At 45.1% G+C, this 279,197-nt stretch overlaps 5 protein-coding genes across 6 annotated transcripts; 2 read left to right on the forward strand and 3 right to left on the reverse strand.

Moving 5' to 3' along the window:
• Nucleotides 1-2,718: 2,718 nt before the first annotated feature.
• GCSH (glycine cleavage system protein H) lies at nt 2,719-14,505 on the reverse strand. The gene is made up of 5 exons (XM_055306908.1): nt 14,284-14,505; nt 9,459-9,538; nt 8,368-8,431; nt 4,556-4,687; nt 2,719-2,854 (listed from the first exon to the last, which is right to left on the reverse strand). Exons 1-5 carry the CDS (start codon nt 14,429-14,431, stop codon nt 2,757-2,759), a joined length of 522 nt encoding a protein of 173 aa, XP_055162883.1. The 5' UTR covers nt 14,432-14,505; the 3' UTR covers nt 2,719-2,756.
• A 4,650-nt stretch (nt 14,506-19,155) lies between these two features.
• Nucleotides 19,156-106,706, reverse strand: LOC129496849 (polycystic kidney disease protein 1-like 2). Its single transcript, XM_055305215.1, has 42 exons — nt 106,406-106,706; nt 104,058-104,222; nt 101,727-101,906; nt 98,306-98,416; nt 95,713-95,860; nt 86,909-87,138; nt 84,709-85,113; nt 82,234-82,311; nt 76,905-77,093; nt 75,162-75,369; nt 73,688-73,808; nt 72,853-72,994; nt 71,500-71,676; nt 70,755-70,900; nt 69,888-70,082; nt 67,072-67,203; nt 65,565-65,747; nt 63,896-64,020; nt 62,737-62,863; nt 61,935-62,066; nt 60,624-60,846; nt 59,858-60,051; nt 55,224-55,454; nt 53,129-53,230; nt 50,605-50,783; nt 49,056-49,202; nt 46,416-46,615; nt 45,541-45,758; nt 44,589-44,805; nt 41,583-41,811; nt 40,335-40,539; nt 39,052-39,148; nt 36,150-36,287; nt 34,530-34,715; nt 33,271-33,598; nt 31,522-31,655; nt 29,847-29,974; nt 26,637-26,797; nt 22,886-23,096; nt 21,302-21,403; nt 20,614-20,745; nt 19,156-19,266 (listed from the first exon to the last, which is right to left on the reverse strand). Exons 1-42 carry the CDS (start codon nt 106,704-106,706, stop codon nt 19,156-19,158), a joined length of 7,368 nt encoding a protein of 2,455 aa, XP_055161190.1.
• Nucleotides 106,707-122,567: 15,861 nt separating this feature from the next.
• BCO1 (beta-carotene oxygenase 1) lies at nt 122,568-162,396 on the forward strand. The gene is made up of 11 exons (XM_055304780.1): nt 122,568-122,771; nt 126,731-126,859; nt 137,179-137,308; nt 140,437-140,584; nt 142,156-142,303; nt 144,757-144,977; nt 147,425-147,682; nt 155,142-155,247; nt 158,539-158,633; nt 159,678-159,789; nt 161,631-162,396. The coding sequence occupies exons 1-11, from the start codon at nt 122,708-122,710 to the stop codon at nt 161,858-161,860; spliced, it is 1,641 nt and encodes a 546-aa protein (XP_055160755.1). The 5' UTR covers nt 122,568-122,707; the 3' UTR covers nt 161,861-162,396.
• Nucleotides 162,397-181,946: 19,550 nt separating this feature from the next.
• Nucleotides 181,947-243,587, forward strand: GAN (gigaxonin). Of its 2 annotated transcripts, XM_055305400.1 has the most exons (11): nt 181,947-182,274; nt 210,176-210,290; nt 212,878-213,228; nt 215,209-215,426; nt 215,644-215,765; nt 219,171-219,283; nt 220,255-220,404; nt 221,293-221,429; nt 221,666-221,794; nt 230,807-230,916; nt 231,004-243,587. In XM_055305400.1, the coding sequence occupies exons 1-11, from the start codon at nt 182,108-182,110 to the stop codon at nt 231,183-231,185; spliced, it is 1,794 nt and encodes a 597-aa protein (XP_055161375.1). In that variant the 5' UTR covers nt 181,947-182,107; the 3' UTR covers nt 231,186-243,587. The 2 variants fall into 2 exon arrangements, with proteins under 2 accessions (XP_055161375.1, XP_055161376.1); XM_055305401.1 differs by lacking the exon at nt 210,176-210,290 and having other exon boundaries at nt 182,207-182,274.
• On the reverse strand, nt 186,166-187,466 carry LOC129497790 (40S ribosomal protein S21-like). The gene is made up of 2 exons (XM_055306936.1): nt 187,446-187,466; nt 186,166-186,468 (listed from the first exon to the last, which is right to left on the reverse strand). The coding sequence occupies exons 1-2, from the start codon at nt 187,464-187,466 to the stop codon at nt 186,166-186,168; spliced, it is 324 nt and encodes a 107-aa protein (XP_055162911.1).
• Nucleotides 243,588-279,197: the final 35,610 nt, after the last annotated feature.

Below are 279,197 nucleotides of genomic sequence, written 5' to 3' on the forward strand. Positions count from 1 at the left end.
TTTTGGAGGGCCACTGAATGCCTGATATTTTTGGCAGCATTATAATAGAAATGAGGGTTGAAATGGTTCTGTATTCTAAATAGCAAAAGAACACGTTGCCATACTGTTTGGCTCTGAAAAAGTTCAGAGGGAGTCTAACAGTGCAAGTGTGTCTTTGAGAAAGGATGGGAGAATAAAAAACTGTCCATCTCTTAGATTATAATCACTGATGAACTTTCATTCTAGAATTGCCATTTTTGCTTGCTTCCCCTCTTAAGAACCTTCATCCACCCTCCCTACCAACCCTATTCCAATTTAAGTATTTTTGTAGTAACATTAGCTAAGGAATTAGAGAATGCACCAGGAAATGTGAAAATCCTAACCATGGCTGCCCAGCTTTAAGTGTCTTATCCTCCCTGCTACCTTTCTTTTCTGTGAAATGGTAGTATTTATGGATCTGTCCTACCTAGCTCTGGATATTGCTTATTTTAAGAATATTTTATTTTGGGATCCCTGGGTGGCGCAGTGGTTTGGCGCCTGCCTTTGGCCCAGGGCGCGAACCTGGAGACCCGGGATCGAATCCCACGTTGGGCTCCCAGTGCATGGAGCCTGCTTCTCCCTCTGTCTATGTCTCTGCCTCTCTCTCTCTCTCTCTCTCTGTGACTATCATAAATAAATAAAAATTAAAAACACACACACACACACACACACACACAAAAAAAAGGATATTTTATTTTTTGGGCAGCCCCAGTGGCGCAGCGGTTTAGCGCCACCTGCAGCCCAGGGCGTGATCCTGGAGACCCGGGATTGAGTCCCACATCAGGCTCCCTGCATGGTGCCTGCTTCTCTGCCTGTGTCTCTATGAATAAATAAATAAAATCTTTAAAAAAAAATTTAAAAAAAGATTTTATTTTTTGAGAGACAGCACAAGCGTGGGGAGTGGCAGCAGGGAGAAGCAGGCTCCCTGCTGAGCAGGGAGCCCAATGCAGGGCTTGATCCCAGGGTCCTGGGATCATGACCTGAGCCAAAGTCAGACACTTAACCAATTGAGCAACTAAGGTGCCCCTGGATATTGCTTTGATCATCATGAAGTAATGTATGAGAATACTTCAAAAGAGTAAACCTATGTAATTGTTACTCATTCTTTTCTATTTCCAAAGGAGAGTCAAATTAATTTTTAATAATTAAAAATTGACTAATAATTAAACAAGGAGATAGTTACCGAAAATATTTTGGACACTTTGATAAGGTTGCAAAAATACAGCTAAGCAGTGACATGGCCATTAAAGGATGGTTTGTTTCTGCTGAGCAGAAAGATTTGCTATTTACTTACATATTTCCTCTAGGTTTTCACATTTGCAGTTTATTCACCATCAGAAGGTGGTGGTATTTGAATATATCCCTTTTCTGGCACTAACTGGGAAAAATGATAGAGGTATGTCTGCTCTTGCTATGTGTACGTATTTATATATATTTATAGTTGTGTGTGAGTATATCATCATATCCCCATCAAAATATAAGCTTATTACACTTGGCTTAGAGAATATGGTATCTAGATACTTAAAAATACCACTGGGCACTGTAAATTTGCTTAAGCAGATATTTACTAAGTCAGTGTGTGAGCTCTTAATAAGTTTCACTATGCCCATTTCTGTTCCCATTACTTAAACATGAATGTGGTTTACTTTCTTAAGGATGCCATGTTATGCTTATCAAACTTTTACTTTTTCTTGTTTTCCTCTTATGTCTTTTAACTTGGCAGCATTAAAAACAAAACAAAACAAAACAAACAAACAAAAAAACACAAAACAAAACCCACCAAAGTCAGTGCTTTCTTTTTGATTAAAGATGACCAAAAATGGTACTTGATGCTATCAGGCAATTAGGTCTTTAAGAAAAACCAGATTTGGATTAAAAGGAAACATTTTTTTGAAACCTTTCATTGTTATGGCTTAAATTTCCTTTTAAAAAATAACTTTCCATAAGTTAAAATTAGCATTTTCACAAATACTAGCAGTCACTCAATGAAATATTAACAGCAAAACAAAACAAAAAAACCATGATTAACAAAGTTGAAGATTTTATTATTAAACTATTTCTCTTCCTGCAAGGCTGTTGCTTCATTGTATAAAAATAGCACCAGCAAGTGCAGTATGCTGCAAAATTAAGGTAGTATTGTTCCTTACCTGACACTATAAGACTAACAAAACTTTCTCTACTGCCAGTTATTTCCAATGGAAAGATTATTTATTTTGACTCCAAATCCTTGAATTACATAATTTTTTAAAACTAGTTTTTTTTTTTTAATTTTTTTTTTTTAATTTATTTATGATAGTCACAGAGAGAGAGAGAGAGAGAGAGAGAGAGAGAGAGAGAGAGAGAGGCAGAGAGAGAAGCAGGCTCCATGCATCGGGAGCCCGACGTGGGATTCGATCCCGGGTCGCCAGGATCGCGCCCTGGGCCAAAGGCAGGCGCCAAACCGCTGCGCCACCCAGGGATCCCCTAAAACTAGTTTTTAACCACAGATAATTTCAGGATTCTGAGTATCGTAACTGGAGCCTAGCATAATCCAAAGGTGTTGCAAAAAAGATGCATATTGTGCTTATCTGCAATCATTGTAAAATTAAGGGTGTTTTCTTCCATTAGCATTATTGCAAGTAGTTTCTTTTTCCATGGATACTGCTAATAGTTGCTCTTTAAATCCTGTACGCACCACTAATTTAAGACAACTATGTTAGATTAAGTTGTTTCATACTAGTTTATTTAGGGTTTCATTTTCACTCCTCAATAGATTTTATGTATTTCTCATATGCTTCTTCACTCATTAATTCATCCAGTTCTGAAGGATTACTCAGTGCTATCTTGATCAGCCAACCTGCAACCAAAAAAAAGTATCATATTCCAAATTACCTTTTTAAAGAGTAAAAGTCAGATTCATTCAAAATGTAAAATTTTTGAGTGCCTCAAAACTGATCTAGTATTCTTTATATAAATCACTCATTATTTATTCAATGAGCTTTATATTTTAGCCTTAAGAATTCAGTTAAATATTGTTGCATATCACAATTGAAAAGAAAACCAGAATAGATTCTACTATAATGGATTAAGAATGCTTAACCTCATGCCTATGAGAATGACTAAAATAAAAACAGAAAACAAGTGTTGATGAGAATGTGCAGAAAAAGGAACCCTTGTGCACTACTGTTGAGAATGTAAACTGGTGCAGCCATTGGCAGACAGTGTGGAGGTTCCTCAAAGTTAAAGATAGAACTAACCTATGATACATTAATTGCACTACTGAGTAGTTTATCCAAAGAATACAAAAACAAATTTGAAAGGATATATGCACCCCTAGGTTTACTGCAGCATTATTTACAATAGCCAAACTATGGAAGCAGCCCAAGTGTCCATCAGTAGATGAAGATGTAGTGTGTGTGTAAAACAGATTACTCAGCCATAAAGAAAAATATGAAGTCTTGCCATTTGCAACAACATGGATGGAGTTAGAGTATAATGTCAAGCAAAATAAGTCAGTCTGAAATACCACACTGAAATACCATATGATTTCAGTCATATGTGGAATTTTTTAAAGTAGGCTCCACACCCAGCATGGACCCAACATGGGGCTTGAACTCATGGCTCCAATCAGCACCTGAGCTGAGGTCAAGAGTCGGATGCTTACCCGACTGAGCTACCCAGGCACCCCTCATATGTGGAATTTACAAAACAAAATGAACAAAGAAAAAAAAAGAGAGAAACTAAGAATCAAAATTTTTAAGTACAGAGAACTGATGGTTATTAGGGGAAGGTGGGTGGAGGGATGGGTTAAATATGGCATGGGGATTAAAGAGTATACATTTATTATGATAAGCTGCGAGTAATGTACAGAATTGCTGAATCACTATATTATACACAGAAACTAATATAAACACTATATATTAACTATACTGGAATTAAATCTTTAAAAAAATTTTTTAAAAAAGCCTTGAGTTGTCATAACCATCAACTACATTGAGAGATCCAAATATATAAGACCAGGGATAGCTAGCTTTAACAAAAGGAACACTGATACTGTAACTGCTGAGGTGAAGGGGAACAGGGAGCAGAAAGCACTACTAGTGTTAGAAGGGTTAGGTGAGGCAACAGAGAACTACAAGCTAATCCTAATTTTGCAATTCCTGGACAAAATGGAGAAAACTGCTGCTACTGCATTTCACCGAGTTATTAAGATGAAAATGTGACAAAACTGATTGAATAGGTATTATTCTGTTACCACCTACACCACACAATATGATTGGACACTTTAGGTCTGAAGAGGTGAATACTTTGCAAGTGTTCATGAAGAGTCTACTACAGCTTAGTACTAAGAACTCTGAAGAATAAGGCAATGTTTTTATTGAGATCTTAAACCTAACCTTATATATTCAGTTAATCTGTGTTTCCCTTTTTTAAAGCAAAACATGACTACTTAGTATCAAAAGTGCAAAAAGATGAAGTTATAATCTGCTGAAGCTTGCTTTAAATTCTAAATGTTAACTGCAGCAATAATCCTTTGAAAAAAATTCTAGCAACTTACCATCTTCATAACAAGATTTATTGACAAGTCCTGGATTTTCTGCAAGAGCTTCATTAATTTCAGTTACTTCTCCTGATAGAGGAGAGTAGAGTTCACTAGCAGCTTTCACACTTTCCAAAGCACCAAACTCATCTAAATTGAGAAAATTTAAACATTAAATATCAAAAGTCAATGACCTGAAAATATAAAATACAGAAGTAGTCACCTTTGATTCAGGATGATACCACATTCTAAATATCTTTAATTTAAAAATAAAACCACTGCTTACATCACCTATGAGAAGGGTATAAATATCTCAATAAAGTGGACCTGTTTTAGGAATGAACAACAAATGGTGATATATCTGAATACCAAATATGCTTTCATTCAGTATAAAACTCAATTTTCTTTTAATTTACTGTGGCTCCTAAAAAGCAATATCAGGAGATTCCAGTAATGGTGAAGTACCTCATGAGACCAGCCTTCTTGCAGATAGCAATTATAAACTCTAAACAAAATGAAAAACAACCATATGAAGGCTGTGAAGAGTGACCAAAGGTGGATTTAATCCTTAAAAGGGGGCCCAGGGCTGCTGGCGGGCTCAGGAGTTTAGCGCTGCCTTCAGCCCGGGGCGTAATCCTTGAGACCTGGGATCAAGTCCCACATCGGGCTCCCTGCATGGCGCCTACTTCTCCCTCTGCCTGTGTCTCTGCCTCTGTGTGTGTGTGTGTTGTGTGTCTCTCGTGAATAAATAAATAAATAATCTTTAAAAAGGTGGGGGGGGGCAAACTGGGTGAGATCTTCCTTCATATAAGTTGTACTAACAACCCCATTTAAAATGCACAGTGTTAACTAGAACACAGAGTAAAACCAGTCTTATTTGAGGGGTCAGAGGACGGAATGTAGGCCTGCCAAGGTGGCTAGAACCAAGGGCTGAAATCCTAGAAAAAAGGGGGCTATGGTTAGGAGAAAAAGTAGTCAACAGATCCCAAAATGACCCATAGACCTACATTTTGGGATAAGCAGAGAACCTATTATCTTCAGATTTTTTAAAAGCACATCATGTATAAACACATGGGGGAATACCTGCAAAGAAAAGAAAAATTGGGGGGAGGGGCAACTGGGTGGTTCAGTAGTTGAGCATCTGCCTTTTTGCTCGGGTTGTGATCCTGGGGTCTTGGGGATCAAGTCCAGCATCAGGCTCCCCACAAAGAGCCTGCTTTTCCCTTTATGTATGTCTCTGCCTCTCTGTGTCTCTCGTGAATAAATAAAATCTTGAAAAAAATGGAAATTTAAAAAGTGGACATTCTAGAACTGGAAAGTATAACATCTAAAATAAAATTCACTGGATAGCAATAACAGCAAAAGGGTCAGTTAATGTGAACAAAGAGCACCTTTTTTAAAAAAGACTGAAAAATTAACAGAGCCTTAGTCACCTGTGGGACAACATCGAGTGATCTGAACTGAATGATACTGAGAATACAATATACCCAAATTTGTGGGATATAGCTAAAATAGTGCTTTGAAGGAAATCATTATCTTTAGGTCTCATTTACAAAGAACATGTTAAAAAAAAAATCAATGACCTCTGAGTTCTAAAGACACTAGAAAATGAACAAAAGCAGTCAATTCATGGAAAGGAGATAACACTTGAAAGAAGGGACAATAGTGGTGATTTTTTTTTTTAAATGGCATTTAGCCTGAAGACAACACAACAATCTATGTCATTTGGGGCAGCCAAAGTTCTAAGAGGAAATCTCAGTCTTAATTGGTGTAAGGGACCAGAAGACGAATTGAGGCCACCATAACTAATAGAAAGTGAGGTGGGAAATCCTAAGGAGAGAGACTAAAAGGGAGAGCCCCAAATCCTATATATAAACTCTGTCTAGGCCCCTGAATGATGCCTGAACCATGCACGCACGGCTGGCATCCCAGTGAAGCCTAAAAGAATTAAACTTAGATTTTAGCTGCTACTCACTACAAGGGAGATGCAATTTACAGTTTGGGTAAAGAACGTACTTACTAAAAAGCCCCAATTTGCTACCTAAAGAAGTCAGAAAAATTAGAGCAAATTAAGTCTAACTTGAAGGAAGAAAAAAGATATGAACATGAAATAAAGGGACTGCTAAGAATCAATGAATAAGAGATTTCTTAGAAAATATACAATGTTCTATACATAAATAAAAACATTAGTAACTTAGACATGTTAAAAATTAAAAGTTTATCCAAAAAACACTTAAGAAAATGAAAAGGCAAAATCATAAACTATGACAAAACTTCACAAAATATAGATCTGAAAAAAAAATATATAGATCTGAAAAGATTTGTATCTAGAATATACAGAATGCCTAAAAATCAATGGTAAAAAGACAACTCAAATAAATTTGGTAAAGGTTTGACTAGAGACTAAACACAAAAAAAGATGTGAGTGGCAAAAAGCACATGGAAGGCTGCTCAACAACAATTTGTTATCTCACCGTGGGATCTGCAGTGCCTAGAACTCTCTCATACTGCTGGTGAGAATGTAAAATGGTATAACCACTTTGGGAAGCTGTTTGGCAGTTTCTTATAAAGTTAAACATACAACTACTATACTACATGCCAGAAATTCCACTCCTATATGTATGTACCCAAGAGAAATGAAGACATCTACAGAAAGATTTCTACTAAAAAAAGTTTATAGATTTCTAACAGCTAAAAACTAGAAATAACACAAATCCATCAACAAAAGATTAAAAGGTTATATAATAGTACACTCTTCGGCAATAATGAACTACTGATCACTCAACATAAATCTCAAAATCATGATATTGGACAAAAGAAGCCAGATATAATATAAAAACTGTGTGGTTCCTTTTAAATGAAGTTAAATAATAGGCAAATTAATCTATGGTGACATCAGAAATCAGAACAGGTTGTCTTGAGAAGGGGTTTTCAATCGGCAAGGTTTACAAAGTGTTTATGTTTGTCAAAACTCATTGGATTGTACACTTCAGGCATTTTCATTGTATGTAAATTTTACATCAATTTTCTAAAAGCCTTAGCAGAAAGTTTAAAGAGCATTCATTAGTTTAGATATATTTATGTTAATATAAGTTTTTTAAACACAGCAGGTTTATGCTGCTCACTTGCTAATAAGAGATATTCAGAAAATGTTCAGTGAAGAGATCTCCTGCTTGAGAGCAGCAGAATGGATACAAAACATCACGAGAAAAGAAAATAAGAACTGTTCTCTAACAGAAGAAAAATGGATAAAGATTATCAATCACAACAAGGGTCTTATAGTGACATTGGAAAAGGTTCCTGTGAAGACCTTCAAAATGGATATGACCTAATATATAATATATCCAGCTAGGATACTGAGAACCAGGAAGAAGAAAAAGTTCAAAGCAAGATAAATGATGGGGAAAGTTTAAGCAGAAAAAAATATGACCAATGTTGTCAAAGATACTTAGAAAAACAGATTGTTTACTGCCTCCAAGGAAAAACAGATTTTACCTTCTCATCCTACTGTTGGATACGGCCATTTGAGAAAGTGATGCTTGAAGATTTTGCTGTCATTTTGTAACCTCTGGCACACTGAGGCAGAAAAAGTATGAAAAGAATTCATGTCCTTGATGACTCTTCACTATACCACTAAGACAATCCTGTTTCCATCTATCTCTAGACTTCTTGAAGGAGATAAAATAAACTCCAACTGTTCAATCTTTTAGATGAGTTTTCTATTACTTGAGTAAAAAGCACTCTAATTGATCCTAAGTGTAAACAGGTTGTTATGCAAAGTAAAGATACTTAAGGCATGAATAATATGCCAAGATGAGAAAAATACTCACCTTGTTTGTTCAATTTTGTCCCAACTTCAGGCAGACTACAGTAAACAACATCTCCCAAAGCTTCCTAAAACAAACAAAACACAGACCTCTAAGAAATCAAATTAAACCTCCTAGTAAATAGGAACAAGCCAAATACTAACCTTCTATAATTCAGATAGTTCCTATTTTACACTCGAGGGACCACCTTCTTTTGTTTTTCTTACAACTCTTCAAAAATGCAAAACTATTCTTAAGTCAGGACCTGCAGGAAAACAGGCTGCCAGCTAGCCTGGCCCACAAGCAGCAGTCATTCCTGTCACAAGCCATCCCATCAATATTCTAGCTCCTCTGAGAATAAACACACCTTGTGCTCTTCCACCTTTGCAGTTGTGCTTAGGCCATTTCCCCTGCTGTATTTGCTGAAATCCTACCCACTGATCTGTAAATCATTGTCCTCAGGCCTGGTACTCCCTGAAGACCTTGACTCCAAGTTAAGAAGTCAGCTCTCCATCAGGGGAGTTACAACCCTTGTACTACTCAGATCACCATCCATCATGTACTGTTTTGTGTATAATTTCCCATGTAGGTGATTCTCCTATAAATAAACCGAGGAGGTGAAGACAGCACCTGTACAGTATTGTACACAGTACCGTGTACTGGGCCACACATAGGCCAGTGAAGATACAATATGGGATCACTGGGAATAGCGAAATTAAGAGAAAAAGACTGGCTAAATAAAAGGTTTGCCTTTGTCTAGTCTGTGCCAATCTGGGTTTTCCTTCTTCATGCCCCCTGGTTGTGCATATGTTCTGTTATCCACAAAACACTGTCAACATCCCAGGCCTTCTGTTTCTCTTATTTTTCCCTTAACTGCCCCAACACCATTAAACATATTTCTTTCTTGAATAAGGTATGCTTACTTATAATTGTTAACCTTTTAATAATCTCTTAAAACACTATATACTGCCCTAAATTATATTTTGCTTGTTTACTTGATTGATGTTCTTTAAACATCAAAACAAAGAATAAGGGGCAGAATAATAGTTTTTAAAAGGCAGACAATCCAATTTAGGCAAGAGCAGACTGTTAAGTATTTCAAAACAACCCAATACCTGTGCAAAATTGCTGATTCCTACTGTTCCAATACCATTTTCTGTTGTTATCCATTCATGTTTGTCTGTGAATTTACGCACTAAAATAGAAGACCAATATTTCAGAAAAGCAGAGGTATCACTTCTTAAAAAGCACTTTTCATATCAATACTGTCAAAAGGCAAGACTTCTCTAGTATTTGTGTTTGACTCACTGACACCGACTTTTAGTAACATACTGCTGAGGAAAAACCAGATCACATGAAAAGACAAAGTATCTTCTCAACAGTATCATTTAGGCAAAGATGGCCTGATGTGAATGGATACCTTGTGTATCTTTTGGAGATATGGTTATTCCAACATTAGTGTAAATTACACATATAAACTATGTATACTTATTCATTTCTGGTCTGTCTTACAGAAGGTAGTCTGTCCCTCTGTAGACAGACTTGGGTTGAGGAAGCACAAATGCTCATAATGTTCATAAATGATTTAACATGAAAAAAAATGTGCCTGTTTAGGTGAAATTGACAGAAGAGGGCTTCACTGCAACTCGGTTATAAAGTGGAATCTTACATAACTGAAACTGACCTGCAACAATTATAATTTGACTAAGGTCTTAAAATTCCATTTTTTTTTAAAGATTTTATTTTATCTATTCATGAGAGGCACACAGAGAGAGAGGGAGAGAGAGACGCAGAGACACAGGCAGAGGGAGAAGCAGGCTCCATGCAGGGAGCTTGATGTGGGACTCGATCCCAGGTCTCCAGGATCAGGCCCAGGCCGAAGGCAGCGCTAAACCACTGGGCCACCGGGGCTGCCCTTAAAATTCCATTTTAATTGAATTCAAACCTGCCATTGAAGAAAGTGGTCACTATCATTTAAAGAGACTTTAAGATCAGAACTCAACAGTCACCTCAGAGCTAAGGCATTAACTGGTGGAAAGTCTAGCTCTGCTCCACATTTAATGGCCAGGAAAAAAGACTGACCAAAGTTCGAGAAATGTGAAAAAAGCTATTTAGAATTTAATGTCAGAGTACATGCTTTAAAGAATAAATTTTGGGGGCAGCCCCAGTGGCTCAGCAGTTTAACGCTGCCTTCAGCCCAGGGTGTGATCCTGGAGACCGGGGATCGAGTCCCAGGAGTCCCATGTCAGGCTCCCTGGATGGAGCCTGCTTCTCCCTCTGCCTGTGTCTCCCTCTGCCTCTCTGCCCCCCTCTCTCTCTCCCCCCATGTTTCTCACAAATAAATTTAAAAAAATATTTTTAAAAATTAAAAATAATAATAAGGAATATTTTTTAAAAGCATATGCTATTTTCTTAAATATACGTATCACAGTATGAGGCCAAGTATTTTTCCAAAACCAATGCATCAGAAATTAATAGGACAATGGTTCATCAATTCAAATGCTGTTTTAGAGTAAGTCTTTCTGGTTCACTCTTATCCTTTATCCAAAAGATAGTTATACTTAAAACAGCATTAAATTGCTTTGATCACATAGCTATGATTAGAAGCAGAATATAACTTACTGCTTTCTTTTCCCCCTAATCATTAAAAAAACTTTTAATTTCATAGTCTTCATTGGAAGAATTTCTAAAATGTCACAAAGGAACTTGCTTTGCTTCGTTCCACTTCAAATACTAAATACTTAAGGTCAATCTGATCTTTCTGCAAAGTTTCTACTTGGTGTTCTGACTGGAATTCTCACCACCCCCCACCCCCCTGCCTTTTGACTACTTCAAGTTGAGAAGCTCTTTTCTGCCAAAAAGCCTTCTGTAGCCCTCCAGCTGGCTCCCACGGCATTCTGCACCACTCTCCCTGGACCGCGGCCCTACAACACACAGCACTTAAGGAGCTACACATATAGTCCTTTTGTCCATTCTCCCCAGGAAGGAGATGAAGCACAAAGCAAGCAAGAACATTGCTTATTTCATTTTTATTTGTATTCTCAGTTCTAACACAGAGCTTACCACTCAGAAGTTTGTGAGTGAAGTAATTCTTTGTTTTAATTAAGTCAAGGAGATTCTGACCAAATTATCTATATAGGTATGTGGCTACACACACTTAATTCTCCCTATCATGGTTACAACTCCAGAATTGGCTGATTACAATACCAATTATGAAAAGTTTAAATCTATACCTTTTGAAAATTTTTTTTAAAAGATTTTATTTATTCACAAGAGACAGAGAGAGAGAGGCAGAGAGACACAGGTAGAGGGAGAAGCAGGCTCCATGCAGGGAGCCCGATGTGGGACTTGATCCCAGGTCTCGAGGATCACGCCCTGGGCTGAAGGTGGTTGAGCCACCCAGGGATCCCCTAAATCTATACCTTTTAAAAGTAACAACTAGAGCAGCCCGGGTGGCTCAGCAGTTTAGCGCCGCCTTCAGCCCCAGGTGTGATCCTGGAGACCTGGGATTGAGTCCCACATTGGGCTCCCTGCATGGAGCCTGCTTCTCCCTCTGCCTGTGTCTCTGCCTCTCTCTCTCTCTCTCTCTGTGGTCTCTCATGAGTAAATAAATAAAATCTTAAAAAAAAAAAATAAAACAAAAGAAATTTAAAAAAATAAAGTAACAACTGGACAACTATAAATATGACTTCTCTGAGACTGCTGTATTAATTTGAGCCTTACCATCTTGCCTAATTGTAAAGATAATCTTAGGAATAAGGTTGCTCACACTCAGTTTAGCAACTGAGCAACCACAAGTTTAGATGAAAGACAGCAAGATTAGTAAGGTAAATGCCCGCAAGTCCACTTAATTTAAAGTCTGCAAGACTCTTTACAAGGCCAAGCTATTTAGGCTAAAGACAATGATTAGTTTAATTCTCCTTTTTTTTTTAAATTTTTATTTATTTATGATAGTCACAGAGAGAGAGAGAGAGGCAGAGACACAGGCAGAGGGAGAAGCAGGCTCCATGCACCGGGAGCCCGATGTGGGATTCGATCCCGGGTCTCCAGGATCGCGCCCTGGGCCAAAGGCAGGCGCCAAACCGCTGCGCCACCGAGGGATCCCCTAGTTTAATTCTCCTTTAACCCTCAGCCCAATAGGATAAAAGTGGACAGGTCAGGTAAATAATTACTTTCTTACTGAGCCTTTAAAAACATCATCTTTGGGGATCCCTGGGTGGCGCAGCGGTTTGGCGCCTGCCTTTGGCCACGGGCGCGATCCTGGAGACCCGGGATCGAATCCCACGTCGGGCTCCCGGTGCATGGAGCCGGTTTCTCCCTCTGCCTGTCTCTGCCTCTCTCTCTCTCTCTCTCTCTCTCTCTGCGACTATCATAAATAAATAAATAAATAAATAAATAAATAAATAAATAAATAAATACATACATACATACATACATACATACATCATCTTTGGCTTCAAAATGAGGTGTTTTCAGTAATTCATGAAAAGTCTGCATTTTCCTCCTTTCAGAGTCACTAATCAGGGGGCACCTGGCTGGCTCAGTGCTTGAGCATCTGCCTCCGGCTCAGGGTGTGATCCCTGCTCTCTGCCTTTATCTCTGCCTCTCTGTTCTCTCATCAATAAATAGACCTTAAAAAAAAAAGTCAGTAGTCGGATAACAAATATTGGCCAATTTTTACCTACTTGATTCTATAATATTTAATAGCATTTACCAAATTCGTTTCATCCACCCAGCAACTCTGTATGGTAGAGGTATTATCATTTCCATTTTTCTGATGAGAGAAAACAGACTAAGAAGTTAAGTGACTCTGCCCAAGATCACATAATTAGTAAGAGGTAGGGCTGAAATTGGAACTTGGGCCTCTGTTCTTAAAAACCGTGATTGAACACCAGATCATAGGTATTGATATTTTGGACAATATTTAACTAGGTAACTGGAAAGTGCAAAAACCCAGCAACACTGAATAACCAAAAAAAAAAAAAAAAAGGTGCCTTGAAATTCACTTCTTCTCTGCGATTTGCTTTCCCTTTGTATTCAAATTGGTGATTATTGATATGTGTCACCAACAGAACTAAAGGAATGTGTTAGCAACGACAGAGAAGCATCTTTATGTTTCGGACTGGAGTAAATGTCATCAAGCCTTCCATTTCCAAACAGGTTCCTAAAACAGTGAAATTAATGAGACAACAGCCATCACAGACCTATATGCACCCCTAAGAAGCCTCAATTCCCGGAGGAGGCGCAGTCGGCGTCTCATGCACTTGGGCCCGCAGTAAGAAAACTTTTTCTGCTGCAGTAATCGCGCTAAAGCGTGAAGCGGCAGAGATGGCCAAGGCGGTTGTGGGCAGGGCCCCGGTTATTTCAACCCCAAGTCCCTGTGAGCCCTCGTTTCTGTCCCAACACATTCGGGACTCAATACAGACTTTCGCAGAATGTCTGAGAGTCCAAAAGACTTCATATGTCACTGTTTCTAGCAAATAGCTGAGCCTTCGAAGTCATGCCCACTTTTTCGCTAGTAAAAATCTAGCTCCGGTGCTTTAACTCCATTAAGTGCCCTTGCTTTAATTTCACCTCGGAGTTCTCGGTGACGTCCACGTCGCGAACCAAAGCCTACCATGCCCCCCCTTTCAGGGCCTAACGATGCACACCCGCGAGATCACCAGCTGAGGTCGCGGCGGCTTAGCACGCTGCCCGGTCCTCCAGCGGCGAGCGAAGGAGCCCGCCCCGGGCGGCCGCGCGTGTGCCCCGGGCTCCCCGGCCCGCAGGACCAGGGCTGCGGCGTGGGCCACGCCACCCGGAGGCGGCAGGGGCAGGGGCAGCGGCAGGGGCAGCGGCCGCGCAGCCCGCGACCCCGGCGGGAGGACGCGGCGTGAGCCCGGCGGTCGGCCCGTCGCCCTCCGCAGCCCCGCTCGCCCCCACGTGCCCGCCCGCGCTTACCGGAGAGCAGAGCGGGGCCCGTGCGCAGCGTCCGGACGGCGCCCGCCCTCGGCCCCCAGGGCCGCGGCAGGCCGGGCGCGGCGGACACGGAGGCGACCCGCAGGCTGCACGCCGCAGCCCGCACGCCCCGCACCGCCAGGAGCGCCATGTTCGCGGAGATGCGGAGGGCGCAGTGCGAGCGGCTCCGGCGCCCCGGCCGGCGGGGGCGGGGGCGGGGGCGGGGGCGGGGCCGGGGCGGCCGCGGACCGGAGAAAGCCGGAGCCAGCCGGCTGGGCCGGGGCGGGGGGCGGGGCCCGGGCGGAGGGGGCGGGAACTCCGGGCCGGGCGCGGCCTCGGATAGGGCGGCGCGCGCGCGAGGGGCGGGGACATGCAGAAGAGCAGGAGCCGCGGCCGGAAGGGGCTGAGGGCGAGGGGCGGGGCCTGGGCCGTGGTGCGGGGCGGGGCGGGGCGGGGCCTCGTAGCCGGGAGCCGGTGGCCCGGGAGTGAACGTGCGAAGTCGGCCTCCCGCTCCGGTAGCGCGGGTGGGGTTCCCGGCGGCGATGGCTTCGCGGGATGCGCGTTCCTGTAGCAGCGGGGCCCTGAGGTCTCCAGGAAGGTATAGGGTGTCCCCAGGCCTGTCAGAGGATCAAGGTCACCCAGAGCACGGCTCAGAGCCGGGTCTACGCGGAGTCATTCCAAAGAAGACAGTTGGGCATTGGCCAAAGGAGTTCAGACACGTGGTGTCTCATTGACATTTCAAAATGCTGGAAACAGCCCGGGAACCCACGTTATTACTTTACAGATGCCAAGAGGCCTGGGTCCCCCAAACGGACAGACCGAATCTTGAAGCTCATAATGGTGCAAGGACTTGCCTGATTGGGTGGAGCCAGTCCGCCAAGCAGGAGCAATCCCAGCGTGGTCAGTTCCCGGCTTACCTAGCCAGCCCTGTGACCAGGGCCTCTCCAGAAAGGCAGAAGGCATGTCCCCATCCAAGGAGACAGAAAATAAGTTCTGGGAAAGGCCTCAACATCAACACAAATTAACTGGAGTGGGCGGGAATCCGCAAAGAAACCCCAGAGTGAAAAACATCTTAAGCTCCAGATCTTCATTATTCGGGGGTGGCCACCTAAAAGTGTGTGTGTGTGTGTGTGTGTGTGTGTGTGTGTGTACGCGGGGCTGTTTGGGAGACTCGTGGTGTTGCACCGAGCTTCCGCGTCCCTCACAAGACGGGCATTGTCGTCAGCACGTCTGTGCAGTGGCTTGCAAGGGCTGTCGTGCTGCATTTTCCGTTCCCCTGCTATGTGCCTAGGACAGTGCAAACATTACCTTTTTAGTCCTCTCCAAGCCCCCTTCTGATACCTATTACTTTCATTTCATTGGTGAGGAGCTGGAGGCTTAGAAAGGTTAAAAGACTTGCCCAGAAAGGAGTGGGGAAAGCATTCATTGCTTAGTCAAGCAGCTACTAGGTGACAGTAGCAGGACTTGACCTCTAGTCGGATTCATGGTGCACTGCTCTTAAGCTCTGCTGTACTTGCCTCCTTTGGGAGGCCGCCTGGCTCACAGTGGTCTTCTCCAAACTCCAGATCCTGGCTAGCTTCTATAATGTCAACATTCTGTTTTTATTGTTTTGTTATAAACCAACATAGTATACTACATGCCCTAAAATATTTATTCCCAGCTCGACTAAAGCATTTGGTGGGAAAAACAAGGTCACATATCAGTCTGTGGACCATATCGCATGATCTTCACTAAAACAATAGGAAATGTGTCATTTTTAAAAATTAATAAGCATTAGAATAATCAAAAATTCTCTTTTTTCGTAACTGATAATCTTTGTAACATCCATGGCTTGAGACTTGAAAAGTCATCTCAGCATGTTTGGTACATACAGACGCCTGAAACTTGCACATGGTTTTCTCTTTCAAGTGTCTTAAGAGGGACCCACTCATCTCTTTTTTTTTTTCCTCTCATAACGATACAATTGGATGAGCTGCCAGTTTGATATTTACAGTCAGTAAAAGAGGGAAGAGTAGATGGGAAAGATGAGAGAGATGAAGAACTTACAACTTCTCCAGAACCTTTTGTTCTAAGATTTTCAGAATCTTAGAACTTTTCCTATTTAAAACAGACTGTAGGGACCCGTGGGTGGCTCAGCGGTTGAGCAGATGCCTTTGGCTCAGAGTGTGATCCCGGCGTCCTGGGATCGAGTTCCACCTTGGGCTCCCTGCATGGAGCCTGCTTCTCCCTCTGCCTGTGTCTCTGCTTCTGTGTGTGTGTGTGTGTGTGTCTCATGAATAAATAAATAAAATCTTTAAAAAAAAAAAAAAAGTAAAACAGACTATATGAGGGTGCCTGAGTGGCTCAGTCAGTTAAGCATTTGCCTTCAGCTCAGGTCATGATCTCAGGGTCCTGGGGTAGAGGCCTGCATTGGGCTCCCTACTCAGCGGGGAGTCTGCTTCTCCCCCTCCCACCCACCCCCACCTGTGTGCACACACATGTTTTCTCTCTCTCTCATAAATAAAATCTTAAAAAAATAAAACAAACTATACATGTCTGGTATCTGTACCAGTCTATCAGGACATGTGCATACACCTTGCTATGGGGTATTTGATGAATATCTCTGCCCATACAGCTCATGTTCATATCTGACACAATAAAGAATGGATGATGGACTTTTCCTTGAATAGAAGACAATGAAATCCCCAAGGTTTTGCATATGTTCTATGTTGTATGGCTCTTTATAATAAAGGATCCTTTTTATAATAAAGGATCCATTTTTTGTTGTTGTTGTTGTTGTTGTTGTTTTAATTATCAGGGTAGGATCCTGATTTAACTGTCACAAAAACATTTAAGCTCTCATCCAGATAGAAGGCAATAGTTCAGTTCCACGGTTGATTAAGTCAGTCATCAAACATCCATGTTCCTCTCACCTTTCTATTCTGCTATGTTCAGATTATTTCCTATGGTCTCAAAATAGCTGCCAAAGTTCCAGGAGTCTTGCTTAAACCAGAAAATGTCTAGCAGCATAAGGCCCCATGTCTGTGGTGTCTCTTTATTACCAAGTAGACCTTTCCAGAAAATATCCTGGAGACTTTATTTTTCATTTGCTGGAACTGGGTCCTGTGGCTACCCTAAATCCCTCACTGTCAAGGGAAATGGATCACTATTACTAAGACAAATCAGGATTTGTCTTAGGTAGCAACAGGGTCACCTTCCCATGAGTCATGTGGGAAAGGAATAGATGTCTCCCTGAACAAAGTTGGGTTCTGATAACAATGAGGAAAGCATGGGATGAATTTGGGGCAGGCAAACTGGAGAATCTGTTACCACAGGTGAGTGAGGAAGAGGTACCAGATGGGTGAACTGAAGAGGCTATGTGCTGTGTGTCCCCTGCATGGGGGAGGAGAAATGTGCCCTTATCCACACAGACACCTTATTTCTTATTTAGGTCTGTGGTTCTCAGAATTTAGAGCATGGTTATTGAGTCTGATTATCAAGTCTGACTGCCCATTGGAATCACCTGGGGAGACTTTAAAACTATTATTGCCTGGGTCCTAGCCCAAAGGTTCTGATGCATTGGAATGAAGTCCGGGGAGTCTAGCATGCAGCCAAGGTTGAGAACCATTGATGTAGATCAACAATTCCCAAAGTACTGTCTAAAGAACACTAACTCTGACTAAGGTTGCTGCAGTACTGGATGCCTCAGAAGGGTTCAGGAGTCATTATACTCTTTATCTCTGTGCTCATCTCATTCCAGGAGACTCACAGTGCCCATTTAGCATATTAAAAACTCTGACAATTCCCATGCTAAAGAACTTGTGTGACCTTTTATAATCTAGCATTTCTCACATTTATTTGATTCAGAAACATTTCTGGGGGAATGATGCCTGTTATGATGAATTTTGTTCCCTAAAGAGATATGTTGAAGTCCTAACCCCCAGTACTCAAAATGTGATCTAATTTGGGAATAGGGTTGTTGCAGATGTAATTTGTTAAGATGAGGTCATAATAGAGTAGGATGGGCCCTCAATCCAGTATGACGAGAAAACTTATAAGACGAGGAAAAGAGGGGCACCTGGGTGGCTCAGTTGATTAAGTGCCTTCAGCTTGGGAGCCTTGGGACCAAACTCTGCATCAGGCTCCCTGTCCAGTGAGGTGTCTACTTCTCTCTCTACCCTTCACCCCCCTCATGCCCTCTCTCAAATAAATAAAATATTTTAAAAAAAGAAGAAAACCAGGACAGATACAAAGGAGAAGGCCATGTGATGACACAGAGATTAGCATGATGCGTCTATAAGCCAAGGAACACCAAAGGACACTAGAAGCTGGAAGAGAAGACTGTTCTATAAAGTCTTCAGAGAGAGGATGTCCCCCCTTGACACCTTGATTTGGGGCTCTATCTTCCAAAACAGAGAATGTAAATTTCTGTTGTTTTAAGCCAACTAGTTTTGTGGTACTTTGTTCTGGCAACTGTAGCCAACTTCTATAACAGCCATCAACATCTCTTGGATAGATTTTGAGAAACCCTGTACTGGAATCATTCAGAAGCAACCCCTGACCAACCAAGAAGATTAAATAGTCTATAGAGATGATTTTTACCCAAACTCCAGACAATATTTGTTTTATTTCTAGAAGGAAATACATTTGAACAAACAGTCTATCACAGTAGTGGTAATTGCATGTATCTGTATATATATTTATTTTTTTCACTTGTCAGACTTGGTGACTTTTCTATGCACACGGGAGAACATAGAGAGAGACTATAGAATCACCAGTAAGCATAGGTCCAAGGCTCTGGCCATCTTCTTTCTAAAGATGCTCATGTGTGCATGAAGAGTTTGAACTTTGAGCGCAGCTGATGCAGGTGGAGGGGGCCCCCCCCGCCTCTGATGGCTACTTGGGCTGCTCACTGCTGCTTCCAGGCTCCTCTCTTTTACGTTTAATAGCCAAGAAACTGAGTATTTTCATCAGTAACAAATCGACAATCTCTCCTTCTTCCGACAGCTGAAGAGGGGGAAAAAAAGCCCATGTGACATACCTAGAACCATTCTCTTTGGGGGCTTTTCTTTCTAAGGTGAAACCATGGTTTTATTGTCCAATTAGGTCTCTGCCAAAGTCACTTCACTCTTTAGAGTCTTTTTTTTCTTCTTCTTCTTTTTTTCTTTCTTTCTTTCTTTCTTTCTTTTTTTTTTTTTTTTTTTTTTTTTTTTTTTTTTTGTAGAGATTCTCCCTTTTCTGGGAATTCCAAGACTGTGTGCTCCCACTTATTCCCCAGGAAGTTCCTTTTTTCCCTCTGATGAGAATAATAAAATTCCTTCTACCACCCCCAGCAGAGGCTCTTATGAATTTATGTACAAAGAACCTTGTGCATTGCTGCTGGAAATGTGAAACAGTGCAGCTGCTTTGCAAAGTAGTTTGCCACAGCTTCTCAAAATTTAAACTAGTTACCATATGACTTGTTGCAATAAATCTCTAATCCCGAGAAACACCTGGGTGGGTCAGTGGTTGAGTGTTTGCCTTCGGCTCAGGTCATGATCCCAGGGTCCTGGGATTGAGTCCTGCATCAGGCTCCCTGCAGGGAGCCTGCTTCTCCCTCTGCTTATATCTCTGCCTCTCTCTTTGTGTCTCTCATGAATAAATAAAATCTTTAAAGGAAAAATTTCTAAGCCCAAGATGGAGCTGGTCCTGCCTGGCGTGCCATGTCAGCAAACTGAAGTTTACAGAACTTTTGTGTCCCTATAAATGCTCCCCTGCCCAAAATGCAGTATACCAGGCTAGCCAGGCCCTAAACACCAAGCCACTTCTGGGGTCTATACTTCTTTTCTATCTTACTCCAAACAAGGTTGACTCTGTGGCTCCAGCCAATCAGATCTTTTAAAAATTTTTTCTCTTCCTTGTTCTTTATTCTTTATCCTATAAAAGCTTTTTGCCTTCCACCCTGTTTGTACTTCTCTAAATGGAGACTGTCTACTTCATGAAGTGTTAAAGTTTGTATCACTTATCTGCTTTAATAATTTTTAACAGGTTCTCTGCTTCAGCTTCATATTGCAATCACATGGGAAGATATCAAAAATACCAGTGCTTGACTCATTCACCCAGAGATTCTAATGTACACGCAGGGCTGAGAATCACTGGACTGCCACCTTGGAAATCAGGAGACCCAATTCTGGTCTGTACTTCATTTGCTTGTAGTCTCAAGAAGTAATTCCCTCCTTCTGGACCTGTTTCCCCTCCTATGAAATGAGGGCTTTGGGCTACAGTGTCTCTCAAATCCCCTTTATGTCTAATGCTACTCAGTCTCTTCCTAGTTCAAGGTCAGGGACTGTTGAAAAATAGGCCAAAGGGACTCACCTGATCATTTTTTTGCTCCTCATTGAAGGCCACCAGAATGACAGAGATAAATAGATTCAGCACCACAAATGTCATGAAAATGATGCAGGACCCAATCAGGAAGGAGCCAAGCACTGGGCTGTAGTCCAAGACCTGTCAGGAAGAAAGCCAGAGTCATCCCCAGGAGTCCTGGGTCTTAGCAGTCACTTCCCCATAGGCACTCTCAGAGGAGAAACTGGTTCCCAGACTAGGCAGAGACTGGAACCAGGAAGGTCCCCTGCCGGATGGCAGCTGAAAATATGGGCAGTCCATCTGGAGCTACCAGGAGAGGGAAAAGCCAACACCCCCTACTCCCTACTGCTACCATTTTCAAATATGGCTACCATTTCTGGCTAGGGCCGGGAACATTCCCTTCTAGATACCTCCCAGCACAGCCCTCTCCTGAGTAGCCAGTACCTGATGTTCTCTAGTAAGCAGGGTCCCCAGGGCAAGCTATAGCCCTAGTATGGATGTGTCTGCCTAGAGGAAGGGGAACTTTCCTTTGTTCCCTGTTCATTGTTCAAAGCTGCCCTGTGCTTGCCAGGCCATAGACCCAAGGGGCAACATCTACCCAGGGGGAGGCACTTGAGGAGGGTGCTTTTTCTAACTTTCACAAAGGCTTGGTATACATGGTAGTGTCCAAGTCCCTCACCCCACCATACCCCATTACCTCCTCGTAGTTAAAGATTCCGAGCTGAAGGCTGATCATTGTTTCTGCTGCATCAAAGAGGGTTTTGTAGGAACGGAGTTTCCAACCAAATATTAAGTTTGACTGTTATGGAAAGAGTCCTCATGAACACAGAAGGAAACCAAGTGACCTCCCCACCCAGCCCTGATGCCTGTTTGACAGTAGAATCAGTGTCCTGGGTCAGCCATATCCTTGGCCTGGCAAAGCCGTCTGTCCTTAGAGGGGCTTGCAAGTGGGTGTGTGTACATACCCAGCTTGTAAGGGGTGTGTATGCACTTCTGGGGCTCAGGCATCACGCACTAGGCCATTGTTGTGTTCACTCAGATGGTTGCTCTAAGCCTCAAGGATGAAACTGGGCTCTTTGAGGCCCTAACCTCTTTGCTCTGGGGCCGTTGGGTTGGATGACAAGAGGCTTCTGTCTGGGCAGGGCTTTCCCCACCGCCACTGTATTTCCTCCTTAGCACAGCATCCTTCCCCTCAAAGATTTCTGCTATTGTGTCAGGGAGGCCCAGCACTCCCTTGGCTCTGAGTTAGTGACTTCTGGTCCCAGGGGACACGGCAGTGTCCCTGCAGCTCCTGCACTGCAGATCAAGGACTGATTAAATCCACATGAATTAAGGGGTCAGGTGGAGTTCTTTTGATAAAACCAGACTCCAGCTTTTTAGTATATACCCTCCACCACTGCATCAATGCACCTCACCCCATTTCTAAGGGTGAGAGAGGAAGATGGAGTAGGGTCAGAGATTAGGGAGTCAGGGTTGAGATGATAGGGACAGGAAAAGGATGAGGAATGGAAGGAGAGGCTTAGACAGGGAGTGGGGACCAGAATAAGAGGGATCATCAGGTTGTGTGGAGGTCAGGGATGGTGGAAAGTGAGATTGGAGGGGTTGGGGTAGAGAGTGGGTCAGGATTGAGGGGAGGGTCACAGAGGAGTGGGAGCCATGTATTACGGGGAATGTGGACTTGGAGAGGATGGAGGGTATAATTAGATAGAGATCAAGATGTAGTAGAAGGCGTTTGTTCCCATATTAATTGATAATAAAAGAGTTGACAGTGCAATGTTTTTTTCATTCACAAAGGAGTTGTGATTGCCAAAATGCTTTCAGTGTCCAGGGACTGAATGGAATGATTTTTGGCCCTACTAAGTTCATGCCTCAAGTGTAAGGCATCAGGCAGTGACATGGCCTGTGGATGTATCTGTCCTCACAATTCATCTCCACATTCCCCCACAAAGGGAATATTCTGTGCATGTCTGAACAGTTGGGATGTCAGGAGAACTGGCATATCCAGGTAGGATCTAGATACAGAAAAGAATCCTTTATTGGAGGTAGTTGGCCCTTTTAGTCTTAGAGATTATTCCTCCTCACTCTTACCTGAGGTCTCCAGCCTTTGCCATGTGGGGTGGCCCGTTTATGAGCTCCAGCTAAAAAGCCTTGGACTCAGAAGATCCATCATCTCCCTCAGGTACCAAAATCTTCTTAACCCTAACCTTCAACTCCCCACCACTGAAAAGCCTTTGCTTCCAAGGAGACCAGCCCTGACGGTTTTACCAAAGGGACGACTCACCGCAATGGAGTAAGCCAGAAGCATGATGAGGATGACGATGATAAACCCCGAAATGTCCCCCCAAGCACGGCGCAGGGCTGATGTGATCATGTTCATTTTGGGGTTCAACCTGAGCAGATGCCAAAGCTTCACTGTGGACAGCAGTACCAGGAAGGCAATGATATACCCAAGGGCAGCATCAGCCGCTGCTGTCTCACTGAAACTGATCCCCCTGTGGGACCAAAAGGGGAGACTGGATCTCAGAGACTATGAGTAGCTCACCCAGAGCTCATTTGGGCTCAATTGAGCCCAGGATGCAGGATTGGATTTATGATGATCTCAGAGGCCCATCATGTCCCACAGTAGGTCTAGGAGGTAGAACTGGTCCAATTCCCCCAGCTAGGTGATGATGAACTGGTGATGATGGTGATGGTGGGGATGATGGTTATGATATGAATGATGATGATAATGAGGGAGGTGATAGTGGTGATAATGATAGGGGTGATGCTGGTGGTGAGGATGATGGTGAAGGTAATAAGGAAGATGGTGGGATGATGCCTCTGACAGATATGATGATGTTGATGGTAGTCATGGGACCATTACCTAGCATTTTTGGTTTATGGCTGAAGAGCTTTGGAAGAATGGGAAAGGAGGAATCCTTCCAGCATCAAGAGGATAGAAGTGAGGGCATTGTGTGAGCCTCTCTTCCTGGTTTGGGGTCCCTAGACGCCACGTCCTCCCTCACACTTGTCTGAGTGTATGTGTTCACTTGTCTGAGTGTATATCTTCCTTTGGAAGAACGATGGAAGTACCATTTAATTTCTGTGCCAAGTAAGGGCCTAATGAACCTCAACTGCCCTGTCTCATTTGACCTCCAAGACCACTGGATAAGGTTAAGTACTGCTGTCTCTACAGATATGGACTAAGATTGGCACAAGGTCACAGAGCTAGTGACATAACTAGTGATAGAAGAATGAGAGTTGGAATCCAGGCATGTCTGATCCCAAAGTCTGGGTCCTTCCTGCCCTTCCATTCTACCCTTCATTCCCTTTGTACCTTTGTACTTTTAATTCAGTCTTAATATTGGTGTGTTGTTAAAATGTCATAGAATCAAGGATGCCTGAGAGGCTCAGTCGGTTAAGCGTCTCACTCTTGTTCTCAGCTCAGGTCTTGATCTCAGGGTTGTGAGGTTAAGCCCTGTGTTGGGCTCCACACTGACCATGGAGCCTACTTAAAAATAAATAAATAAAATGGAATAGACCTATATATACCTAGTGACATGGATAGAGAACAGGCTATTGTTACAGGATTTCCTTTTCTTTGGTGCCCATGGTTCTTGGTCATGCTGGTTCCAAGAGTGAAGAGGTAGACCAGATAAAAAGTGGTGGGCAGCAAATCAAAGTTTATTGAGCAATAGTAATGTGATAGTACAAAGTTCCTGAAGAGGGAGGGAACCTGAGAGGCTTGACACCAGAATTTCTAAGCCTCCGGGTTTTTATGGGCTTGTTGGCTGGGTTCTTATAATCTGATTAACCCTCCCTGAGCCTGTCATCCAATCAGGCTTTTGTTATCCATCATTGTGAAAGGGTGGAGGGCTCCTTCCAGGGTGGTGTAAAAAATCCTTTTAAGGGTGGTTTTCTCTTAGGGCAGGGCCCCTTGTCTCTGCCTGCCTTTCTTCCAACTATCCATCATTACGTAACAGAATTATATGATCTCTAGTTTTTATGTGTGTGTTTTTAAAGATTTTATTTATTTATTGGAGAGAGAGTGAGTGAGACAGAGCACAAGCCAGGGGAGGGGCAGATGCAGAGGGAGGAGCAGACTCCTCACTGTGCAGGGAGCCCAATGCAGGAGTCTATCCCAGAACCCTGTGATCCTGACCTGAGCCGAAGGCAGATGCTTAACCGACTGAGCCACCCAGGTGCCCTGATCTTAAGTTTGTAAAAGCATTAAGTGCCTGAATGAAAGTTATCCTTCTACCTAATCTCCTGCCTTCCAGCATCATCCTTCCCTTTGAGCAGACTGGGGCTGCTGGTATGGATTGCTGCTTCCTCCTTTGGCTCCTGTGGCACCTTTCTCCTGCCTCATTTAAAACATCTAACGCTCTTATACCATTTAGAGCTTAGGGTTTGTGAGCTAAATGAGCCAGGAATAGGGTGGGAGGTTAGGAATGCAGAGTTCAAATTAAAGGCCTTGTATTTCCATTTCCAAATTGTGTGACCTCGGACAGACATCTTTTCTGAGCCTCAATTTCCTTCTCTGTAAGAAATGGATGTTGATCTTTTAAAAGTTTTGGGAAGATTAAAGCAGATGAGATAATACTGTTAAAGTGGTGTTTTTATAACTGTAGAGCATCCAACAATAAATAAATGTTATCCGTATCAATAAAGTCAGTGACTGAGTCAAGAAACACAATGGTTTAATGGAAGGGTTGGGATCCTAGAGACACACAAGCTAGGTATTTGGGGTTTAAAAAAAATTTTTTTTAAGATTTTATTTTTAAGTAATCTCTGCAGCCAACATGGGGCTCAAACTCATGATCTTAGGAGTCATATGTTCTACTGACTGAGCCAGCCAGCTACCCCTTAAAGATTTAATTTTTAAGTAATCTCGAGCCAAGAGGCTCGAACTTACAACCCCAGAGTCAAAAGTTGCACATTCTGCTGACTGAGTCCCTCACGTAAACTAGGTTTAAATTACTTCTCTGCCACCTTTTAGCTGTGTGACCCTGGGGACGTTACCTCTGTGAGCTTCAAAATATTTATTTGTAAAATGGAGTAGTGATAATGTAAGCAGAAAGAGTTTAGGGAACCCCAGAAACAGAAAGACAGACCTAGCTTTCCTGACAAAGGAAGTCATCTTAAGCCCCCACCCACCTTGAGAATGAATGTAAGAATAAAACAGCCATTATCAGGCTGGGAGATAGTCTGATCCTATCAGGGGCGGTCAGTAATAAACCAAAGCCAAGATAGACCTGAGGTGCATTCTTGAGTTCTCCGCAGGATCTAAACCCCCTTGAGTACTCAGATACCAAACCAACTAAAGCCAGAGAATTGATAATGATGACCTTTGCCTTCCTAGTGACTTTGACCAGGACTCAGTTACCCCAAGGTGACTTCTGCCTCAATTCCATGCCGTATTTCCCATTTTGTGCACAAGGCCTCGATGAATATGTATTGATCCTTACCTTAAAACTTCTCTAATTTTGTTGTTTGGGGAGACAATGCTTTGGGAAAGATCTTCAGTGTTCTCCTTTACTTGTTGCAAGTAAAATCCTTCCTTTTCCTGCTCTTTTTGCTTGGTCATATCTTTTGGCTCAACACCCACCAAGAGGCAAACCCACATTTGGATAGCAACAGTGTCTACCACGATGTTGAGTTCTTGCAAGCATCTGAGAAGCTAGTGCATCATGACCAGCAGAGTAGACACTTTGTAAATGGTAGCAGATGTGTCCACACTGGTGGGCTACATCTTTTGGGAGGGAACCTTAACAGCATGTCACATGGTTTTATGTTTGGGTCAGATTTGCAAAAGTAAGAAATTGTTCTATTTTGTCTTCAAAAAGCCCTTTCCAACTGTGTATGTGTCAGGCCCCAAACCTGAATCTAAGTGGTAGTTATAGTTCCTTTTTTAAAGAGTGACCCTGATCCTCTAAGGATCAGTAAGATTTCAAAAGCTGCCCTCCTTCCCCCACCCCCCCAGACCCTGGGGCCATGGAACTGGAGGAAGCAGGTCTAGTGTGGGAGTTGAGGGCTGAGGCAGAGCCACTTACTCCTCCCCGTGGCTCCTGTAGTGCTGGATGTCCCGTTCTGCCAGGATGGCCCTCTTCGCAAACATTGCCAGGGCACTCCAACTGGCTAGGATGATGGTCAGCTCCAGAAGATTCCACTTGCTATGGAAATAGCTCCACTTCTGTTTTCTCATGAGCTTGCCCTGGGAAAGGAGCTGGAGGTTCTGCCAAATGCTGTACCCAGAACTGTGCCTCCCCATCCCTTCCACCATTACTCTCCGAACCACCCCAGATGACCCTGCAGCAGGGGCCTACTGTCTCCTGGAGAGGCTTCTCAAAGCCCTAGCCCCACGTGCATGGAGTGCCGGGAGCCTCTCCCCAGCCTTGTGCACTGGGTGTGGTTATGAAAGCAGATGGCTGCTTTCATAACCAACTTGGGCTGCAGAATTTTGGAGGTACATAAGAGTAAATACAGAATCTGATAAGAAAAACATTTAATTATTTCTGATGCAAAAAATTGGGGAATGGGAAAGACCCTCCCACCCTTTCTTTCATAGAGCAATCACTTTAGAAAACTTGTAATTGTATATTCTTTCTCTGCCCTTTTGAGATGTATGTAAATCCTTTTTGAAAGTTAAACTAGCCTCAGGTATGTTTTTCTAAAGAACCTGGAAGCTTTCTCTTTGAAGTGCTATCATGAAGAGAGATAGTTGGTTGCCGGGCACTGAGGGGGGCACTTGACAGGATGAGCACTGGGTGTTATACTATGTTGGCAAATTGAACTCCAATAAAAAAAATATATATAAAAAAAAAATGAAGGGAGAGTTCTGTTCACTCTCAGTTTCCCAGGGAGGGTAGGAGCCAAATGGTAGGCACCTACCTCCAGGTTGCAAAAGTACCTCCTATTGTGAACATGTACATTTATTTTTCCTTTTAATAAAGGCAGTTGGCAAACACAAGTGGCAGCCCCAATTACCAGGTGAATTTAGGGTAGACTAGTGGGACAGATGCTGCCGTAAATCCTCTTGAGGATTAATTAGTGTTTATCTTAAGAATGAATATGTAATGAGTCCTATTTGCCTGGCAATATGCAAGGGTGAGATTCCTTTCTGTCTTTGGAATCTGCTAGCAGATTTCCTGGGATGTGCATCACATTGTAGTGAGGCTGATTCAATAAGAAACATTGTCTTCTTCGGAGGCAGTGGGGTTGTTTTTGGGGGGAGGGAGTTATTGTTTAATGGGTCCAGTTTCAGTTTTGTAAGAGGAAAAAAATTCTGAAGATGGCTGGTGATGATGGCTGCATGACAATGTGAATGTACATAACGCCACTGAGCTGTACATTTTAAAATGTTTAAAGTGGTGAATTTTATGTTACGTATATTTAGCTACCGCTATTAAAAAGAAATAATTTTGTTAAAGTCATTTTTTTTTCTTTGTGGATAGATAGGTTTTCTAGATTGGCAGATTTTATATTTAACCTTGTTTCCACATCAGGTGTCACAAGTCAAAGGAATTATGCTTATGCAAGTTCTAGGCTTCCCTCCATTTTTCCCTCCCACTAAAGAGAAGCTTCTGCGGTCATTTCCTTCCACCTCCCTACTCTTGGCTGCTTAGAGACTAAGTTTGCCTCCATTATAAAGGGATGGAGAAAGGGGGGATGATTTTAAGAAGTGGCATTTTTAGAAAGATTTATGGGCTTTGGAAAGAAGTGTTGTGGGGGCATGTACAATCCAGAGGGTAGGATGGCATTGGGTGGTGGATGGTCCTCCTTTGATGTTCGTAGGTGGTTATTTGATGACTGTTCCCTGTTGGGTTTGCATTGGTGACACTCAGAGACCCCATGGGATCCAGATTTTATGAGTCTGATGGTGCCACAGAGGGGTTGAGTGTCAAGTTCAGGAGTCAGACTCTCTGGGTTCAGTTTTGGCCTTGAATAAATTCTTCATGTCTCTGGACTTCAGCTTCCTACTCTGTGAAATGAAGCCAATAGCACCTTTCTCCTGGTATTAAAAGAGAAAAGCCATGCAAGATTTTTGCGTAATGTCTATCATGTGGTGAAAACACTCAAGATATCATCCTCACTTTCGAGTGGCTGTGGCTGTTAAGCAGGGGTTGGGATGCCCTCTTAAGATGTCTGATTTGCATTTTTGTTGTGGGGAGGGGTGAGAGCATATACCAAGCTTTATTTTTTTTTTCCCCTTGTACTTTTAGCTCTTTTTTTTTCTTTTATTTTTTCTTTTATTTTTTTTATAAATTAATTTTTATTGGTGTTCAATTTACCAACATACAGAATAACACCCAGTGCTCATCCCGTCAAGTGTCCCCCTCCGTGCCCGTCACCCATTCACCCCCACCCCCCGCCCTCCTCCCCTTCCACCACCCCTAGTTTGTTTCCCAGAGTTAGGAGTCTTTATGTTCTGTCTCCCTTTCTGATATTTCCCACACATTTCTTCTCCCTTCCCTTATATTCCCCTTCACTATTATTCATATTCCCCAAATGAATGAGAACATACACTGTTTGTCCTTCTCCGATTGACTTACTTCACTCAGCATAATACCCTCCAGTTCCATCCACGTTGAAGCAAATGGTGGGTATTTGTCGTTTCTAATGGCTGAGTAATATTCCATTGTATACATAAACCACATCTTCTTTATCCATTCATCTTTCGATGGGCACTGTTAGGGATTTACCCCAAAGATTCAGATGCAATGAAACGCCGGGACACCTGCACCCCGATGTTTCTAGCAGCCATGTCCACAATAGGCAAACTGTGGAAGGAGCCTCGGTGCCCATCGAAAGATGAATGGATATACCAAGCTTTAGATGAGTTCCCAGCTTCCTCAAACCACCAACATTGTCAACATCTGCACCTTCATTTTGCAACATGGTGTCATTTAAAGGTGGCAAAGGGGATTTTTTCCTAATTCCCAGGGACCACAGGTGAACCACCGGCTGTGGGCACAGCCACCTCTCTCCTTCCTCACCTTTGACATTTTTTGGAATGTCTCATTTCCTCTCCCTTCCTCACCCAGGGAAGACTACCCTCTGAGTCTCAGTTCCTGAGAAATACTAAAAGCTGGTCCCTGAGCTGGTCCCTCAGGACTACAGATGGACCAAAAGGGTGCCATGGCAAGAGGGTAGCAGAATGTTTCCCTCTCCCTTCTTTAGGCCTCACTTTGGGGAAGCTGTGTGAGAGGGGACAGGCACACATTGCCGCCTCCATCCCCATGGAGTCATAGTCCACCCCTCACCTGCACAATCATGTAGTAGAGAAGGAACAGGAGGTAGATGGCCTCTGCTGCTACCACGAAGGGGTGCCAGCCGTCAGTGAAGGGGTACAGGCGCAGGCTCTGCAGGTTCGCATGTGGGAAGAAGGTTCCTGGGAAGAAAACATGTTCTACTCACTCCTGGTTACCTGCCCACTCAGAGCCACCACTTCTGACTGGAAGTCATCAGTGGCATGATGTAAGCTCAGATCCTTCTGAGGGCTGGCCAGAGCAGAAGAGCAGATAAAGACCCTTCTGACCCACAGACTCAAGGTACTGGACACATAGTGGATGCCAAAGACCATGGACATATGAGAGGAGATGCAGGGAGCTGCACTGGAAGAGCCACTCCCTATACTCTGCATCTGGTGTCAGTCATTTGTGCACTTGGTTACCTCCAGCCAAAGCACACTCACCCACTTAACATTAATTTACTCAAGGCTGGTTCAGCTAAAGAGGGTTCACTGAAGATCAATTCATCTAATGATCAATATGCCTAAAATTCAGCCTTTTTTGGATCATCTTTCATCCATTTCTGTGTGCTTTCTTTTGGGGGGTGGTATTGCAAAGATGTTTTTAGTGATTATTTAAAAAAAAAACAGTTTGATAAGGCTACTGCCTCTGAAGACAAAGTCAACCCAAGAGTGGCAGAATGTAGAGACAGAAACAACCTGGGTCCTTGCTGACATCAATGGACTGCTTGAACCAACCAGACCTGAAACCCACTCTCACTTCTCATTTGTAGAAACACAGAATTTAATCAGAGGCGTTTGGGGACAGGCTGTTTAATTGGTCCTTAAGAGCCACAAAGGTGGCAAAAAGCAGTAGAGGAACACAGGGATACAAAATAACTGCCCCCCACCCAAAAGGATTTGAAAGAAGCTCTTGACAGTGGCCAGTAATCATGGAATTTGATGGCCTTTTACTTTTCACTTTACAGTGTTCTGAAATTTAAAGAACTATATGCATGTATTAGTTTTATTAAAAATGTAATTTGATACTAAAAGTTGCTTAATATTTAAAGGAGAGGTGGTTGAATTTTGGGAAAATTAATTATTAGCTGAGGAAGCTTTAGGTAGTATTTTCCATAGATTTTGATAGGGATAAAAGAGGCCAGAGGCAGGAAGTGGGAAGAAAAGTGGAACAGAACACAAAATACTGGAGTACATTACATGTAGTGAAGGGAAATATTTTTGAAGCTTTTGTCTCAGTTTTATATATTTGTGTGTTAGAATATGATGTGAAATGTACTTTGTACTGTAGGTTTGAGGTACAAGTTGTAAAATGCTGTTTTAAGTGAAATTCTCTATTACCAGTTTGCCCCCTCCCCAGCCTTTCTCTGCCAGCCTCCCAACCCACATTCCCCAGAGTGGGTAGCTCAAGATGATAAGCTGCCTTCAGACTGCAACTGGGTTCTCTCTGGGTATCTTGAGAGACAGTCTAGAGAGAAGTGGAGGCAACTAGGAATAAGAGTGGAACAGCCCTGGAGCCTGGCCTTTAGGTGCCTACGGAGAACCAAGATCCACCCCCCAAACAACCATTGGCCCCAGAACTCTGGCCTGGGGCAGCAAGGCCCAGCCTGGTCAGGAGCTCTGGCCCAGAGGGAGGGGTGTCTGTCTTCCAGAACACTGTAGATGAGGTCACAGGCAAGGCTGCCCACCCAGGGCGCTAGTCTCCAGGGTCAGAGTGATGATGCAGAACAGGTTCACATTGGCATTGTAGACAGTAAACTCCACAAAAACAGCTCTGGTCAGGCTGTCCAGCCAGGTGTTGTCAAAGAGGTACTGGAGAATTCTGTAGGAAGAGGGATATTTAGCGACATCTCCATCTATAGCGGCTCCCTCCCCCCTCTGCCCAGGAGGAGGCCAGGGTTTCCTATAGAAATGTATCCCTCTGGCTCTGCTTCATGCCCTGGACCATAAGGCCTTGGGGCTTCCCTTGCAAGTGATCATAGTTTCCCACCAATGGTGCACTGTCATGGCACCCATGGTCTCCTGGACGTTAGAGCAGAGGTCCTCAAAGTGTGTCCCCATACTGCCAGCATCCACATCTGGAAACTTTGTAGAAATGCAGATTCTCAGTCCCCACCCCAAGTCTCCCGAAACAAACTCCTCTGAGGATGGGGCCTGGGGATTTGTGTTTTGATGAGCCTTCCCAGGGATTGTGATGCCTTTTAAAGTTTGAGGATCACCATGTGAGAGGAACCACATAGAAAATCAGGGGCTTAGGCAGACAGCAGTACCAGCAGTTGAGACCCCTCTTGGGTTGGCAGTTCACATGAGACCAGTTTCTGGAGGTTTGCCCACTGGTGTGGAAAGAGTGTATGCTGGAAGAACTGGGGTTCAAATCCTGACTGCCTCATGGGGAAGCTAATAGCCTCTCTAGGACTCAGTTTCCTCAACTGCAATGGTGTTAACTCCAGTGCCTCGGGAACGTGTGAAGAGAAAATGCAATAGAGTGTGTGTGTGTGTGTGTGTGTGTGTGTGTGTGTGTGTGTGTAAAAGTGACAGCTGTTATTACTGGCAGCAATAGTGATGGGCCTGTTTTAAAATATGCCCCTTCCCATTGGGTCTATGTTCCTGCTTGGAGTAGAGAAGAGATAATACCCGTTGTTGCAAGGGGCAGGAAAACACCTCTTATGCTGAAATTGACTATTCCTGTCCTGTCCTTAATCCCAGGGGACCCCTGCCAGTTGTTCTCCCTAGGAGTTTGTTACCTGTGTTCCTTGGTGGTATGATAATAGAGTGGAGAAGACTGAGGTGCATATGGGCTCACTAACTTGCCTGGGGCCACACAGCTAACTAACAGGAGCAATGTCAGGGTTTCACGCCTAGGGCTCTCTAACCCTAGAGTGTGCTGGGAGAGGCAGTCTGCATGGGCTCTGGATATCCATGCACAATCATGTTGGGTATTCCAGGAATGCAAGGTCCTGGTTGGGCTTTACCCGAGGCATTTGCTGAAGCTGTGTTTGTAGTGAGCAATCTCGGGGGATAAGGTGACATCCTTCAGACAAAGAGCAGGCTTGCTTCTGCCACTATAGAAACAGTGAATACTCCAAACTCTTCTTCCTTGGTACTGTAAGTCACTACAAATAAAAGCATGATTCTTGGCTAAGGTTAAGAGCCTTAACTACTTCCCACTTCCTGATGGTGGATGGCTTTGTGTGGTGGACTTCCCCATCCCTACACTGGCTCTAGCAGAAGCCACCAGACTCAGCCCACCAGGCTGAGAGTGCTGGAGAGAGACCCTGAGACCACAGTTTCCAGGGCCTGGAAATACAATCTGAACACTTCCAAATCCCCTGGTCACTCCCTACAATGACATAAATGAGCTTGGCTGCATCCGCAAATCTGACCTGGACTCTAACAAATGGCTTTCCTTGGCCACACATGAGTCAAGTGAGTCTTACCTTGATGTGCTTTTGCGATCAGTCCCTAAGGGGACCACGTAACCTCCTCCCCGGTACACAGTGAGTTTGCCCCAGATGGGATACCCTCGGCGTTGTCTCTGGCTCTGGTATTGCCACGCCTGGGAAAAGCCCCTGCTGTTATTGAGGATAGAGGCATTCCAGCCTTCCCCATAGTCTGATAGGTCTTCAATATCCAGGGAATATGGTGCATGACATCTGTCAAGAGAAGCCTGCAGGTGTGGGACAAGAGGGCAAGAGTTTTCCCGGACTCTCACTTGACGAATCTGGGCACTGCCAACCAGCTTAGAGTTCCCATCAGTGATAAAGCCTGGAGATGGAAAACAAGTGGGTCAGTTTAGACATCAAAGTCATGTTAGAGCATCCTGGCCTGGATGCTAATGTGAACTGCAGTAGAAGTTCTACTTCATTGTAGAAACAGTTAAGAGTAGTTCATGGCCAACCGCAGGCTGCATTCCTCACCACCTTCCCACCCTAGGTGTGGTGTGGTCTACTTCCTACATAATCTTGAGGAATGGTACCCCCACCACCTAGTCATCAACTTGGAGACTCTTTGTGTCCTTTCCCTCAATGCCTACATCCTAATGGTCAACAAGGCTCATCAACTCTCTTCAGTGTTGTCTGCACCCATACCATCTCTCTATCACCTCTGCCCCTCATCCCTGCATCAGCCCCATCATTTCTCCCCAGCATCCTAACAACTCTGTGTTCCAACTTCCCCATAATTCCAGAATGATCCTTCTTAAATGCAAATTTGATTATGTTACTCCCTCATGGAGAAACTGTTCAATACCTTCTCATTTCCTTAAGCATAAAATATGAACTTCTGAGACCCTTCATGATTGGCCCCTATTTCTCTCTCCTGCTTTGCTTCTCACTGGTTCTCAACTCATACCTTATACTGCAGCCACACTCAATGCTTTATAATTCCAGGAACGTGCTGTGATGTTTCAGACTTGCCTTTTCTCACATTGTCTTTCTGTCCGGTATACTATTTCTGCCTAGCCGATTCATGCTTGGTTATCTCTGATTTAGGAAGCCCTCCACTCTGCATCAGGGAAGAGTTAGGACCCGTCTCTCATGCACACACACACACCCTTTTGAGGGTTTCTCCTTCAAAGCATATGGCCTTGTGGTTATCAGTTCTCTGTAAGGCTGATGGTGACAGTGGCTCACTCCTGTTCCTAGAAAGGAGTCTACACAAGGGGGCTGACACACGTCCTGGGGTGAGGGGAGAGGACCTGGGTAATGACTGTACAGGTTGCTCACGAGGGTGGTGTTGGCCCACATGAAGAACTCCTTGAAGCTTAACACAGCTGAAAAGCCTTGAGTGAAGCTGTGCTCCAGGTGTCTGTTGAAGTGGTAGGTGCTGGGGTCCCTCTGCCCATAGGCAACCAGCAGCAGCATCCACAGGAAGCCCAGGTATGCTGAGAAGGGAGGCATAGCCCCTGGTCAGGTAGGGTTCCCAACTTCCACCAAGCCAAAGGCAAGAAATGAAGTGGTACGTGGCTCAGAATAGTCGAGGTCTTGCAGACCAGCTACTCAACCCCCTAGTGACAATGGAACCAATCCTTAGTGGGAATGAGTGAAGTCCACAGATCATGAGCTTCCTGCCTGGGTTCAAATCCTCGCTCTGCCACTTCCAAGCCATGTGCCTTTCACAAGTGACTTAACCCCTCTGATTTAGTCTCCTCCTCTGTGAAATGGCGGTAATAATTCTATTTCACAAAGTTGTGATGGTGAGTCAACAAATTAATATTTATAAAGCACTTAAGAATAGTGCCTGCCCAGAATGCATGCTACATAAATGCTTCTGGAAAAGAATCTTTTAAAAATGAGGCTCCATCATGGTGCAATGCTGAGGATGGAGCAATGAAAATGACAGTTGTGTTCTCTGCCCTCAGGGAGCTCACCTATGAACAGGTGAGTGTGATGTAAGGGCCCTTCACATACAAAGATTTAGTTTAGGATGCAGCCATCAGGATGTGGGGGATGCAGAGCCTTACCCAGAATCTCTGGATCCAGGGCCTGGGAATATGCATCCCAAAAACCCCCTCCCTGGGATGAATTGGGGCTCTGCCCACACCCCTGGGCTCTCTTCATTCTGTAATATGCTGCTACTCCTATGCAGGCTCCCCTGCTCTCTGCATTTGTCTGGCCCTATGTGCTCAGCCATTGGGAAGGCAAGGTGGGAGTGCTGCAAGGTCAATGTCCTCCCCGGGAGCAGCCCTCACCAGTGACCTGTGAGTGACAACCTGGGGGTGTGTACTACATGCCCCCACAGAGGTCCCCACAGGACTGAGCTCCAGTTCCCACATGGAACCCACTCATCAGCTCAGTTTCTATTGCTTCCCTTTTTTCTCCTGTACTTTCCTCTACTCTACTGTGTTTCCCAGGATCACCTCCCAAACCAACTACTTATATCCCAATCTGCTTATGGGAGAACCCAGACTAAGATACACAGTGATGTTTGGAAGCCCCTGGTCAGTAGCCTTGGAGAGCCTTTCTGAAGCCTTCAGGCTGAGAATTAAAAAACAAGGAATTAGCCAGAAGACAAGACAGGGAGGAGAGAAGGTACTTTCCAGGCAGATTAGATTAGCCTGGGGAAGGGCCTGGGGTCCAGAGAGTGCAAGGAGTCCTAGGAGCTGCAGAACATGGTGTGACCACAGCTCAGGGCACAGAGGGCTGGGAGAGGTGACCCAGGGTGGGCAGAGCCACGGTAGGGAGTTCAGATTTTATCCTAAGGGCCACGTGGGGCCACCAAGGGATTTTAAGTGTAGGGGAGAAGCTGGGGCTTCTTCAGTTCTGTGCTGACAACCAGCAAGTGGGGAGACTGCTTGTGGGTGACGTTGGTTGCCTACCCAAGATTTCTCTGATGAAGGCAAATGCCTTCTGTTCCTTGAGATGGGTGGTTTTCATCTTCTCGATGTCAGTGGTCAAAGGTGGCTGGTAAATGTCCTTTCTGCTGCATCTTCGTGCTCGGAACAAGGCAGTAGGGTCTGTGAAAGCAATGGCACGAGGACAGTAGAACCAGCCTCTACTTTTGCATCCAGAAGTGTCCTCTCACACAAGGAACACCAGGATCTATCATCCCTCCTTCTCAGGAGCCATTTTCCAGGGCTGCCCTCCATGCCTCTGCCCCACCATCCCAGTGCTCAGAATGCTCTTCCTCCTCCAGCTGGAGGATTCTCCTAGTACTGAAAGCACAAGGCTCTCCCCACCCTGTGCTCCTGGACCCTAAGACAGGTCTCAGTCTTCCTGAAACCATAACAGATGGAAGAAGGAGGGTAATTTATATTTCAAAGTCCTGTCATGTCTAATTCTAAATATCTTCTTTTTCAAGTCACTTCACTGAGCTATGGTTTTCATAAATTTTCCCATTGGAAGGCTACCTCATTCGGTGATTTCAAGTACATGTACAGAGTTGTGCAACCATCACCACAACCCAGTTTTAGAACATCTTCATCAACCCAGAAGGTTCACTCATGTCCCTGTGAAGTCTGTTCCTACTTCCAGTCTGTTCCACCCTCAGCCTCATTAATCTTCTTTCTGTCTCTATAGATTTTTTTCTGGATCTTACATTTAGATGGAATCCTACAGTGCCTCGTTTCTTGTGTCTGGTTTCTTTCACTTAGCATAATGGTTTGGAGTCCATCCATGTTGTTGTGTAATTAGTATTCAGTTCCTTTTTTTGGTATGGATACACTCCTGTTTGTTTATGCACTCACACCTAAATTATTTCTAGCTCTGGCTATTATGAATAATGCTACTATGAACATTCATGTACAGATGTTGGTATAGACATATATGTTCATGTCTCTTGGGTAGATTCCTAGGGGCGGCCATTTAACTATTTCAAATGAACCTGCTATGAACATGTATATACACATTCTTGCATGGAAATAAGTCTTCATGTCTCTGGGATAAATGCCCAAGAATGCAATTGCTGGGGCATATGGTGAATCCATTCTTAGTTTTGAAAGGAACGGCCAAACTTTTCCAGAGTGACTGTACCATTTTATATTCCCAGCAGTGTGTGAGTGCCCCATATTCTCTGCATCCTTGTCAGCATTTGGTATTAACACCACTTTTTACTTTAGCTGTTCCGATAGGGGTGTACTGTCTTTTGAATCCATGCCTTTCTTTCCACCCCCCATGGTGGAACACATCTCACCTCTTGTCTGGATCATTCCAGTAGTCTTTTCCCCACTTTTACTTTTGACCCACTACTTCTGGTCTCCTAAGAGCAGCCTCTGTAATCTTTCTCAGAGCACAAGTAGACCATGCTTCTGTCCTATGTAGCAGTCCTCCAGAACCCCAGCACTTCCCGGCTGCCTCAAGGCTGTGCTCCCCACCTACCTCTCTGCCCTCATTTTGAACCATTCTCCTCCTAATTCCTTATGCTTGGGCTACACTGTTAGTAATCATTGTAAAATGACAAGCTCTGTCCTTTCTCAGGGGCCTTTGCAAGGGTCCAGGGTGCAGTCCCTCCCTTTGCCAGGCTCCAGGAGCCAATGTAGTTACCACCTCAGCAGAGGAGCCTGCATTCTCCTGGTCTCTCTCCAAGTTCTCCTTACATTTCACACTTGTGTTGTTAACTTGTTTAATGGGTCTCCCTAAGTGGGCTGTACCTTCCAAAGGCAACCTGCTCCATCATCCAGTGCTGTGTTGCCTAGGGTGAGAGCAGAGATTGGCTTCAGATGGTCAAGAGGGAACCTTCTGAGGGGTGATGGAGCTGTTCCGAATCTGAATTAAGATAATGGTTGCACAGCTGTAGAAATCTACTAAAATCAATGAATTGTACACCTGCAGTGAGTGGATTTTATGTAAATCATGTTCCTAAGCCATCAAACTGCCTGGCACACGGCAAGTACTCCCTGGGTGGCTGCCAGAGGAATGACTGAATGAATATTTAATTGTTCTGGAAGCTGGCGTCTCTTTGGACAAAAATTACTCTTTTGTCTTGGGAAGAATATTTTAATGGACCTTTTGGATCTGCAAAGCCAAAACAAAAACAAACCCAAACCCTATCTTAGAGTGGAAGAATACAGGCCCATCGAGGAGGTAACCACACTATATAATAAGGTCAGTGCAATAATGTAGGTGTGCCTTTTGTATATTTGCTCCCGTTTCCTTTTCCCTGAATGTCAGAATATGTGCATAGAGTGTTGATTCTGTTCTGTTTGCTAGTTTTTGTGATTGTCTTATTGTAGGCATTCTCAGGAGTTTAGGTTGGGACGTATGAAACCAGGTTGGGGGGCAGGGGGCTGCTCAGTGGCCTCCTCTGACAGGGGTCAGCATGGCACTGTTCTAATAAAACTTCATTTATGAAAACAAGCAGTGAGCTAGATTTGACCTCCTGGCTGTGGTTTGCAGACTCTTGTCCCTGAACTCTCTGCAGCTCACCTCAAGCATGTTCTGTTTCGGTTTTTGTTCTAAGACCAGGGCCTTGAGCCTCGGAGGAGGAAGCTGCTTGCTTGGGATTACACAGAGAATGACAGCCATGCAGAGCTCGGCCCCCAAGGGGCCTCTTCTGGCCAAGGGGTCATGCTTGGGTGCATGACCAGAGAGAAAGGCTGGGGTAGAGAAGGAACAAGGTTGCTCTAGAGACAGGAAGGAGTTGTTTGGTTTTGGATGGTTTGGGGGTGCTTCTCCAATCAGGGGTGAAGGATTGATGGGGCAAGAAGCTCAGCAGCTGGGCTCTATAGGACTGTCTTAGCTTCATTGGGTTCCAGGACCCTGCCTCTGCCTGTGTGCCATTACCTGGGCTAGACAGACGTCCTGGGAGGGAGGCCACGGGCTCCTCCTCGTCCTCCACTCTCTTCAAGACCAGTGCGAAGAAGGCAGCAAAGCCCAGCACCTGGAAAACACCTGCTATGAAACCCAGGCCTGGGATGGAAACTATCAACTGTGTCCTGGGCACAGAAGCCATGCTCTGGGGAAGTCAGGTGGGAACCAGCCCATCCTGTGCTGAGAAGGGATGTGGCTGTGAAAGGAGAGGGCCAGGGCACCTGGCCACCAAGCAGAGCCAGTGAATCCTGAGCTCCCCCTGCTTCTCACCCAACTTTCCCACCTGTGCCCCCGCTGCCGGTGGACCCTCTTATGTCTTATACTACCTCTAGTGCTGAGTTCCATCTCCCTTCTCCCTCCGTCCCTTCCCTTTCTTCTGTATTAAGTAATTCATTCCATCCATGCCTTCATCTCTGCACCTAAATGCATGAGCTTAGAAGGATTCTGTGCTTTGGCTGGGAGCAAAATGGCTCATGACTCTATTCTTACTATTCTCAGACTAGATTAGAGATGTCAGGAGTTGTTTAAATCTTCTGATAAAGGCTATTGGGGGCAGAATTGGGGAACTAATGGATGTGATGGGGGTGAGATTTGGAGAGTCTCATAGGCATCCAGATTCACTGTAAATATCCTCTCCTTTCTGCAGCCCCCACCCCCTACCCCAGTGCAATGATATATTCCTACCACCTGATTCCTTCCAGGGGGAGCTGTGTCTCAGTATTTCTCCAACTCTGACAGTAACTTTACATTTCAGAAATAGGAGTGCATCTTCCAAATGATGCACGTGTTTAATGACTTGGTGTTTTGTTTTGTTTGTTTTTTTCTAAAGATAAAGTTCCTACAAATTGCTGGCCTACCTCACAATTAAAAGGACTTCTAGAATTAAGGAAATATGGTATTATTCATATTTATACATGTGACCTAGCACAAGATGTTTGTGACCTTACCTTCCTAATCTCAGGTTATCATTTTTAGTACAGAGACGAGGACCCTCCTGAGGGTGACTGTGACTCTGACTTACCACATCTTGGTGAGCTTCTTGGCCTGGCCTAGTCTCTGTACACACCCCGCTCCCCAGCCCCAATCCCAGTGCTTGGATTATTATGGTGATTAACTTCATTATCATTTTCCCCCCAGCAAGGCACAGACAAGGTACTGTGTAGGTTTGTAATGAACAGATAAAGAATGGCTGAGCCTAAGGACAGCGCAGCTGGGAGAAAGGAGAGTGTGGGCACAGGTGTCAAGGGCAGCCTCACCTTCAGAGGCTGGGTGACGAACACGCTCTCCACGAAGGAGATGGCCACGGAGATGAGCCATTTGAGGGAGCCGGCCCGTCCGTAGTGCAGGCCGTAGAGCATGGTAAAGAAGGCTGCCACGCCACTTGTGGCCGCCACCAGGAACCAGCCCACTAGGACGCACCACCAGGGCAGGCCACGAGGAGGTTTGCTGGCCATCCGGAAGCTGTAAAGCAGGGTGGGTGTGATCAGAGTGGCACCCTCCGGGCTCAAGTTCAAATCCCACTTCACCCCCACCAGCTGTCTGGCTGGGGCCAAGCTCTTTGACCTCTTAGACTCTCAGTTTTCTCCTCTGTATCTCATACCCTACTCAAAGGGCTGTTCTATATTCTACCTGTCAGGTAGACTTTTGTTCTGTTGAGGTCACATTTATTCAGTGCTTCAGAGCCAGTCCCCACATGAAGTGCTTTGCACAGATTTGCTCTGTTATTCATGGGTTTAGAAGACCTATCGAGTACAGAAAAGCGCTAGATTATTCACGGGAAGCCTAGAAGGCTGGTACTCTATAATTTTTTCTAAAGTTTTTATTATGAAAATTTCTCATCATACAAAAATCAGTGAGCACTACATACCTCCAACAACTAGCTCAACAGCCATTCAACAGCCATCACTTCCCTGTTATGCTTATCCCATCTATCTTCAGCGTCTCTGTCCCTCCCTCTCTCCATTTTGGTTTTTGGGTTTATTTTTTTTTTTATTTTTTGCTGCGATATTTAAAAATAAATTCTAGACATAATGTGAAATCATCCCTAATTCAGAATATTTCTCAAAAATGATGATTTTCTTACTGAATTACAGTGCCATTGTCACACCAATCAAAATTAACAGTAATTCCTCAGTGTCATCTAATAGCCTGTGTACTCAGATTTCACTGATTTTGTTTAAAAATGTGTTTTGAGTTAGGAGGTAGGAATTATTCCCATTTTACAGATGAGGACACTGCAGCTCAGAGAGGTTGAGGGACTTGTCCAAGGGTGAACAATTAGGAAACAGCCCACATGAATATGGTTCTAAACTGTAAACTACAACTGCCTTTGGCAAATAGCCCTATTCAAACCCTTCCTCCCTGAATTTGTACAGGAATCCCGAATCACTTCTGCCTGGGGAGATTTGGGTGAACATCCTTCCGAGGTGGCCTCAGATACGCTCTCTCTGCAGGCTCCCCCACTGGGGGCAGGTGCCCACTCAGCACCCAGGGGAGTGGATTACCCAGTGTATGCTGGGGGTGGGGCGCCCAGCTGTCTTCGCAGGTGGCCCTTCAGCATCTGCAGTTGGCTGAGGGCCCGGGTGTGGCTCTGGCCCTGCGGGAAGCCATGGGGTCCCACCAGCTGAAGCTCTTGCTCCATGTATTCCAGCTGAAGGTAGAGACACTGTTTATAGGCATTGTCCTTCAGACAGTCACTTGGGACCACCTCTGGCATCAGGCATTGCATTCGTTCTGGAGGACAAGGGAGAGAGAGCATCAGCTGGTGCCGAATGACAGAGCAGACTGCCTGCCATAAAAACAGTGGTGTTAGTAACAGCTTCCTTATGTTGAGCACTTACTATGTGCTATGCCGTGAGAGATCTAGGCTGAGAAAGATGGGGAAAGGTACCAGGCTGCCATGGCCAGTTAGGATTTGTATGTTCCTCTTTAGCTTTTTATCAGGGGGCACTCTCAAAATTTCCTAATATATTGACAAAAGAAAACAGAATAAATACCTATTACCTGCTGCTACAACCTTTTGCCAATCTTGTTTTGTCTCTGCAACCCCCCCCCCACCACATACACACACAACTTTTTTCTCTTTTTGGAATACCTTAAAGCAAATCCTAGACATGGTGTTATCTCATCAGCAAATAATATATACAAGATTTGCCTGGTGACAAAGATAGTTTTAGTCTTAATCTTTTGTTTTCAACTTATTTTTATTATGAAAAATGTTAAACTTAAAAGTAGAATGAGATAAACCTGCACACACCCACCACTCAAATTATCAACTCTTAAAAAAAAAAATTATCAACTCTGGCCAGTCTTGCTTCCCTGGCACCCAGCCCACTCTCTCCACATGGGTGATTTTGTTTTTTTGTTTTTTCAAATATTTTATTTATTTATTCATGAGAGAGAGAGGCAGAGACATACGCAGAGGGAGAAGCAGTTTCCAAGCAGGGAGCCCGACATGGGACTTGATCCTGGGACTCCAGGATCATGCCCTGGGCTGAAGGCAGGCACCAAACCACTGAGCCACCCAGGGATCCCAACACATGGGTGATTTTGAAGCAAATTCCAAGGCCCAGGTTATGTCACTAAATATTGCAGTAGGCTTCCACAGAAGATAGGGACTCTTTAAAAATAAAACCATGATGTCATTTTCAACTTTTCAGTAACAATAATCCCTTAATCAGATGAAATACCCACGTGGTCACTTCTTTCCCCAATTATCTCATGAATATTTCCCTACAATTGTTTGGGTTTTTTTTTTTTTTTTTGAATTTTAGCTTCCTAAAAAGTTTTAAAACAAACAAAGATGTTTTTTGTTTTAAATTACTCATTGCAAGAAAAAAAAAAAAAAGAAACCTGAACATTTCCACTATTCCCCATACTTTGGCCTGGAGAGACCATGGGGGAGCTTGGCCTCTCCCAGCAGAACCAGGCCTAGGACTCTGGAGCCCAGGGGCACCTTCTCCCAGAGCAGTAAGGGCCCAGGTTGATCAGACCAGTGTTTATATTTGCAAGAGGTATGTGAAGCTAGATAGTGGAAGTGGCAGGAGAGATCACCTCTCCCACAACTCCTCAAGGTCACCAGTGAGAAGTGAATGAGTGGGAAGGTAACCAGCATTGTGAAGGGTACAGCTGGGCTTGGGCTAGATGACGGTGAAGGTCTGGGGCCTCCCTCTGACTCAGGCCTCCTCCCTCAGCCTCCTTGCAGAAGCCACAGCTGCAGGTTCTGACATCAGCAGCCTTTATGTTGCAAGCCCTCTGGCAATGTTTCTGGAAGATACCATCACTCAATTGTAACACCACCTACTGAATGCCTGCTTTGTATCAGGCTGAGTCTAAACTTTTCATGTGTCTTATGACCTCATTCAGTCCTCGGAATGAGCCAAGAGGCAAGGTGGATCAATACTCCCATTTTACAGGGGAATAAGCTAAGTCATAGGTTGAGCAACTTGTCCAAAGTTGCACAGCTGTTTTTGCAGCTGGGGGAGTCCCAGGGCCTGACTGACTCGAGAGTCCAGAGTCTAAGGCCTCTGCTATGAACACCAAAGCCCCCAAATTCAAGGCCAGGTGTCCAGTGCAGGTATGAACAGAGTTCCCGCAGAACTGCCTTCATAGCCCAAGCCCGGCTCTCTGGGACAAATCCTTCAGGGTAGCTGGAGCATGGGGTCAAGGTGGGGCTGACCACAGAGTCAGCATGGGCCCAGCCAGTAAGGACATATGATCTTGTCTTGAGGTCATTGACTCTCAACATTCAGTGTGCTTTTAAGTCACCTGAATGACTGGTTCAAACTGCAGATTCTGGCCTTAGCTACAAAAATGAAGTCCATTATATCAGAGGGGTGGATGAAGAGTTTATGAATTCAAATTCCCCATTCTGTAGACCCTATGTCTGTATTCTAAACAAGGTTTAGTGATTAGCCTGGTGTGCTAAAAATGGCAGCATTCTTAACCCTCACCAGCCAGTATGGCAGCCACTGGGCCCCTTAATTTATTGAAATTAAGATAAGAAATGTAGTTTTCCCATCACACCAGCCACATTTCAAGTGCTCAGTAGCTACATGGGGCCAGGATGGTTGCAGATTTTAAACAGCTCGTCACACAAGTCATGATTTGGCAGCAGGCTGTGTAAAAGCAATGCAAGAGACACCTAGGGGCTAAACAGTATGTGTCTGGAGATCTGTTGTGGCCTGGAGTGTGGGGTTGCTCCCCTGAGGAAGGAGTGCTTAAGACACTCCTTTAAAAACTAAAGTCTGATTAGGAATTAGCTGAGAGAGGAGAAGAGAGAATCTTCTCAATGAAAGGACAGGTACATGAGTAAAGGTCTTTAATGGCAAGGCAGCTTGGTATTGTAAAGAGAGCGGGTTCCCTGTGTGCACAGTGGGAGGTGATAGCAAGTGGTTGCAGTGGAGATCAGTGAGGGAGACCAAGTAGGACTTCACTCCCTAGTGATACAGACCTGTCTCCACCTGGCCCAGACATGTCCCCTTTCTCAGCTCAGACACATCAGGACTTACCTTTCACTTGTAGAGACCCAAGAGGCAGTATTAAAGGGTCCTCTCTCTGTTTGGCTTCCTCCCAGAACTCCTGCCCTTCCATGTTCTGTAGACAGATGACATCTTCCACCAAGACCAGCAGTTGATTGATGTCCATTAAGGTTGCTGAGTCCCAGCCAGAGGCAGGTGGTGGCACTTTCAGAGCTTTAAACAGGTTGCTGACAAATCTCCACATATCCTGCAAGTCAGCCCAGGTTGGGTAAGGGAAAGGTGAGCTAAAGGTGAGGGGGCAGCATAGTGGTTAAGAGCATTCACCCCGGCGCCTGGCAATTTGGGTTTGAATCCCAGCTTTGCCCACTGAGATATGATGTTGGATCATCCCAAGCTTCCATTTTGTCACCTATAAAATCCCTTTTCTAGGATTCAAACTGGCTCATTCCAGGCTCTTTTTCTCAAAGTATGTCATGTATTAGGTGCTCAGTAAATGTTTATTGAGTGAATGAATGTAAAGGGAGTCCCTTCTGTGGGGATCCAGGGATCCAGCTGGGATCTATGATAAAAGTGTAATATTTTGTATGCACTAGGAACACAAAAAGTGTGTGCGCGTATATATATGTAGGTGTTTGTGTGTATGTATGTGTGCATGTGTGTATGTGTATGGTGTGTGTGCATATGCATGTGTGTACATGTACTGGTATGCAACGGTATATATGTGTGTATGTCTTTGTATATATATGTGCACGTGTACATGTCTGTAGGTGTGTGCATATATACACATGCACCTGCACAATGTGTATGTGTGTGTACACATGTATATATGTGCACAACTGAACATGTATGCCTGTTGATGAACCTTGGTGACTGATGCTGTCAGACATCATGGGGTGGATTGCCGGGCCTCAAGCCCCAGGACTCACCCCACCATTTCTGCCCAGGCCCAAGCACCCTCACACCGCCAAGGTTGAAGACATGCCTTGGTCACCACTTCAAGTGTCAGAAGACCATCCTCCATGGGCTGCAGTGAGGAGGCCAGATTGGGGGCGCCCCTGTCCCATTTCCCAGTTTTCTGCTCCTTAGTGACCCGAGGATGGGTGTTTCGAAAGATCTGAACAATTAGGAGGTTGATGGGGAACATGAGGAGAGAGCTCTCCAGTCCAATCATTACTTCCTGCCAGGTGAATTCAATTTTACCTAGAACAGAGGAAGGAAAGGGTCCATGGGAAAGTCTCCTCCACTGCTTCCAGAAAGTGGCTGTGCAGTAAAGATTAATCTTGCCCAGAGAGAGGTCTCACCCTTGAGTGGCTCCTGGGAGGTGACCTCTAAGCTTTTGAGATGTTCTGTCTGGTAGGTTCACCTTTGTTTACCTGAGATCTTGGCCCACACTGTATAGTCTATGTTAAGAGTGATTTATGATGTAGGCCTTGGCCACACAGTATCACCTCAGCCTCTGGAGAGGTTGGATGCTAAGGTCAGCCATGTGGGGGTCAGATATGTCTATGTGAGCAAGCCCCAATAAAAATTCTGGACACTAGGGCTCAGGTGAGCATCCCTGGTTGGCAATACTCCATGTGTGTTGTCACACATCATTGTCAGAAAGAGTGAGCATTGTCACAGCTCCCCTGGGAGAAGACAACTGGAAGTCCTACCTGGTTCCTACCTGGACCCTGCCCCATGTGCCTCTTTCCTTTGCTGGTTTTAATCTCTATCTTATGTCTATAATGAACTTAATGGTGTTTCTGACTTCTGTGAATAGTTCTAGGGAATTACTGAACCTGAAGGTGGTGTTGGGACCTTGGGAGTTATGTGGCACCCACTGGCCACTAGCTCTGTCATGACATTGTGAGTTACCCAAGTCCATCTTTTGCTCAGCTGGGTCCTTGGGAACACCCCAGAACATGATACTGGTCAGCATGGTGCAGAGAAGCAGAGAGAAGCAGCAGGACACCCTCTGGACGCGGGTGAAGTTGCTCCTAGCAGAGCAGCTGAAGATGGAGTACCAGATGTGTCCATCCTGGAAGCCCGTGGAGGTCTTCATGAAAAACAGGTGGCTGTGAAAAGGCGGGATAGGGGGCAGGGATGGGAGAAGACTGGTCTCTTCAGAGCAATCTTAGGATAAGAGGGAGGGGTTTGTTTCTAAGATTTATCCTCTATGTTCTCTAATGTGGAAGACATATAGCATCTTAGGGTCACTTAGAGTTAATGGGGCTCCGAACGGAGTGTGTTGGAATCCTAGGCAGCCCTCCTACTCACAGTGTGTCCTCAGAAAGTTCCTTTCCTCTTTGCATGTCAGTTTACTCATCCGCAAAATGGGGATTATAACAGAACCTGCCTCATGGGATTGTTGAAAGGATTAAGCAATGATTTTTGTAAAGCATTTGACAAAGTAGCTGGCATATGTGGGAGTGTTCATCAGTGTTAGAAATGATTATTTTTGTTATAATTTCAAAATAATGATGTAACTATAATGTTGTTAGGTTTATTATAGTTAGTGAATTAGAGGATACTGGTTAAAAATCCTGGGCTCTAACTTCAGGCTCAGTTTGAGAGAATCAAAATTGCAAGATAGAGTTTCTGAAAATGGCACCATATTGTCCTTAGGCATCTGTGTTGGTCTAGAATTTAGACTAGAATTCAGTTAGTCTAGAATTTAGTCTAACCACAGGACTTGCACAGGAGCCCAGATTCTCCTGAGAGTGTGTGGAACTGACATCTCCAGCTGGCGCCTGTTCTGATGGCTAATGCCAGCACCCTTCAGGCTTGCACAGTACTTTGACCCATCACTCTGCTGTGCAGAGTAAAGGTACGTAGGAGAAAGGTCAGGTGCCAACACCAGTGACTTTCCACATGATTGTTCTACTTGTTGTACTACTGACAGTTCAACAAATATTTGGTGAGTCTGATGCTGTGTGCCACATGTTCTGCGGGCACCAGGATTCATGGGGGAATGACACAGCCCTGCCTTCAGACGGCTCTTTGTCTGGTTTCTAGGCATCACACATTTGATGCATTGAGAGGATAACATCTGTTCTTATAATGGAGCACTTACTCTGAGCCACTCACTGTGCTAAGTACGCTACCCACATCATTTCACAGGACCTGCACAGGTCCCCTTGGGGCAAGCACACTGAACAAGTCATTCTTTGGATGTAGAAACTGAGGCCTGGAGAGATGAGCTGACTTTTACAAGGACATGCAGCCAGTCAGAAGGAGGCCTGTGGAACTGTGCACTGTGTGCCCACATCGATGTTCTGCTTCTCCTGGGGCCCAAGTCTCTGTGACTCCGACTTCTTCCCTTTGCAGGCTGAACTGTTCACAGTGGCAGCAAGGAGGAAAAGTCACCTTTTAGTAAACTCACTGGAAACAGACTTTGCTCTTGAACCCAACTCAGAAGCCATTTAAAGTAGAGGTCACAAGGTCAAATGCCTAGAGGGACCTCTAAAGTCAAGTTAAATGAAGTGTGTTGGGAGTAAGGTATTAGGGAGTAGGTGAGAACTGTGGCAGCACAGAGAACACATGGCTCTTAGAAGAAGGCTGGTACTCTGCTGCAGCAGATTGGAGTCAGGCAGGAACACTGGCCCGGCATCTTCATACTTGTCAGAATTTTGTGGAGTCTCTTGATTTTTTTAATATTGGTTGGGAACAGACTAAATGTCCATTGATAGAAGAATGGTTGAATTAGTTGTGGGACATTTAGTCTGTGAAATATTACTCAGCCAGTGAGGAAAACTTTGACCTAAACATACTGTCTGGAAGGATGTTTATGGTCTATCATCAAAGAAAAAAGGTGACAGGGGCACCTGGGTGGCTCAGTCATTTGAGTGTCTGCCTTAGGCTCAGGTCATGATCTCAGGGTCCTGAGATAGAGCCCCACATTAGGTTTCCTGCTAAGCTTCTCCCTGCTTCTCCCTCTGCCTCTCTCCTCCACTTGTGCTCTCTCTTGCTCTCAAATAAATAAGTGAAATATTAAAAAAAGAAAAAAGGTGACATTTAGAGTAATGCCATTTTAAAAGATAGAAAATAAACAATAGTCTGTGGTGTTATGTGTGTGTACACATGAGTGCGTGTGTATATATTTGTACTTGCTTTTATGTGTTTAACCAGATGTGGCAGGAAGGAAAGCCAAAGGACACACATGCTGAAATACCCATCTAGGGTAAAATTGCATGAAGAAGGAGCCCCAGATGACCTGACATGGAATTACCATTCAAATCAGTCTGTTCACTAATATAAAATATATTTTTCTACAACATGTATAAGGAAATATGGTAACTGTTCAACAATTTCACCACCTCAAAGATCTATGTCCAAGGGTCCATGTCCCTCCAGGGCCCCTCAATCCCAACAAGAAAAAATAATTGGTCATTAATGTCACCCAGTCCCAATAGCCAAAATGTGCTTTTATCTTGCTTTGATTGGATTGCAGTGCAACTTCCCTAGAGATGAAACAACAAGGTAAACAGCATTTCCTTAAAAAGAAAAAAAAAGTACCTGAATTGCTTCCTGTCCTGCTCTGTGGCCACAGGAAATACTTTGTCAAGGACACAGTCTCCGACATCGATGGACAGCCATGAGTTGCAGAGGAAATGCCACTTCCGGTCCCTAGCCAGGTCATGCACCAGCACCCGGCTCACATACCTGGAGAAGAGACCCATACCTCTGAGGACAAGATTAGGGGTTGAGGCTTCTTTGGATACCATGAAGGTAACAGCTTTGTAAACCTGCATTAAAGAACAAAAACTCCTAAAAAGAGAGATTTCGTATTTTTCTGCACTGTTTTTATTTGGTGCCTTGACCAAAATGCCCTAATCAGTGGGTGAATTGGCCTCATGTGGGAGCTCAGCTAGTGTGGAGAGCCAGCTCTTGTAGGCTGCCATGTTTTCGCAGATATGCTGCAAGAAGGTACATTCTGAAACTATTAACTCTGGTGCAGGGCAGTGAGCCCACGGCCAGTAACCAGCTGCAAGTGAGGAAAGCCAAGTTGTGTAAACTGTATGCATTCAGGGAGGTGCAAACTTAGGCACACAACCTGATCTTCCTGCAGGCTTCCACCCAGAGAGTAAGCCATCTATTTTGGACTCAGGATTTCATGGGTATCATCCAACCTGATTTAGGTCTTTGAGACCCAGGGAAGAAATGAAATCATCTCTCCTCTGCTGGTATGTCAGCAGTATAAGTGCTCTGTTTGTTTTTTTTTTTCCTAAAATTTTATTTGTTTATTCATGAGAGATACAGAGAGAGAAGCAGAGACATAGGCAGAGAGAGAAGGTTCCTCACAGGAAGCCCGATGTGGGACTCAATCCCAGATCCTGAGATCCCGCCCTGAGCCAAAGGCAGATGCTCAACTGCTGACCACCCAGGCGTCCCATGCTCTGTTTTTTGTTTTTTGTTTTTAAGTTGCAAGCCACTGATGGGTGATCAGATTGGAAATGACTCCTTTGGTCACTAGTTTTGGCCTCACACAGAATCCTCAGGTGGATGCTTAGCTTGGAGTTTGCCAGGTGTGTCACCTTGGAAAAGTCACTTGTCTTCTCTGAGTTTAGATTTTTCCCACCTATAAAACAAGAATGAGAGTACTTGCCCTTGAGGAGCCAATGAGAAAAGACACAATTACAGGAAGGCTTAACTTAGTGCTCAGCTGTGACAGGTGTTCCTAGCTCTTCTACTAAAGAATCAGCCCAATGTCTCATTTAGTGTCCTCTTAGTAGGCAAGATTTGTCTTTACAATGGGGATCTATCCCCATTTTACAGATGGGAAACTGGGGGCTAAATGAAGGTTGATGCTGCACATGTGCCAAGGGTGGGGCTAGCACTGGACCCCAGGGTTGCCACCGCCAGTCCTTCTCCTAGCTATTGATCCAGTGTGTGTGGCTTGTAGGTGGGTAGGTCTCTCTGACCGTCAGTGTCTTTATCTATGAAGTGGGAATCCATTCTATGTATTTGCAGAGACACGTGAGGATCAGCCAGGCAGCAAATGCACAGTGCCCAGCTCTGGTGTGGTACTTAGTGGGTTCTCATGGTGTGCCCACCCCTGACTTACCAGGATGGCCGGTCCCCTGAGTTGTCATGCCATAGCCGCAGGCTCTTTAGTTCCCCCAGGGGGAACAGGGTGGAGAGTAAGAAGACATCCACTCCTCCTCGCTCAAAAACTGGGATGTCAGGGTCTGACAGGTGGTGGGGTTCACTCTCTCCATCCAGGCCATATAGGGTGACAGTCACCTGAAATCCAGAGACTAGGAGTGGCCAAATCCACGTGGTAACCAAGCCCTGGCGGATGTGTTTCATTGGAATTTCCCAAAAACCTATGAGAACCAACATAGCATGGCCCCTTCATTCTCTCCTCCTCCCATCTTGGACCTGCCTGAGTTATTTTTCAGTGTATGAAGATTTGGGGTGACACTATCTACATTTATATCTTCAGCACGAGTTATAAAACATTTCTTGGTAACCTTTTTAAACTTTTCATATATTTATTTGTAAGGGCTATAAGGTAGGAACTGTCCCCCTCCCCTGCCGCCAACAATTATATTCCCACAGTCTCCCAAAGCACCTGGCACGGAGATATAAATCCATGAGTGCCCATTATCTTGAAAGTACATATTCCTAGGCCCTCCTCCAGACCTACCAACTAAAAATGCTGGGGACAGAGCCCAGGAATCTGCTTTTCTGTAGCCATCCAGGTGATGCTGATTTCCTAGCCAAACAGCTGCAGTTCAACCACCTGTGCTCAGCCCACATCCCTCAGCCTCACTGCTATAGCAATCCCTGAACCTACATCCAACTGTCAGCAGCTGCATCACTTTCCGGGGGTGAGGGGGGGTGGGGTTCTTGGGCTGTGAGAGCAGAGACTGGAAGAGCCAGAGAATGAAGGGTACTGTGAGCTGTCCTCCACCAATGACTGGTGGGATTGGTGCATAAATAAGCCAGCTCCCTCAGCCATCAGCTGGGATGACTTTGAGGCCCATGTTGGTTACTGTTTTCCAAAGTCCCATCATGGGACTAGCTCCACCTGCCCAGTTTGGCAGCCTTTATTGTCTCCTTCTGTTCCCTGTAGGCTTCTTGTCCTCTACTGGGGTGTCCTAGGATCCGCCCCTCAAATCAACTCCTTACACTGGAATCCTAATTTCGAGTCTGCTTCCATAGCAGGGTTTCTTCACTATGGACATTCTGGACTCAATAATTTTTTGCTCTGGGGGCTTTCCTGTGCATTGCAGGGTGTTTAGCAGCATCCCTGGCCTGTGCCAGATACCCAAACTAAGACAATATCAAATTGAAATGTGACTACAACTCTCCAGAAAGAGAACTAGCCTATGGATAACAAGTTTTCACTCCTTTCCTGGTGGACTTTTGAGTATCAAATGGAAATGAGATGAATGTTTCATTAGATGGATGAAGTTAACTCCTATGTTTATTCCACAAGTAGTTACTGAGCACTTACTCCATGTTAGCTCGTTGAGGACCCAAGACACAGCAATAAATCAAAATAAAATAATTTTTAAAATAAAAATAAGATAAATACATAAATAAAAATAAAATTTAAAAAGTAAAACATAACTATGAGAGGCTCCTAACTCTGGGAAACAAACAAAGTGTTGCATAAGGGGAGGGAGGGATGGGGTGGATGGGGTGAGGAGATGGGGTAACTGGGTGATGGGAACTAAGGAGGGCCCTTGATGGGATAAGCACTGGGTATTATGCTATATGTTGGCAAATTGAATTTAAAAAAAAGTAAAAAGTAAACAAATGCTCTGCTCTAATGAAGCTTAATGTCATTTTTGAAAAAACAAACAAACAATAGAGCTTTCTCCAGGATAATATACACAGTGCCAGTGATTCTCAAACTGTGTTCCATGGAGCCCTCAGTTTTAGTAAAGGAAACCTGAAGGCTACCACAGAGGACAGTATATTCTGATGAGGGATGTGGCACAGGCTAGACTTAGCTAAGGACACTAAGACATTACAGAGACAACCTGCTGAATGCTCCACAGCTAAATGCTCAAGAAATTCAGAGAATTTATGAGTGAGATAGTTTTTTCACTACCTCTAGCCAGCCTGCTAAAGGCCAGATGGCTCAGCCTGACCTCTTAGCTAGATGCCAGCTCATCAGTTTATCCAAAAAAATGTAACTCAAGACTCATTGTTTTCAAATGATAGGCATTTTTTTCTTTCCTTCCATTTCCTCTTTTCTCTTAAAAAAAATCTGTGTTCTCTTTATTCACCAATAACAGTTTACTGACTCTTCATATGTGAGCAGATTTGTGAGCATGTTACCAATTAACCATCTGAGTTATTCTTTGGTAAGGATAAGGGAGATAACCAGAGGCACAGTGCTAGACCTCAACTCTCCCTTAACCTATTTTCCTCTATATTTTTAAATATTAGGGCTTGGGGGGGATATTTTGTTTGGCAAAAAGATTCTTTCCTTTAAAAAAAAAACAACACCTTACAACACTAAATCCACCATGCTAAAATGACTTGACAATGAGCCAGCAAGTGCTTTGTGGGGTGGGACATACTAATCAACGCAGGGCAGGGGAGGGGGGCTGTCTTGTATGATCAGGTACCTTCGAGGAAGTAGCTGCCCCTCTCCGGTGTCCAGTGTAGACTGTCACAAGGTAGTGGTACTGGGCAAAGGGATCATTGTCCTCCAGCACTGTGACCCTCACCTGGACAGAAGGATGACATTAGGAGGGCCCTGTCCAGTGGGTTCATCCACTACACAACAGCCAAGAGTGAGCTGGTCATTCATGACAAAGGGAGAGAGCAAAATTATGTATGTCATTTATTCATCCCACCAGGTGAGAATAAGTAAAATAAAAACCTTTTTTTAAAAAGTACAAAATGCATTTAATATTCAATACAGTTCAAAAGTAGACTGGAAATGAACTTGGTATGAAGCTGAGAATGTTCAATGCTTGATCTGGTGAATGATACAAACTCTGTTTATATAGAATTTCTAAAATTGACGACCAGATTGTAACTCCAAGGGAATTTAAAGGGAATGAACGTTAAAGTGGTTTAGCAGTAAAACAAAACAAAGCCAGACTCTCTAGGCTACAGTGGGCAGATGAGCTGCCCGGATTAGCCAATGGAGGGGTTGTTCCCCCCGTTGTCAGGGATACAAGATCCACCTCTCTTGAGGTCACGTGCCCACCTGGGGAGGCTGACACACAATGGCAGAGTGATGTGGTGTCTGGGCATGATCAAGACCTGGGCATCTTGACCCAACTTGGTCATCTCTGGAGCTCCTAGCTCAGTTTCTCTCTCTGCTCATCCTGCCTCCTTCTCTCCCTTCCCAGCGGTTGATCCTTAGCATCCCTTATGGAACACTGCTCAACTCCATTTCAGAGTGTGCTTCTTGAGAACTAACCTACAGGTGAGGCATTTAAAGTATTAATGTTTAATCCCTTGGGTGAATTGAAGACAGCAATATAAATGCTGCCACCGCTACTAAGTTTTATGCCACCTTAACATCCTAGGAGGTGTTGCTGTGTAGGGAGAGGACGGAAATGGAGGATATTTCAGAGCTTTGTGATACATCCTTGTAATCACTGATGTACTCACTCAAGACACAGAATTTTATCGAAGGCTTACTCACTAAATGTCATGGCACATATATTGGAAAAATAATCAGAACTTTGCTGTTGGCAATTTGTTGAGGTTTGGTCTCATTTCTATCCTCAGATCTGTCTTATGGTCAGGCAGATCCAGGTTTGAATTCTGGCTTCAGGGAGGTGGCTTTGGACCAGTTAGTTGCCCTCTCTGGTCTTTGGTCTCTTCCTCTGTAAGATGATAGAGGTACTGTGCAGTAAAGGGGGGCCTCAGAAGGCCTGGGCTGTCCAAACCCTACACATTTCAAAGAAAGGCCTGGCTCTTGGCCAGCTCCTAAAAGATAACCCCTATGTCCTCAGAATATCCAGCATGATAAGAGTGTCTTTGAATACCTTGGTCCATCCAGGTAGTCTGCTAACAATGTGGTTTATGGTAAGGGCTTCAGGCCATGCTGTAAGAGCCTGACCTCTGGGTGTAGGTGGTGATGGGAAAGTGTTTTGCTGGAACCTGAGTAAACTGAGTCATATGGCCACTCTGTATGTATGTGACTGACCCCCAGTTAAACCCTGGACACCAGGCCTCAGGTGGGCTTCCCCTATTGTCAATACTTCGTATGGACTGTCAAATGCCATTGCTAGGAAAATGAAGTCTGTCCATACAACTCCACTGGGGAGATAAAGTTCTTGCTGGATCTCTCCTGGACCCTTCCCTTTGCTGATTTTAATCTGCATCCTTCACTGTAATAAACCATAATCATGAGTATAATAGCTTTTCTGAATTCTGTGAGTCCTCCTAGTAAATCATTGAACTTAAGAATGGTCTTGGGGACTCTCAACACAGTATCTTCCCTTAGGGCTGTGGGGAGTATTAAATGGGATAATCCCTGGCATATAGTAAATCCTCAATAAATGGTCAGTAACACAATCCTCCTGACAATTTGATGACAAAAGCCATTTCACATATAATGAGGCTGAGGAGCTGGGTTTCCTGGGATGACCTGGATTTGCCACTAGTCCTTTGGCTTCCCACCTGGGCTCCATCCCCTAGAGATATTGCAAGGGAACACCCTACTCCTTCCTCCCATTCCTAAGGGCCATGCAACCTCACCTTGGCCTGATCCTGAGCATCCTTCCTCTTCGCCCAGATCACCACAAGTATGTAGGCCACACAGAGGCAGCCCACGGTGGTCACAACCACGGGGTTGTCCTCAAAGGTGGCAAAGAGTTCAGCGGTCTGGCGGACATCGATGGTGTTGGGCATGACCAGGAATGTGCTTCCAAAGAAGGTGAGGTGGTTGCAGAGGCAGTGTGTCTGGGAGAGGGTGGTCCGTGGCCCCACCTGCAACCCCAAAGAGGCCGTGCTACAATGGCAGTACATCTGCCCGGGCTTGCTTGAGCCCAAGGGAGATGGACACCGCCATGACAGTCTCCCCATAAAGCTGGCTGGGGAGACCAGCTTTAGGGTTCTCTTGAGCTTTAGCTTTTTTATTTAACTAAAAATTTTCAAATGCTGAGAATATTATCTATAACAACTATCTTTGTACCCATCATTCTCAGTGGGCAACTGTATATCTTGTCAGTCTTATTTATCCTTTTCAAGAGCTATTTTGGGTGAAGTCGAAGTCTCCTCTGCTCCCCACCCTCCATAACCAGTCATTATCACAACTTTGGTGTGTATCATTCCAGTATATTCTCCACCTGATGCTTACTCATTGGACAGATACATGTTGAGTGCTAATTCTAGGCCAGACAACAGGTTAGGTGCTGAGAGGACATCTGGGATAATTAGATCATCTCAGTTTCCCAGGGACTTTCCTTCTTCTGAAAATGAAAGTCCTGGTACGCCTGGGTGGCTCAGCAGTTAAGCTCCTGCCTTTGGCCCAGGGTGTGATCCTGGAGTCCCAGGATCAGGTCCCACATCAGGCTCCCTGTATGGAGCCTGCCTCTCTCTCTGCCTATGTCTCTGCCTCTCTCTCTGTGTCTCATAAATAAATTTTTAAAAATCTTTAAAAATAAATAAATAAAAATGAAAGTCCTGTGCCCTGGAGGCCAGGCCCCTAGTCCTGGCCACACTAGGATGATTAGTCATCTCACAGAAAAACAAAAAAAATGGAGACTAGGGGAATCATATAAAGAGATGGGAAGGAAAAATGTTTAAATCCTAAGCTGCTGTCTCAGCACCAGGAAAGCATTCCCTAAATTTTACCCCTTAGATTTATGTACCAGGGACCCCTATCCTGGGCCTATGCTTTGAGGAGTGTCACTCTAGCTGCCCTCAGGCTGTGCACATCTGCACAAGATGGGGAGTCAGGGGGCCCTGGGGACATGCCCATCACAGCATATGTCACCCAGCTGTGTCTAGGGTGAGGCCCTAGGTGACCCCAAGAATGAGGCCCTCCTTAAATTTTGCACTATAGATGCCTCACTTACCTTACCCTAGTCCTGGCTCTGGGACTCCCACTTCTAGACTATGGTTTAGGGACTTGGATCTGGAACTCCTTGCTTCTAGGGCCTGTATAAACCTGTTCCTCAGGATCACTCTTCCCTGGTGGACTGGCCATGGGTGTGCCCACCTCTAGGCACAAGGGTGGCAAGATGTGGCTATGGGGGGCAAGGTCTGTAGATGGAGCTTGGGTACAGAGTCCCCTGTATTATAGGATAATGAGGTTGGGATTGCAGGAACAGGAATGGGCCAAGACAGGGAACCCCTTCTGTGCTCTTAATTCACAACTGGCACTTAGGGCCTTCTCTGGATCTGTCGACTTCCAACCCTGCCACCCCAACAGGGCCATTTGGTAGGCTAAGGTTTCATTCAGCCTCACGACTCAGTACTATCTTTTTATCCCAGGATCTACCAGGAGGTGTTAAGGTGGGAGAGAGCAGAAAACACTGGCATGCAGAAAGTTCTTCTCTACTCAGCGCTTGAGAAGGAAGAAGCTGCTGCAGCCCAAACTGCCCCAACAGGTAAGTCTTGTCTCTTTTCCTTAACAAGCCACCCAGCAAAGGCTGACCCCTCCACATGGGCATGACCCCAAATGTTTATTGACAGATTTTACTTCCGCGTTTGCTCCATTGTTTTTCTGTTTCCCAATCGTGGTCAGAATTTGGTTTGCAGCTGTGGGGCTTATGGGAACACCTGGCACTCCTGGAGAGGGTGGAGCTGGTTTCAGAGAAGAAACCCAAGCAGGTGCTGGTAATGAGACCACCTCAGTACTAGGAGCCCAGGGACCAGACTTTTTATGTCTACATCTCTGCCTCCCTTGGCTTTCACAACCCTCTCAGCATGAGAGTCTCTTGAATACCGGGAATTAATCGGCTCATACCCTCGTGACAGCAATTGTACCTTTAGTAACCTTTGAGAAAATATATAAGCAAGAATCTAGGTTCTCAGACCGTTTGCAATAATTCTTCCTTTATCTGCTAAGAAAATCTACAGACCATAGATGGGGAGCTTTCTTCAGCCATGTAGAGAATTTGGTGCTGGTTTTCCACCCGAACTTGATCGTGTTTGCTTATTTATGGTTCTTCAGTGATTTCTATATACCTATATCTGTATTTACATCTGTATAATGAGCATCAAGTACACAATATTGGATTCATATAACTTTTGGTCTCTGACATACCACCTTTGTATGTCCCACATTCATGGATGCATGTATTAGTAGGTGTGTATTTTCAACAGCATAATAAGGACCTGAAAACCCCTACCTACTCAAAAGTTAGAAACGTTCCAATAACTTACATCTAGCTAAGTGGTCTTCCCCCCATCTTTCCTCAAACTTCCCCCACCCAGTGACCACCCAAATCCCATGTTCATTGTTTCCTTGATTTCCATTTCATGTGTAGTTTTGTCTTCTCTGTGTTCATTGTTCAACAAAGTAATCACTTTACTCTGTGGAGCACTCACTGTGTGCCAGGTACCTCGCTAACTACTTTCTCCCCTAATCTTGCCGAGGTCCCACCCCAGCAGTAAGTGGTATCCATCATTTATCCTCATTTTCAGATGAGAATGCTGAGAGAGGTACAGTGACTTGTCCAAGGTCACCTGGCTAGTATTGATGAAGTAGGATTGGACCCAGGTCTGTCTGATGGCAGAGCTGTGCCCCTAGCTGCTGCAGCATCCCCCTTTCTGAGGACAGCCTTGCAAGGCATCCCAGGCTAGCATCATGGGGGGCATCAGACAGCTGCTGGGAGTGAAGGCTCTGGAAGGTCGCAACACACCCAGCATCTTATTCATGAGGCACAAAGGCCTCTATTGCAAGCATGGGGAACACACTATCTCTTGGACATGTCAATGCACCCGTTTCTTCTTGGCATTTTGGGAACTCCCTCTGTGTGGTGGCCAGAAGTCAGGGCAGGAATTGACAAGGGGGCTGAAGTTGTGGCAGAAATAAACCCAGAAGGAACGTGGCTCTGAGCCCCCTTCTGTGGCTCTGCTGGGGCCTGGCCTCTTACACTACTTGTGACCATTGTCATTTGATCATGTGCGCTATTTGCTTCTTGGCTGTGCCCTCTGCTAGACTGAAAGCTCATTGATTTCTCTAACCATTATATCCCCACTGCCTTGCGCATGGTAATTATTTGTTAAATAAATGGAAGAAGGTATTTGTAGTCTAGTAGATGGAGGCAGATGTGTGATAAATCTCAGCTAGATGTGGAGGTTTGCTGTTCTTGGGGAGGGTGTTAATCGCTGTGGAAGTCCAGCAGAGAGAGGCTCCTGATGTCTGGAAGTTCCCAAGGAGATGGCATTAGAATGGGAAAATTGAAGGGTGAATAGGAGTTTTCTGGGCAGGGTAGGTTGTTTCCGGGGAGAGAACAGAGTATGAAGGGCATGGAAGAAGGAAGAGGAACACCGATGCCCCAGAGATGGCCTCTGGTGGCCTCAAAGCCAATGTCTGGATGTGTCATGCACAGAACTGAGCTGACCTGAGATAAGGATCTGATTGCAATTAATAGAGCCACGTGCCATCCAGGTGTTTGGCAAAACTGGATTGGGAGCTGGACACACAGCACTGCATATCCCTGAAGGCTCCTGCTCTGGAGACAGACTTGAGTTTGAGTCCCAACTCTGTTACCTACTAGGCAACGGATTTGAGCTAAATGTGTTTACTTTCCTGAGCCTTTGTTTTACCACCTGTGGAATGGGAGTACCTACTGTCTTAGAGGTTACTGTGGAGATCTGATGAAGTAATGCAGGTGAAGCATGGAACACAGCACCTGGCAGAGAATAAAGGGCTCAGCTCTGAGTTTGGACCCCTGAAGAGGACACCCTGGCCTGGCCGCCTAGCAGCCCAGAGTCAACAGGGCTTCCCAATTATATGTCCATTCCTTCAAGAGCCATTTGTTTTCAGTGGTGAGCGAAGCCCACTGTTCCTGACTCATGGGGCTCTCAGTGCACCATGGGAACAGACCTCATCTCAGGGACCTCCTGAGTAGATATGAAATGGCATAATGCTGTGTTTAGTGCTATGGAGGAGCAGATGTATGTACCAGGAAAGCCTACAGGGGGAATCTGATGTAGCCAGGGTGACAGTTTTCTCAAGGAAGTGACACTTGTGGCAGGATCTGAAGGAGGAGTTGACTAGACCAGGAAGAGGGGCATTCCAGGCACAGGGAACAGCATAGGCAGAGACGCTGTGGTGGGGTGCAAAATGGCCAGCAGAGACAATGGAAGGAAGCCCTAAGTGAGTTGGACACACCCAACCATGTTGCTCTGTCTTCTTCTTTGTATCCTCTCCTTACCTGGCACCCAGAGTTGTCCCAAGTCCCCTGGACCTCATCCCAGAACACACAATGGGACAGGAAGGTGGTGATGCCAACTGTGAGGTCCCTGCCAGGGATCAGTTCCAGGTCAGACTCGGGGACCACAGTCAGATAATAGACCCCTTCTCCAAAATGCAGGTCCTCTGGGTTCAGGATCCACGTGGACAGCCCATCTGCAAGAAATAGGGATCCAGGTCACCCGGAAGCCTCATGGAGCCTGGGGCTAACATCATGGAAGAGAGAGACCAAGGAGACTTGGCAGGGAAGCTCACTTTGGTGATCTCCCTAATGTCGTAGGAAAGCCCTCTCCTCCTGAGACCTGGAGCAGAGGAGAGAACACACTCCCAGGTCCGTGTGCAGAGCACAGCTGCCAAGTCAGATAGATGAGGGCCAAATTCTGACTCTGTCCCTTCTTGGCTGTGTGACTTTGTATCAGTTACTTAACCTCTCTGTTCTTATCTGGCAAGAGGAAATGCCCATAATGCCCATCCTGAGGGTTGTAATGAAGATTACAACAAGGTTAGTTCTATAAGTGTTTGTCAGTTTCTTCAGGGCATGTAGTAAGTGCTCACTTAATGTTGCCAAATGATAATAATAGTAGTAGTAATAATAACACAAAAAATCAGCTTTGAATGTGACATTATTTTTTTCTTTTTCTCTATGGCTTCTGATTCTCAAGTTTTAAGTTGGTCACCCTCTCCCCACCCCCAAGAAGCTCAAGAAACTAGTCCAGTTGATGGACTACCTGTAGCAGCCATTGGCGGGATGTGAGCTTTTGCATCATAGCTGGTCTCATTGGGGTGGTAGCCATAGCCCAGGCTGAGTATGAGTGGGATGGCAGGTCTCCAGTGCAGCTGGATCCCCAAAGCTGCTCTGTCTGAAGTCAGGTTCAACCATAAAGCTTCAGGACTAGTCAGGTTTAACACAGTTGGCTCATTGTGCCCTTCCAAAAGCCGAGGCAGCAGGATCTGTTACCAAAAACAGTCAAAACAAGGGTATGTGGGGTGGGAATGCCAATGAGCATCAGGGCTGCTAGACAGAGCAAGGCAAAGTGAGCACCCCAGGAATTGAGATCCACACTGTGCTGTGCTCATTCTGTCAGTTTCCTGGGGCTGCTTAACTAATGACCACAAACTTGGTGGCTTACAACACCCCAGATTTGCCGTCTTACAGTTCTGGAGGCCAGAAATCCAAAATCAACTTCATAGGGCTAAAGTTGGCAGGCTGATGCCTCCTGGAGATTCTAGGGAAGAATACCTTCCTTGCCTTTTCCAGCTTCTGGAGGCACCCATGTCCCTTGGCTCATGGCCTCTCCTCATATCACCCCAACTCCTTGCTTATGTCATCAGATCAGCCTTTTAAAGAAAATCTGACAGCTTAGAGCCTGGATGGTAAGGGTGGTTTATGTAATGAAGATGATTAAAATTCCAATCAACAGATATAAAGAAATGTTTTGATTGTGTAGCCAAAGATTGGCAATGATATACATTTGTAGTTTTTAGCTAAAATACGATGTGTAACATAAAGACCATTCTAGGGCAGCCCGGGTGGCTCAGCAGTTTGGTGCCACTTTCAGCCTAGGGTGCGATCCTGGAGACCCAAGATCGAGTCCCACGTCGGGCTCCCTGCATGGAGCCTGCTTCTCCCTCTGCCTGTGTCTATGCCTCTCTCTCTCTCTCTCTCTCTCTCTCTCTCTCTCTCGTGAATAAATAAATAAAATCTTAAAAAAAAAAAAAAGGGCAGTCCTGGTGGCTTAGCGGGTTAGCGCTGCCTTCAGCCCAGGGCGTGATCCTGGAGACCGGGGATTGAGTTCCACATCAGGCTCCCTGCATGGAGCCTGCTTCTCCCTCTGCCTGTGTCTATGCCTCTCTCTCTCTCTTTCTCTCTCTCTCTCTCTCTGTCTCAAATAAATAAATAAATAAATAAATAAATAAATAAATAATCTTAAAAAAAAAAGACCATTCTACTCTCCTCTTTAATCAACTTTTGGTCTCAACCAAGTTGAAGAAGATAACAGTAGTGATAATGGACTTCTGACAGCACCCCCAACTTCTACCTCGATATTCTCCGACAGATTCCTCATGGGTATGAGATGTCCACTAGGTCTGGTCAAACAGAAGCCACCAATAGTTCCACTGACATCAAAGTGACTTTGGGCTGGGAAGGGGCTCTTGGGGAAACTCATCACCTGAAACCAAGAACAAGAAGTGCTGGCTAAGGCCCCTGAAGGCTGGAAGGTGCCTGCAACCCTGCGTGAATGATAAGGCTTCCTAAGATTTTACAGACAAGTGGTCTTGTCCTATGGGGTGGGTGGGGAACCCGGCTGTTAGCTGTGTCTGGCCTTTCTGGGGTGTGTCTGTCCTCCAGGGCTGAGGACCCACTCAGGCCCATAAAGCTATACAACTACTAGACCATGAAACCCTCCAAGTCTTTCTTCTTGGCAAAGCCAACAAGCCCCCAAGAGAGATATACTTGTCTGCCTTCACTGAGGCTCAAAGAACTGAGAGTCGGATGTGTCCTCACTTGGGAGTGAAAAGAACTCTGGGTTCACCATTTCCTAGTTATGGAATGAAGTCCAAAGAGCTTTATTTCCAGTAACTAATTGAACCAATTGGCTGGAGAAATCCCACAACACAGTGGAAGAAGGATGGATTTGGGTGTTGGAAGGCCTGAGTCTGCATCCCAGCTCTGCCACTTTGCTTGTAGCATTGGGTGAATCACTGAACCTCATCTGCAAAATGGGTGTAGTAATACTGTGTAACTGACAGGGTTGTTATCAACATAAATGAGCAAACACACTTAAAAGTGACAAATAAGCTCTAAAGGGCTGCTCCCAAGGAGGTTATTATTGTTGTTACCCTGATGTCCACAGGCTCCCAGCTGTCCTCCATGGAGCCAAGGAAGGAGGCCGCAGGCAGGATAAAGGTTGCAGAGCTTGCAGCCTTAATATGCACAGAGGAGCCTCGCCAACTCCGGGGCTGTATTCTGGCCACAAGGTGAGAACATAGGTGTCAGGAGAGAGAGAAGAAAGCCAGTGTCAGAGGAACATCTCTTGCACTGCAAGGAACCCCAGCGTTGCCATCAGAGTACATGGCTCTATTTCAGTCCCCTTAGATGGTTCTGCATGTTCATGTCAGTAGGAGCAGCACAAGAGCAGCTGATGGCCCCAGCGCTGGGTTGGAGGCTCTATGAGGACAGGCATTAGCCAGCTCTGTTTGCTGCCGCACTCCCAATGCCTAGAAGAGCACCTGACATATGAAGGTGGTCAACACATACTTTGTTGAATGAATAAATGAGCTTTGATGTGGACACTTCTCCAGGCTTATCCCCTCTACCTACTTGATCTCAGATGTCATGGGCTTCTAGCCCCATCTTCTCTGGCCTTTGATGTCCCATCTGATTAGATTGGGGACCTGGTGTCAGACCCTAGTTCTGATCAGAATGCTGCTTCGGAAAACTGCCTCTGGCACCCAAGAGGGTAACCCTGGCATGAGGAATCAAAGAAGGGGGCTCACTACAAGAGTTGCAGCAGTGCCTGCAGGGTGGTGCAGCACCTGCTTGTCAGGTGGAGGCATGCAGGGTGGAGGGCATTCTCAGGTACCGTTAGAGTGCAGCAAGAGGCAGACCCTCCACAAAGAATTCCCAAGGCCAGTGTATCTTGAATCCCCATAGCTCTGTGGAGCAATGGGGTTGGCCAGGCACACCCAGAATGTGGTGTAAAGTGGGCAGGCCCCCTTCATTCAGCCTCCCTGCCTGCTCGACTCCAACATGATCCATCTCTCAGGACTCCTGGGTGGCTCCAACATGGGACTTGGCACTCAACAGCTCCTTTCCTATGCTGTGCAAATACCCAGACCTTATCTCAGTGAAAAGCCCTCCCACATCCAGCTCCCTTCAGGTCCCCCACTTCCAACGCTGGTCTTCTGGGCTCTACCTGGCACAGGGTCTTAGGATGTGGGTGTGGACCGAGCCAGGTCAGGGGACAAGCTCTCTTGGGACCTCAGTGCAGCTGGTTACCTGTTTGTATACACAGAGATGGAAGGGGTGGCCAGAGTGGCTGGGAGGCCCCCAGGCAGTGTCCCCAGAAGGAGGGCAGCCTGCACATGCTCCACAACTCTGAGCAGCTGGGGCACGGGGGCCATCTGGAAAAGAAAACAGGGTTAACTGCTGGAGACCCATCTCTGTATGCTGCCTTTGGTTACTGTCACCAGGCTAGCGTGGGACCCTCAGCAGGGACTGGGAGAAGGCAGAGGAGTGAGGAAGGGACAGCACTACTGTTTATTGAGTTCCCGGCTCTGTGGGGAGTGAAAAGTAAGCACTCGTGAAGATTCCAACCCCTTTTGGAATGTGAACCCCTTTTCATCCAACAAGTCTGGAAGGCAAGTGCTCTCACTATATCCATTTGGCAGATGGGAAAACTAAGGCATATAAAGGACAAGTGACTTGCAGAGGTCACATGTTGCTAAAGACTAGTGCCAGGACTCACAGTGAGGTGGCCAGGCATCTGACTCCTGAATCTGTGTGTTGAGCTGTCACACTGCATGCCTCTCTGGGCTGCGCTGTTTGACCCTGACATCCACCCATAATCCAGGTCTTATTTGTGGGCAAATAGAAAGCCACAGGCAGAGCCATTTCACTGGGTCACCTGGGCTTGGACTGCTCCTCACCACACCCAGACCCCCAGATGAGGATGCAGTGTCGCTGAAGCCAAAATGTGAGGATCTGAGACGGGCTAGATGTTTGCATGAATTGTGTGTGTGTGTGTGTGTGTGTGTGTGTGTGTGTGTGTGACTGAGTGGATGTGAATGTGAATACGTGTGTGTTTGAGGGTGACCTGTGAATATAAGGAATTAAGTGTGTGTATCTGAGTATCTGAGCATAAGGGTGTGATTGTGAGTCTGAATGTGAATGTGGGTTTGAGGATATGTGTGAGTATGTGCTGGAACATAAGTGAGTGTGTATGTGGTTTTGTGTGTGACTGTAACCACGTGTCTGTGTGTGTGTGTGCAATCATGTGGCCATGTATGAAGACAGAAGTGTAAACATGCATCTCTGTATGTGTAGGACTGTGTGCTTACATGTATGTGTGAGAGTGTGAGTGCTTATAAGTGTGTGTTAGTGTAGGAGTGTGTGTGAGTGAATATGTTAGTGTCTGTAGGTGTGTGTGAGCATATGGGTGTGTTTGAGTGTGACTGTGTGTGTGTATGTGTGTGTGTTCCCCACATGCTATAGGACTATGGAGCAGCAAGAAATGGGTTTTCCACTCCATCATGATACCATCCTAGGAGGCCCTTCCCCTTGTGCCCCCATCAAGGACGCTGGGGCTGCCTCTCTTCTAAAAATGTACTGTGTGGGGTAGACATGTGATCTTTTCTATTGGTGGCTTATCTGAGATGAGACGGAATGCCTTGATTTGCAGGTGACAGGTGAGACTGAGGGAAGTTATGTACCCTTCCCAAGTCTCAGGGTTTGAAAGCGACAGAGGCAGGATTGGAAGGCAGGCTGCCTTGATCCAGAGCCTGTGCTCTGCCTCCCAGAAGCTCTGGTCTCTGTAACTTTTCTTCTAGCTCCCTAGAAATGGTTTTAACCTCTTTGCCTCTTTTTCTTCATCTGCAAGATCTAGAAAGGCTGGTGTAAGCTGGGTGTGTGGTAGCTGGGAGGTCTGCAGCTGGGCTGAGACACCTACCTGACTGCCTTTGGCCTCTGCATGCTTTTCTGGTCCCTCCCTCAGGGAAGCTTCCAGCACGCTGCCCACAGCCTGAAACAGGTCCTTGGTGGCTGCCTGGCGCCTCTGGTCTTCAGGATGGGCCTTGGAACACAGTGCCAACAGGGCTTCACTGGCATGCTGCAGAGCCCAAGTGGCCTCCCACTGGATTTCCCAAAGGAGAAGGAGAAGCAACATGAGCCCTTGCTGATAGACTATCCCCTACACCATTCAAAGGACAAGAAGGGAGCAAGGTGAGAAACAAAGTAGGAGAAATCTAGGCCCATTGCACAGGCTGCCTGTGTCACTGACTTGAGGTAGGTTCTCTTTCCCTACAATGTGCTAAATTCCTTCAGGAGAGTAGCCTCGTCCATCTCTGAGTCTTCCCAGAGTGCCTTCCACAATGCCTAGCACATAGTAGTAAATGTTCACTGAGTGGGTGGAAGGATGGAAGGATGGTTGGGTGGCAGATGAGTAGATAGATGGATGGATAGATGGACAAGACACTTGTCCAGTTTTGTAATTATGTATGTATTTGTGAGATTATTTGTGTAAAGTGTTGCTCTCCCCATACTCTGAATGTACTGTGAGCAGAGACTATGTCGTGTGACTTGCTGAATTCTTGATGCACAGTTTTTGCACAGTACCTGATATATATTAGGCATTCAGGAAGCATTTGTTGAATGAATGAATAAATTAATGCATGGATGAGTGAATGGAAAGGTAGAGTGATGGATGTACATAGAGGGGCACTGAATAGATGTATGTACATGGAGTGGATGGATGAGCAAAGGGGCGTATAAATAGCAAATGTGATGTTAACAGCATCATGGCCCCAGAAATAAAGGTCAGCCTTGCTGGCTTCAGGCTGGAGAATGTGAGGGGCACAACCTCCTGAGAATAGGTGGAGCAGAGCCAGGATGGCTTTCCCCTCTTACTGACTTAGGGCTTCTTTTTTTAACCTTTTGTTACTATAATATGGGGAATATGGTGATTTAATTTGGGTTCTGCAAGAGGCAGAGCCTGAGGCAAGGGTTTAAGATGTAGGCAGGCAGAGTAGCTGGTGAGGTGGGGGGTGGGGGTCAAAGAAGAAAGAGACAGGAACTGGCAACTGGACATCAGTCTGATATGTACTAGTGAACTTGAGTATGTATGAAGTGAGGAACATGGGTAGGTTAGCAGCAGCATCTGGGGACACATTTAGTGTCACCCAGTGATTAGAGTCAGGTACTCCCTTGAGGTGCCACTGGCAGGTTGGGGAGTAAGGTATGTGAGCACACAGGCAATGACACCAAGAATGAGACACAGGACCTGCAGGAGGACATCTTCTCTCTCGGCATCACTCATGCAGGATCATTGGAAAGAAGATAGTGGAAACCTTGGTGACCCTGAGATTGAGGGACCTTTGACATGGGAGGAGTTGTCAATTACCTACGGCAGAGGTGTGTGTCCCATGGCTTGGCCTGGACAGCAGATAGGCCTCACTTACCTGGGCCTTGGGTGTGAGCTCCTCACTGTGGTGGGTCACCTCTCTCAGCACCTGGGCCAACCTTTGTACCTTCTGCATGTCCCCCAGGGTGGTAGTGACTGCAGATAGTGACCCCAGCACATGCTCTCTGACCTTGATGCAGAGGGAGGGAGATGGGGAGAGAAAATGTAATTTCAGTGGTTTGATGAAACGATTTCAGAAAGATTTGGGGTCAGAGCAAGTGACCAGGCTCATTTGGAGTTTTTCCAAACCTCATAGACCTCTCATAGGATATGTACTGGGCAGTGTAATGGGCTCCCAAAAATATCCACATCCTAATCCTTGAAACCTGTCAATATGTCACCTCACATGGCAAAAAGGACTTTGCCAAAATTTTTTTTTGAGTTTTATTTTATTTTATTTTTTTATGTGCTCAGTGTGGGGCTTGACTCACACCCCTGAGATCAAGAGTTGCATGCTCCTCTGACTGAGCCAGCTAGGTGCCCCTGTTTTGGAATTTTAATTAAGTTAAGGTTCTGGGATAGGAGAGGATCTGGATGAACCAAGTGGGACCTATGTAACCACAGGGGTCTTTGTAAGAGGGAGGTGGGATGGTCAGAGCCAGAGAAGATGTGTGGATGGAGGCCGAGGAGAAGAAGAGGCTGGGGAAGGAAGGGAAAGGAAGTGAGGAGGGGAAATTTGAGGAGGGGAGGGAGGAGAAGTGGAGGGAAGAGGAAGGAAAGGAGGAAGAATCTGAAGGTGCTGAGCTGCTGGCTTTGGAGATGGAGAGGACTGTGGAGGCTTCTGGGGACCCTAGGGACCGTGCTCTCTGAGCTATGGAGCCCTAACAAGGGCTCACTGGGGGCTGGTATTGGCAGCTGCAAAGAAAACCTAATAGAATTTCAGTACTGCCCAGGAGAACTTTCCACATTGATGAAACAGTCCTATCTCTGCACCGTCCACTCACCAAATGTGACTATTGAGCCCTTGAAATGTGGCCAGTGCAATCAGAAAACTGAATTTTTAAAACTTTATTTCATATTAATGCATTTAAGATAGGTGTAAGTACCTAGATATGGCGAATGGCAACCACCTGGCACAGCACAGATCCAAGGGAACAGTCCCCCTCTTGCAGCCTCTTCCTGACAGCTCACTCAGCCTACCTGTCTGACAGCCTGTCTTGGCAGCTGCAGAGTCTGGGCATGTCTGCTGTTAGCTCAGGGTGCATCTAGGCTCTGGCTAGGATGGAGGAGAGAATAGGCCAATGTATGAGGGGACTCTTGTCAGAATGTTCTGGAAGGAGAAATTGTGTTTGCTTTTACAAATCTTCCCTCCCTCCTTTGTCACTGTCCTGAAGGCAGCTTCCATGGAGATGCCACAATTCCTGACTCTCTGGCCAGTGGATTCATTCAGCAGGAAGTGAGAGGGCAGGAGGAGAGACAGCGAGAAGCTATTCTGGTGCTTCCCTCCCTCCACTGGTGGGTCAACTGCCTCATTCTTCAGAAGCTATTGCTTCCACCATGGAGCCCCTTCCATGCAGCTGCCCCCTCCAGATTCTGGTCACTTCAGGCTAAGCCCCAACTTGAATCAACAGAACTCTTCTTAAATTCTTCTCAGTTATCCTGTTAGAGTTTTACGCCTGCCTCCTGCCAGGACCCCAGTGTTTCACGAGGAGATCTTGGATCAGGCTGCCATAGTCTGTGTGCTCAGGGACCACAGGATATCCAAATGGAAGTCTGCCATAGCTAATGTTCAACCAAGACTGAGAACAAGGGGTGGGTGGGTGTATGGAGGGGCTAACATGAAACAGGGCAGGGCTGAGAGTCTTGGAGGGCAGGAGGTGGATGGGGGAAGAGCTCGTCTGGATTGGAACCTCATCTTCACCTCCACCTTAGAAATGTGGGCCTGGGCAAGCTGTTAAAATTCTCTAACCCTGTTTCCTCTTATGTGACCTAGACAGGGATCTCACCATTTATCTTGTAGGGTTTTAGTGAGAATTACATATCCATGAAGATCTTGGGGTTGGCAGCACAGAGTAGGTACTCAATAAATGTTAGCTATTTATCTATAAGTAGTTACTATGACAACCACCACGTTTTTGTATTAAGTACTTACCACATGTCCTATACCATGCTAAGTACTTTCATGCAAACCCTTCAGGGACCAGAGAAGTCCATCTTTTCTTCTCCATGCCCAGCAGGTGTATGTGATGCTGTGTGTGTGTGCATGTGAGTGTACCTGCACCCACACATGTTCATATAGCAGGTACCAGGAGTGGAAGTAGTCCTACGCTCTGTCATAGTTGTTTGTCACGTCAGGTTGTAACACATAAAACGGCCATTCTGTGGATTACAACTGGTTGGATGTTGGTGATTTCAAATGGCTTGACCTAACCTTATGAGGAAAATACTATTTATTATCCGATTTTCCAGATGGTGAAACAGGCTTAGAGAAGTTCATTCACCAGCCTGTGATGGTATAGATGGCAAACGACAGAGGTGCAATGACATCCAGGGTCTAACCCCAAACCATTAACTGTATGAGAGTGGCCAGGCCACTTTTCTCCTCTGTTGTCATCTTTGACAGGAAGGACCGGAGCGATACTCTTAAATTCCCTCCTGCCCTGGAAGCCTTTGACGCTGTGAGGCAGAGCAGGGAGAACAGGTTTCCGTCATTTTAGGTCACTCACCAAGAAAGGACCAGAGGGGGAGGTGATGTCAACAGCTAGGCAGATACTGAGGCTTCTCCACAGCTCCGTGAATTCCACTCCCCACCCTGAATGGCTGTACAGACCCTGGGGCCCCAGTAACAACCTAAAAAGGGGCCCGTTTGAGCACCTTCTGTCTGACATCCATGTTCAGCAGCTGCCCACAGCCCTGTCCCTGGCTCTCCAGGTCCAGGATGGATGACACAGCCGTGGCCAGCTGGAAGAGCCGTTCAGGGTCCCGCTCGCCTTGCAGAGTGGCGGTGACATTCTCCAGCACTGCGGCCTGGAATGCCACGTTCTCAACACAGATGTCTCCAAGTCCCACCTGACAGGGAAACCAGAAGCACGCTCAGTGCAGGGAAGACCTTGGCTCTCCAGTTCTTGTTCCAGAACCCGGAGCCCGAAGTCATGGTATCATGTGGCAAATCAGAGCAAGGCTGGAAGGCCTCACACTTAGTGTGGGGTCTCTCCTGAGGCTTGAGGGCAGCTGGGCCCACTTGTAGCAGGCAGCCAAGCACCACTGAAAGCAAGCCTTACGTGAGTCACTGCTTCTCCCTCACAGCCCTCCTCATCATGCCCCCAGTCCCTTTCTGCTCCACTTGGCCTCTCACCCTTGAAATTTACCCAGATTTTGTCCAACCCCTCTGCCTTGTAACCCTGATAGTTGATTTTGGTCCTCCTTCCTCTGGACTCTGATGACACTGGTCTGACTCATCCCTGGATCTTTGTGCTCCAAACCTCTAGGGCCCTACCCTTCTGCTGGCCACTGAGATATAGGATCTGCAAAGGTAGAGACCAGGTCTGTTTTGTTCACAGCTGTGTCCCCAGGGCCTGGCACATTGCAGATGCTCTGAAAATACTAGTTGAAGGAATGAAGGAATCAGTGACTCAATGTGATCATGCCCTTGCCTTCCTTCAACATAGCCACCCTCTTGGTGAGGTTCAGTTGGGTCAACAAGTTTTCTCAATAAAGAAAGAAAAGGCAGTCACCACCCACCTTCACCACTGCATGGGCCTGCTGTTTGTCCCCTGCGAGATTGGAAACAGAAATGACCACCACCAGCATGAAGTCATTGTTTACTTTCCCAAGTGGCAGATAAACTGATGAGAGAGCAGGTTCAGGGCCACAGTGTAGACAGGAACCTAGTAAATGGAAACTGAACAGTTAGGGGGGCATCTCCAGACACCAGGGAGACTGGAAACCCATTGAAGTAGAGCCTGATGACAAGGGCACAAAAGACCCAGCTCATGAAGGCATGGCAAGCACTCGGGGACTCCATGCTTTCAGAGAGAAGACAGCCGTCTATACTGATCCACCAGCCTCTCTAGGTAATTGCAGGCTGTTATGACTTGGGAATAATTTTACTAGAATCCATAAAAAATTTAAAAAACTTTTCCTCTTTGCAGGCTTAAAAGAAATTCAAGGTCATAAACCGAATTTAAAAAGGAAGAAGAGGAGATCTTTAAAATTAGCTCAAAACATATCCAAGCTCACTCAAAAGTCAGTTCCTGTACAAAGACCTTCCCAGGCTGTGGATCTAAACAGCCTCTCCCACCCCCACCCTCAGCCTCTCCCAGAAGTGGATGGCTGGGACACTGTGCCTGGGGCTAGGGGAGTCTTCATTCTGCAAACCTCTCACACATGGAGTACGCTTTTTGTAGCTCCCACAGGGAGACAGGCCCCTGTTTTGGGAGAGATGGCGCCTAGCAGTGGAAGGGAATGCATAGCCCTGGGCCGGTACCTGACTCCAGACAGAAGCAGTACTCCAGGGGACCCAGGGCCGAGGATGTGTTACAGAAGATGGTGAAGCTCGTCAGAATGGTACCCTCTTCTGGAGTGATGGTGCAGCTGGGCACCTCTGGGGGAGGCAGAGAGCTGATCACGTAGGTGTCCTCCCCATAGGCATGCCTGGTCACTGCTGAGGCGTGAAGACAGAGAGTGTTTGGGGGACCGTGTGAGTCACACAAACCACCATGCTTCAGGATCGCCTGGGAGCTTGTTAAGCATGCAGATTCCCAAGCCGATCTCCTGACCCCAACCTCTCTGGAGGTTCTGGGGTGGGGCTCAGTAATCTGAATATCTAACAACTCCCTCTGATGCAGGGTATCCTGGGGTCTCACTTTTTAAGAGTCAGTCCTTCTGTAGAACAGGGCTAATATTAGTTGCTTCCTCGCAGCTTTGGTGAGGAAGAAGTATATTGGGAAACAGAATGACTTGCTCAAGATGACTGAGCTTGGAAGGGCCATGGCCAGAATCTAGAAACAAGGTGATTTGCCCAAAAACAACCTGCCCAAAGCCTTGCTCTTTCCAGGCCTCCACCTGCACCAGCATCCCACACCACCTGGTGTTTCAAAAACAGTATATACCTGGGAGGGCTGGGCATAAAGAGAATTTAATCAGTTAAAAATGGATTCCTTAGCATAGACCTAATTCAGAAGGTTTAGGGCAAGCCTTGGGGTATTTATCTGATTTTATTTTTAAAGATTTTATTTGTTTATTTGAGAGAGAAAGAATGAATGAGAGAGAGAGGGAGAGAATCTGAAGCAGACTCTGCACTGAGCACAGAGTCCAATGAGGGGCTCGATCCCACAACCATGAGATCATGACCTGAGCTGAAACCAAGAGTCAGATGCTTAACTGAGCCACCAAGGCACCCCTGGAGTATTCATTTTAAACTGGAATCCCAGGTTGTCCCCATGTGGGTGGTCTCTGGGCCACTTTGAGAAAAACTGGATCAAATGAACCCATCTGGAAGAGAATAATCACTCATCATTTGTCATTTTGATAATCTACCTTTCCCACCACACAAGGCTTGTTTAAAGTGAGAATCTTCCTGGCAGGACATGCACCACCCCAGAATAATATGTCACATCCACCCTGCATAATGCCATTCAGAGTCAGGAAACTGAGGGACGGACAGTTTAAATGCCTTGCCTCCCAGGTAAAAAGTGATGGTGATGGGATTAACACCAGAGCCTGTGTATGGCCCCTGACCCTGCACTGAAGTCCCACATTTCAGGGCTTCATGTTTGTCTTGGTTCACTTTCTGGGCAAATGGGATCTGTGACAGGAGACTGAGGGGAGGCCTCCACACCTGTGGCTTTGATCCGGATGGCCTGGCCCCAGGTCTGCAAAAAGGAGCTGTTCAGCCGCACTGTAGAGGTGTTGCTCTCAATGAGGATTAAAGCACTTGGCCAAAATCCCTGGAATCTGCAGGCAGCTGGGAGAGGCTCAGCCTGAAAGAGAACACCATCCAGAGCTCCTAAGGCTTCCACCTTGATGCTGGACCCCAGCAGGGCGCTGGCTTCCGACCCCTAGGAGGCCTTCCTGATTTGTCTCTGCTACAAAGGCACCGAGTGCTTACCTGGGACACACCAAATACCCAGTTTCCAGCCTTGTTTAGGTGTTTGTCTGAGGTCAGCTTCCCTTGTTGGAAAGCCTGTGACTTTTGTGCACAGGCCATTTACTGAGAGAGGCCTCTCAGGAAAATCAGAGGGGAGAAGAAAGCACAGTAGGGCAGAGAATGAAACTAGGGATAGAAGTGGCTTCAGCCAGCCTCAACTGGATCCAGCAGGGAGTGTGAGGCCCACCACAGAAGCTGTCTCATTCAGAGGCGGGGTGGCTGGGCCATTAGACCCAACCTCCATTGATTACTGGCTGGCAGTCACTGCCCAGCAGCTGAGGACAGGTGCATTAGCCTGGGAAGAGGAGCTGGGCTGGGGACTAGCAGCATCTGCTGTGAGGTTTCTCCATTGCTTCTGCTCCCTTGCATCTGTTCTCCCTTATGACCAGTACCCTCCTTTTCCTCTGGGGAACACCACCATCCCACCTCCCCAACTCTGTGGGCTCTGACCCACCCCCAGCTCAGTACTGGCCATGTGACACAGGGTCTGGGCAGTCAAAGCAAGAGTGATCGCCAGTGTCCTCACCTTCTCCAGAGAAGTGTCCTCTAAATACCAGTTGAACATGGCCACTGAGGAGTCATCCCCCAAGGTGACTCTGAGAACAATGTCTTCACTGGTATTTGCTGGCCTGCAGTTCTTCTCACAGCTGAGAGGGAGACAAAATGGAGTGCTGAAGCTCACTCAAGCCTCGTGGCTTGCTCTTTTGTCTGGTTCTTCGCAGGTCCTTTGCAAAGGTGGCAGAGGGCCTTTTTTTTTCAAGTGAAAAATAGAATAAAAGCAACCCAATGCCCCAACCAAAACCAGAACATAGTGTTGGTCATGGAGATGGAGTGATCTGTGCCTGCCCCAACTCCCAATCATTCCCTATGAAAGACAATGGTATGGAAAGTGCATGAAGCCCAGCGTCCTCAGATCCTGTCTCATATGAAAGGTCACCTTGCACGAGTCACTTAAATTCTCTGAGTCTCAGTTTCCTTACCTGCAAAGTGAAGGGATAAGAGCAGATGATATTTCCGTGATTCCTTCTAGCTCTAACAGTAATAAAGGAATGCTATGGTTTTATCGCATGTATACCACAGGTTATAAATTATTTGCTTCATTATTCACTTATCCAGTGCTTACCACCACCCTGTGAGTGATATATCAGAATCCCCTATCATAGACAAGCAAATCAGGCTCAGGGTGCCAATGTGATTTGTCCCAGGTGACATGACTCTTGAGTGGGGGAAGGGAACATGAACCAGACTGTCTACATTCAGATCCTGGGCCTTCTCTATAGCATCCCTGCCCACATCTGTCAATATACCCTTCGTCCACCTCTCATCAACTCCCAGTTGGAGGGAGACATCTCCTTGTTGGGACCTAGTTGATAGACCAAGCTACCTTGAGCTTTCACCTTGACTACTGCAAGAACTCCAGCAATCTCTGGGAACCCTCTCTTGCCCGCCTCCACTCTGCTATCACAGCATTTTGAAGTAAGACGTGGTCATGTCCCCAGCCTGCTTGCAACTAACTCTTGGATGGCTTTCTAGAACTCTTCAAAATCATGTCTGTGGCATAACCCACAAGTTTCCACCAGAGCCAGGCCCTGTCTTTTCCCCTAGTTTCTTCTTGCCCCTCTGTCTCTCCCTCCATACTTGAGCCACACCAATCTCTTTCACTTCCAGCTTATTCTATGCTCCCTCCCTCTGCCGCTCAGTTCCCTCTGCAGCCCCCTTACCCTGCCAAGTTAATTCCTCTTCCCTGTTCACATCTCATCTGGGGAATGACCTTCCCTGGCCCTGAGTCAGGGAAGTTGTCATAGAGGTGAACCATCTCCCTCCATTTGTTGGGGTGGATCATTGCTGACCACCAGGGAGTGCTCTCTGTGAGAACTGTGACCCAGTCTACTGGGCCACCACTGTTAAGACCTAACCCCTACACCAGTGCCAGCTGGCTCTTCAGTAAATGGAGGATGAAAGGGTGGCAGCACTGCAGAAGTTTGCTCTCTTGCCCCCACCTGACTCGAGGCCTGAGTTCCAGGGGGGCAGACACATAGAGGCACTGCTCCTCCTGGTTCTCCAGCTGTCTGCGTCTCCAGGTGGCCAGGCGCAGGGTGATGGCAGAATTGGGTGGTGGCAGGCAGGATGGAAGAAGCACCAGCTCCCTCTGGTCTGTGCAGAGCAGCTGCCTCTCAACACAGTAGCTCCACTGGGCCCAGCAACGTCCTGAGAGAGAAGAGCAAATGCTGTTATCCATCCAAGGACCTCTATGATTTGGAGTTTTTGGAAGAAAAGTCATAGATTAGAAAAGCAGCTCCAAAGAGGGAGTTTGATTTTTAAAAACACTCTCACTTGCAGGGTGCAGGAATGCTACTGGGTAAGGATGCTTCTGGGGAGATGAGTGGCACTTCACTCTGAATCTGAGCACACCTGCAGCGTATGTCAGCTGCTTTTGCCCCAGCAATTTGTATTAATGAATGAATGGGCGGGCATATATAGCAGGAGAGAGGCCAAGAGATTATACAGCTGTGCCTGGGAGAGCATCCGGGGCAGTTTCTTGTCCCTTGTGTAACTCTTACTCCACGTGGAAGCAGTTGTCCTCAGCTGTGTGTCTTTGTGGGTACCTTGGGGACCTGGGGGCTATATCTCCATCTGGGAGGCTGCATGTCATCTCCTGCTTTATGATACCAGCTCAGTAAATCCCTGTATCCTTTGCCCTTCATCTCTGTTGATTGATGTTTATCCATCAATCACTTTGCTTCCTCTTCCACCCAGTAGAGCATGGAACATGATCTAGGGTCAGGCCATCAGCTCAACCACCATAACTGTATATTTGTATCCTCTATGAATTCTGATAATGAGAATTAATTCTGATAATGAGAATTAATATTCAAAAGGATGTCCTGAGCACTTACCAATGGATTATTGAAAGGCTTCAAATTTTACATGATTTTTGACCTGGCTATTCCCTTTTTCGAAATTTTTTTATTTTCTCAAAACTTATGAAAGTTCACTACAGAGGCAAATAAAGATAGAACTACAAGGATGCTCATTACAATGTTGTTTATAAAGGCAAATAATGCAAAACAACCTAAGTGTCTAAAAATAGGGCACTAGTAAATAAATGATCGGATACCAACTAGTCTATTATGCAGTTATTGTGAAATCAAGATGGAAAGGATGGCATTAAAATATGCAGGATATATTGTTCAAAGAAAGAAAACTAAAATAATATGTACAGTAGGCATGGCATTCATTTCCAAAAGAACTTGTGCCTCGCTAGGATATAACCCTATAGAAAGGAGGACAACCATTTCTACATAATGGGTACTGGTGCTACCCTTTTGGTTTGTCTGAAAATACCTCCTCACTTCTAGACTCTCTTCCCAGTGACATACCAAGGGGAAGGAAATGAAAGGAGGGATCCACCCAGAGAGGAGGAGTTGTTTTTATTTCATCACTGATGTTGTTTGTGGTGAAAATAAAGCAGATTGACTTTTAGGATTAATTACTGTTCTTTGATTCTCTGTAAGTCATGCACTTCCTTGTTGCCTGCCTTCAGGGCTACCTCTGCCTCAGTTTGCCACTGCTTCCCCCCACCTCCCATTTCCATGGAATTCTCAATCTCTGGCACATGCAAGGTACACAAAATGTCAGGCATAAGTAATGCCTGTCTGAAGGTTAAAAAAAAACAGCAAAGCTGACCCTATCCATTACTTTGTGTTGAGTTAGGACAGTTCTAGAGCTCTACAGCCACCTACCACATGACCACTGGAAGCGTAAATCCTTGCCACTGTCTGGCCAGCCCAGAGTCACAGTCGTGAAAGGATCCACATACTGACCAGGTTCCACATACACCTGCACATCCCCTTTCTCTCTCTGCAGAAAAAGCAGCTGGCTGGTGAGACGCCCCTCCACAGTTGGTACCCCGCCTCCCACCCCACAGCAATCTGTGCCAAGGGTAGTCACAGCATAGGGCATGGAATGGGAACAGACCCTGTATGATGCACCTGGCTCACCTCTGGAGATGAATCACAGGGTAACTAACCTTATTATTATTTTTTTTAATAAATTTATTTTTTATTGGTGTTCACTTTGCCAACATATAGAATAACACCCAGTGCTCATCCCGTCAAGTGGCCTCCTCAGTGCCCGTCACCCATTCACCCCCACCCCCCGCCCTCCTCCCCTTCCACCACCCCTAGTTCATTTCCCAGAGTTAGGAGTCTTTATGTTCTGTCCCCCTTTCTGATATTTCCCACACATTTCTTCTCTTCCCTTATATTCCCTTTCACTATTATTCATATTCCCTAAATGAATGAGGACATACACTGTTTGTCTTTCTCCGATTGACTTACTTCACTCAGCATAATACCCTCCAGTTCCATCCACGTTGAAGCAAATGGTGGGTATTTGTCGTTTCTAATGGCTGAGGAATATTCCATTGTATACATAAACCACATCTTCTTTATCCCTTCATCTTTCGATGGACACTGAGGCTCCTTCCACAGTTTGGCTATTGTGGACATGGCTGCTAGAAACATCAGGGTGCAGGTGTCCCGGCGTTTCCTTGCATTTGAATCTTTGGAGTAAATCCCTAACAGTGCAATTGCTGGGTCGTAGGGCAGGTCTATTTTTAACTCTTTGAGGACCCTCCACACAGTCTTCCAGAGTGGCTGCACCAGTTCACATTCCCACCAACAGTGTAAGAGGGTTCCCTTTTCTCCGCATCCTCTCCCACATTTGTTGTTTCCTGCCTTGTTAATTTTCCCCATTCTCACTGGTGTGAGGTGGGATCTCATTGTGGTTTTGATTTGTATTTCCCTGATGGCAAGTGATGCGGAGCATTTTCTCATGTGCATGTTGGCCATGTCTATGTCTTCCTCTGTGAGATTTCTCTTCATGTCCTTTGCCCATTTCATGATTGGATTGTTTGTTTCTTTGCTGTTGAGTTTAATAAGTTCTTTATAGATCTTGGAAACTAGCCCTTTATCTGATACGTCATTTGCAAATATCTTCTCCCATTCTGTAGGTTGTCTTTGAGTTTTGTTGACTGTTTCTTTTGCTGTTCAAAAGCTTCTTATCTTGATGAAGTCCTAATAGTTCATTTTTGCTTTTGTTTCTCTTGCCTTCATGGATGTATCTTGCAAGAAGTTACTGTGGCTGAGTTCAAAAAGGGTGTTGCCTGTGTTCTCCTCTAGGATTTTGATGGACTCTTGTCTCACATTTAGATCTTTCATCCATTTTGAGTTTATCTTTGTGTATGGTGCAAGAGAGTGCTCTAGTTTCATAGGGTAACTAACTTTAATCTGAATTCAGACTCAGTGCTAAGGGTCCGCCATACATCCAACTATTAACAGAGCCTGCTCTGGGCCAAGCTCCATGCTTGATGCCTAGAGATACAGGAATAGAGACCTAGGTCTTGTCCTTAAGTTTGGGAGGGAAGACAGACAAGGCAACAGACCATTAAAACCCAGACTGCTAACTGCTACGGGGGGTGGGGGGGCCAAGGATTATGAGAATGTGTAAGAGGGAGGCAGTAAGCTGAGAACATCTGCTCCTCTGAAGGTTTGATAGCATTCGATTCCTGGGTTGCTGTATAAAGTGTACTCCTGGTAGGACCTATTAAATGGCCAGGCCTAGAGGGCTTAGTTTGGTGTAACAGGAGGCTGCATGGAACAACTCAACCCCTAGTGGTCTCCCATGTCCTGAGAATAAAACCCAAACCCACCTAAGACCTCATGTGATCTGGCCTAGGTCCATCTCACTGTAATCTCCTACATGCTCCCTCTCCCCTATAAATCTCAGGCCAATTTCTAGCCCCAGGGCCTTCATATCTGTGCACCCAGAAAGCTCTTGTTCTGCTTTCTGGCATAACTGACTGTCTTATCTTCAGGTCTACACTGGAACATCACCTTCTGAGAGGCATCATCTGATCACATTTGCTAGGCCACCCTGTATTGGTTGCTGTCACTGTACCCTGTTGCTTCTAGTTAGACACTTATCACAACTCTTAATGAGATGCTAATTTGGTGATTTCACCGACTAGGATCCAAGAAGGCAAGGACATGACTGTTTATGCGCCTTTGTAGCCCTCGTCCCAAACATCAAGCTTGGGACATTGTAGATGCGCAGTCTTCACTATTGAACAAGTGCGTGCACACTCTATGTCAACAGCAGAGTTGAAGACTCAGTCTTATTGTAAAAACTGTGGAACCTGGGCCTGTTTTCTAAGTTAAGCATTAATAGCTATAAATTTCCCTCTGAACATTGCTTTAGTTGCATCCCACAAATTTGGATAGGTTGCACTGTCATCACTCAGAAATATTCTTAAATCTTCCTTGTGAATTTTTTCTTTGATCTGTTAATTTTTTTTCAAGTGTCCTGTTTAATTTCCAAGATGTCTAAAAGGTATGTACATATTCCAGATATCTTATTACTGATTTGTAATATAACACTGTTCTGGTTGGAGAACATGCTGGTTTGATTTCATTCCTTCTGGATCTCCTTTCAAATGGAAGAAACCTCTGTGCTTCCTAGTACTCTGGCTATTAGCACCAGAAAACCCAAACTCAAAACTAAAGCAAAGTATTTAGACATCTTCTTTCTCGTGAGGTTAAGTATTTAAAAAACAAATACTCACATTCTTTTCCTTGGCCTTTGTTCTAAATGATCCTTGGAGACTAGAAGGAGCTGTAAACACAGTGGGAACAGGTATCAGACTTTGGTAGTGTTTATAAGGTTGCTAAAGGGCAGGGTCAAAGGGTATGTGCAAGATGCCCCAGGGGACCCACCAGTCTTGGAAGTGAGATAGGGAAATTTAGCAAACATTCAGTCCATAGAAATGGGTAAAAACCCAAACCATCATGTCCACCACTGGACTAAAGACACCTCTTTGGTTAAGAAAGAGGTAGGCAGTTGCCAATGCAGATAAAATACACATGTAGAGACAGACATGTGACTGTATGCTATTAATGGTTAACTATCAATTGAGGCGGGGAGTGGGGAACTCTAATTTGTTGTGTTTGCTACTTTCTGTGGCATTGGTATTCCTACTAAGGTAAATTTCAAGCTACCAAGCTGACCTCAGTGAACGTAGAGCAAGAGATGGACAGAACCAGCTCTGACAAGTGGCTAGGAGCCAGCCTCAGCACATCATGGTGTATTTCTGAGTCCTTCTACTGGCCTCTTCCTAGCTATGTGAACCCGGGAGGGTTAGTTATTCTTTCTGAGTCTTAGGTTCCTCACCCATTACAGAAAAGCAATCCCTATTTCTCAAGGCTCCAGGAGACCTGAATGTTGTGCTTATATACCATTGCTTTGTAATCTGTACGCATATGTAAAGAGTATTAGTGTATCAAGTTAAAAAATGGAAAATGTGCATGCAATTGATATGCTCTGAAAAATACCATAATGTGAATATCATTAGTGTCTAATTAAAGTGTAGTAATTGAAATAGAAATATGTTTTATCTGCACTGGCAGATCTACATGAGTCTCTAGGCCTCAGTAACCTGGTTATTTTAAGATCTGGGTACCACTGATTTTAAAAAAATTTCTTTCCAATGCATTCTCATTCGGAGAACTCTAACTTCGAAGGTCTGAAAACTATATACAAAGTAAAGCTAAGATGCCAGACACAGAGGCCTTTATTAATCTTAAGAAGGAAGATGGTCCAGTAACCCTGAATGAAGAAATCAAGAGAAATAATTGCTGCCTCTGATCTTGCCATGAATTAGCTGAGTGGCTTTTGGAAAGTCAGTTAACCTCTCTGGTCCTGAAATTCCCTGTGTGGAAAAGGAGCCCTGTGGACAGTAGCAAGGACATTTGATGGTTTTTCCCCCATCCAGGCATCTGTGCCCCCTTCTTTTGGTAACAGCACTTTTGATAACAGGTGACATTTTCACTGGGGAACCATCCCTCCCCCATTCCCAGTCCTTGGTTTGAGTGAAGCCGAGCCTGCATCGTGTTCCAGGTCGGCATGTGATTCTGGTCTGTCCAAACTGAATACCACTTTCCCCTGGCCTCAGCACGTTCCTGGAGGGCACGTCAACTGAGCTTGGACTGGTAAGAGGCAACCTCAGGACTTCTGGAAATATCCACAAAGAGGGATTCCTTATCTGGGGTTAAAGACTGAAGCCTGGGGTCCTCCAGCTGCTTGGGAAGAGGGAATCAGAATGAAGCTAACATAGAACCAAGAGATGGGAAGAGACAGATTTCTGATGACATTGAGTGACTGGATCCGGCTGTGCCTAAAGCCTGAAGTTTTCCTTTTCTGAGTTGAAAAAATTTCTCTTTGACTTGAGCCAGTTTGAACTGCTTTTCTGTCCCATGCTACTCAGAGTCCTAGCAAACAAAACTGCAGTGAACTTTAAACTCTGTGACTGCTACTGTTGGCTGCCTACCCAGCAGCTAATACCCCACCCTTATACTTGTTCCCAGAATCCACCTTGTCCCACAGAGCTGGAGGTGCTGAATACCTGCTTCTCAGCATCCCTTATAGCTGAGGTGCATGACCCCGCTGAGGTATCTGAGGGGAAGGTTGCTGGGGACTAATGGGGAAAACATCCCACCCCACCACCCCATAATAAGAGGTATAGAGAGAGGAATGGGCTTGTGCAGCTGCTAGATAGTGCTGGGCTGACATGTGATGTCTGGAGCTGCAGCAGCCATGTTGATGAGGCACAAGCCTAAGGACAAAACAGCAGCTCTGAGGATGGCAGGACGGACAACAGAGTGAGCCTGGGTCCTTGCTGGTGTCACTGAGCCACTGAACTACCGGAACTACTGGAACTACTTACCCCCTAATTTCGTAGTATGTGGGGTAATGGAGACTTGAACCTAAAGCCATCTTGGTTAGGCTTCCTGTTGCTTGGAGCCTAAAGCAGCATAAATAATGCAGACTTGGATGTTTTAGAATTCTGTAACAATGGTTGAATGTTTTACTGTATGTATCACTTCCCCTTAACATCTATAGAGCAAGGTAAGTGTTCAGAGCTCTGTTCTGAAGAGTCCCTCACTGGATCCCAAGCAAGTGCAGTGCCCAGACTCCTGGTCATGAGTTTTATACTCCCATGCAGAAATTCCTTGCCTGTGACAGTGATGCTTCCGACTTCCAAACTCAAGTTTGAAAAGGCATTCCTCACCATCACAGTGACCAGAAAGGTGCCTGCAATGCAAAGGATGGAAAATTATGGGGATTGCAATAAATTGTGTAACTTCTGCTGAGACAGCTCTCTCAGCATATGCTTCTCAGGCCCACTGATGGCAGAATTTGAATCTTCTATCTTTCAAACATTTGATGAACTCCTGTTGTATACCAGGCATGGTGCAAGGCTTTGGGGACACAGAGATAAATGAAATGTGGTCTTTGTCTTCAGGGTCCTTATAGTCTACTAGACATGCAGGAGACCAAGTGCCAAACCACAGGAGGAATTGCCATAGGGGCATTGTGGACACAGGGCAGGGGTCACTTCATGGATCATGGTTCACAGCAGGGCTAAAGCTAAAGTTCAAAGGACAAGTAGTGCTCATTAGTCAGGTTAGAGAAGAGATTCCAGCAGAAGGAAAGACATGACAGGATTTCTTTAAAGATTGAAGGGTAGGGACGCCGGGGTGGCTCAGCAGTTGAGCATTTGCCTTTGGCTCAGGGCATAATCCCAGAGTCCCAGGATCGAGTCCCATGTCGGGGTCCCTGCATGGAGCCTGCTTCTCCCTCTGCCTGTGTCTCTGCCTCTCTCTCTCTCTCTCTCTCTCTCTCTCTCTCCCTCTCTGTGAGTGTGTGTGTGTCTCTCTCATGAATAAATAAAATCTAATCAATAAATACGATTGAAGGGTAGATAAGGGAGAGAAGTATTTGTAAGATTTATTTGGGGTATGTGTGTATCCCACCTCTTTTCCCTTAGGGTGGAAGGTGATGGATGCTATTTTCTCTTCTCAAATCTAGAGGGAAACATTAGAAGGGACCCTTGGGAAGGTGGATGTGTGTTCTTTGAGGTTGAGGACTCCCATGGAAGGGTTCCTTACTCATGTCCTTTAAGGATGGTTTCTGACAGGGGTAGGTGGAATGAGGAGAGAGGGAGGGAGGAAAGGTCTACATTCCTGCAATTGTTTGGAAATAACTACAGTCGCTGGTAGCAGACCAAAGAAAAGGTAAGAATTTTCTATAAACCAGATGTTTGTCTCAGGGAGAGGGTATGCTGGAAAGGGTAGCGAGAATGAGAACAGAGGGTGACCCTGTTGGTGATCCAAAAGAGGCAGCAGCTGGGCACATGTGGCCAGCTGAGGAAGAGTCATCACCCTTCATCCTGGGAGCTGAGGAACATTGCAGGGACCTCAAAAGCCCATAGAAGCTCTCACAAGAGGCAGCTACAAACATCTGCTGGGCCTTGAGAGCAAGGCCAGCCAGGACTGGGCCAATACCACCAAGTGAGGGCCTTCCTGTCCTACCTGGTTCCCTCTCTTTCCTCCTTACCTCCTTCATCCCTGGAGTCCTCCAAATCTGTATTTCTTGTGGAGAGAAGACTACCTCTCATCTAAGAGTGAGCCAAAAACTCACAGGGCCTGAAGAGATGTTATCTATTATCCCCTGCCAAGCAACTTTTATAGAAGACAAAAAAATAATAATTTGTGTTTGAATTATAGCCTATATATTGTGTGTATTTTCCATTGTCATTTCATTTTATTTCATTCTGGATTCTCCCTGTTTCAACCTGGACCTCTGATACCTGGCGAAGTTCCAATGTTTTTCTTCTCAAGTCTGTCATTTAACCTGCTATTTCTTTTGCCAGATCTGCTCCAGAGGAGGGCTTGGTAGCCCCACACCTGCACAATGTTGCCCCATTTCCTGAATACCTGCGGGGGACCGGGTGCCAGGTGGGCTGGAGACTCTGCGACCCTCATCACATTCCTGCCTCCTGACTTCACCACACTACCCTGAAGGACTCTCTGTTCTCTCCAGATTAAATGCAGATGTCTGCTATGGTCTCCTCCCCTAGTGGTGCCAGCCAGTCTGTCACCCTGTCTCTGTTCCAGCCAGCATCGTGACACTTCCTCTCTTGTCCCTCCCCCTCCTATCCTTGTTTTTACCTCTGTCTCCCCCAAGGGCATGGACTAGTTTCCTGAACCACACTCTCCTCTAAAAATGATGGAATAGTTGGAATACTCCAGCTCCCTTTTAGTGGTTCTCAGGGGGAAGATTTTGCTGTCCAAGGGACAGTTGGCAATGTCTGGAGGTATTTCTGGTTGTCATGACTAAGGGGTCAGGGGCTCCTGGCATCTAGTGGATAGAAGTCAGGGGTGCCACTAAACATCCTACTTTGTGCAGGACAGCCCCCACAACAAAGAACGATCCAGTCCCAAATGTCAGAAGTGCCAGAATTGAGAACCCCTGTGACTCTAAGCTCTATGGGGGCAGATATGTATCTTCCTTATTTTGTAGCCCAGGCTGAATGCTGTGAACCAGGTTTGTGACAAGAACACATCAAAATTGGCTGGCAGGATCAAGGACACCCAAGTCAAGGGAAGAGGAAGGACGTTTAGAAGGGGGCCCACCAACCCCAAGTACCTTCAAAAGGAACTGCTACGTGGTAAATCCCAAGTGGTCCCTCGAGGCTTGCTTCTTCATGGGAGAAGGTTGCATTGAGTCCTGCCACTTCAAAGGTCAGCCCCTCCGGGATGCCATGAGCCACTGAGACGTTGACCAGTAGGTCTTGTCCAAGCTCCAAGTGGTCAGAACCCAAGGAGGCCTGTAGCCCTGACAGAGGCTCCACGAAGTAGACTGTGATGTTTCTGGAAGGTGCAGCGGTGGTGGTGTTGCTGGTGGCTCGGATCTCCAGGTGGTGTATCCCTGGGCCCATCCGTTGTTGGGCTGCTCTGTCCAGGGTCAGATTGTAGGGTAGCAAGCCCCTTGGCGTGGTGAACTCAGCCAGGGTTGTGTTACCCAACAGCGCAGTGTAAGTTACCCCTGTTCCTATGTGTGGCAAGAAATATTTGAGAATGTTGGCAACAACCATGCCATAGATTGTACCGAGATAGTCAAGACTCAAGCTCTGAGGTCAGATTTTTGGATGTAGATAGGGACATGGTATTGCCATAAAGACATATGTAAGGATAAGATCCAACCCCAAGTATTAACAGTGATTATCTCTGAGTATTGTGTATGTGAATGATTTTTCTTTTTGGCTCCTCTCTGCTCATCTGCACATTCTAATTTATACTATGCATGTGTTAACCATAAACTTAAAGGTTTGTAATAGAGATATGAGAACATTTTGTTGACAGGTTTGTCCTTGGAGAGAGGAAGGCTAAAAAGGGAGCATCTCCTGAGGCATGGCTGATTTTTATGCATAAGAATTAGCCTCCAGTCTTGTTCGAAGTAGGAGGAATAGGTGAAGTTTCCTTCCACCTCCATGGCAGACTGCCTGCAACCCTGCTCAACAGGAGCACTCAGCCTGTCCACAGTAAGATGGGGCTCCCTTATAGGTCGGGACTGACTGTCCTAACTGGATGCTAAATATTGTGGTTGACTCCTAAATCTGATTTAAACTACCAAATTAGGATTCTTTCCAATAGAAACCAAGCAATGTATTTCTTGTTTGAGTGATGATGATGATGATGTAGCTGATGCTGCCAAGAGTGATGTTAGCCCTCTGACTCTCATGTTTACTGCTCCCTCTCCCCACACTTGGTGAAGAGCAGGCACTCAATTATATTTGTGGAATGAAAAAATAAATGAAGGATTATCTTAGGCTTCCCAGGGGTACATAGCAGCCATCTTCAGTCAACAAGCACACCAGAACAGAGAGGAGCCCATGTTTAAGGAGTGCCATGTTTAAGGACCCGCGATGGCTCTATCAAGTCACTGCTGACTGCGGCTCCAGGAGCTGTGAGGTCAGACTGAGTCATGTCCTCACCTCTGCAGCTCTCTGCCACGTGGTTTACCTCGACAGGCTTCTGTCCAGATCTCAAATTAGACCTTTGCCTGCAGGAAAGATGCTGCATTGGTGAGGATAGGGTTGGTAGGGTCTCCATTGAGAAAAGGGGTGATATTCAGAATATTCAACAACTGAAACTGCATGGGTCCCAACCAAATAGGATGGATGTTCTGATAAATCAGAATGGACACTGTGACCAATCAGAATAGATGCTCTGACTGATCGGAAGGGACACCTTGCCTAATCAAAATGGATGCGATGACCAATCAGAATGGCCTCTGTGACCAATCAGAAAAGAAACTGACCAATCAGAGCAGACACCAGCCATAACAGCAGCAGTGGCTATAGCAGAATGTGTCACCAAATAGCAGTCCTGATCAGGGGAGCATCATTGTGCCAAGCTGGTCAATGCTGGCCTCACTGAGATGGGCTCAGGCCCAGCTGGTAGCTCTCCCGGTCTTCTCCAAGTTCCCCCAACAAGGAGTGACTTGAAAATTCAGTTCTTCCAATGGGACTGTGGGCATGCAAAGAAGGACATTTGGAAGAATGAGAGCTTCACTAGCTTACTAGTCTTATGACTTTGAACAAATTTCTGAACCTTTCCTCCATTTCTTCATCTGTAAACTGGAGATAACAGTAGTACATACTGGGTGGGCTAGTAATAAAGCATTTAGACCAGTTCTGGGCACACACTAGGTGCTAATAAATGGATAGCTAAAAAACCGACTCAATACATGAAGGCTGTTAGTATTTACTAAAGTCTGGGAATTGGATGGATAGATTTGGAGAAAATCAAGGTGGCCCTGACCTTGACCATTTCTGTAGACTCACCTCCATCAAGTACCACTTGAACCCACAATGGGTCCCCAAAGACAGTGCGGCAGAGAGGGCTGGCTCCTGACATGGACAGGCTGGAGCACCCTGTCACAGTGAGCCTCTCCATCTTGTCTCGGATTGTCACATGCTTCTGGGCCATCACATGCCACTCAGTGGTTGTGCACTCAGCAAACACAGTGAATTCCCCAGGGGCTGTGAACTGGTGGATCACACTGCTGGATGAACTGCCGGCAAAACTCAGTGTTACAAGTGTTGAGGACACAAACACATGCATTCACATATGTGTGCACACATGCACTCACCCATCTCACATTCTCCTGCTCTGCAAAGACAAATAGACAATAGATGAAGAAAGAGATACTACACAACCAAGCTCTTGGTTTTCATGAAGGTCTTGGTGTTCATGAATGTCTGGAACAGGTGGGAGTGAAAGAAATAGCACTGCCCACCAGGAAGTTGAATATTTGGTTACAAGTCCCTTTTCTGCTATTTATTCCTTCTGTAGCTCACCTAAATCCCCTCTCTGGGTCTTCTTGCACACTATGCCTCAGCCTATCACATTTTCCCCATGTGTAAAGTGGGATCCTATTCCAAATGTATCAGAATTATGGGTATGTTTTGCTTCTCACTTTCCCAAGGGGACTAATTAAAAATCTCTAACATGGCCTATAAAGACCCACATGATCTGCCTTCCTGACTTCACCCCTATCTCCTGCCATGCCCCTCTAATTGTATGTCAACTATAACCTTTTCAGTTCCTGGGATGTGCCACTTCCTGTCTGCTGTTCTTTGCTGGGAAAGCTCTTACCCATCTCTGCTCATACTCAAGCTGCCCTTTCTGTTCTCAGCTTAAACATCACTTCCTCAGGGAAACCTTCCTTAGGTTCCCTAAAAAAGGAAATGCCATAGCTTCACTGCTTCTCCTGGGGGACACTCATCCCTTGTGTGGTTGCTCAGTCATTCTCATTCTTCCCCCACTAGGTTGTCAGCGCAGACAGTATCTGTCTAATTTTTTATTATAAACCTGACATCTAGCTCAGCACCTGGCACATAGTAGATGCTGAGAAAAATTTGACAAATGAATGCATTTTTGAAAAAGCTTAGAAAACAGTAACCTGACTTTTGGTGCTGACCATGGAGTAAGCCCACCATAGTCTATTGCTTCCATTGATTACAACTAAAAACCTGGGTAGAATTAAAAAAGAAACTTTCTGAGGATTCTGAAAAGTAAACAATAGCATACAGGTGGGGGAGAAAAATCAAAACTTTAAGAATTACCCATAAAGATGAGATCTTCTTGTTTCATGTATTTTCTTTCTTTCTTTTTTTTTAACCTCCTTTATCTCTTGGCTTTGTCCCTAGGGTAGCCTGAGTCATGAAACTGCACAATGAATGAGGTAAACAAAAACCTCAAGAGAAATCCCCTCTGGTTAGCCAGAGAACCAAGAAAAAGAGACCTAGTGAGCCCAAGAGCACAGGGGAAAATACTTGTTTTTGTTTTGGGTTGTTTCTCTTTTTTCTCTCGTGGCCCTAACCCAGGCTGTCCTCTCTCTTGGAGCTGCACTGACTGCATAAGGTGATGCAGACACCACATCCCCAAGAGAAAACCCATATTCCTATCCAGAGGAGCAATGAAAAGAGACCTGTGGGAGCTGGAGATTGTGGGGGAAACTCTAAAAAGGAGAATTTTGGAGATGAGGATCCCCAACTTCTATGAACAACCCAGCACAAACTATGAGCTCACCCATAAATTATGCACGTGCGAAACAGACTCAAAGACACACAGCCAAGGCTTTGTTTGAATCAAACTACAATATAAATACCACTCTGAGTGGCACATGAGTGGAGCAGACCCAAACGGCTTTGGAAACTGAATCGACATGAGAACCACTGCTCACAGAAGGCAAGTCATAAAGATGGTCTGAATTTAACTGGGTAGTTTGCCTGCTAAAACAAAATAAAAATCCATTTTACAGAGGATTTTAACAAGATCCAGAGTCTCAGAACCTAATATCAAAATGTCCAGAATACAATCCAAAAATTGCTTGATATACAAAGAATGAGGTAAATGTGATCCAATCTCAAGGGAAAACATAATAAATGTCAGCCTTTAGACTACTCAGAGGTTGGAATTATCAGATAAACTTGAAATCCTCCATTATAGCCATGCTCCGTGACAAAAAAGTAGACCCTATTTAAATGAATCAAAAGCTAGACATCCTGAGCAGAGAAACAAACTATTTTTTTTTAAATGGAAGTTTTAGAAGTAAAAAACAATATCTGAGATGAATTCATTGGATGCCTGCAACAGCAGAAGAGTCACAACAGAGGGAAGTCAGTGAACTTGAACATAGAGCAAGAGAAAACCTCCAAGTTGAAAAACAGATATTAAATAACTGGAAACATTAACAAAATATTAAATTTTTAAAAATGAGCAGAGCATCAGCAATCTGTGTGACAATATCAAAAGATAAAATATTTGTATCATTGGAGTACCAGTGAGAAGAGAGATTGGTGTAGAAAAATATACTGAAGAAATAATGGGTGAAAACTTCTCTAGTTTGGCAAAACATATATTTAAAGATTCTTGAAGCTCCATGGACCCCCCCCCCCCAAAAAAAAGGAAAAAAGTTAAAACCATGCCTACACATATAGTAATCAAACTCCTGAAAATCAAAGATTAATGAGCCTGGAAAAAATGGCACATTACACGTAGAGATGTGAGTGACTGTTGTCCCTCAGAAACCATGGCAGTCAGAAACTAGTGGCAACATCTTTAAGAAAAGACCTGTCGACACCTAATCCTATATCTAGCAGAAATGACCTCCAGGAAGTGAAGCAAAATAAAGACGTCAAGACATTCTCAGGAATAAAGAAATCCTCTAAGAGAATTTGTTGCTAGAAAATCTGCCATAAAAGAAATGGTTAAGGCAGTTTTTCCAGCTGAAGGGAAATGATACCAGAGGTGAACTTGGAATTTCAGGGATAAAGGGAGAGCCCAAGTAATGGTTAAATATTTTGGTAAATACGTAGCTTTCTTTTCTCCTCTGAAGTTCTTTAAATGTGTATGGCTTTTGGAAGGGGTTATCAATGTATGTTAATGTCCTACCTAGGAAAATTATTATATAAAAGAGGATGGGCAAAGGGACCTATATGTCAGCAAGACTTCAACATTTTACTGAAGTCAAATATTAACTCCATGTAGATACTGAGAGGTTGGATATGTGTATTGTAATCCCTGAAGCAACTACTAAAAAAGTGGTAAAGAGAGGTATAACCCAAAAAGTTAATAGATATGTTGAAATAGAATACTAAAAATATTCAAATACTCCAATAAGACAAGAAAGGAGAGGAACAGAAGGGCAAAGAGAAAACAAATACAAAATAGTAGACCTAAATCTAACTATATCAGTAATTACATTACTTGTAAATGGTTGAAACACTCTAATTATTATGCCAGATGGGATTTAGAAAAAAAAAGTCTCAACCAAAGACTTTCTACAAGAAGTCCACTTTAAATATGATATAGATATGTTAAAAGTACAAGTATAGAAGCCACGTCAGCAGACACTAATCAAAAGGATGCTGGATTAGGCTTTATTAATATCAGATTATATAGTTTTCAGAAGAAAACACTAACTCTTTAGAGAAAGTGAAGGATGGTTTTGAATAGCAAAATCTGGGCTGTTTTTCAGGGATCTGTCTGGAAGAAGCAACTCATTCCATTCCCTGAACTCTGCTGCCAACTGAAATTGCCCAGAACTAAAAGGCAGAGAAGCAGATTTTTCCTGATTTGTCTCCCAATGAGCTCACCCAAGGGAGGAGACAACAAAGTGGCTTTTAGAAATTGCTGCCAACAAAGGGAAGATATTCTCAGAGTACAAAGCAACGGAGGCAAACATTTTGTTATGATGCCGTGAGCCAGCAATTCCACTCCTGGGTGCAAACCCAACAGAAATATGTACATATGCACACCAAAAGACATGCATTCATATGTTCACAGCTGCACGATTTGTAATTACCCAAATGGAAAAGCATTCGAAAGGACTACCAACACTAGAATAGATAAGTAAACTGAGGAATGTCCATACAATGGAATCATACACAGGAACGAGAAAAAGAAATCACAGTTATACACAACAATATGAATAAATCTGAAAAAAGTACTATTGAGAGGATGTCAGATACAAAAGAGAGTACACTTTATGATTCCATTTCTAGAAGTTTCTAACAGGTCACACTGATCAATAGTGGTAGGAATCAGTACCTTTGGGAGCCTGTGGGAGATTCCTGGGAGACTGGTCATGTTTTGTTTCTTGGTCTGAGTGCTGGTTACATAGGTGTGTTCACCATATAGAAGTTAACTGAGCTCTGGTTTGTGTGTGTGTGTGTGTGTGTGTGTGTGTGTGTAGTTTTTTGCATGTATCTTATGCTTCAATAGAAAGTGTAAAAATTAGTTTAAGACACTGTGACTCACTGATCTGTACATGCTGCTCTGTAGTTGATATTAATGGGATGCAGCTGTTCTTTAAAAACAAATAAAATGGAGAAGAAGCTCCCCTCCCCCCCCCTTTTTAATCTTTGCTCATAATGTCCAATTGTTAGGAATACCAAGGTCTGGGTCATTTTGTTAATGTCACTCACAAGTTGCTAGCCATCTTGGTAGATGAAGCCCCCGACCAGATCAGGCAGTGTGGTGGAATGGAAAGACTAAGGAAGCTTCCTCCATCACCTGCATGACCTAATGTCTCAGCGCCCTTGTCCATGCAGTGAGGCGACAGCCATTCCTGGCTGGGTCATCGTAGGGTTTACATGAGACTATGGCTGAGTAAGTACCTGGCATGTAATAGATTCAAATATTTAGGTGGTTTTTTTTTTTTTTTGTATAATAGGATAACATTTATCCTACTTAGCCTCTTAAAAATACTATTTACTTCTATGTAATATGAAAATAATGGCAACAGTTACCCATTTTTAAGAATCAACTCTGTGCCAATTCTTTTCTTCTTTGTAGTCCCATTTAGCCCTTAAAATTACCCAGTGACTATTAGCCACACTTGGAATAATATTAACAATCACATATCATGTGCTGGAATGGCCTGAAGATTCTTATATATCCCCTGTCATGGATGCATGTCACCCAGAGTCTGCCCTTCAAGACTGAGGGCTGCATCCCCCAGCACTCTGGCATGTTAGTGGCGGAGGGCTCACAGCTGAATCTATCTCCCCCTTAGCTAAAGGGAGCTGCCTCCCCTAAAATGTCATCCTGCATCCAATGGCAGCCCAATGCCAGAGTACAAAGGTTCTGCTCTCCTTTCTCAATAGAGACAGGTCCCCCAGCTCTAGAGTTCTCTGTAGGGATTGGAGGGGCCTGGATTGCTAGTGCATCCCAGTCTACCTTCTGCCCCTGCTCCCTCCTGGTATCCCGCAGGAAACCTGCTGCACCCCAAAACAATTTTCTGGTACCCAAACTCTATATTCTCTTAAAAACAATTTCTCTACACTGGCTGGCATCAAGGCTCGTCATCAGTAGACCCCTTCTGAGTTTTCTAGCATCATTTTTCATACTCTCCACACACCCCTGAACTCCCGTTGTAGTAAGCTGCTCTGTGTTATGGGAGGAAGTTACACCCTTTCACATCCTTGACTTCATTTTCTCTACTTCCACTGCTCCTGCCTGATTCCCCTGAAAGACTTCAGTCTTTTGTGACTATCACCTTCCACATAATTCCTTTGATCCTCCCAACATCCTATGTATATTCTAGGCCACTCTAATTTTTGTGTTGTCTTGAGAATTATCAATTTCCAGTGAAGTCCCCTCCTGCAGACTCAGCTATGTGCAGAGGCAGCTCTGAACAGACCCAAGAACGACGACAATTCCCAGATCTGTCGGTAGGTGGTGCTGCGTTACCCAACGCTGGACAAGGACGAAGTTCACCTTAGCAAATCGTCCCGTAAGGCACATGATTAATTTCAGAAACCTAGAAAGTTTTTCCCATAACAAACAGTAAAGCAGAACAGCCTGACGTTCAAATGAACACAAGACATGGGGAGGGCAAGGCAAGAAGGAGCTTCTAAAGGAGAAATCCTTTGACTTTTATTATACTGTTTCTATTTGAGATTGGATTCCCCCCATCAGCTCGTGTGATTTGTCTACAACAGAGCAGAAGTGTCTGATTTAGGTCTTAGCTTAACAAGGAGTTAAGCAAAAAGGGGTTCTGTACAAACACATAAAAGCACGGGGACGTTCACACAAGGTATGTTACTTCTCTGTACTTAAAATTCATGCCATTTTTAATATTCTCATATTCTACCTGAGGTTGCTAGTGCTGATAAGTATCAGAAATTTCTCTCCCAAAGCTAACAAAAATGATAGAAGAAGGTGGGCAGGTAGTTTTAAGGTCCAACAAGTTTTTAAAAAAATAGATGAAATCGGATGATTTGAGAGGAGTGATGGCAGAGGGTATCACCATCTATTTCTTTTGGAAAGAAAAAAAAAAAAAAACATATCCCAGCAGCTTTGGCTTCAAGTTAATGCCCAGAGGGATTGCAAGTGTAAAACACTGATTATTGTTTCTCTTTGATTATCAAAAAAAAATTAATCACAAAGAATCCAGAGAGCAAGATGACAAACACCCTTCACCTCACCATCCAGAGTTGACAAATACTGACATTTTGTCCCACATGCTCCCATTTTTAGCTACTGTTTGTTTATTACTGGAATGTCCTTGTGTAGCTAAAGGTCTTAGCAGGGTTACTGACAGTCAATTTTGATTAAGGCCAAATGCAAGCTGTCTATAATTTGGGGGCTGGAAGATTGTGTAGCTGAGCATTTATTGTTTATTCAATGAAATGAGAGCAAGCAAGAAGAAACCTGCAGAGCAAGGCCGTGGCTATTTGTGTCAAACATTTTCTCCCCCAAATCATCTTCACATGTAATTTCTCATTTTACTCCATGAAACAATCAAGGCCATCCATATAAATGTGACAGGGAAGGAAATGGAAACCCAAGACCAGGGATTGTCTTGCACATGTTAGCAGCAGCTAAGACTAGAAGAACCTCAGCTTCTGGACATGCCGTTTTATTTGGCAGCATGGCAGGATGCGTGAGACTTCAGAGTACCATTGGGTTTGAAACTAGCATACACTGGGGCAGATTTGGGCCATACACAAGGCTGGCCCTCTCTTGGCCTCTCCCCACTCAGGGCTTCTAGCAATGCCGAGACTGCACAGGGCTAGATTTGGACCCCCTGGCTCCCACAAGGTAGAGCTACACATATTTTGGAGTTAGGAGAGGGGCTTATGGGCCTCTATGATTTCCCTGGGAATTCATGTTGAACTGAGGACCCATGTAAGAAGCCCCCAAACCCAATGAGGATCTGGAAATTCTGAAACATTTGGGGGCACCCTGCAGAGCAGAATGGAGCTTACCCCAGACCCAGGTAGGACTTTGAAATGTTATGAATTGGGTTCGGCTACTATCAGGTTGGGGAAGCTCTGGTCCCCTAGAGGATGCTCAGGCCCTGAGGCTGCATGCTGTGTAATCCACCAGGGGCTTCAGAGCCTCAGCTTTGATGCCAGACAATCCTGGCTTGCATCACCATGCTGCCACTCAGGACCTGCATAGCTTGGGCAATGCTGCTATATCCCTCTGAGCCTCATTTGTTTTGTCTGTAAAAACAAGATGATAATTACCTAGCTCAACACCATCTAATAGAATTACAATGTGAGACATACAGAAATACAGTGTATGTTCTGATAGCCATATTGAAAAAGTAAGAATAAGTCAAATTAACTTTAATACTTTATTTTCTTTAACCCAATATATCCAAAATACTTTTATTTCAACATATAATCAATATAAAAACGTTAGTGATATACTTTACATTTTTTATGGGAAGTTGGAGGGGAAAACTAAATCTTCAAAATCCTGTGTGTATTTTATATTTACATCATATCTTAAGACCTGCCACACTCACTTCAAGTGTTCAGTAGCTCATGTGGTGGGTGGCTGTTCTATTGGAAAGCATAGCTCCAGCTGATAGGGTTGTAGTGAGGGTTGAATGAGATTTTATGTGAAAGCTCCTTGGCTGGACTGTTTTTAATATCGCTACTATTATTTTTTATTATTCTTGCCAACAGAAAACATTCCCACACTCAGGTGAGCATCTTCTTCACCTCATCTGCTAAATCTGCTAAAACTGACTCCTTGGACAGTGGCCCAGGAGAGATTCTACACAGAGCCAAGACGTATGGACCCAGCTCTTCATGACTGTTCATGTAGCCTCTATAATAAGAAAACCTGTGAGTGCCACTTACTCCCATTCCTATACATTTGCCTCTTTGTACAGTGGCTCTGCCATTCCTTTCATCAACAGGTGGAGTCCATTCTTCACCTGTTGAACCTGGTCTTGGCCATGGAACCTGTTTTGGCCAATGAGACATTAGAAAATGTGACACAAATAGAGATTTGAAAAATGCTTGCACATTAGGCCTTGTTCTCGCTTGCTGCTAGAAACCCTCAGACACCATGCCAGTGAGGCTAGGCCAGCCTGTTGGGTGATAAGCATCACATGTCCCTGGCCAATATTCAGCTAACCACCAGACATGCAGGTGAGGACTTCTGAGGACATCCAGCCCCAGTTGAGCTGGATGTCCCCACATAAGCAAAGCCACCTAGCTTATCAAAAGAAGCATGAGAAATAATATTATTGTAAGCTACTAAGTTTTGGGATGTTTTGTTATGCAGTAGAAACTGACTGATATATCCTGAAACAAGACTCAGAGATTCCTCTTACCTGGGGGGGTAGTAGGGATCGAAAGTGTGGCCATCTCCTGTACTAATTATACATGACAGATTTCCAATGTAGGGAGAAAGGAGCCATGTCAGGGAGATGGTGACATTGTCAAAGATGAAACTCTCATTGGACACCATCAGCTGCAGGCCTGCAGACCAAAAAAGGGAAATACTGTGTGCTATCAGAAAGCAAAATTACATGTTTTTGTTTAAAACTTAGTCTCCTCTATCCACCTGTCCATCCTTAGGTGGGGCTTTTAAAGATTTTTTTTAAGTTCTTTTGAATTTTATTTTTCATTCATAGGTAATAGGTGACCAAGGTACAGAATTTGAAATTTTTATAAAGGATGTAGAGTGAAAAGAAATCTTCCCTCCCTTCCTTCCTTCAGCTCCCTCCCCCGGCCAGAGGCAATCATTGTTACCAGTATCCAGAGTCACCTTCTAGGGATATCTTCACATTCACAAGCACATACATAATTTCCTATTTATACAAGTGGTACATGATATATACAGTTACTTTGACACTTTCCTTTTTTTTTATGTTGTTCTATATGAATTTAGTTAGAGCTGCCTTGTTCTTTGTAATAGCTGTACAACGTACCCTATTTAACCAGGATTCTATTGATTATCTAAATATATTTTTATTGTGTTTAAAAATACAAAATGCAAAGCTCCTTTAGGAAAATCTGCTTGGCTAAGGTGGCTAATGATTCATTGTAAGCCATTTAGCAGACATTAAATTTTACAAAACCTGACCTTTCAAAGTTGGCATGGAGGATGAGGAGGGGAATAGAATTTGTTGGGGCTTCACACAGCCCTGGGCTAATTTGTGCGGCATGATCTTTCTGTTTCCAAGCACAGACAAGGAAGGCAATTAAAAGGACTTTCCTGAGTTGTTGCCATCCTGATTCACAGCTACCTGAGGAAACCTGGACCATGGCTAGTGCCCTTTTGGGCACTGTGGCGGCGGGCACGGGGTGGGGGGATGCTGGATAAGTCTCTCCATTTACAAATCAGAAACATTGCGTCCAGAACACACCAATTCACAAGGGAGCAGGATTTTTGAAATCAAAGTTGGGGCAAAAATTTAGTTCAGGGTCTCCAGACCCAATATACCCCCTGACCTAAGCAATGCGTCTGTCCAGTGACAGCCACACTGTGACTGGCAGATCTCCAGAGGGCACCCTTTGTTCATTAGCAAAACCACCAGATGGAAAGTGCTGCCAAATCACATGGTCTCTTCTTCCCAGAAAACAAATGAAGACATCCCAGTCACTCTCATTTCACCCAAGCGTGTCTAGTAAACTAATGCTGCTGGTGAAAGCTGTCCTCTCCTCTTCTCTGTGTGGTCCTCCCTTCTCCATCCATAGACCCTGCTCTCCCAGATGGCCCCTGGAGGCCCCAACACTCCCTGACTCACTCTTTCCCTTCAGAGCTCCCTGCCCATCACTCATGCTCTCAATAGAAGGTGCTGTTGTGACTAATTGTCTGGACGATGACATAGGGGAAGTGGCACTCACAGATACTCTTAGTGGGAATATAAATCAATGCAGCTGTTTTTTGGAGTGTAGTATCTATTAACATATAAAAAGCGTACACCCTGTGACCCAGCATTCCTTCTACTAGGGATCAGTCCTCTAAAAATAATCAGGCACATGTCAAGATATATGCACAAGAATGAGTGCTGCAGAGTGGTATTTAACAACAAAAAATCAGAAGCAACCAGAGGACTGGTCCAATACATTTGACATAATCTTATGATGGGATCCTATTCAGCCATTAAAAGAATAAGGTAGTGACTTGGATAGATGTCCAGGATATGTTATTAAGTTAAAGAAATTGAGCTATAAACTAATGCATTTAACATTATATTTTACGCATATACATTCGTACACAGTCATGTGTAAAAACAGTTTAAAAAGCAGAGAAGAACTTATTCTGAACATTGAACAGTGGTTTCCTTAAGGAGAGTAGGACTGTAGAACTGAAGGGAGGGGCTCTGTCTTCTTGATTTGGACAAACTTTTATAAAGTGTAGTAATACGGGTTATGTTTATAGCTTTCAAAATTTGTCATTTTAAGAAGTCCCCGTGTGTTCTAAAATGTAACTTCTTGGCAGGGTGATGTTTAGTGGGTGTAGGGTATGTAAGTGCGACATCTTTTGATTTTTTTGAGTCAAGCAATGTTGGTCTTGTCTGGATATTTATTGGGTCACTCCATGAAATTTAATCTGAAGCTGGGAGTTAAAAAAATATATATTTCTTAATATATATTAATACATTTAATATTTATGTTAAATCATATATTTAATATTATATAATATTTTATATTTACAATATTAAATATATTAATATATTATAGTATTAATTAATTTTAATATCTATATTAATATATTAAATATATATTTTTTTAAAATATATTTTTAATATATATTTTTAGCCAGGTGGGGAGGTCAGGCTGCAGGGAATCAATAGTGAGGAAGTCTCTTAGTTTACAGATCGGCCCCCGAGGGTAGTTGCTCCCTCTGTTCCAAGTGGGGCTGGACTTGGTGTGGAAATAAGGGAACTTGCACGTACTGGCAAGATGGGGACTCACCTTCCTGGCACTGGTACTGCACCCATAGGTAGCTGCCCTGGGTAGGGCACAGGTCTCCAAAGTAGGTCCCATCTGCTGCCACCTGGCATACCTGCAGCCCCTGGCACTGGCCTGGGAAATGCCCAAATCCCAGCAGGAGCAGGAACAGTGTGAAGGACAAAAAAGGGACAGGTTCAGACAGAGATGAATGACCTCTCATTCATTTATTCACCCACCATCCCCCCACCACCAGTGGATATCTGCTGGTATCTACTGAAGACCAGACACTGTGCTAGGTACTGGGGGGAAGAAAAGTAGGGTTTTTGCCCTCAAGCAGCTCAGGGTCCAGCACAGGGGTTCTCAAGTCTTAGAATATACCAGAATCTCCTGGAGGGCTCTGGAAGACACAGATTTCTAGACCCCACCCCCAGTGCTTCTGATTCAGTTGATATGGGGGACAGTGTAAAAATTTACTTTACTTTTCTTTTTTTTTTAATTTTTTTATTTTTTTTAAGTTGTATTTTTTTTTTAAGAATTTACTTTTCTAACAAGCTCCCAGGTGATGCTGATACTGCTGGCCTAGGCACCCCACTTTGGGAACCACTGGTCCAGTAGCATCCAGTCAGATGGCCTAAGTGGGAACCTAGATTTTGAGAACTGGCAAAGAGGGAAAAAAAAAATCAGGAATCTTATCTAGGTGCCCACAGGAGAGAGACATGTGGAGAGCCCAGGGCAGAAACTTCAGGTCATCCCAACACCTCTCCCTCGTACCCATGCAGATGAGTGGCATGCCTACAAAGAAGCCTAGGTGGAGGACAGGCAGGTGCTGCACACCTGGTTATAGGCCTGAGCTCCCATTTCCTTGCTGGATGTCATCTGGAACCCACCCTTAGCTCCTACAGCCATTCTCTGGTCCTTGTGCATGGCTCAAAGCCAGCAATGGGGTGTCGGATCTGTCTCACACTTGAACTCTGATCTCTCCATCAGCCTCATCTCTGGCTTCTAGCCAGAGAAATTTCTTTGCTTTTAAGGGGTCATGTGGTTAAATTGTGCCCATTTGGATAATCCAGACTAGGAACCCATAATTAGGTCTGCAAAGTCCCTTTGCTGTGTCAAGTAACAAATTCACAGGTATGGTATCTCATCATACTAAGTTCCAGGGATTAGGGTGGCAAATCTTGGGGGCCATACTTCTGCCCATCCCTAACAGGAAGCCATAAGAGGGCAGAGTGCTTTTCATCCTCTCTCTGACTGCAGCTCCCTCTGGATAAGCGCTCTCTCATGGTCCTCACTTACACAGGGCAGCCTCGACCATGATCCTAGCACCTCCTGGATGGTCCTGACTTCTGATTTTGATAAGATCATCCCCTCTAAGTCATCCCTCCAGCCCTTAGGAGTGGTAGTGGCTTTCCATTGCTGCTAATCTCAGAGTTATATCTTTATCCCCTTCTTTGACTTCTCAGCACTTCTCAGCACTTGATTGATAATCAATTCCCTGCATTAAATTTCCTCTGCTGAAAGACCTAGCATGATTTCTGTTTTCCTAAAGGGACCTAGCCTGATACACTCCTCAATCAGAGTTCTGTACCCCTAAAATCTGCATTCACAGCCCTAGACTACACTTTCCAAGAGAGAGGAAGTATTTTGTTTTGTTTTTGTTCACTGCTCTATTTCCACTCCAGTTCACAGAACAGTACCCAGCACATGGCAGGTACAAAGTAAGTCTTGCATAAGTAAACACATAACACCTCCGGAGGCTCCTTTCTGTTGTGGCATTGAGCATAGTGCTAGGTGATTGCTTGTGTTCATATCTCTCTCCCCATTAGACTGCGAGCTCTTTGAAAAACAGACTATTTGATTGATTCCTTTATCCACAAAGCCCAGGATAGAGCCTGGCACGATGTTGGGCTCAAAGAATGTGTACTGGCCAACTGACAGTGAATGAGTGAGTGTGGCACTTAGATACAAACAGATTTCCCTGGGATCCTGCCCAGCTCTTTTCCTCTGACTCCTCCCAGAAGGATGCAGGGTTCCTCTCCAATGTGCTTTCTGGGGGGAGGGGGGGGTGGCTGCAAGGTTTGGAAACTTGCATCTGGGCCTTTGCAGAAATAGCCCACTAGGTCCCCTCAATGCCTCCATGAGGGAGGCACATCCATCAGCCCACCTAACCCAGACCTTCCCCCCTCAGAGGGGCCACAGCCTCAGGAATGCCAGTGCAACAAGAAGAGTACATGGGAACCAAGGAGCTGATTGCAGCATTTCCTTCCTTCACACCTGCTCTAAGGAGACCAGGGACAATGTGGGCCAGACGTGGAATGGAGAAGAACAAATCACTGTCCCAGGGAGACGTGGTACACTTTCCCAAACTGGGGTCGAGGCTGCTTGGCAGGTCCTGGGAGTACAGGGCACTCCTCCCTGAATCTCCATGGGCCCTTTGGGCAGAGGCAGAGCCATTCAGTGAATTGCCGAGAGGCTCTACATGGTGTGGTACTGACACTCCCTTGTCCAAGGGGGGCACAGAGAAGCTAAGTCATTAGCAGAGGGTCACAGAGGAGATTCAACCTGAGGCCCCAGAGCTTCTAGCTTGGGCACAGACTGCTGTGTCCTCACTTGGCCAAGAAGCAACAAACCACCTGCCTTCCTGGGACCTTATGGGCCTGATTCTACTAACCACAGCAAAGAGGAAGGAGGCCCCCTGTGTCCTGGACAATAGAAGTTTCTGAGAACTTTGCACCCCCCAGGAGGGTGCCAGGAGTCCCCATAACCCCTGAAACTGAACCCTTGTCATGAGGCAAATGCAGCTCAGAGGCAAATTTAACTGATTTAGAAAAGCAAGGCCATGGAGAAGCTCTCCCACATGAACAACAGATGCTACTAGGAATGTGTATTTCAGCATTATTCATAATAGCAAGGATTGGGACATGACCCATTCCACTCTCAACAGAGAAGGAGACACATTATGGTATAGTTATAAACTGGACTAAGCGAATAAACTAATACATGTATCAAAATGGATAATAGGAGATTTAAAGCTATACTCACTGCTATAATGAGGGGATGTTAAGCAAACATGACATAATGTTAGGACTTAAGAACAATGGGCAGTGAGTCTATGGGAGGTCAATAAAATATTTTTATTGTCTACATGCTTGGAGTATTTAGAAATTTTTAAAAATTTAAAAAAGAAAATGTTTCTTGCACCCAAGTGGAGTGGGGAGCAGAATGCCTCCCTGGCCCACTGAGGTGGGTTTGCTAGCAGGTAAGGAGGCGAGCCATGGCCTCCTTGCTTCCCTACATGGTTCTGTGGGCAGAGACTGGCCTGTTTTCCTAATGTGGGAGGCCCAGATATGAAGATTGTTCAAGTCTTCCAGACCCCTTTGCTGGGTACGGGACACCAGGAACTGCCCTGCCCCCACAGCCAGAGCAGTCCTTGGGTTCCTACCTGCCACTTCGTCCTTGACGCTGGTCCAGCTGCATTCCTCCTCCAAGGGGTGTGCAGCACCCTGGGTGCAATAATGAGGGGTCTGGCGTCCGTAGATGGCGTCCTGGATCTGGATGACTTCCCCTGAGCCACAGTGCATGGTGGCATTGAGGCCGTCACAGGCCAGACTCTGGCCAAGCCCTGTGACAAAGGGAAGGGGACACCTTAGGAGGGACCAGCTGTGGTCATGGCTGGACAAGTGCCTGGTTGATGGGAAGTGGAAGGTGTCAGGGGTCGGGACTGAGATGAAGGGCCACAGCAGGAGCCAGCTCCACATCGATGAGAAATAGAACGTGGTGGGCATGAGCATGGCTCTGGAGCCAGACTGCCTGGGCTCAGATGCCACCAGCCACGCCCTGGCTCTGTGACCCGCTGCTAATTACCTAGCTTCTCTGTGCCCCCCTTGGCACGAGAGAGGGTCGGTACCATACCATGTAGGGGCTTTAGGAGGATTAAATGAGTTTTACGTGCAGAGTAAGGGCTATACCAGTAGCCACTATATTCTCCTATTTTGAGTACCTTCCTTGAGCCTTATCTGAAAACAATGCCTGGCGTATGATAGATTCTAAACAAGCATTTGTAGAATGGATGAGTGACTTAGTCTTTGTATCAGTCCTAGAAGCTGGGTTACTAACCTCCCCACTAGGAACATCAGGCTCATGGGGGTCACTATACTGAGACTTCAGGCCAGCTCCTGGCATGGGGTCCACGTTCAGTAACCATTTGTTGGAAAAGAACAATCTGGCTCAGATGAATATAGCCAGAAAGTAGGAAACTGGGTCCAAACTCAGGCCTGTCTGCCTGGTAGGAGTGCCACAGTGTAGGGAATGAGACCAAAATCTGTGTTCGTTTCCTATGGCTGCTATACAAATTGCTAGCACATTAATGTCTGAAGCCAGTACAAATCTATCATCCTCCAGTTATGAAGGTCAGAAATCCAGAATGGGTCTTAAATAGGCTAGCATCAAGGTGTGGGTAGGCCTGGTTCCTTCTGGAGCCTCTAGGGGGGGAGAATGCTCCCTAGCCATTTTCAGCTTCCAGAGACACTGACATTTGTTGGATTGTGACTCCTTGATCTCCAAAGCCAGCAGCACTGCATCTGCCCATCTCCCTCTGACCATGGACAAACCCGGGTTCAGGTCTTGTCATTGTCACTTCCCAGCTACGTGGCCTTGGGCAAGGAGCTTACCCTTTCTGAGCCTCACTATTCTTAGCTCTATAATGGGCCTACAATAGAATAGCAGAGGTGCTTCTACTGTGATGAATACACACAGAGTGTACAGCTCTGTGCCTAGAGGACCGGCTTGATACATATTAGCTGTTCATGGTGTGACTTCATACCAGTGGCTCCAAGGCCCTGGAAGCTGACAGATTCTCAGACAGGCTTCAGGTTGGGGCACAGAAGGGGGTGGCACTTTGGGAGGACTGTGACAAGAAGGTCCCTGAAGCTGCAAGTTTTCATAATTAGCCAGGCTGGGGGCCTACATGGCATCTATTTAAACCCAGATGGGGGAAATGGGGTAGGAGGCCCTGTAGGTGCCCAAACCCAGAATGATCCCTAGGAGCTAGGATTCTTCACTGAGGGGCTTGGAGACAGGGAGGGGGCTGAGCCCAAGAAGCCTGGAAACTTCTGTCAAGCCTGGCTTGAAATTCAGAGGGTCATGGGGCAGCTTGGGTGCAAGACCAGGGCACTATGCCAGGACCCTGCATGTCAGGCAGTACCCAGCATGGGGCCACGGGCTGCTCGTGCTGAAGCTCTTACACAGAGGCCCCAGGGAAGGGTGTCCAGGGTGTAAAGAGGGTCAGTCATGGACAGCAGCTAGGAAGGACACAGAGCAGAGTGTGGGGGAATTTAGGAATCAGGGATGATGGGTGGTGAGACTCAGACCCAGTCTGGTCAGGGCAGCAGGAATCAAGGGTGAGTGAGAACAGCCTCCTGGGTCATGTCTCCTTCATTGGAAGATTGGAAAAAGAGAGTAAATAGGGCTGGGCATTTGCTCCTAGATGCAGATATCTGAGAGGAAAAGAGGGTAGGAATGAGAGTAGTAGTCAGGTTAGTAGGTAAGTGGATGGGGAGAGGCAGGTTGTGAGCTAGGGAGACAAAATGAGACAGGCACAGAATGCCACACAGATAAAGATGGGTGGACATTTAGGGAGACACAGAATTAGAGACACAGAGAGACACACACACAGAGACCCCACAGAGACAGAGACACAGAGAAAGACAGAGATGCAGAGACAGACACACACAGAGGGACAAGGAGGGAGGCCCCATAACAGAGGCCAGCTCACCAAACTCGCAGATGAAGGCAAACAGCTGTGTGCAGTTGTCTGAAGCCGCCCACCCAAAGGAAGCGTCTCTCCTGATGTAACCACAGGTGTTGAGAACAGGAGAGGCCTGTTTTCCATGCCAGTGGCTATAGCTCACATTGGAGGTGTCCAGCCAGATCCCTGGCCCTGGGATGGAAACACAACCACCAGGACTTGGAAACGTACTTCTGACCCCTTTTTATGAACAGGGCTTGCCTCAACTCAGCTCCCTGGTATGCAGGAGGTACTCAGTCAAGGCCAAGAGACTGAGGGCCTTTCTTTCCCATGCCAACGACGAAGGGACATTGCTGGCTGTTATTGTCCAACACCCGGAAGGAAGAACTCAGCCTAAAAACCAGGGTGCCAAGTCAGGGAGCCCAAACAAAGTAGCTTGATTGAGTACATGATGTTTCCAGCTCTGCGTTACCATAATCTAAAGAAAAGCACAAAAGTGTGTCTTGGGATGTTCAAAGAGAGGCAGGAGCCCTTGTCAGATATATATGGGCTATGCTGAGTTAAAATGGAAGCATGTGTGTGTGTTACAAAGGCATTTCAAGGACAGAAACAGAAAACACTAAATATAAAATATTTACTGAAGACTTAAAAGTGTATATATTCATTTTTAAAAATAAAACAACTCCATACAAGTGGTTAAGAAATTTTTGGAGTGAAATGTAAAATGTGTAAAAGTAAAATGAAAACATCTCCCCTCTCCCAACCAACGGGATACTCGCATTATTGTTATGTTTCTTGTGAATTGATCCAGACTGAATTGTACCATTCATCATCTGTGAGTGCCTGAAATCTATTTACACAAATGCCATCATTTTGCACATGGCACTCTGTCCCTTGTTTCGTAAATAACATTAAGTACTGGAGGTGATTACATGTCAGCCTACACATATCTACCTCATGTTCTGTAACAGCCATGTGATTTTTTAAACAGACACAACTCCTTTAGCTGCATATGAATGGACATTCAATATACAGAAATCCGCAATTGCTATATCTACAAATCAAGAAACCATTCACTAGATATTACCTGAAGATGCACTTTTAGAATTCAAATCCTAAGGCTATGCATTTCCTAAAAGGCGCTTGCCCAACTGCTCCCTAATTAAGCCTTTCCATCGACTCTCGTATATAAGTGCTTAGCCCAGACTGAGTTGCTTATTTCTAAACCCAGTAGCTCTGACAGGGCAATGTGAGGTGAAGGGACGTTGGCCCAAGAGAGTCTTCACTGCCTTTCACCAGTAGCGTCCTCTTGAGCGAACCATTTCGTCCCCCTAGACTTCATGTTCCTCATCCATAAAATAAGAGTAGCAATGTGTACCTCATGGGGCATGTGCAAGGATTACATATGAATCTTCATTTTTCCATTCTCTGCTATGTACAGGCACCAGAAAAAATGGCCAGAATCTGTTTCCTGCCCTCGAGGATCTCATTGTCTAGGAAGGAAGACAGATGCCTAAAAACTTAAAGTCATGCCGAAAGTACCCTCCCAGAGGTGTAGACAAGACCTACAGGTGCAGAGAGAAGGACTTACCTGACTGTCCTGGGGTTGGAGAAAGAAGCCCTCACAGAGTAAAAAGTAAGGAAAAGTTTCTAGGAAGACCATTAGAATGAGACCATTTAATGTGGAGGGAGTGGTGCTATGCTTTTAACTTGCTTTAATCCCGTAAGAAACGGGGAAAGGCATGTTGAAGTGCTTGCTTGCTTGCTTGCTTGCTTCTTTTTTAAAAGATTTATTTATTTGAGAGAGAGAGGGTGGAGGGAGGGGCACGGGGAGAGAGAAAGAGAAAGTTATGCAGACTGTACTCAGCACAGAGCCTGATGTGGGGCTTGATCTCTCATAACCTTGAGATCAGAACCTGAGCCAAAACCAAAAGTTGGATACTTAACTGACTACACCACCCAAGCACCCCTAGAAGTGCCTTGAAAATAGCTTAGTAAGTATTTCCTGAGACTCTGTTTTCTCATCTGTAAAATAGAAGCAGCAATATTACCTCACTGGTTGTCATAGGGATTCAAGCTGATAATGGACTAGAAGTATGTAGGGATAGTGCCTTAGAAGAAGTCATAGCTCGTATTATTAGTATTGGGCACATTCAAACAAATGAATTTTTCAGAGCATCAACTATGTGCTGGATTCTGTGCTAGGTATTGTACACGAGTGATTTCATTTGATCCACACAGCAACCAAAGAGGAGGATATCCTTACCATGAAAATTAGGATATCTTAATTTTGTTCCATGAGGCTCAGGGTAAGAAACATTGGTGAGAAACACAGCCACAAGCTTCCCATTAAATACAGCTTTCACAGCACCTACCTCCTATGGTTCCAGTCTGAGCCGAGTTCCCTATGAGTCCAATCCACCATTCCCTGTCCTGGGAGATGTGCTTCTGCAGGAATTGCTGTGTGTCTTCATCATGAATAAAGACCAAATGGCCCCCTTGCTCCTCGCACCAGCTCTGGGCACCATAGAAGGTTTGAGCGAAAGGCACAAATTCATAGCAAGAGTCTCTGAAGGCCACTTGGCTTTTGGAGCAAAAGCTTCCCTCCTCTGGCTTAGAGATTGTGGCCCTAAACCTCAGAGCAAGCCCCAAGAGTACCAAACTTGCTGCGCTCATCCTTGAACCACTCCTGGAGCATCTGGATGGAGCCAGCACTCAGGTCCTTCTTATACTGGTGCCTCACAATCATCTGCCATTCATCTTTCCTTCTCTCTTTGCATCAAATAATAGGAACTACCTCTTTTTAAGAAACAAAAGGCTCAGGATGAATGTTGTCTGCATTTTTGCTCTGCCCAGCTCTTTTTTCAATGTCTGTTCCAAATCCAATTAATTTGCAAAATGGCCTTCGAGAGAAACATATAGCTGCTATCGCACCTGTCTGCTTCTCATTCGATCAACTGTTAGTTCTTGATAAAAATTCCTTGCTATTGGTTTCATGTTGTTATCCTGGAGGACCACATGTTTCACAAGAAGTCATCAGCATGTGGAAAATATGTGATAAAAGAAAAATGGCAGGAAAGTGAGAGTGATGGGGTAGTAAAGAACCCAAGTTACACTCATCTCCAATCCTATTGTCTAGAGTGGTGGCTGTGCCCAAATGATAATCACATTCTCCCCAGCATGGCTTAAATCCTAATGGATATGTCTCCCTCTCTCTGATTCATCACATTATTACTCATGCCTGTTGGAGAAAACACATTTTCTACAAAATTGTTTTGATATCATTATGAAAACAAGCTTTTAAAACTTCAAACCTGCTCATCCTCACCCACTGCCTAAACCCTCCTTTTGGGTGTCCATGGTCTATGGATCAAGTTCAAGCTTCTCAGCTTTGTATACAATGCTCTGTATGAACTGGCCACTGACAGTATTTTCAAACACATACTCCAAATGTGAAGAAATAGACTCACTCATTGCTGAGGGGAGTGTAAATTGGTACAACCTCCGTTGTGGGCAGTTTGATAATATCTATCAAAAATTTAAAAGCATGAGCTCTGTAATATAGTAGTTCAACTTCTAGAAATTTTACTTAAAATAAATTCATACATGTGCAAAATGTCATGTGTATAAGGTTATTTATTACAGAACTTTTTAAGAAGAAAGGATTGGAAACAATCTAAATGTCCATTGATTGGAAAGTGATCAATAAAACATGGTACATTCTCCATATGCACAAAAAATGAGCAAATTCTTTATATAAATATTTGGAGGGATATCTAAGATTTATGCTAATATTGAAAGCAACGTATGAGAGACATTGTTGATGGTCCAATCCCATTTACACAAAAACATCTATGAATATTTATTTGTATGTGTGGAATAGATCTCATAAAGGACTTAAAGAGACTGGCAATAGAGATTGCCTGGGTCAGGAGTGGAGGGAGTTAGGTGAGTGGGAGAGAAGAGAGGGCAAGACTTTTACTTCACTTTTGAAACTTTTCCATCTTGTACCTTGTGAATATCTTACCTGTTCAAAAGGGTAAATTCTTTTTTAAAAAACATCTCATGGGTCCATCATCCCCCTACCAGCTCAAAGTTACAGCTCTTTGTAACTACCATAGTTCACTGCTAGCAACGTTTTTTTCATGCCTCTCTATGCCTGTGCTATTCCCTCTGCCAGGAACGGTTTTCTCTCTGGTCCTGCCCTGTCGACTTTCCCGATTCAGCTCAAACATAGACCTTGCCTCATATAATATGCCACTCCCTTCTGACTTTCCTTTTTCTTTCTTTCAATAAAAAACTTAAGATAGAGTTCACATACCATACAATCACCTATTTAAAATATGCAGATCAGTGGTTTTTAGTATATTCACAAAGTTGTGCAGCCTTCACCATGATTGATTTTAGAACTTTTGCATGACCCCAAAAAGAAACCCCTTTACCCGTTGGCATTCACTGCCAAACCTCTATCCCGCAGCTTCTGACAACCCCTGATCTCTTTTCTGGCTCTGTGGGTTTGCATCCTCTGCACATTTCATATACACAGAATCCCCAAACGTGTGGTTTTTGTGACCAGCTCCTTTCATGTCAGCATAGTGTGTTCAAGCTTCCTCCATCTTATAGTGTGGACCATTACTTCACTACTTTACTCCTTTTGTTTGTTTGTTTTCTTTTGACATCCAATAAAAGTTTATAGAATAAAACTGAATGAAGAGGGACACCTGGGTGGCTCAGCAGTTGAGCATCTGCCTTCGGCTCAGGGCGTGATCCTGGAGTCTGGGATCGAGTTCTACCTTGGGCTCCCCACAGGGAGCCTGCTTCTCCCTCTGTCTGTGTCTCTGCCTCTCTCTGTGTGTCTCTTGTGAATAAATAAATAAAATCTTAAACAACAACAACAAAAACTGAATGAAGAGTTTTCCAGAACTCATATATTCCCCCACCTTAGCTTCTTGTTTGCGGAGCAATGTTTGTTGTTCATGAGAACTTTCCAAATTAACTGAGTTTGACACAATTACAAAGTTGCTTCAGTGGTGGGAAAAATTGTAATTACTAACACCAGAGTTCCTCTTGGGCACTTTTCCTAGATAGGCCACTTGGGTTGGGCCAGGGGAGACAGCAAGGGTATGGTTTGTACTATTACAACAAAGCACAGCGCTGGATGACTGGCCTGCATAAGAAGTCAGTGATTCAAAGTTGGAGAAAAGACTACATAACATAGGGTAGGACTCTAGAACATTCAAATAAGATATTAGGCAAGGTGCCTGAGTGGCTCAATTTGTTGGGCATCTGCTTTTGACTCAGGTCATACGCAGGTCATGATCCCAGGGTGCCTGCTCAGCAAGGAGCCTGCTTCTCCCTCTCCCTGTGTCCCCTGCTTGTACTCTCTCATGCGTTCTCTCTCTCAAATAAATAAACAAAATCTTTAAAGAAAAAGGTATTAGGGAAATAGTTTCTTACAGCAGGGTGGCCAAAGACTTTCAGAACACAGTGGTCTAATACGTGCCTTTAAATTACTCACTTGTGGGACACCTGGGTGGCTCAGCGGTTGAGCATCTGCCTTCGGCTCAGGGCGTCATCCCAGGGTCTGGGATCGAGTCCTACATTGGGCTCCTTGCAGGGAGCCTACTTCTCCCTATATGTCTCTGCCTCTCTCTCTCTATCTCTCTCTCTCTCCTCATAAATATGTAAATAAATAAAAATCTTTAAAAAATAAAATACTCACTTGCTCTGATATAATTCAACTCCCCCCCCCATTCCCTCCTCTGGTCCCTGGCAACCATTACTCTCTGTCTCTATGGATTTACAGATTTGGGACATTTCATATAAATGGAATTGTACAATATGTGATCTTTTGTGTCTAGCTTTTTTCACTCAGCATAATTTTTTTCCAGCGTCATCCATGTTGGAGGGTGTTATTAGTACTTCATACCTTTCATATAGCTAAATAATGTCCTGTATATGGATATATTACATTTTGCTTATCCATTCATCCATTGATGGACATTTTGGTTATTTTATTCTTGCAAGAAAGGGATAGTCTCTTAATCTCTGCTTGTACCATGACTGGCACACAGTAGGACTCAATGAACATTTCCCAGCCTGGCGCCATCTCTCAGGTCCTTGGGTGTTGGGAGAGGTTGAGAGGATGTGATTGCTAATCCACCCATGAGTGGGACCCAGGCAATTAGAAGCTCCTCATGCCCTCCCGGTCCTTAGAATGTGCATTCTGGTTGCCTTCCTCACTCCCAGAAACTGTCTCAAGGACACAGCCTTGAGATAGTGATATGGTGTGGAAATCATTTGGACAGTATACATGACTCAACCCAGTTAAAGCCTCTATATAAACTTTTAAGATTTGGCTGGCAAGTATGGAGATCTACCTAGGACAAGCCTTGTATGTTAAGTTCCCTTGCTTGTTAAACCTGCCTCCTACTAGTCTGGAGTGATCTGCTTCTTCCTTAGGTCTCTTCCTGCCCTAGTTGTACAGCGGCCAGTTTTCGAACCAACACCAGGGCTGACCCTTGACCCCCATCCCTTTCCCAGAAGCCCTTCCAAGCCCTCTGGAGTAGCCCTGCCAGTAGCCCAGAGCAGGACTCGATGTCATTGCTGAGTCATAGGCTGGAACACAGAGAACACTGGTCTCTTATCTCCGGGGGCCAAGCGCCTAATGACTTCTATTAGAAAACTATGTGGAAGGCCGCATACAGTGATAATGTATCTCCTGAGTGAAAGTTTAATTTACGTCCTCCATGGAACATGCTTGGAGACATTTGATAACAAATGCAAATCTGCAGGCTAAATTCCACTTCTGCTTTCTTTACATTCTGATTAATTGCAGACTCCTGGGCACAGAATTCATCTTGGTGAAGTCAGCATGCAATGTGCCTTAGCATCTGTGTACATGAAGAAAGGAAGTAGGGCAAGCTGACCTGTGTGAGCCTGTCCCCAGCGATCTGACCCAGCTGCTTGAGCCTCTAAACCCTGCTTTTCAGGACCATCAAATGAAAACAGAAAGAGAGCAAATTTGGAGTAAATGGGGTCTCAAGTTAATGAACATCTTCATAAAAATGTTCATGCCCTGTGGCACAGCCATCCCAATTCTGGGAATGGACCCATTTTAGTTTGAGTTCCCCCAGAAGTTAATGAGACAAGAATTCAAGAGCAAGCAGTTTATTTGGGAGGGCATGCAGGAAACAGTAGCAGGGGAGAAGGGAGTACATTGCTTTATATGAATTGATGTTTTTATTGGCCATAAATGAATTGAATCTTTGCCCTCCATTCAACTGAAAACACAACATAACAAGAGAATCCTTATGGTCCCCTTACCCTAAGAGAGTTTCATTTCTTTGTGGTTCCTTCAAGTGCTTCTTGCCTTGGAGATGGGTGTTTGCTCAGGCACGACTGTGGTGTGCACATAATTAGTTCATAGGATGCTTCCCACTTAGCTTTCAATGGTAGGACTTTTCCATGTTGCTAAAGGGCTTTGGAATTGGCATGGTGGGGGCTGTGCTCCCTTTCCCTGAATGGACATTTACTACACCATTCCCACAGTGATTGATAGATACTTTGTGTGGTTTTCGTCACTTGTTACATATTCAATTTTGCAATTCTAGTCAACACTGCTGTGAACATCTTTTTGCACTTGCCATTTAGCCTAAGCTATCTCCTGAGGGTTGTTAGCAGGCATTACCAAGGACCCATCTTAACCCCTCACACTTACCATGTGAGGCTTCTAAATGCAAGCCTCTACAGCTTTCTGCCTCCCTGAGCACCCAAGGGAAGGGATGGAGGTGCCTCTTGTGAAAAGTTTGTGCCTCTTGTGAAAAACTTTCACCCCTGATTGGCCAGGGTTGGTGGATCAATTCCCCAGATCCCTCAAGATAACTCTAAAGCGCGCTGACAGCCGAACTCACAGCCCAACAGCCAGACTGAGCTTTGATTGCCCATGATGGTAACAGCCTTGATAATGCACCATTAACATCTTCCCTCCCTGTTTCACTTCCCCATACTCTTCCTGGCATTTCCTGGCTTCCCCTCCCAAATAAGCCACTTGCACTTGAATCCTTGCCTGGCCCACAGGATACAAACATCTTCATGATTCTTGCTATGGACTCAGTGCTTATTTAAACCAGATCAATTATCTTTTAGTTTTTCATATTGCTGATCCCACTTGATGACTCAAGTCCATTTGCCAGGTCAAATCCCAGGAAACAGGCTCACGTAGCTGAGCTGTGTCTTGCACACTTTCCTGATGGTTTCAATTTTATACTTAGGGATCCATCTCTGAGCAGCTAATAATGACCTCAGGGCATTGGGGTGGTGGACGGTATTCTTGTTTTTTTTTTTTTTTTAAGATTTTTTATTTATTCATTCATGAGAGACACAGAGAGGGAGAGAGAGGCAGAGACACAGGCAGAGGGAGAAGCAGGCTCCATGCAGGGAGCCCAACGTGGGACTCGATCCCGGGACTCCAGGATCACACCCTGGACTGAAGGCAGCGCTAAACCGCTGAGCCACCCAGGAATCCCCTGTTCTTGGTTTTTTAGATGTGTATGTAGGTGAGTCCTCTGTGTTTGCTAAGCCGTTTGCTCTATCAGGTGGGGACCTGGATCTTGAAGGGCTAGCCAGGAAGAATGGGGTGGGGATAGAGGTAGAGGTAGGGGGAGAGCTAGTAGAAAGAGTGCCTCAGGGAGAGGCCCTATAATACCAATTCCTTATTTCTTGTCAGTACCTCAGAACCAGTATAAACTACAACCCTCTGCATTATCACCCACACAGTGTTCTGCCTCCAGTTTCATTCATGCTGTTTCTTTACAAGAGTGCTTCTTTTTGGGGCACTCGGGTGGCTCAGTTGAACATCTGACTTTTGGTTTCAGCCCAGGTTGTGATGGGATCAAGCCCCACATCAGGCTCTGTCTCAGTAGGAAGTCTGCTTGAGGTTCTCTTTCACTCCCCCTCTGCCCCTGCCTCTGCATGCTCATGCTCTCTCTAAAATTAAAAAAAAAAAATCTTAATGGGATGCCTGGGTGGCTCAGTGGTTGAGCATCTGCATGCCTCAGGACGTGATCCTGGAGTTCTGGGATCGAGTCCCACGTGGGCTCCCTGCAGGGAGCCTGCTTCTCCTCTGCCTATGTCTCTGCCTCTTTCTCTGTGCCTCTCATGAATAAATAAATAAAATCTTCAAATAAAAAAATCTTAAAAAACAAACGAATGCCTCTTCTTATACATTTGCTCGTACATCTGCATCCTTTTCTCAAGTATGGCTCAGCTATAAACCTCATCTCTGAAGCCTTCTCAGAGCCTACAGGAGTTAACTGCCCTGTCTTCCATGTCCTCATAGCAGTTTAACCTACTTCCATGTTAGCACTGTTTAAAAGTCTCTAGCCATAAAAAAGAGAGAGAGAGAGAGAGAGAGAGAGAGAGAGCAAGAGCAAGAGAGGAACTATGAGAACTTGGCTGTAAAAATAAGTCCATGTATATATAGCCTTTAAAATTTCTACTTTTAAACTGTTTTTGCTTAATGACTATTGTGGGCTCAATTGTGTCTTCCAGAAAGACACACTGGAGTCCTAAGCCTTGGTGCCTATGAATGTGCCTTCTTTGGAAATGGGGACTTTGGCGATGTAATCAAGATGAGGTCGGTCATGGTGGGTGAAGGTGGATCCAAACACAGTGACAGGGTCCTTATAAGAAAGGGGAGAATCTGAGCACAGAGGCAAACAGACACAGAGGGGAAAAGGCTACGTGACAACAGAGGCAGAGACTGGAGCCAGGGAACGTTAAGAACGGCTGGCAACCACACCAGAAGTTAGAAGAAGCAAGGAGGGATTTTCCCCTAGAGATTTCAGAAGGCTCATGGCTTCACTGACACTTTGATTTTGGACTTCTGACCTCCAGAACTGTGACAGGATAAATTTCTGTTTAAGCGTTTGTGGTGGTACTTTGTCATGGCAGCCCTAGAAAACCAGTATGATGATGATATAGCACAGTGAGGCCATGTGTCTGTCATTCATTCATTCAATAAATATTTGTTGAGCCCCCACTACATGCTAGCCACTGTGTTAAACCCTGGATTTTAAACTGGAGAATGACATGATCAGGCTTGCATTTCAGGCAGGTCACCTGGCAGCAGCAGGAAAGGTAGATTGAAGTAGGTGGGATTGGAGGCAGGGAGGCCAGGAGAAGGCTGTTCCCAAGAGGTGAGCAGTAGTGAGGATGGTAGTTAGGGGGCTGGAGGAAAAAAGGAACAATCTGAAGATTAGTTAGGAGGCAGAAATGTCAGGTCTACAGTTCTAAGTTGAATTTTTGTGACACTTCACTGACTGAGCCCTGAGTACACCACCATGGAAGTTAGAGTGTTTCAGCTCAGGCATTAGAAGGTACTTCCTTTTCTACCAATAATGTCCTCTGTGTTTCAGTCTTGTTTCTTCTACCTCCCAGGTATAGCATATTATATAATATTATTTATTAAATAATTATTAAATAATTATTATTTGCTTTCCTTTCTTCCCTATTAGGCTGTGAGTTCATTGAGTTCAGGGCTTAATGATTTTTCCATCTTTCTATCTCTCATACCCAATATGATCTGCAGGTGGTAGGACTCTGTGGGATTGATGAACCCTCCTAAGTGTTAATGGGGTTAGTTGCGGTCTTTTGTTTTGGTGGTGAAGTCGGCCCTCCAGGAGTCCTAGGGCAGCCCCCCTGCCACTCCCTACGTCCTGCTTCCTGTCCAGGCCTGTGGAGAGCAGTGGTGTTCTGGAGCTCACCACTGATACTCTCCCTTGGGAAGGCAGCTGCCACCTCTGCTAGGACTTTGCCTATACCTTGAACCCTGCTATCTAAGATTTCCACATTGTCTGCTCAGTTTGTCATGCTGGCTAATTAAAGGCACCATTTAGAAGCTAACTTAATTGGAAAACTGCAAAGTAATTTAGATATGATAACAGTATCTCCATAAAGGGAAATATTAACTCATATTTGGCAGTGACTTGGAAATAGGAGATACAGAATTACAAAATAAGGCCGTTGTGTTGTGATTTTTTTTTTATAGCAGAAAAACTTTTCGAATTCAGTTTTACTTCTTCACCATATGACTGCTTAATGGATGCAACACATCCCATGGAAAAAGTGGCCTCTGGAAAGGCAGCCTCCTCTTCCTTGCTGCCTCCCCAGATTATAAGGTAAGAGGATCCCACGCTCATATCTTCCACCCCTCTGCCACATGTGCGATCTATGGCCCAAGGGCACAACCTCACCAAACTTCAGCTGCTTCCTCAATAAAAAAGGGGGTAATAATAGTACCTGCCAGCTCTGTGCCAGAATTAGAAGATACGGTGTGTGCAAAATACAGAGGAGGGGACTTTGTCTGTGAATGCCTCAACTTCTCCCCACCAAAGGGAGGAGATGAAGGCTTCCTGCTTGCCCAGGGAGCATCTCGGGCCCTCCAAAGGGCAGACTATGTGTGGTCCCATACCAAGTCCTGCACCCTCTGGAAGTGAATTCTCTTCTACAGTCTCTGCATCGCTGCTGGAGGCAGTATGGCCAGCTTGTGCAAACGTGTGTGACTTGGGAGAAGCCTGGGAAATACTTGACCTGACTTGAGGAAGAGCCCTGCCAGGCAGCACCTCCATGGAACTCCCACCCTTCACTGGCTCTCTGCTTCTTCCTGCTTCCCTCTCGGCAACCCCAGCCTCCAGGCCCCAAGTCTGCAAACATTCACCTCTTTCCTCTATCTCCTGCATGCCATCTTCCTCTGGCCCCTGCTCACCTCTCCCACTTCTCTTCCGTCCCAGCCCCACGCCTCCAATAATCATCCAGAGCCATGTGGGGTGGCCATGTGGTGTGATGCCTCTGGATCTGCAACCTTCCCAGGTTCTCTGCTTGGCCAGCTCCCAGCTTCTGGTTTACCATTGCCATTTTCAGGAAGCATGGACATTCCCTGTCTTTGCCATGCCCCTTGGTCCTGGAGGACTTCCCCCTACTTCCTCTCTGGTGCCACAGCAGGCTGTGTCACCTCTGGTGTGCATCTGCTCCCACTGGATGGGTGGTATTCCATATTTGAGGGACAGATGAATGAATGAATGAGTGAATGAATGAACACATGAGCTATTTCACATTTTTACCATTGCCAACCATGGAATTCTCTGACACTTGTACCCTCTAAACTGACCTGCAGTGTAGCCATAGCTGCCTCTCTCCACCTCAGTCATATATAAATGCCATCTTAGCAGCTCTCCTGCTAGCTCAGCATTGTCAGGAGAACTTCCCCTCATGATGGGGATGTTCTATCTGCACATGCCAGTATGGCAGCTCCTAGCCACATGTGTCTATGGAGCCTTTGAAATGTGGTTCATATGAACAAGGAATACAATTTCATTGTAATTAATTTGTACTTAAATTTATATAGCCAGCTGCATGCTTCTTGTGGCTACTGTAGTGGGGAGCACAGCTAATCTCCCACTTTAATGCCTTCGTTGGACATGATCTCTTGACTTAGGACACCATTGTCTACAGTATGAAGCCCAAATTCTTGCATTCTTGCACAATCTAGTTCCTAAACCACTTTCTGCCCTCATCTCAGTGCTAGCAGAGATGATTAGTGATTCCAAGTATGGCCTCTGGAGTCAAGCTGCTTGGGTTCGAAGTCCAGCCTCAGGGTGCTGGCAAATTACTCAACTCCTCTGAGGGTCACTTCCATTATCTGTAAAATGGGGTAGAATACCTATACTTAGGGTTTTTGTGAGGAGGACATGCATTCCTATGTGCCAAAGGCTTAGAAGAATGCCTGGCACATAGGAAGCTCTCAGTAAATGGCACCTATAAATATCATTATTTCTCTCTGTGTCCCTGGCACAGCCAGCCTGTCCTCCTCACTGTCCCCTCACTAAATTGTCCAGCTCCATGTCATCATTCTCACTAGTCCTCCTCTTTGCCTACCCAAACACTTCCCACTCTCAAGTGCACCCCTTCCTCCAGGAAGCCCTCTTTCCCAACCTTCCCTAGCCTGAGCAAACTTTCCTTCCTCAGAACTCCCATAATACTTCTTATCTGTGCCTCTTCTAAAGCAACTGTGATAGGCAACTAGTTATTACTTACTGTGTACATGTCTTCACAGCCAGAGTAGAACAAACTTAAAATCCTAGACTAGGTCATGAATGTCTATTTTACTTACAGGGATAGGCCAGATATGTATGCATTGTAACTGGAAAAAAATTAGCATTTCTGATTATCATGTTAGCTGATCTTTCCGATTTTTCTCTTTCCCAAGAAAAGAAAGGAGAGGAACATACTCTAAGCTCTCACTTATTCTCAGCACCACAGTGGATATGATGACAGTTTTTATAGTATAATTTAAACTTGGCAGCCATCTGATGGGCTAGGTATTATAATTCCTATTTTCAAGATCAGTCAACTGAGGGTCTGAGATTGAAGCAAGAAGCAAGCAATACAGACACTCAGCTAGTAAGTGGAAGAGCTATGGCTCCAATGAAAATGGGTCCCTTGAGGTTGCTGGGGCCAAAGATGGCCCAATAAGGGACCACACCAGCCAGATACCATGTTCACACCTTTACTCAGCCACCCTCGGCTGACTCTGGGATTTGCACTAACCAATAGAAGGCAGTGAAGTGAAACCATGCCAGTCCTGGGCTCATCCTTACAGGAGACTGGCAACTTCCTCTCTCTTGAAATACTTTTGGGATTTTTCCCACTCATTCCCTGTATGAGTGAAACCATATCATGTTTGTCCTTCTCCGATTGACTTACTTCACTCAGCATAATCCCCTCCAGTTCCATCCACATCAAGGCAAATGGTGGGGAAAATTAGAGAGGGTGACAAAACATAAGAGACTCCTAACTCTGGGAAATGAACAAGGGGTAGTGGAAGGGGAGGTGGGTGGGGGAATGGGGTGACTGGGTGATGGGTACTGAGGGGGGCACTTGATGGGATGAGCACTGAGTGTTATACTATATGCTGGCAAGTTGAACTCCAATAAAAAAATATACAAAAATAAATAAGTAAATAAATAAAATCTTTTAAAAAAGAAAAAAGAAATACTTTTGGGGGGCTTTTGCTGCCATGGAAGGAGTCCAGCGATCCTGCTGGAGAGATCCCAAGGAGAAGGTCAAGGACAGGCCCTGAGGCCACATGGAAAGGGAGAGAAGCTCAGACCCAGCCCTCATAGCATGCCAGTTGACTGCCAGCTGACTTGCAACCACATAAGGAACCCCAAGTGGTGAAAACAGAAACATTCCCAGCAGAGCCAATGAGCCCACACAATGGAGCCCAGAGAGGTAAGAACAATTGCTTTAAGCCACTAAGTTTTGGAGTGGTTTAAGACGAGCTACATGTTCATATTGTCCTGCTCTCTTTTGCACTGGCCAGTTTTCGGTCCACTTGAAGGCAGCAAAGCATTACAAAAATTGTCTGTGGGACATCCACTTTTGCTCTCCTACCTCCATCTATTCTTCAACCAGAGACTTCAGCAAGTGGTAAGCATTACTATGTAATGGGGAGGAATACGCACTGACTAGCTGTTGACCTGAATCATGTTCCTTCACATCTCTGAGGCTGTAAAAATAAGGTTGTCAATGACTCCCTGGCAGGGATGTGTATAACATACTGCTAAATAACATACTGCTAATCAGACACCTAGCATGGTACTTGGCACATGTCAAGCATCCAGTGAATGATGTTTATGAGAGGCTGGAGAACACGCCAGGAGACAGCTCCTACTGGTGACAAGTCTCTTGTCCCACTCTTCCCTTATTAGCAAAGACCTAGAAAGCAGAGGTCAGGCTTTCATGCGGCCAGAGCAATGCCAGAGCTTCCTGAGAAAGAGCAGCTGCTGCTTGTTATCTGTGTTTACAAAGAAGGGGGATGGACATTCAACATGAAGGCTGTCCTGTGAACCACTGCAGGCCCCTCAAACCCTTTGGGAAATGTATATCCTTTGGGATATGAAGACTCTGCCTCCCAACAAAAAGAACATCATAGGAGTGAAGAAGGCAGAGATTGAATCTCATTAACTGTCTCTATAACCCCAAAGCCTGGCAACTAGCCAGTGTATGTTCAAAGAAGGCACAGAATTATTTTCCTGCTCCATTCACTGTTTTATTTCCAGCACATAGTAGGTGTTTAGTAAAAATGTGTTGAATGAATAAATGAATGTGGGGATGAATGAATGTTGCACGGCCTGTAGCCAACACTGCAGGTTGCCTGTCCCAAGCCATTGCCTCTGCTCCTTGCTAATGGATTCCTGGTGTGAGTCTGGTGGCAACATGCTGCCCAGGAAGCCTCCTGATGGGTTTAAGAAAATCAGGGCACTCTGGCTCCTCCTTGTCAGGAATTTGTGTAAGGGTGGTCATGCAATACCGTTTAGCCAATGAGATTTTTTTTTTTAAGATTTTATTTTTTCGTGAGAGACACACAAAGAGAAAAGCAGAGACATTAGGCAGAAGGAGAAACAGGCTCTATTTAGGGAGCCCGATGTGGGACTTGATCCAAGGACTCCAGGATCACGCCCTGAGCCGAAGGCAGACACTCAACTGCTGAGCCACCCAGCCGTCCCTAGCCAATGAGATTAAGAGAAAAATCTGCTTGGGCAGATTCTGGGAAAGGTTTTCCTTGGCATAAAGAGAGGGAGCTATAAGAAGGAAATGCCTCCTTTATCCCTACCTTGTGTCTCGGCTTTAGCACAGTATTCTGTAAGACATGATTCCTGGGTTAAAGGCAATCACTCATAAGCAAAACTGAGCCCAAGGATGAGAAGCCAGCCCTCTGAGGACGGCATGGTGGTGCCTGATGAGATGGGCCAGATGAGCTTCCTGGCCACCTAGGACCCCCAGATGACTTGATGTCTGAGACAATGCGCATCCTCAGGGTTTCTGCGGATATTCTGTTACTATCAGCCAGAGCATCTTCCATTAACTTGCTAAACCTTCATGATATCATTATAGGCTGAACTGTGTCTCCCTTCCTCCCCAAGATTCACATGTTGGAGCCCCAGTACCTCGGAATGTGACTGCATTTGGAGATAGAGCCTTTAAAAAGATGATTAAATTAAAATGAGTCCATTTAGGGCAGGTCCTATTCCATCCTGAATGGTAGCCTTATAAAAAGTGGAAGTTTGGACACACAACCAGGAACAACCATGTAAGGACATAGTGAGAAAAGATGGCCATCTACACACCAAGGGGAGAGGCCTCGGAAGAAGCCAGCCCTGCAGACGTTTTGATCTTGCACTTCTAGCCGCCTGAAGTATAAGAAAACAAACCTGTGCTATTTAAGCCGTCCAGTGGTATTTTGTTATGGTAGCCCAGAAAGCTAATACAGATACCCATTGTTATGATCAATTTATTATCCCCATTGTCAAAAAATCCTGACCTCACCATGTATTTGTCCCCAGGGTATGGTTGGGACCTTGGTTTCTCAGTATTATATAACAAGGCAATGATATCAACCCAAGACTGGCCCTCTCAGGTCCTCCACCCATCGACACATCCACCCGTTACTTCATTCAACAAAAATCTAACAAACATCCATCATGTATCAGCACTGAGTGGAATTGTCACAGAGTGTATACTCTGGAGTCGGGCTGCCCAGCTTGGCTTCCTAATTATCTCCTAGCCACTGTGTGACCTGAGGCAAGCTAGTAATCTTTCCTGACTTTCTGCATCTCTAGAATGATACTAAGAATACCCATCTCATAGGATTATATAAAGTCAGAGCAAGCCGACACACGTAGAGTGCTTTGCAAAGCGCTTGACTCAGAGAAGGCGCTTGATGGATGGGGGTCATTGCTTTGCTGGATGTACAGAACGGACAAGAAAGGAGACACGGTCATGTTTTCCCTTCTGTGGTTTCAGTATTGCCCTCCCCACAAACCGTGTGGCCTAGGTATTGCCATCCTGTTTCTCAGAGTAAAGTGAGGTTCAGAGGGGTTGTGACAACAGTCACAGCTTTTAAATCACAGCCTTGAGATCCCAAAAGGTCTTCTGACCTCTAAGCCTTGAGCCCTTTCTTTTTTCTCCTGCACTAGAGCTGCTGCTGGTGGTGGTGCAATTTTTTTTTTCCTGATCCCATAGTTTACGCCAGACATTCTCATTTAATCCCCACAAGGACACAGCTTTCACAACCTAGGAATAATAACCCTGACATGGATACACATGTTTAGACCAGACAGAAGAATAAGCGGGCATGTTATGGGATGGAATGGAAAATGTGGGTCAAAGGGAATTCATTGCCTTCTGAGCGAATGGGGAAGAAAGGGTAATAACTGGTAGCTGTTGGGGCCAGGTGCTTTTGCTAGACGCTTGACTTATAATACTTTGAGACTTTGATAACATTACACCCCCATTTCATGGTTAAGGAAGTGGAGGCTCAGAGAGGATGAGGTAGACACATAGAAAAGGGAAGAATCTAAATCTAGTATCAGCCCAAACAGGATCTTCCCCTGGACCAGCGATCCTCAACAGCTGCTGAGAATCAGAATCATCCAAGACGTTTTTAAGCATACCCAGGGCTGGGCTCCACCTTCAGAGATCCCGCATCAGTGGGTGTGGAGTGACTCTCAGCCCTGGACCCCGGAGAGCCTGCAGCCAGGTGATCAGAGCGCAGCCGGGGGTGGGCGCGCAGCCGGACCAGGCGGACCAGGCAGCTGTCCGGACTGGGCCCTGAGATCCAGGAACGCAGTCCCGGCCCAGACCCGACAGGAACTGTACTCAGCAGCCACGTAAAGACAGCGCCACACCCTGTCTTCCTCCACCCAGAGACGAAACGGCTGCTTTCTTTTAGCAAGAGAAGTAGAGAGGAGTCCTTTAACTAGTCATCCAACGTTCACAGGCGCTTGAATGTGGATTTTAGGCAATGGCATCACATGAGAGACACAGATACAGGGGAATTCTGAAGTCACAGATCGATGTCCTTTCTCCCTCCCATTAGACCAGGAAGTCCAAGTGACATTTGTGTGTTTTTTGGGGGTTTTTTGTTTACAATTCCTCATTGTTCTCGAGTAGAGATTTTGGTTCTCTGTATTTGTTTAAATGGGTAAACATTTTATGTTTACTTCTCCAAAAAAGAAATATAATAAATTAAGTTGCTCTTTGCATCTGATTTTTTTTAAGGAGAGGGAGGCTCAGGGACCTTTATTCAAAACAAAACCAAAACCCTCTCTCTGCTCAAGAAGTTCCATGTGCAGAAGGAATTCTACTGATTGATGCACTTTCGGCTCCTCTAATCCCAGGTCCTGATAGTTTCTCTTCTCTGATAAATCATCTCCACCTCCTGGGCTGGATCATTTCAGGCTGCATATCTGTGCAGAATGCACCCACTGAATTATCCTGCCAATATAAACCCAGCAAAAGACTAGCTTTTCTTGCTTAAGCCAGAAGTGGAACTGGAAAGGGAGTTGGGGGCGGGGGCCGGGGGACACAATAAGAGGGTTAAAGATTAGCCAGGACTCAGGGCTGGGGAATTGACCTTTGACCACAGATAAATAACACCAGCTTCCCCTCGTGTGTGCAAAGAGATACCAGGTTCTCAGAGCATCAGGAGATGCAAGAGAAGGAAGCTGCAGGAGAGCAGGAAGGAAAAAAAGGAGGAGCCGAAGAGCAGTTGCCTTGAACACAGCAGAGTGTCTGTTCACTGTCAGCATCACTCCTGCTCAGCGCCCCATGCCATGGATATAATATTTGGCAGAAATAAGAAGGAGCAGCTGGAACCTGTGCAGGCCAAAGTGACAGGTGAGCGTTCCATATACATGGCTGCCTCTTCTTATATGTTTAAACATACCTTTTTTCTGGTCATAAAAGTAACATTTATTGTAAATTATTTTTGGAAAATCTGGCAAATGGTATATAGTGGGGAATGATCCACAAATCAAGACATATTCTCTGTGAAAATCTAGGTGTGCTTTTTATACACAGAAACTGTTTCCAGGGGGAGAGAGTCCTTTTCACTACTTCCGGGTGAAGAGCCCGGGAACACTACAACTGGCACACATACAGTGGAATTATTCTGCAAAGCGTGACCCGTTCCAAGCTTTGGGTACATTTGTGCAAATATGTGCATCCTAAGTTAAATTCTAGATGGCATGAGAAGCGTACCTGTGCTGCCCTTCCTACATGCACATGCTGGAGGGCATGCAGAGCACGCCCTGGTTTCCTCACAGGTGTTCACTGTGATCTGGGCCTTCAAGTACCTGCAGAACCGTAAGTCAAATGGACCCAGAGTGGGACGCTCTAGGAGAAAATTCTTTTAACAGGCTTTGTGTCTTGTTTTCTTCATTTTTTTTTTTTTCTCTGTCTCTCTCCTCTTGTGTGCTGCCTCTGAGGATGGGTGAGTGGGCTGGCTCAGTCACACAAGTGGTTTCATCTTCAGATACTTGGACCTGGAGGTTTTTCCTGAGTGAGCATTTCTCTATGAGCAAAGTCAGATTGGAGCTTTTCAACCAAGGAATTGTCTCAGAAGGCTTTTGAAAGAATAGCTTTTATGTTTGTTTTTCTCTGATTACAAAGGTAACATGTTCTGTATGTATATGTGTTTTTATGTACATGTGCATATATAAAAACTTGAAAATGCTAATGGGAACACAGAGGGAAATGAAATCAGCTGTATTTCCACCTCAAACACTCCTAATATAGGAGTAGTTTTAAGTTTTTAAAAGATATAGTATAGGCTACAAATATTTTTTTCAAAAACAAATGTATTTAATTTTTTTATTTTTTATTTTTTATTTTTTATTTTAAAAAAGCCTCTAATACCTATCCTTTTATGCTCTGGGATGTCATGAACATGTTGCCCATAAGCCCTACATTTAATAATTGCATGGAAATCCTTGGAAACTTTAGAAACCTGGAATTCTAGCACCTGCAGACTTGAGTGGACCCTCTAGATCCAGATCAGCTGCTCTCCCCACCTCCATCTCACAGCTGCAGGCTCACCATCACCTGGGTGCTTGTTAGAATCCCAAATTCCTGGGTCCACTCCAGACCCACGGAATCAAATACGCTGCAGGTGTAGCCTAGCAACCTGTGTTTCTACAAGCCCTCTGGCTGCTTCCAAGTATGAGAACCACTGCTGTAAATCACACCTCCCTCCTCGAGGGAAGCTGGAGAGGGGCTGTGACTTGCCTGCAGCCAGTGAAAGACAGGGTCCCAACCCTCAGTTGAGGCCTCCAGACCTGGGTCAAGTCTAATCAGTTGGTTTGTGTCCATTAACCAACTGCTAACTAAAGATTGTGCCTATGTGGCCACGTCTACCCACAGAGGCCATGTCCAGGCTTCATGTTGGGCTGTGCATTGTTGGCTCTGAGACCTCCTTGGCCAGTTACTGAAGCATTTCCTGCCTCAATTCTCTCTTATATCAAACCGCCCACATGTGACTTGCCGCATAGGATTGCTGCAATGACTATATGATTAAATGCACCTGCAGCCAGTGCTCAATATGTGTTCTCCTATCTAGGGTTTTGACTGTGTGCTCAGATTCATCTCTCTGTGCTCTGCCTCACCTGCTCCTTCTCCTGCATCTGGGTCTCTGAATAGTCCCATATTCACTTAGTTGCCCAAGGCAGGAGACTTGGTGGCACTTCGGGGTGTCCCTCCCTTCTTCCCCATATTCATTCAAACTCCGAGTCCTATCCATTCCACATCCTTCAACTCTCTGCTCTGTTGTTTCTCTCCATCCTCTCTCTGGTCTTCCCACCTCCTCTTGGCTCCTCCGTTCTCTACACTCGGCACCACAGTCAGAGACAACTTTTGTCACTCCAAATCTAAGCCTACTCCATTAATACGAGCTGTCCAGAAGAGGCAGATCCTAAAAGACAAAGTAGATTAGCAGTTGTCAGGAGGACAGGGCTTTGTTTTGGGGTAATGGAATGTTCTGGAACTAGATGGTGATGGTTGCATAACATTGTGAATATATTAAAAACCTCCAAATGGTACACTTTAAAATGGTGGATTTTTCTATGTGAATTTTATCTAAAAAAAAATTGCACATGTGCAAAAATCTGATCCTCTCATTCCCTGTTTTAACTGACCAAGCTGTCCCATTCTTCTGAGCATCTAATCAAAGCCCTTGGTGTTGTCTCATTGACCTTTTTCACTTGGTCCCTGCCTAGCTCTCCAACCTCAATACTTATGGCTTCCTCATTTGAAAATTACAGACCAGGCTTGCTAAACAACTGACACATCTCCTGGTCTTTGAGCTGGACTTTGAGCTGGTCTTTGAGCTGGTCTTTGATCTCTTGGTTCAAGTTCCTCCAGAGATAAGAATTCAGATATAGGGATGTCTGGGTGGCTCAGCGGTTGAATGTCTGCCTTCAACTCAGGGTGTGATCCCGGTCTGGGGATCGAGTCCCGCATCAGGCTCCCTGAGAGGAGCCTCCTTCTCCCTCTGTCTGTGCCTTTGCCTCTCTCTGTCTGTCATGAATAAATGAATAAAATCTTTTTTTTTTTTTAAAAAGGATTCAGATGTAAGTAGTTTATTTGGGACATGATCCCAAGAAACCCTGGGAGGGAAACCAATAAAAGGGGCATTGTCAAGCCACTGACCACTGTGAGCCATCAGAGCAGAACCCTCTGGGAATAGTGTAAAACATGCCTCATATTGCCTCAGCTGAGGGCAAGGAAGTGGCGACATATGATGCCCAACTCCCCATCCATCTTTGGCTGACAGCCACTTCCAGAGACATTACCTCCAAGGTGTTCCAGCTTGCCCAGCGTATGGGCAGAGTAGCTCCCACAGTGAAAACAAAGCCCTCAAGCAGAGAGCTGAAGATAGTTGCAGAAAGCAACTTTCAAGGAGAGGTCATTGTTAAGAGGACAAAGGTGAGGCATCAACAGCATCTGCTCCAGACCCTACCCCTAGAGCAGTGCCATTCAACAGAGGTGGAATGCATGCCCACATGCATGTGGTTTTAAACTTTCTAATAGCCACACTCTAAAAAGTAAACAAACAAACCTATTACTTATATAATTTTAAAAAGCTGAAAAATATACAGTGATCCCTCTATGTACAAAAAAAAGACAAACCAGTGAAATTAATTTTAAGAGTATATTTTATTTAAAGCAATATATCCAAAATATTTTAAGTTCAACAAGTAATATTTTTTAAATTGCTAATAAGATATTTTACATTTTTTTTCATACTTAGCCTTTGAAATCCAGTGTGAATTTTACACTTACAGCACATCTCCACTTGGACTGGCCAGGTTTCAAGTGCTCAGTGGCCACATGAGACGTTGACTACTGTATCGTATAGCACAGTTCTAGAATGTTCTTTCCTCATGCCTTTTTGAGGCCAACACCTACTCCCCCTCAAGACTCAGTAGCTCTTTCAGGACACAGTCCCCACCCTCCAGCTCTCACCCCACCTGGGGATGAGATTCTGTTCCATGCAGCCCCCTTTGCTGAGCCTGTCACATTGCCTTTACCGTGTTGTGGTTTGAGTGTCTGTTCATCCATCTGCTCTATGGATGGTGAGCAACTTGAAGAGAGGGATGACATTGGCTCATCTTGGTATCCTCAGTGCTGGCACAACTCAGGCATATCCCACCCTTTTTGGAAATAACTGCTAAAGGAATGAATGAGTACAGTGAGTCGTGTTGGGACGGTGGCCTCAATTCCTTTCCATGGCTGTGTCTCAGAGATTTTTTTGGTTGGGACACGAAAACTTGGAAACAAAACTTCCTTTCTCTTAACAGGCAGGATTCCAACATGGCTGCAGGGCACCCTGCTCCGTAACGGGCCTGGAATGCACACAGTGGGAGAGACCAGATACAACCATTGGTTCGATGGCCTGGCCTTGCTCCATAGCTTCACAATCAGAGATGGTAAGAGCACTGTCTTGGTTTGCTATTGCTGCTGTAAAGACAGCCACAAATTTAGTAGCTTAAAACAGCACTAATTTATTCTTATAGTTGTAGAAGTGAGAAGTCAAAACTGGGCTAAAATCGTGGTGTTGGAAGCTCTAGAGTGACAGTCCATTTCCTTGCCTTTTCCAGCTTCTACAGGCTGCCTGAATTCCTTGGCTTGTGGCCCCAGCCGCATCTGCAAAGAGCAGCCGAGTCTCTTGCACACCTGCTCTGCCTCTCTCACTCTCCCCATCTCCCTCGCTTCCATAATCACATTTCGTCCTCTAACCCTCCTGTCTGCCTCTTAGAAGGACCTTTATGATGGATTGGGCCCAACCATATAATCCAGGAACATCTGTCTCAAAATCTTTAATCATATCTATATTGCCCTGTAAGGTAACAAAGTCACAAGTTTCAGGGATTAGAACATGGACATCTTGGGGAGACCATTATTCAGCCAACCACAGGCACAAACCCCCCTGGAAAGGCAGCCAAGGCTCTCTTTCAAAGAGTCCAACCTGCAAATGATACACATTCTCAGTAAGATGAGCAAGAGCAGGAGGAGATTACTGGCTTCGGACTCAGACGTGCCTCAAGTTAAAATAGGAAGAGCACAGAGCTGAAAGGAACAGTATGTTGCTCAGTAGGCAAGGGAGAGCCAATCACTCAGGCAACAAGTTCAGTGCCTTTCCTAGGGGGAGATTGAATGGCTGAATAAGCAAAATTCTGGGTTCAGGTGACTGGCTCATGAGGTGGATTGTAAACTCTTTGCTGTTGGCTGTTGAGCTGGTGTATGTCACAATATCATGCTCTGAGTTCTTAGAGAAGTCCAGGATGGGTCACATGAGGCTTTCAGAGGCTCAGGGTCACATGCTGGGGAAGTTCGTGTCCCAGTGCTTCAGCTTGGTGACATTTTTCTTTAACCTCTGTGTTCCTCACCGGGACACCTGCACCCCAATGTTTATAGCAGCAATGTCCACAATAGCCAAACTGTGGAAGGAGCCTCGGTGTCCATCGAAAGATGAATGGATAAAGAAGATGTGGTCTATGTATACAATGGAATATTCCTCAGCCATTAGAAACAACAAATACCCACCATTTGCTTCGGCATGGATGGAACTGGAGGGTATTATGCTGAGTGAAATGAGTCAATCGGAGAAGGACAAACATTATATGGTCTCATTCATTTGGGGAATATAAATAATAGTGAAAGGGAATAGAAGGGAAGGGAGAAGAAATGGGTAGGACATATCAGAAAGGGAGACAGAACATGAAGACTCCCTAACTCTGGGAAACGAACTAGGGGTGGTGGAAGGGGAGGAGGGCGGGGGGTGGGGGTGAATGGGTGACAGGCACTGAGGGGGGCACTTGACGGGATGAGCACTGGGTGTTATTCTGTATGTTGGCAAATTGAACACCAATTAAAAATAAATTTATTATTAAAAAAAAAAAAAACAAAAACAAAAACCTCTGTGTTCCAGCATGAAAAACTGGTCACTTCACCTGCCTTGGCCTCTGTTTCCTCCTCAGTAAGAAGAGCTTGATGGTCCTCTCTGGAGAGCTGTCTGATAGTTAGAAGGGCCAGGTATCTAGCAAGGACCTGACACCTGGTAGGCACAGAATAGATTAAAAACCACCATCATTGTTGCTGCATTTAAATCCCATCTTTATCTGAGCTAACGTGTATCCAAGCTGTGTGACCTTGGCCAAGTTACTGACCTTTTCTGTGTCTGTCTCCCCATCTGTAAAATAGAGATATCAGAGTTGCCATGGAATTTAAAGGCATTAATATGAGTAAGGAGTTTTGTATAATGCCTGGCACATAATACATGCTTAATAAGCATCCCCCCCCCCTTTTTTTTCTTAATTACCTTCTCTTCTAAGCCAGTCAGCAATTATTTTTTTGAATACAGACTCTATACCAGTGGCTTGCTCTAGGACTTCATGAATAGAGACCCCATGTGTGAAAACCATGAGCTCTGAGTTTGCAAAAACCCAACAGATTTTACTGAGACTCAGCTACAGAGTAGGTGGGTCCATGTTTCCTGACAGCCCTAAGCCTTAATAATCCCTTCCTTTTCTAGACACGAGTTACCAATGATTCATGGGGAAATAATGCTGTTTTGGATGACATATACAAAGAGTAAAAGTACACTGGCTTCCTTTCCATGAGTCCCTGCTTCACTGGGCTGGTCCCAGTTTCCTTTGTGGTCCATTTCAGGTGCTCACATTAGTGCTGCATGGGAGGTGTGCTTGTCCCATCTTTGCAGATGTGGAAATGGGAACTTTAGAAAGGTTTAGTGACTTACCCAAGCAAGGTCACTGAGGTAGGGCTGAAATCTGACTTGTGTTGTCTAGGGTTCAAGTTTGCAACCATCCCTGCTCTCTTCTCCCAATCCCTACACATCCCCCTGAGAAACGGCAGATAGCTTAAGTGGCCCTTCTCAGCTTACTGAATGGTGGCTTTCACATGCTTCCATAGAGACTCCAGAGACAGGAGAACCAGCAGGGCATAACCAAGCCATGGCTGTCTTGCAGAAGCATGGCTGCCATCCACCAAAAGCCTTGAGTGGGCTAAACAGGCACGTGACTAAAGTTATCCCACAGTGTTTAGACTTTCTGAAAGTCTCTAGTAGATTCTCAAACTAAAAATTCATTGTCAAAGGTAAATAGCCATTTTGTCTTTTTTTATGGGATGATCAGTCAGATGTGACCACAAATGGAGACAAGAGAGGCGTGGGAACAAAGCCTATTATACTCACAGGTCCTAGGAGGCACAGCATCTCACACAGGCCCACAGTGGATAGCACCAGGGTGGTCCAGAGGGAGCAGAGGGAGCACATAGCCCGTAGCCTGTCCTAGGGTTTCCGAGGGAAAGACGAGATGGGGCAGATTAAATACTTAGGATCAGCTAGTGTGAATAGTGTTGGCAGGCTTTGGGCTCCAGGGGTGGTCTCTGGTTGCCTGGCACCTAGCCCTGGGGTGATGATGAAGGCAGAGGAATATTGCCTCCTGGAGTGCATGGGCCAGCTAGAGGGGATCTGGCTGTGGATTGGTTAGTTTTCATCTCAAAGACATGCTGGGCCCTTTGCTACTTCTAAGAATTGGCTAGTCCAGGGAAGGACCATCTCCCCCAGCTGGAAAGGTTTTTTAAGATATCAAAACATAATATACTGAAAATTTAAAAACCATATGCAACAGCATGAAAGACTCAGTTCTATGTGTGATCTGGAACTGGCTGGAAAATAGGAAGTACAGAGAGTCCACTCAATTACTTGCCCTTCCCCATCCTGTTCTTGAACCTGGCCTATGTCGAAGGTACATGCCCCACTCCGCTTTCAATGGTCAGCTTGCTTTTCTCCAGCCTGGCGTGGGAGGCCCCAGAACACAGGGTTTCTATTCAAATTGTTGTGTGTTCGTTACCCAGCACTGGGCCTGGCCCGGAGCGGCACTAGAAAACTATATATGGAGCCCAAACAAGGTGAAGATCCCAGTTGATCTCTTCAAATTCACTACAGGGAGTGCTTGCTGGCCACTGGCCCAAGTGCTGCATGCCCACCCACAACTCAGTCCTCAAGACAGCTCCTGAGGAAGGTACTACTCGATTTTACAGATGAGTCTGAAGCCCAGAGAGGCCAAGTAACTTGCCCAAAGACACACAGCTAAGAAGTGGTGGAGGTCAGGTATAAACCCAAAGCTCTCTAAATCCAGAATCCCATGACCTAAGCATTATGCAGTTCTGCTCTACTTCCCCCTCCTGCTGGCGACCTTCTCTCCTTGTCTCTCCAGCCCAATCCTCTCCAGGCTATGAGATTGCCAACATTGGTGTAGGATAGCCTGGCCTCATCTCTCCTCTCCTCTAGAACTCTCAATGGTTCCCCTTTCTACTCCTCAAATAGAAACATAAACCAAAAATGTTAAGTACTACTATACCTGATCCAAGAAGACATGCACAGAGTAAGCAGTGTTCTCTGATTTACAGATAACACAAAGCCAATATTTATTTTCTTTAATAAAATAATTTTTTATTGGTGTTCAATTTACCAACATACAGAATAACACCCAGTGCTCATCCCGTCAAGTGTCCCCCTCAGTGCCTGTCACCCACTCACCCCCACCCCACCCCCGCCCTCCTCCCCATCCACCACCCCTAGTTCGTTTCCCAGAGTTAGGAGTCTTTATGTTCTGTGTCCCTTTCTGATATTTCCCACACATTTCTTCTCCCTTCCCTTCTATTCCCTTTCACTATTATTTATATTCCCCAAATGAATGAGAACATACACTGTTTGTCCTTCTCCGATTGACTTACTTCACTCAGCATAATACCCTCCAGTTCCATCCACGTCGAAGCAAATGGTGGGTATTTGTCGTTTCTAATGGCTGAGGAATATTCCATTGTATACATAAACCACATCTTCTTTATCCATTCATCTTTCGATGGACACCGAGGCTCCTTCCACAATTTGGCTATTGTGGACATTGCTGCTAGAAACATCGGGGTGCAGGTGTCCCGGCATTTCATTGCATCTGAATCTTTGGGGTAAATCCCCAACAGTGCAATTGCTGGGTCGTAGGGCAGGTCTATTTTTAACTCTTTGAGGACCCTCCACACAGTTTTCCAGAGTGGCTGCACCAGTTCACATTCCCACCAACAGTGTAAGAAGGTTCCCTTTTCTCCGCATCCTCTCCAACATTTGTTGTTTCCTGCCTTGTTTAATGTTCCCCATTCTCACTGGTGTGAGGTGGTATCTCATTGTGGTTTTGATTTGTATTTCCCTGATGGCAAGTGAGGCAGAGCATTTTCTCATGTGCATGTTGGCCATGTCTATGTCTTCCTCTGTGAGATTTCTGTTCATGTCCTTTGCCCATTTCATGATAGGATTGTTTCTTTGGTGTTGAGTTTAATAAGTTCTTTATAGATCTTGGAAACTAGCCCTTTATCTGATATGTTATTTGCAAATATCTTCTCTCATTCTGTAGGTTGTCTTTGAGTTTTGTTGACTGTATCCTTTGCTGTGCAAAAGCTTCTTATCTTGATGAAGTCCCAATAGTTCATTTTTGCTTTAGTTTCTTTTGCCTTCGTGGATGTATCTTGCAAGAAGTTGCTGTGGCCAAGTTCAGAAAGGGTGTTGCCTGTGTTCTCCTCTAGGATTTTGATGGAATCTTGTCTCACATTTAGATCTTTCATCCATTTTGAGTTTATCTTTGTGTATGGTGAAAGAGAGTGCTCTAGTTTCATTCTTCTGCATGTGGATGTCCAATTTTCCCAGCACCATTTATTGAAGAGACTGTCTTTCTTCCAATGGATAGTCTTTCCTCCTTTATCGAATATTTCTCTAAGGTGGTTTGTGTACCTCTTACATCGGAATTCCCTAGGATTAAAGCTACAAATCCTGAGACCCCACCAAGAGCTGAATGAACCATAATCCAAGCATTGGTGTTTCTAACACATTTCCTAGATGGCCCTGAGTACACTGAAGTTTCAGAAAACCTTCAAAATGGGCCTCCAGCCTAGCTGTCCTGTCCCACCCAAGACCAAGTTCATCAGGATGCCGTGGAGGTGGGGGTCAGGCTTCTGCCACTGTTTCAAAGCAGCAGGTGATTTACTGTACAGCCAGCATGGAGAACCAGAATCAGTGCCAAACCAGTAAGAAAAGACTGGAATAAGAAAGCAAAAAGACAGAAAAATTGTTTGTGGCCTTCAGCAGAAGCCAGTGAAATTTAATGCTTTAAAAACCTAACAAAAGGACGCCTGGGTGGCTCAGTGGTTGAGTGTCTGCCTTTGGCTCAGGTCATGATCCTAGGGTCCTGGGATCGAGTCCCACAACGGGCTCCCCGCAGGGAACCTGCTTCTCCCTCTGCCTGTGTCTCTGCCTCTCTCTCTGTCTCCCATGAATAAATAAATAAAATCTTAAAAAAATAATAAAATATAAAACCTAACAAAGATTTAATTAAAGGAGGCTGAGTGGAGGAGAAGCTGGACAGAGGATATACAGGAATGTTCTTTTTTTAAGTCAAAAATTATTTCAATTTTTTTTAAAGCATGAAGCCCAATACATGGCTTGAACTCACGACCCTGAGATCAAGATCTGAACTGAGATCAAGAGTTGGACATATAACCGACTGAGCCACCCGGGTGCCCCTAAAATTATTTCAAAATTAAAAAATTGTTATAAAGCACGCATAGAGATGAATGAACCCAAGTCTCCCTCAGCAGTACACTCGGTAATTTTTTTTATTAAGAGGCAAGGTCATTGTCTCACGAGAATTTGAATATGTGAATTCCAAGAGTCAGCATCACCGAGGTTTAGAGACAAAAGCCTTCCAGAACTTTGTTCTGAAGCTTTTTCAATTATTATAGCTTTAAAGTAGCTTTTTGGAAGTTTGCTTAAAAGGGAGATAGATATAGATCTATCTATAAAATCTCCCACTCCCTCCAGAATATCAAACTCGACCCAGTTCTAGAAGATTCCAGGCAGGAGCACATCTGTTTACTTGTGTCCCTTTAGAAGGAATGTAGCTAATTGGGGCTCACCAGGGAGGGGGGCTTCTGGGGAATGTTTGTTGTCCTCTAATCTCAGCTTCAGAGTTGAGTGTCAGCCTTGAGCTGTTCCAGAGGCATGTTTTCCTATGGCCCTGAGCCCTCTGTGTGTGCTCTGGGCTGGCTGTTTATAGGAAATGGGCGGCCTGCTGACAGCCTGCCTGGGATGGGTGTTTACATTTCAAGTGAACATAATTCAGCATTTTAGGCAAAGCAGCTTAGCCAGTGCTTGGAGGTGGCGAACCTCAGAGTAAGTGACCAGTGAAGGACAGGCTGGCTCAGGGGGAGACCAGGAGGGCCCTGAAGTAGGTTCTGTGTAGCAGGTAACCAAAGACCAGTGTGTATGCCCTCCCCAACCCCCAGCTGAGTCTTCCTGCCTCCAGGATTTTGTTGGACAATTCAAAATTCCCACAACCATTACTTAGCAAGTGCATGCTGTGTGCCAATGGGCCAAACTCCTTTTATCATCCCATCTCATTTAAAACTGCCAGTCCTATCTGGGGAGGGCTGTGTGATCCTTAATTTCTAGTTGAGAAAAATGAGGTTCAATGACATAAAGAGACTCACCCAGGATCACATGGCTTGGATTAGGACTAACCCCAGAACCAAAGCCTTGCCCACTCTACCTATTGCATCTTGAGAGCATATGTAGCTTTTATTGAGCACCTACTATATGCTGAGTGCTTTATAGTCCTTAAACCTCACAGCAACTCCATAAGGAATGTGTCATGATCCTCCCATCAGAGCAGAAAGGACCAAGTCTTGCCTTGGACACAAGGTCAATTGCATGGTTTGTAGATACCAGAACAGGATTCATAGCTAGATGGAGACTTGAATCCCCTCGGGAGTAGAGATATGCCTACCCTGCTCACCCCTACTTCCTGGCCCACTGAGGTGATTAATACACACTGGTTGAATGCACAAACCCAGTTCCAGGTTAACCCAAAGCCATTCCTACCTATTTCTTCCTGTTGCCCCAGAACAGAGCCCCGCCTCCTGAAATATCTCAGTGATACTTATTTTCAGAGCAGCCACCTCTGAAAAGATGTTTGAGAAGAGGATAGATGGTTATCTGCACCTGGACACACACAGTTTGCCTCCCAAAGGCTGGAGAAAGAACTAGAAGGTCTTTCATGGTCTTTTCCAATTTTATGAAAACTAGCATGACCATTATTGCTATTATTTCCATCTAGGTGCACAGGTTGGAATCCTTACCACTGAAACAGACACGTCCTTTGGAGATGGACATGAAAACACAATCCTGAGGGCAAAACTAGTTGAGGCTATTCCAAGTCAAGATAGTGGCTCTCTGGGTCAGCAGGGAGTGGGTGGGGAGGGTGGGCTGGTGACTGGACAAGCTGTGTGGGGCTTCCAGGGGTTCTCATGTTCTGTTCATTAGGATGTAGTTCTTCATATGGGTCTGTTCAGTTTGCGAAGCTTCATCAAGCCATGCAGTCACAGCAGCACATCTCCTTAGATGTGTTTTTATTTTTTTATTTTTTTTATTTTTTTTTTAATTTTTATTTACTTAGGATAGTCACAGAGAGAGAGAGAGAGGCAGAGACACAGGCAGAGGGAGAAGCAGGCTCCATGCACCGGGAGCCTGATGTGGGATTCGATCCCGGGTCTCCAGGATCGCGCCCTGGGCCAAAGGCAGGCGCCAAACCGCTGCGCCACCCAGGGATCCCATAGATGTGTTTTTATTAACAATGATCAAACAGACTGGTCAAATGGATGGTGGATGGTGGTGGCTGTGTCAGCTTTGAATGCAGGTTACCCCTTCCTAGCTGTGTGGTTTAGAGTGAGGTACTTAACCTCTCTGTGCCTCCATTTTACCAACTGGAAATGGGTCTGCAGAGTCACAAGTGCCTAGGCCCTTTGTACTTCGGTTGGTAAGAGATTTAAAACCTTCAAGCATTCTTTAAATTTTGTTTTATTTTGCTGTTAATTAGCAAATGACATTAAGTTGATTTTTGTCTCCTAAAGAATGCATTTCTAGTTGGTGTATTCTATACACTTTCAATGTTTTAGAATTCACCAGAAAATACACATAAAGTGTCCACACAATACTTAGCATATGCATGCTCAATAGTGCTCTTAGCACTATTTCCTTTCTTAGATATAAAGTCACCAGACAAGAATTTCTTGGGAAGGTATTCTCTCCTAAGCCCATCATTGTGGCAGTGGATACAAGAAGGATATTTTTCTGATCAACTCTTATTTTATGGGAATGAAATGTCAGTATGGCCTGGCCCTCCTTTTTTGCATATTATAGTTGTACCCACGTTGGAAGCATGTATTAGACTACAGCAAGGTATGTGCTCTTTGTGGAGGGGAAGGGGTGGGAATCAACATGTCACTTGCTAATTAACAGCTAAATTAAATTAAATTTTTTTTTAAGTACGGGTTTCAAATTGTATGCCAAATCAAGTTTGAAGGCCTCATGTATCCCAGTTGGCCCCTGTCCTTAACCTCACCTCATTCATGCTGCTCCCAAGCCCCTACCTCAAGCTGAAGCCCATCTTGACTCAGCCCTTGTAGGAGGTGGGGTTGCGTTTCCACCTCCAGGCCTTTGTTTCTAGGAAGTGTGAGTGGAAATGCCCTACTCTCTCCCCTACTTGCACCTCCTCGATCTATTGTGGGCAATAATTTTACTCGTCTTCAAAGGGCCATTTCAAGTGCCACCCACTTGAGGAAGTCTCCTGATCCATCCACTCACAGCTGGGCTTCCTCAGCTCTCTCTTCTCTTCTCCCCCACCCCTGCCCCCATTCTCTTCCAGAAGGAACCTGTGAATATACTACAAAAGTGTCTTTAAGTTAAGGGCCTTGAAGGTGGGGAGATTATCCAGGTGGGCTCAGTGTAATCACAAGGGTCATTACAAGGGAAGGAGGAAGGTCGGATTCAGAAAAGATGTGACAGTAGAATCAGAGATCAGAGTGATGTGACCACAAGCCAAGCAATGCAGGCAACTTCTAGAAGCTAGAAAAGTCAGAGATGGACACCTTGCTTTTTAGCCCTGTAAGACCCATTCAGGCTATATCTTCCAAAATGGTAAGATAACAGATTTGTATAATTTTAAGCCACTAAGTTTGTGGTGATTTGTTACAGCAACTATAGGAACCTAATACAGGTCTAGAACCATCCAGCACATTTTCAGGTTGGTCTTGATGAACTGGTCCACAGTCCCTGCTTTTATGCAATGACTTAGATTTTAGATTTTCTCCAGGGTCTACATAAATTAGACACCCACACATGTACTGGCCCTCTCCCATATACAGAATCAGGTGCCAGGTCACCCTCTGGTTGGAGTAGGTATCAAATGTTACTCTACGGGCTGAAATGGTCAATGGAAGGTTTCCAAGGCTGAACCAGGTCCTGGGGAAACCTAGGCAAAGTATGAGGCCTTCTGGACCAGTCTTCCAAACCTGACCTTCTCTGGAGGGATGCTAGCATATTGGAAGAGATGGTCAATGCACCTCAGCACCTCTTGGCAAGGCAACTGAACATGTCTGAGCCTCAGTCCCTGCTGTGTAAAATGGAGCTCCTAGGGATGCTTACCTTACCTTGTTGTTGTTGTCTCAAGTGAGGAAATGTGTGTGAAAGCTCATCGCAAATACTCCTTGTATCCAGCACTATTAAAGGAAACTGTCCTAGTGAACTCGACTCCCCTTCCCATAATACCCCTAAACTGCTGAGATTGACCTTAAAACTCTGTAAAGGTGTCAGCACAGGATGATTCTGTGTCTTCTCTTTCAGGTGAAGTTTATTACAGGAGCAAATACCTGAGAAGTGATACCTACAAAGACAACATCGAGGCCAACAGGATTGTGGTGTCAGAGTTTGGAACGATGGCCTACCCAGACCCCTGCAAAAACATATTTTCTAAGTAACTGTCCATTTTGAATCTAGTCATGCTTTTCAATATCCACCAGCATGTGCTCCTCTGACAATCCTCTTTAGGGCACATGAAAACCTTCACCTGGCTGGGCTTTCCCTGTATATGCCACATAGTTCTGGATCACTGATAGCAAGAGAGGCAAAGAGCATCTGACAGATTATTAGGTATTTTTTCCATGTGGCTGGTAGGAGAGCCATATGGTAATTATCTCTCAAAATTATAAACACACGTTCTCTTCAGGCTAGAGATAGGCTTTCTCGTGGCTGGAATGGCGAACTTATAACCTTATCCACGGCTGCATCATTTGTTATAATGAGGAACTGAAAATAACCCTAATGTTCATCAACACAAGGGTAATTAATGAGTGAAACTGTACAAGAAAATATTAGGCAGGAACAACAACAACAAAAAAGTGATGAGGATCCTGTCTATGCACTGAATGGAGAGATTTCCCAGATAGCTTATTGAGTGGTGGGCGCAGGGCAGAACAAGGTGTAGAAAGAATGTTTTGTGTTAGAAGAGCATGAAGAAATCTGGATTTATTTTTGCTTGTATGTGTGCAGAGAAAGTGGGAGGGTCTGTAAAGTGGGAAATTGGCAAATGAGAGAGATATTGGGAGAGATTTTTAGTTGGATACGTTTCAAATCATCTGGGCTAGGATGACTATGAATATATTACACACTTGATGATTAAACTCTTGGCTGGGGAATCAGACCCACCGTCAGGATCTCGTGCTTGATACTCTTCGGATATAGAAGAGTTATGAAATGTGCTAGCGGTAGACTGCCCAGAGATGGAAGAGTGCTCCTGCTTTTCAGTAACTGACGTCATCTTTCTAGTTCCAGGATCCAGTGCTGGGGCTGGCACACAGCAAGCCCTGAATTCACATTTGCAGGTTGGGGAGGAGCCAAGCAGGAAGCGGGGAGGGGGAGAGAAGGAACACAAAACCAAGCCTCCCCCACGGCAGTTTTCTTGGTTCACCATTCGCCAGCAGGGGGGGCACTAACCAACACATGGATCCAGGATCTTCTGATCAAAACAATGATGAGTTTTTCTCCCATAATTTGTTTGCTTTCCTTTAAAAAAAAAAAATACTGAACTAATTTCCTGGACAAATTCAAAAGGTCCATTGTAGACTCTTATTCCTTCCAAAAGTAAGGATTATCTGTTTTGCTAGTCTTAGGAGGCCATTATGGATGGATATGTATGACTTCTGTAGAGCTTTTTTTTTTTTTTTCTTTTTCTGTAGAGCTTCTTAAAATACTTTGGAACAACTTGGCTATTGTGGACATTGCTGCTATAAACATTGGGGTGCAGGTGTCCTGGTGTTTCACTGCATCTGTATCTTTGGGGTAAACCCCCAGCAGTGCAATTGCTGGGTCATAGGGCAGTTCTAGTTTTAATTCTTTGAGGAACCTCCATACAGTTTTCCAGAGTGTCTGTACCAGTTCACATTCCCACAAGCAGTGCAAGAGGGTTCCCCTTTCTCCACATTCTCTCCAACATTTGTTGTTTCCTGTCTTGTTAATTTTCACCATTCTCACTTGTGTGAGGTGGTATCTCATTGTGGGTTTGATTTGTATTTCCCTGATGGCAGGTGATGTGGAGCATTTTCTCACGTGCTTGTTGGCCATGTCTATGTCTTTTTTAGTGAAATTTCTGTTCATGTCTTTTGCCCGTTTCATGATTGGACTGTTTGTTTCTTTGCTGTTGAATTTAATAAGCTCTTTATAGATCTTGGATACTAGCCCTTTATCTGATGTTATTTGCAAATATCTTCTCCCATTCTGCAGGTTGTCTTTTAGTTTTGTTGACTGTTTCTTTTGCTGTGCAGAAGCTTTTTATCTTAATTAAGTCCTAATAGTTCATTTTTGCTTTTGTTTCCCTTGCCTTCATAGATGTATCTTGCAAGAAGTTGCTGTGGCCAAGTTTAAAAAGGGTGTTGCTTGTGTTTTTCTCTAGGATTTTGATGGATTCTTGTCTCACATTTAGATCTTTCATCCATTTTGAGTTTATCTTTGTGTATGGTGAAAGAGAGTGCTCTAGTTTCATTCTTCTGCACGTGGATGTCCAATTTTCCCAGCACCATTTATTGAAAAGACTGTCCTTTTTTCCAGTGGAGAGTCTTTCCTACTTTGTTGAATATTAGTTGACCATAGAGTTGAGAGCCCATTTCTGGGTTCTCTATTCTGTTCCATTGATCTATGTGTCTGCTTTTGTGCCAGTACCACACTGTCTTGATGATCACAGCTTTGTAGTACAACCGGAAATCAGGCATTGTGATACCCCCGGCTCTGGTTTTCTTTTTCAATATTCCCCTGGCTATTGATTCCACACTGTGGAAGGAACCTCAGTGTCCATCGAAAGATGAATGGATAAAGAAGATGTGGTTTATGTATACAATGGAATATTCCTCAGCCATTAGAAATGACAGATACCCACCATTTGCTTCAACGTGGATGGAACTGGAGGGTATTATGCTGAGTGAAGTAGGTCAATTGGAGAAGGACAAACATATGGTTTCATTCATTCGGGGAATATAAAAAATAGTGAAAGGAAAAATAGTGAAAGGGGAAAGGAGAGAAAATGAATTGGAAATATCAGAGAGGGAGACAGAACATGAGAGACACCTAACTCTGGGAAATGAACAAGGGGTAGTGGAAAGGGAGGTGGGCGGGGGGATGGGGTGACTGGGTGATGGGCACTGAGGGGGGCACTTGACGGGATGAGCACTGGGTGTTATACTATATGTTGGCAAGTCGAACTCCAGTAAAAAAATATATATAGAAAAAAAATACTTTGGAACAACCCACTAGCTCTTACTGTCTCTGGTGTGGGAGACCTTTGGATTTTTGAGAGCCCAGGAGGGTTCAGTTGGTGGCCATTTTTTCCCAGATGACTCACTTCTTAGCTAATTCAACATGGTGGTATATTTGGACAACTTGATACTGGAGTCCTCCAGATTCCTCAAGTGATCTTTTGGGACCCCAAACTTTTCTCCCTTAATTGAAATAGAGTATTTTAAGTGGTAGGAAAACTTAAAGCCATCTTAAGTAGAGCTTTCCAATTGGGTAGACACAGCCATTGATTTGCTATTGATCTGCTTTCCCCCACAGAGCTTTCTCCTACTTGTCCCATACCATCCCTGATTTCACAGACAATTGCCTGATTAACATCATGAAGTGTGGGGAAGACTTCTATGCGACCACAGAGACCAATTACATCAGGAAAATCAACCCACATACTCTGGAAACCCTGGAGAAGGTACTAGTGAATCTATTACAACCAGCATTAATTCCTGGCTTGTGAAAGGGACCCCGGGTGGGGCCATGTGGCCTGCAGGAACTCATGAGGGGCTGCCCCTCCTCTAATGCCATTGGATCCTGAGCTTCCCCAGTACAGCATTTAGCACTATATTCTAAGCTCCCTTAGGGCAGGGGCTGTGTCATTTCATTTCTGTGTCTGTGTTTGTTCTTAGGACTACTAAAACAAAGTACCAAAGTACCAAAAACAAAGAATCAAAGTTCTGTTAGGGCAACAGAAACTTATTCTCTCACGGTTCTAGGGGCTGGAAATCTGAAATTGAGGTGTTTGCGCAGCCATGCTCTCTGAAGGCTCTAAGGGAAGATACAGGCTTGCCTCTTCCAGCTTCTGATGGCTGCCAGGAATCCTCAATGTTCCTTGGCTTATAGATGCATCACTCCAATACACATCATTGGATTAGGGCCCTCCTCCATCCAGAATGACTTTATTTTAACTTGATTACATCTACAAAGGCCCTTTTTCCAAATATACGTACCAAGAATTAGGGCTTCAACATATCTTTTTGGAATACACAATTCAACCCTTAACAGTGTCCACTGTCTTGGCACAGAGTGGGAGTTTAATGGGAGTTTGAACGATTGTACCAAATTGTCTGGACTTGAGTAGCCCTACCTTGTATTGACCTGAAGAGGGAGGCCTTAGGCGGAGAGCAAAGAGACAAAAATAAATGTCCAAGCAGATATCTTTCCTGGGCTGAAGCAAGTCAACATTTTCATGAAAATCAATAGACCCACTCATTTTTCTCCAGCTGGCTATTCAAAGCCTCAATGTCTTCTCCATACATTTTAATGATCTGTTAAAGGGAATGCTTTTCTTAGCTGTGAAATTATGTCCAGCACCTTTTAAGCTGAGCGGCATCGGTCCAACTGATGTATGCTTTCCACAAAGCCTCAGAGAGGAAATACTAAGAAAGAATGAAGCCTTCCCTGACTTTTGGCTGGAGGTCGTGCTATTCTGAGGAAGGAAAGGAGGACAGTTGGTTCCCCGGCCATGCATTATTCTGTGGCTGTGCCCTGTTGGGAGTTTTTGGGGGTGGTCATTATTGGGCTTGTTAGTCATTTGGCTTTGACCAAGTGTTTTTGTAACTCTGTTCCCAGAATAATGCTATGAGAGAGGCCCAGAGATTTATGCCTCTGTGGTATGCAAAAGGAGAGAATTTAAATGACATAACCAGAGCAGCAGTTAAGATTAGAGCTAAAGGCTGCCTCTCTGCCCAGGTCATTGCTCTGTGGTGAGGCATCTGCTGCCATGCTGAGGACACCCAGCAGGACCAGGGGCAGCGGGGCCGAAACACAACAGCCACAGAAAACATATACAGCTCACCAACTCCCCTGCAAGCTGTATGCTATCAGGTCACATGAGTAAACCTCCTCTTTAAAGGTGAAGTCTGTCTTATTTTCAGATCAGAAGATCTGCAAAAGTAGCCATCATCTCTCTGAACCTAGAGCAGTTGCATTTCATCAAGTTTCACCTGCTCCCATTTTTAAAACCAGGTGGCTGTCATTTTGCAGGTTGATTATCGCAAGTTCGTGGCTGTAAATCTGGCAACAGCACATCCTCACTATGATGAAGCTGGAAATGTTCTTAATATGGGCACATCCATCATGGACAAGGGGAAGACAAAATATGTGATCTTTAAAATCCCTGCCACAGTCCCAGGTAGGTCTTCTGGGGATATAATGAAGCACAGACACCAAGGGTGGCTCCCTCCAAAGAGTTCTGATTTTTATTGATGACGTAAGACACAATCTGAGACTTTCCCTCATGGGTGATTCAGAATGACCATGAACATAATTTTTTCCTTTAGGAGGAAAGAGATGTTGCTGGGCTTCCTTTTGAAGAATGAATTCTTTTACTATCCTAACCTGATTTTCTTTAGGCTCTAGTTCATTCATTCATTAATTTATTCATTATTCATCCACCATCTACCTGTCCATCCATCTGTCTGTTTATCCACCCATCATCCATCTAACTATCCATCATCCATCCACCTATCCATTCATCATCTGTCCAACCATCAGTTTGTCCACCCATCCATCCACTTGCCCATCAAATATCTTTCCTTCCATCCATCCTTCCTACCATTCATCCTTCCATCTGGTTTTTTTTTTGTTTGTTTGTTTTTGTTTTGTTTTATTTTTTGTGCTGCCCACTTTCATCCCAGCCCCTGAACTCAGGTTCCTAGTGTCGATATGGGAGCTCAGCCCTGCTTCAGACCTTCAGCCTTTCAGACACCACTCCCCCCGCCCCCCAACTCTGTTCTCAGGACCTTATGTACCTTCTCCTTTTAAGGCCAGGAAACTGGAGAAAATCCCAGGCCAGTTGTTGCATATTCCTGAGAAGAGGAGGCTCCTGACCCTTATTTGTCCAGGACCCTCCTGGGAAGCACACCCAGGAGACTAGGCCTCTGAGGGTGGTTGCACAGGGCTTAGGAGACAGGGAAGAACTATGAGGGTGCTTGGCTTGACCTGCCAGCTTAGGGAAATTGGCTTCCTTCTGTGATCCCTGCTGGCCCCTTCCCTCAGGTCCTGGAGAACCTCCTGAGCTAATTACTAGACTCTGTTGGCTGAGGTGAGCCCGTAAGGTCAGAAGGCACAATGAGTATTCTTGTTAAATGGAATCCCATGGCTCAAGCTAATGGAGGAATAGAGGGTCTAGCCAGGATCCTAGAATGTCAGCCCTGGGGATGGTCTAGGCATCTGAGTTTGTCACCTCATATTACAAAAGGATGATGATGAGGCCCAAGGGGATCAGGTGACATGCTCACGGTCATGCTGGTCACAGGAGCCACCAACATCATGCCACTGGCTCCCCACTGAGCACCCGCTCTCTGCTAGTGGCTTCCCTTCACGCCTGTGTCTTGCCTCCTAGGCCAGGGTGCTTTTCATTTCAGTTTGCTTTGTGCTCCATTTGTTTTGTGAATAAAAGAACCACCCCCAAGCCCCACAGCATCCCTCCCACCAGCCAGCTGTTTACAGTGTGCACAGGTGGCCACAAGAAAGGTGGGGACGCTTGCAGATAACTCATTATAAACCAGCCCCAGGCCTGGGTGGGGAGGCCTTTTGGCCAGTAGTGACTCATCCTTACAGAGGAATAAGAACACGAACATGTACCGAGCACCTTTGCTGTCTGGATGCTTGGGTGAGCTACTTGGACTACTTCATGATTTCATTCTGTTCTCTCTCCACTCTGTGTCATTATCCCTAATAACAGAGGAGGTAGCCAGGCTAAGGGGGCCATGTCTTCTTGGCTTAACCTTTTGCCTTTGGCCATAATGATAGACCATTCCATTATGCCTCAGTTTCCCATCTATAAAATGGGGATCATACAGTCTACTTCGATTGTCACAAGATGCACAATAGCCCCTTATCACATTGGGTACTTAGTCTCACTCCCAGGTGTTTCACAATGGTCAGAGTGAAGAAAAATTCATGGAAACCCTATGAGACACATCTTAAATGGTGGTCCTCAGCAAAATATTAAAGTCGAAGCCTGTGAAGCCAGCCCATCCCGTGGGTGCTTGATAGAAATGCAAGACCTCAGGCCCTAGCCCCACATACTGAATCAAACTCCACACTTTGATCATGATCCCCAATGATTTGTGTCCATAAAGAGGTGTTGTTCCAGAACAGGGGCTAACAAGCTTTATCTGTAGGGGCCCAAGAATAAATATCTGAGGCTTTGCAGACACACGGTCTCTGTTGCAACTACTCAGCAATGCCACTGCAACCTGAGAGCAAGTGTGGCCATGGACCCTGCATAAAGGAAGGAGTGTGGCTATGTTTCCAAAGAAACCCTGATGCAAAAGCAGGTGGAGGCTGGCTTCAGCACCTAGGCTGTGGTACAGACCCCTAGCCCAGAGGCCTGGCTCTGTGGCTCAGTGTTTTCAGATCGTAGCACCAGGTCTCACAGAGCAGGAGGGCTTAGGTGGGAAGCACTCAGAGCCCCTATGTCAGCCAGGCAGCAAGCCCTTCATTGGTTTAGTTGTCAGCTCTCATCCAAAGGATCTTCTTAGTGGCCAGGTCAGTTTGAAAGGCTCAGCTGCAGGTGATGGTGGCGTTGTCTGCAGGCAGCCAGGTCCTGTGCTGCTCCTGAGGCTTGCCTTTCTCTAGAGGACAAGAAGGAGAAGAACCCCTTGAAGCACACGGAGGTGTTCTGCTCCATCACCTCCCGCTCCCTCCTCTCCCCGAGCTATTACCACAGCTTCGGAGTCACGGAGAACTACGTCATTTTCCTCGAGCAGCCTTTCAAGCTGGATATCCTCAAAATGTCAACTGCGTACATCCGGGGAGTGAACTGGGCTTCCTGCATGGCTTTCCACAAGGAAGACAAGGTAAGGCCTGGCTGGGACCCCCCAGCCCCACTGGGCCAGGAGACCCCTCAACACAAGGACGGCCAGAATGAGGTATCCTGGGAAGCAGACTGAGATGGAGGTTGGCATGCAGGAGGTTTCTTAGGGAGGGAGTAATGAGCTACCATCCAGTCTCCCCAGAGGCATCATCCAAACTTCCAGAGGGCTCTGAAGCTGGATGGTCCTGCAGAGTTGTCCCAGGTTAGGGCAAGGGGGCCGGGGCCCCAAGTCAATGAGTCAGGGGAGCAGACTGTCCCTGTCAGAAGAGCGAGTGACCTTGGGCAAGCCAGCTCTCATCAGCCAGGCAGTCTACACCAGCCCAGCAGCCAAGGGCTACTCATCAGTGCTGACCTATATCTGGGCTTCTTGCAGCTTCCACCATGGGCCTTGTCCATGGACAAGGCCCTTCCAGCATCCTGGCAGCCACTGGTAATGTCAGGGAAGAGGTTCTATATATGATTTAGACATCATAATGACAGAACATTCACCAGATAGTACAGCCAAACATCTTCAGGCACACCTGAGTGCTCAAAGTGTGGAGGTGTGCATATGTGTGTGTGCCTGCCTGTGTACATGCATGCTTGTATATTCAGGGGTGTGTGTATGTGCACATATGTATGTGTATGGATATATCTATTCATGGATATGTGTATGTGTTACTTCCTGTTGAAATGAGTAAATTTTTACGTGTGATAAATATCAGGTAATTCTTAATGTCCTCTATTCAAACAATACACAAGTAGAGAAAGTAACATGTCAAGTCCCCTCTCCTCTCCCTTGCTGCTGCCAATCCACTCTCCAGAGGTAACCACCACTACACAACTTTAAGACCTGTCCTTCTCAGGGAGGAGAGTGAGGTCCCTCCTCTGCTCAGAACATTCTAGTGATTTCTCATCTTCCTCAGGATAAGTTCCAAAGGCTTCACTAACCAGCCTGCAAATCCTCACAGGCCCATATCCCAACCACTGGCTCCCTGCTCACTCAGCCTCCTCTTGGGCCTCCTGTATCTCAAACCAGCCTAACATGTTCCTGCCTTGGGGCCTTTGCATTTTCTGTCCCTTCCACCTGGAATGTTCTTTCCCAGAAGTCTTCCTCCCTCTATTAATCCAGGTCTCAGCTAAAATATCCAGATCCTTGAGGCCTTCTGTGATGAACCATTCTCTAACAGACCCTGCTGTAGGCTTCTCCATCCCCTACCTGACTTCATTTTTCTCAGTAATGTTCATTGTCCAAGGCACATTATTTGATTACTGCTGGCCTCTCCCCCACTGAACTATAAGTTCCATGAAACCAGGGGCTTGGTTCTATTCTGTATTTCCCGGAAAAGTGTTCCTGAAATGAACACACTGGAATGAATGCACTGGGACAAGGGGGCCAGCAGGGAAGCCAGCTATAGCTGGTTTTGCTCTTTGGCCCCTGGAGATCCCTTGGCCCTCAGAGAATCCCACAGTGAGAAGACCCGGCTGCCAGGAGGAGGGCAGAAAGCCCTGGGAAGGATTTTGGAATGCATTTAGAAGAGAGATTTCTGAAAAGTTCCTGCACCTGACTCAGGGATTGGGATCACAGAGAAGCAACCTGCCCATCGCCCACCCCCCACACTGTCAAAGCCTTCCTCCTCTGCATTCCCACTTAGCATTCAAAACTGGATTCTGGGGAAGGAGAGAAAGAGGCACATGAGCTGGGAGGTGACGGCCACAGAACAGCCTGGAGAGTCCCTCCCTGGCTTTCAGAAGGAGGGTGGTTAGGCCAGAAATGCCAAAAGAAAGAACCCCCACACATACCTTGAATTAGGCAACTGGGGTTGCAGATATGGCTAATTACCACCCAGAGTGATACTGCCTTGTGACACCCAGAGGTGTGTGCAGATACCCATGTGGGCTCCTTAGCTAGAACAGGTCTTTGCACCCTAGAGCCTCCAGTATAAGGGAGGTTGCCATGACAACTGCATCCTGGCAAACCAGGCAGCAGGTGGAGGTCAGGAGAGGGTCCCAGAAGGGCTGGTGTGGTTTTAGGGTTTTAGGGGTTCCAGCTGTGGCTAGAGCCCAAGGAGGGCTAGAACACTGGTCAGTTCTTCCCGACTTGGCCATTGCCAGGGAGCTAGTTTGTCATGGCCCACCTTGAGTCACAGTCAAGTGAAGGGGGTAGAGGGACAGTGTACTCTCCAGAGTCTCCCCCACTCTCTGTCCTCCTGGTGATGCAGAGGCCCCAGCAGCAGAGCTTCCCTCTGCTCCATCTGACGGAGACGATCGGGACATGCACCAGCTGGCAGCTCCCATTTTCTTAGCCTCGCTCAGCTGGAGCTCTGGGGGAGGGGGATGCTCCAGGGTCACTAGCTGGTGGAGGGCAGGGCTAGGTCTTGACTTGTGCCCAATGCTATAGTGCCAGGCTGCTGAGGGAAAGCTGACCCCTTGGTGGGCATCTTCTTTCAGACTTATATTCACATCATCGACCAAAGGACCAGGAAACCTGTGCCCACCAAGTTTTACACGGACCCCATGGTGGTCTTTCATCACGTCAATGCCTACGAGGAGGATGGCTGCCTTCTCTTTGACGTCATTGCCTACGAGGACAGCAGCCTTTACCAGCTCTTCTACTTGGCCAACCTGAACCAGGACTTTGAGGAGAACTCAAGGCTAACCTCCATCCCCACCCTCAGGAGGTTTGCTGTGCCTCTCAATGTGGACAAGGTAATGGCTTGGAAGGGGACCCATTTCATTCCTGGGGAGCCATGAGCCTTCGTGGGAGGGACTTTGGCACTCATTTAATTGACCTTGAAATCCAAAGTGAGCTGTTCTTAAAGACAAAACATTTTTTCATTGTTTTTCCAAAAGTGCTGCATATTCATCATAGAAACCTAAGAAAATAGAGATTAGGTAAAAAGGAAAAAAACCCATGAACCTATTATGGATATATTTATATTACCTCCAACATCTCTCTCTGTAGGTAGACAGACATATTGATACACATATTGATGTATCTGTATATATGTATATATAATACGTATTATATATTATTAATATATACTATTAATACATATCTCAATAAAGCTGTTAAAAATTCTGTGTAATATAACTTCTCTAAAACTTAGAAATATATATGTATATTTTATATATTGCTTAATTTCAGAGAAGGAAGTCACAGAATTCCTCGCAGCTTTATTGAGGCATAATTTCATATACCATACATTTAAAGTGCATCATTTCAGTTGCTTTTAGTAACTTCGCAGAGTTGTGCCACCAACTGGATTTTAAAACCTTTTTTTTGCCCCAGCAAGAAACCTTGTGCCCTTCCACCAACCCCCTCTGCCCTCCACCCCTCGAGCCCCAGCACCGATCCACTTCCCATCTCGAGGACCTGCCTGTTCCAGACACATCACACACGTGGAGACACGCGCAGGGCGGTTTCCCACGGTGGCCACCCTCCCTCTGCCTCGTGTTTCCAAGGTCTGTTTCTGCCACAGCGTGTGGCAGCCCTTACTTCCTTTTCATGGCAGAATATGCAAATGCTTTTTTTCAGTTATGTGTATATCTAAACATCTCTCCATGACCTCCAATATTGTTCTCCAACATCATTTTAGATATTTGTCTGATGGTCTCCACCAGGATTCGTAACTACTCGCTTACCTAATGCCTTCCTGTTGATTAGTTCCCTTCCTGCATTAAAAATGACCAGTAGGCCAGATATTATCCTCAATTAGGGTGATGCTACCAAGGCTCCAGGCTTGATTTTGGAGGCTACAGAGATTTCTGGCTCCAGAACTCACTGACTTCATGACTTAATTAATTTAAATGAAAGCAAATTCAATTCAACTCAATTTTGATGGCTCCTATTTACTAAATGCACTCTATGTGCCAGGTACTTTGCTAAGCATTTTATTTTCCTTGCCTCACTTAACGATCAGAACAACCTATGGGAGAGGTCCTCATGTTAGCCTCATTTTACAAAGAAACTGAGACTCAGAGAGGTTAAGGAATATGCCCAAGGTCACACAGCCTCCAGGGGCAGAGCCATGATTAGCCCCTGCAACAGCCTACCTTCCAACCGCACTTGTAGCTGGTGTGAAGGTACAACTCTACCATCCTCCCCAGCAGGCCTAACTCCTGGAAGGAGCCCACAGAGATCATCCTGACCCCTCTCGGGGTTTTGCAGGTCTCGGGAATGGAGGACTCTGCTCCAGAAGGCCCAGGGAGCCTTCCCCCAGTCTCACTGCTGGGCTCCTCGATGCAGAAGCTCAGGCACGCTCCCACTCAGTAAGCAGGGCTCTGCATGTGCACCCAGGTTTGTCTGGCTCTGGAGTCAGGGTTCTTTCCTATCTTCCTGGCATTTCCCCACCTGCAGTCATAGATGTAGCTCTGTCATAATTTTCACCATATCTCCTATCACCTCAATTTAACATTCACAAAGTCATGTTTTGTTCAAACCATCTCACTCTTGAAAGGAAACCTGTCACCGGCCAGTGGAAAGCTAGCATTGCTTGTTGCAAATAGAAGACAAGCACGGGCATAAGGCATGGGCATAAAGCACTGAAGCTCCAGCCAGATATTCTTGCTTTTCAAGACTTAATCTCATTGTTAAAAAGAAAGTTCTAAAACTATGAGGTGTTAAAGACATAGTGGCACCTCACTGAGACTCTCCTCGACCCAACCAGGAAGACTGGAAGAGAAAAGGGAATGAACTTTCTCCCCTCGTAGTTCAGGGCTGCTGAATGAACAGCCACATTCCATGAAGTCATCACATGGGCCCCTGCCCTCTGCGGCCTGTGCTCTGGGCGGCACCACAATGCCATGCAGTGCCATGCTTGGTCTCCTGGTTCCAGGAAGCAGTGGGAGGCAGGGGGAGGGGGGGTGGTGTCACAGAGCACACAGGTGGCAAGTCCCAAGGCCTGGCCCTGCCTTACGCAGACCTCAGCCTGGGGATGAAACAGAGAGGAAACGCTTCCTCCCACTGCCCACACACCGAGGGATTTTATAACCTTTTATCGTGCTTGAAAAATGATTTGCTTCCTTGGAACCAAGCTAAGATGTTTTGCACGTATATTTTGAAAAGCTGCCATGTGAGCCACCTACTGCTTTGAAACTAGCAAAGAAGTGTGAGCCCTGGGAAGAGTAGCTCTGGCCACGCTTTTTAATTGCCATTTATTATCCCTTAAAAAGTCTTCTTGCTTCACTTTCAAGTTGCCCTGGCTGCATATGAAATCAAAAAGTTGAGCAGATGGACATGGTGGACATGTCCGGATCTGGCACCTCTAATTCCGTCCTATCCAAGGCTTTTCAGGACAGACTGTGGGAGACACCACCTTTCTCTGGCACACATCAGTCTAGGGCCTTCACATGTCACTGTCCCTCTGCCTGTAACCCTGTCCTCTTCCCATCGGGCCTCCACTGCAGTCTTGCCTGCAGGTTGGACTCACCTGGGGGCTTTGAGACCACACCTGGGCTAGGTCCTGGGACGTGGGGTGGGGAGGAGGGTGGGGAGGGAAAAGCAGGGTCTCAGCCCCCAGGGGCTTCTAATTTGCAGCCAGTCTAGCAAATTCCTGCTCACTCTTCAGATGTCAGGATCATCACTGTCTTTAGTGAAGTTTGTATGCTGTGCTCTGCCCCTGCAGCTCCTTGCTGAACATTTATCCCAGGTAAAGGAGCTTGTTAGTCACCTGCCCTGGGAAAGCTTTGAGAGGGCCAGAGCCATTGGTCTTGTCAGCCATTTATCCCCTGTGCCTGTCACAGGGCAAGCTTGTAACTACTTTAAATCAATGAACGAGTGACAGGTGAGTGAGAAATGTGTGAAGTGGGGGGTCTCTAAAAGGACACGGGTGTTTCTTTAGCATTTGGAACATTTCCCACGTGGAAGGAATGTGCAATGAAGTATATTTAAGAGTCTGGGACCTCCCAGCTGCCCCAGATTCTTTTGTGTTCTGGCCAGCTAGGGTCAAAGGAAGGTGGGGCCCCTTGGCACCCTCGGCCTGCTTATGTTGGGTGGCTCAGGGTTGTCTAAGGCGGAGCTGGGCTGGGAGGGGCGTGGACAAGTACAGACAGTTCAGGCGGCCGCCCTGCCCTCGTCCTGCAGGGCTCGGAGCCCTGCCTCCAGGTGGGTTCGTAAGCACTGGCCTTCCCTTCCGACAGCTACGTATGCACAAGGTGCCATCAGGGAAGGCGGCTTTGTGGACTTAGAAGGAGCGGTTTCAACCGGCTGAGTAGATTTGGTTTTTGTCTTGACCCCAAGTGCAAAAACAAAGGTTCAGTAATAAAAAAAGCTGCCATTTACTGAGTGCTCAGTATGTACCAGGCCCTGTGTTAGATGCCTTTTTTCCTCTTAGACCCCAGCAAGAGGGGCCACTGCTCTGGACCTGGCATTGGGGGGAGAGGGGATGGCCTGATCAGGCTTTCTCTGGCAGTGTCCCTTCCTCAGAGGAGTCCATAGGGCTCGAGGGGCTGTGCCCACCCAGAGAGGGGCCTTCCCCTGCCCCAACCATGAACCAGCTACCTGCGGTCCCTGGATACCCGGCCCAAATAGCCCCAAGACTGCTCCCAGCACCTGCCTCTCTCATCCTGAGAGCAGGCTGTGCCACTGGTGTACTGGCCTCAGACCCATGAGGTGGCCAGGGTTGGCAATTGCCTCAGTCATGCTGGCTGGGGTATCTGTGCAGTGAGAGAAAAGAGGGCAGAGACAAAGAAGGCCAGGCCCAGAGGCTGATCCTCATTCTGCCAATTCCAGCTCAGAACTCCAAGGAGTCCTAGAATTCACACATCCTTCCAGACCAGCCTTGTGCAAAAGAATCCGCTGCAATGACGAAACATTATCTAATGCAGTAGCCACTAGCCACGTGTGCCATTGAAATGTGGCCAATGCAGCTGAGGAACTGGATGTTTAATTGTACTTAATTTTTAAGTTAAGTGTAAATAGCCACATGTGGTCGGTGGTTGCCATACTGGACAGCACGGTTCCACATTAGGAAGGTCTATGTATTTGCTCAATGTATTTAGACATAGGGTTGGTGGGTCTCCACTCTTGTCTTGGGTCCTGCAAATTTTAGGAACTGTTAATGCTTTCCATGCTTCTCACGGGATTAGTAGGACACTCCTCTGAGTTGCTTATTATCCTCATGACTACAGATGAGAGAGAAAGTAACTTGCCCAACATCGCAGGAACATCTGTGGGATTTGAGCTGGGATTTGAATGCAGGTCTGTCTGGGCCCAAGTTACTAACTACGATGTATCTGACCCTCAACACAGTGTTTTTATAACTATTATTTCATTGTAACTATAGCCCTTAGACACAGGTCAAAGCATCCCCACTTATGGTCACTACCTGTCAAAAAGTTATGAGTCGCCCTCATATTTTATAAATGAGGAAACAGGCTCAAGGAAGGCTTGGGGATGAGGGTGGGGAGAGGCTGCTCAAGTTCACATAGAAACCCCTCGAGTCAGGTTTCACATGCAGGGCTTCTGAACCCCAAAGCCAATGTTTCAGGGAATTATCGAGATGGCTGCTTCTCCCAGGATTTCAAGGTAAACCTGTAGGATTTTGTTGACTTTGGGCTGGAAAGCTCTTTCAATGCTGAGCATGCTGGCCACCAAAAGTAGCCGAGTCATGTTCATTACTGCTGTGGAAAAATTCAGTTTATCCCTCAACCAGTCTGACCAGTTTTAGGCTGGAATTAAAAGACGTCTCTGCAGACATACTCCCTGAGACACAAGCCCAGGGCATGCACAACAGGCCTGTTGCTGTCACGTGACTTAGCAAGCACTGAGCAGAGCCTCCCCAGTGTGTGGTGTGGTGCAGGTGGAGGCCTTCAGACCTTCTGTTTACAAGACCCCACCGATGTGCTGGGTGTCAGGTGACTTTTGCATGCCTTTCATCTCATTTAATTCCTACAACTACCCTGTACAGTACATGTTTTGCACCTTGACAGTGGAAGGAAAACTAATTGAATCATGTATTCACTCATTCATCCAGCAGTTACTTCCTGGGAGCTATGTGCCATGCATTGAACAAAATCTGGTTCCAGTCTTCAAGAGGAAGACAACATGAAGGAAGCAGCTCCATGCAGGAGATAATTACAGCTCAGGACAAATGCCTCAGAGACACTGTAGATGCAGTTAGGGAAGGGGTTATTTGGGCAAAGACCTACAGGATGGGAACAGGCCAGCCCCAGGGCCTTTGTACCTGCTTTGCCCTCTGCCTGCAATGCTCTTGCTTCTAAGCAAAAGAACTCTGATGCAAAGGGCCTAGACTCTCCTTTCCTTTGTGTGGCCTTGGGCAAGTCACTTTCCTTCTCTGGGCTTTGTTTTACTCTTCTGTCACTTGAGTTGAACTAAACAAATCTCAAAGGGCCCCTGCAGTTCAACTGCTAGGATGCAGCAAATTCACCCTCTTTCCCAGCAAAAAGCTGCTGTCATTCAAATAGGTTTCCTTTATTTTTTTTAAGATTTTATTTATTTATTCATGAGAGACACAGAGAGAGAGAGGCAGGCTCCATGCAGGGAGCCTGATGTGGGACTCGATCCCGGGTCTCCAGGATCATGCCTAGGGATGAAGCGGCTCTAAACTGCTGAGCCACCCAGGCTGCCTGATGCTGTCATTCAAATAGGTTTCCTTTTTTTTTTTTTTTTTTAAGATTTTATTTATTTATTTGACAGAGAGTGTGCACAGACACACAAGCAAAGGAGAGTGGAAGGTGAAGGGAGAAGGAGAAGCAGGACCCTGGAATCATGACCTGAGCCAAAGGCAGACGCTTCACTGACTGAGCCACCCAGGTGCCCCTGAATAGGTATCTTTTAATGATAAAATCCTTTTTTGGAAAATTTGGAAAGTAGAGAAGAGTTTAAATGAGAAGAAGTCAGCTATAACAATAATTCTCACCCTGTAAACTCCATGAAAACAGGGACTCGGTCTTATTTCTCCTCCTTCATTGCCTAACCTGCACTCCCCTCAGTGGTAGTAACATAATAAAAAAATAATAAAAACGATGTAGGGGCACCTGGGGGGTGCAGTCAATTAAGTGTATGACTCTTGGTTTTGGCTCAGGTCATGATCTCAGGGTCGTGAGATTGAGCCCTTTGTTGGGCTCCTCACTGAGCACGGGGTCTGCTTGAGATTTTCCATCTCCCTCTGCCCCTCCCACTTGCATGCACACCACTTGCATGCACATCCGCTCTCTCTCAAATCTTTAAAAACATTTTCAACTGCAGCTAACATTTATTTAGTACTGATTGTTAATCAGGCCCTCTTGTAAACCATTTGTATGGATTATTTATTCTGCACAATACTTTGGAGACGCATATACTCTTTGCATGAGGCATCTACTATACCTTACACAGATGAGGCCACAGAACTTCAGCATTACTAAGTCACTTGCTCGAAGCCCCATAGCTGGAAACAGGGAGCAATAGAAGCCCAATAAATGTTTAATCAATTGTTTTAAGTCCCTCTCCTGGATTACAATGACGATGGTAAGGCCCTGAACAAAGCCTGTAAGTTGAAACCAAGGTATGCCCTCCCTAGACCTTTCACTCCAAGCAGTTATTTATTGCCTGTCTTCATTTCAGCAATGGTACATTTTCATAGGAGAAAATCCCGAAAATACAGATGAACACAGAAAAAAAAGTCCCCATAATCCCACTGCCTGCTGTCTTGTTAATAACTGGTGTATTTCCCTTAGGCTCTTTTAGGTGTAAGTTTTTATTTTTTGTTTTTTTGTTGTTGTTGTTGTTGTTGTTTTTTAGCCTGATTGAGCTCAGACAGCATATGCAATTTACTGCTTTTCTCAGGATTCTATCATGAGCATTTCCCATGTCATTATGAACTCTTCATAAACATCCCTTTAATGACTGATGCAGCCTTATACAGGTGAATCAGCCAGTATTTAAAAAGTGAGAACCTACCAGTACATTAATTTCACCTGTGAAAGATAAGCTAGGCGAAAAGAGCCAGGAGTTTAGAGACCCCCACCCCCATCCTACCACCATAGCTATGCTGTCTCTGAGAATAAGAGTAAAAAATACCGACAATATGCTGGCTGCTTCCTGTGGCTCACGTGAGGCCAGAACAAGATGACATCCACCGAAGCACTTTTTATAACATATTCAGTAAAGCAAGTGTCTGCTCTGGATAACCAGTTTTCGATTTTTTTTTTTTAACTGATTCAGAATGCAGAGGTGGGCTCAAATCTAATCAAACTGGCATCTACAACAGCAAGAGCCCTGAAGGAAAAGGATGACCAAGTCTACTGCCAGCCGGAGTTGCTTTATGAAGGTAAAATTCATCCTCTTTCTATGCATAGGGGAAAGGAGAGAAAATGAGTGAGAAAAATCAGAGAGGGTGACAAAACAGAGACTCCTAACTCTGGGAAATGAACAAGGGGTAGTGGAAGGGGAGGTGGGCAGGGGATTGGGTGACTAGGTGACAGGCACGGAGGGGGGCACTTGACAGGATGAGCACTGGGTGATATGCTATATGTTGGCAAATCGAACTCCAATAAAAGAATATACAAAAATAAAAAATAAAAAAATATATAGTAGATGCTTAGGGAAGAGGCAGGCTTTTGTGAATTCCCGAGGCCTCTCTGTACCTCCTTCTGATGCAGAGGAGCTGCATGCAGACAAGGGACAAACAGGAAGGCTCTTGCGGTGCCCCAGTGGAAAGCATTTGGGGACAGTTCTCTTTCATAGATCTTCGAACACCTCCCAGAAAGGCACTCAGCCAGAGGGTGGCCAGGGGTGGGGATGGTCATTGGATCGGGTGACTTTCATGGCTGGCCTCTATAAACACTCTGATTTATTGAATGCTCACTTACTGAACAGGGACAGTGTGTTTGCATTTCTATTTCTACACTTTCAGAATATCCTACAGAATAGAAGCCATCAGCCCCATTTTACAGAGGAGGAGATGGCTTGGAAAGGTGTGCCCCCCACAGAATGTAAACCCCTCCAATAAAAGTTGCACCCATGAGAGCAGGGCTTCTCAACCTGTGCACCCCTGATATTTGGGGTTTGGGTCATGCTTTGTGCCGGGGGTCATCCTGGGCACTGTAGGATATTGATCAGCATCCCTGGCCTTGATCCACCAGATGCCTGTAGCACCGACACCCTGAATTGGAACAGCCAAAAACCTGTCCAGACATTGCCAGTGTCTGGTGGGGGCACCATCACCCTGATGGAGAACCACTGCCCTAGAATATAAGCCTGTGAGGCAGGGACCATGTTTCTGTGCTCGGTGTTATCACTAGTATGTGACAGAAGTATGGCTAAGAGGGGTCTCTGCTCAACACAGGTGTGGAATGAATGGGCTGTCCAGGACACTCAGCCAGAGGGTGGCCAGGCATGGCTCTGCTTTGCTCCCCATGTTGGCTGCCCCATGCCAGGTTCAGGCATCTGGAAGGACACCATCCTAGAGACTTTGTTGGACAACCCCAGATTTGCCCATAAGAACCACGCTGTACAACAGAATCTGTGGCACCCCAGGCACTGGGAGTCTTTACAAGTGAATATATAGATCTTGGCCTTAGTTCTTAAGGGATCAACTTGCATCCCCACTCACCTGGCACATTGTGTGGGTAGATGGAAGCTTAAAACATTATGGTCTTTTTCGTATCTGAGGAGACTTCTTGCTTATTGTGGCAGTCTTGGGCAGTGCTGAAAAGCATGGCAATAGGTAAATCCCTCGGAATTCCTCCACCCCTGGCAACTCTTTGGAAATACGCATCATCTTTCTGTAGTGTATGGGTTGCTTGGCATGTGTCAGGTCCTCTTCTAGAGCTTCCCAGACCTCACCCTGTTATCTTTGGACATTAGATGAGTTTGCTCCAAGGGCCTGGCCCATAGAGAGAGTCCAGCACAAGGTAAAAGTTGTGGGAGAACTTCTCTGGGAGGCAGGTGTCAGCATGTGTCATTTTTGTTTTAGAGCTGAGGACAGCAAAGCTGAAGATAATACCATAACTTTCCCAAAGACAGGGAGCAGAGCCAGGATCTGAATGCATGTCTCTTAGACTCAAAAACCCTTAACCTCTGCATTTATAGTTTTACAAAATGTGTATGTACCATACCATCTTGAATATTCTGAAAAGGCTTCTTCCACTTAATGAATATAGCCTGGGAATTTCCCCATTTCCTGAAGATTCTTCAAGAGCATGGTTTCAGTCGCCTCACAAAATTCGCAGGGATGAATTTTACTATTTTACTTAACCAAGTACCTGAGGCTGGTCATTTACAGGGTGGAGGTAAAGGGGAGGAGGGTGGTCTCCAGACCAGGTTTGAGGCCCAGGAGCACCATGCGAAGTCTCAGACCTACTCTGGAGCCAATTGTGGGCAACTTTTTCTGATTTCAGTATATGGGTGGTCCTTCCTTCTCAAGGTCACTGTGACCTGTCTCTTGGAACTTTCATGATTATTTGTCTGTGGGACTGGACATCTTCTACCTCAATAGGCCATTTCCAGGATGCCTGGGTGGCTCAGCGGTTTAGCATCTGCCTTCAGCTCAGGTCGTGATCCTGGAGTCCCAGGATCGAGTCCAATATCAGGCTCCCTGCATGGGGCCTGGTTCTCTCTCTGCCTATGTCTCTGCCTCTCTCTCTCTCTCTCTCTCTCTGTCTCTCATGAATAAATAAATAGAATCTTAAAAAAAAAAATAGGCCATTCCCCTGCACTTCCCTTGATCCTAATCACCACTCATGCCTTGCATCGTTTTAGGAGGCCTCTGTGTGGCAGATTTTCCATGCCTGCTTCCTCTTTTCTTGGACATTTTCATCAGCAGTTGGCTCTAACTGCCTGAAATATTCCATAAGAGCGGGGGAAGGGGAGTGATTTTCATTTTAGCACTCAGACTTAGAAATTTAATTTGACAAGACAGGCATATATGTATACATGCACATGGACAAAATTTTAAGGTATTTTTTGATTACAAAAGTAATAGGCATAACAAAAATTTATCATAATTTGTACAGTGTACAATATAAATCATAAACTACAAGGAAGTTATTATCCTAGCAATTTTCTCTACATTTGTAACATAGTAGAGATAATTCTGTAACTAGCCTTTTATACTTTGTCTTATGGACACTTTCCCGTGTTATTAAATTTCTTTGTAAACATTAGTTTTACTTAGGTTATTATATGAATTCCCCAGATTTATTTATTCCCCATGGACACCCCTTTCCACAGCTTTAGAAGTTTTTTTCCACACCCTCATACACGTGCATGCACACATGAGTACTTTTTTTAAAAAGAGCTTTAAAAAAATTGCAGTAGCCTCTGATTTTAATCATGCAATTCTTTTTGATTTCTATCTTGGATAATTAAAGATGCTATACACAAAAAACTGGGTCTATCTTTCCTTGCTCCTGAACCTTCTAATAGAGCCAGGGTAATTATCAGAGGTTCCCTCCCCCTGCCCTGTTACCAACCTTGATCTAATCCAGGGCCTGAAGCCAGTTCAGGGATCCTGGATTGGGAGCGGTTGTTGTGGACAGGATGCCCAACATAGCATGAAGGCTGGATGCTCCCAGTCCTCAGTGATGGGGGCTTCATCAGCAGTGTCATTCTCTCTCAGGTTTAGAGCTGCCTCGGATTAATTATGCTCACAATGGGAAGCGATACCGCTATGTCTTTGCTGCTGAAGTTCAGTGGAGTCCCATCCCAACCAAGGTACCGATCCCTATGTGACTTGGGCTGGTGCTCCCTACAATGACTGTGTCTGCCTGCAAAGCTGAACCCTAGGTTCTCAGACTGGTGACCTTGATCAGAAAAGGGAGGTCCCTTTGGAGCATATCAGAGAGTGAAGTCCAGTTGGGACAGTATACAATGGAAGCAATGATGAGTCATCCAAGAGAGGCAGCCATACCTGATGGACGGAAGCTCAGCAAAGAAGTCACAGCTGTAGTTTATCCATTGATTTCTTTATTCAATACATTTTATTGAGCACTGACCATGTGCTACAACATGGCAGCAGTGAGGCTAGGAAGTGAACAGAGTGATCCCAGTCCCTGCCCTGAAGGAACTCACCCTTTCAAGCAGAGGGCTGAAACTTGAAGCATTTATTTTGTTACTTGTTACTATTTGTTGGACACTTACTGTATCCCAGGGACTATGCTGAGTATACAGACATCACTTGTCTTTAATGTTTTCATTTTTAATAATAAATGGAATATCTTTTCTCAAAAATGCAAGCAGTGCAGAAATGTACAAAGCAAAAAATTAAGGTTCACACACACACATAAATACAGGCACACACACACACACACACCCAAGCCACTCCCCACTAATCTCACATCCTAAGGGGAAAAAGGTCTATTAAGGATTAAGAGAAATCCAGGGACTTGCACTTTTAAAACAACAAAAGGATAGTATTACACTTTAAATGTTTGCATCGAATACATTAGTTTATGTAACACATATAAAAATTGCAACGTAGCTCCAAATACTAGATAAATTCAGGATTTTTATTTTTAAAACTTCAGTATGTAGTGTCAGTTATGGGGGGGGGGATGGACAGGAGGACCTTTGCTTAAAGATGGAGGAGGAAGAAGCTAGCTGCTTTCATTTCTGCCTCTGATCCTAAGTAGATGTCACTTGGAGTCTACACTGGAGGGGCTTAATCCTCTGTTTGTGGGCATTGATGTCATCTGTTCCCAGGGAATGAGCCTGCTTTCCAACAGGTCACTCATGTGTCTCTCCTCTTTGGATGTATAGATACTGAAATATGATGTTCTCACAAAGTCATCCTTAAAATGGGGACAGGAACACTGCTGGCCAGCAGAACCCCTGTTTGTACCCACACCAGGTGCCAAGGACGAGGATGATGGTAAGACTCCAGGAAAGGGAGCCTGCCTGCTGCGCTCTAATTGCAATCACCCCTCAAACAGAGACATCATTTGGGGGGCAATGACCTCCCTCCACGACCCCCACAGCACATAGCTGGTGGAACCAGGCTTTGAAACCCAGGTCTGTCCAAGTCCAAAGCTGTGAGGTTAAGGAGTCCCTCAAAGCACCCTCACTTCTGACACCAACTACAAGTTGAGCAGCCCCAAGACCACCCTGGGTTTTGACAGAGGGATGCACAGAACACACTAAAAACTACTGTTACTCATGGTTACGGTTTATCAAGTGAAAGGATGCAGATTGAAAGAAAAGATGCTCATGGGACAGAATCCAGGAGAATTGTGTGCATGGAGTATCTGGTTGTCCCTGGAGGTCATGGCCCACCCCAACTCCTTCAACAATATCCATGCGGTATCACCAACCAAGGAAGTCCTCCAAGCCAGGAAGGCAGAGCTTTTTAGGGGCTTGGTCATGTAGACATGGTTGGTTGGCCATGTGGCTGACCTTCAGCCTTCAGCCTCTCTGGAGGTCAAACTGACATCTAAATCACTTTGTGAGGACAGATTATCAGGCTGGCCCCAGGTAAATAAAGACACTCTTATGAGGGAGGACAGTATAGGGGCTTAGAGGTCACTTTCCAGGAGCAAAGCTCAGACCTCCCTTTGGGAGACATTAAATTATTCATTACACAAAAGCCCAGTTCCTTTCTACTTTAAAATTCATTGCAATGGCTGGGAGAGAATTCTTAACTATCTCTAAGCATGTGTCTTCTGCATGGAGCACCTGTAAATGCATATACTCCTGGGGATGCTAAGGAGGGCAACTAGAACCATGGGTGGGGCTGCCCCACTGAGCTTGCCAGCTGCTTCCCTCAGTGAGGAGTGGTTTTCTGCCTGGGTCCTGTCTACCTACTGGCCATGTGTGGCGTGGTATGGCACACCAAGCGGGGGACCCCACATTACTGTCACCTCAGAGGTAGGGGATGGGGGGAAGCACCTCCTGCTGAAGCTGGCCTCCCACTGGGCTGGCCAGGGCTTCCCCTACATTCTCTTGTGGGCAGGGAGTAGCAATGTCTTCACCAAAGGAGAGGCTGAGGGAATGATGTCACTTACAAGGCCACACACACCGTGCCTACAGAGTTAGGATTTTAATCTAAGCCAATCACCCTGAGACCCAGGAGGCCTTGGGAGGAAGTTTATGGGCATTTATTTCATTTAATCCTATATCCCTGGAGAGTGAGTTCTTAGAATACATATACACGCGCGCGCACACACACACACACACACACACACACATCCATTTTATAGAGGGGAGGGCTGAGGCTACTAGCGTGCTGCATGTGCATAAAGTGAGTTGGGCTCGTTCAAATGCCATTGAGTGCAGCCAGTCTGAGTTTAGTTAAGTGCCATATATTAGCCTAAATACAGCATCTAAACTGATTCTCTATAATCAGACTTTCTAAATAATAGCCAAATAACCATTCTCCAACATATGCAATACTTTCCAAAAAGCTTTCATTGTTCCCCATGCAAGAGATTCTCTCAGTAACCCTGTGGGGGTAGGGAGGATAATCCCTACTCTGCAGATGAATGGACTAAGGTTGGGAGAGGCAGAGGGACTGGCCCTGGCAGGGCTGGAACCAAGTCTTCTGATTCCTAGTTCCCTGGCCTCTCCCTTCTCACACAGAATCTCAAATTTGTTTTCCTTTTATTTTGATTCCATACTTAAAGAGGACAGGGAGACATAGCTGAGAGACTTAGCCCTCCAGCTAGAGGAAGTTCAAGTGTGCACTTTTACAAAGTGTCTCTCTTTGTTTCCCCAAAGGGATTATCCTATCGGCCATCGTCTCTACTGATCCCCAAAAGCTGCCTTTTCTACTTATTCTGGATGCCAAAAGTTTTACAGAATTAGCCCGTGCATCTATTGATGTAGAGATGCACCTGGATCTCCATGGGCTATTCATCCCGGACACAGACTGCAACACCGGGAAGCAGGCCGCTTCCCAGGAAGAGCGGGACAGGGCTCCGGACTGCCACGCGGCCCCACAGATCTGACTGGGCTGGGGCCTGGGCCCCTCCCTGGGAAGAAGGACTCCAGGCTTGCTTCTTCTCTGGGTGAAGGGGACATCCTTCATTTTGTTTTGCACTTATTCTTTCTGTGGTTGCTTTGAGACGAAGGTATGGAAATAGTGCTTGTCAGTATCTTTTCTTTAACTTATTTTGGCCATAAAAACCTTGTTTAAAAGTGGATCAAATATTTATTGATTAGCTCAAGCACTTCTAAGAAAGCCTTTTTCCCTTATTATAATGACAATGACCAGAAATTGTATTAAGTCATATAATCATCCTTCTTAGAATAAGCAACCACGGAGTTATCAAAGAAGAGACAAGTATTTTTCGCTGCTCTGTCCTGCCACCCCTTCTTTCCCTCTTCCCAGGAGACTAGATTATGCATCTGAGAGTCCTAGCTTTCTCCACTGAGCCCTGTTAGTAAATTATGTGGCCAGGAAGGCAGAGTACTTTGTGGTCATTCCATGCAAGGCATGGCATGATATAAAATAATAAAAACTTTAAAATCTGTTCCAACCTTATTTAATTTTTACATGGCTTCTTTCCTCTGAAGTTCTTCTAAGGCAATAAAATAGAGCTGGACAGTTTGTAGCCAGCTAGATGCCTCATTGTACAACCACTGGGACAGCAATGGTGTGGGCATTCCCCTTTGCAGGAGGGGGTTAAGGGGCTGGACACTCACTCCTAGCCATGGCTAGGGGGCTAGAATCTAGGATCAAGGCCCAGGGCTGGCATGAGGAGTTCTTGCCTAATGGTGAGAACTAGGGCAGTGAGCCATGCTAGTATCTGTATGGGAAAGTAGGTTCCGCAAGCTGAATGTGCTGCCAGGATGGACCAAGTGTTTTCACAGAGGTGAAAGCAGGTTGGTGGTGGGGATGGCGGAAGTGGGGAATAAGCCACGAAGGGTCTCACATGAGCACTGGGAGCTCCATGGATAGTTGAGTCCCACCTTTAGTCTAATGGGTGCCTGGTTTAGAGACCCAAAGGTAGACTGGATAATTCCAACATGCCCATGTCACAGGGTCAGGGGAGTTGGGAGTCCACCCTTATTCTGCATCTGCCTCCTACCCTAAGTCTGGATTTCCTTCGGTCACCAGTAGGGATCCAATGACATGTCTTGAGGACATGGAATACCCCAGAAGGGGTAGACCTCTGAGTGTGGTCTTGGCTTTTACCCTGTGGCCACCACGAAGCCACACTTAGCTCCCACTCAAATGTAGGCTCCATCAGGTCTGGGAGCTGGGTTTTGTTTTGGGGGTGTTTTTTTTGGACATTTTTATTGGAATAATTATAGATCCATGTACAGTTCTAAGAAATAATACAAAAGAGATCCTGCATGGACTTTACCCGGTTTTCCCAATAGTAGCATTATAGTACAGTATTGCAACCAAGAAGATACTGATATTGATTCAACCCACAGATCTTTTTCACATCTCCCCAGTTTTACTTGCACTCATTGGTGTGTGTGTTTAGCTCTATGTGATTTTATCATGTGTAAGTTCTTGTATCCACCCTCATGGTCAAGATACTGAATAGCATGTCAACACAAGGATTCCGTATGGTGCTTTTTTACCACTATAACAACTTTCTCCCACCATGAACCACCCCTCACCCCATCCCTAAGTCCTGGCAACCACCATTTCTAAAATGTTGCCATTTCAAAATTTTTCTATAAATGGAATCACCAGTATTAGCTTTCGGGGGTTGACTTTTCATAGCAGAACTGCTTGGAGATTCATCCATGTTGTTCTGTGTTGAGTGTTTTTGTTCACTACTGTATCTTCAGTACCTAGAACACCACCTGGTGCATAACAGGCTCTCAATATTCGCTGAGTGAATGCACGAGTGAATTCCTTCAATAAACAGATTGTTGGTTGATAATGTACCACCAAGAAATGGGTATTTCCTAGTGATCTCCTGGGAAGATAAGGAAGACCATTCACATGGAATCCAGTGACAGCACCCAAGAGTCCCCAAGCAGATTCCTCTCCCTGCCATCCACGATCCCTCCCCGCTCTCTTTCCCTGTTGATTCCTCAAATCCTCTCTCCCATCCCAGCATTTCCATTTCACTGTTGGCATATAGATCCCACGCCTCTGACCCCCGGCGATGGCAGAATGAAGAGCATCTTGCTCCCTCTGGGTGTCCCAGCACCTCCAGCCTTCATGAGATCAATTGGAAGGAAATGTCAGCTATGGTGGCCTAAGGAAAATATGATTAAGGTCTGCATGCAGATAGTAGGAGTGGAAAAGCGACAAATGTGACACCTACTCATTACTCTACTTCAGGTATTTGAGAAGAGGGTGGAATCGAACGCTTCCCCACCCCCGTTCTACTCAACTGCAATTGCCAAACAGTATCCAGACCTACTCACGAAAAAGGGTGCAGTTCTGTGAGGAAGAAAAATATGTCTGTGGTTTGTTTACCGTGTTTAAGATGACAGGTGAGATACCAGACTGATGAGGAAGCCTGGCACGCCAAATCTTTCTTTCTCAGTCTCAAAAACACCAAACGTCGATGACAATACCTGATTTATCTTGATCCTTAACTCCGTCGTGTCTCATTACACACAGGCCAGGGTAATCAGCCCCAAATGCCATGGGAGCTAAGACGCATGCGCCTGTCTTGAAGGCACGAGACCTCCGTCTTACCCTCTCTGAGTCTTCCTTGTTATGCTTCATGTGGGTGTGACATGTGACCAGGAAGTGCGACGGGAACAATCAATCACACAGACCTGTTTATTGCTTTCATAAATCCACAGCATTTCACAAGTGCTCTGAGATGTGTCAGGTACTTGGTAAGCCCTCAAACATCTGCTCACCCACTTTTTCCTTCAGAGGTTTTTCTAATTTGATTCCAATTCAGGAATAAACTGGATGTATACTTGGGACAGATCAACTTAGGAAACATCTCAGTGCTTTCGAGCTACATCTGCATTACTGGTTCACACTTGCTTCCTCCCAACCAAAGTCACAGAGCTGACTCCATTGAGAACGTTGCTGGTCCAGGTTAAGTCCAAACATCTTTGATCACTTCTTAAGTTGTTTAAAGACTGTTTGGGCGGTTTTAAAATGGCCAACAGAAGTCTTACCCATGGCAAATCAGGACATGCAGACAGAAGAGTCATTACCATCTTCCTCATCACCCAACAGGGATGAGACCTGTGGCTTCTACCTCAACTTCCTTCTAGGAGTTTGGATCAGCCACCAGGTGCAGACACAGACACATACACACACCTGACTGCACCAGCTGCTGGGCCACGTCAGGAAAGAGTCCCTTGAGGTCAAGCACCAGCGTCTTGGAGGCTTGTCCAGCCTTCTTGGACAAGGTGAGCAGAGAGAGATGTGGAAGCACTGTGTTTGGGCAGGGTGGGGATGAGCCAGTCTTCTTTCCTCTTGGTGATCAGGAAAGGCTTCCCTGGAGGAGTGCATCTTCAAGCGCTGCCTCAGTGTGTGGATCGAGCCCCTGACAAAGTGCTGGTCCTTGCAGGCTGATAGTGTAGCTCAGGAAAAGGATTTGGGGACAGGAGTGGGTTGACTGAACAAAGCAGATGGAGAGTGACTTCCCCAAGAAAGAGCAGTTGAAAGAGTGAGAGAATTAGGTGATTTTTTTTGTCTGATTATAAAAATCATATATATTCATCAAATACCTGGTTACATTAAAAAAGAAATGGGAAAGACACCCATAATCCTACTATCAAGAGAAAACCCCTGAAATCATTCTGGTGGGTTTTTTTTTTTTCAGTATTTAAGATATTTTTGTGCACAGCTTATAGAGTAGCAATTGGTAAGCTACCCACCAGTAACCTACCCCAGTTTATAACTTGCTTCTCTCACTGAACGTACGATACAGGTATTTTCTCAAAGTACTGAATTCTTCTAATGGGAGCACATCATTTCATCTTTGGGACAAGGCATGATGTATACTATCCTACCATTGGATATTTAGGTTGCTTCCAATTTTTTACTATTATAAATAATGCCAGATTAGTAACTTTGCACACACATTTCTAGAGCTTACCCTTCGCCCCTGCTCTATTCAACTGCTTATTATTGCAATTTTCTTTGACTAGATCCCCAACGTGGTATTTCTGAGCTAAAGAGTAGAAAAACAACGTTTGAGGTGTTCTTTGAAAGACCTAAGGTTTTGGGTTGATTCAGAGGAAACTGAGAAGCCTTTATAGAATCCAAGAGGCTCGCAGGGTCAAAGCGGCTATAGGTCATAGAAAAAGGGGGTACTTGGTAATATAGCTTTCATCCATATCCTCCCTTTCTCCTCTTCTCTATTCCATCTCCTCCATATCTTTCCACTCCGTGCAGATGCTCCCACTTTTCCAGGTCTATATTCACTTCACTCATTCATTCATCCATTCAGTGATTACCAAAACTGTGTTGGCATTTAATGCTGAGCACAACCTCAGCTGTCCTCAGGGAACATATGGCACAGTGAAGGACACATCACCAGAGAAACAGATGAACACGATTTGGGGAAATGGTGGTAAGAAAAAGGAACACCTCAGGGGGTGCCCAATGCTGCCCTGAAAACCCGGGATAGTTCATACGGGAAGGATGGCAGTAGGGAACCAGGGGAAATGGGTGATCTGGATAAAGAAACAGTCCTGTGCTGAGGCTTGGAATCAGGAGAGAAGTTGGCAAATTTAAAAAACTTGAACCATGGGGTATAAACTGCACAGAGAAGACAGGTTTGGGCCAGAACCCCAATTTATCTGTAAGAAATAGAACTGGCACTATCTAAACAGAAATCTCCAGTGGCCTCTTCGAGGACAATCAAGGACTGATAGTCATTCTTCTATTTATTTTTAAAAATATTTTAATGATTTATTTAGAAAGAGAGAGAGAAAGAGGGAGCAGGCATGGGGGTGGGGGCAGAGGCAAAGAGAGAGAATCTCCAGCAGACTCCTCAGCACAGAGCCTGACACAGGGCTCAGTCTCACAAACTGAAATCATGACCCTAAGCCAAAATGAAGAGTTGGATGCTTAACCATCTGAGCCACCCAGGTGCCCTGATAGTCATTCTTCATAATAATATTTTTTGAGATCAAACTCACATACCATGAAATTTGTTCATATACATTTAAATAAAAATTTTAAAATTCACTCATAAAATGCACAATTAAGTGGTTTTTGTATATTCAGTGCTGTGTAACAAACACCATGGTCTAATTTTAGAACATTGTCATCACCCCAGAAAGAAACCCTGTCTGCATTAGCAGTCTCTCCACCTTCTGTGTCCCCACCCCAATTCAAGACAACTCAAATCTGCTTTCTGTCTCTGTGGATTTGCCTGCTGTGGACATTTCATATAAATTGAATCACACAAGTTATGGAGTTTTTGTGACTGCTTTCACTTAGCATGTTTTCAAGGTTTGTTTATGCTGTTGCATAAATCAACACTTCATTATTTTTGTGGCCAAATAATATTCCATTGTATGAATAGCCCACATTTGTCTATCCATTCATCAGGTAATAGACATCTGGGCTGTTTCCTCTCTTTGGCTATTGTGAATAATGCTGCTATGAACATTATGTGGACATATGTTTTCATTCCTCTTACATATATTCCTAGGAGTGAAATTGCTGTGTCATATGATAATTGTGTGTTTAACATTTTGAGGAACTGCCTAGCAGCTTTTCAAAGTGGCTGCACCATTTTACATTCCACCAGACATATATGAGAGTTTCCATCTGTCCATATCCTTCCTAACATGTTATTGTCTGCTGTTTTTATTTTAGCTGTCCTCGATACAATGAAGTGGTATCTTGTGGTTTTGATTTGCATTTTCCTAATAACTAATGATGTTGAATATCCTTCCATATGCTTCCATACTGGCCATGTGTATGTCTTCTTTGGAGAAATACCTACTCAAGTCTTTTGCCTTTTTTTTTTTTTTGCCATTTTTTTTTAAATAGGCTCCATGCCCAGTGTGGAGCCTGAAAGGGGCTTGAACTCACAACCCTGAGATCCAAGACCTGAGCTGAGATCAAGAGTTGAACCCTTAACCAACTGAGCCACCCATGCACCTTGACATTTTTAAACTGGGGTATTTGTCTTTTTATTGTTCATTTGTAAGAATTCTTTATATATTATGGATGTAAATCCCTTATCAAATATATGATTTGTAATATTTTTTCCCATTTTGTGGGTAGTCTTTATTTTCTTGATGGTGCCTTGAAGTACAAAAGTTTTAAAATTTTGAAGAAGTCCAATTTATGTAATTTTTAAAATTTCTTCTCTGGCAAATGGACTCCAGAGTCCAAATTATTTTTTTTAATTATTTATTTATTTATGATAGTCACACAGAGAGAGAGAGGCAGAGACACAGGCAGAGGGAGAAGCAGGCTCCATGCACCGGGAGCCTGACGTGGGATTCGATCCCGGGTCTCCAGTATCACGCCCTGAGCCAAAGGCAGGCGCCAAACCGCTGTGCCACCCAGAAATCCCCCAGAGTCCAAATTCTTAACCACTACTTTTATTGCCTGAGTTTTACTCACTTTTCCACGTTCAGGATTTAGTACAGTGCCTGGGACAAAGTGGATAGATTATTTTACTTCTTTATGCTTCTCTTTCCTCATCCAATGAGGATAGTAACAGAATGTAGCTCACAGGGCTACAGTGAGGATTAAATAAATCAGTGTTCTTAAAGTCCTTAGGAGATGTGCCTGCCACTTACCACTATCTGAGTTAGCTGAGGTTATGTGGGCAATTCAAGCAGTGGCTGCTACTCATAAACTCTTGAATGAAGGATGATCTTCCTCTCTCTGAGCAAGGCCTTCCTCCTGCTGTGGTGAAAGAACAAAGGGTCAGCCTCCCAGGCACCAGAGTGTTCCAGTCCACCCTGCTGGCCAGTGGCATCAGAAATGACATAAGCAGATTGTTGGCATGGCCCAAATAGCCACTGCACAACAAATTGTCTAATTGGGCATGGGCAGAACACAATTACGATGGTTAGAGAGCAGGGTCTCTGAGTTACTTGGTTTCAGTTCAAACAGCCATCTCCTGGGGTTGATGTGACAACTGATTGGGGATACTACATACTAAGGGCACAGGCCAGTGCCCGGCACAGGTTGAGTGGTCAAGAACGGGGAGTGTACACAGCAGGGATTTTCATCGGTTTGGTTCATCACTATATCCTTGTCTGAAATAACATTGGATTGTTTTCTATATAGCTGCTGGAAGAAATCACCACAACCATGATGATGTAAGCAACACAGATTTATTCTTACAGTTCTGGAGGTCAGAAGTCCAAAATGAGTCTTACAGGAATAAAATCAAGGTGCAGAAGGGCAGCTTCCTTCTGGAGACTGCAAAGGAGAGTCTGTTTCCTTGCCTCTTCCAGCTTTCTCATCCCCTGACTTGGGATCTCACACCACCTCCTCCTTCGTCCCCTGCTTCAGTGTCCCATCACGTTCCTCCATCTGCAGTCAAAATCTCCTCCTACCTCCCTCTTCTTAGGACACTTACAGTTACACTTAGAGCACATCAGATAACACAGGATACCCTTCCTATCTAAAATCCTTAACTTTATGACATCTGCAAAGTTCCTTTGCCATCTGTGAATAGATGCCATCATCTGAATAGGTGATATTCACAGATTCCAAGGATTAGGACCTGGATATCTTTGTAGGCTATTATCCAGCTACCCCAAACACCTAGCTCCTAATGTATTCAGTAAATACCTGCTGCATGAATGCACAAATGCTAGACATTGAACAGTGCCACCGGCATCACCTGGCTCGGCCCCTCCAGGAATGACCACAGTAGCACACATGGCCTCCTCGACTACAGAACCTGCTCAATTCTCCCCTTCAGTGTGGATTTCCTGACCCCAACTTAACACTGCAACTCTTTAACTCCGTCATCACACACACTCCTGATCCCCTTATCCCTTTTAACTTCATTTTCCCCGAAGCACGTTTGGCCTTCTAGCACACTGTAAAATTTACGTGTTTATTATAGTTCATGGTATTTGTCCATCTTCCTCAATGGAATAGAAACTCAAGGATTACTTTCAGGGCAAGGACTTTTCTGTTTTCATCTCCTATGTCTCCTAGGGGCCTAGAGCAGTCCTGGACACATAGCCAGTGCTCAGTACATGAGTGTTGAATGAATATATGACCTGCATGGCCTCACCAAGTTTCTGTCAGCTGTGAACCTAGTTCTTTATCTTCTGTGGTTGATCGTGGCTTTCATAACAACAAAGGCATTGCCTGTGATGAGGCCAATTGATTCTAGGCAACCTATGTATTATCCTATTCATGGTCTCCACCCCGTTCCATTAGCACACTGGCAATTTTGATCTCTAAAATACATATAACCTCAATTCTTATCTCTACCAAGACTTGCAAAAGTCTGGGAGGGCAATGGATGGTTTGGCTTTAGATATTTACTGAAGGGCAAACTTTTGAGAATTCAGATGATACAGAGATGGGAAGGTAAGTGGTCCCTGGCTGAAGTTGCTGGTATTGTTGAGTTATACTGTTTCTAATTAGTCTTCCTGGAGATAATGAGTTTGTGTTTCTGTAGTTGGTCAAGCTTAAGAGGCTGGCTGTAGAGGGGTCCTGAGCACCTGAGGGGGCATGGTGGAGGGGGCTTCAGGGTGTCCATGAGCTTCCTGCAACTGCATGTGAACTCTTGTGTAAATGTATGTTCTTAAGGAGAGTAGAGTCTATTGCTTGAATCAGCTTCTCCATAGGAAAAGAGGAGAACTTTGGGCCCCAGCCATGAGGATTCTGTGATTCTGTGACTCATGACAAATAGCCCAAATTAACAGGCTACACACAGCTCCGGGAGGAAAGGAATGCCCCCTTCTAATCACCCCTACCCCCTAATAAGTCCCCAAGCTATTGTGTTAAAGATGCTGAACCAAGCACTGGTTCAAATCTCAAGTTAGCCAGTCTCAATTTTTGCAAGGCTCTGGGCATTTCTTAAGGCCCCACTTCTTCTTACAAGTAGAATTGGGATTGCTCTACTTTCTTTGATTTTTATGAGTATGAAAATTCTTTGAGGGTACAAAATCCTGTAGAATCACAAAGTATTGATGATAAAGAAAATATGTACTTTTTTTTTTGTTGCTACGAGGCAAAAAACTGACTTGTTTCCTATGCCTGCCTGCCTGCCATCCATCCATCCCATAAATCTCTGCTTCCTCACAACATGCATAAAAGCTACCATGTATGTGACAGAAGCTTTTTAAAAATCTCGAATAAACCGAGGTTCAGAAAGCTGAGGTTACTCAAAATCTAGAAAGTGATAGAGCAGAACCCAATTAAAAGCCTAATTCTGACTGCTGCAATGGCAGTGCTCACCATCATCACCAATCGAAATACTCCTGAAGGCAGAGGAGAGGGGAGCTAGCTCCCAGAAGGAAGGCGGGAGGACAAATCTACCAAATATAGCACCTTGAAATGTGGCTCAGTGGTTGAGCATCTGCCTTCAGCTTAGGTCCTGATCCTGGGATCTGGGATTGAGTCCCGCATTGGGCTCCTTGAGGGGAGCCTGCTTCTCCCTCCGCCTAGTCTCTCATGAATAAATAAATAAAATCTTAAAAAAAAATCTGTGTTTTACCTTAAAATGCATGCATATGTTATATAGTGCATTCCATATTATGCCCATGCTTGTTTAAACATCAAAGAATTTCTCAGCAATCTAAGTACAAATAATGCTCTGGGAAGGGGGTTTACCCCCATGTAGCTCTGCTACAATCTGCATCCCAAACTGCATTTTCCATGTCAGATGTTTGCTGTTTATTTTCAAGACTTATCTCCTGCATTGGACTAGAAGAAGTTCCTGGAGGGCAAGAGCTGAATCTGATTCCTCCTTTCTCCCTCCTGAGGCCTAGTCCAGCATGCAGCATGAAAAAGCACAGAGATACTGAATTTGGCAAATATTTATTGTAAGCCTGCCTAACCAAGTTCAGGTACCATGGAGATTCAGTCAGATATGATGTGATCACTGCTCTCAAGACATTTACAATTGAGCTGGAAAGGCCGGGCTTCCAGAATCTGCCAGGAAAAGATCTTCCCAAGACTCTTGGCACAACATTTTAAAACCTTGGGACTGTACTGTAGCAATAGAAGAAATGGTAGGTAATTAAACACCAAACAAAAAGTGTCATTAAATAGGACAAATTTTGTGAAAAGTGACAACCCGTTTCTCTGGAAAGACAGCATTGTGTCAATTAGAGAGCACACCTTGCTGTCACAAAGTACAAATTATTGATGATGAAATGAGTGTTTCCCAAGAGGGAAAAGTTGAAAGCAGTCACCTACTCTAGATGCTATTGTGCCAGAAGAGTCTCAGTCTCTGATGGCTTGGCCTTTGAGGGCCACATTCACAACTTCAGTGGTACAAATAAATCCATGTCCCTTTCTGACAAGCACGGGTAGGTTCTAGGTTTATTAGATTGAATTCTGTTCGTCAGATATTTACTGAGTTCTGTTAGTGCCCACCATGCAATGAGAAGCAAGGGTACATGATGGAGGGCTCACAAACTTGGCAATAAAACAGAGTCAAAATCCTGGCTCCTCCATGAATCAGCTGAGGGAATGTGGAACAGAGATTTTAGCTCTCTGAGCCTTGGTTTTTTTAAATCACAGCATGGAGAACCTAATACTTATCTTGCAGGTTGTTGTTAAGGTTAGTTTGGGTGATGGGCAAAAAGCTCTCCACACAGGGGACTGCACTGACGACTCCACGGATGGGCACAAGAAGTGGGAATTGTGGAAAAATTAAGGAAGTGATGTCTAATTTCAAGAAACCTCGCATCTAGTGAAAAGACCAGTATGTTAGCAGACAAATGCCATTAGTGTGATGGGTGTGACTATTTTTCAAGTGAACATTTGCTGAGCACTTACTATGGGCCAGGTACTGTGTTTAACATTGTAGTTGGATAAGTGTATTTATTGTGCAGGAACCACATTTGTTCCCCATGGGGAATGTAAGGCTCAGAGGCACTTTAAGGAACATGCCCAGGGGCAGAGCTGGAAAGTGATAAGAAGCAGGGTTTAAACCCAGCAATCTGACTCGAGAGGGAGATTTCAAGGCGAGAGAGAGAGAGAGAGAGAGAGAGAGAGAGAGAGAGAGAGAGAGAGAGAAACCAGGGGAGGCTTCACAGAGGTGATACTTCAGGCACCAGTCATAGGAAAAGGAGCCCAGGAAGGAGGAAAAGGCAGATGCAAACAGCTGGTGGGAAGTACAGCTTGTTCTATTTGGGAATTCAGGTGGGTGTGCGCAAGAGTTTGGGATGAGGATGGTGGGGATCTAGAAGATGAAGAGGGGGCGGATGGGAAGGATACCTCAATACCAGGCATAGGGACTTGGACTTTTACCTGAAGGAAAGGCAGAACCAATGAAGGATGAGAAAGACGGGGTCACGGCATGTGCGGAATGTACCTGTCTGCTAGGTTCAGAGAGGAAATGACTCTGGGTGGTCTATTAGAATAATCAGGTCATATCACATTTTTTTAAAGATTTTATTTATTCATGAGAGACACAGAAAGAGGCAGAGACATAGGCAGAGGGAGAAGCAAGCTCCATGCAGGGAACCCGATGCGAGACTTGATCCCGGGACTCCACGATCACGCCATGGGCCGAAGGCAGACACTCAACCACTGAGCCACCCGGGTGTCCCCATATCACATTTTCTAACTAAATTACTACTTTCTAGATATTATGTGTGTGCAAGTCTCCCCTCTCCCCTACTGGCCAGTAAGTTCCTTAAATGTTGACTCTAACTGCTTTTCTTCTCCCATAAGGGTCAGGCAAATCTAGGTACTTGAAGAATCAGACGAATGAGTGATTACAAGCATGAACAAATAAATGAATCTCTGAAGAACTGAGTTGTGAGCTGGATTTAAGAAAATGCATGTAAGCTGAGGTGATGGATCATGGACCTAAATGTGAAACGGAAACAGAAGTTTCTAGAAGAAACCATAGGAAAATAGCATTGTGGTCACAAAGATTTTCAAACAGAACATGAAAAGCGCTAGCCATAAAAGGAAAGAGTGATAAACTCAACTTCATTAAAATTAAGAATGTCTGTTCATCAAAGATACTATTTAGAGAGTGAAAGCCAAGCCACAGAGAGGGTGAAAAAATGTGTGTTCCCACATATACGGTAAAGAACTCCTAAATATCACTTTGAAGAACTAATTTTAAAAATGAGGCACAACTCAAACAAGCACTTAAATATATGTATTTAATATATATACACATGGACTTAATATATACACATGCATACATATAGACATATATTAAAATACATACATATGTACATATACCACCACACACCCACCAGAATGGGTATAATTAAAAGACCAACACCACCAATTACAGAGGGATGCAAAGCAACTGGAACTCTCATGCATGATGGGTGGGAGTATAATTTGGTACAACCACTCTGGAAAACTGTCTGGCAGTTATTTGCTAAAGCTGAACCTATGCTTGCCCTATGACCCAGCAATTCAACTCTTTGGCACATTGACACAAGAAAAAAGTGCCAATAGGCCACCCAAAGAGTTGTTCATAACAGCGCTTCTGTTATAGCCCCAAACTGAAACAATCCAAACATCCATCAACAGGAAAATGGATAAACATATAGTGGCCCAGTCATACACTGGTATAGTCACATTTACATATATATATACATATATATATATTTCTATAAACAACAAAATAGAAGAATTTCAAAAGACACTGTGAGTGAAACACGCTGGACACAAAGGTCCAAGAACAGGAAAAACCAATCAGTGACAGAAGTCAGACAGTGGGTTCCTCTGGGAGGTGTTGCCTGGACATGGGTCTATGGGAGCCTCTGGGTTGCTGGAAATGTCCTTTATCTTGATCTGGCTGGTGATTCCACAGGCCTGCTCATATGGACCAATTCACTGGGCTGTATGCTTAAGATTAGTGCACTCTACCGTATGTTATACCTCAATAAAAATGGTTTGATAGTAAATATACGACAGTGCTAGTTTCAAAACTTGCTGGAGAAGAGGTCGGACATATTTCAGAAAACGTAAAAATGAATTTAAATGTTAAAACAATAAAAGGACTAGAATGGGGTGTTTTAAGAGCTGGAGCAGGAAAAGGGAGTGTTAGAGGATATGAGAAGACCAGCTGTGCCCACCTAGAGCCCAGCATCAGGGAGAAAGCCCAGGGAGGTTGTCAACCCAGATCCACAGAGGACCTGGTGGGTGGGGCCCTGACTGCACAGGGGAAGAGACTAGATTTTGGTGTGGAAGTCAACTAGGAGCTAATTCCTCGGGTGTCTAGGGGGCTCAGTTGAGCATCTGACTTGTGATTTCCGCTCAGGTCATGATCTCAGGGTCATGGGATCTAGCCCCATACTGGGCTCCACAAGGAATGTGCTTACTTGGGATTCTTTCTCTCCCTCTCCCTCTGCCTTCTGCCCACCCACGCTCTAAGTAAATAAATCAAATCTTTAAAAAAGAGAGAAAAGAAGCTAATCATTCCTGAGATGGGCAAGGATGCAACTGAAAACCAGGATTAGGATGGAGGCGGCAGCGACAACCAACCTAACACTTAGCATTTACTGAGCACTGACCACAAGCCAGGCCCTGTTGTCACCACTTCACTGGAGTCCTTTCCTTTAATCCTCCTGACCGCTCTGTGAAGTTACTCTGGCTATGCCAAGTTACAGACTGCAGTAACTTCCCCAGGGTCTCCAAGGGTCGCAGAAAGAGGGCAGACAGGTACGAAATCCAATGAATTAAAGGAATTCAGATGACATGAGACATTTGAACAGGTCTGAGGAGCAGATGGATTACTAACACAATGCAAATTCTGCAGGATACACGAGTTCATTGTACAGTCAGCAGTGTATTGACCAGAATCCTAGGAAAAGAGCAGAAACTGAGTATTTTTTATGTTTTCAGGTATTTAAACATATAATACCTAAACTACATTTAAAGGGTACGATGTGCAAAAGGGTGTGGCTTGAAGGGGGAAGGTAAGGTTCTTGCACGGAACTTGGTTTGAAAGTAGTTATTAGGACACCCTATGCCCAGAGCTGTTATACTGCGACCTCCTAAGATCTGGGAAGTTTCATTTTGCATCCTTTGGGTCGCTCTTGATAATTCATCTTCCTCTACGTTGGCAATGTCAGGTCAGACAGCAAGGGATGAAAAGGCTCAGGGAGGTTGCCCTGCCTTCCCCCCAGCTTACTTCTTTACATTTCTTTCTTTTGATAAGTGTATATTTATTACACACATAATATATTCCATGCATCATTTTAGAGGCTGAGGATACAGTGATGAATAAAATAGGAAGCTCCTACCAGGCCTCATGAAACCCATATGATAGTCAGAGGAAACATACAATAAACAAACATACAATAAACTAAACATATATAACTATAGTGATCAAATGCAGTGAGGAAGAATGAAGTTAACTAAATGGAGGGCTTTCGGAGGAGTTGATGTTTAAGCTCTGATCTAAGTAGAATGAAAGACAAGCTATGAGAACACGAGGAAGGAGACTTCCAGGCCCAGAAATCAGCCAGCGCAAAGGCCCTGAGGTGGGCATACATGAGGCTTGGTTGAAAAGCAAAAAGAACCATCCTGGTTAGTGCACACCGAGGGAGAGGACAGTGGGAGGAAATGAGGTCGCAGAGGAAATAAAGTTCACATAGGGCTTCATAAGCCACAGGGAAGTCATTAGAAGGTTTTGCACTGGGAAGCAACTTGATCTGACTAGCTTATAGGGAGAAAGAACTCATAAGGGGGCAAGAGAAAAAGCAAGGAGACCAACTGGAAGGCCATTGCTAGAGTCTAGGTAGGGGGCATTGATTAGTGGCTCTATCAGGGTGGTACTCCCAGAGGCTGTAAGATGAGGCTGGATTCAGGAGACTGTCTGCAGGAAGAACTGCAAGGTTCGCTGGTAAGAAGGGTGTGAGAGAAAGAGGTCAAGGATGTCCCTAATGTCCTCCAGTCCTTCAGTCCATCAATGAACGATGCTTCCACTGATTTGGGGAATGATTAGGTTTAAGGGGTAAACCACGAGTTGAATTTCTGACATGTTAGTTGCAGATGGCTGTTAGATACTCACTTGGAGTTGTTAGCAAGCTCTTGCTTGGTGTTCAGTGAGGGAACTGTAGAAAACATCTGACAGACATCTTACGGACAGAAAAAAATCTCAGTTCTCCCTAGTTACTAACACTTACTCAGCAAATACTTCTTGAGTACCTACGGTGTGTTAGGTACTGTACTGGGTGCTGGGGAGTACAGCGTGCATTTGGTCAGAAACAGTCACTATCTTCATTACAACTTAATTAGTTCACTGGTTTCTGAGACACTTCTCTGAATATTATGTAAATATATGAAATCAACTCTCAAAAGTTATAAATACTCAGATGCTCTCTGACTCAGCAATTTGGAAGAGCTTAGATTTTCCGAAAGAAAGGAGCTATATATAGATTTGGACAAATGACAGATTTACCCATAAAATATGCGAAGACCGCCTTAAAATGAATCAGAAGAGACTGTCTCAACCAAATTAATGTTTACAAAGTCAACCTAGTGTAATGGAAAAGCTTACAGGGCTGGAAGGCAGAAGCTCCGGGCCTGTGTGTTCTGTTTCAACGAGATCACATGTATGACCTTGACTGAGTCCTTGACTCATCCTGCATCAGTTTTCTCTTCAATAAATTGAATCTGAGAGTCAATGTTTTCTAAAAAGCCTCCAAACTATTAAGTTCTTTCTTTGCATTATTTCTCTTGCAGGACTCTCATTCCTCTTTCCAACATTTATTAAAAAACAAAACCCCAAACTCCAAGGTGATTCTTCTCTTCTATGAGGGCTCATTTTTCAAAGCAAAATAAAGCTGTTTTTTTCCTTTTTTGCAACTGGAAAATTTTTTTGACTGTAAAAATGATCCATGATCACAAAAGCACAGAGAGTAGGAAGTCTCTACAATGATACCACTGAGGTAATTATGTCTGTTTTCACCATCATTGTATCTGCAACGTGTCATATGGCAGATGCTGAATAATATTTGTTGAATGAATGACCATTTCTAATATCTTGTGAACATCCTTTTTAGTCTTTAGACCAGAAAAGGAGAAGGAGAAGAAAAAGGAGGAGGAGAAGAAAATCCTTTCTCTGGGGGGTTGTTTAGCCACTAGAGTCACCAGAGACTGAAAGGGCTGGGAGCCTACTTGGATCTCAAATTACTGGTTTCACAACAGCTGAGATCTGAAATCTATGTCATGTAGGGAAACAATAACATCAAATACACCATTCTGATGGCTGTAAACAATATCAAGGGTGGCTCAGTTTGAGCAACAACAAGAAATGCTACAAAACAGTCCAAGGTGACCAGGAGTGGCTCCTGCAGCTGATGGGAGGGCAGGCTCTGCCCCCCACATCCTTCCTCCCACGCTCGGTCCTCTTCCTTCCTTCCCTACAGCACCAGGATGAGTTTTCTTGGGGCACCTGAGCTGACCTCAGCACTTTATTGCAAACCTAGCATCTTTTTGATTGTTAACTCCCCTCTCAGGAAACCAAGATGATTTTCGGATTACCTCTGGAAATGAATTATTATTGTTATTATTTTTTTGAAAATGAATTAAATCCAGAACCTGGCTGCACACCCATGATGCATCTTTTTCTCCCAAATGGAAGGAGTGGCTAATGTTAAAAACTGAGACATTTGACATGTGGACATGAATTTTACAGATCTCTTGAAAAATCACTGGATTTGGCGGCACCACTACCCATTATCCCATGGAGCAATCAGCTAGAGCTAAGGGGCAGCCTCCTGCTCTAGAGAGTGTTCCTCAGCTCCTTCATCCCCCAACCCCACTGTTACATCCTGCCTACTGTGCTCATTTACCCAACTTGCTACCTCTAATTATGCAAAAGCACTCAAGCGGCATCTATTAAGTACCAGGCACTGTGCAAGTTCCTTGGAACACTGAATGAACACAACACAGCTCCTACCTTGGAGAAGCTCTTGCGAACTAGCTTAGGAACCGGCTAATTACAGTGCAGTAAGGGCAGCATGGAGAGCAGAAACATGACATAGCCCAGGGACTCTCCCCTGAGAGGCTGCCCAGATTCCTTGAAGGTCATGTTTGAGCTTGGTTTTGAAGGATGAGTTACTCAGGCGAGTGGGCAACTGGGAAATATTGCAAATAGTGGGGCGGTTTTGAAAGCATATATAAGGTCTGCTGAGCAGCTGCCTGGTGCACAGGTGACCCTCAGAGCCAGCAACTACCTTTTTGCTGATCAGTGCAGGTCTGTCTACAGCTCTCTGCCTGGGTGTCCCCTCATAATCAGAAAATCATCTTGGTTTCCTGAAAGGGGAGTTGACAAAAGGATGCTAGGTTTGCAATAAAGTGTTGAGGTCAGCTCAGGTACCCCAAGAAAACTCATTCTGGTGCTGTAGGGAAGGAAAGAAGAGGGCCCGAGCGTGGGAGGAAGGATCTATGGGGCAGAGCCTGCCCCTTCCTTCCTTCTGTCAAAATGCCAGAGAAGGTTCACCTCTACCAGGAAGAGCCTACCTGACTAATCCCCAGTCACCTCTGGTTATTTCAACTGAGGCAACACTCCCATTCTGGGGAAACTGGTCACCTGAGGGTGATTCTGTTATTTGAACTTTGTTTTGTTTTGGAACCTCCTGATAGCTGAAAAGTCGACCAGCATTCCATGCAATTAATAAGTATTTACCAAATATCTATATTGTATATAGAGTACTATTTCTTGGGATCCCTGGGTGGTGCAGCGGTTTAGTGCCTGCCTTTGGCCCAGGGCGCGATCCTGGAGACCCAGGATCGAATCCCACGTCGGGCTCCCGGTGCATGGAGCCTGCTTCTCCCTCTGCCTGTGTCTCTGCCTCTCTCTCTCTCTCTGTCTCTCTGTGACTATCGTAAATAAATAAAAATTAAAAAAAAAAATTTAGAGTACTATTTCTTTGTCATGCACGTCATTTTTGACCCCAACAAGCGAGTTGGGAATGAAGACAAAAACTAAAAACAGACGATAAAATTCAGAAAACATTTATTAAGTGCCCGGTATTCACAATTTTGTTGGTCCTTCTTCATCCATCCAACGTTCAGTGAGCACTTCTAAGGCCCGGCACTGTGCTTTGCACCTGGAAATTGAGCCACTAAAATATACAAGCTAGCCGCGGACATGAATACATAAACCCATTTATAATGAGTTACCCGTCAGAGCAATGTTCAAAGCACAGCAACAACTTGAAGAGAGATGTGTTGACTGCCCCCAGGGTACTAGGCAGGTAGCACGGAGAAGATAAGTTTGAGCCGCTTATCTTGTTTTTGTTTCTTTTTTGCTTTTATTGTGACATTTTACAACAGACACAAAAATACAGAGGCTAGTACAACGAAACTCCATGAACCCACAACCCGCTTGGCAATTAGTAACTCATCAGCACTTCTGATTCATCCATACCCTCCCCTGCTTCCCTCCATCCCTTCATTTTGTTTTGAAGCCAATCCTAGACATCTTTATCGTTTCACCCATAAATGCTGAGCGGAGTTTGAAGAAGGAACTGGGAAAGTCTAGAGCTTCCACTACTAACTTCCTTTCCCCCATCTATTCTTCTGCAGATGACTCTGCCGTAGGCATATACTCTTACTCCTGCAGTGACTCCAAAGCCTTCACTATTGGACTTTTCTGGTTGGCTGAAGGAAAAGACTGAACTGATCCAGTGAAAACCCCCTCCTACCTTCTCTGAAAGGCTGACCATTCCTTGGGTCCTGGGTTCTAATTGCTAAATCTTCAGAAGAATTGCCAATTCTTTAAGAGCTTATTAGTTGTACAAACCAACTGATGTTCGTGCAATCAGGTTGTACAAACAACCTAGTGTTTGTCCAGGATGGTGCCCGCGTCCCACATTTCCGTGTGCCCTCAACCTCCAGGGAAACCTCAGGCCAGCGCTGCTTCCTGTCACAACTCTGATCTTAGTCGCATCTGAACCGCTGGCACCCTCCACACCGCTGCCATTTCCTATCCGTCTGGAAGGTACCAACATCCCAGCACTTACTCAACCAGGACACTGTCCTGGGCTCCCTCACAGTTTGTTTTGTTTTGTTTTGTTTGGGTTTAAAGCCACGTGGGTGGCTCAGTGGTTAGCGTCTGCCTCCGGGCCCAGGGCGTGACCCCAGGGTCCTGGGATCGAGTCCCGCATCCGGCTCCCCGCAGGGAGCCTGCTTCTCCCTCTGCTTGTGCCTCTGCCTCCCTTTCTCTGTCTCTCATTAATAAAATCTTTTAAAACCTAAATAAGTAAAGCCACCCACTATTATCCACGTCCACAGCATCCCTCAATTTAGGACGCCGGCGCCCTCAAGTCTTGCACTATTTAGGCATCCTTCTCCTTTAGCACCATCCTCCTCCTCCTCCTCTCGCCTCCACTGGGTGATCTTCACAAAACACCCTGCTGAAAGCCCTTTCGGGGTTCCCAACCCCTGCGGGGACAAGGCCAAGCCCGGTCCCCGCGGATCAGGAGGCTCCGCAAAACACGGGCTGTGGGTTACCCCTCCCTCCGGCTCCGCCCGCCGCCTGTCCTCCGCAGCCTGCGGCCAAGTGCTCTACTTGAGGGCCCGCTTTCTCGGGTCTCTGCGCCTCTCTCAGCAGGGCCGCGCCGCCGCTCACACGCGTGAGCTCACACGAAGTCAGCCGCTTCACTTTGCAGATGGAGAAACTGGGGATGGGCACCTTACCATGGCCACGCAGCGGAAGAGCCGAGGCTCGGACGCAGACTCCCGGCGCCAGGGGCCGCGGGCCCGGCCGCACAGCCCCGGGCGCCCGGCCGCACAGCCCCGGCGCCCGGCCGCACAGCCCCGGGCGCCCGCCCCGCGCCTCAGCAGCGAGCGCTCCGGGCCGCCGCCCGCCCCTCGGCTGCGCCCCCCGCGCGTCCCGAGGAAGAGCGAGGCTTCTGATTGGCCGCCTGCGGCGACCCCCGGCGAGAGGGCGGGACCGACGGCGCGGGGGCGTCGCGGAGAAATGACGCAACGCCGCGACTCCTTAAAGGCGCCGGCCCCTTGCGCCGCGGATGGCGCAGGCGCGTTCCGGAGGCTCCCGCTGGGTCTCCGAGCGCTGAGAGCCGGGCCGGACGGGCGCGCGCGCGCGGGCTGGGCCGGCGGGGAGCGCGCCGGCCGCGGGCAGCTCGAGGGGTCCGGCGGGGCGGCGGGGGCAGCGGGACCAGTCCGCCGACGACCCGGCGCCGCGATGGCCGAGGGCAGCGCCGTGTCCGACCCTCAGCACGCCGCGCGTCTGCTGCGAGCCCTCAGCTCGTTCCGCGAGGAGTCCCGCTTCTGCGACGCGCACCTGGTCCTCGACGGGGAGGAGATCCCGGTGCAGAAGAACATCCTGGCGGCGGCCAGCCCGTACATCAGGTGAGGAGGGGCCGCGCTGCCCGGAGCCCCCGGCCGCCCCGGCCCCTCCCCTCCCCTCCCCTCCCCTCCCCGCCGCCCGCTGCCCGCTGGGCGCCGCGTCCCTCCGGGGCCCCGGGGCCGCCCCTGAGCTGCGGTCTCCCTCGGGCCGGGCCTGTGCCCGCCGGAGCGCCCCCGGAGCCCGGGCCGCAGCCCTCCCGCGCTCCCTGCTGCGCCGCCCGCCGCCCGCCGCCCGCCGCCCGCCCGGGCCTCCGAGCTGCCCGGGCCCCCCGGACGCCGTCCTCGGCCGGCCCGGGACCCGCACCCGCACCCGCACCCGCGGGCGGGCAGGCAGGGCGGAGCCTCGCCCGGGCCTGGCCCTCGAGCGCGGCTGAAGTTTGCCGGCCGCTCGCCTCCGCCTCGCGTCGTGGGCCGGGCGGGCGCGGCGGACCGAGCCGGGCGCGCCCCTCCCGCTGGGGAGCCGAGCAGGCGCTTCCTCGCCGGCCCGGGGCGCCGGGAAACCCCGTGGGATCCTCTCCCCGGAGCGGCGGTCCGACCCCCGAGGCCCACGTTCTCGCCGGACGTGCCTTCTCTTCTTCTCTTCTCTTCTCTTCTCTTCTCTTCTCTTCTCTTCTCTTCTCTTCTCTTCTCTTCTCTTCTCTTCTCTTCTCTTCTCTTCTCTTCTCTTCTCTTCTCTTCTCCTCTTCTCTTCTCTTCTCTTCTCTTCTCTTCTCTTCTCTTCTCTTCTCTTCTCTTCTCTTCTCTTCTCTTCTCTTCTCCTCCTCTTCTTCTCTTGCGGTGGAAGCTCCGCTTAGAAGCAGGGCGGTGCGTTAGACACACGTTGGAGTAAGCCGTAGCTAATTTTAGAGCACTTACTGCCATTCTCAGGATGCGGTTACCGGCGAGGATCCTGAGATTCTAGAGACTCAGAGGGCATTTTACAACTCAGGTAAAACAAAGCTTAACCTGATATGCTCGCCCAACTTAACCGGGTTAATTGAGGTTGCTAAGATCCTGCCTAACCAAGCCTATCAGATCCTGCAGGGAAGCTATTATTTTCTTACAGCAACTTTCTTGCAAACTGGGTTGCTCTTTTAATAAAAGAAAGGAAAAAAAAAAAAAAGCCAAAAGCTGGAGAACCTGTCCAGTAAGCTGGTTAAATATAGACTAATAGTAGAGACTGTCAGTAGAATCGACAGATCAGAAAAAAGCAAAATGATGTGCACTGTATTTTTAGTGCTGTGTCCCGGCCCAGCACAGCGCCCAAACTCCCATTTGCAGTTTTGCATTATCTGTGCTAAGTCAGAAGCAGTGCAGGCGCCCTTGGAACTTCTCCTGACTGCCTCCTGCAAATCCGCTTGCACTCTTTGTGGAGTTAAAGGGGGAGCCGAGAGACTCTTAGTATGGAATTTGGATTGCCAGTAGGATAGCCCGCTCCTAGCTGGCAGTTCAGAGGTTTGAGCAATCGATGTCAAATCGGAATCAGCAGGTCGGAGTCTTCCCTGTATCCATAGTATTCTCTGTTTGGGGAAACACTTTGGACACGTTATTGTTGTAGTCTTGTAAGAGGCATCCAGCAGGCTCAAAAGAAAATTACAAATCACCAAGCCCAAGCTTTCTATCCCCTCTCCACGCTTCAATTTTCTCCATACCTCTTATCACTATAATGTGCTCTGTATTTTACTCATTGACTTTGTCCATCTTCCCCAACCACAGTGTAAGCTCTGTGAGGCCAGGAATTTTTCTTTTGTCCATTACTGTATCCCCGGCAGCCAGCAAGAACGGTGCCTCGTGGTTCAGCGGATGTGTTGATTGCGTGATTGCTGCCCTTTTTCTCCAGCAGGTTGGACATTAGACGATTGGCTCTGTTATATTTCATTTCAGATGCTCAGTTATCCCTAATTGAGAAGAGCCCTAGGCCTATTTTCTCCTTCCAGCTTTTTTGCTTTTATAGCTGTGAGCTGTTGTCAGATGACTTACTCTTGACTTCAGCTCACTTGTCTGATAAATGAGAGAGACAATGTGTCTTCATCTCATTTAATCTTTGACCTTCGCAGGAATATGTAATAGTGCTTTGAACTCCTCCAGGTGAGCACATGGGTCTCCAAAGTTAGTGGTGGTATTCCCTGCTGTATAGGCTGTATTAGGAAAGGTGTGGTATCCACTTGTGACAGGTGGCAAATCATGAGAATATTTAGTAATGTCAAATGTTACTTATTTATAATAGCAGTAACTAAGGCGTGAAATGTTACCAGTCAAAGTGGCTAAGCTGGAAGGGACTTTAGATCTTCTCTGGTCTGATCCTGTTACTTTTCAAATAGGGAAATGGGGCTCAGTGGGCCTTAGTGATCTGTATTATGATGAAGTTAGTAGTACTTAGTGGATGAACTCAGATCAGACTCCAAGTTACTGACGCCTCATCTTCTACTGTAGCCATACCAAGTTACAACCTTAACTCATACTTAACTATTTTTTGTGTAAACTCTACTGTCAGTCTATTCACAATGTTGTAATTTAAATGCTTATCAAGTGCTTTTATATACTGTCTCATTTTCATTTTCACTTTCAACCATCTTGTTTTGTAGGTAGGGTGGATATTTTTGACCTTTTATAGATAAACATGAATCAGCCAATATAGGTTTTTTTTGCCAGTGACCAGTTAATTATTTTAGGTTTATTTCTGGACGTGGTAAAATGTTCTTGATGTCTTGGTTATCTTTTAAAATGATCAATCTCAAGACTACTTCAAAGTAATTTGATCTGTATTACTACCTAGAAATAATCTGTTTAATAATATTTGACACCTATGATTTTGGGCTTTTATCTGTATCTGTTTTGTTTGAAAGGAACTCTAAAGAATTATGCTGAAACAAAATGAATTTCCATGTTCTAGCACTTGATATTTCTTTCCCTTTTGAAGCTTAAGCATTTAGGTCTGTGGTGTCATTAATCTATCTGGATTGGGTGTTCCAAAGTTTGGTAGTCTCTGAAGTTTTATAAACATTTGAGTTTTGTTTATTTAATGTCATTAGGTAATCTAGTTTAAGTAACTATCCTAAGAAGCATAAAGCTGTATGATTTAGAAACTGTTATATATTGCTTCTCAATGCTCAACAAAGGGAACCAATTCAGCTTTGTCAGAGTAGGAATTAAAGCAGTTAGCTTGGTATACTTTCTACTTAATATAGAAAAGCTTTTTAACCTGACTTATTGGTATGATCTTTTCCTGTGCTTTATCTTTGGTTTAGGATTTATTTTTCCGCCTGATAGTCTTAGCTATCATACACTAGAAAGACTTTCTATAAAAGTATAAGTATAAAAGGGAAGAAACAGAAAATTTGTGTAGAGTATGTGTCATGCAGCGTCAGGATACAGATGATACTGAAAGGCAGGACCTTCCCTTGTCCATCATTAAGCTCAGTAAGTGGGATGCTGCTTTCACAGTACTCCCTCTACCCAGCTTTTCCTCATTCTGATCTCTGAATGATGTTTTCCTTTGGTTTGTTGGGTAAACTAAATCTAAATGTAGCCGATGACCTCTAAGGGTGGCAAAATTGAATTCGTTGATATAATGGCCCACAGAATCTTTCCTTTCTCAGCAACCCTGAGACCTTCTGGGAAAGATTCCCTGAGGCTTATAGGAAATTTCCCTTTCTCTTGAATATTGCAAAGTTTGCTTTGCTTCATGTCTGAGGCTCTTCTGATTCTGGCACAATCCCATTGATCTGATACAGAGTTCAGACTCTTTTGTGAGCTGTGGTTCTTTGGGAATAAGATATGTGAAAAGGATTTGCAGAGAACTGCTGTATGAATCTGCGGGGCCATGTGCAGGTTCCTGTCTTTTATTCACTCTCTTTTGGGGAGAGAGGTGCTATTTATTTATGACATATATTCCACATCCATGATCCTCTCCAGTCAGAAGTTTTTTGAAACGATGCCATCAGCCTTGGCCAGTTGGAGGATGGAGTCCTCTGATTCACCCAACCTGTGAATGCCCTCCCAGATAGCATTGGTTTTAAACTGGCTGTTGAGCTTGCCTGTCACCTTGTCAGCCTCAACTACATTTACTTGCATGGATGTGTGGTCCTTATAGCTGACAAAGTAGTTGCTGGCGGAACATTTCCACAGCATGGACAGGTACACAAACTTGCCTGCATCCTCCTGCACGTCGAGGATGTGCCTACTGTCACCTCCACGAACATGGACCCAGAAAAGCCTCTATTCATTTTGAGAATTTCATTTTTTTTTCTAGAGGATCTATTGGAACATTAATTTATTTAGCATTTCCTGGAGCTAAAGTCCAGGAGAGTAAAGGGAAGAAAAAGTCTCAAGATTTTTAGATCCCTTGAATCAGCGGACAGTAAGAATGGCAGTTTGTCCCCCTTCCTTATTTTTTTCGGACAAAGCTGGTCTTGCAAGGGTGGAGTAGAGACGTTGGGCCCAGAATCCAGCCTACATTGTTTTGGACTGCATTCTGGGATTTGGTTTCTTCATCTGCAAAGTGAGGTTGGCCAGGCCCCATGAATGGCCTGAATTGTGCAGCTCCATGGTATTTTGTTTTGCTGTGTGTGTATATGTTGTGGAGAGGGGGTCTGTTTCTGTTCTTACAGCTTTATTGCATCGTTTAAAGTTGTGTTGTGCATTGACATTAAAGCATTTCCTTTGCCCTGTCATATAGGATTTGGTTGGGTATTCTATATAAACCCAGCCTCATAGAGCTGTTCTGTAACAAGCATTTACTTTATGCTGTTAATCTGGATGTATTCCAAGGCCTAATTATCGATGAGTCTGTTTTGCCATTTAAATCTAAACTTTGACTCATAGATGATGCTGATGAACTACTTATGGAGACTAATATGATCTCTGTAGGAAGTCCAAGTTTCAGAACAGCATAGAAATTGTCATCATCCTTTCTTTGGGCACCTGAAACCTGTCCTGTGCTTGATAGGCCCTAAGGTCCATTAGTTGTCTACTGCGTGCAGAGCATGTTGCTAGTACCCAAGTCCCTTTTCTGAGATTTACGCTTTGAGTTTGAGGTCCCTTGCATGCAGCTGCTCCTAACTGTCATGGGATTTTGAATGGTGACTGTAGCCTGTTAAGTTGCTTAGTTAGTGCCCAAGGGTTCAGCTAGAAGAAGCTTCTGTTCTGAGACTCTTAACTGAATCTTGAGTGTTCTTCAATTCAAATGGTGACACCTGCCTCTTGCTGTTCTTCATGGTGATGGGAAATAAGTTGGGCCTGAATATCTTGTAATGGATCTGGGCCTTGTTTGTGTCTAGCCGCTGTAAGGCATCCCAAACAACTACTTCACAAAATAACATCTGTCCTGAAGGGCTTGCAGTCACATCACACAAAATGATTTTTTTTTTCTTCTTCTCCTCTTTGTGTTTCTCCCACTTCTCATTCCCCCCCCCCTTTTTTTTTTTTTAAGATTTTATTTATTTATTCATGAGAGACACACAGAGAAAGAGAGGTAGAGACACAGGCAGAGGGAGAAGCAGGCTCTACTCAGGGAGCCCGACATGGGACTTGACCCTAGGTCTCCAGGATCAGGCCCTGGGCTGAAGGCAGTGCTAAACTGCTGAGCCACCCGGGGCTGCCCTCTCCTTCCCTTTTTAGTGTTTGCATTTGTGTTTGATTCAACCCTGTGAGTTTTTCAGACCTGATACTAAAGTATGTTCTGTTTCAGAAGACCAAAGCAGTATTTTCTTTGGCTTCTAAGGAAACTAAACACTTGCGAGTTGGAGCTCCACATTTAACATAGATTACTCATTTCAGCCTAAAGGTATTTGTTTATTTATCTGAAACAGTGGTTCCTCCTGCTAGTAGCAGTGAATGCTCTAAGTCTGGAGAGGTTTTTGGAAGGTTTCAAATGATGAAACAAATCAGTACTCGTTAGACTAATGAGTCTGACATAAAGTGAAATGTTGAGTGTTTAGACTTAACTGTAGAACTTGCCTGAGGATTATTATGAGTAACAGTATATGTGATAGAAGTAAAAGGTAGCTCTAATGAACACAGATAAGTTCTCATTCTTTAACCTATGCCTTTTGACTTCTACCTCTTCTTACAGTTTGTATTTTTCCCTGTAAGTCCTCTTCAATGTTTTTAAAGTAATTTCTCTTAGGTAATTTAGAGAGTCAAGCAAAGTGCTTTTCCACAAACTCTGGTTCTTAGGATGTAGATTTGGATAATACAGTCTAAGCGTCTGGATTACAAAGCCACTCTGTTGTTTACACTGTTCATCAGTTTGTCTCATGATATCAAAGTGAGGTTTAAAATCTATTTATAATCCATAAAGAAAACATAATTAGGATAAATAAGGAGTCATTTGGCTTATAAGTACTGTGAGGTTAGTCCTTCAGGGAGCCGCATGATCCTTGGGCAGAAGACAAGTCTATCATTTTGTCCACTGAAGCTGTAATATAAATGAATAATTTGTAAGTTAGAATTCTAGGTTAAGGGTGGAGACGTGGAGGTATAGGGTGTGACAAGTGGCACTGTGGTTGCAACCTTGAATTCAAGTACTTCCTGTGGGCTCTCCATCCCCTGAGACATGCTGGGTCCAAAGAAGGAAGGAAATGAGAGGCTGAGACGGAGTGGCATCTGTAGTTCTTTGGAGGGCAAGGGTCATGTGTGTCTAAATGCCCACTAGTGCTCAGCCAAAGCTCTTGACCCCTGTGCTCAGAGGAGCAGAGAGTGAAGTCTTCTTTCTTGGTAGTTACTGCCAAAAAGTGACTTAGCTCTAAAATGATGGTCTAATGTTTGCTGATTCCATTCCTCTGTGAGAATAAATTATAATATTTCCCCTCTATTCAGAGAGATTTTAAAAAATAGAATACTTATGGAAGATAAGGTCTTGGTAAAATTTTGTTAAATGAGACAGCCTTTAAACACTAAGGCTTTGAGAGACAGCATGTATCGGAAATGGAAGATGGAAGGTCTGGTTTTAAAAAATAGACCGATGAGTTATGGGATATAGACAAATAAAATGAGTTAGGGGATATAGACAAATAAAATGTCCTTCATATCCGTTGTCAAGTTAACATGCTGATGGGTATAGAACCTTAAATGTCTATTTTTGCTCACAGATATTCTGTGATTCTTTTCAACTACTGAGTGTTTTCTGTAGTTTTCTTTTTAGGAATAATTTGAAAGATCCTTTGATACTTGTGATTTTTGTATTTAGCATGGTAAGATGAATAGAAATACCGTGGAACATGGTTTCGTGGTCACATGAGCATCTTCAGTAACTGGTTGCCTGTACTTCTGAATAATTATGAATTGTTTATTATTATTGAGCTCAAATTATTTTTAGACTTTTGCCACTTAAATCATATCTGTCCTTGAATTGGAGGAAACGTCTCATTGGAGTATGGGGTTGGTATGAGCCTCTTCTGAAGTGGCCGTGGTCGGAAGTTTGGGAAAGTGGCCCTGTGAAGAGCCAAGAGAATCCTCAGTTCCCCTTCTTTCTTTGCCCACTTCTCCTTCAGGGTGGAATTGGAGGCCAGTATGCTGTGTTGTCTTCCTATATAGTCTTTTGGTTAGTAAAAGGAAGCATTTCCTACCAAAGCCCAGTTTTCTTCCGACACCAAAGCTAGTATGCAAAGTTTAGACCTACCCTAGCAGATAGGGGACATTGTGGGTGTGATTGGTTAATTGGTTTCTTTGTTTGCTTGTTGGCTTTCCTGCCTGGCCCCTGTACTGCCTTGTGTGAACAGAGATACCAACTTTATCCCCTGCCTGAAAATGCTAGTCCCTATGGTTGGCAGGGTGGGAATAAAATTTCAGTTTTCTCACCTCCTGCAGTTGGGGGATGGAGGGGAAAGAACAAAGTGGTTGATTGACTTCCTTTCCCTATCATCTCCTTTGCTATTGATAGGAAAGTGAATTATGAAAATATGCACCACTGTCACAGCTGTTGGTACACTATTTCTTTTTTAAGATTTTATTTATTTATTCATGAGAGACTCAGAGAGAGAGGCAGAGACACAGGCAGAGGGAGAAGCAGGCTCCACGCAGGGAACCCGACGCGGGACTCAATCCCGGGTCTCCAGGGTCACACCCTGGGCCGAAAGGCTGCGCCAAACTGCTGAGCCACCCTGGCTGCCCTGTTGGTACATTCTTAGAAATGTCATCCCTGCCTTAACCCATACACTTGTGGGATTGCACTTAACCAATAATAAACTACAGTTCAAGAATTAACATTGTCTTTTTTTCCAAAGAAGACATCTAAATGGTCAACAGACACATCAAAAGGTGCTCGACATCACTTATCATCAGGGAAATGCAAATCAAAGTCACAGTGAGATGTTACTGTATACCTGTTAGAAGGGCTAAAATAAAAAAGATAAGAAATAGCAAGTGTTGGCATGGATGTAGAGAAGGAACCCTCATGCATTGTTGCTGGGAATACAAACTGGTATTCTGCAGTCACTGCAGAAAACAGTATGGAGTTTCCTCAGAAAATTAAAATTAGAAATAACATATCCAATAATTCCACTATTGTTTACCCAAGAAAATGAAAACACTAATTTGAAATATATATGTATATATTCCTACATTTATTGCAGCATTATTTACAATAGCCAAGACATGTAAGCAACCTGAGTGTCCAACAATAGATGAATGGGTAAGGAAGATGTGGTATATGTACATGGTGGAATATTACACAACCATGAAAAAGGATGAGATCCTGCCATTTGAGACAATATGGATGAGCCTAGAGGGTTTTATGCTTAGTGAAATAAGTCAGAGTGAGAAAGAAAATATCATATAATTTCACACATAAGTAAAATCTAAAAAAAAAAAAAGCCATAAATGAATAAACAACAAAAAGCAAAAACTCAGACCTAGAAATACAGAGAACGAGCTTATAGTTGCTGGGAGCTGATGGGGGGTGGGGTGGTGGTAAGGGGGAGATACAGGCTTCCAATTATGAAATGAGTAAGTCATGGGAATAGAAGGCACAGCATAGGGAATACAGTCAGTAATATTATAATAGTTGTATGGCAACAGATGGTAGCCACACTTGTGAGCACAGCATAATGTACAGACTTATGAGTCGCTATGTTGTACACCTGAAACTAAGGTAACTTTGAGTGTCATCTGTTCTCAAAAAGAAAAAAAAATCCATTTTAAAAAAGATAGCATTAAAAAAAAAAGATAGCATTGTCTTAAAGTATTGAAATGTCCTATGTATTAACTCATCACAGCTTGAGTTGGCAGTAAAGGGACCTTATAGTCATTAGTGTTAACGGTCTCAGGACTTGACTGTAGGTTTAGACATTTGTTCTTCAGATACTTCTGAAGATACTCTGACAGCTAGGTGCTGGGAAGACCATGGTGACAGGTGACAGACAAGGACACATTTCACTAGTTGACAGAGTATTGCACTTTCCAAGGCTTTGTTTTCTTTATGTGCTGGCTGCTATCTGGGTGCATCTCCCACAAACAGTGTCAAAACTGAGACTAAGTACGTGGAGACTAAATTATTTCATATTTTTTTCTACCTCTGTGGGGCTAGTAAAGGAAATAAACATTGATTCAAAGACTTTTCAACTGATTTTTGATGTTCACTTAATTTTTTAGTACTGTGTATCCTGATGTTGTGTGGTACCATCCATTTCAAGAATGGGAAAAGGATACGTTGACTTTATTTTTGGAGTAGATCATTCTGAGAGTCAGCTGTAAACGTATATTGAAATGACTCATCTGATCATTCACTACTACATTAGTGACCCCAGTTAATCACATTTACAGAAACACCTGTCTTTAAATAGAGAACATGGATTCTTGCTCAAAGTTCCCTAATATGCCTATTCATTCACTAAACTTTTCTTGAGTGTTTTTGTGCTGCACAGCCATGCACTGGGCACACGGGGCTCCAGCACCTGTGAGTCCATCTGAGGAGGCAGGCAGTGAAGAAGCTCACCACAGGGAGATGTAAGGGATGGACGTGGGTGCTGCTGCAGTCTGGAGGGCTGACTGTGGTGGTAGAGGAGGAGGAGGAGGAGGATTTGACATGAGCAGGGGTGGAGGGTGGGGTTGGGCAGGGGTAGCTCAGGGGGCACAGGAAACTGAAGGGCTGTGGTCCAGGGACAAGAACAGACTGGCACATCAGATGGGGGCAGGGGCAGAAGGATGCCAACACAAGATGGTGAGCGCTGGGTAGAATAGCATGAAACAAGGTTAGCAGGGTGGACAGGACCCCAGTTTTCTGGGTTGGCACTCACTCTGTGCTCCAGTAAGATTAAACTTTCACTGTAGCATTCCCCTGAGTTTGGGAGCCGACTGGGGAGGTAGTGGGGGGTGGGCAAGGAACCCAATAGAATCTTCCAACATAGTTTAGTTCAAACAAGAGTTGAGGTTTTATTTTAAGGGTTATGTATGGATAGACACTGAGGTTTTAAGAAGGAGAAGATGTGGTCCTATTTAGGAGGATGCTGCAGTTGTTGGGACGGGAAATAAGGAGGCCCTGAACTAGGGTTTGTCAGTGAGTCAAAGTGAACTATCTGGATTACAGATAGTGGCAACAGGACTTGTAGTGAGAAGAAGGGAAGGACCAAAGAGAGTCTTAAGTTTACATCCTCCTGATCACCAGGAAACCGTGCTTATCACTTACTGTATCAAATTAGGGACCGCTTTAGAGAATCTGTTCTCAAAGTTTACACCTTAGTTACGCAAAGACAGAGCATAGGATAGAAACTAATTGAATTGTATAAATGCCTGTGGCTATAGGAGTTGTGCAGGGGAAGGAGTACTTAGGTGATCACCTAAGGCTTCATGCAGGAAACAGAACTTGGGCAAAGCCTTGAAGAGGAAAGACTAGGGAGTGAGGGAGTGGTGGTGCCCACAGAGGGGCAAGGATCATTCAGGCAAGAGAAAGGTAGGCTCAGGATCAGAAGATGTGCATCACGTAGTCAGTAGACTCACTGGACTGGAGGCTCAAATAGGCATGGTTGCAGGTGTGGATGACAGGCAGGTAAGAACTATATTCAAGAGTGCCAGCTAATTAGCTGTGATTTTTATTCACTCATTAAACACTAGTACTATGAATGGAGCTTCACTTCAGGAAGATGACTTAGTAGTTGTACATACACAGGACTGGGAGGGCACTGGAGTTGCTGGCTGCTGTGGACAGCTTGCCGTGGCAGTATCCTGGGCACCAGAGAGTGGCCAGCATCCAGGATTCGGGAAGAAAGCAGCCTGCCATTCACTGAATGTGGGGACCAAGGATGAGGAAGGAAAAGAGGGAGGTAGCGGGTTTTCAGCTGGCTGTCTAAGGAAAGTGGGGAACGTAACATTTTGTTTTGTGTTGAATTCTCTTCTGGTTCTTGAAAATTCTACGAGTGCTTCGCAGATCTGTGAATACGTATGTTTATTTTTACATGTATTTCTTAGCTCTGCCTTTCTCAACCTCCTCTTTCCTGGCAGATACATTTGTGCTCATCCTTCAGGACCTGGTTTCCATAGCTATTTCCCCAGTTCCACCTAGTAATCCTTCCCTTTCAGCTCCTCTAGCATATTGTGCGTGCCCTCAGCGCTGCCTGCCGGTCTGTCATTTAGTGGGGAGAAATAGGTGGACTGGGTGCTTTCAGAGCCCTTGTCTTTATCTCTAGGGCCAGAGGCACTAAGCCCACTACTAGAAACCCCATCCACAAGAGGAGTGGGTTGGCTGCTGTCTATAGGGACTGATGAAGACTTGGAAGATCAGAGTTCAGGATGCTGGACACGCTGCTTCCAGACAAGGTTACACTTCTTGCTATAACATTTTGCTGAGTAGCTGAACATCTGCTGGGGTTGGGGCAAAGGGACAGAATAAACCATCCCACAGCAGAGGTTCCTGCAAGAGTCTTGGATTTGCTCTGTTTGAGATGCACAGTCAACCCAACAGGCCATTTCTGGTGCCAGGAAACCTGGGGAAGGGACCAAATTCTTTATTCAGAAGGAGCAGCTCCAGTGAGAGCGCTTTTGTTACAACATGACTAAAGAATTAATTGAGGAGCATTCATTCCCTTGACAACATTTTGGAAGGCACTTTCAGCTTCAAGTTGTTTGGAGAAGTTTATACCGGTAGATTGTAAATTATGGAGGCGCCAGAAGCAAGAAGGCGGCTTGAAGCTGCTGGAGAGGCGCTCAGCACATCCTTTCTGAAAGGGAGCTCATGGGGCTATGTTGAGGCTGTTTTTGTTTCTGTTTTTCTCTACCCCCACTATCTCCTTTCCCAAAAAGAAAAAAACAAAACCCTGTTTCTTAACCTTCATTTCATGCTTTGGTTTGAACTGCTTTGAAAGGATGAATATGAACACAATAATATATTCATATAAATTCTTACTTTTCCGTTGAGTTTATTCAGGAGTTCCACTTGCTCTGCCTTTGAAAAGGCATAAGCCCTCCTTCTGACTCTCTACATTGGCAATGAAGGAATAGAAGGTGAATAGAAATACGGAAGTTCTGTAGTTCTTCGTGCCATTTGTATGCTGCAGCGAAAAAGAACCAGAGGAGCCAGTTTTCAGTTAAAGAACCCTTGTCAGAAGTGCCCCCAAATCAGAGGGCCAGCGCTTGAGAGGACCATGTTCATGGGGTCTTCAAAGGGCACAGAAGGAGCCTCTTTTAAATAGCATCTGAAAATGCATTCTGAGTAGAAAATCTGGAACTGTCTTGACAGGTTGTGGCATGAATATCTGTCTTTTATGTGCGTTTCCAGAAGGTCAGGGTGTGACCAAGAGTGAGGGCTCAGGCTTGTTTCATTCTAGAGGAATTTTTTGCTTCACAAGTTTGCTGCATCATGATTCTGCCTTTGAACTCATCTTAAAACTTTAACATGCATTTTCAAACCTTGTCTTCTAAGAGGTAAATTTTATTGACTGCTTTATTTGCAAAATTACAAGAACCAGATTTAAATATTAAGATTTTTTTTTTACACAAAAATAATCACAGAAGATCACACAAGAGTTATTTATGTCACCCTAAATTCTAGTTCTGGACAGCGTACTTGTCATCCAGAAGGACCCGTCACTTACGGTTCATCTTTCCCTCTCCTTTCTTACAGTTCAATATCATGCCCTAATCATCCTTTTTAATAGCCAGTTGTTATTACATCATGTTGCTGTGTGATGCAACTTGCTTCATCATTCCCCTTTGACATTTTAATATCCAGTTCTTTTTTCTTTTTCTTTTTTAAAGATTTTATTTATTTATTCATGAGGCACACAGAGAGGAGAGAGAGAGAGAGAGAGAGAGGCAGGGACACGGGCAGAAGGAGAAGCAGGCTCCATGCATGGAGCCCGATGTGGGACTTGATCCCAGACCCTGGGATCATACCCTGAGCCAAAAGCAGATGCTCAACTGCTGAGCCACCCAGGTGTCCCTAGACCGGATTTTTAAATGTTGTATGCTTTCTACTATAAAAATATTTAGAACAGGGTTTGGCAAAGTTTTTCTGTACAGAGTCGAATATTTTAGGCTTTTCAGGCCACAGGAGGCCTCTGACACATAGTCTTCTTGGTTTTTGTTTTAACAACCTTTTAAAAATATAAAAACCATTTTTAGCTCAGAGACCCTACAGAAACAGGCAGTAGGTTGTAGTTTGTTGACCATTGACCCTAGAGTATTAATTTTTTTTAAGTTCAGACATAGAAACTATAACCCTGAAGATCATCTTTATTTTTTTAAAGATTTATTTATTTATTATTCATAGAGACACATACACACACACACACAGAAAGAGAGAGAGAGAGAGAGAGAGGCAGAGACACAGGCAGAAGACACATGCAGGGAGCCTGACACAGGACTTGATCCTGGGACTCCCAAGATCACACCCTGGGCCAAAGGCAGGCACCAAACCACTGATCTTCAGGGATCCCCTGAAGATCATCTTTAAAGCCACTTAAATCATGTAACGAAAAAAAAAAAAAAAAAAAAAACGAAAAAAAAAATGGGATCCCTGGGTGGCACAGTGGTTTGGCGCCTGCCTTTGGTCCGGGGCGCGATCCTGGAGACCCTGGATCGAATCCCACATCGGGCTCCTGGTGCATGGAGCCTGCTTCTCCCTCTGCCTGTGTCTCTGCCTCTCTCTCTCTGTGACTATCATAAATAAATAAAAAAAAAATCATGTAACGATGACTTGTAGGCCAGCTTTGAGTAGAACAGAGATCCACAGTCAAGACTGATTCTCTGTGGCCCACCCTCCCATCTTCTCCTCTTCTAGGATGTTCTATTACATATCTTCTTCCTTCTATATTTTTAATTTTTCCTTTCTCTTCTGGCTCCTTCCCTTGGCACAGAGACATGCTTGAGTCTCTTCCAGTGCCTGGTACATGGGAGATATACAAATGTCCAGATGCATCTCTGCATCCTCTGCTAACAAGCACATGATTCTTTTTTAAATTGTTATTATTTGTTTGTTTAAGTAGGTTCCATGCCCAGCATGGAGCCCAACCTGGGACTTGAACTCATGACCCCAGGATCAAGACCTGAGATCAATCAAGAGTCAGACACTTGGGCAGCCTGGGTGGCTCAGCGGTTTAACATGCCTTTGGTCCAGGGCATGATCCTGGAGACCCGGGATCGAGTCCCATGTCGGGCTCCCTGCATGGAGCCTGCTTCTCCCTCTGCTTGTGTCTCTGCCTCTCTCTCTCTCTCTCTCTCTCTCTCTCTCTCTGTGTGTGTGTGTGTGTGTGTCTCATGAATGAATAAATAAAATCTTAAAAAAAAAAAGAGAGAGACACTTAACCAACTGCGCCACTCAGGAGCCCCAAAAGCACATAATTCTTCAAATAAGGGTCTTTATCTTGTCCATGGTCTCACCTCTTTTTTTCCTTCTTTTGTCTCCTGTCTTACCACTCCATTAAAACTGCTCTTAAAAATTGCTAAATAGAATGACCAAATCTAGTGAAAACTTGGAAGTGTTTATCTGACTCGGCCTGTCTGCTCTATTTATCACTCTTGGTCATTTTCTTGACACTTGGTCTCTGCAGGCTCCTGTGACCCCTCTTGTCCCATTTCCCTTTTCTGGCTCTCCTCCCTTTCTCTCACTATACGTGATGTGATACAAGGTCTGTCCTCCCCCCTCCACTCTCTCATAATATCATCTACTCCGGAGATGCCACCACCTTGGCCTCTCCTGAGCACCAGGCCAGCTCCCTTCCCCAAGGTGGGCAGTCCTCCCTTCACTTCGCTGGTCAGTATATTGCCAGATTCCCTGGGAGAAACTGGAAGTCCTTAGGGATGCACCCCCCCACACACATCTAAATGACACATCTCAGATCTCCACAACCTGTCTCTGCTTCACCATTACTGCTGCTCACATTCCAGCCACTGTAGTTCCAGAAGGTGACAGAACTGGTCTGTCTGTCTCCATGCTCGATCCCCATCAGTCTTCCACACTTGCTGCTGCTGCCACAGTGATGCTTCTAGAAGGTAATTAGATAATGCATAAAGCTAATGTCTTCCGAGATGAGGTTGATGCAGGTACTGGAGCAGGAAAAATACACCATGAGCCTAGAGTATTTGTGCCAGAAAGTAAGGAGGTGCCCAAAAGACGAGAGAGCCAACGTTGAAAGAACTCTCAATGCCCAAGGCTGTGGCAATTTGAGCAAGGAAATGAATATCAATAACATTGGATTATATACCATAGAACAGAACACATATCCACATGTGTAGGCATGAGTAAGTGAATTGAGTGGGTGAATAAATAAATGAGGAAAAGGGGTAGCTTTTTTTTTTTCAGTTTTATAAAAAAAATTTTGGGAGAGAATGTGCATGCACAAGCTGGGGCAGAGAGGGACAGCAGGAGAGAGAGAAAATCTTAAGCAAACTCCACAGCCAGCATAGAGCCTGACGGGCTTGATCTCACGACCCTGAGATCATAACCTGAACTGAAACCAAGAGTTGGACGCCTAATTGACCGAGCCACCCAGGCGCTCTGAGATAGCTCTTCCTTACTGAAGAATTTCCATTAATAAATGTAGATGGAATAAAAGAATAGAAAATCATTATTTGAGCACCATAATAATAATTATTACAGGCAAGATCTACCAGTGGATACTAAAATTACTGGGCAAGAGTTTGGGGAGAGAAAGGATATTTGGATATTCTCAAATTATCTCCTCCAATAGATTTAACAAAGGATAAATAGTAACTTTAACTTCTTAATGGAGAATCCCAGCAGACACCATCATAGCCAAGTGGCCAGAGTTAACATCCTTTTCATCAACATCACAACATGCTGCACAGGACATGATACCACTTTTGTAGGGTTCCTGCCAAAAATGTGTAACCTCAGTCTAATCATAAGAAATTAAACTCAACTTGAGAGACATTGTACAAAGTAATTGACCACAACTCACCAAAGAGTCAAGGCCTTAAAAGGTGAAGATTTGAAGGACTGTCATGAGTTGGAGTTTGGAATCCCAGATTGGACCACAGAACAGAGAGAAGACAATAAGGGGAAAACTGGTGAAATCTGAATAAAGTCCATAATTTATTTAATAGTATTATACCAATAAATATTTAGTTCTTAGTATTGATAGGTATACTAAGATGATTTAAGATATCAACATTAGTGAAAGCCAGATGAGGGGGATATAGGAACTCTATGATTAAAAACTTTTCTGTAAGTCTAAAATTATTTCAAAATAAAAAGTTTTAAGTAATTCCTCACGTATAGCTCCATCTCCCTCAAGGGGAAGTCCAGATCTGTGTGTTTGCATAGGTCCTCCAGACCTGGCTCGCCCCTGTCCTCCTTCCCCATGTGCTACTCTCTCCAGCCATGCTCAGCTGATTGCCCCCGTCATTCCTTGAGTGCCACAATACTTACTTTACTGCCTTTGCTGTCCTCGCTTCTCAGTGTGAAATGCTCAGCCAAGGTCCTATTCAGGTCCACTTCTGTGAAGCCTCCTCTGACCTGTCTCCCTGGAGAACTATTTTGCCTCCATGGTACTTAGCACAGCACCTGCTCCACAGTCTTTACAGTGATTCACTTGTCCTGCCCCCTTGGTGTCTTTTTGTGTCTCCTGTGACTGTTCCTCTGTCTGCCTTTATCTTTCTTGGTATTGGCACGTTTGGTGGGTGCTGATCACTTAATTTGGTAGGTTGTTCCTCAACTTGGGTTTGTTTGATTTCTTATTTATTTATTTATTTATTTATTTATTTATTTATTTATTTATTTATTTATTTATTTATGATAGTCACACAGAGAGAGAGGCAGAGACACAGGCAGAGGGAGAAGCAGGCTCCATGCACCGGGAGCCCAACATGGGATTCAATCCCGGGTCTCCAAGATCGCGCCCTGGGCCAAAGGCAGGCGCCAAACCACTGCGCCACCCAGGGATCCCTGATTTCTTAAATTGAGACTGAGGTTATGCATTTGTGGCGAGAAGACCACAGGAGTGATGTGGCACCCCTCTCCATGTACCGTGTCAGGGTGCCATGATGTTGGTTTGTCCCAGCTTTAGATAACATTAGTTGATCACATGGTTAAAGATGGTGTCCGCTGGTTTAATCCACTGTTTTTCTCTTTGTAATTAAGAATTATGGGGCTAATTAGAAATGACAAATACCCATCATTTGCTTCAATATGGATGCAACTGGAGGGTATTATGCTGAGTGAAATAAGTCAATCGGAGAAAGACAAACATTATATGGTCTCATTCATTTGAGGAATATAAGAAATAGTGAAAGGGAATAAAGGGGAAAGGAGAGAAAATGAGTGAAAATATCCGTGAGGATGACAGAACATGAGAGACTCCTAACTCTGGGAAACAAACAAGGGGTAGTGGAAGGGGAGGTGGGCAGGAGGATGGTGTGACTGGGTGAAGGGCACTGGGGGGGGGTACTTGACGGGATGAGCACTGGGTGATAGGCTATATGTTGGCAAATTGAACTCCAATTAAAAAAAAAAAGAATTATGAGGCTATACTTTGAGATCATAAAAGTATTCCATGCCTCATCAACTTTTGCCCGTTCTAGCATCCACTTGTGCTTTGTAACTCAGTCACTCCTTCTGTTAGTTATTAGACTCCTGAATCTCAGGCTTATGCAGCTGGGTAGAAAATAGCACCGCATCCTAAGATGGGGACAGCCTGGGGGAGAAATAGGCTTTCAGCAGGCTGGGAAAGAGATTTCTTGTGGGACATAATGCTAGAGGCTTCAGACTTGTAGAAATAACTTGTGGCATTTCATTTTACTGATCCAAAGCCCATGGTTACAGGTGATGGTTCATCAGTCCCTCGAGATCAGGGCCCACCAACTAGTTGAGATCTGATTTCTGAATCCGTACCTGGTACTTGATGCTCTGCCTGGAACAGTGGAGGGACTTATAGCAAGGTCACTGGCCTAGGGTTATAGTTTTTATGGGTTTGGTCACACTTTGTCTCTCTCCCTTCAGAGATCATGTGCCTCTGCAGGTGTAAGTGATGTCACTTAAAGCTGTGCATGTCCACAGTCCCTGTGATGTGCTGTGTGTTACCACCCCCCTGCCCCATCCCCCAAACGCACACGCTGCGGGTTTTCTCAAGCTGTCCTCCTGCTGAAGGTAGTTCACACTTTGCATGTTCTCTTTCTGAAAACATTATCTCCCTTTAGATAAATTTTTCCTTTGTTCAGATCACATGCCTCAAAGGCACACACTTTCTGTTCTCATATTTCTTTCAGATATTGATGTAATTGAACATGGTAACTCAGAGCAGGTCTAAATAGGAACACTGTATTTCATCTTCAGAGTGGATGATGTGCTATCAGAAGGAAAATGGAAAATGTTTTTATGACTCCTTGTGTGCTGCCTGGTCGGTGGGGGAGCAGGGAGGTTGTCAGGAATGGCCAGGGCCTCTTCAGACTTCTTCCTACATCCTCTATGGTGAGCTGGTTCTGCTTCAGCTTCATTACTGTGGGGCATCTTGGTGGCATGACACCTGAACAGTAAACTCTTGCTTTTCCAGAAATTTTTCCTAATCTTTGCATTTTTCCATTCAGTGCACTAGTGATGGTGAACAGAGAGCGATGAAGCAGAGATGGGGTACTGGCCAGTTAGGCAGGTTTATTCACAGACCACGAACCTTCCCTATAGCCAACCTTAAAGTCCAGTTTACTTTTTTTTTTTAGATTTTATTTATTTGAGAGGGAGTTCATGAGAGAGAGAGAGAGAGAGAGAGTGCGCACACACGTGCACAAGCTGGGGCAGGGGGAGAAGGAGAAGTAGACTCCCGGCTGACCAGGGAGCCTGATGCAGGGCTTTATCCCAGGACTCCAGGATTATGACCTGAGCCAAGGGAGATTTTTAACCAACTGAGCCACCCAGGCACCCTGAGTCTAGTTTACATTTGCCCTCAGCACAAAGGCAGGTAATGGCACCATGGACATTCAAATAGCTTTGCAGGGGAACATTCAGTACTTGAATTGCTGAATACAGCACACGTGGATTGGGTGCTGGGGGAAGTATCACCTCCCTCAGTGTGGGCGAACCAGGGAGATGCAGTGTGGAAAAGCTCACAACTGTTCAGCTAGCTGGTCAGTAATACCATCTGCACAGTTGTGCTTGTTTTGTTTCAGTAACTGGCATTGCAGCGGTGAAATTCATCATTCCCCCAGCCTGGCTGTATGCTGCTACTAACTTAAGTCCATACGTATTTGTCAAGTGCCTGTTTGGTACCAGGCTCTTCATGAGGTATGGAGATAGAATGATAAACAAGACAAAGCCCCATTGTCAGGGATATGGACATTAAATAGATGTAGTTTATGAGATGGTGATAAATTCTATGAAGAAAAATAAAGCAGGGAAGGAGGTAGAGATGTCATCTTTTTTTTTTTTTAAGATTTTTTTTATTTATTCATAAGAAACAGAGAGAGAGGCAGAGACATAGGCAGAGGGAAAAGCGGGCTCCCTGCAGGAAGCCTGATGCAGGACTCTATCCCAGGACCCTGCGATCATGACCTGAGCCAAAGGCAGACGCTCAACCACTGAGCCACCCAAGTGTCCCTAGAGGTGTCATTTCAGATAGTGTGGTACTTGGGCTGCTCTTTAGAGCAGAGACTAGGAGTAAAGTATTAAACCATGTGATGGGGGGGGGTGGAGGGCGATGATAATATTCCAGGGGTGAGGAAATGTGTCATAATAAGCTGGAATGCTTTTTAAATGTACACAGTCTTGGGATCCCTGGGTGGCGCAGCGGTTTGGCGCCTGCCTTTGGCCCAGGGCGCGATCCTGGAGACCTGGGATCGAATCCCACGTCGGGCTCCCGGTGCATGGAGCCTGCTTCTCCCTCTGCCTGTGTCTCTGCCTCTCTCTCTCTGTGACTATCGTAAATAAATAAATAAAAAAAAAAAAACTTTAAAAAAAATAGCTCTTTTAAAAAAAAAAATGTACACAGTCTTGGAACCTGACTAATTTGGTCTGGGAGGGTACCCAGGGATCTGCTTTTCTCTTAAGAGTTTGCCCCAAGATTCTGGGAAGCCAGGTTCAGGCGGTACTCTTAAAACCTATTCAAATTATGAATCATTGCAGGATGTGTGTGAGGCGGAAAGTTTTGATGGTAAGGAAGTGAAAACTAATTCTTCTAGGTAAGAATAGCTGGAGGCTGGAAGTGAAGAAAAAGGAATGGAGAGAGAGTGAAGGAAATAATGAAGGAGAAGTAGTATGGAAGCTCCATTAGCATGCCACCCCAGTAGTGAGGTTCCCCTCCTAGAATCGTAATAGGAAGAATGCAGCCCTGTCCCAGCTCTGCATTTTCTTTCCTTTACCCACCTCCCACTTGATAATCCTGGCCCTAGGTGAGCAGTGTTAAGCTGGTGGCAGTTCCTGGCTGGGTCCACAGCAATCATACCCCTGCTTTCCTGTGGTTTCCTCTCCTCATTGCTCCCTGACTTTGGTCCTGTAGGAAGAGGATCTTGGTGGCTGGCTCGTGAGCCTTTGTTGGCCCCAGTGCAGGGGTTGAGGGGGGACTCACCTAGCAGTCTGTGGCACCTGGTGCATATCTCCCCAGGGGAGTCTGGGGGCTCCATGGGCCTCCCTCTGGGATCCCTGCTCCTGTCTCAGATACCCATATAAATGCTTCTCTTTCACATAGGTGGCATTCTTGTGTGGCAGGAACCATGGGAAAGCTGGGTTCCTGTCCTCCTCCCCCCATAAAAATAGGCCATAAAAGGCCTTGTCATGGGATGGTGCCTTCTGTTGACGGAAATATTACTTGCAAATTTATATTTCACTAAGCTGATTGGGGAGGGTTCACAGCAAGATTGACCTTTCAGTTCAGGTACAGAGATGTTACATATACCCCGAGGCCCCACAGATGCGTCACCTCCCACGTAATCAGCGCCCCCACGAGAGTGGGACATTTGTTACAGATGATGGACCTACGCTGACAGATCACTGTCACCCAGAGCCCGTAGCTTACATTAGTGTTCACTCTGGGTCATACACATTCTGTAAATTTAGGCAAATGTATGATGTAGGTAAGTTTAGGCAAAAGTATGATGACAGATCTCCATCACTGCAGTGTCATACAGAGTAGTTTCACTGCCCCAACTATCCATTTTTGATGTAGTTTTTAGGAGCTCATGAAGATGAAAGAGGAGGGGAGGAGCATCTGTAAAACAGATTCCCTACCCCACCCCTGCTCTGGGAACATGAATTAGGAGTTTGGCTTAAGTGGGCAAATGTAGTGATGAACCTAAGCCCCTCTGCACACATCTCAAAGAGCCTGCTGTCAGTAGCTACATAGTTTGAGGCGACATGAATCATTTAAAACCATGTGAGTAATGCCCATGAATCACCCCAGAATTTCTCTAAATCTTGACTTAAACATTACATTCTCTTGCATTCTATTTGAGTACATTTCCTTGCTTTTATTGGAGAGGAGCTTTTGCATCAGAGAGGAAGAAAAGTCACTTAAATGTATTCTCTGTCAGTGTTACATCAGATCCCATTCAATGATGTCTAAGATGGTTCTTGGAAGGGTAGAATCAGTCCTGGCTACCTGAGCAATTTGACACATTGAATTTTCTCAGCAATTGGAAGCCAGTGAGAAAAGAACTATTTATAACCCAGCAGTTTACTTTGGCTATGTTATACTCATTTAAAAGTTGTAGGCCTCTTTAGGGATGTAAAATTTTGAATAATACCAGGTTCTTTATTAGCTACTGGCCAACAACATGTTGTTGTTGTTTTACAAAATCTCTTTCAGTGTTGCCAAGAATAAGAAAATTGATTTTGTTTCACATCTGTTCAACTTTAATAGGACAGAAAATAAATGCTTGCCCAGAGGATAGGTGATTGGAAGAAAAATAAACTTACACTGCATATTCCACAGAAGTTGTGTTATAAATCCTAGATCACTGATTAAGTTGGCGGGACTTCACCCTCTAGGACTCCACAGGATGCCTCTAGAGTCAAGTCTCTGTGCTAACTCATTGGTCTGTTTCAGCAGTTTTGTCCAAAAATGTTTAGGGGTGAGAGAGTTCTCAAATCACCTTATCTAACCTCTTCTTTTTACAAATGAGAAAATGGGCACAGAGGGGAAATGTCTTGCCCTAGAAACAAAACTGGGGAAGAATGCAACTGGCATGGATATTTATATCTGAACACCTGAAGCCCAATTTTATAATACTCTCAATTATTTCTAGTTTTTTCAGCGTATGATAAAATTCTCAAAATGGTATTTTAAGACTCTACTGCATTTTCCAAGAGAGAGTTTATAAGTTGACGTCACATGATAATAGAAACAAGGATACTGTGACTTCCAGTAAATTTATATATGACCCTATAGCTTCCTAGGGGAAAGATGAACACAGAAAGGATCGGTTGATTTACCTCTTGTTTTTTTTAAGGGCTAACTTTCAAAACAGAGCTGTCAGTTATTAACACTTTGGGTTAGCTTGCTTGCTTACTTGCTTGCTTTTTCTTTCTTTCTTTTTAATTTGTTAACTCATTCAGTCCAGCTCACTGAATTCTCTAGCAAAGGAAGGAAAAAAGATGTGCAAGATGAGAAAATTCCAGATATAAAGGGGAAAGCTATGGAGAAAATATGTAGGGCTCGAGAGTGAGAACAGTTCATTGGTGGATCTTGGGCAAATTAAGTTATTTCCTGAAGGAAAAAAATGAAAGACAGAATGCAACAAAAGCTAAAAGGACCAAGAGACTTAGCTGGGGAATCAGAAAAAAAAGTGAAGACAAAAGGAGGGAGAATAAGATACAGTGGAGGTTACTGAGTTGGGAAAGGATGGCAGGTCTCCAAGAAATGGGAGAATAAGAGAAATGGGAGGTAACAGAATGATGGTAGGCTCTAAAGCAAGACTGTTTCAAAATAAATTTGAGTGATGTGACTCTTACCAACTAGGATTGGAAGGGACTCAATCAGCTTTCACTGTATTCTTGACAGATGGGTGGTCTGGTCATCCAGCCTACTGAGACATCACCTGCACACTGCTCATGGTTGGATAGCAATCTGCCACAATATAAGTGTATGTGTGGCAGTTAAGAGTTTAGACACTTGTAGCAATTTGACAAAGTAATTTTATGCTTACTGAATGAGATGATAAGACAATCAGGGCCTGCATTTCATGTGTCTTTTTTATTTCATTTTTCTAATAATCTATTTTTTAATTGAGGTATAATTGACATAACATTGTATTAGCTTCAGGTATACAACATAATGATTCTGTATTAGTTTACATTATAAAATGATCACCACAGTTAGTCTAGTTAACCTGTCATCTGACATAGTTATAAAACTTCTTCTGTTGTGATGAGAATTTGTAAGATGTACTCTCTTCACAGCTTTTAAATACACAGTACAATATTATTAACTGTAGTCACCATCTGGTACATTATATCCCCATTATATTTTTACTACATTTTAAAAAATACTCGTGGGGGGTGGATTACAAGTACCAAACATATCATAGGTGATTTGGGAAGCATCAATTAACCCCTTGCTACTCCGAGGGGTCTGGAGACCAGCAGCATCTGTACTGCCTGAGACTTTGTTACACATGCAGAAACACAGGCCACACTGAGACTGAGTCAAGACCCCTAGATGATCCCTATGAACATTAGAGTTTGAGAAAGCCCATGCTTTCGTCCTTTCAGCATTGGACATGTGAGACTATAAAAGTTCTTCCTCCTACTGCTTCTGGTTCTGTTTCACTATACCTGAGGTCATGCAGGAAAGAAACCATGTGACAGTGCTTGAGATATTTAAAGACCACTATCGATTCAAACACTTATTTTACAAATAAGTGTTGAATGTCTATTCTCTGTGAGCCACTGGGCTACACTATAGGGTTACCATGATAAAGAGGACTCTGGCCTCAAGGAACTTAACAGTTAAATAAGGGAGTTAGGAAATGGGATATATACTTAAATGCCACAATAAAAACAGAATTTGACAAACCCATAATATAAAGTGTTTGGGAAATCTGTAGCAGAGAAATTATTTTTACCTACATGGAGGTAAGGGTAGAGGTGCAGCCTGTGGCAGGGTGGAGCGATAAAGAATAACTTTGTGTGGAACTGGCATGTAAGCCATTCTTTACAAGATGGGTAGGAATGGAGTGTACACAGATGGTACCAGGAAAGATCAGAAGCAGGATAGGAAGAGGGAAAAGTTTGGGGGCAGGTGTAGGGATCTGAATTTAAACCGTACTTTTAAGTTTTATAATTTAGGCTTCAGATGTTTAGAGACTTGATGATACAGTGATTGATTTTTCATGGGCTTTGAAAAAGGTCTGGTTTTAGAGAAGTCTGAAACGGTCCATACTTAATATACAGGCATCTTTTTTCTGTCCTCTTAGCCATCTCTCACTGAGAGAGAAAACTTTACTCTTAATTATAAAAACATATGACAGTATAGTCAACTTCCAAAAAAATGGCAGTGAGCCAGTCACATGGTTGAAAACTGAAAAGGGACGGACAGACAGCAAGGAAAGGTCTACTTGTAGCTCCGCCCCTAGTCTAGAAGGCTCCTCCTCCTACCATCCACAACAGGCACAGGCAGGCACAGCCAGCTCTTGTGTGAACATGGATTACTTTAAAACAAGAACAGCTCCAGTTCTAGGTTGAGGCTCTTCCACCTGAATATGTTCTGGAGTTACAGCCTTAAAATAGTTAGCAACTTTCTCAGTCTGGGTCTTGTCTGGAGAAAAAGGTCCACACAGTAACTTCAGCAAAGAAAGCTTAATATAAAGAATTATAAACTACAACAAGAGATTTGGAGTAATGAGAGATCAGCTAGTAAGAAGAAAGGAAAACTTAAAAATACAGGAATAGCCCATAGAAGCAGCCACCACCGTGGGCTGAGCTCCAGATGTTTTGGACAGGGCACAGCCACACTCCCTGCATGGCAGGGAAATGGCACAGCTGGAACTTGCCAGAAGTCTGTCCCCTCGGGTGCCTGGGAAAACTGTTCATAAGAAGTGTCAAAACTGCCTGAGGGAATTCCAGGGGAGACTGCAGCGGGCTGCTGGTGGCTGAGCACTGTAGGAGCTCCATGCTGAAAAGATTGGCTGCCTTATAGGAGCCTTCCAAGCTGCTAGACCAGAACCAAAAAGCACTGTCTTTCCAGCACTCCCTACTGAAAAGCTTAACATCATACCAGTTGACAAAAGAAAATTATTTAAAAGGCTCAGATCCATTTTCACAGAGCATGCAAAAAGGAAGAATCAGTGATTGAGAAATACAAATACTTATAACATCCTAAGTGAAAAATACCATGTGTGCTGCCAGAAAGACCACAGTGCATTTCAGACTTGGTCTTAGTCTTAGCACTTACATGATTTTTCTCTCTTGGTCGGGAATTAATAAAAATGTTTTTTCTTCACTTATTAAAAGTGTCAAGCATATAGATAAACCCTGGAGTGCAGCAAGCAGAAATGAAGTATCTTTCGAGTAAAACTATTTAGTTCAATAGGAACTGTAGAGGCAGGAATAGCAGACATGAAATAAGGAAAGAAACAAGGTTGTCTAAGTATCTTCTTCCTACCTCCAGATACATTATCCCATCAATTTCACCTTTGGAGTCTCCCAAGGCCTCTTACTGGCAGCAGGATGGACTGGCTTTCTTCTGCTTGTAGATAGCTGCTGTCCTAGGTCCATTCTGCACCCTTCCCTGCATTGACTTCACTTCTTTCCTATGTTGGAACGTGTCTTTTCATTCCTGAAATCTTCCTCTTTCTTGATGTACGCCTTTGTTTTGGGGGGGGGCACATTTTGTAGCAGCACATTGAGAAAGGTTGCATGGGAGATTGTTTGTTTTGAGACCATGTATGGCTGAAAATATCTGTTGGGTCCTAACATTTGATTGGTAGTTTGGCTGGTTATAAAAATGTAGGTTGGAGGGACACCTGGGTGGCTCAGTGGTTGAGTGTCTGCCTTTGGTTCAGGGCATGATCCTGGAGACCCAGGATCGGGTCCTGCATCGGGCTCCCTGCATGGAGCCTGTTTCTCTTCCCTCTGCCTGTGTCTCTGCCCCTACTGTGTGTCTCTCATAAATAAATAAATAAAATGTTTTAAAAAAAATCTAGGTTGGAAAGAATTTTCCTTTAGAAGTTTGAAGTCCTGTGCTCTTGGAGCAGCCCTACATCCATAGCTTTAGATCTTTCCCTTTAGGGCTGATTACATCCTCCAAAGAGTCTTCCAGTTTCTTGCCTGGAGAATATAGGTCTGGCTTTCAACATGTAAGAAGAGCAGAACTGAGGGGGAAAAATTGATGGTCTCAGCATCCAGTGTGTAAACACTATATTTGCTCTGTTTTTGGTACCATACACCCATCCTCGAATGTGCCTGATTATCCTCCTGTGACCTACCCTCTGTTTTTGACTCTTCAGGATGTCAATCCGTTATCTTGCACTAGAGCTAGGTGGGGAGGGCCTTACAAGGAGTCACATATGTATGTGGAGGCAGGACCTGGGAATTCAGCTCCTTACTACCACTGGTCAACCTGTGTCTTTTTGGCTCATCTCTCACCCTCCTTCCACAGCTGCCTGATTTGACCAATTCTCAACCTTGAGGGCGTCGGGGGTGGGGGGGTTCTTAAGTGCAATTTAGATTGTGTATTAGCTTTAGTCAGTGCTAAGTTACAAATATCTTTCAGATCTTGGGTAAGACCAATTCTTAAACAAGACACAAAAAACATTCACCATGAAAATCATTCTTCAAATTACTCATTGCCTTAAACAAATGTGCCAAGTCTGCCAAAGATTTAATACCAAGAATATGATAAAGAACTCATATACCTCCATATGAAGATAACTCAATTTTAAAAAATGAAAAACAGATTTGAACTTAGCATGTGTTTCACAGAAGAGGAAACACATGTGACCATAGACATGAAGAGATGTTTGACACTTGTATGACAGGGCAGTGCACACAACCACAAGGAGAGTGGTTTCGTGGGTACAGTAATATCAAGAAGCAAAGGAAAATCAAATAGGATTTAGGATGATAATTACTTCAGATGGGGAAAAGCAGAGATGAATAGTGAGAGGGTATGTTTGGGTAGAAGCAGGTTCTTTGTCAACTTCCTAGCTTTTGTTTTGGGTGGGAGGTTCGTGGGGTCCTTGTTACATTACTGGAAATAGATAATGAAATACTTTAAAAAAATAAGCCTAACAGAGCTAGACTCCCAAGGTGAAGTAGAGATCCTTGCTTAGGTGGCTCTTAGTTCTATGGTTGTCTGTTTTGTTTTTTAAGAAGTAGTATTCTGAATCCTGGAACAAGTGTTTTGTAGTCAGAAGTTATAAAATATATATAATATATAATATATAATATATATATATATATATATATTATATATATATATTAACTAACTACATTTCCTAGGCCGGGTTCATATGCTGAAAAATATCTACCTTGTGCTGAGTTTTAGTGCATAAATATTTATAGCTATTTCTGTTCTTTCATAGAAATTTTACATTTTTTTCCCTTTCTTAGGACAAAATTAAACTATAATCCTCCAAAAGATGATGGATCAACCTATAAGATTGAACTTGAAGGGATATCGGTAATGGTTATGAGAGAGATCCTGGATTACATCTTCAGTGGGCAGGTATGATGAGACACACAGGGAGGAAGACGAAGTAGAGGCCTCTCAAGCTCAGGGTGAGGGTCTCCTTCATCCATTCTATGATCCAGCAACACCGTCCTCTTCATCTGTCATTGTCTGCGTGATGTATATCTCCTGCTGGGAATGGTACCCAACTGTTCTTCCAGGGCTCTGCTCTTAAAAGAAAAGCTGACTGAGTAAAATCTTAACCCAGTCCCAGTTTTTGTATTTATCATTCCAAGCTCCACCTTCCATCATGAGATAGAAAGGAACTGGGATCTCCATTCATAGCTGTCTCTAAACCTTAATTCCCATCTTGTTCTGTACCCCATAGCTTGGAAAGGGGAGCTTCCTTGGGCAGAGGGAATTGTTTTATAGAAAAAAAAAAAAAAGAGTTTGAGATTCGCGCATATGACAGGCACCTGCACTGTATTTGTGATGCCTGGGTACTGTTGCTTCAGTAGGACCAATATCCCTGTTGCATCCCATTCTTGCTGATGTCCCTTTACTCTCTGTGCCCACTTATTTTGCTGGGGATTTAATGAAACCCAGGGAAGAAGGTGATAAATAATGAGACTTTCTTTTTCTTTGCCATCCTCAAGCCCCCAACCCCTGATTTTATGATTTAAAGTATAACATGAGGGCTCTTAAGAATAATCTTAGGTTGAACCAGAACTAGCTTTTTAACAGGAAGAGGTTATTATATCTTACATGTGGTGATGTGAGAATGCATTTTATCTTTACTCTTTTTGAGAGCTTCTTTCCTGTTCTCTCCCTTATTCCTTCCTCATCTTACTTTACCTTTCTCATTTGTGAGAGCCTCATCCTACGTGTTTTCTAAGTATCCTAAATGTACTGCTTGCCTTCTCTGGATACATTCATTCAGTCAACTTTGGTGATTGTCATTCTTTTTGAAGTTTTTGGGTTAATTTCATGACACTATTCCTTCCTTTTCTCTGAACACTAGGTGGTGGGGGATGCATGTAAGGTTATATGTATGATTGTTAAAAATGAATGCATTTAGATTAATTTTGGGACAGTCCTTAAAATACTGAAGATACTCAGAAGCATTAGGAAACTAGACGGGGGACCAATCCTTGTATCTAACTTTTAAAATCAGTTCAGCAGCAGCTATAACAAGTTGTAAGCCAGTAATTGCATATTCCTGTTCAGGCTTGGATTTGAATCTTGAAACTTATTTACAGGTTGACTTCTGTGTTTTGTTCCCAATTTAAATTAATTATGGTTTAATAAAAGAAAAATAAACAAAAAAAATTAATTATGGTTTAAAACCATAGTTGCAACATAAGTTATAACAAACTCCTTATCTGGCAGTTTAGTTTTATCAGGATGGAATGTAGTGATTTTCTCACATGCCTGTACCTGACTGGTGTACGGCTATCACTGTTTTGTGGCTGAATTTATTTTTTTTTTTTATTTTATTTTTTTTTTTATAAATTTATTTATTTTTTATTCATTTATGATAGTCACACAGAGAGAAAGAGAGGCAGAGACACAGGCAGAGGGAGAAGCAGGCTCCATGCACCGGGAGCCCGATGTGGGATTCGATCCCGGGTCTCCAGGATCGTGCCCTGGGCCAAAGGCAGGCACCAAACCGCTGCGCCACCCAGGGATCCCTGTGGCTGAATTTAATATGTCAAGTAAACAGGAAATTTTTTCTTACTTGTGACTTACTCGACACACTTCTTTCCACAGTTTTGTTGCTCAGTTTATAAGGTGATTGGCAGTCATACATTTTTTTTCTATATCTGCGGTACACAATGTATCTTGCTGTACTGTACCCTGGAACCTCTCCTTCACATTTTCAAGTGTAGGACAACTGCCCATTCTTTGGGAAAGAAGAGTCTGACCGTTGTGATTGTGGTAATATTTTAGAGGCTTGTTTCTTTAAATTGCCTTAGGTTGCATGCAAAAACTGAAGTGGGTGGATGAAGAAGCATCAGAAGATTAAAGAAAAGTGAAGTTCATAACGATAAACAAGAAATCTTACCTTAGGAGTTCCTTCCAGAAAGTAGATATGAGACCAGAGTGTACGTGTTGCACTGAATGCAGTTTGGCATTTGGAATGAGGTCCTTGGGCAGCATGGCCCTCCCTTCTCCAAGGGGCTGATGTGGTGTTTCTGGCAGGCCATCTGGCAAAAGATGGAACGTAGTATATATCTAGAGGCAAGATTTGCCACAGTTACAGTGCTAGTATTTAAAAAACTCCCTTCAGTTTACCACAGAAAGGAGAACTTTCCACCTCCTAAGCATCTCAGCCACTTAGGCCTAGAAGTAAGCAATATGGACAGTGCACCCAGGAACGGTTCATGATAGTTAATGTTGGTAAAGCAAGGAAAGTGCTGGGAAAACTCAACCGGCCATATTCTGTTCACATCGTTTGAAGATTCGCCGGTGCCCTCAAACTCCTTTTGAAAAAGATGACCTAGGTTGGACTGTGTGAAATTGCCAATATTTGATCATCTTTGACCTACAAAAGTGGAACTTTCATGTAGTTCCACCTAATAGGTTAGCAGTTTGGGCTTTAATACATATATTGAAATGTAAAGTATTTGTGATACTCCTGCAGATCCGGCTGAATGAAGATACAATCCAAGATGTTGTACAGGCAGCAGACTTGCTCCTGCTGACGGATCTTAAAACTCTGTGCTGTGAGTTTTTGGAAGGCTGCATCGCCGCTGAGAACTGCATTGGCATCCGCGACTTTGCACTCCACTACTGCCTGCACCATGTCCATTACCTTGCCACAGAATACCTGGAGACTCATTTCCGAGATGTCAGCAGCACAGAAGAATTCTTAGAACTCAGTCCTCAGAAGCTTAAAGAAGTGATTTCTCTCGAGAAGTTAAATGTTGGCAACGAAAGATATGTGTTTGAAGCAGTAATTCGATGGATAGCACATGATACAGAACTAAGAAAGGTACCTGTGGTTTATAACATGGTCTGACTTTGCCTTTTTACTTACTTATTCCATTCATTCCTTCATTTATTTAGTCCAAAGTATAGATGTTCTGTCTCTCCCCTTCAACTTGAAAGACTTACAAAGTTGTGATCTAAAAGATGTCTGGGGGCACCCGGCTGGCTCAGTCGATTGGCCTCCAACTCTTGATTTTGGCCCAGGTCATGATCTCAGGGTCATGAGATCAAGCCCTGCATCAGGCCCCACCCTCCAGACTTAGGATTCTCTCTCTCTCCTCTCTCTGCCCCTCCCCCTACGTGATGTCTCTTTTTCTCTCTCTCTGTCAAATAATAAAATCTCTTAAGAAAATAAAAGATGTCTGTAGTACATCTTTGCATAGTATCATTGAAGTGGTTGTTTTTTTTCAGACCAGACTATAAAAGCTCATGTAACTCATAGCAATAAAAATATTAATACTTGTAAGGAACATAATATTGTTTGTGCATTGCCTTTAGTGGGAAAATTAATTTCAAGCTTGAGGTGGGGATTATAGAAATTCAGTGTCCCCACTGTCTTGTTCAGCATCCATCCCTGTATCATTACTGGTGACCCATGCAGGAACTATGATATAGGCAGCAGAGTGAGAGGGGGCACACACTGCTCTGGCAGAGGAGTGAGGATAGCGGACCTCAGGAACCTCTGTGGTATGGACTCTCCCGGGAGTGATTGATACCACTCAGCACAAAGCAGGAGATCACTCTGTAATGTGGCAATGCAATTCCAGATGGGAAGGTTGTGGGAGCAACAACTGGGAAGGAAGGGTCTCAGAATTATCAGGCTTTAGAGCCAAACTGTTACTACAGTGTGGGAGGGGGCAAAATCACAGACCTTTAAGTCTGGTATTTATAGACACCAGCTTCAACTACTATATTCAAAATAAGAAGGTTTTAGAGTAGTTTTAAAATGTATAATTGCATTGTTAATCATTCTCAGCAGCTGTTGATGTAGGTTTTAGTGAATATCTTGTAACTTTTAAAATTCTATCAGCCTATTTAGGAACTATGAACTACTGTAATAGAGATGGAAACTTAGATCTGTAATGATATAGAAATACACACTCCCATATGATAGTAGTCTTGGCATAGTTAGCACTTGGTTTTCTACGTTCATTGGGTAGATAAGGAAAGAGGGTAAGAGAGTTCTGGATTCACTGCTGCTCATAGAGACCACTGTCACTAGCTGTCTCTTCCTTTCTTCTAGGGATGAGGTTGCCAGGGAAACAAGAGGCCCTTTGATTAATCTGAACTTCATGCCTTAAGACCTCTTAGCTTTTGCCACTCAGGATATGGAATAGTATACCTTAAAATAACCATTCCAAAACCAAGAAAAGCTAGTCCCTAAGGACTTTGACCTCATGTATGTAGTATGCTGTATTCCATTATTTCAAATTTAATGACTGATCATGAAAGGTACATAATTCATATTATATGTGTTAGATATTTTTTAACAATAATATTTGAAGAAATACATAGTACTCAGGATTCTTCTGAACTTTGGCTTTTCTGTATTTTTCTTGTAATGTTAATGTTGATCCATTTTGATTATCTGTTCTACATAGCTATTACTACATATAATGTCCCCATGAATGTGATTTAACGCCCAGCACATCCAGCTATGTGAAATAAGGCCACTGCAGCCGAGTTCCAAGGTTTCCTATTGCTAAGGTGACCCTTTAGGGTGTAAAGAAAGCTGCTTGAAGCTTTTCCATGATACATCAAATATAAATCTGATTATTTTTTAAGTTAAATTTGTATTTATCGAGGCTATGGGGAAGTAGAAAGGGCCAGTAAGGCATATTCAAGCAGTACTGGCATTTGTGACTTGCCCGCTGATAATCTGTTAACAATTTTAGCTTTCCATGAGTCAGAAAATGTGTGTTCTAAGAACTGTGTGCTATGTCCTACATTTTTTTTCTCCCATCCTTCCAACCCTCTTGTGCAGGTCCACATGAAGGACGTGATGTCAGCACTGTGGGTTTCAGGGTTAGATTCCAGCTACTTACGGGAACAGATGCTCAATGAACCATTAGTACGAGAAATTGTCAGAGAGTGCAACAACATACCACTGAGCCAGCCACAGCAAGGGGAGGCCATGCTGGCAAACTTCAAGCCCCGGGGCTACTCTGAGTGCATTGTGACTGTTGGTGGAGAAGAAAGAGTGTAAGTATGGATGTGAATCGTTTCAAAAGTCATAAAAGGGAAGAGCTATTTCCGTGTAAACAGGAATTCGTGGTATTTTTTGGTATCTAAGCATAATAGCAATAGATTTTTTAAAAAAATGTTTTAAAGATTTTTAGAGCAGTAAAACTAGTCATAGTTATTATGAGCAAAACTATATAAAACACATTAACTGCTAATCAATTATTTATTTCCTTAGTTCACGGAAACCAACAGCAGCGATGCGATGTATGTGCCCTCTTTATGACCCTAATAGGCAGCTTTGGATTGAACTGGCCCCTTTAAGCATGCCAAGAATTAACCACGGAGTTCTCTCAGCAGGTACCATTCTGTGGTCAATTTTACTTAAACACACGATCGAGTAATATGTAATTTTAGGGTTGTACAGAATGACTCGAAACCTTTTTAGAGATTTGATTTTAATTTTAAGAAATAATATTATCTCTATGATGACATCTTCTGTGTGGCTCTAGCTTTCAGGACTTTGTGAGGAGAAGAATGTCTTCTGCCGGTCTTTATTGTTCCTGAATCTTTAATATGTAGCTATTTTTAAGACTTTAGTAGAGGAGCATTTTACTTGATGACTTAACTGATAGAACAGTATTCAGTGACTCTTACGACCTGTTAGCTGTATGGCCACACCTAGAACACAGAATTCCTTTGAGCCTTGATAATCCCGTTTTTGAAATTCATGCAATTTAAAGTAACTGTATGAGAAATAGAAGTGTTATGTAAAAGCAGACATTTCATGTGAGACTTTAGAAAATACTACTTACATTAGCAATTTCTTCAGGTTATTTTACTACAGAAAGTTGTTTCACTTGACCTTCACAAGTAGGAAACAGCTCCACATCAGCCAAAGCTCCTACTTAAGAAGGTGATAGAAAAGGTTGTACTTGCTGCCTTCTGACTGCTGCCTTTCTCTTCACCTTGCTGTCTTGTTTTGGGTTCACCCACAAGTGCTATTTCACTAAACTCTAATTATTAGTAGTAGTCTTCTATTATCAGTAGTCTTCCTGGAATCCTTTATATTGTATAGTCTACGCTTGCCCACTAATGTTATTTTAAAGATTTTGAAAGCTATACCATACCATTCCATATTATAGAAATGGCTGAAGCTATACTGTAGTACAGAAATGGAATCATTTTATTGGTTCCAAGATTGTTGAAGTTATTGTCAGTAATAAACGGGATGCAGTTGTGTAGCCAACAGAATGTGAGTCTGATTTCCTTGTTCTCTCTTCTCAGAATTAGCTTTCTTACATTTTATTTCCATAATATGTGCATTTATTCATAATTTCCACACGCACACACCTACCACAGTGGTTCCTGTGTCACAGATTTTCCAAGATTTCCTACAGGAGTTGGTACTTTAGAAACATTGAAATAGAAAAAAAAAAAAAAGAAACATTGAACAGTGAGGATGGGGTTGTGTCCAATTGTAGTGAGTTGAAACTATGACATGACCTAGTGGTTCCTACTTATCCTTCCTGTACTGTGTTTCTTGCTTTCCTGCCTTTTCTTTCAATTGATGGACTTTTTTTTTTTGGTTATTCACTTTGTTCTCTCTCTTACAGGTTAGAAGTTATATCCTTTGTATTCCTTTGAAAGTCATAGTAGATACCATAGCCTATATTCTTAAGTTACAAAAGCCTAAGTGCATTTCTACTCTTTTTCATGTTTCACAGGCTTGCAGCATTAAAATGTATGATTATTTATGAATAAGTATCTGCATATGAACATGTTTTATTCATCTGTGTTTTGAATATGTATATATCTATAGAGTGTTTAGATTTACCCACACATTCACCAGTTTCTTTGTTTTTCCTTCTTATTCCTCAGACCTTCCATCTATTATTTTCCTTCTCTCTGAGGTCTATGTTTTTGAATTTCCTTTATTCTGGGTCTTTTGGTAGCAAACACTTTGATTTCTTTGTTTAACAATGTCATTGTTTTGCCTTCATTCTTAAAGGATACCTGTGCTAGATACAGAATTGTAGGGCATCTTGACTCTGGCTTGGCCTTTCCTCAAATCTGGAAAATTCTTACTCATTTTTACATCTTCAGATATTGCCTCTGCTCTGTTGTCCTCTCTCCTCCTGCCTTCATTTTGTTTTGTTTTCCATGTTTTGCCTTCTTGATGGTTTCTTTTTTTGGATGGATTTACCCTCCATTTAATGAATTCTCTTTGTGACAGATCTGCCATTAAACCCATCTATTGATTTTTTTAAATTTTATGTTTTTTTCTTTTCTTATTCCTAGAGATTCTCTTTAAATCTTTTTCAGATCTCCTGTGGCACTTCTGCAGTTTCTTTTTCCAAGAGTTCTCTAAAAATTTGTCTTTCAGGGGGCACCTGGGTGGCTCAGTTCAGTTAAGTATCTGTCTTCAGCTCAGGTCATGATCCCACAGTCCAGGGATTGAGCCCCACATTGGGCTCCCTGCTCAGTTATGAATCTTCTCCTTCTGCCTTTGCCCCTCCTCCCCACTCGTGCTCTCTCTCAGTATCTCTGTCTCTCTCTCTCAATCTCTCACTCAAATAAATAAAATCTTTAGAAAAAATTTTTCTTTCAGTAAACATAGTAAGCATTGTTATTTTATCATCTCTTTGGTTAGTCCAGTGTTTGAAATTTGAAGTCGATGCAAGACTGCTTCCTATTGTCTGCTGTTGCCAGTTCTTCTTCATAGAGTCTAGTTTCTGTGTCCTAATATCTTTGGCTGGGTATTGATCATTTTATTAAAAATTATTTGTATGAATAATTTGATACTTTAAAATCTTAGAATATTAAAATCTAAAGATTAGATAAAAATACTTTCTTCCACACAGGTTTTATATTTGTTTCTTCCAGTTGCCTATAAACACTGAAAATTTGGAATTGAATTCCTGTAAATCAAATTCAAACCTTGAGGGTCTCCTCAACAAGGAAGGAGATTTAAATCTAGGTGTTCTGGTTCCTGTTGAACTTTGGAGAGGCTCTGCTACCAGAAGTCACACTTCCTGTGGGCCTGGGGTTTTGATTTTTGTCCCTCTCATGCCCTCAAAAAGTGGGAAGGTTGGAAATTATGAGAAAGGTTGGAAATCTCCCAGATTGGCAAATGTACTTAGAGCGAAATGGTTTCCATGGGTGGTAACCTCTCCGGCTCACTCTTTTCCTTTCAGCTTTTTCATATTGCCCTGTTGGCTTCTTTTCTTTTAAGATTATTTTATTTCAAAATGTTTTGTCCTACAGTTTAGCTGTTTTGCACAAGAGTTGGTACAAATAACCTACCTAATCCACCATGACCTAAAATAAGTAGTGCAACAGTGACTCTTAGATCCTGTTTTGAATTTGAAGCACATACAAGTGCCCTGGATCTGAGCACTCCTGGGTCTTGAATGAACAGATGTGGGCTGTGGATCAGAAGTTGTTTGAGAATCACAGGGAGAATAGAAATAGATGGAGCTGCTTGGTGTCTGTGTGGGTAGTGCCAATCTAGGTTGTACACTGTAGGGTAGTAGGAATCCACTCAGATGTGGAGTGATGTAAAATGGCCAGAGTGACTCACAAACGTGAATTAGCCTCTCTCACCAAGGATCAAATGAATTGTGATGAAGACCTCAAATCCACTCTTATAATTAGAGTAGTTGCCTCCACATAACTGTCCCTACAGCTGTGGCATTTATATCCAGCAGGAGATGGAAATTGAAGAAAGTTTCATCTTTCCTGTGTCATGTTCTATTTTTGCAGAGGGATTCTTGTTCGTATTTGGGGGCCAAGATGAAAATAAGCAGACCCTGAGCTCAGGAGAAAAATATGACCCGGATGCAAATACATGGACGGAATTGCCACCAATGAATGAGGTAAGACGTTCTTTTTCATTAGTTTGGTAGTGTGTCTTTCCTTTTGCACTTTTGTTTTGTGTCTGTGTTCATGTAAGGAGAGAAGTGTAGGCCCTGCCACAGGCCCCTGCCCACCATGCTTGTACCCACTGCCTAGGCTCTCCTCTCTGTGCCTGCCTTTGCTCCATCAGGCCTCCTATGGTTCCTCAAACCTACACACACTCTTGCTTTGGGACCTTTGCCAGACACCATCGTGGCTCCCTCCCTCCTTCTGTTGGTGTGTGTGCATGGGGCACTTCCCAGGTAGGCTTTCCCTCCCACCCCTCAGTGCTCTCCCATCTCTGCCCACTTTCTTTCTCTTAAGGTCACATGGCACCTTTCACATACTGGGTATTTTTTAATTGTTCACATAAACTCCTTGATGGCGGGGGATTTTTTCTGTCTGCTGAGGACTCTGCTGTCAGCACGAAAATAGCTCTGGGCACCAAGGGGAAGGACTCTAAGCAAATATTCATTAACAAATGACCCCTCAGGCTTCCGTCATTCTAGATGGCTGTAGCAGGAGCCTGGCCCGCCTCCCCATGCCTCTCCCAGCCTCAGGCAGTGCCTGAGCTGTGGTTCCTCCTTTCACACACTAGCTTGGAAACACTGAACTACAGCCCACTGCTAAACGCAGATAGTTTTATTGAACCAGAAGGTAATAGTTGTTTCTATTGTTCTGAGCTGTTGTGAGTAGAAAATTATAATTCCACCAGTGAATTTATCGTGTAGGTGATTCTCTTGTTCCAAATCACACCTGGGTTGGGTTCTGTCTCTTATGGCAGAAGGGTGAGCCGCTAGGGCAATCACAGATACCAGAGAGAGATGGTTTCGAGCATGGCACCTCTTTGCTGGAACTCTGGAATACCTGTCATTGTTATTAAATGCATGAATATCTGCTTTTAGTCTGGGAGTTGGCCTTTTGTATACAGAGATCTTTGATGTGTTTTCAGCCACGACATAATTTTGGAATTGTGGAGATAGATGGCATGCTGTACATTTTAGGAGGAGAGGATGGTGAAAAAGAGCTAATTTCCATGGAGTGTTATGACATTTATTCCAAAACCTGGACAAAGCAACCTGATTTGACCATGGTTAGAAAGGTGAGAACCATATCTTGTAATTACAAATTGGGCTTTGAAATTAGCGTTTCTTCCTTTCCCACATTAGCCTTTTAGTACGATCGATAGTGTTAAAAGAACTCATGACTTCTGTCAGTGGCTTGCCTTCATTATCATCAGCTGTACACCATGATAGGAGATGGAGTGTGTGTGAGAGCTTATCCTGATGGTAAGTTCTCTGCCACACGCCTGTGCTTGACAAATGCTTTGTGAACACCCTCACTTGGGAAGCAGCCAGGTCTTCCAAACCTATTTTCTTAATCATCATGAAGGCCTGAGGAGAAAACAGTCTACAGGTAAACACGGCCATTGCACCAGGAGTAGAGTGAAGACATGGCTCCCGTTAGCTGTTTAGAGCGTGATCTGTCTTACTCTCATTCTTTGGTGTGGGAGGGAGGGGCTCTTCTTCACAAGGAAACTTCGTCCAGTCCTGTGGGGATTTACACTTCGGCTACTGTGTTCCTGCTCTCTCTGCTCAACTCAGTTGATGCAGGAATTGAGTGACATGTTGCTCAAAAGAATCTAAATATTGGAATCTGCAAATAGTGGTGGAAGAATGGAGAGACTAGAGAAGTCCTTAAAAATTAGGGACATAAAAAAAAAAATTAGGGACATAAAAAAAAATTAGGGACATTTACATATGTCACTGAATGCACTTGTGTCAGATGGGAGTTAACGAACAGTACATGTATTACCTCCTCTTCTTGTTTTTAAAATCCTGTGTTTGTAATATTGGAAAGCACCATAGATTTACTATTAGAAATCGAATCCTTTCCCAGACACTCTACGGTGCTCTCCAGACTAGAGTTAGTATTTGTCTAATATGAATAATTAAGTGTTGCCTCCCTGCTTCTTACTTTCTTCTTCCAGATCGGCTGCTATGCAGCTATGAAAAAGAAAATCTATGCCATGGGTGGAGGATCATATGGAAAGCTCTTCGAATCTGTGGAATGTTATGACCCAAGGACCCAGCAGTGGACTGCTATCTGTCCGCTAAAGGAGAGAAGGTACAAGAATGTTGATGTGGACTTTGTAGGTGCCCTCTTTCATTCAAATAACCTTTTCACTTGACTTGGTTTTTGGTTTCTATAAAAGTAAATGAATAGTCCATCTCCTAAAAAGGCAGACCCACATATTCATGAAACCCTGAATGTTGCAGAGTTAAAACCAGCGTAAGAGGATTTTGGGAATCAGGCTGTGAGTTATAAATCCAGCAGCTAATATGCTCCGTGTGGCCTTTCAGATTTGGAGCTGTGGCCTGTGGAGTGGCCATGGAACTGTACGTGTTTGGGGGAGTCAGAAGTCGTGAGGACATCCAGGGGAGTGAGATGGTCACGTGCAAGTCGGAATTCTATCATGACGAGTTTAAAAGGTAAGTATGAGCAGTTTCACATAACTTGTGCAACATTTCCTTTCTGCTTTCAAAGTCGTGTCTTAGATTAGTTTTGTTTTCAAGTTACTTGACTGAATTATCCTATTTAGGACATTATACTTAATGCCTACTAGAGGTTTAATCAGAGACTTGAGAAGTATTTGTAGCTTAAAACCATAAGAAAGTGTTTCTGACATGTATATCAAACCTTGAGCCTTGGTTGTTTGAAATCGTTGTTGGCTCCATTTGGCTTTAGGAAGGAGAAAGCTAACTCCTTAACCTGGTATATAAGGCCTTCTGTGATAGGGCCTTTCTCTAGTCTTTCTGCTACTGTTCAACACAGATGCTTCACTTGAGTTACACTGAGCATCGTTTTTCCCCAAAACATGTTATGATGATCTTAGCTCTATGTCTTTGTATTACTCCTTTTGTCTAAAGTTTCCCTTCCAATATTTATCCAGTTAATACAGCCTCTTCCAAAACTATGCTTAATCACCATTGCCTAGAGAAAGCCTTCTAACATCTCCTAGTCCAGTTTAGGCTCCTCCATCTGTGATCCCCTAACATTCAGTTCATGTCTCTTGCATTGCAATTGTTAACCATAAGATTCTTGAGGGCAAGGTTCAGCTCAGCTGTCCACAGATCCTTATCTCCAGCATCGTCCCTGGCCTGTTTTAAACGCTCGACAGAAAGTTGATTCAGTGGGTGAAGTGTGGGGTCACAGAGTCTTAAAACATCTGACTGGTTGCCGTACTGGTCCTGTAAAGTAGCCACCCTCCCACCAACCTCCTTCCCTTCTCTCCTCCCACAGGATTTATTGTGGTAACCACTAAACTGGACTATTTAAACCCTGCAGGGAAATGGTCATGTAAAAATTCATCTTGTTACAGTATTTCAACCCTGTCACCAGTAGGGGGTGCTAGAAGGCAATGTTTAATTTCATGTTTTCCATTAGGGCAAACCATGAACAGTTACTTTAGAAATACATGTAAATGTTATCTAACTTTTAATGTATTTTAAATTGAGGATATTTGTATAGCCTCTCTAGCCCCTCCCCCATGAATTACAGGGGTAGACCCTCTTAGGAAAACTTATTAGACAAAGTATGAGAGCAATTTAGAGAATGTCTGCTATGGTGGGGGCCGGACAGAATTTTGGACTTTTCTACATCTCTCTTGATACCTTACTGTGGGTGCTAACTGTCCAAGGTATAAAGTGGCATGTTAACTCCTCCCCAAGCGAATCTCAAGACTGCTTAGCGTCGTTTATAAGCAGTGGTTATTTCAGCTGGGTGGTAATCCCAGATCCAGGGATCAAGCCCCACTGGCAGGCTCCCTGCTCAGTGGGGAGTCTGCTTCTCCCTCCCTCTGCCTGCCACTCCCCCTGCTTTTGCTTAGCACACTCTCTCTCGCTCTCTCTCAAATAAATAAATAAAATCTTTTTTAAAAATTAAAAATATAAGCAGTGGTTAGTGTGTTTGGTTTCCCATAAAATACTGACTTGTGCTTTCTTCACAATGACTGAGCTACTGTTTGGGCAGTGTGAACTAGAGGTTGCCCCTTGTTTGCTGGAGTAATCAAGGCCACTTAGGTATGCCTCACCCTACCCTGTCCCCATTTGTATATAGGACTTAAAATCTGGCTGCAGAGTTTCTCAGTCTGCCCCTGACATGCAATAAATTGCTAGAACTTTTATATTTCTGTCAGGTTGTTCCAAATTAATAGTTGATAAGCTTTAAATATAAGCTTATTACTTGCTTTCAGTTCATAAGTATTAGACATAAGAGTATGGCTCCTTCCTTGCTACTTAAAAGCACTTCCAAATAAATTCATGGATCATTAGTTTCTTTTTTTGGATCCAGTATTAGTTATTAAAGTAAGCTGTAGGCCCAGTGTGGGGACTGGAACCCACAACCCTGAGATCAAGAGTCATGTGTTTTACCAACTGAGCTAGCCAGGTGCCCACCAATGTTAGTTTTTAGGTAATAGAATAACGAAAGCTAAATTTCTTTTGTCAATATAACATATAGGATTCTTGTTTATATGATGCAGACATAACACTAAGTGCCACTTATTAACTTATTTGTTACTCATTCAGTCTTCAAAACAACTATCTGAGTCCCTATGTGCTCTTTTTATTCCTACTTTAAACCAAAACACAGGTTAAGTAATGTGCCAAGAGACACAAAGGTAGCAAGGAGTTTGAACTCTGGCCCCAGGGTCCATCTCTTCAGCCACCACACTACATTGCATTAAAAATACAGGCTTTCCTGTAAATATCTATAGGAAGAAAATAACATACAGCAGTAGTTTATTTCTTAAAAGAGCAGATGTTTCCAAGTATGTTATATTTGCGTACTGTTGAAACTGTTGCCAGATGAGCAATCTGTATTAGATTGGAGACCATTTATTGTTTTTAAGTAATCTCTTGTCTTTCCTGTCTTTGTTCCCTATTTTTAGGTTAAAACTTTCCTGGAAAAATGCCATATCTTATTTTCTGTGTTTCTGACTAAAAACAAAATGGTTTGAAGGAAAGCAAAGAAATTGCCATAAGTTACATCATGTCATAGTAACAACTTAATATACCCAGAATGACAGGCAGTCTCTGTTCCCAGTGTCTCTGCTCTTTCACTGATACCACCATCCTCCTAGTTATTTATACTCAAAAAAAGCTCATTGTTGATTCTCTCGCATGCTACATGTCTTATCAGCTGCCAAGTCTTGTCTTCTTTTTTAGACTCTGGAATATTTTCCACATCACCCACCTTCATTTCTCTGCTCCTGCCCTACTGTGTTCACTTTCTCATGTGTGCAATGGCATTAGCCTTATAACCTGTCTTCCTGTGCATTTGGCCTGTTTGTGTTTTTGAAAGATTAGTCTGACTTTGGTCATTTCATTCTCCTCCTGGAAACTCTGGGTATTCCCCCATTGCTTACCAAACAAAGATAATAATATGTAGCCTCCTGCTGGAGTCCTCTGTTGTCTGAGGTTAAGAGAAATGTTCAGTCTTTTCCAGTCTCTTCCTTCCCGTTGTCCTGCACTCCAGCTCACCTCTTAACTCATCCTGTGTTTGACTGCCTCCATGCACCTGCTCAGCCTGGATTCCCACCTTTTGCTTCTATAGGACAGTCATGGTGACTGTTGAAGTCAAGGCCTGTCAGTTTCATCTTTTGATCCCTGAAGGTATAATTGAGCAGACACACTTGACAACCAGTAGAATCTTGTGGTGGTTCTCTGACCCAAGGCTTGGGGGCCATTACAGTAGGAAGGATAGCATGGAAATCACTATAACTTTCCTTTCCTACCGTGACAGAAAACCAGAAACAGTTCCACATCCTTGAGGAAGTTAGAGTAATTAGTGCCACCATCAAAAACTTGAAAATGCAAGAGTAGGCAGCTATTAACCCAGCTAATGCTTTGTCTTGGCACCAATTTGCAAGGATCACCAGAAGCAGTTTGCCCTGCAGGGCCAGCAGTACCCCTGCACTGTCTGGCCTCAGGCCTATGTTGGTTCTACTGTCTACTATGTTAGTCCAGGAACATTTTGATCACCTTCGTGTTCCTTTAAAGCATCATATTGATCTCCCCATTGACATTATGGTGTTTGGATTGATGGTTAGGAAGTAGCAGGTACTACAGATGCCTTTGTAAGAGATGAGGAGCTGAACACTCTCCTGACAAATCTGTTTCAGCCACAGTCCAGTCAAGAGACAGAAACCACATCAGTACCCTGAACAGGGAAAATTTAATTCACGTAATTATAAACTAGTAAGAGGTGGTTAACTGCTAACTGATGAAAGAGAGCTCTGATGAACGCAAAAATTGCTACTGTAGAAAACGCAGCTACTACTATCTTTAGGGCTGAGGGAAATCTCCTAAGAAGGAGCAAATTGTGAAGAGACATCCCCCCACCCTGCAAGGATGTGGTGTGGCCAGTGCATGCAGGACGCTGCGTGTTGGGTGGCAGAGAACCTTGCTGAGGACCCGCACCTCTGAGTCTCCTGCACACTTGCAGGCAGCAGCTGATGGGAGGAAGGACAAAGGCATACCAACCTCAGGAAAGAAACCCTTCGTGCTGCCTGGCCTTGCAGTCCCTCCGGTGCCCTCTATTCGCAAAGCCTACCACTGCGTTTATCTTTTCAAGGCTGTTTTTCCACTTTGTTCTGCCTTCCATTGGCATCTGCTCTTGTCCATATTATTTCCTTCCTTTTACTTTCTTTGGGTTTATTCTGTTCTTCCTTTACCAGCTTCTTCAGGTAGAATTTTAGATTTTTTCATTTCTTTACTGAAATCTCCCATCTTTTTATCATAAACATGTTTCCCTTTCTCTTTTGAATGTAGTTCTGGTAGCCACATTCGAGTTGCCACCTGATAGATAATCCCAGCATTTGGTCATCTTGGAGTTGGCATCTGTTTATGGTTTGTTCTCTTGAGAATGGGTTCTCATTTTTCTGGCTTTTCTTTTGTTGAGTAATTACGGGTTGCATCCCAAACATCGTGAATGGCACATTGCTGAGGCCCTGATATCTCTTCTGGCACTTCAGAGCATTACACGGAGAGTTTCAACAGGCCTCCCTTGCACCTGCTTAGGCTCCTGGTAGGCTGTCACACTGCTGCACATGGCGGTTCCAACCTCTCTTCAGTTCTATAAGCCAGCCTCAGTTACAAGCACTCATGACTCTGGGATCGAAGACTTGAGACAAGTGCATACGTATAAAATTAGGCATCCTTCTCTGGCTCTCCTCTTTCTGAGACTTGTATTCACTCAGAAGATTCTGGTTGCCTCAAGACACTCTGCCCTGATTCCAGTGACCACAAAGACAGCAGGATTTTTCTCCAGGGGTTTCAGCCACCTGGAGCTGCCAGTGTCACCCTACCTTTGGTCAAAGCTACCGAAGATGCAGAAACTCCCTTCATGTGCGTTGCTTCTTCAACCTTCACTTTTTATCTCAAACCTGCCTGCTTTTTCTCAGTCTTCAGAGCCCTCAGGCAGTTGTCTTTTGTATCTTGTCCAGAGTTTGTAGCTGCTCCTTGCAGGACAGTCAGCCTGCGGAGAGTTGCTTTCTCCCTGGTCAGAAGCAGAAACCTCTGTCCTTCCTTCTCCTCTCCAGTTGATTGCTATCCCTACCCCCATCTCTCCTTGCCTGTCTTTCCCTCCTGCTCTGCTCTTGCCAAAGCTCGCTGCTACAAACCAGGCTATATTCTAAAAATCTCCTGCACAATGGACATTGCTAATTCTAAGTTACCAGAGGACACGTCTTGTAGCCTCAGGTCCTAATAAGCCCATGTTTGGAAACATTGGAACTAAGGGATACTATTGCTTTCATCCGTTACAAACATGACTGCTACTTACTGATGCCCACTTGGTGCTAGATAGTATGTGAAGTATTTTGCACTGGTCATGTCATGTCATCCCCACAGGTCACTGGATGTTAGTGGTGGTGTTTGGTATCCCCACTTTATAGATGACAGCTAAATTGTCTAAGATCAGCGAGGTGATAGATGGCAGAGAAAGAAGGCAAAGCCATATACCTTTTATACCTGCTTTAAAAGCAGCGGCTAAATACATGATGCAGTTAAGTTTTTATGTTAGTTTCATTTCATTTGAACCCTCAGCATTATAGGAAATAGATCAGCTAGGATTATTTTTCTGAAACTCAGGAACTCTGAGTCATTGATCTGCTTTGGACCAAATTTGGTAGATCATCTACATAGACTGGTTTCTTGAGCTCTGTTTAATTATTCCTGGGAGGAATAATGTGAGATTCTCAACTCAACAAAAATTATGCCAAAATATTGTTGTATTCTGATATGCTTTTCAGTAAACAGTCTAGTCATTGATGCTCATTTAGAAGTACCAGTTACTCTTGTGAGCATACACATGGCCCCATCATGAGTTTGCCCAGAAGAGTGGTGTGCCTCTCCCCTGAGTTTGGGCCTGGCTGTAGGGTTCAGCCACAGACAAGGCCTGGGGGACAGTCATTGGATTCATTTGATTCAGAACCTGGGAAGAATTTAAATGTCAAGGTTTAGATAGCGATGCTTAGCCCTGAAGACATAAAATGTGAATAAGCCAGTTATTGTAGTTTGATATTTTCAAACATTTTCTTTCAAAGCCTGTTCATGTCCCTATTTTTACTTTTCAGTGAGAGCTCTTGAATTTTTCCCTTCCCCTGTTTCCTAGAGACATTTTGAAACCAGGAGCCAAGTTGTAGTCCCAGTTCCAGCAAACTGCTGGATACCAGTCAACATTCAGGTATAAGATGAATCAAGTGTTGAATGAAGGTTTTTCGAATATAGCAGCTTTACGTTAGCTTGCTTCTGAGTTGTTATGTGATCTTGGACAGATAATTTTGCTTCCCTGTTTCTTAGAATTCAAAATATGGAAGCTGCTGCTTTATAACAATCTGGGAAGAGTTCTTTGAAATAAAAGCACTGTTCTTAGTGGAACAGTTTCACATTTGTATTTGACATCCAGATGCACTAGGTCTGAGCTGCTGGCTTCTTGGACACTTCATAGCACAGAGAGAATAGGAATAACGTCCGTATGTCATATGCTCCAATAATGCATGTCGGCCTGGACATTTGTAGTTCTTAGGGTTTAGATATGTTCCCAGGGTCTGACCTAGAGCTGCTTTACCCCAGCTATGTCATTAGCTATTGAAAGGAAATTATTTGTTCCAATTACCTTAAGTGAATGTTATTATATAGTGGAATCCACAGTTGTCGTGGTGGTAGTTTTTTAAGCAAAAATCACTTCTATTTTGGAATAATTTTACACTTAAAGAAAAATTGCAAAAATAGAATCCCCAGTAAGCCATTCACCCAGCTTCTCTTCGTGTTAACATCTTACATAACCATAGTACAGATATCACAGTCAAGATATTTATGTTGGCACGGTATTATTAAGTAAACGCTAATCTTTATTCGAATTTCACCAGCTTATCCACTACTCTCTCTTTTCCCTTTGCTCTGGGATGCCATGTGGGAACTGACAACACACTGAGTTGTGTTTCTTTAGTCTTTTTTAACCTGTGATGGTTCTTTGGTCTTTCCCTGCCTTTCATGACCAGGATATTCTTGAAGATAGTTGGTCCGTGTTTTTATAGGATATCTCTTAATTTGGATTTGTCTGATAATTTCTCATGATTGGGCTGAGGATAGGCATCTTTGGCAGGAGCACCACAGAGGTGATACACTCCATCAAGGAGGACATGCTGTTTCTATGTCTTATTACTGGTGACAGTAACCTTGATTACCTGGTTAAGGTAGTGTCTGTTGGGTTTCTCCACTGTAAAGTTGCTATATTTCCCTTTTAATTTACAAATACATTGGAAGAGATAAATGAGAATGTGCAAATACACCATTTCTTCTCAAACTTTCACCACTAATTAAGCACCTATCAGTGGAGTAGTTACACCAGCAGTAGTTACAACTGTGGTGGTTTCCTAATGTTGATCTATTTCCCTCATTCTGTCTACATTTGTTAACTGGAACTCAGTAAAGAAGACCGTTCCCTCCTCCCTATTTTTTTTTTTGACATATTCAGTTACTTATTTGTATCTGTATGAACTCACATATTTTTTTTTTATTTTATAAGTTATAAATCCAATACTATCATTATTCATTTTGTTGCTCAGCTGTTCCAGCTTTGGCCACTGGGAACCTCCCTATTAGCTCCATGTCCTTTGGACACACCCTACCCTTCTTAAGCCCTTCCTGTCTGGCAGCACAAGATGCTCCAGACTCATCTTGTATTTTCTGTCTCAGCTGGGGAATCAGCTACCTCTTTGTGGAGCACTGGATCCTTTTTGTGGTTATTAAATTGATTTTCAACAGAAATGCCAAGGCAATTTAGTGGGAGAAAGAAACGTCTTTTCAGCAAATGATGCTGGAGCAACTAGATATCTGTATGGAAGAAGAAAAGTGAACTTCTACCTCATACCATACCCAAAATTCAACTTGAAACGTATGATAAGACCTGAATGTGAAAGCTGAAACTGTGAAATCTCCAGAAAAAAGCATAGGAGGAAGACCTTTGCAACCTTGGAATAGGCAGGGATTTCCAAGAAGGGCACAGAAAGCATGAACTATTTAAATAAATAAACAAATAGGAATTTGTCAAAATTAAAAACCATTCTTCAGAAGGCTCAATTAAGAAAACAAAAAGATAAGCTACAAGCTGGGGAAAATATTCATGATATATGTATCTAACAAAGGACTTGTATCCCACAACACAAAAGAATCTTAAAATTCAGTAGGAAGACAGAAAACCCAATTTTAAAAATGAGCAACTCTTGGAGCAGACATTTCACAAAAGAAGGTAGATAAAACGGCCAGTGAGCGCACATGGAGATAGCCAGCACCCTTCTTGGGGAAGCCCACACCATTAACACTGCTACAGTCAGAAAAACCAGCAGTACTGAGAGCAGGCTTGGTAATGCCAAGCAGTTGGAATTCCCAGACATTGCAAATTAGAATGCAGAATGGCACAATGCTTTGGAAAATAGTGTGGCATTTTCTTATCGCGTAGAATGTACCTTAAGCCACAAAACCAGTCAATTCCATGACATCATCCACACAAAGAAGATTTGCACTCCAGTGTCCAAAACCGCTTTATTCACAACAGCCACACACTGACAATCACCCAAATGAACATGAGCAGGTCAACACATAAACGAGTTCTGGTCTATCCATATAATGGAATAACACTTAAAAAGAAACGAATTATTGATGCACACAACAGTGTAGATGAATTGTGCTGAGCAAAAGAAGCTGATTGAAAAGTGCATGCTCTTTACGTTTTAATATATGTGACATTCTAGAACAGGCAAAACTAGTATCCATAGTGACGGGAGAGAACTCAGCAGTTACCCGGCAATGGGGATGCAGGTCGAGCTGAACTGGTGCAGTTCCTAGTGCTGTTTGTTGGCTCCCCAAGTTTGATGGTCTCCCTGGATATTGTGGTCATCCTCTTGACTTCCTTGGATTTGCCCATCTGTTCATTTTCAGGTGGATCTATCTTAACGACCAGAACTTATGCATCCCTGCCAGTTCCTCTTTCGTTTATGGAGCTGTACCCATAGGAGCCAGTATTTATGTTATTGGAGATCTTGATACAGGTAAGGACGTTGTGGTGATTTTGCTGGATCTATTTCCTGGTGACTCCAAGGCGCCTTGCATCACCTTTGCCGCTTCTCATGGTCTAGGTACCAATTACGACTATGTGCGTGAGTTTAAAAGAAGCACAGGAACCTGGCACCACACCAAACCACTCCTTCCATCTGACCTTCGCCGCACGGGGTGTGCAGCCTTACGCATTGCAAATTGCAAGCTTTTCCGCCTACAGCTTCAGCAAGGCTTATTCCGTATCCGTGTTCATTCACCTTGAGGAGAAAACAGAGCAGAAGCAGAGCTCCTGACCAAGCGCACCATAACACGGCTTTCTGCGAGGGGAACAGAGGTGGCAGCCGAAACTTGCTCTGTGTGCCGGGCTTTGTATGGTAACTGGTGGTTTTACTATAATGCTTAGAAGCCTGAGCTTCCACTCTCGTTTGGGAGAACCTGTAACTGTTGAAAAAGCTAACTTTGAGGAATCTGTTCCTCCAGTTAGATGTGTCTGCAGACAAACAGGCTAGTAAATGTCAAAAGGAGAAGGGAAGTGGGAATTGGTATCATGTAAAATAGTGAAGTTAAAATACTAGGGTGCATTTTTCCTGAAGGGAACTCCTATCTGAGTGACTGCTGTGTTCTAGTACCTGGCTTTGGTAAACAAACAAAAATCCATATATGCAAATCAACATATCCAAACTACCAAGATTGCTTTTCTACTGCACCTGGAAGGAAATATCACACCTAACCCTGCCCGACAAATTAAGGTTTGTGCCTAAAATGTTAGATTGGACTGTATGCCGGTTAGTCTCCATTAACTACTAGTACTGTGTCCTAAGAATCTTTTTTAAACTATATTATCATGAATTGAAACTAAGATAAAATTTCTCTTTTATGACATTCTATCTTAGTCATCTAAAGGTTCAATAAATTAATGAGTCAGGTTGCCCTCTTGTGAACTGAAGGGGAAATTGCTAACTTCTGTGTTGATTCAGGTGGGTCTTGCCATAGTTTCTGGGGTAGTTCTCTTGGAGTTGTGAAGGATCTCATGCAGTGCCATTCTTCCTTGCAAATAATTAGAACCATTTTATAAACACGAGGTTATTAAACAGAATAGGAGATTTTCTAGAAGAAAGACCTAAGTCAGACAAATAATAAAGATCTATGACTACAAAAACTGTCCAGACAAAATATATAGGGATCAAAACCTTCAATCTGTCTGAAAGCACACAAAGTCTTGTTTACTCCTGTTTGAGATTGAAAACTTGTCTTAGAACGCATACCTGTGTTAAGAATCTAGTCTTTATAACAGAATTTTCTCAATGCCGTTCACTAGCAAGAGTTTTAGACAAATTACATTATAAGTAAAGTTTGGCTGGTAGAATAAACTACCTCAACTTAATTTCATTCTGTTCATAGTAGAGCAAATTCATCTCTTCCTCCGCCTCTGCTCTTCTATAGCTCTCCTGTGTCACCCCACACTACCCCACTTCCCACTGAGGGAAAAGGTCTGTCATTAGTAGCACTTACCTTGTAAGATACTTTGTTTTCCATTCAAATTATGCCACCTTAGTGTGCAGTCGGGGACTTCAAAGTGCTTGATGATGTCATAATTTGAATTTTATGCAATATCAGATTTCTAATCAATTTAATACCAAACTCTTCATTTCTGATTGTTTTCTACAGCTTTTTCCCCCCTCTTGGTAAATGGCTAGAAGAAGCAGTATTTTGTCTTAATGATTAATAAATGTATAAATGTATCATTTGGTTATAAATTTGAGAATAGGAGTTTCTTCTGGAAACTTCCTAGATGAAATGCTTGTATATTGTTAAAAACATGCTTATGAAACATCGCTTATATTTCCCCACCCATGAACAGAAAAAAAGGATAACCCCCATCTGCAGTTTTTTTTCTTACACCTGTTAGGAGTCAGTACAATGCTATAAACGTTGCTGGAAGAAGCCTTGCCTGTGGGGGTTCTAAAAACTGTTATGTGTGGCAGAAAGTACTGGTAAAAGAAGGCGTGCAGTGTTTATCTTCTAGATCAGAGGCAGTAGGCCAGATTTGCCACACATTCATGTATCACAGCCGAATTCGATGTATAAAGCAAAGTTGACCTTTTTTCTTTGTATTGTGTACCAGTCAGCTGTAGTCTGCACACTGTCCCAGCAATGCCTGGGGTATCTTTTCATCAAAGCAAGCCATATGGCCACTGCAAAGAAAGGAAACTTCTTTTTTTCAATTAGATACTCATTTTCTAGGGGAAGCAAATTGCTGGAAAAGTTAACTTTCTTGGGTAACCTATCCTGTGTGGAACAGAACCTTGGCCTTCAGAAGTTGCAGCTGAGGTACATGAAAGCAGTGACTGATGTCCTATGAAAGCCATGACAGTCAGCAACTCTCTCTGTTTAATTTCTGAAGTTTAAAACTTTCCAGTCTACGCCAGGCCTCTCCAAGGAGACAATTCATTGTTGAGGAGTGAATGGGTCGCTATTGCAATATTTACAGTGCCTGCATGACTTGGTGAATTCATTTTATAAAAACAGTTCATTTTTAGTTTTTTATTCTGTTCATTGACACGGTAGCTGCAGAAATTTAAGTAATGTTTTTTACAATAAATTTGCCACATAATATGGGATGCTATAACCAACAGAAGCTGCTAAGTGCCAAACTGTTATTTTCATATATATGTGAAATATATATGAAAAAATATATATATATTATGTTGAAGTGTAGGAATATATTTAATTTTATTATGTTCCAAAATTAATCATGACTTTTTTTGTAAATGATATTTACTTCAGTATTGTGAAATAAATTTTAACTCATTTCATGCAGGTTCGCTTTAACGTTCCACTTATGCCTTGAAACATCTTTTCTTGATAAATTTTTAATACTTCTTTATCATAGGCACTTTTACCGGGTGTAGGTTGGAATTGGCAGTTGAGGACAGATCTTAAAATTTTAAATAAAATAATTTTGGGGGAAGTGCAATGTATTTTCATTAACCTGCCAACAGAAGGAAAGTTGTCTCAGGTTAGAGTCAATGAATATTTAAAGGATCTCTCCTAGGCTACAGTCTACAGTAGGCTTGTTTGTTTGTTTGTTTGTTTAATGCATCCAAATATAGATTTTTCGAAGAGGTAAGTGTTTAATTTAAAATGAAGTGGTTTTTTTTTTTTGTGAGCGTGTGATAGTGTGATATCCTGTGAGAGGGAGAGAATGTGTGTGTTATGTGTCTTGGTAAGTTTGTTTATATATGTTTACTTTTTAAATTGTAGTTCCAAACTACATATATTACTGTCTCCTGGTGCTTCAGATAAATTCTTGAGCCCGTGGCCCTTCAGTTTATACTACTATGTTAAGCTCACATCAGGTATAAATATCCATAGCGTTGTGGTTTGTAGTAAGTTTTACTTGATGTTTGCATTTCTTTACTGGGATTAAAAACAGTGTTTACCAACTAGTACAGTTGGTAGACTGTAAAGATTTGGCCTAAGAAATTTTTAAGTTCATTGTTTATTTCATTAGTTCTTTTTTTCATTGCTGTGAGGAATTGATAGCTAACAGTAGGCTTTGCTCAAACTGCAACAATCCAGAGAGAATATATGAGTGATGATATTCTTTGTACTGAAGTGTCTTGTTATATTGCACTACCACTTCAATAATGCTTTGAAGGTGCCATTTTTATAATTTTTTTGGGGGGGGGAATATCCTCAGGCAATATACAGGAAACACATCCTTATATTGACCTGGTAAAGATAGGGCTGTCTTTGCTATGGCACCTTCTTATTCATGGTAGTAAGCTAGGTTTTTAGAGAAATTCTTTAGCTGCCTTGGTCCATTGGGGTTCCATTTGGTGCATTCTGACTTCAGTGGACCAAACCAAAAAGTTTTCAAAGGAGTACTAAAAACACTGCAGTGTTACCTTCTTGTTGGTCTTCTTAATTCCAGAGGAGTCTCCTGTGGTCAGATGAAGACATTTGATTATCTGGGGAAAGAATGAGGTGGCCCTTTGCATGAATTTAAAAGGCACTGGAACCCCCTTAAAAAGCACCTGGTGGAAGGGTAGGGTGAGACTGCTCTCTTTCTGCGGCTGCCCCTCATGTGTGTGAGCCTTGGGGGGAACCAGGGAGAGTGGAGACTCCAATTAGTGTGAAAAAGCTGCCCTGGATTTAATCAGCAAATGCTTCTAGAGCACCCACTAAGAATTCTATTTGGATTTCTGGGGAGCTGTCATGCTGCCATCCCTCTAGATCATAAACTCCTTGTGGGCAGCAACCCTGTCTTGGCCATCTGCTAATCCCAGTGCTTGGCACACAGCAGGTAGTCAATAAATGGTTGGCCAGTGCATAGTACCCTTGTAATCAAAGCAGTGTTCTTCACAGGATTGAGAAGTTCTCTCATGAGCAATTTATTTTGCTGGATTTTAGATGAGAAACTTTGTACACAGACTGGCTTCATATTATAGAGTGAGAAACTAATACAGAATTTAAAAAATGCAAAAAGTGCCTGACATATGGACTCAGAATTTGGTGGTCTCCAAATGTTCTGTAAGATTTGGTGGTGGTGAGGGGGGGACCCTATACTCAGCACATCTAATGCCATTTATCACATTTAATGTTGGGTTTTATTTATTGTTTTTTATATATGGCTCCAAGTCTTTCCCATAATAAACTGCTTTGATCCTCACGTTCCTGCAATGGGTGCAGTGCCCTCCACCACCCCCCTCATTGGACAGAGAGCAGTCTCTGAGGCCCAGTAGGTACGGCTTCATTTCCACCTCTCACATGAGTAGAAACCAGAAGCAGAATCCGGGTCTTTCTATTATCATTTCACCGTTCAGCCTTTGAGACTACCACTTAATTTTCTAGGCATACAAGTATTTTTATTCATAAAATAATCATTTGTGGCATAACATAAGCCTCCAAATATGTCCTTTTATAAGTTACACAGATGTAAGCTGAAAGATCTTTGGTTTTCTTTCCGTTAGCTATAGGAAATTTAAGAATTTATTAAGGTCGTGAGAACAGAAGTACTAAGTGTATTTTATGGAGAAGCAGTTCTTACTTTTAAAAATCTGGAGCTTTATTTTATACTGCTTTTCTTACCACGTCTGATCAGTAAGGGAGAAGAGATTGTGTCTTAGAATGCTGGAGAAAGTATTTTGGTAACCTTCTAACAACCCCTGAAGTACTCTGTTTAGTCAGTTCAGGAATTACAGAAATGTATGGTATAAAGGTGAGGGATGACCCACTTGCCCATAACCAGAGAATATGAAATCAGGTTGAGGTTTTGCTGCCTCTTGGAGGTAAAGTCAATAGTATTGAAAGGTAGACTTTTCCTTTTTTGCACACCAACTGGTAAAACTTTTTAAACTTTTCTATTTTTTGGAAGTGATTCTATTTTTAATCTTAAATCAATCTCAGCTTTGTCTCATGACAGTCATTGTGTTTATGTGATATCTGAGGAACTCAGTTATGACTCTGTTCTTTCGTCTAAGGGCATACCTTTGAGGAAGGCTTGCTCACGTTTGGTTCTGATACTGAAGTTCTCTAAGTGATTGGGTCTTTAAGCTTCTCCTCTTCCTCACCACGTCATATACCTGATAGATAAAATGACATTGCCTAATTACCTAGAGGGAAATACCTGTCGCCTTCTCTTTTCTTTTTTTGAGATAAAAACTAATACTTTAAAATTGCTGCTCAGCCGAAATTTGGGCTAATTATAATTTTTAATATTGGCGTCCTTATGGTCCAACCTAGCTGCCATAAATTCCTCAGTCACTGTGATCTGCGTTAGAGAAGTGATGAGCCGGAGGGAGGAAGGCAGTGCACACAGCCTGGGTATACACTGCATTAAGGTAACGAGGAGAAAGATCAGGCCTTCCATGTGACTTGTATAAATACGTGGCCACTTAAGATAATTCAGATCCCAAGTAGATGCAGGTTCAACTTTCTTTCTGGTCAGCAGATTATATTTATTAGACCTTTATTTTTGGTGTTTCCACAAAAATCATAGGTTTTAAAATGCCTTATTTTTATTGTTCCTACTCATCAATTACAGATAAGACCTATGTTAGAACCTTGGATTGAATTTTTTCCAGTTAAACCTGTGAACTTGGTATAAATATGACTATATGTAGCTCACTTTATCATGTTTCCTGTTTAATTGGATGAGAATTACATGCACTTATTCCCTTGTTCTTTGTGTTTATAGGAAAAACTCTGTTCTCAGCTACCTCATTATGTAGTGTTGTGCTTGATCCCCTGCCAATTTAGGAGAATTCAACACATTCTGTCCTTTAACAAAAGCCTGGAAGCAAGCAGCGGGTGGCCTTGAGGAATACAATTCTCTAAGGCATGTTTTCCATTTTACTACCTTTTTTTTTTTTTTTAAATAGGCACTTTTAATCAGGAGGAACAATCATTCTCCTAGAGCTGCTGCAAAATGATTACTTGAAACTCAACTTGAACTTTAAAGAGTCTTTAAGAGACTATGTTTTCATAACGTAGGAAAGTAGTACATTTAAACTGCACTGCTGTGTAAGACAGAGGGCTCACTCCCCATCCTGCTATGGTCAGATAGGAGGTGTCTGTGGAATCTGACCTAGAATATGGAGCTCAGATGGTTGGGGCTACTGTGTTTCATGGTCTGCAAGGTGCTACTGTGAGCAGTTTAAGGAGCTATGAAGTGTATTTTCATGAATTTGTTTCCCAGGAATCTTTAATTTTGATGAAAACAGAGGCTCATTAGTAGATTCGTCGTCTCTTCGTTCTGATCTGACATGCTGGGGTTGTGAAAGGAAGTACAGAGTTGATTGAGGTTGACCAAACAGCACAGAATTGCATTATACTTAAATTCATGAGTAATTGGATTTGTATTGGACATCAGTCAAATGTGCCTTGTCCACATGGCATACGTGGGCTCTGTCCGCACCCGGATCTGTCAGCTTCCCCAGTTAGTAAGTTGGGCGGGGGGGCCACAAGGCCCCCCGATGCCCTGCAGTCACACCTTCCCCTCCTGGGGTGGTTTCTCACGGGAATTACCCAGCATCGCTAGTGCCCAGAAGAGCTATGCCCATTCCTAAAAACCTAGCCAACCTGGAATAACTTACGGACCAGATAAAACCTAACAGTGGAACGGTCACTATGCTCTAACACAATCTCGCTGTTCAGCTTGTGCTTTCTAGAGCAGAGGGCAGAGTTTCTCCCCACATGACAGTACGTCAGCACCATATGGGTCTGGCAGCAGGTGTGAGACCTTTCCCTGAGTGGTTTCCAAGAGAACCGAGACTTTCTGCCTTAGAGCCTCAACTTTTTCAGTTATTTTGAGGAAAACATGTATAAACACTTGATATACTTTTTCCCAAGCAAACCTAGTGGCTTCAGGCACACACAGGCCATGGTGCCAGGTGCAGGTGAGATGAAGACTAGCACCACAGGCTGTTGGGGACCCTTCGGGACCCTTTAACCCTGAAGGCCCAGTTCCTTACCTACAGATGTAGGTTAATGGGGGTGTTTACCTCTTTGGGCTGCTCTGAAGATCAGATACGTTTTAAAGGTGAGAACCTAGCACCACCATGCTTGAGCTGTAACCGTGGCCGCTATGGCCACTCACCATAGTCTCGGGTCACTGGTCAGGGGGCAGCACTGCCCTCGTGGTATGTCCTGGCCTTGGCACCTCCCCATTCCAGTGTCTGCTGCCACAGGATCTATAAGTAAATGGATATTTGTGTTGATAAAATGATTTACTTTCTGGACCCATGCCATTGCTCTCCTGCTGCTCTAATATTTGAATTCAGGATGATTCTGTAGAACTGAAACATCCCATAATATGTACTTAGAATATTTAGAGTTATTTTAAATAACCCTCAAATCAGAATTTGCCTAATGAAGTCCTCTAATAATACTTAAAACTCTTTATCAAAGTTGAATCTTTCTTTTTACCCTAAGATGTCACAAGTAGCGGGCTATACTGGTCAAATAAACTGGATATATTTTACATCTCTATTTGAGATCAGTATACCTATTCTCTCTTAACTTGGATGCTGTGTGAAACTTAAGCAAACAAAATTTGTGTTACAAATACATTTTTGTGTATGTGTGTATGTAGAGCTTTTGCACCTTCAAATAAAGTAGGATTACTTAAGAAAGTGATACAGAAAGTGAGCCCCTTAACCCTTTCCTACGGTCACTTCCTCTCCGGTTCACACCCTGGGACTGGCAGATGTAGCAACATGGAAGGCATTCTATAAAATCATTCTCGATCTCTCTGTGAATAAGAAAAGGCAGTTGAAACAAAGCCGACAAGGCTGAGAAATGTATGGAACAGCCGTGCCTGACAGTGCTGCCCAGAATGGCTGGAGGTTTGTAACGCTTTTCTTAGTAACATATAAAAAAGAAGACTGAGAAAAGTGCTGAGAAGGATGAAGTGTTGGGTGTTAGGGTCTGCCGCGCTGTGACAGTCTAATAAATGGCTAAATAGAGAGTCTTATACCTAGGTTCAGAAAAGATAGTTCCTAAATGAAAAAGAAAGAAAATGGGTGGGGCAGGAATCATTGATGATTTGAACATAAGCCAGCTGTTTAAAAATAAGAATAGAGGCAGGCGCCTGGCTGGCTCAGTCGGTAGAGCTTGTGACTTGATCTCAGGGTCGTGAGTTCAAGCCCCATGTTGTGGGTAGAGCATACTTTAAAAAATAAAAATTAATTAAAAACAACAAAAAAAAGAAGAGTGTTTGTGTGGGGGACTGGTAGCCAGAAAAGGAAATCTCTTCTGCTACTCTGTCCACGGGCTGCCCTTGGATGGGCCCCAGGACCCAGTTCCGGGTGCCACCATTGGAGAGACCTGAGCAAGCCCGAGGTAGGTGGTGGGGGCTCTGGAGGCCTGAGGCTCTGGCCTGTGGGGATGTCTTTAGAACATAGCAGATGTGCATGGCTCAGGCCGACAGTGAATGTGGAGACAGAGTGGCCTCATGGTAAAATGGGTGCCCTCCCTGGTTCTGAGCATTTATCTCTGGACATGCCCCTAGGAGAGTTCTTGCAGCATGTTCGTGTCAGTGAGAGGGTTCTTGCTTTGTTGCAGGATACTGGTCACGATCTCCAAAGCTCCTTGCAGATGAACAGTTGAGTAAAACATGGGGGTGGGAGGGCTTGTACTTGCACATTGATTTTTAAGGAGAAGAGTCCTTGTCCCTTTCAACCTGTTCTCTCTCTCTTCCCTTCCTGCCCACCACCTATCCACAGCCTCCTTACTGTGGCCTCTGGCCAATAGCCATGGCCTTCTTCAGCTGAACTTTCAGAAATAGGCACAGTTCTAGAGATTTGCCTAAAACCATATTGTCAACTAGTACAGCGATTATTGCTTTTTATCTCCTTTTTGCTTGAAATCTGTCAGTACCTCTGCAGATTTAAGAAAGCTAATAAGTAAAAACTGCATCCTTTTGAGCAGGGCCTAGAGGTGGCCAAGGCCTGGGATGCTCTCAAGGGGGCTCGTGTGCTGGGCCAGTTGGGCTGGCTTACCACCTCAGGCCCCTTCCAGCTTGATGGATTCTTGTCTTCCTTTGAGAAGAGTTTCCAAGGGATCGGATTCCGCTAGTGGCTTTACTTTCCCTCTTCTATGAAAGCCTAAGGCAGTCTTAGTCCTGGAGGGATGGGAGGCTGCGCCTCACTCTGCGTGTCTCTTCTGGCCCCACTGGCTTTGGCAAAGATCTGCCCCAAAATAGAGGAAACAGGCATCAGCTGGGGCATGCACTTGAGTTCTTGGGAGGGAGTCGTCTGTGCTCTCCCATCTCTTGTGCTTTTCTCTACATTTCTTGAGTTGTCTTCACTTACTAATAAGCTCCATTTGAACCGGTGTTGGCTTTCCTCCCCACATCCCACCGTGGCTGCCCAAAGACCAGGAAACAGGCTCCTCCTCAGTTGGCATGTCTCTCTGTACCAGGTCAGGGACTTCAGTCATTGTGGAAGGAGTTATTTTGGTCTTGTTTTCAAGGGTCATCTTATTGACACACTCTGCTTGGCCTTCCCACCCTGCCCTCTGCTCCTCATCCCATACCTGTCCCAGCCGAGGGTTTTAACTACTTATAAAGTATGTATCCCAAAAAGAATGGGGGGGGGGGCAAGAAAAAATCCTTCTCTTGTTCCCCAGACCATTAGCCTAAAAATATTTATTGAAAAGGCATTCTTCTGGGAGCTCTTGACCCAAGCTTTGTGACTAGCACTTTCCACAGCCAGCTGGCCCTGGCTGGCTGCAAGAGAGCCAGACCTGTCCCCTAGGCCCCGGGGAGCTTCCCAGAGTCCTTGCCACCCTGCTCCTCCCTGGTTAGAGCTCAGGGCCAGAGCCTCCCTCTGAGGTATGGCCAGCTGCAGAGCTGAGGCTCCCCAAGCCGTTGGAGACTAGAACAGCCTCCCTGGGGCACAGCTCGGCCGCCTTCCACACCTGCCTGGAGGTCCTCGGGGCTCCTCTCCGAGCCAGGAGAAGGGGCTCCAGATGCCACACGTACTACCTCAGCAGCCAGCCACAAGGCACTGTGCAGGCCCCACATCGCCTGGCGAGGCGTGTTCAGGGGGCCCAGATGGCTCACCTGCACCCCAGCCACCTGCACACCCACCGCAGGACCGGGCCCGTGGGCTTCGGCCCACACCGTCCTTGTGAGCGTTCGTTCGAGCGCAACAAGACCATGGTCTCCTTCTCTAGTTAGCTCTGACTTAAAAACACATGCCACTCAAATGGTGAGTAGAATCAGAAATTAGAATTGCTCGTTTACAATCAGAGACCATTTCTTCATATTTTTTTCAAAAGAGATTTTGCTTCAAAAGAAACTCCGGAAAATAAATGTATTACTATTAACCTAGCATGTGCTTATTGAATTTGACTCTTAGGCTTTGTAAAAAATAAAAATTAAAAAAAAAAAAAACTATGTAGGATCTGATACATGGGGCAAAAGGGTATCATCAGCTTAAAAACAAACCAATTTCTGTGGGTTCACAGCATCTTTTTCCCTCCGTGGGACCTCAGAATTCAAGGTCTCCATGAAAACAGCCAAATTCCATGGGGCAGGTAATTTTATGGTGGGAGATAAACCAAGTGGCCTTTTAGTCGAGAAAAGCACAGGCTATTTAGCAACACTTGCCTAATTAAATAATCTGTGGCTTTTTCTGCTGATGGGATTCTTTTCATTTTGACTCATTTATAACACAGCTTTTGTTTGGTTCCACACTCCTGTACCCCTTCGTGTCACCAGGGACACAGCGATACTTGTTTTGTTTCGAATCCTACCATTCCTGAATCGTGACAACCGCACAAAAGGAGTCATGGCTTCGGCAGAAATGTCGAGCACTCACAGCAGCCTACTGTGCTTTTAGCGTGACAGGCAGCCTCGGGCCAACTTCGTTTTATTGCTGTATGTTCCTGGGAACAGGGATGCTTGAATCTGTGAATGAGATCCATCCATAACTCATTATAAACGTGTAGATTCATTTGGTTTTAATCACTGATGCAGATCTCCTGCTAGAAGAAAGCTATCAAGGGAATTCCTTAAAACAGGAATTCACTTTGACTCTCCAAGATTCAGGGCTGATCTTCACAGTGGGCTCCCATCCCACAGAATTGCTGGTGACGGTCCTGTTGGCTGGTCGCCTGCGTAGTAGCTGGCCTAACTGGTCAAGAACTGGTTTTTAGCACACTCTTGATTTGCCATTTTGATGCTTTTAAAGGAAAATTTCATAAATACCAAGTTCAGAAGACACCATATCAGAACTCATCTGGTATGAATGCGTAATTAACATATTTATGTTTTCTGACATGGCACATACAGAGAATTGTTTTAGTTCAAACCCTGCAACTTTTATAACCTGCAAAGATTCCAAGTTGAGCAGTCTGCTCAGACGTGTGTTCAGCTGAGGTTGTATTGTGTGTGATAGGTATCCTGATCTTTCAGGAAGCACATATTGCTAAAAATTAAAAATTAGAAAAAAAAACATTTGCAATGAAATACACAGAAGCTGAATGAAAGACATTATATGGACAGTTGGAAATATTTGAAGTACTGGGAAGCTGCAGCTTGTAGAATTGTACTCCTCAAACTCAGTAGGACAAATAGAGAAACTGTGCTAACTTGATTTTGCTGAAATGTCATGTCTCAAACATCCTATGGTCCAAATGTACTCATTTGTTCTGTGGAGTAACTTTCTATTCCTTTGCTGGTATGAAATTTAGCAAAGTGGAAGTAATTTTGAATTAGTGACTTTTCTTACAGAGTTGCTTTATGGTTTACAAGTGATACTGATGCAAAAAGAGTTTGTTCATTTTGTCAAATCCAGTAGGACGCACTTTGTTCGCCTGCTTCAGTGTGTTGTGGAGTAACTGGGTCGATCCCTCTCAACAAGCACAGGACTTGTGCTTTGGGAACATACGGCAGTTGTGCTGTTCTCTTGTACCGAGGATCAGTGAAAGTGTTTTATCTTTTTTATGTAGTTTGTATTGACTGGATTTTATAACTGTAAGAAAACAGAAACAGAGTGTTGTATTTTGATCTGAAATTTGTCTATGGTAAAGTAATTTTGTTTTATGTATTGGAAGTTCACTTAAAACTTGAAATATTTTCTAGAAGGGTACTGAACAAAATGAATTGTCTTTAAGCTGTTTAATTAACCTAATAAAACAATTTGATGGGGAAGGCATTCTGATCGGTTCTAATTTTTACAGCAGCTCCTAGTAAATTTGCATTATCGATAAAGCTTGACTTGATTTCCAAACAGAATATTGTCCTTTTCGCACCACAACTGAAGTGGTTTGGGTCTCAGCTGCCTGGATCCTGACTCTTGATCCAGGGTCTACTCCTTGACGGCCACTCGCTGTCATTGCCTTGGTGGCTTCCAGCCCTACCAGAATAAATCTCTACTCTGTCCTTCCCCCAGAAACCGTTTCAAATTTCCTTTCCTTGGAAGAGAGAAAGAAATTACACTTCCGAGTAATAGAGGATCTTGATACTGATAATGTAGTTAAGTGTTGAAGAATTCCTTCTACGGCAAATAGAAGTCTCTCTAATTTCCTCTTGCTGCCGTGCCCAAAGACAGCAAGCCTACAATGGCCAGTGCTACTGAAAACATGCCAAAGGGAGATGTCCACCAAAGGTCAGGGGCTTAGAGAATCCACTAGTAATGTCAAAGTTATGTAAGTCTGATAGAATCCTTCCTAAAATCACAGCAAGAGAAGAAGAAATGGAACACCTATAATGGAATGTGTGTATATAGGTATGTGTACATGTGTATCTGTGTGTGTGTATAAACCCAATCCTAGAGGAATATACCCCAGATTGCCTGTTATAAATGGGGGAGGTGCACTTTGCTGGTTTTGACGCAGGTGGAGATGTGGGGATGTGTCACCCCGTCACCCTCACGCTGTTGGCTGCTACAAAGGAGTACATATCTTGTTCACCAGCTCTGTGTCGGGGCTGCTAAGGATTTCACATGTTAACTCACTTCATCCTTCCAACAACCCATATTATTAGCAGATTGACTGAGGCCCAGAGAACTTGTCACTCTGCCAAACCCACAGGCCCAGGACTGGGGTAGAGGCAGAGCTGGGATCCAAGGCCAGGCCATCCAGCATCCTATCTCTCTGGGAAGGGGACAGACCTTTTTGAAAGCACTCATTTGTTTTCTTTATGGCCAAGGGTGGAAAAATCAAAACATTTTGTGGCTGAAGGAGTCAGTCAAGGGAGACCCCTAGATGAGAGCCCATTAGGAGGGTCCGTGCTGCTGCTACCATTTTTGTTTGTATTTATTTTTTTAAAGATTTTATTTATTTATTAATGAGAGACACAGAGAGAGAGAAAGAGAGAGAGACACAGGCAGAAAGAGAAGCAGGCTCCATGCAGGGAGCCTGATGTGGGACTCGATCCTGGGTCTCAAGGATCAGGCTCTGGACTGAGGGCGGCACCATACTGCTGAGCCACCCGGGCTGCCCACTGCTACCATTTTTAGCTGGGATAAAGGCTGACGAGAGCCAAGGTCTAAGACCTTTAAGAATCTTTAAAGGTCTTTAAAAATCTAACACCAAGTTTGAGTAGGTTTGTGTGTGTTTTGTTTTATTTTAAAAGAAACCTGTACTGGTTCATTCCTGTATTTCGACACAAAAAAAAAGAAGAAAAAAAAAACTGTAGCTTTCTGGAAAACTCAAGGGAGTTCATTCCTGTGACCTGCCTGTGGTTCAGAGCAGCTTCTGAAATTTGGGTGTGAGAGGGGTGTGCTCTGAGTTATCTGCACTGGATTTTTTCTAAGGGCGGGATCAGCTGCTTCCACGGACCCCAGTCCTTTGTACCCGAGGCTCCTGCTCTGCATGCCATGCATTCCCTGCTGATAAAGTCGCTGGGGGTGGGGTGGGGTTGGGCTGGGAGCAGTGCAGGGGCCAGGGCCCCAGAGGGCAGAGTTCTAGGATGACCTTGGGAATCCATTTCCTGGGCTGGATCATCGAGGTGGGGCCGGGTGGCATCTCCGCTCTGCTTTCAAAGTGGAGGATCAACACTTGACACACATGCCAGGACGGCTGTCAGAACAATGGAAGGTATCCAGTGTTGCTGAGGGTGTAGAGAAATCGGAACCCCCAGGTGCTGCTGGTGGGAATGTGAAACGGTGCGGCTGCTGTGGACAACCGGCTGGCAGCTCTTCGACATGTTAAGCATTGAGTTGGTGACCCAGCAGTTGTCCTAGGTGAATACACCTAAGAGAAACGAAAACCGGGACTCCAACAAACATCTGTACGCGGGTGTTCACAGCAGCATTGTCCACATTAGCCACAAGGTGGAGACATCCCAGATGACCATCCATGGACGGATGGATGGACGGACGGACGGACGGACGGACGGATGGATACACAAGCTGTGCTCCATCCATACAGTGGAATAGGTCCAGCCAGGAAAAGAACCAGAGCACTGACATGGTCCATCCACTGCAGGCGAACCTCAAAAACACGATGCCGAGTGAAAGAAGCCAGACACTAAAGGCCACATAGGATTTCACTGATACAAAATGTCCAGAAAAGGCACGTCCCTAGAGATAAAGTAGATCCGAGGTTGCCAGGGCCTGGAGGCAGGGGACGGTGGAGGGTGAGTGCTAACGGGCATGGGCTGATGAAAATGTTCTGGAACTAGGTAGAAATGCTTGCACACCATTGTGACTCTACAAAATACCACCGGCTTATGTGTACTTTTCAGTGGTTTGTGTTATGTTAAGTTCACCTCCATAAAAACAAGGAGGGCTGGGATAGAGAGCACAATTAAGAAAACGGATCAACACGGAGGCCGCCTCTCTGGGCAGACCGAGGAGTTAGGGAGTCCAGTGTCCTACACAAAGCACCGTGCGCTGCAGACGCCCCTGAGCCAACTGGATTCAGGATACGGATACGGAGGGAGGTGTGGGAAGGCCGCTCAAAGGTGGCACCCCTGCAGGTCTGCCAGTGTTTGGGGTGATCCGCAGATGCCTTCTGCACCATCGGGGAACTGAAAGGGCCTTCTGAACTACGTTTCTAAATTAGATTCAAGAGGAGCCAGTCTACCTGTTAAACACCAGACTGCTGGGTTTAAATCCAGTCTCCACCACCCACTCGTTCTTTGGGCCGAGTGCTCCCCCACCCCCCGCTCCCCGTGCATCAGGTCTCCTGGGGACAATGACAAGACATGTGGCCACAAGGTCATGGGGCAAACTAAATGAGCTAGTACTAGGCCGCGGGCCGCACTCGGGAAGACCCTGTGCTGGTTATTACCCTTCTGCCTCTTAGCTCGGTCAGCACTGCTACCTATAAACAGGTTGGGGAAGGAGCCGTGTTTTGCACCCTGTCGCCACTGCTGGGCCGGGCCTGCCTCTTCCCCAGTGGCAACGAGCGCCCCCTCTCGGGCAGGGCGGCCCACTCACGGCCGCCTGGGAAGCTGAGCCACCGCTAGATTGTTTGTAGAAAAGGCAATGCCCGCTCCCCCGGGCTGAGGCGGGTGCTCACAGAATTCCCAGCCTGGGAATCTTACCGTAAGGGTAGATATATTTTTATCCAGCAGGATATACTTATCAGCCAGGGCCAGGAAAGGGGAAACTGACTAACAATTCCAGCCCGGCCACATTCTCCAGATTCTAGAGCCGCTGCAAGGGTTTTGTCTCCCTGGTGCAGCCGAGAGACAGCGAGGGAGGAGGAAGAGGAGACATCACCTGCCTGGGGAGTCAGCTGTCTTCCCCGCACGCACGCTGTGCACAGCCCAGAGGCGTGGTGGCCAGCATCCACTGAACACCCGCCACCCCATGCTGGGTCCTTAGCAGCTGATTATCTTCCCAACGTTCTTAAAGATCATGACCCTCACATAACAGACGAGAAGGTCACAAGCTATTTGAGTCCCTTGGTCCTAGTCATGTGGCTGGTCTCAGGCAGAGCTGGGATTTGAACCCAGGTCTCTGATACCTGGGCCTGTGTTCTTTCTACAACTGTCCTTTTGCCTTTGTGCCGTCTCCTTTTGTCATTAGACACAGTACAGTGGGACTGGCACTAACAGAGTGTCCCCTCCAGTGGTCCCCAGCGGCACCTGGCCCCAAGACAAGGCCAGAAGAGCCAGCTGTGCCAGGGGAGCTCCCTTTGGGTGCACTCGCTATGTGGCAAAGCCTTGAGACACTTATCCCCTGTGGCAGGTGGGAAGGTACCCATGCACCCCCAGCCCATGTCCCAAGTCTGTTCATGTCCTTATCCCCAAACCAGTGGACCTGTGAGCTGACGTGGTGAAAGGACTTTGCAGATGTGATTAAGTTAAAGGTTTTGAGATGGGGAGATTATTCTGGATCGTCCAGGTAGGCCCCATGTCATCACAAGGGTTCTTATAAGAGGGAGGCCAGAAGAGCAAACCGAAGACGTTACAACGGAAGCAGGTTGGAGTGACTCAGGGCCGTAGGCCACAGAGTACGAGCAGCCTCCAGAAGCTGGAAGAGGCCAAGGGACAAGTTCTTCCCGGCAGCCTCCTGAAGTAAGACAGCCCTGCAACCCTTTGACTGCAGCCCAGTGAGACCCTTGTTGGACCTCCTCCGGCCCCCAGAACTTCAACAAAGCCACTCAGTTTGCAGTCATATGTTACAGCAGCCGTGGGAAACTCACACTGCCCCACCTTCTAGAAGTTAGAATTTGATTAGTACGGAGGGGCCCAGAAGGAGGACCCCGGGGACCCCATGTGCAGCCAGAGCTACAAACCATTCATCTTCAGACATCTTGGAAATGATACACCTGCTTCCATTATTGGCCCGAAGTGGCCAGGACTTTCATGGGACAGAGCTCACTGGTCCTACTTCCCCCTAGATCTGAGCCACTCGGATTTTCTACTCTCCAGAGGCTACAGTAGAAGCCCCTGGGCCCTCCTGAGTTGCTGGAGGCCCCTCCTTACCTAGGCTTCCTTCGGACAGCATTGAGGACCAGGAATCTCAACAGACAACCCCTCCTGTCTGCATCATTGATCTCTGCCAGTCCCACCCAACTCCACTGGAAAACCCATCCCCCAAATCTTAGCCCCCACCCTTTGCAATCTACTTTCTCAGTCTTTGGAAATCCCACCATGTTCCTCCCCAGCTTAAGAATCCTTTGCTGCTGTCCCACACCTTGAGAAGGAAACCTAACCCTCTCCCTGTAGGCTCTGAACCACTGCAAGGTGTCCCTCACCTGGTGCTCCAGCCTCATTTTACACCACTTGACACCTCCCCTTGGCACAGGATCCCTCTGTGACCACAGGGCATTGGCACATGCTGTGCCTCTTCACCCCCCACCAATCCTGGCTCCTCACCCTTTAGGGTGTGGCATTGATGACACCTCTTTATAGAGAGCTTCTCATCTCCTCTCCCCCCAGCTTTGGATCAGAAGGACTGAGGAGGCCAAAAAAGCCTAAGAGGTGCCAAAGTGAAGCAGAGAATCAACTGCTGATTCTCTTCCAATACAAATAACATCCAAACATGGGGTCTTCTCAGTTCATCTTCCAGGTAGGGGTGATGTTTTGCTTGCCTCCTCATCCCTACTGTCAGAGCAGCAAAGCTGAAGAAGTCCTAAGTGGGGCAGGCGCTCAGCCCCAGGGTTAGAAGTCAGTAGGTAGAGGCAAGAACAACTGCAGACCAGAGAGGGCCCCCCCAACTAGTGGAGGCAGCCACCTCTAGCTGTTGCCCTGTTGCCGTGCAGAAATGGGGGCCCAGTGTCGCCAGACCTTCTGACTTTTCCAAAGAAGCTGGAAAGCCTGCAGTTCTACGTGAAAGACTCTGATCTCTGCATTTAAAGTCAACTCAACTTTTCAAAGAATTATCACACTGTTCAGACCAAGCAAATATGCCTGTGGGCCTGATTTCTGACTTCTGCCCTATTTCATCACCTGGTTTATATCTTTCCTAGCCAAGGATAAGTGAAAAAACATGGCCATGATATTTTGTGGCTGCTGCCACCAAAACCTGGGAGTTCATTTTGTCATCTCTTGAATTTGGGGCAGTCCCATGACTTGCTGGCCAATAGAACGTGGCAGAAATGACATTGTTCTAGTCCCAGGGCCTGGCCCAGAATGGCCATGCAGCTTTGCCTTTGCTCTCTTGAAATCCTCCAACCACCATGTAAGCCCTCAGGCTAGACTCTCAGATAGCAAGACCAGGTGGAGAGGGAGGAGGCATGGTGAGATCCTCTGAAGCCCCCCAGCCCTGTTAATGGCACCTGATGCCAGCTGAAGTGACAAGGGACCTCTGGCAAGACCAGCGAAAGAACCTTCCCGCTGAGCCCAGCCCAAGCTATAGGACTGTAAGAAATGAATGGTACTTCTGAGGAGTCCTGTGTTTGGGGATGTTTGTTATGCAGCAACAGATAACTGACACATAGTCCTTATCACAGGCTTTCACTCTCTTTGCTTACTTTCCGTCTCTTTTCCCTGTGCATCCCACTCCTCACTCACTCCCTGGATGTGGCTCCATTAACCCACGGATCTTGTCTGTCCTGGTCTCTCTTGGGGTCCTAGAGCCTTATATGATATCCCATGCTGAACCCAGTGTTCAGTAACGATCTGTTGAAGGAATGAATAAGTAAGTGTTTGGTTCAACAAACATTTATAATGCCAGCCTCCTGTTGCAAGACACCATGCTAGACATGAGGGGTGACCCAGTCCCTCCAGAGGGAACTCCTAGCTTCCTAGACTCATGGCTTATCTTCTATCGCCTTTTTTTCTTTTCTATTTCTATTTATTTTTTAAAAGTAAGCTCTGTGCCCAACTTGGGGCTTGAATTCACAACCCTGAGATCAAGAGTCTCAAGCTCTACCGACTGAGCCACCCAGGTGTCCTCCTAAATTATCTATTTAAAATGATACAATGGGGGGCATCTGGCTGGCTGAGTCTAAGTGTCCAACTCCTGATTTTGGCTCAGGTTGTGAGCTAAGGGATCTAAGAGATCAAGCCCCATATCGGGCTTCATGCTGGACATGGAACTACTTGAGATTCTCTCTCTCTCTCTCTCTCTCTCTCTCTCTCAAACTAATAATAATAATTAGAAAGGTCCCTTAGACCTCGGGCTGATGTTTCAGCCACATCCCATTCCAACATGCAAAGTGGAAGAGGTAAGGCTTCACACTCGGGCAGATTTGGGCATGGATCCTGAAGCATTCACTCCTCCATCACGTTGTCTTTAAATGGAAACAGAGGCTAATATCTTCCTGAAAGACTGCCAGGAGGCTTGCCCGACACGCACACGGTGCCCGTGTACACATCTTGCCCCTCTAGCCTGGCCCGTGGAGGGGCGCAGAAGTGTTGGTCCATTTGTGTCTGTGCTTGCATCTTATTATTTTTTTGAAATTTTTTTAACAAACCCTTATGTCAAAGGCTGACTTTTTTTTTTTAAGATTTTATTTATTTATCCATGAGAGACAGAGAGAGAGAGAGAGAGAGAGAGGCAGGGACATAACGCAGAGGGAGAAGCAGGCTCCATACAGGGAGCCTGACATGGGACTCGATCCCAGGGCTCCAGGATCACGTCCTGGGCCGAAGGCAGCACTAAACTGCTGAGCCACCCGGGCTGCCCCTTGTTTTGTTTTGTTTTGTTTTAAGATTTTATTTATTTATGAGAGACACAGAGAGAGGCAGAGACACAGGCAGAGGGAGAAGCAGGCTCCTCGCAGGGAGCCCAATGCAGGACTCGATCCGGAGACCCCAGGATCACGCCCTGGGCCGAAGGCAGACGCCCAACCGCTGAGCCACCCAGGCGTCCCTGTGCTTGCATCTTAGACAGCAGGGGATGGGTCTGGCCCTGGTGCCAACTGCATTTTCTCTCTCTCTGCCAGCCTCCAGCCCCTCCCCTCAGGGCCCTGGGCCCTGAGCCTCTGCCAGCTGCCCCTCCTTGTTGGGGGGCCACCTCCTGACCACCCCGTCACAACAGCCGGCGTGACCGACCACTGACTTGTAGCTGCCACTTAACGCATACTCTTTTCCATCTTTTATCCTCACGAGAACCTGTGAGGTATTTTCAGATGAGAAAACAAAGACCCAGAGAGTTGAAGTCATCTGGGAAGATGGAATGGAAGAAGGAGCCAGAATGTGTCATCCTTCATGGGAGAGAGACTCAAGGGCCATGGAAGGGGTGGGCCCAGAGCAGGGCCACAGGCTGGAGCTCAGAGTCCTCTGCCTGCCCCCACATCCTCGCTGGCCCTGCACTGCTCCTCCTGGCACATCCCCGGGAAGCAGGGGGCCAGCAGCATGTGACTTAGGAGGAAACAGGGTGGGTCCCTTCTCGGGAATTCTCAGGAACTTGGCTCAGCCCCGGGCGGATCTCCCACAGCCCTTGGCAGAGGCAGGGCTGGGATGACTTCATGTTTGCATTAGACGCTTTCAGGACAGGACAAGGCTTGTCTTCGTATTTCAGGCCGATGACCTCGGTCTGAGTGGGTGACCTCCCTCCTACCTGCTGGGAGGTGAGATCCAGACTCGCCAGGATCTTGATGCTGAATAAAGAGTGACCTCGACCCAAAGCGCTTCTGAGCCGCCCTCCAGCATTTCCTGACACCTGCTGGGTGCCACCCCCTGGCCCTGGTGCCCAAGACACCGCCCCTGCTGTGGAAACTCTGGCCTGGTGCATCTCGCTTTTGCTTGAACATTGGAATCGCCTAGGGAGCCCTGACACCTGCACTCGGGCTCCACCTGAGGCCAATTAAATCGGAACCTCTGACTTGGGACCCACAAGTTGGCATTTTTCTAAAGCTCCGGGGTTGGTTTGTAACCTGGGCTGAGAGCTGCTACACCAATGAGTAAAAGCATTGGTATTGAGCATTCATCTTGTACCAGGCTCCAGGAATTTTGTATTTGTAAATATTAATCCATTTACTCTTCGCATGGCCCCTCAGAGGCAGGTACTATTACCATTATCCCTATTTTACAGATGGGGAAACAGAGGCACTGCGTGGTGACATCATTTACCCAGTGCTAGTGAGTGGCAGGCCCAGTATTAAATCCCAGATAAGCTGATGACTGAGCCTGTGCCCTTAAACACCACACAGTGCTGCCAGATGAGATAGGACAGGCCTCTGAAAATATGGACAAGAAGAAGATCTGGAAGTCAAAGTGAGCCACAGGCCAATATGACCCCTTAATAGGAAAAGCATGGGTGTTTTTGGAGCCGGGGGGGGGGGGGAGGAGGATCTGAGTTTGAATCCTTCACTGTCACCCCCCAGCTGCATGGCCCTGGCCAAGGAGGTTAGCATATCTATGCCTCAGTCTCCCCACGGGTGAGTGAGTTCCCACCTCCTCCAGAGCAGGTGAGATGGCAAATGGAAAACACCCAACATGGAGCCTGGCGAATGTTCAGTAGGGAAGAATTCTGCATGTTCCTCCCTGACCTCCCCATGTCCACCTTGGTGCCTCCTCAGAGAGAAAACCTCAAGAGGCTCCTCGGCACCTCCTGGATCTTCACGAAGCGCTGCCAGCCTGGGACTCACCCCACAGAGCTTTGAAAGATGTTAGAAGAGGCTCCTCTTCCCCAGCCAAGAAAGGATCTTCCCTTACTCAGCGTTCCCAATCAGGGAGATGCATGGGCCCATCATGCTCGGGAGTAATGGGTTCCCGACCACCTGGGGATCCCTGACCTTCCACTTGGCAGTGCTGAGGTGCAGGAACTTGGGTGCATGGGTACCAGGCCCTGTGTCTTTTGCACCAACCCTGCCTCTGTTGCTTCTCAAAGAAGGAGCTACAGGACAGAGCTGCTCCAGGGGATGGCAGCCGGAAGTAGCTTTCGCAAGCATGTGAGCCCACCACCTCTGGGGTCAGTGAGGCGTCCTCAGCATCCTAGGCAGGCCTGTGCTCTGGCCACAGCTGAGAGGTCCGACCAGGCATAGGAGAGAGCACTGACCCCAGGGTCAGCCCGGGGTTGAGGCACCTGCGGAGCCGTGGGGCTACGGGCACGGCATGGTCTTTGGGAACCTCAGCTTTCTCATCTGGGAAATGGGCTTGATAATAGAAATGAGGATTGAGGGGGCGCCTGGGTGGCTCAGTGGTTGAACATCTGCCTTTGGCTGGTGATCCCGGGGTCCTGGGATCAAGTTCTGCATCGGGCTTCCCGCGGAGAGTCTGCTTCTCCTTCTGCCTCTCTACCCCTCTCTGTGTGTCTCTCACAAATAAAATCTGTAAAAAAAAAAGAAAGAAAGAAAGAAAGAAAGAAAGAAAGAAAGAAAGAAAGAAAGAAAGAAAGAAAAGAAGAAAGGAAAGGAAAAAGAGAAAGAAAGAAAGAAAGAGAAGAAAGAAAGAAAGAGAAAGAAAGAAGAAAGAAAGAAAGAAAGAAAGAAAGAAAAAGAAAGAAAGAAAGAAAGAAAAGAAAGAAAGAAAGAAAGAAAGAAAGAAAGAAAGAAAGAAAGAAAGAAAGAAAGAAAGAAAGAAAGAAAGAAAGAAGGAGGAATGAGCTAGGTAACGAAGCGTGGGACACATCACAGCCACTCAATCCGTGATAACTATTCGCCCTAGTAGTTCTATTCAAATAATTATCAAATAAATGTCCAGTAACTAAGAGGAGTTCTAGTCATTAGGATAACTTTTGTACGAAGATTATTGTGGGCTTCCGTGAATGCAATAGCCAATAAATAGTAGCTGATATCTGATAATGTCCAATATCCAATAAATAATATCCAATATCTAACAATAGCGAATAAAATAGCCATAATAAGTAAGAGTAGTGGTTATATCCCCTCACATAATTCCCAATAAATACATTGGGATAATAGTTAAATCCATTAAAATCATTTTAATACTAGTTATTGTGGGCTACTGTGAATCCAAAATCCAGTAAGCAATATCCAGTGAAATAGGTAGTAGTAGTAGTAGTAGTAGTAGTAGTAGTAGTAGTAGTAGTAGCAGTTCTGTTCATTAGAATAACCTGGAACTGCCCCCCCGCCCCCCCCCCCCCCACGCGAGGAGCAAGGAGACCCTCCTCCCGCCAAACCCCTAAAGATCCACGGCCCGGCGGCCGGCGGCGCCCGGCAAACACAGCAAGCGCCCGGCAGAGGGCGCCCAAACCCACGGCCGAGGGCTCCTGCCCACAGGGAGCGGGAGGTTCAGCGTCGGGAGCAGCGGGAGCAGCGGGCGCCGGTTCGGTTCCCTCCCCTCCTCGCCGGGTCTCCGCAGGGGCCGCCGGCCTCTGGGTAGGCCCGGGTGATTCTTCCTGTGACGCTGGAGGCGCCACGGAGGGGGTGTCCTGCTGCGGCATGCGCGGTGGCCCTGGTCGGGCTAGCCCAGACCTTGGGAGGTTGGGGGTGGGCCTGGTCCGCCCCCTGCTTGGGGCAGCTGCGTCCACGCCAGGGGTTCAGGGCTGTGCCCGGCCCCTCAGCTGCCTCTGGGAGCGCAGTGTTCTGGGGGAGCAGTGCTGCGGGGCCGCCTCCTGGCTTTGCCGGGTGCACGCTTGAGTTAGGGGCTCCAGGCCCAGCAGAAGCAACTGCTCCTTGCTCCTGAGCGTGGTCAGCAGGCGCTGGGCAGTCCCTGCAGACACGCACTCTTCCTTAGCACACCTCAGTCGTGGGACCTGTCAAGGATGCGTCTGAAGGAGTTCTAGAATCTCGGAGAGGCAGGTGCATTGGCCGCGGCCGTCCCTCCTGCGCGGTGGCCGTCACCCCCACATTTGGCCGTGGCCGTCACCCCCACACCTTGGCTGTGGCCATCACCCCCACATTTGGCCGTGGCGGTCACTCCTGCGCGTTGGTCATGGCGGTCAGTCCTGTGCAAGTCCCCGTTTCCTTGTCTGTACTCATGGTGACGGCAGTCCTGATGGACCTGCCCGGGAGGTTTGCTGGAGGATTGCGTGGGCGGTGCCTGCACTGGACCACTCTCCTCCATGCCCGCTGTTAATCCAGCCCACAGTCCCCTGCCCACCCCCAACAAGACAGGCCATCTCTGTCCCCCACCCCCACCCCCACCCTCCAGAGAACTCTGGCCACCTTCGTCTGCCCCCTGCATGGCCCCTACTGTCATTTCTTGCCCCTAGATAATCTGGGCCACCGTTCTCTCCCCTTGCCCGAACCCCCAGCCTCCTGAATAACCTCCCTGCCTCTGGTCTCAGCCTCCCCCGTCCACTGTCCAGCCTGTAGCCAGAATGACTTTTCTAAAATGCAAATTTGATCATATGGCTTCCTGCTCAACATCCACCAACGGCTTCCCATTAATGTAGGATTAAGTTGTAGCTCCTCGACATGATTCACAAGCCCTTTGGTCATCTGGTCAACGGCCGACTCTCCAGCCTCATCCCTCTAGGTGACAGGGCACAACCATGGGGGGTCCAGGCAGGTTGGAAATAGACACTCCTCCTCATAGTTTTTAAGTATGTGCACTTTTCCACAGAGGAAAGTACATTTTTTGTTAATATAAAGGACATCTCTCTCTCTCTCTCTCTCTCTTTCTCTTGGCGAATACAAGAACATGCACTCGATCCGAGTAACCTGACAATTGATCTAGAAGTGTCTTCCATTTGGCATTTCCTGCCCTCATTCAGTGGGTCAGTCACATTCCTTACAGACTGTATGTGAGGTGATTCCAATTCAAAATCTTATCCACCCAGTCGCCTGGGTGGCTCAGTGCTTGAGCATCTGCCTTCACCTCAGGTCGTGATCCTGCCGTGGTCCTGGGATCGAGTCCTGCATCAGGCTCCCTGCAGGGAGCCTGCTTCTCCCTCTGCCTATGTCTCTGCTTCCCTCTCTCTGTCTCTCCTGAATAAATAAATAAAATCTTAAAAAATCTTATCCACCATAAAGAACCTCTACCTTTCTCACCTCAAGAGGGGCAGCCACGTGCGCACAGCTGGTCTCAGAGCTGCATCCTCACACGGGATGCACATATCAGAACAGAGATGGGTCAACATCAGGCAAAGGTGCTTTTTCAGTTTCCACCTGAGGGCGACGTTTAGATCCCCCTGCCACTGCTTCATTCCGTGATGTGCAATGTTTCTTGGCGGGTGCCCTGAGGGCTGGCACCTGTCTTTTCAGCCCTGGCTCACTGTCACAAAACCATTTCCCCAGCTCCTGACTCAGGGGCTCGAAAACATTCAGACCTGCCGCTTCATTTATAAACTAGTATTTTGTAATGTGACTTTCTGTCCTGAAGCTGAATTCACAGGTAGAGAATTCACCTGTGCGTGTGACTGCCAAAAACATCAACATAATGCCCTAGTGATAATAGGAAGGAGAAGGATTAATAGGAAGGTCATTTGTCATAAAATCGTATGTGGGGATGCTGGACCCTCTCAAAGATAGAGAGAAGGAATGAGAAGCTTGCCCCGTTCGAGGATCCCCAGGAAGGCAATGGCCACAAGCACAGACGGTCACAGGTGTGCCTCTGGATGGGGCCATTGGCAATGCGATTTTTAGAAATGGTGACCAGCTGTTAGCTACTGTCCAAAAGAAACAAAGAACAGGGGATCCCTGGGTGGCGCAGCGGTTTGGCGCCTGCCTTTGGTCCAGGGCGCGATCCTGGAGACCCGGGATCGAATCCCACGTCGGGCTCCCGGTGCATGGAGCCTGCTTCTCCCTCTGCCTGTGTCTCTGCCTCTCTCTCTCTGTGACTGTCATAAATAAATAAAAATTAAAAAAAAAAAAAGAAACAAAGAACAACTTTCCCTCTATTGACATGGTGGTTGCACTCCTGGAAAATTCAGGGACTATTAAACTGGGCAGGGAAGGGACATTTGCATTTATATGTAAAATGAAGTCAGATTCTAGACACAGATAATGTCAGGCAGGGTTTCACCTACATGAACGCTGGGGTGCTGGCGGCGGTGGGTATGTGGGATGTGGGTCCATGTTGGTCAGAGAGGCCCGGCCGGCCCCCCACAGGACGTCTAGCCTTCCTGCCCACTGCCGCCACCGAAGGCCAGGGGCTCCCCCACCTGTTATCAGGACAACAGCCGGTGGGGCAGGCCACCCCCTGCACCCCAGCAGGCTTCGCTTGTGCCGGCCCTCCCTCGCCTCCGCACGGAGGGGCCCCTCTTTCTGCAGCTCTTATTTGTCATTCCTCTGGGAAGCCCCCCGACCCCGACCCTGCCAGGGTGGGTGAACGCCCCCTCTGCCCCCCCAGCCCCATGCACCTCACTTTGTCCGTCCGCCCCCAGGAAGCGGGAGCCACGGCCCTTCCCCTTGCTCAGTCAGTCCTTGTCAAGCTCACGATCCTGGGAGTGACTCCTGCCTCTGTGCTGTGCTCGCTGGATCCTCCCAACAGCCCAGGAAGGGCTCTTTATCCTGTTTCAGAGCAGGAGACTGAGGCTCAGAGAGGTCAGAGCAGGCCCAAGGTGACACGGAGACCTGGGATGCGAATGTGGAATCTCAAAGCCTCTAGAGAGGCATCTTGGCCTCATTCCTCCTTGCTGCCCTGCTCAGCGCACCCAGAGGCTCTCCAGGACAGACACGATGACGGGGGTTGTGACGCTGCCCTTCCGGGGAGTACGGACGGCACCTGCCCACCCCACCTGCCCATCCTCCTGCCGGCCTTCCTGTCCCTTCCCCACCACCTTCAGCTCAGCCCCCTCCACGGCCCACCTGCAGTGCTGCTGCCCCCACCCCGCTCCCAACCCTGCGCTCCTGCCCCGGCTCTGCAGGCCTGATTTCCCGGGCCCCCCTGACAGCAGCGCCTGGAGGGTGGGACCTATGCCTTGCTCACCCCGGAGCCCTTCCCCTGGGCACCAGCACAGGGCCGGGCTTGGAGCCCGTGGGTGCTGGCCACATGTGGATGCTCACAGCTGGCTGGGCTCCCTGTTAGCCAAGAAGCTACAGACTCATGGCAGGGAGCAGAGGAGCAGCAAGGTGCATCCTTCATGGTCTTGGAGTTGCTGAGGAGGCTGCTGTCACCCAGCTGGACTGGGGCGCAGGCGAGGCTTAGTGTCCAGTGCCAGCACTGAGCCAGCCCTGTGTCCCCTTCACCCAGAACAGGGCCGGCTCCACAGGCTACGAAGAGCTTCCAGCCCCAAGTGGATGAGGGGTTGCCCTGTGTCTGTTGTAGTGTGTGCGGAGCAGGAGCGCCATGGGTCACACAGCAAACGGCCTGGGCATCTTCCTTGCTGGGTCACTCTGTGGCTGCAGTGACCAGTGGCTGGTGGTTTAGCCTCCCCGTGCCTCAGCTTCCTCATCTGTAAACTGAGTTTGGGAGCAGATGATCTTCAAGGTCTCTTTGCCCTTTGTGTTTTAGGATTCATCCAACAAACACAACAAAATGTTTTGAGCGCTTACTGTGTACCTGGAGAGTGAGATGCATTCCAGAACCAAACTAAAGGGCCCATCCTACCTAAAACCAAACCCTCCCTACTCCTTATCCTCCATCCCCACTTTATTTCTCTTCTTAGCTTTTAACAGCACCTAAAATACCTTAGATGTCTTGAATTTGTCCTCTTTGCCAAGCATCTCTGTCTGCAGCTTCAAGAGCAGGGCTTGGCACATAGTGGGAACCCAATAAGTACACGCTGAATGAGTGGATGAATGTATGAACAGTTTCCTGGGTCGAATGATCTGTATGAATCTAGAGTACAAGCTCAAAAGGACAGCAACAGTGAAAACCATCTTTTAAAAAAATATTTAAATTCAATTTAATTAACATTCACTGTATTATTAGTTTCAGGGGTAGAATTTAGTGATTCATCAGTTGCATACAACACCCAGTGCTCATTCCATCAAGTGCCCTCCTAATGCCCATCCCCCAGCTACCCCTTCCCCTCACCCACCTCCTGAAAACCATCTTTTAGGAGCGGGTGGTGACCCACATGATATTCCTGTTACCTCTTTGGCACCTCCTCAAACCTATAAGAGCTTGCAGCAGGCCAGGTTAGCTCTGCCTTCCAGAGGAGGAAAGCAGCCCCTAGACCATAAGTGAGCAGCCTCAGCACTGCTGGGGCTCCAGGATGCTGGCACCTTCCTCAGCTGCCACAGCCCACCGTCCCAGCCACAGTAAGCAGTTCCCCAGATGTTCTGTATATATATATATTTTTTCATGTTTGATGCCTTTGCACGTGAAGTTCCCCTTGCCTGGGAAGATCCTTCTCCAGGCAATCTTTTCTCCCTCCCTGTCGGGCACAGCACTGCTCTTCCTTCCACATCCTATGGAACGAGCACCTTACCTCCGACCTCCCTGCAGCATCCTGGACATCCGCCCATTCCAGCCCAGCATCTGTGTGAAGGACCAAGTAGGCACTTGCTGTCCACCCACCAGGCTGGGAGCTCCTGGAGGGCAGGTGGTGCTGCCTTCCAGATGGGTGGGAGGCTGAAAGCAAATCAGTGTCATGGCAGGCATGGCCGATGCAGGTCCCCAGTAGGCAGGCTGGCTGGCAGGCCACCAGCGCTTGGTGAACGACCTGCTGGGGGACGCGTGCATGTCATTGCCCAAATCCCATCTGCTGCTGGAAGGAAGATTCCTGGGAATCCCCATGTACCGACTTTTTGTGCTGAATACTTTTTTTTTTTTGTCACTCCACATGAAAGCACCTTAAAATGAGGTGTCTAGTTCTCTGTAGAGTATCTCCTGACCCATCATTCCATTTTAATCTTTAAGAAAATTAGGGTGTAACATATACCATAAAATCTTAAATATACAGCTCCATGGCTTTTTACATGTTTACTCTGAGAAACTAGCACTTAGATCAAAATGCAGAACTTGACCCCAAGTCCCCATCTCCCTTCCAGTCAGTACCTCCAAGGTAACCCCCCTAATGACCCATCCAGCAGGTCATTCACCAAGCAGGCCAGGCTGTTTTCCAGGGTTACCATGACAAATCACCATAAGCTGGTGGGCTTAATACAACAGAAACCTATCCTCTTACAGTTCTGGAGGCGAGAGTCTGAAATCAAGGTGTGGGCTTCCTTGGAAGGCCCTCAGGGAGGATCCTTCCTTGTGTCTTCCAGCTTCCAGAGGTGCAGGTATTCTTGGCTTGTGACCACATCCCTCCCATCTCTGCTTCCATCCTCACATGGCCTCCCCTCTTCTCTGAGTGTCTCCTCTGTGTGACACTCGTTATTGGATTTAGGGCCAACCCAGGTAATCCAGTATGACTTCATCTGGAAATTCTCAACTTAATTACATCTGCAGAGACTTTTTCATAGGTTCTGGGGATGAGGACGAGAACATATCCTTTCAGATTCACCATTTATCTCCTTACAGGTACCAAATGCACAGAATGGAAGTTACTGCCTTCTCATCTTTGTCGTCTTCTTCTTCTTCTTCTTCTTCTTCTCTTCTTTTTTAAGACTTTATGTGTTTTTTAAAAAAAGACTTTATGTGTTTATTTGACACAGAGAGGGGGCACAAGCAGGGGGGGACAGCAGAGGGAGAGGGAGAAGCAGGCTCCCTGCTGAACAGGCAGCTGGACCGGGAGCTCGATTCCAGGACCCTGGGATCATGACCTGAGCTGAAGGCAGATGCTTAACTGATTGAGCCACCCAGGCTCCCTGCCATCTTTGTCTTCCACGGAGTTCTAGCATGTCCGTTCAGCACCAGTCTCTCTCCGCCTGCATGGGAATATAGGCATATATGTATGTGTGTCGTTTTCCCACAAACAGCATTCTCTACACCCTCCTGTACTCGGTCTTTCTTACTTAATGCATCTTAATAACCATCCCATAGCCATACAGCTGCCCTATTTTTTTTAACAGCCGTGTAGTCCTCCTTGTATGGATATACTCATTTTTTTGAAGCATTCACCTCCTGATGAGTATTCAGGCTTCTTGCAATCATCTGCTATTTCCACCAGAGCCACAAAGACCATCTTGGCAAGTGGTGTCTTTGACAATGTGCATGACCCTATCTGTGCAGAAAATTCCTAGCTTCCTTTCCTTGATTTGCAAAAGATGATATAAGGGGATTAAAAATAATCTTTAAGGGGCACCTGGGTGGCTCAGGTGGTTGAACGTCTGGCTTCGGCTCGGGTCGCGATCCCAGGGTCCTCAGATCAAGCCCCGCATCGGCTCCCTGCTCAGAGGGGAGTCTGCTTCTCCCTCTCCCTCTTCCCATCCTCCCACCACCTTGTTCATGCCTGCTCTGTCACTCTCTCAAATAAATAAATAAAATCTTTAAAAAATAATAATCTTTAAATTGTAAAAGAATCTTCCCTGAGGTGTCTGGGTGGCTCGGTCAGTTAAGCATCTAACTCTTGGTTTCAGCTCAGGTCGTGATCTCAGAGTCCGGAGACTGAGCCCCACTTTGCCCCACTCCATGCTCATCGGGGAATCTGCTTGAGATTCTCTCCCTCTGCTTCTGCCCCCACTTGTGCACATGCGCTCTCGCTTTCTCTCTCAAGCAAATAAATAAATCTTAAAAAGAAAAAAGAATCTTGCTTTATCCCCACCAAACCCACCTATTCCCATTCCAGCCTGGTCCTTGATGGGAAGCATTTTGTAAAGTTGCAGGTATAAGACATTTAGGATTGTTATTCTGTTCCATAAGATACTACTTCACATCATAAGAGTTTCCTGTGTTGCTGTGTAGTCATCAGTTACATTTTTGTGGCTATGTGACCATGTCCCTAGCCAGATGGGTCATGATGTACGAAGCCATTGCCCTGTGTGGACTCTTCAGGTTTATTTTCCCTTCCAGATAATTCTGCAGAGAACATTTTCTTTCCAATAGCTTTTTAATTCTTAAAAAAAAGGATAATTTCCTTAGAATCGTTTTCCAAGCATAATATTATTCAGTCAAAGGGTATGAACAATTTTGCAGTGTTAACTACAGGCTGCCAAATAGCTTTCCCAAGGAGACAGTCTGCCCGGTCCTGACTCAGGTGGTAGCCAGGCCTGCCCGCTTCACCAGCCCTGACCCAGCATTGAGGACTAACTACTCTTATCTCAAGGAACACATGTGTGGGCTTCCTCCAAGTTGCTTTGATCTGGATGCTTCTGACTTCTCCATCTTCGCCATCCCTCTGCTGTGGACTCCTACAGGCTTCCAACCCCGGCACAGCGACTTGGTCTCAGTCTGCTCACTTCCCCCCTCTTCTCCTGTTTCCTCATCTGGAAGATGTAAGGTGACCACCACCCCTGGTTCCCTGGGATGCAGGATTTCCAGGGCTAAAGTGAAGCCTATCCCGGGCAGGACAAGTCGGTAAGTCTAGTAATATCAGAGGACCCCCATTCCCACCCCCCCACCAGCCCGCCAGAGACGTGCTGTGAGTAGAAGACCAGCTGACTGGATGCAAGGCTGGGGCCCCTCCTGCCACACGGCTGCTGGAGGATGCTATGCCTCCTCCCACGACACCAGGCATCCTCCTCCGCCAGCACCCTGGTACCCAGGAGCGGGCAAGCACACAGGAGGTGCTCACTGAGTCGGCACACAGCAGACTCCTGGCTGATTCAGATCCTGCTCTCAGAACCCTCAGGGGCCCCCTGACAGGAGCAGGTGGCGGTGCGGGGTGGGAGGTGGGATTCTGGCCACTGGCGAGATTCAGCATTTTCCATAAATTTGTTTACTCTTTGCATCTCCTCCTGGGCCTTCCTAGGCTTACAGGCTCTGGGATTTGCATGCCTTTGTTGCTGGAAACTGAGTTTGTTTTTGTCTTGCTGGCAGCTTCTTTCTCTGCATATTTTAGTTCTTTTCTTTCCTATTACCATGATGTGAAAGGTGTATCTGAAGTTTTGTGTTTCTTTATGAAAAAAAAAAATAGGGAAAGAAAATTGCTATGTCGTGCTGCTCTTTCTGGAGTCTGTGTGTGTGTGCATGCTCAGAAATACGGGCAAAATACTGCTTTGTGAAACTCACCCTGTAAATGGAGAAACCCTCAGGATGTCTGCTGGGAGAAGGGGTGACGAGTGCCAGAGAAGGATCATGAATTAAGGAGCATGAACCCAGACTCTTGTGTACAGTTTTGCATGGAGCCCACTCCTGTCCCTCACCTGTGGGCAGTGTTTGTTGAATGCACGAATTTTTTTTTAATTTTTTTTTAAATTTTCATTTATTTATGATAGTCACAGAGAGATAGAGAGAGACGCAGAGACACAGGCAGAGGGAGAAGCAGGCTCCATGCACCGGGAGCCCGACGTGGGATTCGATCCCGGGTCTCCAGGATCGCGCCCTGGGCCAAAGGCAAGCGCCAAACCGCTGCGCCACCCAGGGATCCCTGAATGCACGAATTTTACCTTATTTTCTTCAATCCTTTTTAAGAAGGGGATATGGATTTTTAAGGGGAAGGGGAAGAAGGATTTTTAAGAAGGGGATATGTCACCACTCTCCTGTGTGTCTCTTCTCATGCGTGTTTTGATGTCACTGCTATTCATTTATGCTCGGAGAAACGAGACACAGCATTTTTGTGTGTCCACATCTACGTAAATGGTATCATGCCATCTGCATCCCTCTGCGGCTTGCTTCTGTCGACTGCTGACACTCTCAGGTAGTATTCCACCAAATGGATGGGCCACAGTCTATGAGCCACTCTTTGGTTGATGGCTGTATTGGTTTTCTGGGGCCACCATGATACAGCATCACTGATGCATGGCTCAAACAACAGAAATTTATCTTCCCACAGTTCTGGAGGCTAAAGTTCAAAATAAAGGTGTTGTCAACATGGGTTCCGCCGAAGGCCAGGAGGGGAGAATACATTCCAGGCCTAGTGTCTAGTTTGCTCCCAGCCTCTGATGGCCACAGGCTGGCATCCCTGGGCTTGCAAAGGCCATTCTCCCCCTGAGTCTTCTCATCGCTTCCTCTGTGCATTTCTGTCTCTGTGGCCAAATGTTACCCCTTGTATATGGATGCCAGTCATGTTGGAGTAGGCCCATTCACATGACCTCATTTTAGCTTAATCACCTTTTTAAAGAACTACCTCCAAATAGAATCATATTCAGAGGCACTGGGGATTAGGACTTCAATGTATGGATTTGGGTAGGAGGGCGGCACAGTTCGCCCCATGACACATGAGAGGCCTTTGGTCTCCACCCTGGTTGCACCAACGCATATTTGCCAACAGGACGCAGGCTTTCCTGCTTCTCCACCATCCTCATGGCTACCTGACTTTTTCACTGTCTGACAACCTGACAGAGGAGCAGTGGCACACCACTGCCATTTAATTTGTCCTCCCACCTCCAATTTTTTAATGAAATTGAACATCTTTTCCTAGATTATTGCTTGTGCTTTGGTGAATTCCCTATTCATACCTTTGTCCATTTTACAGGTGGACTTAAGAGTTCTCTTTCTGTTGATTTGTAGGAATTCTTTGTAAATCCTAGGTCCTAGCCTGCACAGCAAGGATTTTCTGTGGGTCTTCAGCTTGCATTTACACTTATTTATCCTTTGATGTACAGAAGCTTTTAATTTTCATGTAGTCAAATGCTTCATGCACTAAGGTTTATCTTGTTTAGGAAATCCTTCCCTACACCAAGGTCATAGAAATAATGGCTTATATTTTCTACTAAATCATTCAAAGTTCTGTTTCTCAAGACCGGGGCCTCATCTGTGTGCATGATGTATGAATTTATTTGTGTGTGATGTATGAAAAAAACATCATTTTGTTTTCCCAGATGGATTGCCAGTGGCTACACTCACTGCATTTCACACCCTGGCATCCCCAGTGGGCTGAGACCCCAACATCAACACCCACTGCATACCTGGGGGTTTCCCTCTGACAGAGCAGAGCACCCAACACAGTGACACCTGTGCATGAGCCCAACTCCAGCCTGAACGGTAGCTGTGTCCTTCCAGAAGGACTGCAGAGATGGGCACTGTATTCATCTCCTGTGTCTGTCATAACAAATTACCACAGGCACGAGCCTTGAAATAACAGACATGTATTCTCTCATAGTTCAGGTGGCCAGAAGTCTAAAGTCGAGGTGTTGGTTCTTTCTGGGGCTCCAAGGGGGAACCTGTCCCATGCCTCTCTCCTAGCTTCGGTGGCTATCAGCAATTCTTGGCATTCCTTGGCCAGAAGACGCATCCTTCTAATCTCTGCCTCTGTCTACCTTCTGCTCTGTTTCTGTTTCCACTCCTCTTCTAAGGATTGTCATTAGATTTAGGGCCTACTCTAATCCATGATGATGTCATCTTAAGATTCAGAAGTTAATTATATTTACCAAAACCCTTTACCCAAATAAGGTCACAGTTACAGATTCTGGGTAGACACATCTTCTGGACACATTCTACCCACTACAGGGATAATCTGAAATGGGATGGGAAAGGAGCAGGCCAACACTGGTTTCCCTCACCATGTATACTTCCTTCCCACTCCCTGGTTCGTGACTGGCACCTTGTCTGCCATTTTCTTTCATTTCCTCCTCCCAACCCCAAATCTGGTGACATGTTACTGGAAACATCCCTGGAAATAAATCTTAAGGAACTGGTTCAACAGCGTTAAAAAAAAAAATCCTCTCTTTGTAGTTGCTTTGTTAATAATATTGAAAAGTTGGAAATAGCCCCCAGGAGAGGAGGTAATTACTTAACTATTTCAATATATTTGATCATGCAAACCTGCTGATAGACTGAGCAGTAGGTGCAGGAGAGGGCAGAGAACAAGACTGCAGCCATTGCTGGCTCCAGAGTGAGGAGGAAACTTTCCCAACATGAAGTTCCAAAGAATCACCTAATGTAAATTAGGAAGGGGGTGCAAAGGGAAATCCCAGTTGCTTTCGGGTGCCCTAAGGTAGTCTGAGTCCCTGAAGCTGAGTCATGAGGGCTAGGTTAACTTGGGTGGACCAGGCAGAGACAGGAAAGAGGGTACAGGAGGAACTCACCTCACTGGGACCTACAACTGGCCACCCAAATGACAAAAACATGGCAACACAGAAAGGCTCGTAATTAGGTGAAGAATACAGCATAAAAAATGGATTCCAAAGGGTCCTAGAAAAAAAGAATTGCCCTATGATCCAGCAATCCTACCCCGGACATGTACCCATATGGAAAAACCGGGCTTCAAAGAGATGTGTGCACACCTATGTTCAAAAGCAGAAACAACCCAAATGTCCATTGATGGATAAATCCACTGGGGGTATATCCATATGAGGGACTATTATTCATTAGCCTCAAAAAAAAAAGAAAGGAAATTCTGACATATGTTACAACTCAATGTTGAAGACATTTGGCTAAGTGAGAAAAGCTAGTCACTAAAGGACAAATATTGTATGAGGCCACTTATATGAGGCACTCGAGCCGTCAGATGGTGGTTTCAGGGGCTGGGGGGTGGAGGGGTCATGTTTAATGGGAACAGAGTTTTGGTTTGGGAAGATGAGAAAGTTCTGGAGATGGATGGCAGTGATGGTGCTACAACAATGTGAACATTTCACGTTACAGAACTGTACACTTAAAAATGGGTAAGAAGGCAAATTTTAGATCATGTGAATTTTACCACAAAATTTTTTTTTTTAAATAGTGTCTAGCCCTCTGGCGGAGAGCCGCCTGCCTCTCTGAGTTCCTTTGTCCATTTAGTGAATCTTGGTCTCTCCTGTCAGGTGAGGTGGTGAGGAAAGCAGACAAGATTGCTGCCTTCCTGGGGTTCCAGGTGAGGAGGCAGGCAGACCTTTCTTGAGTCACACTATCAGATACATGCATGAATTTCTTATCAGTGATTAGCTCTGTGACCTCGGATGATCCACTTCTCCTTCCTGAGTTCGTTTCCTTCTCTGTGAAAATGGGGACAATAATTTGCGTGATAATGAAGCTGGAGGACCAGCGAGTGTCCTCCAAATGGCCCAGGTGAGAGTGCTCAGCTTAGGAGGTGCATTACGTGGCTTAGCTCCTTTTCCATAGCTCTGCATCAGAAATATCTGCTCAAGGACACACTGACATAATTTGTGTTACACAAGGGTAGAGTCACGCAGTATATATATATTTTAAAGTATGCAAAATCCTTTTAAGTGTATCGAAGTTTTAGATGGATATTATCAGGGTGTGGAGAATGAGAGATGGGATGGCAGGTAGGAAATATTCTTTAATCCATATTAAGGGATTTACTAGCTGGGTGATCTCAGGCGAATAACTTGGCATTCTAAACCTCAGTTCCGTTTCCTTAACTGCAAAATAATAGTTCCCACCTATTAAAAATTCTTTATTATAGGCATTTTCAACCCCTCACAAAAGAAGGAATCATCCAATGGACCTCCACTAATCAACTGCAGTATAATTGCCAATGGTGTTTCATCTGTACTTTCTCCTGCTGGCTATTTTAAAGTGAACCCCAGACTCTTTAGAAAAGAATCACTATGGGGCACGTGGGTGGCTCAGTGGTTGAGAGTCTGCCTTCAGCTCAGGTTTTGATCCTGGAGTCCTGGGATCGAGTCCCTCATCAGGCTCCCCACAGGGAGTCTGCTTCTCCCTCTGGATATGTCTCTCTCTCTCTCTCTGTCTCTCATGAATAAATAAATGAAATCGTATTTTTTGGGATCCCTGGGTGGCGCAGCAGTTTAGCACCTGCCTTTGGCCCAGGGCGCGATCCTGGAGACCCGGGATCGAATCCCACGTGGGGCTCCCAGTGCATGGAGCCTGCTTCTCCCTCTGCCTGTGTCTCTGCCTCTCTCTCTCTCTCTCTCTCTCTCTCTCACTGTCTGCCTATCATAAATAAATAAATTAAAAAAAAAGAAATCGTACTTTTTATTTTTTTATTTTATGATCGTCACACAGAGAGAGAGAGAGGCAGAGACACAGGCAGAGGGAGAAGCAGGCTCCATGCACTGGGAGCCCGACGTGGGACTTGATCCCGGGTCTCCAGGATCATGCCCTGGGCCAAAGGCAGGTGCTAAACTGCTGCGCTACCCAGGGATCCCAATAAATAAAATCTTAGAGAGAGAGAGAGAATTGCAATACCGTGATCACACCTAAATTTTTTTTAAAACAATTTTTTTAAAAGATTTTATTTATTTCTTTGAGAGACAGAACGAGCAGTAGGGAGGGACAGAAGGAGGGAGAGAGAGAGAGAGAGAGAGAGAGAGAGAGAGAGAAGCAGACTCCGTACTGAACAAAAGCCTAATGTGGGGCTCCATCCCAGGACCATGGGATCATGACCTGAGCTAAAGGCAGAGGCTTAACTGACTGAGCCACCCAGGCAGCCCTTTTAAAACAGTTTTTTAAGATCATCTAATATCTAACCAGTGTTAAATCATCCTCAACTGTCCCATAAATGCCTTTTAACTTGATTTGCTCGAATCAGGATCTGTAAGATCCACACATTACAGTTGGCTGATATATCCTTTTCCCCAGCATTTTATTAGGACAATATTCAAACATTCAGCCAAGGAGGAAGAATTGTACTGTGGGCTCCAGCATAATCCCCTAGACTCAACCACTAACCTGTTACTGTGCTTTGTCACATGTCTTCCCATCCCCCCATCTCCCTACAGTTGATAACACTTTTATTTATTTATTTTTTAAGATTTTATTTATTTATTCATGAGAGAGACACACACACACACAGAGAGAGAGAGAGAGAGATTGAGAGAGAGAGAGAGAGAGAGAGAGAGAGAGGCAGAGGGAGAAGCAGGCTCCATGCAGGGAGCCTGACGTGGGACTTGATCCCGGGTCTCCAGGATCATGCCCCAGACTGAAGGCGGCACTAAACCACTGAGCCACCTGGGCTGCCCTGATAACACTTTTAAATCTTTTTAAATCTAAATACTATTCCCTCTCATGTTTTTTCCTTGCCATTTATTTGCTGAAGAAACTGTGTCATTTGTCCTGTGGGATTTCTCATTTGTCCTGTGGGATTTCTCATTTGAGGATTAAATGAGCTAACATGTGTATTGTGTATAGAAAATAGTAGGTACTGAATTAATATTCATTATGGTTTGCTTTGTTTATTTATTTATTTTAAAGATTTCATTTAGTTATTTGATGGGGGAGGGGCAGAGGGAGAGGAACAGCAGATTCCACACTGAGCTCACGACCCTGAGATCATGACCTGAGCTGAAATCAAGAGTCAGAGCCTCACCTGACTGAGCTACCCAGTTGAGCCAATTTACCTTTAAAAAAAAAAAAAAAAAAAAAAAAAAAAACAACTCATGTGTATCTAATTATTTTTCCAAGGGAAAATATGTCATTTTTTTGTAAAAAAAAGAGTAAAAAGTTTTCCAAAGTCTCTGGACTGTTAGGACTTTTCACAGCTGTGCTAGTGTGGCCACACAAAAGGGTGTGTCACCTTGTTGGCTGGGCCTGCCTGACCATTAGGCCCCCCTGGATGGACCCCATGGCAGTGGGAGGTGGTGGAACCAGGGGGCCGTGGTGGTGGGAACCAGAGCCAGGAGGCTCAGTGGAAGTGGGGGGGCAGGAACCAGGATTGGCTCCTTCCCTGGGGCAGAGGGATACAATACCAGGATGGGGGCTCAGAGGACAGGCCGGGGGGTGGGGGGTGGGAAAAGCTGTAGAAATCCCAGGAGAGGGTGGAGGCAAAGGCATACAACCTTAGGGATAGAGAGGGACTGTACAGCCTGCTTTCGAAGGGCTGGGACAGATGGAACAAGAGGAAGGTGAGCCTCCCCAGGAATTTGACACCATAAACCAGAGAGCAAGCAGCCAGATGAGAAATACTCCGTGTCCTCCATCAGCTGCTGGAGAAGAAAAGCAGATTGGTGGGAGGAAGCTCTGGGGTGAGGGATCAGGAGTCTGAGCCTGGTTTTGTGGTCTTGGGGCTCCTTACTTCCTAGGAACCCTATCTTCCCCTACCTGCAAAACAGGAGGGGTGGACAGAAGGCCTCTAGGGGTTTCTTTCAGCTCTGGCAAGGCAAATGTTCCATCTTACTGATGCTCCCTGGCGATGAAGGAAGCCATCGTGCCCGCTAGGATTTGAATGCATCCATGACCCTTTTAGCATTTTCCCTTCCAAGGAGGCAGACACCAAGTACGGGCTCAAAACTATGAATCATCAAATCGAAGTACAGAATGAACACAGACTGCAGCATGCACCATCCTGGAGTCCAGTCCCCACCCTGCCGCTTCCTGGCCTGTGATCTCAGGTAGGGTTCCATGGCGGGTTGGTGATGTCTGTCATGACTGAGGAAATGGGCAAGGCCAGCTTTCCCTCCCTGATCCCAGATCCAGGCCTTCTGAAATGCAACTAATCCTCAGGGTAGACTGGGCTCCTTAACCTCTGGGTAGAATCTGCTTGAGATTTTTAGCCAAACAAAATAGAGAGTGAATAAATATGGAACCAACCCACTTGCCTGAATGCCTGGCCTGGAACCCAGCCACCTGTCAACCACCACCATTGTGAAGCCATGTGGTCAGGGGTCATGCCGGCTGGCTTTGATTCACAGGTTGTTGTCCACTCAGAAAGAGGTTCATGTCCCCATCATGTGCTGTGCAGGTTTAATGCTGCTAACTGGAGCCAACTGGAGCCCGAGCTGGCGCAGAGGTGCAGACAATGGACTGTCCGTCTGAATAAAGCCTCCCCAAGTGCCTCACCAGTGTTGAGTCATGCCCCGCCCAGGGCACCCGGAGTGGCTTCTCTTGAATCACCACTGCTCCCTCTGAATGCTTGTGAGCGTGAGGACAGGAGGGCAGACTTGTGTTGGCCTGTTCCAGAGAAAACAGGAAGAGTGACGCCCTCCAGGGCCGAATGAAGCCTGAGGAGTGAGGTGTGCAGTGGGGTAAGCAAACTGGGGACGGAATGGAGTGGCCCTTCTGTGGGCGGGAGGGGTGTGCCCTGGGCTCTATTAGGGGTGGAATCGTGTCCCTGAAAAAGATGTCAAAGTCCTAACCACCCCTCCCCCCCACCAATCTCAGACTGTGACCTCATTTGGAAATAAGGTTGTCGCAGATGTACTAAGTTCAGATGAGGTCATGGTGGAGTAGGGTGGACCCCTAATCCAATATGACTGTGTCCTCATAAAAAAAGGAATCTTGGATGGAGGCTCACACAGGGCGAATGCCTTGACCATGAAGGCTGAGATAGGGGGTGATGCATCTACTGGCCAAGGAACACCAGAGACTGCCAGCAAGCCACCAGAAGCTGGACAAGAACAGATCCTTTCCCTAGCCCTCGGAAGGCACCGATCCTGCTGACGCCTTGATTTGGGGCCTCACGCCTCCAGAACTTGAGGGAAAGAATTCCTGTTGTCCAAGTTGCGCAGTTTGTGGTACTTTGTTACTGCAGCCCCACAAAACTCATCCAGGTGCTGACAGACCAGAATCCTGGCTTGGCACCTTCTCTCTGGGAGACGCCAAGCAAGCTGCTTTCCTTTTTTGAGCCCGGGACCTGGAACCTGAGGCCTGAGGGCCTGGCCGGATTAAGTATAGCCAGGTCATCGGATTCTTTACCTGGACACTTGTGGGGGGTGGAAAAGTGGGAGGCGGTGACCATTTAGCCCCGGGACTGGGGGGAGGTGGCCATTTGGGGCCTGGTGCCAGGCTCACAGGCAAGGGTGTGTTCTGTGACGCACCACAGAGATGAGAAAGAGGGGCGAGAAAGGGCTCTGTGCAGACCCTGCCACGACTCCTGTTCCTCCAATGCCTGGCTGTTCATCGTTGGCTGGGTTTTCATGTGTACATTCTTTCCACAAACCCCTTTTTCTTGAGGTCTCGCAGGGACAATATTTGAACTGATCTCTTTGCCTGCTTTTATTTTTTAAAAGATTTTATTTATTCATGAGGGACACAGAGGCACACACACACACACACACACACACACACACACACACACAGGCAGAGGGAGAAGCAGGCTCCATGCAGGGAGGCTGACTTGGGACTAGATCCTGGGTCTCCAGGATTAGGCCCTGGGCTGAAGGCAGTGCGCAAACGCTGAGCCACCCGGACTGCCCTCTTTGCCTGTTTTTAGAAGTGCTTTGAAGGCCATGAAGTGGGGTACATGTTTCCTCAACAACAGCAAGCCTTGCTGTGCACAGGTACAGAGTAAAGGGATAAAGAAGCTGCAGGTCTGGTCCTGGGTGGTCCCAGGCCAGCAGAGGGTCACAAGGCTGTGCAGAGAGGCAACGGCAAGGCCACGTTGCCCGCTCCGCCAGCTCCAATTCAGAATGGAATCGGGAGACAGCCAGCGAAATTGCTGTTTTCCATTGTCGACCGGTTAATGCTTTGGTGAAATATTTGGTATTACGTTCTTCTCCATCCTCATTTTTCTTTCTTCTCTCACTTTGAGAGACTTGGGCTAAGAGAGGAATTATGAAAAAGCATGACTGTGAGGGGATCCCTGGGTGGCTCAGCAGTTTGGTGCCTGCCTTCAGCCCAGGGCATGATCCTGGAGTCCCACGTGCGGATCCCACATCGGGCTCCCTGCTTGGAGCCTGCTTCTCCCTCTGCCTGTGTCTCTGCCTCTCTCTCTCTGTGTGTGTGTCTCTCATGAATAAATAAATAAAATCTTTAAAAAATAAAATAAATCTAAGACAAAAAAATAAGCAAGACTGTGGCTAAAATAGATAACACACACGGTGGGTAAGAGAGCGGGTCTGTTACCAGATTGGCTGAGTGCAGACATGATCTTGGGCAAGTTGCTTAACCTCCCTGTACCTCAGTGTCCTTATCTGTATAATGGACAAAATAAACCTCACTGCATTTTTGTGAGAATTAATTTAAAGAGTCATCCTATGCAGAGTGCTTATACCAGTGGCTGGCACACGGTAAGCCCTATGTGGTTATTTGCTATGATTATTAATAAAATAAAGAGATGCATACAGTTGGTGAACACAGTGAAAGAAGTGGTTGCTACTTGTAGTAAGACATTTCTTTGTGTCTGGCTCACAACAACCCATGTGACCATCCTTCTCACCTTTAGGGAGTGGTTGCCAACAAACATGTTGGTACAAATTGGCTCAGACATTGGCCGGGGTGGGCGTCTGGTCCAAGCTGAGCTGACCAAGTCCTCCCCTTGGAACTGGGCCAAAGAGATCCTAGTTCAATCCCAGCTGGTCTCGTCAATGGCCACCTTCTGTGATGCTGAGGTGACATAGCAGAGAAGGCCAGGGTAGAGGGAAGGCTGGCACAGAGAAGACCAGACCTACAAAGCAGAAAGAAGGCCCTGGGCCCTGGGTTCTGGTCTTTTCTGAGACCTGGCTACCTTTATGCCACTGGGGTTCAGTGGGACACCCTTGATTTATACTCTTTTTGAAGCCACTCTGGTTTCTGTTGCTGCTGAAACATCTTGCCTACTTCTGGACGCTGCCTCCTCACTTCCCTGCCAGGGCTGTAAAGAAATGTCCACTCCTTTCCCTTTGGCCCAGGCAGGCTGGAATCAGTTCTAGTCTGGTGTTGTGACTGAAGAAAGCATATACCAGGAACAAGAAGCCATTCTTTTCTACCATTGACTGAGCGCACCAACTTCTTCCTAAGCCCTTCCTGGAGCACTTACACACATTGTCTCGTTAGCTCAGTGCTGAATATCACGATGGGATCTCTGTTTCACGGAGGAAGGGTGAGGGGCAGAGAGTTAGGAGATTTGGTTAGCATCACTCAGCTAAGAAAGGTGGACAGCTGGGATCTAAATCTCAAGTTTGTAAAAAAAATTAAAAAATAAAAATAAATCCCAAGTTTGTGCATTCCTACCTGGAGCCCTGCATGGCATCCTCCTGCTCTCCTGCCGTGGGGTCTGAGACAAAACCCTGGCTCTGCCTCAACTTCCTTTAAAAAAAAAAAAGGTTTATTTATTCATTTATTCATGATAGACAGAGAGAGAGAGGAAGAGACACACACAGGTAGAGGGAGAAGCAGGCTCCATGCTGGGAGCCCGGCGCGGGACTCCATCCCGGGACTCCAGGATTGCGCCCTGGGCCAAAAGCAGGAGCTAAACTGCTGAGCTACCCAGGGATCCCCTGCCTCAGCTTCCTAATCTGCAGATGGGGTGATACCATCACCCTTACCCATGTGAGCATTGTCTGGAGGGGTGAATGTGAAGGGAAATGTGGGCAAGTTTTGGGAGGGCGGCAGGTACTCTGCGCATGTAACACATTCCCCCCCCCCATACTTCCTTTCTTTGCTTCTTAGCAACTGACTCAGAGCGGATGGAGGGGAAAGAAGTGAGGTCACATTTAAATTGGTCAATTTGAGCAGCTCACCGCAAAGGCTGGTGTGGGAGAGAGATGCAATTAATCTGAAAAACACAGTGGTTTTTATTTTTAAAAATATGATCCATGGCCTTCAATCCTCTGTGTAGCTGTGCCAGGCATCCATTTCCGCGTATCAACAGCGGCCTGGCATTTGGGCTCTTCCTAAAGTCCCTGTGAATTTTTAAAAAAACAAATGGTACCTAAAAAAAAAAAAAAATTAAAGCAAATCAACGCATGCGTGTTGCAGAAATGTTGGGGGTCGGGAGAGCATAAAAAAGAATCCCCTACCCATGTTACATCCATGTGACAGATGTAGTAAGTCAACTATGAAAGAGACTGTGATACCCACACCAACATGGATGAGTGTCGGAAGTGTCATGCTGAGTCAAAGAGGTCAGGCCAAAAGGAGTATGTAACTTTTGATTCTATTTAGTTTTTATTTTATTTTTTTAATGATTTATTTGAGAGAGGGAGAGAGTGAGCTCGAAGGGAAGGGTAAAGGGAAAGAATCTCAAGCAAACCTTCCCCCCACCCCACCAACCATGAGCAAGAGACACCGCCCCCCAACACCGCCAACGATAAGCAAGGAGCCTGACTCGGGGCTCAATCCCAGAATCCTGAGATCACTACCTGAGCCAAAACCAAGAATTGGATGCTTAACTGAGCCACCCAGGCGCCCCTCTTTTGATTCTCTTTATATGAAGCTCAAGGAGGGGTACAACTATCTCTAGTGACAGAAGGCAGAGCAGGGGCTGCCTGGGACCAGAAGTGGGTGGCTGGGGTCCGCCGTAGAGGAGCCACAAAGAGACTTTTCTGGGGTTGTGGGAATGTCCTGTGCTGCTATCTTGATGGAGATGGTGGTTACATGGGTGTAGACATTCTTTGACACTTATCAACCCGTTCCCTTGAAGTGGGTGTGTTTTATTTCATGTAAATTATACTTCAATAACATGGATTTAAGCAGTGGAAAAAATGACCTGTGATCCGTCACTCCAGAGATAACTGCTATTAAGGTTCTGTTGTGGGTGGGTAACTCAATCAATCAATCGGCTGACTGTGTGTTAGAAATAGTAGTTCCAGGCAGCCGGGGTGGCTTAGCAGCGGTTTTGCGCCGCCTTCGGCCCAGGGCGTGGTCCTGGAGACCCAGGATCGAGTCCCACATCGGGCTCCCTGCGTGGAGCCTGCTTCTCCCTCTGCCTGTGTCTCTACCCCTCTCTCTGTGTCTCTCATGAAAAAATAAATGAAATTTAAAAAAAAAAGAAATATTAGTTCCAGGTAAACACTCGATCCTCTGTAATACTTTTTATTAACCTCAGACATAATTATTTAATGAAAGCGAGGAGAGGAAGGGGGAGAGGATGGTACTTCATGTTCCTTTGGTGCTCAGCTTTGCCCTCTGAAAGCAGAGAAGTTTGGGGGGGTATGTGCAGTAATCATTCAGCTACCCAGTATCACACACTGCTGAAGAGGAAACCTGCTCCCCACCCCCCCACCATGAGCCTAGAAAATAAGCTGACTTCACATCAGCTCAGAAGAGGAGAGGGAGGAGGATGTTCATCAACTTCAGGATGAAAACACGACTCCTCTCCTCAGAGCAGAAGAATAAGCACATTTTATTATTTGATCAGTACATTAAATGCCACCAGGATGGAGTGTGTGTTCCATTATGTTGGTGTCTCATGCCTGTTAAAAATGAGGTTTGGGAATGCTCTCCTGGCTGATGTAATTTTGAGACGGAGTTTTCAGACGAAGCTTCCGGAGAGTTCCCCCAAAAGAAATAGCGCCATGGGTAGGTGTGAAATTGGGACCACTTAAGAACAATTTTCTTGCCTGCTTTTGGTGCTTGGCATTTTATTACAGGCATGGGCTCATGCCATTAAAGAGTCTCCAAAAACACGACTTCAAACAGGTTGCAACTTCTTCTATCCTGTGGGTCCCCGTGTTCCTTGACAGCCTGAGGAAGCCAGCTGTGTCTGCTCCAGCCCCTGGGGAAGTGGCATCTGAGGAGGAACATGGATTGCTTGGGCGTGGACACTATGAGCTCCCGCAGACGGCAGCCCACAGGAGGCCTGGGAAGCAGCAGGTACCGGCTGCAGGGCGCGAAAACATCTTTCAAGCCAGAGGTTCTCAACTGGGGGGTCATTTAGCCTTCTAGGTGACACAAGGAACTGTCTGGGGACATTCTGGTTGTCACAGCCTGTGGCTGCTACTAGTGTGTGTGGGTAGAGGCCAGGGATGCTGCTAAGTACCTCAGGGTGCACAGAACAGCTGCCTGCCAGGAAGGACTGTCCGGCCCCAAACATGACTAGTGCCAAGGCTGGAAACCCTGCAGAGATGCTGTCGTGAGAGTGTGCCAGTCACTGGGCAAGTGGGGAAGGTCTGGACGAGTGGAATAGATGGAAAGCCAGCGCTCGGGGCCGGGTCAGTGCCGTTCTAAACTGACAGTAGCCATGCCAGGTGGCTACCGCGGATCCAGGGCACCTGCTCTGTGCCAGGCTGTGAGCCCAATGCTGATGATCTCATTTAATGTCTACAACCTGGAAAAAGGCTCAGTTAGGACCCCACTTTATAATAAATCAACAAAATATACACAGCTGGGAAAGGGAATGGCAGGGAGTTTTTCTCCTGGAATACTTTTTATGGGGGGGCAGGTGGTTGGAAGGGAGGGGTGTCAGGTTCCCCCCATTCACCTATGAGCCCTGGGAGGGCAGTATCTTGTGTGAGAGGATCTGCAGTACAGAAGTCCTCCTTATCCGTGCTTTGTTACTCGAGATCACCCTCGAGATTACCCTGTCCAGAAGCAGATGATCCTCCTTCTGACATCTTTTCAGAGGATCAACAGCAGGGGCACCTGGGTGGCTCAGCTGGTGGAGCTTCTGCCTTCAGTTCAGGTCATGATTTCAGGGTCCTGGGATCTAGTCCCACGTCAGGCTCTCTGCTGAGTGGAGAGCCTGCTTCTCCCTCTCCTTCTCCATCTGTGCTCTCCCTCTTTCTCAAATAAAATTAAAAAAAAAAAAAAGTTCAGAAGTAGCCCAACGCTACAGCACATGTCTATGTGATTCAACTCACTTCATCTCATCTCATGTAGGCATTTTATTATCTCTTATTATCACAAGAAGGGTGAGCATGGTACAACAAGCTATTTTGAGAGAGAGACCACATTCACATAACTTTTATTACACTATATTGTTATGTTATTAATAGTCATTGTTAATCTCTTACTGTGCCTAATTTTTAAACTTTTATCATTGATATCTGTGTATAGGAAAAAACAGTCCATATAGGGTTTGGTACTATCTGTGTTTTCAGGCATCCACTGGGGATCTTGGAACGTATCCAAGGAGAACTAACTTTATCTAGCAAAGTCCTTGGCACTCTGGAGGCACAACTAGATAGGTGTTTAATGGAATTGAAAGAATGGAGCAGGGAAGTGTGGCCTAGTAGTTTGAATATTGGTATTGATTTTGAACCAGTCAACCAATAATCACTATGTAGCTCCTCTGGGCTGGACCCTAGAGACACGGGCATTTTGGAGCTGACCCTATACTGGCTCATGAGAGCCGGTTGTTGGTTTCTCAGAAATTTTTCAAGTTGGTTGTCAAACAGCTACTAAACAGGCTTATATTATATAATGTTACAATTAAATTTTTTATGTATATTTAAATATTTTATTTATTCATGAGAGACACAGAGAGGCAGAGAGAGACACAGGCAGAGGGAGAAGCAGACTTCCCACTGGGAGCTCAATGTGGGGCTTGATCCCAGGACCCCAGGATCACACACTGAGCCAAAGGGAGACGCTCAACCACTGAGCCATCCAGGTGCCCCTAAATTATATTTTTAAAAGGTACTAAACCTCATTTCCTAATCATTCTATTATATTTTATTAGTATCTCTGTTCTGAAGGTTATGCCTATTGCAGGGCTCTCCAATTTTTTCTGTTGTAAGGGCCAGATGGTATTTTATGCTTTGCCAGCCACGAGCTGAATCTGGCCCCTCAGCCATGGTTTGCTGGTGTGACCCCTGGGATATTGTGTCTGTATGTGGACATACACTATGATGGGATGGATGCATCTCTTCCCAGCTCTTGTTCAGTGATGCACTTTGGTAGCTTGAAGACTGCCATGGTGGGAATATTTACACCAGGGAAGTCAAATGCTCTAAATCAGATTCTCGTCTTTCAGTAAGTTGACTGTTAAACATTTACTAGTAAACCACTGGGCACAGTAATGGGCAAAACTGGAATGAACCCTGCCCTCTTAGAGGGTACAGGGTGTTGGGTTTGTGCACCATTTCATGCTGGTGAGGAGAAGAAAGGGGCTATGCAAAGGCTGTTGGGGATCTCCACTGGAGACCACCCCAAGGAGGAGACCACCCAGCTACAGGCATGTCTCCCAGGAGGGGCAGGAGTGATAGAGGAGGGGGCTGAGGTGGACCTCTCCTAGGACTGGCCATCAGCCCCATGTTCTCCTCCCCCACCAGGGACTTTGCTATTTCATCACATTCCTTTGTGGGCAGCCAGCTCTGTCTTTCCCCTCTTAGCTCAAGGGGAGACTTCAGGCACCTGGGAGGTGAGATGTGAGCGCATGAGGGCAGTTTACTGCCGTTCACTGCAACCTCAGCTCCTAGAACTGTGCTTGCCACAGAGTGGGCTCTCCACCCATGTGGCCCAGGAAGGGCCTCGCTTGTTGTTTGGAGAGTTTGGGTCTGGTGGCTTTAAGGACGACTAGGGCACATGATCCATCCATGGAAATTTGTTGGGCCTGTGTCTCCTACAGAGGTTGGGGAGCTGAGGGGGGCGGGTGCTAAGGGGGGCTTCTGATGGAATCTGGCAGCTAGACTCATTGGTTTTTAGGTCATGAAC

The sequence above is a fragment of the Nyctereutes procyonoides genome, unplaced genomic scaffold, assembly GCF_905146905.1.
Source record: "Nyctereutes procyonoides isolate TBG_1078 unplaced genomic scaffold, NYPRO_anot_genome, whole genome shotgun sequence".
Lineage (NCBI taxonomy): Eukaryota > Metazoa > Chordata > Mammalia > Carnivora > Canidae > Nyctereutes > Nyctereutes procyonoides.

Excerpts from the sequence above, each read along its gene's own strand:
- LOC129497790 (XM_055306936.1), bottom strand. The coding sequence starts at position 187,466 with ATGAAGAACAGCAAGAGGCAG. Across the intron at positions 186,469-187,445 it reads TGAAGAACAGCAAGAGGCAG|AGGCTTTTCTGGGTCCATGT; the intron begins GTGTCACCATTT and ends CAAAATGAATAG.
- BCO1 (XM_055304780.1), top strand. The coding sequence starts at position 122,708 with ATGGATATAATATTTGGCAGAAATAAGAAGGAGCAGCTGGAACCTGTG. Across the intron at positions 126,860-137,178 it reads TAGCTTCACAATCAGAGATG|GTGAAGTTTATTACAGGAGC; the intron begins GTAAGAGCACTG and ends CTTCTCTTTCAG. Across the intron at positions 159,790-161,630 it reads TGCCAAGGACGAGGATGATG|GGATTATCCTATCGGCCATC; the intron begins GTAAGACTCCAG and ends GTTTCCCCAAAG.
- GCSH (XM_055306908.1), bottom strand. The coding sequence starts at position 14,431 with ATGGCGCTCCTGGCGGTGCGGGGCGTGCGGGCTGCGGCGTGCAGCCTG. Across the intron at positions 8,432-9,458 it reads GAATCAGCAATTTTGCACAG|GAAGCTTTGGGAGATGTTGT; the intron begins GTATTGGGTTGT and ends TGTTTGTTTTAG. Across the intron at positions 2,855-4,555 it reads TAAATCTTGTTATGAAGATG|GTTGGCTGATCAAGATAGCA; the intron begins GTAAGTTGCTAG and ends TTTTGGTTGCAG.
- GAN (XM_055305400.1), top strand. The coding sequence starts at position 182,108 with ATGGCCGAGGGCAGCGCCGTGTCCGACCCTCAGCACGCCGCGCGTCTG. Across the intron at positions 182,275-210,175 it reads GCGGCCAGCCCGTACATCAG|GACAAAATTAAACTATAATC; the intron begins GTGAGGAGGGGC and ends TCCCTTTCTTAG. Across the intron at positions 220,405-221,292 it reads ATTTGACCATGGTTAGAAAG|ATCGGCTGCTATGCAGCTAT; the intron begins GTGAGAACCATA and ends TTCTTCTTCCAG.
- LOC129496849 (XM_055305215.1), bottom strand. The coding sequence starts at position 106,706 with ATGAGCGCAGCAAGTTTGGTACTCTTGGGGCTTGCTCTGAGGTTTAGG. Across the intron at positions 70,083-70,754 it reads AGGCCCATGCAGTGGTGAAG|GTGGGACTTGGAGACATCTG; the intron begins GTGGGTGGTGAC and ends TTTCCCTGTCAG. Across the intron at positions 33,599-34,529 it reads CCTGTACAGTCATTACCCAG|GCTTTATCACTGATGGGAAC; the intron begins GTCCTCTCCCCT and ends TTCCATCTCCAG.